This window comes from Lagopus muta, chromosome Z (genome assembly GCF_023343835.1).
Source record: "Lagopus muta isolate bLagMut1 chromosome Z, bLagMut1 primary, whole genome shotgun sequence".
NCBI classification, from domain to species: domain Eukaryota; kingdom Metazoa; phylum Chordata; class Aves; order Galliformes; family Phasianidae; genus Lagopus; species Lagopus muta.
The window spans coordinates 32130062-32382322 of record NC_064472.1 but is presented as its reverse complement, the minus strand read 5'-3'; the positions used below and the strand labels follow the sequence as shown (position 1 = coordinate 32382322).

The window sequence follows — 252261 nt, the reverse complement described above, 5'->3', positions numbered from 1 at the left end:
TATTTTTCAGTCGTCTTAGATACGAGCAACCTCTTAGTATGATATGCATACAATCACACATTCAGTATTATGAACAATATATAAATCATATAGTACACGACAAATGATAATATATGATCTGAAGAGAAACCAGACTACTCTGACATCCCGGAATCAGTATGCTCTTGCTTCTCTTCAAATCATATATTATCATCTATTGTGCAATTTATATTACAGCAATCATTATAGCATGAGCTGAACAGCAGAGCCTAGAGGGTGCGATCAGTGGCACAAAATCTGGAAGCCACTAAATAGCAATGTACTGCAAGGGTCTGTGCCAGGTCCAGTCCTGTTCAACACATTCATTAATGATCCAGATGGTGGAGGGGAGTGCATCCTCTGCGTGTCTCTGGATGACAGAAATCTGGGAGGAGTGGCTGACATATCAAAGGGCCATGCTGTCATGCAGAGCAATCTCAGCATGCTGAAGAACTGGGCTGGCGGGAACTTTGTGAAGTTCTGCAAGGATCTACACCTGGAGATGAACAATTCCATGCACCAGAACATACTGGGGACTACCCAACTGGAAAAGAAAAAAGGATCTGTAAGTGGACAGCAGGTGCCAGCAGTCAGCAGTGTGCCTTTCCTGTTAAGAAGGTATCCCAGGCTGCATTAGGCAATGTATCATTTACAGGTTGAAGGAGGTGATCCTTGCCCCCTGCTTAGGGCTGTGGGACCACATCTGCAGTGCTGGGTCCTCCTTTAGGTTCCCCAAGTACAAGTGAGGGGCACAGATATTAGAGAGTCCAGTGGAAGGTCATGAAGATGATGAAGTGTCTGGAGCACCTTTCATATGAAGACTGTTTAGCCTGGAGAAGAAAAGATTCAGAGGGAATCTATCAATGCAGGTGCACACTGAAACACAGTAAGTTCCTTCTGAACATCAGGCTGCACTTCTTCACCACGTGAGTGATGGTGCATTAGTGCCAGAGAGGATTTTGCATCTCCCACCCTGCAGATTTTCAAAAGCCACCTGAACACAGTCCCAGACAAGCAGTTCTAGGTGTCCCTACCCAAATAAGGAGGTTGGCCCAGATGGCCTCCAGAGGTCTCTCCTTCCATCTCCAACCAGTTTGTGATTCTGTCATCTATTTGTTGTAACATATTATCCATACATACCCATATTTCAGTCAATTTTTTTTAGCACACCCTCAAGAAAACATCGGGCAATTGGAGCAAAGATAAATAATCCTAATTCCTACTTCTGATCAGCACCCACGTGCAAATAGCAAAGCACTGATTTTCAGAAGGGACGGCAAACCTTTAGCATTCTATTATCTGTGGTGTTTCAGAGTATTGCTCAGTCTAAAATCAGTTCACAGGGAAATGCCTCTTCAAGAATTCACTGTCTGAGTTACCAGTTTCCAATAATAGCAATCACTGGACAATAGCAATTATTGACACAATTATTGTGTATACACAGAATCCAAGGTACAGCTAATGAGAATTTTTCGCAGTAATGCAAATCACTGCAGAATGGAAAACTGCAACTGCTTATGGCCGCAACAGCAATTTAAACCAATAACATCAGTATCAGGATTTCAAGCAGAAGTGCAATTTTTCAACAGTGCCTCCCAAAAACATGAATCCTCTGAAACACCACATCTGCATACTACCCTATTTTTGTATCATAAAGTTATTCTATGCCATACCACAGGCAGGCCAAATTATCTGGCTTAAGGCTTTAGGTTAAATGCTACTGTATGAGCATCAGTTACCTTTTTATTTTAAGAATGTACAGAGTAATGCTGATTCAAAAATGGTACCTATTTTTTTATTGTTATTATTAATCAGAAAGAACTGTACCCAACTTTAAAATAATCTGAGAAAATGCTCCTGGAAATAGAGGAGTAACACTTGTTTTGACTTGATCTTTTCCATCCCTCTGCTGCTTGCAGACTGCAAAAGCCAGGGCTTATAACACTGCCTAATTCATTGCCCATGCAGGTATCGTGCAAACCACTCACTTTATATGGACAAGGAAATCACTGATGTAGTCCAAGAAAAGAAAAAATTCATACTAGTGATTCTCAATGTAATTTATGCTTTCATTATATTATTTTTCTTTATAATCTTACAGTGTCCTCCACCTCAACAAGGCTCAGGGTAATACTATCATTGCAGTAATGAATAAACTGGTAGAACAGAACCACGTTGAATTATACAGTAATTGAGAACTGGAAATCTAACAATTTTTCTCAGCTGACAATAAATAATAAATAATAATAATAATAAATTGTTTCTGGGCACATGGCTTTGTTCTGTATTCTGCCCTGAAGATTATTTGGATTTACTACTGTTCAGGTTTCTTCTTACTATTCAGCAGCACTGTAAAGATAACACACAGAAAAATCCTATGCTTAATATGCTGAAAAGATTAATTCAGATGTACCATTTTAAACAATAACAAAAAACTATGCAGCAATTACTCACAATCTCTCAGGAACAAAACCTACCTTATCCTTACATTCTCACTTGAAGAACAAAAAGCAGAGACGACTAAGAGCCCTTTATCAAGTGCAGACTGAACCACCGCTAAAGAACAGTTATTCAAGAATAAAAGCAGAAGGAAGGAGGAAGAAAAGCAGTTCAGAGAACATACAGCAAGCGTCAGCTTTGTATGGGGCTGTTCTTCATTCAGCATAGGTTCATGTTACGAAGAGCCCACCCACTGATGTAAGTACAGCAGCTGCCAGGTAAGCCAATTCACAACTAACCCTTCTGTGGCCAATGAAAACATCCCACCAGCCTGCCTGTTAATCAAAGTCTTCCTGCACACGGTTTAGTGATGCCACTTACTAAAAAGCCATGGGTCAATTGAGGGCCTGCCATTTTGCAGACAAACCTATGCCGCTGGCTCTTTAAAAAGCGTGTAAGTTGTTTGCAGGACCTGAAAACTACTCACCTGTGCATTTCTTTCCTCCCACAGCACTAGACAGCGATCTGGCAATAGTGTCTGCAGAGTGTCTGCTTATTGCCTGCTCCAGGAAAAAAACTAATATTCTCCAGAAAGTAGCACCAAGATGACTCAGTGTAAAACACCAGGAATGCAAGTTCTTTCCTCATTTTCCTCATAAGTTAGAATGGCAGCTAGCCTAAAAATAAAATGGCAGTCAATTCCTGAGAGGCTCTATGGAACCCCGTGAGCTCAGATGCTGTTGCTTCACACAGCTAGAAATCAGAAACTCCCAATTGCTGAAGGAATATTACATGCAGAGCACCTTTTTCAGGCTTTTGAATCAATCTAAAGCATATCTCACTGTATTACATGTGCCAAAGTCTTGGAAGACCTTGCTAAACAGCTTCTTCTGTAGACCAGAGTAACTCCACTGAGGTTGATGCAACCACGCCACTAATATTTCATCTGTGGTCCTAAGAAAGCTGTACCTTATAGATGGGAACTAGGTGCTAATCCCTTCAGAAATTAAGACTAGGTGGTTTATGTAATATACTTAAACACCTAAACTACATGCAACAGAAAGCTAGCACCAGGCACACCTTACTCTGGACAGCCACATGGTGCAAGATGCTACAGAGACCCCGTGCAAAATACTCCCCAGCAAACACAACAAAGTCATAAAAACACTTGCACTCTCAGTTATGGCAGAGGGGAAATGATCAGGAGCTGTACTAGAAGATCCGATTTAAATAAAGCATTTAAAATGTTGAATGAAATGTTTGACCCCTAGGAAGATATTTTAAAAATGCTACAAAAAGACTGAAGGGAAATTGTTGAAATTTGAACATGGTGATTAAAGGCTCCACTGACATTCTGCTTCCATGATTTCGCTTTACTCAGAATATCCTGTCAGCACAGAAATCTTTGTCAGTTGTAGAAATTAAACTTAGAAGATGTTTTATTATTTTGCCTGATGCTTTCCAGGTAATCAGATAGCATTTATGCTCCTCTTTATATTGCATACTAAGGGCAGCACTTTCATCACCTTCAAGACACTAATGCTACAAGATGCTAAATACTAATACGTTAAGACGCTAATGCTAGCTTAATGCAGCTTTATAACACATCCCTAGAGATATTTACAACTACCCCTTCTAATAAAGCAAGAAGGTGAATCAGGGCTGAAGTAGAATAAGTTACCTGTAAGCCTCACCTCCCTTGACCTACCCAAAATCCACAGTGATGTGAGCCTAAGCCCGTCCTACGCATACTCAACAAATCATTCAGAAGGCAAAACAGAGTCACATAACTAAGCATCCCCAAATTCAGAGACTTCAGCCACTCAGATATCACCAGCGAATCCCAATGCAAATCTCTCCGCTGTGTCAAAAGTTGACTCTCCCAACATGCTGGGTTATTTAAGAGAATGGCAGATGGTATCTCCAAGTTAAGGAGAACATTTTACACCTGCTCGCAATCTATTCAACCTTTGTCAGCACACAACTTGAGCAGCACATGAAGTGATGCTCTATACAAAGTGAATCCACGTACTGAGAGAAACTCAATTCTGTAGAGACAGAATTACTTTTCCCACAATCTTTTTGCAGAAACCTCTTACCAAAAAGATGGACCAGGGAAGAAAAAGATTCAGTTACAGCACACTGGGATGCACAGCAAGTTAAACAATACTTCGATGTTATTCCATTTCTTCTCACCAGAAGATCTTAAAACATCAAGAATATTTAAATGTACACTCTATCATATATATTCTATAAAAGACTTCAATAAGGGTATTGAAAAACTCCCTGCCAAGTCTACAGAAGATTCCCTTAACCTGCTATTATTTTCTATTAAACACAAATATTCACATTTCCCCAGCTCTTTTTTTCCTAACCAAAGAAAACCTGCCTAACTTGCCAGAACTTCACCCACAAGTAGTTCAACATCAAGAACACATACATTTCTATCCAATATGTCTTCATTTCAGTGCCCAGAAAACCATAATTAGGCCAGCAATAAATGTGACCAGCAGATTCCATAGAACAGATCTTGATGTAATCCATGCTGTCATCTCTTTTCAAGGGAAGAACAGAAGCAGCTCAGAGCAGGCAAGTGAAAGTGATCAGAGGTGGTGACTTGAGGTTGGCCAACGTTAAGGAGAGACTCAAGAGACTAGCAATTTAATTAGCTAGATTTAATTTAAAAGCAAAAGCACACGAAGATTAGAGATCGGGATTTCCAGCCTGTGCAGGGGAAAAGGTCACAATAGGATGTGCAGGTTCATCTTCATTCTCCTGCAAAGCCAAGAAGCAGCTGCCAGATGATCTATTTTCTCTCCCTCACAGAATTTCTCTCCTTTTTTTTCCCCTTTTCCAAACTTATTCACTACACAGCACCACTTTCCACAGTACACTCAGCAAGCTGACAGCAAGGCTCTGTAACGCTAGCAAAAGCAGTCAGATTAAATGCAGCAGTTTTAGATGGAATAAAGCAGAAGAGATGAGACGGTGGAATCAGGAAGGGAAAAATAAAGCACGGAAAAGATGCTTGAATTTCAAACAAAAATAGCAACAGACAGGGTCAAGCAAAAGGGCCACTGCAATGAGTAAACCAAAACTTAGGAGCAGAAAACTGCATTTACACAGGCAAAGCTTGAAGAATAAAACACACAGTTGCTGCCACACCAGAACACACAAACTGTTTTTAATAATCAACCTCTACTTTCCTAAGCCTGGTAATGCTAAATAATTACCCCAGGAACCAGAACAATGACAACTGAAGTAAAGCTGTCACTTGGTTTAGTTAGGCTAGCATTTTAAAAATTGAGAATGCTTGGCAAGTTTTTTCTCCAATGGCAAGATACAACTTACTTGTTATTTCCTGAAATAAAAGTCCCTCTGACAGGCTATACTGACTACTGAAGGGCTTCCATCATTACATGAAATTCACACCAGCATACTCTGGCTCTCATTCCTGCCTTTTTACTAAAGTTTTCTTGCCTTTTACTAAAGCAAGGTACATTCCTCAATGCTCCCCCCATTCCCCCTCATCACTTATATAAACCATAATTACCAAGGCAGCCTTTTCCAGCTGATGACTTCACCTCAAATAATGTTGCTAGCATTGGCTCTGCCATCACGTTATCCCCATCATTTGGGGAAAGCATTTAGCAGGACAAATCGCACAGTGCCTGCAATTTTACATGCCTTCTGCACGCTGGGCACTGACTCACGATGTGGCAGAGGACGGGTAAGCACACACGATTCTCCCTGCTCGCCTGACCCAGAACTTTCTGCTCTAACAAGTTAGGTGCAGCTGCTCTAGAACTCAACCATTCTCCCCTTCTGGTACTCTTTGGCGTTTCCCCTCCCCCCCCCCTAGAATCACAGAATGACCGCAGTTGGAAAAGATCTTCCAGATCATCGAATCTAACCATATTTCCATGCTAGCAGGTGGTTTGGAGAAGTGGAGGGCGAAGTTGAGACCAGGACAGCTTGTCAAGAGAGGTGAGGTCTCTGGAAGCTCCACGGAGGGGCAGGACGCCAAGAACAAGGTGCTCACGGCGCTTACCTGTGGCTTGTGCAAGGGAGAGTGGTTAAGAACAGTAAGAACGCAGTATGCACAAGACACGTTGCCCTGTGATATAAGAGCTTGTTTTGCTTCATTTGTCAATTACAGGATGCTTTAAAGCCGTTGTGCCTTACCCAGTTATATTTAGACTTATACTGTATTTAAGTTCTTTCTTTCATTATCTCTCATGTGCCTCTTAATTGCACTTATTATTCCTCATTATGGAAGTTTTGCTAAGCTGTAGTTATTGACACTGTTTCCTTTTCAGCTACGCCCTGTGCTTTCTTCATCCATCTCCTTGTGCATCATGACACTCCCTAGCTCTGGAGGAAGCTGTTGATTTAGGACTGCTGCCCTCACTTCCTGTTGTATCCTCCCCGAAACCTGCTCATCCCATCAGCATCTCTTATTCCAGTTTCCAAAGCCACACCTGCCTTTTTATTTGTTTGTTGTAATCTCCTTTGAAGGGCACATTCTCTTTATGTTATGAACTTGCCTTTTCCGTTTTGTACACTTGCAACACTACCTGAAAATTGAAAACAGCCCATTGCTTTTCTGTTGTTGTCACAGATTAGAGTAGGCTATCTTGATATAAGTGCAATATTGATGTAAACGTTTAGAAGCAACTTGGGCCAAGAACAGTAGGATTAAATCCTACTCTGCCAGAAAACTGGGATGTGTAACGTTTGCAGAAGTACACTGGCATCTAGAACCTTCCTTGGAAGGCCAGACACCTTAAACAGTGTGAAAATCAGTGGGCTGGGCTTTGTGCTAAGACCACATGAAAACATGACAGAATTCTTCAACACAAGTATGGTTGCTGTTGATCACAATGCTATCACAGAGGTCTGTGCTGCTGAAGACTGTGGTCTGGAAAGGAATAGAAGCTGCTGTTCTCTGTTCATACGTAACCCAGGGAAGACTGGTAGAGCTTTCAACTTGATTAAAAGGGGGAAAGGGATCAAAACAGACTCAATGGGATAAAACCAAGCTCGCCAGTGATAAGCTGCAGGATGGCACACCAAAATTTGAGGATCTGTGTGCTACTGAGATTGTTCAGTCTGCTCCACAAGATGCTCAGTACACAGAAGCACTTTTGAAATGTTCCTACGCTAAAGCACAGAGCATGAGAAGCAAACAAGGAGTGAGAATCCTTGGCTGGATCCCAGAGCTACAATGTCATGGGCATAGGGGAAATATGGTGGGAAGAGTCCCACGACTGGTGTGTCACACTGCAGGGCTCTGGGCCTGGGACAGGCAGGGCAGGAGAGGCAAGGGGTGACTGTGTGAGGGAGGACAGCGCTGCGCAGAGCTTGCAATTGCCTATGACGTGGTTGAGAGCCTACGGATAAGGACTAAGGAACAAGCAAATAAACCACATGTCATGGCGGGAGTCTTCTGTAGGCCAGCCAGCCAGAATGATGGCACCAAAAAATTGTATGCTAAGGAATTGAGAGATACAGCTTGGTCATCCTCCCTTGTCCTTACAGGTAACCAACTTGCCCGGTGTTAACTGGGAATGGCTCACACATCATAAAGAATGTTTTGGGAGATTTCTAAATCAACTTGATGATTACTTCTTGGCACAGGTACTAAGGGAGCTGACTAGGATTTGTTACTTGTGAACAGAGAGGGTCCTGTGGATAAGATGGCAAGTGGGGGCCAGCTTGGTCATAGTGACCATGATGTACTTGACATTAGAGTCATTGGTGATAAGAGGAAGACTGCTACATAAACCTCAACACTAGATATGGGGAAAGCAGACTTTACACTGCTCAGGATGCTAGTTGGCAAGATCCTATGGGAAGCTCTTCTGAGGGCTCTGGGGTCTGCCAGTGCTGGTCACATTTTAATTACCACTTCTAAAGAGCACAGGAACAAGAAATTCCAAAATGTCAGAACTCAAGAACGCAGAGCAGAAGGCTGGCTGGCTGAGTAGCCAAGGAGCCTAGGGGGAAAAGAAAGTATAACCACTGGAAGTGAGCTCAGGCAACATTAAAGGACTGCAAAGATGCTGTTTGCCGTTGTAGGGAGAAAAAATCATGCAGCCAAAGCTCAATTAGAGTTGAAGCTGGCTGATATTGTGGGGAACAACAAAAATGACCTTTAAATGTATGTTAACAACAAAAGAATGACCAGAGATAGAATTAATCGGTCGCTTGATAAAGATGGTGACCTCACAAATAGAGACGTAAACAAAACAGAGACATTTAATGCCTCTTCACCTCTGTTTTCAGCAATGATGATGAGCTCTGGGACCCCCAGAGCCCTGAGTTGGAGGGAGGGCAATAACTATGGTAATAACAGAATCCCAGCTGACCCTAAATTTGTATGGGATTTGCTGCTCCACCAGGATGCATACAATTTTATGGGGCGTAATGGAATTAATCCCAAGGGTTCAAAGATCTGGCATTATTAGTCATTTCTCAATTATTTTTCAACAATCTTGAGGATGTGGAGAGGTCCCAGCTGAATAGAAACTGGGAAACACTATTTCAATTTTGAAGAAAGGCAAGAAAAAACACTCTAGTAATTACAAGCCTGTCAGTCACATTTCAGTTCCTAATAAAATTATGGAGATTATTCTAGGAGTAACTGTTAAACACCTGAAAGACCATGCAGTCACTGGTCACAATAAACATGGGCTCACAAGTGAAAAGTCCTGTTTCACTGGCTTAATTTCTTTTAATTACAAGGTCGCCCACCTAGTTGACCAAGGGAAGCTGGCTGATGTAATCTTTTTTGGATTTCAGCCAAGATTTCTATACTGTTTCTCACAACATCCATTTGGACACAGTGTCCAGCATACAGCCAAACAAAAACACAACCTGATGGGTCAACAATTGGCTAATGGACTGGTCTTAGAGGGTTACATAGTAAATGAGGTTACATCCGGCTGGCATCCAATCCCTAATGGAGTTCTGCAGAGCCATTTCTCTTTCATGTTTGTATAAATTACTTGAATGCAGGACTTGAAGGTACGCTAAGTAAGTTTGCAGGGCACACTAAACTGGGAGGAGCCAGTGGTTACCTTGAGGGTAGAAAGGTTATGCAGAGAGATCTTGAGAAATTATGGAGCTGAACAATCACCAACCTTAGGAAGTGCAACAGGCGCAAGTGATGGAATCTGCATTAGTGATGGGGCAAAAACCTGTACATATTGGGGTACAAGAGGCTGGAGAGCAGCGCCATGGAAAGGGACTGGGGGTTCATGTTGATAGCAAGTTGAATCTGAGTCAGCGATGTGTCTTGGCAGCCAAAAGGGCTGCCAGCCCCTTGGGGTACATCAGGCCCAGCACTGCCAGCCTGCCAGGGGCAGGGATTGTCCCACTCTGCTGTGTGTTGGTGCAGCCTCACCTCAAGCACTACGTGCAGTTTTGGGCACCACAATATAAGAGGGACATAAAAGTGTTAAAGAGCATCCAGGGGAGGGCAGCAAAGGTGGTGGAGGGTCTAGAGGACAAGATGTATGAGGAGCGGCTGAAATCCCTTGGTGTGTTCAGCGCGGAGCAGAGGAGGCTGAGGGGAGCCCTCATGGTGGCTACAGCCCCTCACAAGGGGAGCGGAGGAGCAGCGTGATGTCTGCTTTGTGACAGTGACAGAGCCCAGGGGAACAGCGTGGAGCTGCATCAGGGAGAGTCATGCTGGCTGTTAGGAAGAGTTCTTCGCCTTACGGTGGTCAGGCTCTGGAACAGGCTTCCCAGATCATTGGTCCCCCCACACTCAGGCTGCCAGAGTTCAAGAAGCATCTGGACAATGGAAAATGCTCTCAGAAGTATGGTTTTATTTTTGGGTGAGCCTGTGTGGAGCCAAGAGTTGGACCTAATAATCCTTGTGGGTCCCTTACAACTTGGGATATTCTACAATTACATGATTCATACTTCTTAGAATGATCCCTAGGGCAGTTCTGTTAGATATATGAATTTCATTCACAGCATCCTTTCCCTCTCCCTGTGATAGGCTGATTTTTGGATTTATTTATTATTATTTAAAAATAAAATAAAAACAAATTATGTACACAGCAGGCATGACGACTGGATAAGTACAAGCTCAAAGAGTAGCAGAAAATTCTGTGGATATGAGTGGATTATGTATTTTTCTTTCATTCCCCAACTTTAATACTAAGAAGTCACATATTTATAAAGCAATTTCACTCAATCCAAATCCTCTTAACAGCAAACAGACCTACTTATTTTCACAGATTTGAACTAATCTGCCCTTTATAATTGAGGCACAAGGCATGTGGCCATTTGAAAGCTTCCATTTCCCTGCTGGAGAAACCTTAATAATTCAGTGTTAAGGAAATTAAGGATGTATGGAGAATTCAAGCAGTAAAAATTCAGGAAAGTAATGGGAAATGCTGAAACCCAAAGAGCATTGAAAGACTGTCTGATGAGAAGTGGAGACAGTATACAGAAAGTGTGGAAAACAAGTTAATAAAAACATCCTTTACAGAGAATAAACAAAAATTGCATCTAGTATGCTTCTGAAGCAATCAAGTTGTCTGTATTTTGTAATTTCATGGTATCCTGGCAATTTAAGAGACTGTTACTCAGAGTTCACTTGTGCTCAGCTCCATTCAATAAATGCTGTGTATACATAACCATTGAGAAGCCAGGTCCAGGAAGTTTAAGGCAAAGATACAAAATGGAATTTCTTAGTTCACCACAATAAACATCTGCCTTTCCTTTCTCAACCTGTCCTCAAATAGAGAAGTGTTTGTGATAGCTGATTGTATTCTGTATCCGTACTTGCTGTAACAGATGTAGACTTTATCTAACACCAAGATAATTGTTGTGAAAGCATAGTTTTGAGACTTAGTCATGGATCAGATTTTGTTTGTTAAGAGAAAAAAATGCAGAAAAATCCCTCCTTAACCAACCATGTTGAACCACTGTTGATACTCCCCAGCTCAGATTAACTAATTAGCTGGTGAATATCTTCAAGAAATGTTTCATGGATGGAGCATCTAAAGGGTGGAGACAATTGTAGGAAATCATTTCCGAGTTTTTGGAAGTTTAGTTTTGACAGCAGCATCTTGAGATTTTTCAAAGACCTTTATGTTAAAGACAGTGCTAGAAAGAGTGAGATGATGCTGATGGGACAGAGAGCACGCCCCACTCCATCATACCATGTTCTGCAGAGAGGATCTGACCTCTCTCCTGGCATTCCTTAACAGGCCTTTTCTATATTTTATAGTGTCCACTGAGAGAAAAAACTCATCTTTGTGTGGTGATTCCGAATGGACCTGCATAGCTTCCTCCATAGATTCATAAGCATGTGATTTTCCATGCCAATTAATCTATTATTCTACTCAAAGTGGCTGCAAAACAAACAAACAAGCAAACAAACAAAAAACACTGAGTGGTTTTTTTTTCACTTTGTGGTTGAGAAACCACAAGCATAAAAACAAGCAATGAAAAACGAAAAACTCAGATTTTATTTAGCCACCAAAGTGTGGTCTCACCTTTGGCTTTCTCTAGGTTAAATTCAGCATTCCAGTCATCATCATCATATCATTCTATGGTTCACATTACTGGAGAGAACTACCTCACTTTATCTTTTCAGGACGTGACATGGAAGAAATATTCCACTTAATCAGTAAAAATGTCACCTGCGTGAGTCAAATAGAATGTTTATGCAGACAAGCAAGCTAATTTGCAGCTTACACCTCCAGAATAGGATAAAAGCACACCCTGATGTCTTCAGAACAAAATACGTGGTAACCTCTTTCAGCCTGGACTTCCCACTCCATCACCAGTGGAATAATATCCCATCTTCTAAATGAAGTCCAGCTGTCGGTGACAAGAGTGACAAGAGTAATACACGTTTCTCATTCTGTAGGCATGATTAAGGGAGGAACACTGCTCTGAGAAACTGGAGGCACATTCTCTAAACAAATCTGTTGAATGCCAGTGATGATAATTACTAGTGATTATTCACCAATTGCTAATGCAGTCTAGATTTAGACATTCCAAATTAGGGAAGGATTGGCAGTTTCCCACATGGGTGCATGCTCAGGCTAAATTTTTATTTTTTCATGTCTAGCAATAAATCCCAGCAAGAAGAAAGCTGGTATTTACTAGCTGAAATCTGTACTAAGTTTCAAACAGTTATAGACTTTACAGACATATAGCACTACTGCTTGCAAATAAATTAATCTCTAGGAAGCAGAGGAGGAAGCATTGCCTAAAGCCCGTTAAAATAAAGGATATCAGATGAAAGACTAAATCATCTTTCCTCTAGAAAAGAGTGAGACTAAGTCAAAGGAAAAAGGTGAATTCTTATAATTAATTTCACCCTGGAAAGTATGCTGCTTGAGATTTATTGGATCAGATCTTTTGTGAGACCAGATGGTGCAGCTGGAGAAAAATGACAAGCTTTCAAGCACACAGAGCATTCATTAACTGACAACAAAGATGCAGCAAATGTACAGCTAACTGCAGAACAATAGTGCATGTGTGCAGTAGATCTTTCAAACCTCTTTTGAAAAAGACTGCTTAATCCTCACTTCCACAGCCCTCTCTTTAGCATTTTTAGGCATTCACCTAAATTTTATAAATTGATTTTCCAATGCTGAAAGAAATGAGCATTATTCAGGATCTGAAATGGCAGTTTATATGAACTTGTTGGAAATGGTTTTTTTTCTTGTGTGTTTTGCTGCTGTTGCTGAGTTTTCTTCGTCCAGAACAAAAAGATTATCGCTCTTGCTGCACGACCAGATCAACAGTAGAATGAAAGGAGAGAGGAGAAATGCATAATCAGGGCACTGCAGTTTTAGATGACTTGTAGTCCTCAAGAGCTGAATAAAAGATTCAGGGAGAGTTTTCTCTGTGCCTCTCCTTTCACTAATCATACAGGCAGATTTTGTGGCATAGTAGGAAATTTTGAGTATTTAAATACAGTGTTGAAAATTTGTTTTATTTTCTAATGAGATTATGAACTTACATGATGCTAAAATTAATGTGATTCTCTGTAACTAATACAATTTAGGTAATGTCTATTAATGTTGTGGCAATCAACATTCTATTAAACAGTTTCAACTGATCTGATTTTTTAGGAGAATTACTCTATCTAATGTGATTCTCTCCTGAAGCTGCATGGTATGAATAGAAGCATGACTGCAGATGGTTTTGCCCTCAGAGGATGACTCTCATTTGGCCTTCAAAATTCTATTCACCCTGGATGAATTTTTGTTGTCTTTTCTATGTATCCCAGACTGCTCCCTCAGCATTCCCAGGGGACACGTGCCCTCTGAACAACAGCTGGCTGAGCCTGGATCTGTGTCACATGGCACTTCTTACCTAATGACTCCCTCCACATCCTCCTTTGCCTCTGGCCAATTCAGTACTATAAGAAAAGGAATGATGAAACCACCACTGTTTTGTCATTTGACTCCCTGTGCTCTCTTTTGTTTCCTATTACAGTTACAAAATCACTAGAAAGAAGCCCCACGGAAAGGGACCTGGGGGTTCATGTTGATAGCAAGTTGAATCTGAGTCAGCGATGTGTCTTGGCAGCCAAAAGGGCTGCCAGCCCCTTGGGGTACATCAGGCCCAGCACTGCCAGCATGCCAGGGGCAGGGATTGTCCCACTCTGCTGTGTGTTGGTGCAGCCTCACCTCAAGCACTACGTGCAGTTTTGGGCACCACAATATAAGAGGGACATAAAAGTGTTAAAGAGCATCCAGGGGAGGGCAGCAAAGGTGGTGGAGGGTCTAGAGGACAAGATGTATGAGGAGTGGCTGAAATCCCTTGGTGTGTTCAGCGCGGAGCAGAGGAGGCTGAGGGGAGCCCTCATGGTGGCTACAGCCCCTCACAAGGGGAGCGGAGGAGCAGCGTGATGTCTGCTTTGTGACAGTGACAGAGCCCAGGGGAACAGCGTGGAGCTGCATCAGGGAGGGTCATGCTGGCTGTTAGGAAGAGGTTCTTCGCCTTACGGTGGTCAGGCTCTGGAACAGGCTCCTTCGTAAGAAAAATACACATTTGTTTTTCAAGTTCAAAATAATATTTGAACATGTTCAAGGTTCCACTTCTGCTTTCCTTCTCATCTTTCTAGAATAGTGTTCTCAGTACCAGACCCGCTCTATCTCAGATGAATACTCAAATATAATTTCAAGCAAGAGAATACGTCAAATTCTCTCATTACCTTCTGACTGACCATATTCATGATTGATTTTTGATACAAAGAAGAATATCTCTAACAAGCAAGATGGACAACCACTTAAATGGGAATAGCAGATCACAATTCATAAAGTGGAAGATGGAGATTCATATCCCTGTTCTAACTCAGGGTTAGCAGTGGACTCAGGTCTGTGTTTTCATATCCTGCATGGTTTGTCTTTGGTTTTGAGAGATACTTGAATATTTTCCTCTCCCTCAGTCATATCCAAATGACTTCATACTCACCCTGAATTTCCCTGAAGAATATCAAGGGTGGTGTGGGGTTTATTTTGTTTTGCTTTTGTTTGTTTGTTTGATTTGCTTTGGCTTATACTTGTTTCCTTTCTCCCCTGAAGTCCACATTTTGAAGAGTCACCCTTCCAAATTAAATATGATTAGTTATGGCACCAAGCTGGTTGGAGTTCAAGAAGCATTTGAGGAACACACTTAGGTGAAGAGTTTGAATTTGGGTGGTCCTGTTAGGAGTCAGGAGGCAGACTCGATGATCTTTGTGGTTCCCCTTCAACTCAGGATACTCAGTAAGTCTATGAAAATAACTTCGTGCCACAGGAAGGCTCAGGTGATGGCTCCCTGTGTTAGTTTGCCAGGCTTGGTGTAATTCCTACAAAGTAAATGAGTTGTCCTAGATGTTTATGGCACAGGGATATAGGTTCAAGTGCTACTGTTGCTCCCTAGGAGAAAAGTGAATTTTTTAAGACTCTCTTAGGTTTCTGATTGCTACTAAAGCTACTGCTGTGGCTTGAATGAACAAGGGTAAGACTGTGGATGAAACAGGACAGTTACTGTGGTTTCCCTCACCTCCCAGCCCACAGCTCCCAGTCAGAGTTATAAACCAAGACTAATTAATCTGAAGATAATCCCACTGCTTTGTTGGCTGTGCTGCAGGTATATAGACCTCTTATAAATAGGCTGTGTATAGATAATTATGAAATCAAAGGAGGTACAGCAAATATTTATTAGAGTACCAATGACACCCTGCTGATGCAAGGCAGTGCTGTTTTCCCATTTTACAGGGCTGTAGCATGGAAAGACTTGGTAGCTAACACAGTGTCATCCAGCCATTGTATACAGGTAGGCAGCAGAACTAGTTATTCAAGTTTCAGACTAGTTTTCTAACTGCTACGATCTTCTTCCTATCTATTTAACTTTTTGCATGTGACTGCATTCCACTGCCCTATCTTATTTTCCATGATTGATGACCTTAACTAATGGCTCAAGAATCTGATCACATGTACCACGGCTATTCCACCTTTATAAGAAAATTTCAAAACCTGAATCTGCAGTCCTTATCTGTATTCAGTAAAAGAAGCCATCAGACACACCACTGTTAAGTTTCAGCTTGATGTATCCACAATGTATTTTAAATCAAAATTATCCAATCCAAAATATTTTAAGAAATATCATCACATGCTTTTCTGTCAAGTAATTCTTGTTTCAGTGGTAAATAGGAAACGCACATACAGATGTCTAGCTTCTTAACGTGACCTATTCTGTCTCACAGCCATCTGTGTTTACAGTAACAGATTGCCCACAAGCATTAGCTTTAAAAAAAGGTGTATTTTTTTTTTTCCAGTCTCCATCTATGCAATCTCTGAGTGTCTACCTCTGGATATGTGTTTACACATTTTCATTGTAGTGTGTAAGCAACTTAGCAGTTTCCTGAGGTAGTGCTTCAAATCCACTGTTGCACTGTTGGTAGTTGAAAAGAATACTATAGTACTGTTGTCAGTAGTAAGGGAGCATTTGTTTCCTGGCCCAAACCCTTCCCAAACACATGGGGGATTCAGAAATATCTTAGTTTGCCATTTGGGAACTCTCAGTTTTGCCATATTACCTGACTTCTGGCTGCCAGAAAATGGTCTTTCTGACAAAAGCTGGGGCCAGGAATAGCCCCAGTATTTATCATACAGCCCAATAATATTTGTTCTAGACTGCATATATATTTGTGAAGGCAATTAATACAAAAGATTAAAATCCCAAAGTTTTCCATGAATATAATTGTTGAAAAACAGAATTAAAATTGAAGTAGGGCTGAGTAGTTTTTATAAGACATTATTAAAGATCACACTTGTATTTCAAGTAACAAAAAGTAAAGCACAGCTATTCTTACTACTTTATAGTCTCTGGGACAATAAAATCATCTTCTGTATATCTGTGTTCAGAAAATGTACAATGCCTGTGTCTAACAAAGGTAAAATGACTTGTGGGAAGTTCTGTAGTCATTGCAAAGACGATGAAATCTCTGTGTACCCCTGCATAATAGAAGTGAAGTCAGCTTGCAGCTTCTGAAGCAATCAGTATTATTCTGCTCTCCTTTTCATGGCACAACCATTTGTACTGCCAGAAAACTAAGAATGTGAATTGCTGCTATTATGGAAGCCGTGGTATTTGGTGCCAAGGAGTCCAAATGAAACAGAACTGTGCAACAAATGTTTGGAAGGGAGGTGGGAGGCAGATAGATGAGCTGTATTTTCCTTCAGTCCCCATACTAGCATGTAGCAAATCCTACATATAGTGGTGAGAAGGCAAAAGGAATGACATACAACAGGCATACTTTGCTTCAGACATAATTCTGTGTCAGATGCCATTTTGTCAGACTGTCCCTCTGCTGCCATCTGTTACATGGCAACAACATGTAATGGAATACTGTTGGGAACGGTCAACCTCTACTGCGATACCACTAACATTTGCCACTGATGCTGTGAGCCAGTAAAATAAAATAGGAGACACCTTTGGAGGAGTCCTTGTACTTCTTAACTGATAAATTAAATAGAAACATTTTAGAGAAATTGGTGATCTCAATCTTGTGAGCTCAGGACTTAATAACGGGTGGCTTGAATTAACTAATTACCAATACAACTAAAACTTAGGGCTAACTCTTGAAATAGTTGTTGAGACCAGCAGTATCTTAAGATGTTAATAATAACTACAGTTCACTCTAGTAGTATAAGAAGAACAAAACAACTCACATTATTTCTATCAAACAATACTCTTTCCATTGGCTAATATGGAATTTTGGACCCAGAAGTCACAGTCAAGCTTCAAAGGCTCTCTCTAACAATACACTCTCGGGTCATTTGGCACACATGCCACATGCCATGATGCCATGATGTACTGAACTGGGTTAATGTTTGTTCTGGATACCCTCTCCAAGCAATAGGAAGAAAAGAAGGTTATCAGTAGTAGTGAACATGGATTCAACAAGGGGAAATCATGCTTGACCAACCTAGTAGCCTTCTATGGTGTCATCACTGGCTGGGTAGGTGAGGGGAGTGCAGTGGATGCTTTTTATTTTGACTTCAGCAAGGCTGAAGTCTCCCACAACATCCTTATTGTGAAATTTAGAAAGAATGGGATAGATGAGTGGACAGTGAGGTGGATTGAGAACTAGTTGACTGGCAGAGCTCAGAGGGTTGTGATCAGCAGTGCAGAGTCTGGTTAGAGGCCTTAACCAGTGATGTTCCCCAGGTCCAGCCTTGTTCAAAATTTTCATCAGTGAGCTGGATGAAGGGATAGAGTTCACCCTCATCAAATTTGCTGATGATACAAAACTGGGAGGAGTAGCTGACACACCAGAAAGCTGTGCTGCTATTCAACAAGATCTGGACAGACTGGAGAGTTGGGCAAGGAAGAGCCTGATGAGGTTTAATAAGAGCAAATATATAGTCTTGCACCCAAGGAGGAATAATAGCATGCACCAGTATAAGTTAGGGGACAACATGCCGCAGAGAAGCTCTGCAGAGAAGGACCTGGGGTTCTGGTAGACAGCAGATTGATCATCAGCCAGCAGTGTGCCCTTGTGGCCAAGAAGGTCAATGGGATCCTGAGGTGCATTAAAAGTTGTATGGCCAGCGGGTCGAGGGAGGTGATCCTCCCCCTTTACTCTGCCCTGGTGAGGCCACATTTAGAATACTGTGTCCAGCTCTGGGCTTGCCAGTTCAGAAATCTCCTAGAAGGAGTCCAGCAGAGGGCCAAAAAGATGATGAAAGGCCTGGAGCATGTTCTGCATGAGGAAAGACTGAGTAACCCAAGACCGTACAGCCTGGGGAAAAGAAGACTTAGAGCAAATCTGATAATATTTATAAATGACTTAAGGGAAGTGGGAGGCAAATGGATGAGGCCAGGCTTTTCTCAATGGTATGCTAGTGATAGGACGAGGAGTAATGGCCTAAAACTTGAACATAAGAAGTTCCATGCAAACATGCAAAAGAACTTCTTTGCAATAAGGGTGACGGAGTGCTGGAACCGGTTGCCCAGTGAGGTTGAGGAGTCTCCTTCTACGGAGATATTCGAGACCCCTTCTGGACACCTACTAGTGGACTTATTGTAGGGTACCTGCTTTACCAGGGGGCTAGACTCAATGATCTCTTGGGGGCTCTTCCAACCCTGCAATTCTGTGATTCTGTGATTCTGTAGTGTCCCTAAATGAGACACATCTCAGCCTTTTTTCAGCTCCATATCTGACCGGAATTGAGTCAGTGGCTGCAAAACACAAGCAGTTCCCTACACAATCAGCAGCAAAACCTCTTCACTGAACAAGAGGCTGTGATAGTAGGAGTTTCTGAGTATGTTAGCCTACGTGGCCAGAGGATGGAAGCACACACACCTGTTTTGGAGGTCCTCTATTTGCTTAAATACTTGCAGCCCTGGTACGGACAATGAATGAAGAGCTAAAAGGAATTAAAACACAAGTGAATAAATAATTAAACAACGAAGAAAATAAAGTTATGTATTTTCTGCAATGTGAAAGGCAATTCTTTTCTTTGCACAAATTGCCAACTATAAATTGTTGTTCTGCTGTTAAGTCATATAATCTGAACTTACGGAAAGAAGAACATGTTTGTGTACACATGACATTTTGGGTTTGCTTGGAGGAATCTTTTTGGTGGGTGAAGAAAGAGGTTGCCTTCAGGCATCCTTATTGCCTGGTGATTTGGACACATTACAACCATCTGTTCAGATGTTTCAATCCAGAACATGTTGTTTTGAGAGCAGTGGATGAACAACAAAATGAATAGAGAAAATGTATTTTTTGGCGAACATAACTTTGAAAAACTTTTTTTGGTAAGAAAATTTCTCTGAGGTAGAGTTGGACTTTTTGCCTTTTCTGGTAAAAATAATAGATGATACGAAGAAAAGACATACAAACAGGATTAAGCTCAGTAAGTTTACCATTTCAGTGTTGTCATTAGATGTAACTACTAAAGAATTTATGGGAAAAACTTCTCAATTTTTTGAAGCTATAAAAATACCACTGAACAAAATACATTTTAAACCATTAATAGCTCCAGAGGTTAAAAAGGCAAAAATGAACCAATTAAAAATTAGCCTAATTAAATTGCAGTGATACAAAAACATCTTTAAAAGTTTATTTAACAAGGTATTTTGCAAGAGGTGATCCACAATAAACCATGCGAACATCAGGCATCACACTAGTTGAAAGGGGAGGGAGAATACATTAATAAATTTTATTTTCTAAATAAATAATATGACTTAGTCTGGCTTTTCATATCATAACGAAAATGAAGGGTTGATTAGAACACTTTCAGAGGTCCTTTCCATGCCCATTACTTCTAAACTACTGGGATTCTTCCAATGAAAATAAGTAAATAAGTGGGGTAAAAGTTAAACAAGAAGAGGCATGGATATAAGACCGGGAGAAAGAGAGATAAAATATCTTGCTGAAATAGCAAAAAACAAAAACAAAAACCAAACCAACCAAACAAAAACAAAACAAAACAAAACAAAACAAAAAAAACCCAACAACCTCCTTATTTGTAAATGAGAGGAGAGAGGCATTCGAAACTACTTTTTTTTTCTTTTCTTTTGGATTCTCAAAGATATAAGGGGGTACACAAAATAATGCTATAGTTTCTAAGTTAAGAACGCACCTGTGGAAGTGTTGCAAGAAACTAGCGTGCAAAGAGTGTTTGTGTAACATTGATAAGAGCATTAGAGGCTGCCTGAAAGCTAGGTGCACTGATTGCATTACGCTTTCACTGAGAACAGCTTATACAACCTGCTTCATATTCACAGAAACAAAGTATGATAACTGAGGTGAACCACTTTGGACTTTTTTATCCAAAGTGCATTACTGTCCTTGTGCTGGCTTTGGAAAAGAGGCAGGACTTCCCTAAGTAGAGAAAACTTTATTTTGGATATTGTTCAAGGCTGTGTTTGTGCTAAAATATCTGATAAGTACCTGATCAACCCTCTTCTAATCCTGGGCATTTTAAAAGCAGTTCCATCTACCTTCTCACCACCATGGATAGGATTTGCAACCTGCTGGTATGATGAGTGAAGAGAAATACAGCTATCAGATTGAAGAAAATGGTGGCTTTACTTTGACATTAAGATGGGTACCAGTTTAAATGACTGAAAAATGTGAGTGATTGAAACAATTGTGGATCTTTGAAAGTGCCTGATGGAAGATGAAAGTCTAAGTATTTAAACATAAAAAAAAACACAAGGCCATCGTACTGATATACCCACCAAAGAAATAATGCTAAGATTCTTAACTTCCAGAAGTTCTTAGCAAGTCTAACAAAAAGGATTGAGATGAGGCAGCTTACTGGGGGCAGAAAACATTTACTCCCAGGTGCAGCAGCCCTAGACTTCAAGTTTTGTTTGATGACCCTGTGTAGTCTCTGTAGTACCTGAATGCTCCAAGATCTTCCTGTCAAAAGTGTCTTGGAGAGGCTGCTATCTTTGATATTCTTTCAGAGAAAGTAAATGCTGGTTTGGTTGGTTCATATCTTTACATGGTTCAGTTGGGGCTTGTCACCAAAAAGAATGTTCTGAGGACACTGTTTTTCCTGGTAATTTGGACTACTGCACTAACAAGGTAGGCTACTCGGTTTCTTGCTAAGCTGTCCTTTTGGCTGGCTGTGGGAAATACAGCACTGGGACTGAGATCAAGGTAAAATCTGAGACTTCTTGCTCCAGGGATGCTGGAAGCAGCCAAGTGTGTGCATGTTCACATTTGTCTGTGAGTGGGGGGGCTGCAGGGGCAGGGCAGCACACGAGAAAATAATCTGATTATCTGTACTAGCTTTCTCATAGAGCTATGTGTACACACCAATACCCTCTCATTCGTTCTAACTCTAAGGAGGTCACTAATGTTGCTGTAGTGATCTCTGAAATACCATTTGCAAACCACTGACTAGTTCAGCAAATATTTTGCAGCATATTTATAAGAGTAAACTCATGCAGTTTGTATAGTTGAGAATCAACTGCTTTAATTGCTAGTTCATGAAATGATACTTCCAGAACTAGGTGGGATTTAGTTTCTGTCTTGCTCACTTGCCATACCTCCATCAGGCACCTGCTAATTCCTTCATGAATATCTACAGTTCTTCTATTTAGGAGAGTTTGAGACAGTCTAATCCTACTGGAAATTAGCTGTGGGAGAACTAAGGCAACTTCCTAAACTTGTTTTATGGCAGTCCTGTTCTTAAGCACAGTACTCAAGAAAACTAGATCAGTACCAAGTGCTTACACTGAAATTGCTTCACTGATCTAGCTTCACTATCTGTCCATGAGAGGTAGAATAGGACGTTTAATCCTTTTAGATCTCTGTATTTATTACAGAAGCTTAAAAAATAATTTTTTCCCTCTCATTGTTCAGCAAATTCTTATAATCAGGCAAATTTCCAGTCCTATGCTGCAGAAGGAAATACTAACAGAGCTATCCAGCATGTAAGTAGCATTAGCACAGCAGCATGCAGATGCTGAATCTGAAGATAATGGAACATGTACATAGGCTTCTGTTGGTTGAGAATTCTATACTGTTTGCCAGGGGGAGAGCAATGGTGTCTTAAGGGCTCAACTTTTCTGCCAGATCTCAATTAAATCGTTTCAACAAGTCTACTGGAATTTTACCTGAAAGATTAGCAATCAGCTCATGATCTTCCTAATTCTTGCTGCAAAGATACCTGCCTTCAAATGTGTGGAAACATTAACTGCCTGGGAACTGCAACATGCTTTTCATCTCAGGGGATTAAGAGCTATTAATGACCTGTTAATTCTTGTCTATACAGCTGAGAAGTTCAGAAGTGTTTTTTGGTGGTTTGTGGTTGGTTTTTTGCCTTCCACTAATGAAAAGATACAAGAAAAATGAATTTTCAAGAATTTCTTCAGAGATTAGATTTCAAGTGTCAAGAGGAAGCATAATAAAACTGATTAAAGCCAATCTGAGGGCTCTGAGATACCCTTCTGACTATTACAACAATGACTCCAATGGGAGTATGCCCAGTAGCAGCTTGTCAAAGACCAAGCAAAACTCAATAATGCCTCTTTCGCAGGGCCTATATTCAGACTTCAGTAGTATTCTTCATGCCTCAGGTACCTGTGTTGGGAATGATATGATGTAGCTATCTCTACCATGATCATTTAGCATATGCATTTGTTCTGAACAGAGAAAGACCACTAGCAGATACAGCTTTAACTTGTCCAAAATAATATGAGCTGGGGATATAAATGTTGGGAAGAATACGATAATATAACCAATGCCTATCAAGAGCTAATCATGATAAAGTTGTGTTGACTTAAGCCTTGACCTTCAGCGTTAACTGAACCTCTAACTCCAGTGTAGACATGTCTCCTAGACATAGAATAACTACTTATAACTACAAACTCTGTACGCTAGGACGGTTTCTCCAATGTAGCTTTGTAAGTGACGGTGCTATAGCCCTCACTATTTTGTGTGAGAAGGTAAGAGACCAGTCCGAGTTTCTATTTATTGTAGCTGGAACTGGCAGTGCTTAACTAGCTATGTGAGCAAAGGTTATAGCACAGTGTATGCAAGTGGTTCTTGCCTTCAAGGACCAAGCTCCCAGCACTTGGAGATCTTATGCATTAACTACCTTACTCATACACTCTGTAGCACTTAATATTCTGTTATACAGTAATAGTACTTAAAAGCTGCTTTTTACAAAGCTAAAGTCTTCTCCAAACAAAAGACATCTTGAATGTACAGCTGGAGAATAGAAACAGTCATGTCTTTAACAGAAGATGATAACCTGTGTAATTGTGGTGAATGGTGTAGAACCGTGGTGCAATGGTAACATGAGTTTCAGGTGGAGCAGCGTGGGCAGTGTTAAGCTGTGAATCAAACAGAAGACATGTGTGGGCCTGTCTGCTGCATCTGCACCATAAACACTTCTGGTATGTTTCAGATCAGTCCTGGAGAGGTGTGTAACAACCCTGGAGCATCTTCCAGTAAGCTGTCAGTGAAGAAATTCATATCGGTGCAATCAGAACATAAGAGAACAGTGTGTCAGTAACACCTTACTTGCGAAGAGTGCTGTCTTGCAGAACAGAGGAATGCACTCACGTGTGCCTTCTCTTTCCTCTTTACCTACCCAGGCTGGGTAAAAATAGAAGAGCAGGTACAGCAGAAGTGTATCTAAATAAGACTAATGGGGACATTTCCTAGCCTACACTGAAAGCTTATAGTGCAATGTCATTATACTAAGCAAACTTGCTTATGTCTTGACTGTAATCTTCAGTCTGGCAAAAAGCTTTCCCTCCTGTTGAGCTGAATCTGTTCAGTTGCCTTTCTTAATCTCTCTCTGATTCTAATCAAAGTTGGTATATAAAAACTTTATTTTAGAGGCTGTAACAAAGATGTAACTTACAGGAAACTGAAACGGGGCACTTTATCAACTATTTTATTAGTAGAACTTGTCAGCTGGCAGAAAAGGTGAAAGCAAAAGCAGACAGATTTTCAGAGAGGAACATTACAGTACTGTGAATGACTCCCCTTGCTTTCAAGAGGAGGCAGAGGGAAGGGAACAGTGCTTCTCTTAGAAAACAAACTGTTTCGCAAACAACTTTTCAAGAACAAGCCTCCCATGGAGATGAAGCAGCTCTCTGCAGAGTCAGGTCACAGCACTGAAGAACTGCAGCGTGTTTCCATAGGATCTCAAGTGGCAGATACCTGGAGCAGACAGACAGCAGACTCACTCGGCAGCCTGCATGAGGAAAACATGCTGCCTGTACAGCACACTTACTAAGCCATCTAAAGAAGTCTACTCAGATGAAGACCAAAGCAAGCAAAGAAGCATGGGCCCTTCTTTCTTTTCCATGCAGTCAGTGGCTGGATACCATGACGAATTCACATTTGTGGTGCATGGCACAGATGGTAGTGATCACACAGTGCTGGGCACCGGTGCAGATAACGGCGTCCCATCAGGGATGGTGACAGACAGGCTCTATACAGCATCTCCAGTGACTGAAATGCCCAGTGGGTTGGTGGGGTTGGGTGATGCGGGTGGAAGGCATGTGATGTCCCCACAAAGCGGGCCTCGGGATGGCTTGTGATGGAGCTCAGCTTTCCTGGAAAGCCGAGTACTGAAGCGTTGTCCTGACAGACCTCCTCGCCGCGAGGCAGACCAGGAAATGCGTTTCCCTGAGATGGAAACCTCACGGATGCTCTCACCATGAAACGGCGGGCAGAAGTTAGCTCTCACTGAGGCAGCCGCCGCCCTGGGTGCCCGGGGACCAGCACCGAGCAGGCTCGCTGACGGGGCCGGCGGCAACTACAGCGCGACTGAGGCTCCATCTGAGCTTCGCTGCAAAACCCCATCGGAGCGTGCGGCGGCCAAACTCGCCGTACTCGGGCCCCGCCGCCAGGGGCGCCGCTGCCCCCCCGCTTCCCGGGGCAGAGCCGGGCAGCGCCTCGCGGCCGCAGGAGCGGGCTCGTTGCCCGGGGCGGGGCCTGCGATGCAAACGAGGGGGCGCGGACACCGGAGTTGTGTGGCGGTCGGGGAGGAGGAAGCGAGCGCGGCTCCTCGCGGGCCGGACGGCCGGGACAGGCGGCGGGCGGCAGGGCCGGACAGGGCGGAGCGGGGGCGGCCGGGAAGAGCGAGAGGCGGGGACTCGGCGGCGGGGAGCGGGACGGGGCGCGGCGGCCGCGTTCATCCCGGAGCGGCGGGCGGCGGAGCGGGAACATGGCGAGCGTCGGAAACGGCACGGAGGAGAGCGGCGGCGGGGAGGAGGTAACGGCGGGCAGCGCTCGGGCCCTGGCGACGCGTCGGCGGGGGCAGCGCAGGCCGGGCCTGCCCGCCCGCATCCCGCTCACCCCGCGCCTCGGCCGCCGCGTCCCGCAGCCGGCTCGGCCCGGCCGCCGTCGGGGAGAGGGCGAGCCGGGAGTTGAGGAAAGTTGCGGCGCGGGCGGCCCCTTCCCCTGCCGCACAGCGAGCGGCCGCCGGCCCGCGCCTTTCCTTTCCTCTTTTTTTTTTTTCCCCTTTTTTTCCCCCTTCCCTTTTTAACTCAGCTCCGAGTCGGCGCCCGGCTCCGCGCAATATCGCCTGTCCGGCGACGGCGGGGAGAGGCGGGCGGGCCGGCAGGTGCCCCGGGCTCCGCCGCCGGGAGCGGCCGTCCCGGAAGATGCGGTGCTGCCCTGTAGGCCCCGCGTGGAGGGCGGGCCGGGGAGCCGCGCGGGCAGCGCAGGGCAGGGCAGGTGTGGGCTGCAGCCCGCTGCGACTGGCGGGCACCCTTCCGCTGTTGCCCGATGCAAAGTACAAGCGGAAAGCCTCGCGTCTTAACAGCGCTGCCCGAACGTTTCCTTTTTGGTGCCCTCTCAGCCAGAGGGATGCAGTGGCTGCGTCGTGCGGCTGTCGGCGGTGTGGCTGTGTGTCACCCGGCGAGTGCGGGCTGCTCCAGAAGGAGCGGCTCCCGCAGGGAAGGGGGCGCGCGTTGCGGTGCTGACCCGGCTTCTGGCAGCGTGCGCTTAAAGCGCTGCTTTACGTGTTGCTTATGCTCAGTAGCTCTTTCAAAAAGGGTTTGTAAGGCACGGCTCCTGCTGAACTTAGCTGTAGGAAATTTATGAATCACATAGCAGATCTTATCCCGTCTTTTTTTTTCCTTTTCTTTCTGTTTTTAAAGGCCGTGCTAGGGTGAGTTTTTAAATTGAACACGTGCCAGTGCCCCATTGCTAAGGTAGGGCATACACCTGTATAACAGAGCATCTGAGAAATGTGTGAAAGTATAGGACTGGGTTGCTGTATGGTTCTGCACGATGCTGGTGTTCTGTATTTGGCAGCTGCGGAGTTGTTCTTGGATGAGACAGTAGAAAACCAGCTTCTTCCTTTCCTCAGTTGGAAGGTGCGGATATGCCAGCGCCAGCACCTCAGGGCAGGCTGTGAAAGTTGGTACTTCTTAACTCTGTCGTGTGGAGAGATAATGTGAAATGCTTTTATCTCATTGTGTGTTGGAGTGAATCATTGCAAAATCATAGGGCGCTGAGTAGAGGCTGTGATTTCTGCAAGGCTAAGGTTTGTTTCCAGTATAAGGAGTGAGTAAGTACCGGTGGGAACAGGTTATTAATCAACTCCTGCTGCTATCAGTAAGCAAGTAGTTGGAATTCACAGTTGGTAGAACAGGTAGTTAGCAATTTAGCTGTAGTCCAACTGTCCTGCATAAGCACTGTGTATTGTTTGAATATTGTTCAGTTTGCTGCCAAGTATCAGTATACTCTATCTCTTAGAGGAAAAAAAGGACATCCTTACGAAAGCATGTAAAAAATATAAAAGCACGTAGAAAAAGCTGTATGTAAGGAATAGTATGCAGAAAGCACACAGACTTTTTCCAGATGAGCTCTGAAGAGCTCATGTTCTCTGTAGAGACTTGTGCGTGATCTGCTGGTGTCTGAGAGAGTTGTGAATAGGTAATGGAGTGAGCACTTGAATGTTTTGCTGGTAGAATCTGAAAGTTCAAAGAGGAAGGGCAGGTGCTGGCTTTATCGTGGAGATGGTCATTTCTGTAACAAAACTTACCCGTACCACTGGCATCTTATGTCTGCAGGTTCACCAGCCTTCACTATTAAGCTTGATGTTCTGCAGTTCAGATATGAGCTAGTTGTTTGTATGCACATTTGTGTTATTTTTTTAATTAGGTATTAAAATTTGTGTTTTAATGGGGAATGTTAGTGCTAGTTATGTTTGTGAAAGCAGTGTGCTTCTAAATAATGTTTACATGGAACATGAAGGATATGAGCTATTTATTCTTTAACTTACTGCTGTATGCATATAGATCTTAACGTAGGATTTTTCCTCTGAAAGTACTTGGAAATACTTGTTCATCCCTGAAGCTTTGAAAAAAGATGTTCTTGAAGTTGTTTCCTGCCTACAGGGAACCTAACTAGGTCTCAACTAAGACGACTGCTCTAAAGTCCAGACTTAGTGATGCAATTTAGCTATTCACTACTGAAGTCCGTGATGATAAGAGCTGTGGTTTTCCTTATGCTTCCTTGTAGCTCAAGGAAATGCCAGACTCATATTTATATTGGTTTTCTTTTTTGCCGATTTATGCCTCGTCCTTCAGCTCTGGCTTTCCACTGTGCATTAAAAGGAAGTACTATGAACTGTATGCCTTTGTTTAATTCCCCCCAAACTATGCAAGCCTAGTAGTTTAGGTCTTGGTTGCCAAGTGGCATTGAAGACATAAGCCCAAGAAGCTGTATGAATGTGACAGTGTTGTGAGTATGCTCATCTGGTGAAAACAAATGGTTGTCAGGCTCAGGATTTTCCTGTGCGGTGATTTCAGAGTGCTACAAGTGTGTGTAATGTTCCTCTACCAGGATTTATTTTCCTGGCTGCTGTGTTACCAGAATGAAACTGTCCACCGATTATGTGTCTAGTTGTGAACTCAGAACATATGTTGTATGCACGTCAAGAGCTATTACCATTGAATTTCTGTTCTAAAAGTATTCGTATCTGTATTCTTCTGGAACAGGTTGCAAATCTAGGACAGATGTGCTTAGGGGCAAAATAATATTCCTGGCCACAGCAATCTTCAAGCAAAACTTTAAGCCTTCCCCTTCTCCCCCCCTCAACTGTCTAAAGATTACTTAAAATAGTGGGCCAGATCTGCTTCCCATTAAGTTCACTCTGTGCTGCCCTGGTTTTTCAAAGTCTTAAAGCCAGCTTAATTGGTTACTTGGGGATTCCCTATCCATTAAGAAAAAACAAACCAACAAACCCATCCTTGGCCTTTGTGCCTGTGAGGGTTGTGGCCAGACAAAAAGGATCATGCTCAAGAAGTGTTTGTGTGCTACGGAAAAGTCTTGTTTGGCCACAGCCAGCTAGGCTACGGATTATGGAGGGATCTGCAAGTGATTGTGCCCTTGCTGTGGTTAACTCTAAGGCCTGTATTAAGGACAGGTTGGTCAATTCAGCTGATGTGTGCCTCAGCACTAGCCTAACCTGTTAAAGAAAATTTGTGTAATAGAGATTTGATGATGCGTGCTGTACTCTCTTGAATTGCACAAGCTGGAGCAATACTATGCAGGCTGGCTTTACAAGCCTGGGCAGTTTATCTTCTGAACTCAGTTCAGCATGAAACAAGTGTCTTCAGAACTGGTATTCTTTAATCTAAGAGGTGTTCAGTATTCCCTAGTACTCTGTTTAAGTACTCAAAGCTTTTTATTCACAGCTGCTGCGGCTATGGCACTCGTAATCACAGTTGTAGAGTCCTTGTTTTCACCAGTAACCTAATATAGTAATGTACTTCGTATTAAAGAAGCCTGCAGTGCTGTGCATTCCCTTGCTGATGTTTACTCTGAAAACTTTTTGCTGCTTTGGATGGTAATTCTAACTTGGAAAAAGAATGCCAATAGGGAGAAATGAGCGTAGCTGCCCTCCTCCTCTTCCTCCTGGGGAGCTGGAGCAAGCTGATAGGGCACATTTTCTTCTCTTGAAACGGAAAGTTTTGTCAGAAGGAGCTAAGAAGGGGTAATGAGGGCATTTCCTTTCCTGAAGGATGGTTTCTGTCAAAGAGATGAAACATACAAATCCGGTAAGCTTAAAAAGTAGATCTTGCTGAAGACTTGCAATTTGGACTTCTTTTTTCAGCATAGTCTAAGGCTTGTTGTTTGGCATGTGCTCAGCTGTTTCTCCTGTTCCTCTTTTGGCCTCTCTGACTTCCATAGCACATCAACATCTGAGCTGAGGGACAGGCTTTTCTAGGAGTGCAGATAAGAAAAGAACCAAGGGAAAGCCGAGCAAGTATAATAGTTTCTTCCTAAATAAATAAGGCTTCTCTTTCTGTTTCTGAAGTCCAGAGGTTCTTTATTTTAAATAAAATATGCTAAGACCTTGACAGGAGGCTATTTTACTCGTGGATGCACTTGTTGAGAGACATTATTTTTTTTTCTTGTAATATTTTGATAGTGTAATAATACACTCAAAATGTGTACTTCAATTTTCTATTACCTACTATTGGTACTGTTCTGAGATGGCAAATGATTTTTCTTTGCATTTTTCTGTGTTCTTGTTGGCTTCCTTGCTTTGCTCTTTGAGCCCCTTCTTTAACAACGAACAAACTTGAAGAAATTGTGACGTTAAGTCTTTGTTAGTTTCCTGGGGAGGCAAAGGAAGCACATGTAACGTGTTCCAGTTAAATGTTCTTATTTAATGCTCACTCTGGTTGTCTTCTCAGAGAGAGGTATATGACAAGAAGTGTGGTTATAGTGGTTAATGGTTTACATCAGTAAAGCCTGGCTTATGGCTCACTGCATGTGTGCACATTGCTTCTACAAGTAGTAAGGTCTGCTGAGGGAGCAGACATGGCTGAATGTGCAGTTTCAAAATAGCTATGTTATTCAGTAAGCTGGAGATTTCTTCAATGGGAACACTAAGGAAAATATTACAGGCTGCCATGATACGGGAAGCTCAGGATGCATCTTACAGAAGCAAAGCTGAACTTTTGTGGAAGCTAAGTACTGTGAGACTGTTTCAATCTGTTAAGATTTGCCTTTACTTTTGTCTGATTTTTTTTTTTTTTTAATAGGGAAATATTTGCTATATCTATTGAGGTGGGGAAAAAAAGCTGAATAAAAGGTGATAGTTATTGCTGAACATTTGCTTTTCTTTTTGTATATTGAACTATTACTATATTATTGTGGAAAATGGCATCTAAGATTTGTATTTTTTTTTTTTAAGGGAGCATTTACTTTGCTTTGAGTAATGGAGTTATCTATATTACAAGTATGGCTGTTTTGGTAACTGTAGCTAAGAGTTCTCCATCACTACATTAGACAGTTCTACTTTACAGAAACAGGGAAAATACAATATTGCTGCTTGTTGTTGAGTAAATCTGGGTGAGAATTAGGATTTTGTGGAAGCACACCTGATTTTGCCAATGTGCAGCAAGGAAAGCTTCAAATAAATAATGCTGCTTTCACTTCTTATGTGGCATGAGGACAGCAGACTGACATCAGGAACACAGCCTGGGAGACCACATCCATTTGGTGGGCAGTGATTTTCATGCTCACTGTTACTTCTGGATTAATAGGAAGAGTGTTATACTTCAGGGAGGAGAAATAGTGAAGCACTAATCTCTTTCTGATAAGTGAACGATGTCAGACAGGATTTGAGACTCTGCTTTTAGAGATGAGCCTATGCTGCTGTTATACATGTTTAGATTGTAGCCTACATCTATCCAGTAATCTTGTGCTGTGGTTGGTGAGGTGCCTGCATAGAGAAACAGGTCTAAAACAGGTGAGAAGTCTGTGTTAAGTGCTAAAAATTTCTTGTGCTTTTCTAAGCCCTCTCAGGGTCAAAAACACTTTAGGTAAGTTAGCAATAAGGAAGTGTCACAGAGCTGTGGATTTATTCCCAGATGCCAGGTGCTAAAAGCAAGAAGTAAAGATTTACCTGGTGTCTTTTTCTGAAGTCAGGGAAGTGATGTTGTTATCGCATGCACGTCAAGATAATCTGATACCTCCAACCTTAGTTGCAGTGATCTTCTGTCATGATGTGGTGAGTGTATTGTGTTTTTATTCCACTTCTCTTATGTATTCACTGTGCAATAGAATAATAAAAAAAACCTTTATGAGCTAGTGTTTGAGTATAGCAGTGCTTTGGTTTCTTCCCAGGATCTGGAATTGTGCACGTTCTTGCCTTCAAGAAATTCTTTTTTAAGAATGTTCAAGGAAACAGAATGTTTTTGTAGAAACTAATTCTGAAGGCAGTCACTTTTTGTCTTTGGCATGTGCTGAGAGTACTGTAGGTTCTGAGAAGTGTAATGTTTAAGTGGTGACGAGTAACACCTGTCCATAACCAACAACAGGTTACCAGTAGAAAGAAATAGCCTTAGTAGTTCTATGCTGAAGGAATTTTGGTTATAAAGGTAATGACCTACTGGTGTTTATTTTCATCAAGAACTGATAGGCTAGGAAAAAAAAAACATTTATCTAGATTGTTTCCCTTACGACACTTGTTTACCAATCCAGTGGGAGAGCCAGCTAAACAAAATGTTTTTTTGGTGTGATGGTGCTTTTTTTCCCTTTGTATCTGTTCTGCCAAGTTTTCAAGCTTCCAGCTTTCATTCAGTTTCCTTTAAATAATGTGAAAAAATAATGTAAAAATATGAATTCACTGTTTAAATGGCTATTCTAAGATTATGTGGCAAAAGCTAAGTGTGCTGCTAAATATTCTCCAGAGATGCAGAACTACCATTTATGGCTTTGGAAAAGAGGCCTTTTAGATGACGCAAATTTGGAAGGATATTTGGGTTTCTGAAGTTCACCTGGCTAGAAAGCGCTGAGGAAATATGCCATAAATCTCAAGTACTGCAGTTCTTCACAGAAGTTATCTCCCGTTTTAGTTTCGGGAGACAATGCTCTGTCATGGAAATTATTGCAAGTAATGGCTTTGAAGGGAGCAATACTGTATGATATATATATAGCTAAAAAATATTAGCTATAAATATACATAGCTAAATATATATATCATATAGCTATATATACGATGCAGCTAAACTTAAGTGTGTAACTTGGATGAGAATAGAAACTTCAATATGAGATCCATTGGTGTAAGCCTAGAATTAAAGAATATCTTAATCTATGCTTCATACATGCTTTTCATACTAAGAGTCTTCATCTGTACCACTCTGGAAAATCCTGTTAAATGTGTCTGCCTATGTACTGTTGCCTGACACCAGTGGAGTAGCTGACTCTATTAAGTTACATTCTACTGAACTTAAGCAAAATTTCTTTAAAGTCTTAGGAAAGCTCAGTGTCTGTGCCTTTTAATATAATCTGTATTAAAAACAGCTATATATAGCTGTACCTCCCTCTATCGAGATATCTCTTATTTATCATCAGTCTTTAGAGTCTAAAGATGACCCAGGCGACTGGAAAATAGCTAATGTTATTGTAGCTTTCAAGAAAGGCAAGAAAGAAGATTTGGTAGCCTGTCAGTCTCTCTTCAGTGCCTTACAAAATTATGGAGCAGGTTGTTTTTGGAATTACTGAAAAGAACTAGAAAGGCTATGCAGTCATTTGTCAATACCATCATGGGTTCCTAAAGGGAAGATCATGCATTACTAACTTTATATATATATATATATATTGATATATATATATATATATCAAGTTACCTGTCATGGTACTTTTCAGAACAAGATGCCCAGTTTAAAGCTGGAAAGTATACTGTGCATTTAGCCAGAGGGTCAGGTTCAAAAGGTTGTGGTAAATGAGATAATGTTAGACTCCATCAGTCACTAGTGCTGTTCACCAAGGCTTAATTTGAGAGCATTTCTCTCTCTTTATTTATTTATTTTTTTTCTGTGAACTGGACATAAGAGTTAAATGTGTAAGAATGAAGCCCGCAGATAATACTCATGTAGGAGCCATCAGTACCTTTGGGATAGTGAGGTGTTACAGAGAGATCTTGTTAGATTGGAGTGCTCAGCAGTCACCAACAGCATGAAATTGAACAAGAACAAATGCTGGATTTCGCACCTAGGACAGTGCAATCCTGGGTGCACTTGCTGGTTAGGGGAGAAGTGGTTGGAATGCAGGCTTGCACAGAGGGCTTTAGGGAGTTTTGGTAGATGGTAAGGTCAGTACGATTCAGCAACATGCACAGGTGACCAAAATGTCCAACCTTATTCTGAAGTGTATCAAGTGCAGTATAGCTAGCTAGTTAAAATAAGCGACTGTCCCATTGTGCTCAGCAATGGTGCAGCCTTCCTTCCAGTAGTGTGTGCAGTTTTGTGTTCCTCACTATAAGGAGGATACAAAAAATGTGTAGAATGTGTTAAAGGAATTATTAAAAACAGAAAAATGTGTGGAATGTGTAGAAAGGAAAGCAACAAAAATGGTGAAAGAGCATGACTTAAGAGAAGTAACTGAGGATTCTTGTGTTTTTGTTTTTTTTCTGCTTGGAGGAGATAGAGTGTACTGAAGTCATCACTTACCAGCTGGATTATGGTGGGGAGTGGAGAGGGATGTGCTGATCACTCTGGTGATAGGATGTGAAGGAATGTGATACTGTTGCATTGGGGAAGTTCACACTGGTCGTTAAGAAGCTCTTCACTGAGGTGATCAAACAGGAAACAAGCTCCCTGCAGAAGTGATCGCAGCCTCCAGCCTGTTTGTGTTCAAGAAGCATTTGGATAATGTCACTAGGTATGATTTAACTCTTAGGTTACCCTTTGGGAGTCAGGAATTAGACGTGGTGACCCTTATGGGTTTCTTCCAGCACAGGGTATTCTGTGACTCTAAACTGAACTATTTTTATGGTAGATTGAGTCATGCTGATTACATCAGAAAGTACTAGTTGGGTATCTAAATTTCAGAGCAAACATACTTCTCAGTGAGTCAGCACGAAATGAATGTTAAAGTCCAAATAAAAAAAAAGATTGTGTTAGGCTGTCTTGAAGTCTGTTTCACTATTTTGGTAGAATTTTTATCTTCCTCTTGTTCATTCAGTGACATGGGAAAGTACGCAAGTTGTTACTGGAGAGACTCTAGAGCTCTGCATCCATGCGTCCGTGGTGCCTAGGTTGCTTTGCTATTGTGGATTGTTTTGTGTTTGTGGAAGTACTTTGCTGTTACAAGGACAGGTAGAGTGTGAAAAGGATAAACTGAAGTACTAGCTCTTGGTGTGTGGCCGTCTTTGTAATGTACTTCCATAGCCATGTTCTCTACCTGGGCGTCAATATCTTTCTGTAATGCAAAGGTTGCTTCTTTAGGCAACCTGTTCTAATGCATTTGCACCCTCAAAGTGAAGAATTTCTTTGTAATCTGTAGTCTGAATTTACCTACTTTTAGCTTAAAACCATTACCTTTGTTGTATCACAGCACTTCCTGATGAATAGTGCATCCCCCTCTATCCTGTAGACTTCCTTTAGGTACAAGAGGTCTGCAATGATTTCTCCCCAAAACTTTCTCTTCTCCTGAGTGAACAAGCACCTATCTCAACCTGTCCTCAGGAGAGCTGCTCTAGCTCTCTGGTCATCCTTGCAGCCTCCTCTAGAGCTGCACCAAAAGATCTGCATTTTCCTTATGCTGGGAGTCATAGAGGTGAAGGCAGTACTGCAAGTAGCATCTCATAAGACAGTAAAGGGGAAGAATTGCCTCCTCTAACTTGGCTAGCTACGCTTCTTTTGATGCAGCTCCAGATATGGCTGGCTTTCTGAGCTTCAACTGCATGTTGTCAGTTCATGTTCAGTTTTCTGTCTGCCTAGCACCAAGTCCTTCTCCAATAGGCTGCTCTCAATCTGCTCATTGCCCAGCCATCAGTAATTGATCACAAAATTATAGTTAGCATTGGCTGGTGCTGTAGTGGCAGTAAAGCACATAACATTATGCTACCTACAAAGGAAAAAAACTTAAATTGTATTTTGTGATTTATATATCTGGTTAGAGTATACATCATGGTATAATTTAGTCACATTTGATCATGCAGGTGAGTTAACTAAAGTCATGTGAGATTTCAAAAACATTTATAACAGTAACCACAAAGTCATAAAATTTTTCATGTTTTATAAAAGTCATAAAAACTTTCATGGTGTATGACAACCACATGCTAAAGTGAAAATGAATATGAATATCAGCAATGGGCAGAGGTCAGGTGTGACATGAATAGTTCACTGCCAGCCTGGAATAGCTAGTTGTCTGTCTGCACGTTGTGTAGTTAAAAGAAGTATCCTATGCTTTGTCTAATGGGTCTGGCATTTCTGTGTTACATGCCTGAATGCTGTTGGAAGAAGTTGTAGAACTTCAGTGTTTTAGACTGGACTATGCAGTTGTGGGGTTTCCTTTTCCGTTGCGTGAGTCATCCCAGTCCAATTCACCAGCCATTTACTGCTGTGTGAACTTGTGAAGAAGCCGATTGTGGACTTTCCCTGAGTAGGTGCTTAATATTACAGAGAAATGTAAAAGTACTGAAGGAGGGAAAGTGTATCTGAACAGTGTCCTAATCACATCGGCATACTGTAAGTGTAACCTTACTCCTAATGTGATGTTAACAATCCTTTGGGCCGAACTGTCGATTGCAGCAATTGTATGTTCCTTCTGTCATTATTACATTCCTTGTAAAACTTCTGAAGGCTTTAAATTGCTTTAAATGACATCAGTAAGCTGTACTGTGTGTGTGATAGAGAAAACTGTCTTTGACAGAGCTCAGTACGTAAATGGATGGTGTGACTTCTCTGTGGGAAAATGTGTGCTAAATTCGGTGCATCGGTGTATTTTTTTTTCTGGATGCTGTAGCTTTCTTTTAATGCCTGAGGAAATAAGCAAGCTCTGCCTGGGGATCATTCTGGATGAAGAGTTAAAATAGAGGGAATTTTGACTTAAGAAGCAAAGTCATAGACATATGTCACACCAGCAAAACTTCAGGGGTCCCTTAGTAGATTAACTCTTAATTTTTATTAGTGTAATTTGAAAGCATGTGTTACTTATGATATTGGTTGTAGCAGAGTTACCTTCATAAATTCAGATGAGCTGGTACACTTGGGTGCAAACTTTGTACTTTCCCTTTGGTAGCCTAAAAAACCTTCAGCTTTCTGTTCAGTTGAGTCAAGATCTGATTCTTCTCAGCGTAATTTAATGTTATACATGTTCTGGTTGTGACACTGTGTTTTCGTGGCAGGCTTTTGTTTGTCTTGCTCTGATTCTAGTAAAAACAGAATGGACTTTTCAGAATGTGTGTATAAAACAGCTACTGATTTGTTAGTTTTATACTAGTAAGGAAATTAAATCCCTTTAAGATGGTCTCTCATTTTTCATTACTCTAATTTCTAGGGGAGATGGAAGGTGGTCTCTTTTTCTTTCGTCAGGGGAACAGGTTGTGCATTGGATGAAAGTCATTGCTTTAGTCCTGTGCAGACTAGATCTTCAACTCTAGATAATAATGGTTTCTAAACCTTTGCTGCTTTGTTACTGCACTCTGTGCTAATGGTGAATAGAAGATATCCACAGAGGCTTGCATATAATGAGAAAAACATCACAAATAGGTTGTTGCAATTACTGTTGTTGCAGCAAGGGCTTCTTTTAAAGGAAATGATCCACTTAAGGATAATCACTTCAGTAAATTTTCACTATGAAACAGAACTTTTTGGTGCTTCTTGTGAAGCCTCTGTTCCATTCTATACAAATAATTGATCAGCCATGTAATCCAAAAAAGTACTTAATCGAGGGAGGGTAGGGAGGTTAATACCTAAGATGCTTGTGCTAATTTCTGTTTCATATAACTAATGAAATAAAGACAGACAAAGCTGAAACTGAGTCATCTTTAATACAAAATGAGCAGATCGTTCTTCAGTTTGGATTCCTCTCTAAGGAGTGTTAGCAGTTCCAAAGTGGTGTCTCTGTAATGAGGCTTATTTAGAATTGTTGATTGCATAGTAATTGATAAGCATTCTGGAATTCCAGTATTACCAGTGTTTGGTAATAAGCGATGCTTTTGTCTAAATAATCTGTAATAGGTATACAGTGACAGTTATGTAAACAGGATTTTTCTTTGAGGCCTTACAAATCGATAGAATCAGCAAGCATCTTTATTTTAAATAGTCTATGTTTGGAGCAATATGACTTACTCTCTTTCTTGCTATTTGTATTATATACCTTTTTTTTCTTTACTGGGGTGCAGTCTTCACTGCCTATTCCTTTTGCGTTCCACGTTAAGGTTAATTTTCAACATGTAGTTGAAGTTTGACGTAACACTGTGCCCTTCTGTTTTATACATTCTGAAATGTGTGAGACTTTTGAGTTTTTTAATGATTTACTTGTTTTATTGTTTTTTGCTTTCAACTATGATGAATAGCCACTTACGTTGTGAGATAAGGGGAGAGAGACTGGAATTGAAGTTTTGATGCTTCCTACTCTGAGCCACTCATGCTTAACATGAACTTGATTATGCGAGTAGAAACCTCATCAAAGTTTGGTAACTATTACTTGATAACATGATCTTCACTGGAGAAAAACTTGGAAATTCAGTAAGTTCATTTAAATCTCAACCATGAATACTTATTTAGTGTAGGTTAAAAACAAACAAAAAGCCTCAGATGTTAGGAAGCCTTCATTTGCTAAAGGCTTGCATCTAAAGGTCTGGGATAGTATTTCAGAGGATGACATGTAGTATGAGTTGCATTTTCAGCCATTCAATAGTTGCTTCCACCACTGTAAGCATACAGCTCTTGCTCTGATGGGTTTATGGGGGGGAGATATAATCAGTCCACTGGGTGTTTCAGCAGTATTTCAGCTGTCATTCTCCATTCCAGAGAGGCTTTACCCACTTGGCTTGCTTAATTGCAGTGCATGTGCTGCATTCATGGATAATCTGTGCGGTAGCATTTGTGGTCAAGCCCACCTCTTGATTCTGAGCCCTGAGTTGCATTTCTTCCTGATATTTCTTCCACTAATAGCCTGAGATGTCATGGGCCTACTGAGCTGGAAATAATTCACCCTTACCTTGCCAGTCCAGATCTTCCAGTGCCCCTTCAATCCTGTAAGCCTGATCCATGTGCTGGTTTGTCATGATTCTGTCCTGGTTTCATGACAGGGGTACCGATGCCTGGGGAAAGGAATAGGTAAGGAGATGGGCCTGGGAGCAAAGCAGTGACTAAGAGCTAAGGGAGAAAATTAATTTACTAAATATGATAGTGGAATGTGAGATAATACAACATAATTGGAATTGTAGCTAATAAGTCAAATAGATGAGAGTATCCAAAACCCAAAGGCTTTAATGCTGAAGGTGAGATGGCTAGGGAGTACAAACTACAGAGACAAGCAGAAAGAGAAGGGATTATGGTCTTGTGACTCCCAGTAAGTTTTATCTTTCCCTTTGAATGGAAAACAGAATGATGAAGTCTTCTGGGAGCTGTAGTTTGTTCTTCTGAGAGCCAGAACAATCAATCTACAGAACTGCAGCAGTAACTCTTTAACTCCCAGTGCACAGTGTGATGTTATGATGTGGAATACTGATACAAAAATCAAAAACCACAGCACGGTTACCTTGGTGTTTTTCAATAGTACAGCTCTTGGTGTGTGGCCATCTTTGTAATGTACTTCCATAGCCATGTTCTCTACCTGGGCATCAATATTTTTCTATAATGCAGCTTCTCACAGGTGTTTAATCTCTGTGCTGCCAGTTGTTCTATTTCTGTTGCTGTAACAGCCCCCATAGGGCATTTGTTACCATCCATGAGGCAGTATGGAGAGAGATCACTGATCACTGCTCTCGTTCAGCAGTTTATCTCATTCAGCAATTTATCTGAAGCCAGCTGGATTGCCTTCAGTCCTGTACAGTTGCTTGATTTACCTTCTCCATCAGCAGTGTCTGCAAATTGTCATGTAGGGCTCTGTACAGTAGCCTTCCATCACTGATGTTTTCTCCCGAAACAACAGGACCCATCAGTGAACAAGACGTATTGCTTCTCATTTTCTTGTAGTTGACTCTACCTGGCCTCTTCAACACACGTCATCTCCTCCTCTCATAGTGTTTGAATTAAATCTTTGCCTCTGGACCAGTCTATGATCACTTCTGAGATTCTTGGATGACTGAGGTTTCCTCTTTGAGCCCACTGTGTGATCAGTGCGTCCTGCTTAGTCTGTGTGGCATCAGTTGTACAGCATGTGGAGAGGACCTTCCATCTGAACGTCCAGCTCAGCACGGACAGTTCAAGTGTGTCACGTTGTCATATTACTAAGATAAAAGTGAATTTAAAAAAACATTAGAGTGCTGTTCTTTAATGGCTTCAACTGATACCCAATACCGACCAACAGTAATAGATTTTCTGAAGCATGGTAATTCTCCAGCAGCAGCACTCCCTTGCACATATCACACAGTTCTTTTTTTTTTTTTTTTATGGTTGCTTGTAATATAGCTCTGACTTGAGCTATTCTTATTTATCTGCGTGTGCTTAAGCCATAAAATAAGTTGTTGTGTGAAGGATGTGAAGTCTGTAGAATCATGACAACTGAGGATGCATTTAAATGAGGTTTTCAGAAAGCCTCCTTTTATAAAATATGAAATTCTCTGTGGTAGATGAGACGCAGGTTATCTTGGAAAAAGCAGTACTGCCAGATGTCATGTTGTCAGACTGCCCCTCTGCTGCCATCTGTCACACGGCGTCAACATTCAGTGGAATATTGGTGGGAAGGTTCAACCTGTACTTCCATACTACCAACATCCACCTCTGATGTCCCCTTGTATATATGACATACTTAGTGAATACGGGTACCAAATCTTATTTTAATGTTTAACATCTTTTTATTTGAAAAAGGAAGCAGTAAAACCACAAAACTAGTGGCATATGTGACACTTTTTTTGTGGAACAATTGCATCAGTCTGTCTTGATAGCAGTGGCTGCAATTTTAGGTGAATTCTCATAGAGGTTTTTAATGGAATTTTACTCTTCCTGTACTTAATCCTTTGAGCAGTTTCTCATAAATATATGTACTGCCTAAAGTGGTGTTGTGAGTAAGATGCACTGTGCCCTTCCTGTATCCTGGTTTTGGCCCAAACAGTGCCCGTAATGCACTGATGTTTGGTGGTTGTGACAGATGGGTACATGCCCAGGGCTGGGCTGTGCTGCTTGGAGGGGCAGAGCTGCTGCCATGATGGCACAGGGCAGGGCATGGTGCAGAGTGGGGAGGGCTGGGCTGAACTGGGCTGCGTGTAGCTCATGGGCCATGGGTTGTAAGTGCCCGCTTTACCCCGTGATAATATAGACTGTGCTGTTTCATTAGTGAAAGGGATGGCTTTTGTTTCAGCTTCTAAGCAGTGCTATTGGGAGAAAATATGTGACTAATTACTTATTATGATGAGCAGGTGTTTTGAAAGGTAGCTTTTTAATTCATGTTAATTCACCAGTTGATTCATGACTTGCACAAAGAAAGAGGAGCGGCATCCCAAACCCCTCTTTTTAGCCCTTTTGTTTTCCCATGCAGTTTAGTGCAGGATTAAGTCCTGTCTATTGAGAAGTGTGCTCACACTGCTTGAAAGGTGAAGCTGTTCTTTCTTACCACCCATTTTGGCTGGTATCTTAACTTTGAAATTGTCTTCATTTATAAGACAGTTCAGCATTAGAAATGCATTTACCACAGTATCAATGCTTCTTGTTTTACTTCTATGTTTTTCAGTCCCTGTTCTTGAGTGCTAACTAGCTGCTTTCTGTTTTTTGTTCTCTTTAGAGTTGATCAGCTGCATCAACAGCTAAGTTCAGTTGCAGCTAATGGCATTGCTGTCAAAATTTATGTAATCTGGGGAAGGCAAAGTGCTTACTTTGTGATCTGAATAAATTGTTCTTGACAACTATGAGTTTCCAATTTTTAAAAAAATTGATTTACTAGCAAATATGTACACTTGCAAATGAACAAGTTAGCAGGGCAAAAATAGATTCACATTTATGAAGCAGAAATAAAAGTTACTTTTAATAACTATAGAAGAGATACTTCTGTCAAACTGTTTGGTCTAAGGTCATGGTGGAAATAAATCTCATGTGGAAACAGGAGGAAGTTAAATTAAACTACTGCCTTAATTTCATCAAATTAAATTTCATCAAGTCAATTTGTATGAAATAAGTGACTTAAGACATTATCATTCAACTTTATCATTCAACTCTTTCTGTTTTTTTCAACTTTTGAGGAATGCTTTTCGGTCAGCAAACTGAAAGTCTTTCATGGGTGGAAGTAAATATCTTTTTACATTGGCTGTTGCTGCTTCCAATTTTACTGTTTTTTTTTTTTTTTTTTAAATGTATTTTGAGCATCCTGTGGTAATACTGTGGATAGTGTAGCCTAGAAGCAAAACCTGGCAGCTTTCACTGCCACCTGCATTAAGAGTACTGAAATAAAGAAATTAATGTGGGAAGGCTATGTGAGGCACCTGGGCAGATCTGCCCTTATGAGAAAAAAAAAAAAGAAGATTGTGTACTGTAAACAAAACAGACCGATCTCACAGTCTGGTGTTTGTAAAATGGATCCTCCAGATTCCCTTTTCATAGTCGCTTTTATCTTGGTGCATTTTGTGGAGTCACACGAACTCAAGTGAACATCGTATCATTTTATGCACTATGACTATATCTTTTGAAGTTACGCTGTTGTGTTAGGATCAAATTGTCTCATTACCCTTTGACTTGTCTGAACTGAAGTTTCTGTGATGTTTTGGCAATTATGGAAAGCTAACCTACATGAGCAATAGTCATTTCTGAGCTATAACAGGTGAATTTCCCTAGCTGTGAAATTTTGTCTTCACCAGACTTAAGACCAAGCTTTATAAATTGCGTCACAAACCTGTGAGTTTGATTTTTGATGTCTTGGTTGCATATAAGCAACTCAAGAAAATGCTTTTTCTGTCTAAAACAGAAGCTCTATGTTTTTCCTTTTGTGTTTTTTCCCTCTGCTTGTCTCTCTGTGAAAATGCATTTCCATATCTTCTGATGGAGGAAAAAAAAAAAAAAAGGCCTCTGTAGACTATTTGGAAACTGATTAGAGAAGGCTGGTAATCTAGATGGCTGGAAGTAGAAATGTCTTCACAAGTTTTGTTGTGGAAAATATAGATATACACAATTACTCTGTACATGGCTACACTTCTGAAGAATTAGGTCTAGAAACTTCCAGACATTGTAAGAAGTTCCTTTTGATTTCAATAGGGCTTCGTGCAATTTCTATGAAATTACTAAATATTCCTCCCACTTTAAGTGAAGATCAAGTTTGCAAACACCTGAAGAACCTGAATGTCCTTAAGTCTGCAGATCCTGATCAGATGCACCCCAGAGATCTGAGGGAATTGGCTGATATAGTCACCAAGCCATTCTCAATTACATTTGAAAAGCCATGACAATCAGGTGAAGTCCTTGGTGACTGGAAAAAAGGCAACGTCACACCCATTTTTAAGAAGTCTAGAAAGGATGACCCAGGGAACTATTGGCCTGTTGGTCTCACCTCTGATCTGGGGAAAATTGTGGAAAAGATGTGCCTTATCATAGACTGGGGAGACAGGGAGGTGATATGGCACAACCAGCATGCCTTCATCAAGAAGTAAGGCCTGAGAGTTGGTGGTGTCCCTGGAGATGTTCAAGGTCAAGCTGAACCAGACTCCGAGAAGCCTGTTCTAGCTATAGATGTCTGTATTTGTTGTAGGGGAGCTGGACTAGATAACTTTTAAACGTCTATTCCAACTCAGATGATTCAGTGATCATTTTTTATGACAATTCTATGGTTACAAGAGGTTTCCATTGAAGTTTTTAAAAAGCTTGACAAACTTGGCACAAAGTTTTACAGGACTTGGAAGGGCATGTCTGGTTAAAGAGGTGTTAGGCTAATCAGTTGTTCTTTCTTACAGCTAATGACAGCAGACTTGTAGTATCTGCTGGAGTGTCTGCTTTGAGGAGAGTGGTTTTGTGTAGTCCTGTTGTGGTTTAACCCAGCAGGTACCTAAGCACCATAGTCATTTGCTCACTCCCTCCCATTTCCATCTGGATGAGGGAGAGAATCAGGAGAAAAAAAGAAGTAGAACTCATGGGCTGAGATAAAACTATTTACTCAGAGAAATGGCAGAGGATAATATTTATTTCTGTATATATCTGGATTAGAGTTCAGCCAACTTTAACTGTAATTATACTCTCACTTTTATGTGCGAAAGGTCAGATCTGAATATGAACATCAATAACTGTTGACAGGAGCCATTTGCATGCCAGTTAAAATGATATACTTTTAGATTCTTGCTGAATATGTAACGGAATCTGCTTATTTCCACTTCTCAGTCATAAGGGAGAGGTGCTGTTCAAAACAGGACAAGCTCAGCCAGCTGCATTTGGAACAATTACAACTGATGTCAGTGTACTGAAGTGTGGTTCCATTAAGCACCCTGTTCAGAAGCAGATTTAGAAAGCTTCATCTTGTTGCTTACATCAGTACAGACATGTCCAACCTGCAGCTGGTACAGCTCACCCTGTGGCTGCCCCCTGCCCCAGACTACAAAGGCAGTGGCTCTAGCCCGAGTCAAACCTCCACTGCAGTATTAACCCTAAAGGGGTTGAAAGCTGGAGGGAATGATGCAGTGCTAAATCAAGTGATGGGAAATAAGTTTATGTGTTATGATACATTGGCTAAACACAGTTCTGTGAGCAGGGAAAAACAAAACAACAGCAACAAAAACCTGTAGCTGTGCTTTCCATTTTGATAAAGGTATTTGAGAATAGATTTTGAGATTGCTGAAAAAGTCATCATTTTTTGGTATATTTGTGCTTCTATTTTCAGTCAGCATAAATTATTTGTGAATTTTCAAGTGGAATGTATGGAGTTGTATGGAGATATTCAACTCACTCAACCGGTCATGTGTCTTCATCAGAATTCTATAAGCCCTATCTTACCATAGAGAAATATTCCTCACTTCACAATGACATCTTATTTGTGTCAGTGTTTTTCGGCAGTACGTACATTTGTGAAAAATTGCTTAAAAAGATGAAGTACAGGAAGAGTAAAATTCTGTCAGAAATCTCTGACAAACTTCTTGAGAGCTCACCGAGACTTGCAGCCACTATCATCAAACCTGATATGTTAGTTTCACAAAAACAGGGTCACATATCCCGCTAGTTTTATGGTTGCATTGCTCTTTTCTAAAAATAATATTTTAATAAAAATACAAACAATAAAATTTATAAGATATACAAAAATAAGATGTTACTACCTCACATTTATTTAATATATTTTATGAAGGCTGCTCCAAAATCAATGCCTCCTGTTTTATTGTGTTGTCCCGTGATATCAGAGGATGTTGGTGGTATGACAGCAGATGTTGAACCTTCCTGACAGTATTCTATTACGTGTTGTTGTTGAGTGACAGATGGCAGCACAGGGCAGTCAGACACAATGGCATCTGGCATGAAGTACATCTAAAGCAAGCATGAAATTAAATTCCCCTGTGCAGAAAAAGCTGCGTCCATTGACATTCATTGACTCTTGCTGAATATTTATGGAGACCGAAGAATGGATGTGAGCAGTGTGAGGTGATGGCTAGCACATTTCAGCAGTGGCAATTGTAGCAAAGCATCATCTTTACTGGTGCAGATTTTGATGAGCATGGTGTGCAAGCTCTTTTCATTGCTGGTGAAAATACGTAGCCAGTTGTAGTGACCGTTGCTGGAAGATAATGTTGCGTAGCTGAGAATTTGCTCTATCAAGCAGTGTTAGTGCGCTCATTGTGTTTGTTACAGTTTCCATGGGAATAAATGGGAGGCATTACTTTTGGGATAGCAAATGTATATTCAACCCAAGAGAATTTGTCTTCACTGAACACAGCCCCGAGAAGCCGAAAGGTTGGGCATCCATGCACTAGTGTGTGGTGTGTCTGACCCACAAAGACTAGCATCTTCTTGCATGCAATCGTTCTCACTGCAGGTTTCATTTGTACAGAATGACTGCTATGATGCTATAGAATTGTCCAGTTTTTATATAACTAAATGTAAATCAGAATGGCCTTTTTTTTTGTTTTGTTTTGTTTTTGCTTTTTGTTTTAGAATGTGCTGGTTATTAATATCTACCTACATCAGATATTTTCATTAAAAACTTTTAAAATAGAGGGCGGAATTTCCAGGCCTCAATTTTCCTATGACTTTGGTAGTTTGGAGGTAAGCAGCTATGTGGAAAGGTCACAACTTGCCAGGCTGCAGTGGAAATATCTTTGTTCTTGTGGGTGCTGACATCTTATGTTTGAACTAAATGACACCGAAGTTTATACTGCTGAACTCAGCTTCAGTTTATTTAGCCAAATTTCTAGTAAAGCTGTGCTCTGTCTTGTTGATTCCTGATTTCTTTTTGGATATAGAGTTGTTGCTGTGTTTTTTGTTTGTTTGTTTGGCTAAAGCTTGACTCCTGACCAAGATACCCATGTTAATAAAGATCTTGAACATGGTATGCTGTTATGTGTTCTTGAGATTTAATAAGTGAGTCTGAACTACTGCATCTGTGGCTTCTAACAGCTGAAGTTCTTCATCTGTGTGGAAAACTTTCAGCAAAACACAGCTCGTCCGCAATCTCACTCTGGAAAAACTCAATCTTTTATGCAAAGCATAAAAGCCTGGATCATATTTAAAGCTCAAGTATGTTTGAAATAATATGTAAGCGCAAAAAAGTCAACTGCTACTTAAGTATTCTGTTTATATATATATATATGTATGTATATATATATATATATATATATATATATATATATATATATATATATATAAACAACAAAACAGAATTGTTGAATTCTGCCCTTACATAACTATCATCTAATAGTTTGAAGGAAAGGTGTCCTAAGCAACAAAGTGTTAGGCAAGTTGTAAGAATCACTTCTTTTTTGTTTTGTTCATAGAGCTTCTGTTTGAAGTTTTGAAATGTGTGTTGCCCCAGAGATGATCAGAGGTCTGGAGCACCTCCCCTATGAAGACAGGCTCAGGGAGCTGGGCTTGTTCAGCCTGGAGAAAAGAAGGCTGTGGGGTGACCTCATTGCAGCCTTTCAGTACCTAAAGGGAGCCTACAAACAGGACGGGAATCAACTCCTTGAAAGGGTTGATAACAGCAGGAGAAGGGGAAATGGTTTGAAGTTGAAGGAGGGAAGATTGAGATTGGATGTCAGTGGGAAATTCTTTACTGTGAGAGTGTTGAGGTGCTGGAACAGGCTGCCCACAGCAGTTGTGGATGCCCCGTCCCTGGAGGTGTTCAAGGTCAGGTTGGATGTGGCCCTGGGCAGCCTGGTCTAGTATTAAATGGGGAGGTTGGTGGCCCTGCATGTGATGGGAGGGTTGGCAATTCATGATCCTTGAGGTCTCTTCCAACCTGGTCGTTCTGTGATTGCCATGTAACACTTGGCTTACTCTAGATGAATGAAATGAGTTTTAAAATTTGAACATATTTTTAACTGAGCTGTATTATCAACTGAACTTTTACAACTTTAGATCAGTAAGCTTGCACTGTTGTCTCCATCATTCTTTTTTTGTGATGTTATTATTTCTGATATTTGATGCTTCAAGGGTGGTTTTTAGGTGTGTATGTAGGGGGAAATTATTAAAAGTAGCAAAATGAAATCCAAATAATCTGTTATGGAGGTATTCTATGATATGTGGAGAATGATTGCACTTCTGGGAAACAGCAATGTTGAGAAACTAAAAATGGAATCTAAAAATGTTATCTTTCTGATAGTGTGAAATGAAATTCTGATAGTAAACTATAGTGGAATTCTATCTGTAGCTCAAATTACAGGCTATGAGTTAATTTGAACAAATTCTTCATTAAGTAATGTTAGAACAAAAGCCATCAGTTTTCATGAGACTTGGCAGGTGCAGGTTTGAGGCTAGCAATTTTGTTCTTAGCTGAACCATAATGTGTGCTTCTCAGAATCTTAATCTGGAGCCATGAGAAACATGTCCAGTTCCACGAGTTAACACACTGCATGAGAGAAATGTGAATTTGGATCAGCAAGGAAAATGTTATGAAAACTGATGTTCAGAAGAAATCACAGAGGTTTTGCTTTTTAGTGGTTTTATGTATGAGCCAGAGATGGTAACTATTTCTGCTTGGAAAATCAAAATGATTCAAGTTCTCAAAAAGCTGTTAAAATCAGCCGCGTGTTCAAGTTCCTGAACTATTTGGGGAGGAATCTCTATTGTATTCTTTAATAATTATCAACCTTCAGGAAGGCTGAACTCTAAGGAAGCTAAGCTTTACTGTTTTCATGCTCTGTGTTGCATCGTAACTTGTTTTTTCTACTGTTTGCAGATTCACTTATGGATCACAGTAACAATAGGAATTCATGTTTAATTACTTGTCAAAATTGCCTCCTAGTCTTCTTCAGCATTGTTGCTTTCTGTAGTACTGCCTCAGCCTGTTTCCATGTGCAGCTCCTCCTTCTAGACTAATGTACTCTTTAATCCCAGTCATTAAACGCAATGTTTTCTTGTTCTTCTGTTTTGCTTTCCACTAGTTCTAATGAAATCTTCACTCATGAATAATTATGTTCATTTCTTGGGTATTGATTAGAGATTGAATTGGAAAAAAGAAAAAAAAAAAAAGAAACAAATTTAATGATAGTCTTTTGATGACAACTGTTTTTCATTATGTTTAGTTGGCAAATTCTTAATATAAAGAATGTATGGGTGACCTCTTAAAAACTAATCACTGTGGCATGTGAGCAAGCTTCCGTAACTGTACTCTAATTTTTATTAATACCTTTCTAAAATTGTGAAAATGACATATATATGTATATTTTAAACAGAGATAGGTTTCATGTTGAGAAGTTTACAGTGATACAGATCTTTCCAGTTCCATGCATTTATAGTAGCTCTGTGGTAGTGGCTGAATTTATTTCAGACTACTTGAGAGAAAGCTAAAAAAAAAAAAATTAAGACTTGAAAACTCTCAGTATTTTTGTAATACAAATATAGAGTGAGTAGAGAACTGACGGTTGATAGTGTAGTATTTGTATTTCATTTAATACTGAGGATGTTGTTGTCCTCAAGGAGAGCTCCAAAGGAGCATGATAAATGGAAAGAAAAAAAAAAGACAGGAGAAAATGTCTGTGAGAAGTCTTGACTTTAGCACTGAGTAGATGAAACAAGCAGGTAAAAAACCTAAAATGAGGAATCTTAATGAAATTAACCCCACTGAAGTGGGATTATCCTATCATTTTGTTGCTTTAGAGTCAGTCATGTTCCTGTGCTGCACGTCTCAAAATATTTCCTGTTTCACTGATGTTTTTGTTCTCGGCTTGGTCAGGTCAACAGAAAGGAAGTATGTTGTCCTTTTGTATCATTGAGAAAAGTGATCAGGAGCTTGCATCTTGCTGTAATGGTAGCATATTGCTGATTTGTAGCTGTTGGTTTGTATTAAGCTGCCACCACCAAAGGCCTGTAGTTTAAAATGTGTAGCCACTAATTTCTTTGGAATTGTTAATGTAACACTGGCTAGGGCTGAGGGGAAATGAATGTATGTAAAGTAGTGTAGTAGAGAAGAATATTTAAATTCTGATCAAATAATATTTTTAATACTTGATTCCATTTGCTAATCAATCTATGTGGTGACTCCTGGCGTCTAGAAACTAGTGGCAGTATCCAAATGAAGACCATATAGAAAGCCTCTTTCATAGTCCTATTCCAAAGTACGGATATTGCAGATCAGCTTCGTTTCCCTATACCTCCTTATACCTCCCCTCCTCTTAACTTTAAAAAGTTGCAGTCCACAGCTGCTTAAGACATCATAGGTGACGCCGTAAATATGAAAGAAAGGAGAAAGAAATCCTAGTGTCAGAAATGCATCCTGTTATTACCAGGACAAGCAGTTGTTTCTACTTTCTACTAGTGTATTAAAAATATAGTAACTGGTAAATGTAGTTACTATATGTAAATTACTCTGTAGTAATTTTAAAGTGACTCCAGTTTTATTTTTCGTGAGGCTTTATATGTAAATGGTGGTCTATTGTGAATGGTTTCTGCTATTATTGCTAAGGAATGCTCAAACTGTTTTTTTTTCTCTGTTTATATACTTGTCTGTTTATGTTTATTGTTGTCTGAGCTGAACTTTCTTGGATTTGGAAAATGGAAGTATCTCTAATTTATTGAAACTTTTCAAACTGGCTTACATCTTAAAAAAAAAAAATTAAAAAAAATTAAAAAGTTGTTAAATAGAACAGTGGTCCAAGAAAAAAAATGATGGTATGATTCAGGAAAAGTCTTTTTGAGACAGCTTTATTTTATCAAGTATTCTGCCATTTTTTTAATTTTTTTTTTTTTTTACAGATTTGCAGGAAAGTCAGTTTTTGTCATGCCATCTAGTGGCAGGTTTATTTTCATTCTTGTGTTAAATACTCATACTGACCTGTTCTCTGGATGTGGCATAAAAATCTTAAGATTCAGCACTAGCCAGTGTATGTATTGAGGAACACCACTGTTAAACTGTTTCACTTGGTTCCAAATTAACTGTTAAATGTGGTGGTTTTTTTTTTTTTTTTTTTTTTTTTGACCCCACTGTCGGTATATCAGGACTAGGATATACTTTGGGACTTGCTTCAGCATGCACTCAAGTCAGTAGAAGAAAGTGGATAAGGGTTTGCATTGTCTGTGACAGCTATGTAAATAAAGGAAGTTCTATTAATCCGCTAGAGATTTTTGAATTATATAGGTCACAAATATGGCTGACTTAGTTGCACACAGCATTAGATTTGAAGGAAATTGTGCTTCTGGCATAAACTGACATAAATAAGCACCCTTTGAAGCTGGTTATGGCAATGCAACTATATCTTCTGGATGTGATGAGGCACTGAAAATGCAGTCTTTACTAGGCTTTAGCATGTGTGCAAGAGTGCCTGTTCTTGTCTTTGGGCTGCTTCTGTACTCCAGGATTTAGATAAACATTACAAACCACTTGATTTTTGTTTTTTTTTTAAATACATGTATGCATGTAATGTATGCACACATTTATGACTTTACATGTTAAAAATGTGTTTTATGTAACTCTTCACTCTGTATTTTCTGTTGTTGAGCTGGCTAATTCATAAGAAAATTTGTAACAGGCTGCTTAGAAGAAAGTGTTTTCTGAGTGCTTTTGAAACATTTTATATTTTGGCAAGAACTTGACAAATCTCAGAACTTGATCTGAGGGAAGCTATTTTGGGTATTTCAATTCAGTATTTTCATTTATACTTGAGAATCATATACTTGTTTGAGTTGGAAGGAATTCTTAAAGGCTTTCTAATCTGTTCTTCCACTCCTACTGCTGGATCAGCGCCCTGTCTCACCCTGACCTTGAATGTCTCCATGGCTGAGGGATCCACCACACCTCTGGGCAACCTGAGGTCAGTGCCTGACCATGCTTATCATAAGAAACTTATTCCTTAGATCCAATCTAAATCTCCTCTCTTTTAGTTTGAACCATTTCCCCTTGTCCTGTCACCACAGGCCCTGCTAAAGAGTCTGTCCCATTCTTTCTTACACCGCTTTAGATTCTGATACTTCAGCTTAGAGGAGCATTTGATGAATATGAATAGCAGGAAACAGAATTCATCAGGAGACAGACTGTTGTGGTCCTTGCTGAGTGTGTGGAGGCAAGAAGAGATCCATGTTAGTTGTGTTTTTCTACATTGTTACGGACTGCTGGTTGCTGCTGTTCTCTGCAAATATCTGACAGTTCAAACATCAGATAAAAAATCAGTTTCTTTCCATATAAAAAATGGAAGCATACTCAAAAAAGCTGCCATTGTGTTTTATGTATGTTGCTGAATTTCTCCTTCTGTCTCTGGAAATGGATCAAGCAGGCAAACAGTCTTCAGAGAAGTGCTTTATTGTAAGACTGACTTTTATCATTGTCTGGAGTGAGACATGGATACGAGTGAAACAGGGTTTTTGTTTGGGATATTTGTTCCTGTTGGCATCTATACTGCTTTTGGAAACTTGGTTCCACTCTTCTCAGATCACATGTCATTTTATCTGCTTCTGACTTGATTACTGTACTTTTCAGAATAGTCCTTATCCCTGTCTACCATAATATAGGCAGTTAACTTACTTTGAAAGAGAGCATTAAAGCAGTCTGTTAATGATTTTTCTTTAAATACATTTATAGTACTTCTTGGCCATGGTAGCTGCAGGCAAAAATAATAGCAGTTGCAGTATTTCAAAACTTGATGTAGTAATGTGTTCAACTGTTCAGCAGTTACTCTGAATGGATATTTTCCCTTAGTTAAAAATAAAAGTAAAGTAATGTTTTTTGGAAGGTGGATCTCTGCTCATGAATATCTCCTGTAGAGGAGAAAGATTATCTGGTCCATTGTTACCATTTGATTATTCTGATAAGTTTGCAGGGAAATTTAAAATTCATGAAGCCTAGGTTTGTCTTCTGAAGTACTGCTGAATGTTAGCTTATATCTCATGTTATCGTGCTTGGGGTAAATATCACAAACTCTTTATCTTTCATCTCACCAGGAGTGAACTCTTAATAATATTGCAGGTGTGTGCGTTGTCTTTAGTAAGTGGATAACTTTAAAGTAAGCTGTAATTGGTGTAAATTCAGCTACTTACACAAGGGTGGTACTTAAGAAACTTAAATTGCTTTCTTTCAGTATTATTGTTGTTCTGCAAACATTTCTTTTTTTGAAAGTTTGTTGCAGGCCTTATAGTGCTTGTATTATTTGTGGTAAAATATACTAGGAATGTTGTATAAGTTTTGTATCATTTTATTCCTTTGCATACCACTTTTAATGAGGTGTAAGACTGTATTCCCCTCAGTAATCAGTGAAAGTTGAAGAGGCTGGAGAGGAGAAAAATCTGTTTTATACTTACCATTAAACTATATTCTAGTGTAGTGAGCCTTTGGAAAATGTGTTTGGGTGATGATTTGCACTGAAAGCATGACTGTGAATAATCCAGTAATTACTCCGTATTGAAGAATAAATGCTGCCTGGTAAAAGTAAATTTCTACTGTGTTACATAAAGAGTTCCTGAGCACACACAGACTATTAATTGAAACACTTTCTTTCTTTTCCAGGAAAATTTTGAAGATGCTTTTGAAAACATCCCTGTGTAAGTAACAATTTAAAAATTGTGGGCTTGTTTTTTAAACTGTGTACAGCAATGAAATACTCTGTGCACACCTTCTCACTGAAAAATGGTTTTGTATGCACCAACTTCATATTTTCTAGAGCAGTTACAAGTTCTCAAGAGCTGGGAAATGGAAGTGTAATTAGGTTGATGTATATGATGAAGTGCTTGTCAACAAATGAGAAAGTTGTGAAGAATTAACGTAACAATTTTAGTAACTTTGTTGTACACTGACAGCTGCAGGCAAATTTCTGTATGGTGAGCAAAAGATAATTTACATAGGTTGAAAAAGTTTGGGTAAGACATTGTACTTGACCACCAAGGCAATGCTTTTGAATGGAAATTGCAACACCAGCTCAGGTATTGTTCCTTAATGTAGGTAGGTACACATATATACATCTACATATATATATATATATTCTGTCTATAATAAATGTGTGTATATATAAATATATATATTATATACCTATATATATATATATATATACTAAAACCAATTTTTCAGTTCTTTAGACTTCACAGATTTGAGTTCAGCCTGTTTTAGTAACATAGGACCACCTGCAGTTCTTGTGGAGTAGTATTTGAGAGATCACAAAGTGAACTTCATAACCTATGTTTATGGCTATTAGAAAAGAGCTGGACAGCTATGCAACAGATTTTGTTTTTCAGGGCTAGGAGAACGCGCAGTGTGACTAACTGCATTCACCGAGCTCTTAGTTGTTTTTCTGATTTTTTTTTTTTTTTTTTCTGATTACTTCAGTATTTTATGTAGAAAAAAATGCATAAATTCATCTTCACGTCTCAAGAATTGTTTACGTTTATGGAACAGCTACATCAAAAAAACTGTAGTTACATAGTATGGACAAGAATGGCACTTGAACAAACTCTGAAATTATATGTCATGATTGCATATGCTGTTAAAATGGTCTGTACTAAAAAAACTGTCATAGATGGAAAGGGCAGTGTGTGTCATCCTTTTGGAAGCCTAGCGTGCTGACTTGTCATGAGATGTGCATTGTGTGCTGAACATTCTTCATGGAGTGTGTCTTCTCTTTCTTTGGTTAGTTGAGTAGCACAAATACGAGATAGCAGCTTCAGCCCTGAAATAATTTAGGGATTAATCTTTGTCATACTCACTGACAGGCTACTGAACCAGTAAAGACCTCACTTTTTGTAGCTTTCAAGAGGATACCTACTAAAATGCACTGTGTTCAGACTCATGAACGCTGCTCAGGTGTACTTGGCAGTGCCTCTTCTAAACAGACAGCTGTTTAAATAAAGCTTTTGCAATAAGAGAGTTGTGCTTTCCAATTCGCTGAAGTGAAGTACTGGGCTTCTCAAGTCCAACAGAATGTATAGATTAACAAGCAAGTATATGAGGTTTTCCAACATTGGGTTCTGAATGTCATTATTTTTTGAGTGTTTTGATGGACTTAAGCATGAATGAAGGGCTAGTAATATTCAAGAGAAAGTATTCATAGTTTTCTATGCATACATCTAAAATATCTGCCATTAATCCAACGATGTATGGTTTTCAAAATTACTATGAAATCCTGTTTTTTTTTTGTTTTTTTTTTTAAGCTTTTTCTTCCAAAGAGGAAGAATTACTTGGAGCTGAATTTTAGTAATTTTGAACTACTATTTTGTTCCATATGAGTTATGTGGTGGCAGTTAACTGGTGAAAGGTACCAGGAATACATGTCTGAGCAGCACTGTTCTTCCAACTATTGTGATTTTTTTTTTTCAGTACAATTTAGAAATTTGGATTCAATTGTAATATTAATGCAAAACAAGATTTGGAGTGTATAATAGGACTGTAGAAGTGTTATAGTATAGTATGGAAGTTTGTAGTTGTATGGAAGTATTGTTAGTTTTACACACTACTGCTGGCTTTGAGTACCTTTCATTAGATATTTGCAGGTAGTGAGGAGGCTGTTGAAGGCTTTTGATTCATCAACAGTATTAAAGGCCTTTAAGTTCTTAACTATCCAGGATAAAAGGAAGGAAGAGGAAATTGCCTACCTAATAAAGTTTTGCAGGGTTCTGAAAAGCATTAGTGATTTACAGTGTCAACTTCTAATTTCAGTTAAACATTCTGCTGAAGCTACAGTAAGTTTCAGGTATTTCTGTTAGTACTTTCTTCTGGTTCACGTGTGTTTACTGTAGGTGACAGAGGAATGGGCCATGAGCAGTGAACTGAACCTCTTGTCATAGTGATTACTGTCTTATGAACTTACACCTTCCCTTACCAGATGGCTCAAGCTTTCCCTGTACCTGTCCTCGTGACCTACTTACCTCTTCTTCCCCCAAGTGCATCTTCCTTACTCCTGGATGGTCACTGTGCAGTTTCATTTTTCAGCAGATCAGTGCAAGTATTACGCTGTAACTTTTCCCTCATTAGATCCCTGTTTCCTATGTTTCTGCACTACCTCGGTGTTGACTTAAACTGTTTCTTAGATCTGCTACTGTTCTGTAAACTTTACTTGATTGACACTGGTCAATAAGTTAAGAGATAAAGAGTGTGATCAGACAGTTGGGATAATTAGTGTACATCATTTGCTTGGAAAATAAAGTTTGTGGAGAAGACTCGTGAAGATTGGAGCAGTAAGAACAGGATATTCTTGGAATACTTGCTGCTGCTGACTTGCTCTACGTTTAGATAATTAGCTACTTTTCAGATGTGGACATTATGTAGAAATACATATATTCTTCTGTATCTGTCCAGGATTTATCACTTAACTAGACTTTCTCCTTCCTCAAATTCTTCAAAATGTATAGCTATTATACAAAGTCTCTACAGAACTTCAAAAAGCCTTGAGACTTTAATGTTCTGGGACTGTTTTGGAACTCTTTAACCTTGTTTTCTTGAAATTCCTTGGTTTTAATATTCAGATGACACTGCTAAGCAGCTTCGGGAAGGCCTTTCCCAAACCTAGTGTCACACTGGTCATTCTTCGCCTTAATATGTCTAGATTTAATGGTAATTTTTTCTTTTACTAAAACAGTAATAAAAACTTGGAAACATGACTGCATTGAAACAATGAATTGCTAGAGGCTCTGTCTTTTGGCAAGCTGCATCTTGTTTTTGGTTTTTGCTGTTGATAAAGTTCCTCTTAGAATTTTCCAATGTATCAATGTTTCAATCTCTTCTAATCAGAAAAAAGTCAGAAGGAAGTTAAATTGTTACAACTGTGACAATGTATCTGGCATTTATTTGAGTGACTTACTGCAGTTTGATTTTACACAGGTGATTTTTACTAAAATTTAACGAGAATATTTTTTAATATACAATACTGTAGATATAAAACGATTTTGGTATACTTATAAGGGAAGAGTTTATTCAAGACCAATTTGTTATTTTAGAGAATTCTAAAAGAGTGAGTGGGACCCAACTCATCACAGTATTTTATATACCAGTCTGTAATTCTTTTAATAAAATATCTATAAAGTACCATTGCTCTGTGTATTGCTTCAGTAAGTTCTAGCAAATAATATTGTTACATTATCTTCTCTTTAACTATCTTTATTCACTTTTTAAATTGTTATTATTGCTGAACCATGGATAGGTTGTATAAAATTAAATGCTAAAAGGACAGTGAGTTATCTTCAGAGGGTGAAATCCTTCCCTAAATCTTTAGTACTGGCTGCTGTATCTGTGGATGAGTCTGGGAGGAAATTGGTCTTTGCTCTGATCGTCCAAATGGATTAGATTCTTTATCTAGGCTCTTCTGTGATCTTTTACTTGTGCTAGCTGCTGTAGGTATATTCAGCAGCTTTGCTAGTGTCCTTGGTTTACAGAAGTATGAACGGATCATGAAGTGTAAATAGGTTTCTTTATTGACCAGAGCTAAAGTAAGGCTACTAAGTCATTCTGCCATTTTGCTTAGAAGGAACAGTGCCACGTGACATATCTTCTCTGCTGAATTTACCTACTGAGTTTTCTAGGTCTTGGCTAGAGTTTTTGGTATGGCATATTCAACCTCACAAGGAAGATAGGTGGGATAAACATGAAACTAGATCTTTCATGACGTGGTTGTGTTAATTCAGAACTGTTTTTGTGCTGGCATCTTCTTTTGCAGAATGACTGAGTAGCTCGAAACTAAGGGATCTTTCTGTTTTTAAATTTCAAACCTCTGCCAGTAATCAAGTTTTCTAGTGGTAAGCTGCTGCTTACCAAATATTTTGCTGTGCTTCCGTTTGAGTGTCTGCTTGCTTCAAGCACTGTGCAAGTCTGTTTTATAAGGTAACTTGACATTATTAGCTACAGAAGATCTATAGTTTCAAAGACATGCATGAATACAACAGATTTGTGATTTTTTTTCTTCTAATTCTTGCTAAAATACTTCACCAGTATCTGAATTTTGTGGTGAGAAAGTTATCAAATGTAATTCTAGCCTTATTTCTGCTATTTAAATTTGCCCCCAGATTATTTATAAATTCATTTTACAGAATACAGAAATCCCTGTTTTCTGTTGTCAGAATATAGAATTTATTTATTTACCAAGAAGATCATTAAAATGCATGAGCTCTTTCCAGCTTCTCATCATATTATGCCTGGTAATGTACTGACCTTTGTCACTGATAATTTTTGTATGTATTTTCTCCTCTGAAGTTCTCCATCTGTTAGAAACTTACATGAAATGTTGATTATTTTGATTTTTCTTGTTTCATTTAATTTTTCCTTGCAGTGTTATCTTTATGTGACAGGAATAAGTTACCATTAAATTATTGTACTTTCCAATAGTCTCGTGGGTGTGCAATATTTTTCTCTATGGAAAAGGCAAGAAAATATATTCAATTACCACCTGCTTATCAGAGGCTTATTTAAAGGAATAACATCTAAAGTAACAATATTGTGGTAGCTGCTTGGATTTATTTTATAGAGGATGCCCTGTAGTTATTTTTGGGAAGAAACGTAAGTCTGCCTGAGTGCTGTAATCAGTTCACTTACAGAGGTAGTCTTCATGTTACTACTCTCTCTATGTAGAAAATCCTGTCACTAGGTTGTGTGTTGTACCATTGATGGGAGAACTGGAAAAATAGTGTCATCTCCTGTAAACATAACTGAGAGATGAAATAGAGGAAATATGGGAGCTAGAATTCTACAGAAAAACAGACCAGTGAGTTTTGGTGAAGAATGGATTTCTTAGAATTTCCTAACCTTACTGATTTCAGCGAAAGTGCCCACATTTTCCTGTTGTAATATCATTCCTTTTGTATTTCCTTTTCCTACCCAAAGCTGGATTCAGCTAATCCTTGATCCTACCAAAGCAGCTCTGTGTGGTATTACTGGGGTGATAGATTAAGGGCCAGAAGTGTTTAAGGAAGTTAGAGCAGGTTATCCTTGTAATCTCAGAAGTGTAGTTAAGATTTCGGTTATACCTGCATATGTGTCTGTGTTTTGTCAATTAAGGAGGCTGAAGAGCTGAGGAAATGGCTGTGAATTCACATTTGAATTCAGGAAGCCAAGAATGTGTAATAACGTTTTTTCTCTAAGTTGTAAAGCAGTGAGAAGTAGCTGTTAACTATTTGTGATCAAAATTTTATGTTCTTTTGTTCTGTCCTGAAGGCCAAAGAAAAGAGTAATGGTGTAAAAATGTTTCTGATTTTAATAACATTTTCAGAGCTACACAAGTAAGATACTCTAGCTACTTTATATTGTTAGTCTAAAGATTTGCAACAGCAGTAGGCACTTAATGTAACTTGTCTAAATTTGGGAGTTTTGAGTGCCCAATAATTGCAGTATTGCTAATTATGTGTTGCAACTACACCTATTGCCTCTGGTGCAACATTTGTTTGAGTCTTCAGACCAAGTACTGACCAAGTATTTTCTGATGACTCTGAAATATGCAATTCCACATGTCATTGTTTTCTTAAAAAGGGGAGAAAAAGGCAGCAGCAACAAACACTACTGTAAATTTTCTAGAACAGCAAAGATGTGAAATTGGGCAACAGAATTGTGTTTGGTTGGGAACACTTAGCTGCTGAGTCACAGTTTTAACTTATGCATGGTTGTGCTGTGGATCAGTTAGGTAGGCAATGGTGTGCTGTGTTCCTATGGGTGTTCCATAGGACAAGAATTAATTTGGTGAGTGAGCTAGTGAAAGTACTGAGATGCTGTGGTGGAATCAGTTGTTTAGGAAGAAAACCTATACGCTTAGCCATAACTGGCTTGGAAGTCAGTGTCAGAGTGGTAAGTATTAATAATACAATTCCTCTTCATGGATGCTTTTTGAGAACGGTATTTATTGCACATACTTCGGTGAGTCAAAATTCGTGTTATTTTTAATATTTTTCTGGTTGAGCAAAGAATTGTTACTTGTACATGTTAATAAAATCCTTTATACTGTATATTGGTTTCCTCCAGGGTTTCAGGAAATAATGTGCAACTGTTTCCTAGTATGTGATGTGTATGTTTGCTTCCCAGTATTTATTTGATGCAAAATACATTCTCACATGTTTTGAAAAGAGTTTTTTTAAACAGATATGTTTGACATATTGCTTAATACCCAGCTGTAGTGACACATTTCAGTAAATGCAAAGCTATTGTTTACTGTGCTGTTCTAATGGCTTTCCCAGACGAGTTTTTGTGAACAAAGCTCGGTTCCTCACAACGGTGGAAGTTGTGAATAGATCTCCTTAGCCCCCATGGTACAGCTTTAAAGAACGTTTTTAAAAGGTAACAATAGTTGGAGAAAGGTGGGTGGGAAGCTTGCGGGGCGGGGGGAGGCAGGGGGAAGAGGGGAGAGGCATGGCTTAAGTTTCTGCTGCATAGCACCCATGTGCTGAGCTTTTTCTCTCATCTGGAGAGACTAGACCTAAGGGATGAAACTTCCTGCTAGCTTCCGATTCCTACTTTCACCCGTTGCTATTGATATTACCGAAGATAACTTATTTTTTTGTATCAGCTGAGCTGTTTGTAATGTTTCAGTCGTGGGACTTCAGCTAAAAATTTGAATTTCTAGGGAAAAGAATGTCAAAGGATAAGCAAAATTGTTGATTTGTGTGAGGACTATGAAATAATGAAAATCCAGCGTAAGCCAGTTAGTTCTCCTTAGAGGGCTGCTTGCTCCCAACTCCTGCACGTTTGTTCTGTTTTTACTGCATTTGCATTACTATAGTTTTCTGTCTGACTTAAAAGATGCTATAATTAATCAGTGAACACCGAGGCAACTCCCTTTTTGTCTTTAAATATAAATCACTTTGCGTTCCTCCTGTCTCCATTTTCTCCTTGCAGTTAGGAGTGATGGATTAGAATTAGGCTGCAGCACAGATTGGGAAAATCTCCCAGCATCCTCTCCCTGCAGAGGCATCAGCTTCCAGCATTGACTGTAGCTGCTGCCACTCTAACTGACATTTCTTTTAAATTCAGCTATGGAGAGTGCCTCACATGCCAGCTGCTGGCTTGTGAACTTTTATCCTTTTTTTTTTTTTTTTTTTTTTGCTTTAACTCATTAATGGAACCTCACGGATGCTGAGGAGTGAAACAGTTTTCTCTGCATGCTTTTTTTCTCCTGTCTTTTTGATGTGTGGATCAAGGTGGAAAAAGGACAGTGAAAGAAGAAGCACTTATTTTTGGGTAAGGACTGTATTTACTTATCTGAAGTTAACCAAATTAGCCTTGTAAGTACATTGTTTCTGCCTATTAGTTGCTGAAAATGTAATTATGATGGCCAGATACATGGGGTTTTGTCTGTGGAAATCTACTTTGGCAGATATGCTGAACATTTTAAAAAATATATATTTGTAGTTTAGGTTGAGTTCCTTGGAGGAGAGAAAAAGGTTATATTATGTTCAGGATGGATTTAAGAAGTAATTGTTTCTCCTCTTTTCTCCTCTGCACTTTGCAGAGGTGAACAATGCTTCCGGCAAGCAGCAGCTTCTCTGCTGATGTCAGTGCTTAATCAGCAAGGATGCTGTGGATTGTAGAACACCGCAAGGTGTGTATTTTGGGATGCTGTTCTTTAAAATGTGGGAGTTGAAGGACAGTGTAAGTCTTGTAGTCATTTTTTGCACTTGCAGATTACATCTTTTCTTGGTAGGTGGACTGATTAAGCATCTGAGGTAGTATAATTTTTGATTTAAATAATTTATTTAATGGAACGCAGTTCTGTGCTCTTTAAGTACTGAATGCTATGTATAACTGTGCTTTTTTTAGAGATTTCAGTGATGTAAGGTCTCCAACAATGGCTGTAAGTTTAGTATGTGATGAATTCTGATAATTTGTTTTAAAGTTAGGTAGAACAGTCCTGTTAGTAGGACTACACTGTCCTAATTTGGATCTGCTTGGATCTGAGCCAGTATTCATGTGACGCAGTGCGAGTCCCATAAACATCTGGCCTGATCTGGTGTCCTACTTGCTGGATGATTTATTTCTTATCTTTTCTGTAGCAAGATAAGTGGATTTTTTTAAAATTCATTTTGTGTAAATCTGTCAACAGTTATTATCACTTAAATATACTAGCTCTTTCCAAGAGGATCTTTTTGAAACTATTTTCTTGTCTTATGTCCTATTCCATATGGGAAATGCTGAACAAATTGATTTTTTTATTAGCTATGTAGCTATACATATATGCTGTATATTAAATTTTGACTGTATTGTTCACTAGCACATTCAGATGTTCTTTTTTCTGTTTGCTGTATCTTGTATTGACCTCAACTGGATTATTTCATATAAGGTATTAGACTCATGGCATATTAAACATAGTGAAATCTGAGTTCATCTGCAAAGATCACATGTTAAAATGTACATCTAGATATATAGTTGAATTACTGTGTTTTGTTAGTGAATTTGGTACAACCTTTTATAATGGTATGCATTTCTACTGGTGTCCAACAGAACAGTGTTAAGCACGTTTTTACTTTTGTACCTGCTTTGTTTATTTCTTCCCCCTGTCCCCCCAGCCCCCAATCAAACTGGTCACCTCAAAATTTTCAAGATTTAATTTTTTTTGCTGGCTGTGTTTAGGGTAATGTATGTTTTGCAAGGTTGCATCAAAGTCATACTTCGTTTGCTTGAATAGGCTTGTATCACAATCAAACTAGTGATTAGATTAATTATATGTGCATATTCAGACAGATAAGTGGTAGCCTATGTTTTTGCAGTGTCTGTTTTCTCAGTAAGGCTGATTCATTGTGGAAGACGTGTATTTTGTTTACTGTGCATGTGCAGTGCCAATTGCTGTTGAAGTGAAGAGTAGGTAAGAGCAGATAAAGGTGATTTTTTTTTTTTTTTTTTTTTTTTACTTTTTTATTCACCACTTTAGCTTCTCTTTTTGAGTTTCAAACGGGTGCACTGTGATGTTGGCAATGACAGATGCTAGTCACCCAATAAGAAGAGTTTAATATTGACCCTTTATTTTCTGTGCCATTTGGGACCTCGGTAGGTGAAGAACTTACCTCAGTTTTCTTGCTTTGTGCTTCTTCAATCATTTTTTTGCATCTGTACATCATATGTGAGAACAGAGCAATTGGATGTTTTCGTGTGCTATGGAGATATTACATTAATAATAAAGATACAGGTAAACTTCTTTTATCTGCCTCCACTATTCCATGAAGCCATGGATGTAAATTAGAGTAAATGTTTGGAAGCAAGATCTTTTGATCACTTCATTGCATTTCATTGCTAGGTTCTTCTGAAGTAGTGCAGCAGGCACTGGATTTCCTTTTAACTAGAACACACAGTTCTATTCATATCACAAAGTCCAAGACCACTAATAAGACTCAGCTGAAGAATGTAAAGCAAAGATGCACTAATAGTCTCCTGACAGATGGTGGTCTAGTATCTGAAATTGGATGTCAGCTGAGATATTTTAAGAAGAATTTTTTTTTTTTAGAACATGTTTGTTGTATTTGAGTTTTTGAACATGCTTCATTCATAAGACAGTATCAGAAATATTTTGGCTAATGTGAGGAGTAGTACTCCCTAAAATAAAGCCCATGTCTCCTGTAGTGTGTATCTAATTCTAGCCTTTCTGAACTTCATAAAACTTACTGTTTTAAATCAGGAATGGAGGCTAGACACCTCTCTTGATGTGCCAGCATTTTTCTCTGACTTCTGATCCGTGAGGAATAAAGCCTTTTCTAGCTACCATCTGTCATCTTTATTAGATCGTGTATGTCTGATGAGATAGGAACTTTACTAAAACCTTTTTGTAGTTTCTTTACATAGCAAATGGTCTCACCTGTATGAATTTTCCAGTGTCTAAATAATACAAGTGAATAAAACTGCCAGTTTTCTTGCAGTAATTTGCTTCTGGATCTCTTTTACCTCTCTATTTCTGTTTTCACAGTTGAATTCTGTTCAATTTTGTTGAACCTGACAAGGTTTTTAAATGTTGTTTCAGTAGAGGGACACTGGATAAAACAATCTGAAAAGAGTGCAGAAAAGCTGCACAGCAATTTCTTTTTTTTACAAAAACTCTGAAAGTAATGATCCATGCAATTTATTGGCATAAGAGTCTACTGTGGTTAGCAGCTTAAGGGGACGTTTGCTATGTACTCTTAGAACACCCAGGTACAGGTAGTGAGAGCTGGAGTGTTATACAGTCACCTTCATACAATTACAGAGGTAGTAATTAGCACAAAGCTTAACATTCACGAGCCCTTTTTTTGTAGTGGAGAGGGTCAGGGCAAACAGCAGCAGCAATGATGAGTTTTAAAATAGAAGTGAAGATTTGATTCTTAAAAACTGGAAAAACAAAACAAAACTACAAAAAACAACAAAACCCCAAATAAATTCAAACACTTTTTTTTTTTTTTCAGGTATATTTATTGATGAATTAAAATGTTATCTCACTGAAATTCCACTATTCAGTGAAAAGCTGTCAATTCTAACTTTTGGCAATTCTGATGTTAAGTGAGAAGTCCTTATTTCCATGCATATTTTAATAATTCCTGATTTTTCACTAGGAGCAACTGTTTCATTTCTCATGTGGATACCTCAGTCTTTGTTAATGTTTTTCTTTCTGATAATTTCATCTTCTTTTTTTCTTTTTTGCAACTGTTTCTTTTGAAAATTGATGTTTTGATGCTTTCTCCTGATTATATATACAAGTTTATAGTAGCAGCTAGCTAGTGTTTCTTTACTTTCTGCATCAACATTTCTGCCTCCACTGTAAGATGAGGGGGAAGAAGCAATTTGACTTTTAAAAGATACTAACTGTGATATTGCTTGATCGTGTAAATGCTCACAGAAGCAACTGTCTTGGTATTGCAGCAACAGCTGTGTAATTCATGGTTTTAGACTTAGAAATAACAGACTAAATGCTGGTAGCTTATAATGAAATAGCATTGGGAGTGGAAGTTCAAGCCAACTGAACTGAATTCTCTCTACGTGTGGCATTTCTATCTTCTGCTGTTACTAGTTCTGTTTTGTGGATAGATGACTAACTGCAGTCTCCAGAAATCAAGGAAAACATAAACTCCTACTTGTGTGAGGGTAATGTGGTTTGCTGCTTTCGTGGAATATTAATATAATTACGGTGTCCAGAAAAATCTATAGGGAGGAAGAAGTGAAAGTATTACTATTATGATTTTTCCAAAAATAACAAATGGAACTGACATCGGTTTCCTATGCAGTGCTATAGGCTTGGGGCTGAGTGGTTGGATGACTGAAGAGGTAAAGGGACCTGGGGGTGTTGGTTCGTGTTTGGCTGTACATGAGCCGACAGTGTGCCCAGGTGGCCAAGAGGGCCAACGGCATCCTGGCCTGCATTAGAAATGGTGTGGCCAGCAGGAGCAGGGAGGTGATCATTCCTCTGTACTCAGCACTGGTGAGGCCGCACCTCAAGTACTGTGTTCAGTTTCGGGCCCCTCACTACAAAAAAGACATCAAGGCCATGGAGTGTGTCCAGAGAAGGGCAACAGCTGGGATTGTTCAGCCCAGAGAAGAGGGGGCTCAGGAGAGACCTCATTGCACTTTATGACTTCCTGAAGGGAAAGGAGGAGGGGTTTGGTCTCTTCTCCCAGGCAACAAACAGGACCCGAGGAAATGGCCACAAGTTGTGCCAGAGGAGGTTTAGGTTGGACATAAAGAAGAACTTTTTCTCTCAGTGAGTGGTCAGGCTCTGGAATGGCTGCCCAGGGAAGTGGTGGAGTCACTGTCCCTGGCAGTGTTCAAGAGGTGCCTGGATGAGGAGCTATGAGGTATGGTTTAGTAGCTTGTGGTAGCAGTGGTGATGGCAGGACAGTTGGACTCAGTGATCTTGTAGGTTGTTTTCAATCTCGTGATTCTATGATTCTGTAATTCAAAGTGCAGGACCCAGCATTTGGTCATGTTGAACCTCATCCCATTGGCTTCAGCCCAGCTATCCAGCCTGTCCAGATCCCTCTGAAGGGCCACGCAACTACTAGGCAGATCGGCACTTCCAGCCAACTTGGTGTCATCTGCAAACTTACTGAGGGTGCACTCAAAGCCAGCTTTTGCAGGAAAATAGCATGGGAGACAGTGTTGAAGGCTTTGCTGAAGTCTAGGTAGACTACATCAACAGTCTTTCCTTCATCCACCATATGGGTCACTAGATCATAGATGAAATCTGGTTGGTCAAGCAAGATCTGCTCTTCGTGAGCCCTGTTGGCTGGGCCTGATCCCCCGGTCATCCTGCACATGTCACATGATCTCCCTCAAGACAATCTGCTCCATACCTTTCCCTGGCACCGAGGTTAGGCTAACAGGCGTGTAGTTCCCCAGATCCTCCTTACGACCTGTCTAGTAGATGGGAGTCACATTGGCAAGCCTCCAGTCTTCTGGGACCTCACCAGTCAAGGAGCACTGAGAGATGATGGAAAGCAGCTCAGCTATCACCTCTGCCAGTTCCCTCAGCTCTCTTATTGAAAGGGCACTCAATCCCTTCATCAATATTGTTGAAAAAGATATCGGGAAAAAAATCTGGCCCCAATTCTGAGCCTTGGAAATGACTTGTGACTGACTGCCAGCTGGATTTAAGTCTGTTCACAGCAACCCTTTGGATCAAGCCATCCAGCCAGTTTTAGCCAGTGAACAGGGCATCTGTCCAAACAAATAGCAGCCAGTTACTCCAGGAGAAGGCTATGGGAAAGAGTATAAAATGTCTTGTTGAAGTTCAAGTAAACAGCAGGCAGAACCTTCTCATTGTCCACTATACAGATCATCCTGTTGTAGGAGGACATCAGGTTAGTCAGGCATTTCATAAACCTGTACTGACTGAGTCAGGTCACTTAGTTATCCTGTACCACATCCTGTGCAGTGATGGTACTCAAGATGATCTGCTGCATGACTTCCCCCGGTACTGAGGTCAGGCTGACAGATCCAATTCTCTGGATTATCCTTCTGACCTTTCTTGTAGACAGACATGAAAGTCATCAGCCTGCAGCCAGCTACAATCTTGCTGGTCAGCCAGAACTGCTGGCAAATTTTTGACAGTGGCCTGGCTAATACTAACCTCCTTCTTCATCGTTGAATGGGGGGCTAGGGTATGTGTTGCGTGTCTGTTTTGTAGTCTTGTTTCTTCGTTTGAGTTTGTTTTAGAAAACTGCCCATTTTTGAATAGATCATAATACGGTGAGCTTTCAGAGTAACTTCTGCTTGTTCACAGTTTTGGCCAAAACTTGAGTAGTGCTGTTTCCTTAATAAATGTTGAATACACAAACTACAGCATGTGTTGATGAAGTTCTGAAAAAGTGAAGACACTATGCCATTAAAGTAATTATTTCTTCAAATCTGTCTTGCTTTCGCAAAAATTTCATTGTAATGTTTTCCATTAGTTGGTAACATTTCCATTGAATATATAATCTGCACAGATTTTACATTTGTAAAATTCCTGCTTCTCGTGGAAGAATGTGTGCATAATCTACTAGGGAGATAAAACTGATATAAAACTGTCTGCTTGTATTTTTAAAGATCAAAACAACAACAAAAAAAAAAGAATCTCACCTTTATGAGTGTTTTAAGACTACTCCCTTCCAATAAGAAAATAATCCAGCATAGTTAAAAGCTACTGTCTTCGCTTCCATGACCATTTGTCATGTTCACAGTATGTGAATCTGAATTGTATTGCCAAGGTCCTTGGTAAACTTTCCGACTGTCCATAGCAAAACTGTACAGAACATGAAATGTAGACCTAACTGCCTAGTTTTAAAGACAAGGTAAATGACCAAACTCTTTTGTAAGCAGAAGGTTACTGTAATCTTCATTTCATTTCATAAAACTGTTGGTGGGTATTTACTATTTTATCTGTGGTAGGTAGGTAGTACACCCAATAAAATCTCTCATTGTGTATTTGGTGAGATTTTGACTTGTGTTGCAACTTAATGCCTGTGTGAGGGATTGATGAGTGATAGCAAATAACGTTGCCCATTAGGAAACTACCCAAATTAGTTTTTTGCACTCCTCAACTCAGAGGAGTAGAGTATTACAATTGACTCATATGAGTAATGAATGATCAAGACAAAGTGAAACCGATTTTTTTCTTCTCAATGGTGAGGACTACTGAGTTTAAAACTATGAAGAAAAACATCTGAAGAGAGATTTCCAGGTTGAAGAACCAATAGTTCATTTGTCTGTTGGTTTGCTTGGGTGTGATGTTTGCACATGGATGCATGTTAATGTGAAAATAATTTCCATTGGAGGTTGGATATCTTTACAGCTCCTGTCTGCAGATATGCAGTCCTGTAAGTCACTGCTAGTACTCTGAATTAAAAATGCAGCAAAATGATGCTTGCACAGAAATCATTCCTGTTGCAGAAAAGCAGTGTCAGGGTCATTTGAGATAAATAAGTAGTAATGTGGTAATGGCATTTTAAGTGTTTTGGATCCTTGATAAGTAGAAAGGTAAGCAAAGAGGACATGAAGACTGTTTTGGCATGTAAAGACAGAATACTTAAGCTGGGAGGAGCCTTCAGAGATTATCAAGCTCAACTTCCTGACCTCTGCAGGACTAATGAAAAGTTACTGCACAGGGAGGTTGCTTCTCAGCTTCAACTCTAGTCTTGGCAACCTGAGAGAGCTCAGCCTCCCCTCACTGGACATGCCTTGCTGCCCTGGTACCAGTTTTGGTGACCTTCTTTGCACACTTGCAAGTATATTAACATCCATTTATGTGGTGGAGCCCAGAACTGTGCACAGTATCTAAGGTGAAGTTATGCCAATACCAGATGTAGCAGGATAATCACTGCTTTTGACCATCTGGCTGTGCTGGGTCTGCTGCACCCCAAAATGAGGTTTGCACTCTTGGCTGCCAGGGCACACTGCTGTCTCATACTCAACCTAGTGTCACTGGCATCCAGATCCTTCTCTGCTGAGCTGCTCTCCAGCCAGTTGTCTCACAGTGTATGTCCGTTTCTTGTAATCACTGTCCAAAGTGCAGCAGAAATACCCTTTGTGAACTTCATGCCTTGAGTCAATAGCACCTCTCAACTTAGTGTCATCAGCAAATTTGCTAAAGAATGTGTTCAAATCCTGTATTCAGATCACTGATTGAAAAGAAGCTGAATAGGACTAGTCCTAGAGTTCAGCTCTGTGGCTATTCAATATCCACATGATGAGAATAAGGAATGATTATTTAATGATTTCTTTGTGAACTGACCAAGGGTGTTGTAGTTGAATGCAGCTTTTGGTGTTGTCTGGGAGGTCTTCCAGGAAGACAGTTGTCATGGAGTTAACTAGATCAATCCATGCCTGTGACAGGCGGGCAGTTGGCCCCTGGGCCCCTCCAGCCCCACAGAATGGGAAGGGAAAAGGAAAAGGGAGATGGAGCTGGGCTCAAGGAAGGAAAAAAAAAAAAAAAACAGCGGCAACGATCTATGGAGGAAAACTTATTTTACTAACTATAATATTGGAATGCAAGATGATACAATGTAATTGAAATTGAGACTGATAAATCAAATAAAATCAGGGAGAGAGATCCTGAGACAGTGTCAAACCTGAAAAGCTTGGAACAGCTAGGAAAGTACCCTCCAGCACCCACTGGAGGCAGTAAGAGAGCGCCCCACCCAGAAAGGCCAGATTCCATGACTTCTGTGATGAGTAGGAGCAGGTACCTGGAATTGGAGCATTAACACTTTAACTCCCAGTGCACTGCATGATGTCATGATGTGGAATACTGAAAACCAAAAAACATAAAACCATGGTAACAGTGGATTCCAACCCACTAAGACTTCAAAGGCTTGAGTTTACTTTATGTTAAGCACGGATAGCAGTGCACATCAAACACAGAGATCTCTTCTTCAACTGTAAAAAAAATCCCTGTGTGTCTGCATGGTGGTCCTGCACAGGAGGAAGGAGAAGAAGGATCCTATCAGCTAAAGTTATCAGAATCGCCACTGGTCTTGGACATTACAAAAGAAGAATCCATTCAAAGTAAGCAGTGTTCAAAAGTAACATAAGCCAGAAAGGTAGAATAACTGAGTAAGTTCTAGTCAAGCGATACTGCTATTTATTGTTATGTTCTGAGAAAAACTTAATTATTCATTTTGACAGTGTGGAACATAAACAGCAAAATACTACATTTTCTCATTGAAGATACTTATTACTTATGAAAGGAAAGTTCTGTTTTGAAGTTGTAGAAACAGTGAATAGCATCAGCGAGCATCAGATTTTGACAGTGTATTAAGGCTATTTGATTTATTTACTTGGTGAAAATACCTTTTAATGCTGTTTTGTCATCATTGTCTTAGCAATAAATGTCGTATTAGATACTTGTATGCATGTTGCTCAAGAAGAAGGCTACAGGTTGTAGTTTCTTACTATCTTATCTATTGTATTCTGACTGAACCCAAAACAGTTTTTATTTGTGTTGAGGAAACCAATATGTCTAAAGGAGATTCTTCTTCAGCAGAGCTTCAGTAAATGCAATGAGTCACATACTTGCTAGCTCTTTCCTGAGAAATTATTCCTTAAGATGTAGTGCATTGTATTTTCTTGATGCTATTTTGATGTAAAGAATCTTCTCTGCAATGTTCTTCAACATCTTTATCGAAGACCTCATCAATGGGGTTAAGTTCACCACCAAGCAAGTTTGCTGACACCTAGCTGGGTGGCACAGCTGGGTGTTGTATCTGGGTTGGGGCAATCCCACCTGTGTACAGACAGGAGAAGAACTCCTTGAGAGCAGCCCTGAGGAGAGGACAAGGGAGATCATTGTGATCTTCTCCTCTGCACTCCTGAGGTCCCATCTGGAGCACTGTGTTCAGGTCTGGATCCCCAGCATGGGAATGATGTGGAGCTGTTGGAGCAAGTCCAGAGGAGGGCTGTGAAGGTGATCAGAGGGCTTTCTCCAAAGAAAGGCTGTGAGCTGGACTTGTTCTGTCTGGGGAGACCTCATTGCAGTCATCCAGTACTGAAAGGGAGCTTAAAAGCAAGAGGGAGATGGACTTTTCACACTGGTATATGGTGATAGGACAAGAGGGAATGCTTTTAAGCTGAAGAAGAAGGGATATAGTTTAGGTATTAGGAGGAATTTTTTTTTTACTCAGAGGGCGGTGAAGCACTGTCACAGGCTGCCCAGAGAAGTTGTGGGTGCCCCATCCCTGGAGTTGTTCAAGGCCAGGTTGGATGGCAGCTTAATCCATCTGGTGTGTGGTAACTGCCATTTTTCCAGAGAACGGTTGCTAAGTTGTTGCAGTAAGGTTGACTGACTAAATCTTAGATACAAAGGCAACAGCCTGTTCCACTTGATACTTTGAAGTCGCAATGACTGCCCTCCTGGGATAATCTTACACCAATAATTGACAGATTGTTTCTGTCAAACTCATTAAATAGGTGAATAACTTTATCTTAAATACTAAAGCAACAACTTTTTTTTCACCTACATTTTGAGCTGTATGTCGTTACCAGTTCAGCCCATTTTAAATTAGCTGGGAAGTGAGGGGGGGTAGCAGTGGGAACAGAGAATTAAGAAGCTGTAAATAATTTTGGTACTTTCAATTACTAACACTCCTTTATATACATGCTAGGAATTATTGTTCTAGTAGTAAATATTTCAATGCATATTAGAAGAGAGAGAATAAAGGCTCATTCTGGCCATTTGCTAAATCTCAATTGTGTTTACTTAAAAAAAAAAAAATAAAAAAAAATGAAGCAATCAGTGGAAATGTAGTATTTAAAAAGGAAAAGCCTATTAAATTTTTGTTGATGTTTTTCTTTGGAGAATTTCTTCAAATGAAACCATTTTTACTCTGGAAAGACGGATTACATATTCCATTTGTTAACCAAACACATGCTGTATGAAATTAGTTTCCTAAAACTAGCAAATTCAAATGTGGACACAGAAGCCTTGGAAGGCACAGTGGTAGTGATGCTTTGTTACTGAAAGCTTAACTCATACCCTCTCTCTTGTAGCAGGAACAGAGAGAGGTAGCAATTAATTTTTCATAGCTATCTGTTTGCAGGTGCTGCTTATGGAATTAGCTAACTATTCTGTGAAGTTTTCAGTTGTTCTAAATGAGTCTCTTATTTCTTACCACTGCTCTTTGGAGAGTATGCTGTTGAAGACATTTAAAGAAGATATGTAAAAACACATACATTTCTCTGCTAGCGATATAAATCTTTTAATTTGGACTATTTTGTTGACATTCAGAATTCAAATACACAGATTGCTTATATTGATTGGTTATATTTAGTACATTTGAATGTTTATCAAGACAATATTTATTAATGAGAATAGGATCACAAACATACTGATTACTGATGATGGCTTTAATGGAAAACGTTTAACCCCTTGAACAAGTTTAAATGAAGTGCAAAGTCCTGTTTTGCCAAGGAGGTGTGGAGCTTCCTTGTCTGTGTTTGCCTGCAGCAGTGGCAAATTGTTGCTTTCGAATAAAAATCTGTATACTTGGTAAACCACTTTCCTTTTTCTCCTCATTAAGGAGGAGCCGATAGGAAGGATTAATCAGTTAATCTAAGTTAAGGACTTAGAGGAGAGAGTCTAAAATCAAAGAGATTATGCAAACCTTATTAAAAGGGGAAAACTAAAATTGTCAGTGATCCTGTTGAAGTCATAGTGAAAATGGCATCTAATTTTGTAGGCATCTTGAAACAGTGCTTCTACTTTTCTTCTTTCCCTCTCTTAATTTTTTGTTGATGTGTGAGATTCAGAAATTTGAGAAAATACATATAGCGAGGGGGAAATGAAAAATGCATAATGAAATACACTGCTGTCATTGAGTAGGCTTTAGTTATCTAGTGGAGATAATTCACACAGACTTGTATAAGGTTTAGGACTTGGAAAATGAAGAAAAAAGGAATAAATGAACACTTTTTTTTACAGTTCAGTTGTAGCACTACAGTCTAAGTACTCTCAAAGCTCTGGCTTCTAGTAAAATCAGTGATTTTATAGTTAAATGCACACTATAAAGCTTTCTGAGTAAACAGAAAAGACCTGTGGTTAATGAAACTACTATAGCAAAAGATGAATGTGTAGGTTGGGTGAGAGTAGCTGACACTCTTTGAATTGTGAATTGATTCCTTATGTTCTATATTTTGTAATACGGTCTAGGGTATGAAGAGCAGTATAGAAATAACAGGATACAGAGTTGTTTGACAGAAGCAGAAGAAAAATTACTGCTGTTACTTTATCTGGTTTATAACTTGTTACTTTTGTTTTTGTTATTGTGATATTTTTATTTGCAGCTGTAACTAAATAAAGTTTAGTAAAGATTGTTAAAACATTTGAGTAAGGATTATTCTTCCTGCGTTGATTAAATGCTATATAAAATCATTGTTGTGTGTGATCATGTACTTCTGTAGTTAGTTGACCAAAATTTACTTTATTATTCTGTAGGGATTACATCAGTATTGCAATCACCAGAGCATCTTTCAGTAACAAAACGAATGTATGACCCTAAGTAGTACCTAGTGTGTAGAATACATCTCTTTTTTAGCCAGATATAGCCCATAGCTCCAGGCTCAGGATATGTCTTTTGTCTATTTGCTTTTAAACAGTATCCCAAAGACATTAAAAAAGGAGGGCTCTGATGAGCAGTTTGCAACTTCACAATTTTTTATAATGAAGTGCAAGATTTTCCTTTTGGTAGGCTCAGTATTAAATAGTTAGTGATTTCAAAGTGCTGAGTATATCTCTATGAAGTGATTTTTTTTATGTATGCTGTTAAAAAAGGGACAAACTTGAATAAATGTTTTCAGTGTTCATCTAGCCTTATCCCAATTTTCTGCCCCAGAATGAATACCACAAGCAGAACCAATGTTTTTAAAAGTAACGGAGAGGTGGGGAAAAAAAGGGGGTTTTCTGTGTAAAAGCTTTTCCAATCATTTTAATATCATCTTTTGTTTAGGTTTTCTGTTCTGTTTTGTTTTGTTTTCCTGCATGCTTTCTTCCAGATTTAGAATAGCTGAACTCCCTATGGTTTGTCTTTCTTAAATTCCTCCTTTGGGATTCATCTCTTCTCGTGAGCACTTAAATATTCATCTCATTGCTGTGATCTGTTGCTTGGCACTGCTTAACCATTCTTGAATAAAGCCCATTATGGAGCCTAAACCTGTTGTTTTAAAGCTGTAAACAGATTATCTTTTCCAGATCCAGATGCGCTCTTTAAAGGCTATGGGCTATGTAGCTGCTAGCTACTTGTTACTGCTGGGAATGTCTGGTGTGTTACCAGCTCCACACATGGAGTAGTTTATGAGTGCTTCTTAACTATCAGACAAAACTGGTTGAGGTAGAAGTTTTGTTAGGTGGCTTGCTCTTAAGCAATTCCAAGTAACTTAGCTGTGAAGTGAATTAGGAAGAACAAAAACTTTTGACATGGCTGAAGGCTTCTGACTGGAATATTTTGAGGTTATTTGCAGAGTGAGTGTCTGTTTACTGCTTTCTTGGACTAAAGCTGTTATGCTGTCATCTCTCTCCAGACTTTGAGTCTGAATAGAGTCTGATGCTACATTTATACTAATACAATTTATACTAATATGCAATTTATACTAATATGAGAGGTTAGGTGCAATTACTTGTATGCTTGTTACACAAATATTAGTAAAAATGACTCCATTGCATATTGACTGCTAAACAGGATGGCAAAATGCTAACCATCACTTTAGTAAGTTTTCTTATATGTCTGTAGCATGGATAAAGTGATCTGTAGTGTGGATAAATAGTCTGACTTGGTTTTGTAATGTTAGATTTTAAAAATGAGCAATACCATACAATTGCTATCTAGCACCTGTTCAGTTATATTAGAAAACATATTTTTGTGTTTATATTTACAACTTGACTGCACTAAGAAGCTTCCTTTTTTTTTTTTTTAGGGCATCCAAGATGGATCTCAAGAGTTCTCTGGAAGAATGTTCAATGGCACTGAATTTGTTTCTAAATAACAAGTTCTCTGAAGCCCTGGAATTACTTCGCCCATGGTGAGGTCATGATATTTGCTTGAATTTCCATGAACAGTGTAAAATATACTATCTGTAAGCTGAAGATCGGTTTAAAGCCTCTGAAGATAGTAGCTTTCGTTTATTTCCTCTTGTCCAAAAGTATTTCTCAGTATTCTGGGGTTTTAGAACTGCTCATTTCTCTAGTCCATCACTAAAACTGTTAAAGAAATAGTCTTTTCACCTGCAGAAGGAAAAAACAGAAAAAGACCTCACCTAACGTGTCTTTGATCAGTGACTTTGTGCAGTGGAGATGTTTTTTCACACATTAACAAAGATGAAGAAATGCCTCCAGAATACTCTTTTAATGGTTTTTAAATTACATTTGCCTGACATCTGTATTTACTTTTAAATCAAACCTTTCAATTTTCTGATTATCTTCTTCCCTCTTGCCTTTGCCCTTTACAATAAAGTCTTCATAAACTGACAGAATTACATAGAATGTTCTGAAGTGTGTGTGCTCTTGCTTTCTCAATATCACAATCATCAGTGCAATACTGATAAACATGGTGATACACATTAGCAGTCATTTGCTTGCTCTGTAAATTATTCTGATTTATGAAAGGAGACTTCATTACCATTTCACTGCAGAGAAATACAGGAGAAGAACTCTTGGGATTAGAACTGAAGCCTGTACAGTACAAGCTCATTATTTCTAGGAGGTGTTGGTTAGTAGCTATTTTAAATCATCTACTGGGCCATACCCACATTGAGTTCAAGAGTAGGTAGCTAGGGAACTTGAAAGATTAGCTGGTGAGCTGTGTGGGTGAACTGTGACTGTGGGTAATCTGTGTGTCTGGGGTGTGACTCCTATTCACAGTCCTTTTCCTGTCTGCTGTGTGTTATGTCAAAGGGTATTTCAGTGAGGGGGTTCTGTAATGTGTGTTGGTAGAGTGGTGTGAAGTTCCTGCTCTGTTGTTTGACAACAGTAAGATTGAGTGACAATGGTGGGTTGGTAATGTTAGGTAGACAGTACAGACAAGTGAAAATGCACTGTTAAGTGAAATGTTGGGAAAGTAATTTAACTGTCTAATGCGTATCTAAGTTCTATTCTGTGCATATTGCACTGTGTCTTCAAACACAAAATTGCTTGTTATAGGGCAACATTTTGAGAAAGTACAATACAGAAAGCTAGTTAGATTTTTCTGAATTATTGTGAAATAGTACTGCATATAAGGGTTGTGTATATTAATAAATACATGTACACACATTTCCAAAATATTTTAGTATATCTTTCATTATATATATTGGATTTTGTTCATATAATAAAACAGCTCTGTAAGTCATATCACCATTTTATACTGTAATATGGGTTTTTTAAAGTACAGTGAAGTGTTTCTTGTAATTGATTTAAGCTATGAAGAAAAATAATACTCTAGATACCTTGATTTCAACACTGAGTTCCTGGCAGTTAGCAGACTCTGAGCCTATTATACAGCATATTCAGCTAATCTGCAGAAGAGGGCTTAATCTAGCAAAGAAACAAATGCCACCTTTAAGAAAGAAGTTAAAATTGTTTTACTGAAAAATAACCTTTTAAAGAAAGTTAAATGTAAGTTCAAAAAGAACATTAAAAAATAGAGGAGGTGATACCTATAAGAAATAAATAGCCTACTGATAAATCTTCCCTGTTCTTACTGAAGAATTCTGTTTCCAAAACTCTCCCAGGGTGTAAGTTCCTTGATTTAAAAAAAACACACTGAAGAAACTGGAGAGGATCCTGGGAGGGATAGCAGCGTGGCCAGAAAATTATGTACATATAACTCTGTGATTGAGAGGTGGGCTGTTTTTAGTTTGGCAACAGGGAGACTTGGGGGATTAATCTAATAGTAGTTTGCAGCTATTGAGGGGAAGTGGCAGAGAGAGTTTTATCCATAGTGGCAGATGGTAAAACAAGAGGCGGTTGCCCTAAGTTGAGGCTTAGAAAGTTCAAACTGGTTGTTAGGAAAGGGTATGTTAGAGGAGAAGTACAGCACCAGCGAAAGAGTGGCAGGAGATGTGTTCTGTCTTCATTTTCCTGAAGCTGTCCAAACTTGGTTGGTAGGTTTCACTTTGAGAACCTCTTTCCAACAACTTCTTAACTGTGTGATAATATTTTTCTGATGTTGTGAAAATCAGGCTTGCTCAGTGTAGCCTTTTATGCAGAACTGATTTCAGGTGTACTGCCCTTTCTGTGACATAGATGCAGATTTTTGTATCTTGGGGTGAGTTAACCATTTTCTAAGGATGTCCTTATCTCCTTTGTTAAGTGAAGGCAGAGCCAAAGGAATATGTCATGGCCTAATTAGCTAAATGAAGCAGATATGCCAATGAACTACAAATGGCAATATAATTAAGTGCAGGTATTTATGAAGCCACTTTTGGACATTTTCTGGGGCTTGCTGCAGCAGTAGCCTGTGAAGTGGCACAAAGAGGAAAATTGCCCTTGTCTACATTATATTCTTAAGTCTTCTGTTTTTCTTTTGTTTTTACATAAGCTAATGTAGGTGTCTCAGACAGCATTTAATTTTGTCTTTTAAATTAAATTTTTGTTAAAATGTGCAAAACTTTTATGTTTGCCCTAGGTCTAAGGATAGTATGTACCATGCCCTTGGGTACAGCACTATTTTAGTTATGCAAGCTGCTATGACCTTTGAACAACAGGATATACAAATGGGAATTTCTACAATGAAAGAAGCTTTGCAGACCTGCCAAAGGTAAGTCCAAGCAATTTGTATTTATGAAGTACTTAATCTAGTGAGTGTTCTTTGTGAGATACCCCAGCTGTCTAAGTGCTTCCATGGCAGGATGCTGTTGATATGATAGAGATATAAATTTGGAAAGATGAGGTAAGTCACCTATCGAATTACTTTGAGTAAGATTATGCTTACTAATATTGTCAAATTTAGGTATTCATAACCTGTGAAGTTAAAGTGCTGATTGCACTGTAGACCTAGAGTCAAAGCTGACATTCTGAGCTATTTCAACCTGTGATGTTTATTCTCCATAGAGATCAGTAGCTTAAAGCTCCCTATTTAAAATTTCCTTTTCTTTATAAAAATGTTCTTTTTAAGAATTGTTTTCAAAAGTAGACAAAATAGTCTAAGAGGACCAGGCTTGTACTTAAGTTTCTTCTAAAACAATTAGCTACCTGAAGGGAAATTGTAGCAAGGTGGGAGTGGGCCTTTTCTCCCACATGTCTAGTGGTAACGAGTCGTAATGGCCTTAAGTTGCTCCAAGAGAGGTTTGGGATGGATATTAGGAAAGATTTCTTCTCTGAAAGAGTGGTGAGGCTGCCCAGGAAGGTGGTGGAGTCATTGTCCCTGGTGATTTTCAAGGAACCTGTAGATGTGGTACTGAGTGATGTGGTTTAATGAGTATGGTGTTGCTGAGTTGATAATTGGACTGGATATTAGAGGTCTTTTCCAACTGTAATGATTGTATGATTCTAAGTAAGCTCTCAATGTTTTTAATGAATGACTCCCTGGTTTGGAAAATGTATTCCTTTTCTGAATTGTTTGTTGAGCTTCTTCGTAAGGCTGTTTGTAAATATCAGAGAATTCATTTTGGGAACGTGATACTAAAATAATGATGCTAAAATAATAAAACATGATACTAAAATAATAAACTAGTATGTCATAATATGGATAACTGAGATCTGTTAAAACTGAAATGTCTGCTCTTCTGCTCTGGGAGGTCCAATATGAAATTCCATGTCTGGCATAAAAGGACATAAAATACTTACTCATTTATGTTGAAAACATCTTCCCCTTATTTTCATTGTAGCTCCCTGTGCAAGTTTGAGAACAAATAGAAAAAAAATAATCATTAAAATCTGAAGTTGAATTAAAGTGGCTTACCCAGCATCAAAAAGACTTCTGCAGCAGTTCTGGCAATTACATTACTTTGCCATCAGTTTGACTTTTCTTCTCAGAAGTCTCTTTTCAAATGCTAGAGGTCCAGTGAGAAACTTTTTAGCCTGTGGCACTGATTCATTCCCCAGCAGTGTTTCTGCATGTGTGTTGAATTAGGCAGGAACTTTATAGATGGAAGCTGGAAACGCTGTTGTATACTTAACATAGATTACATTTGTACTTGGAAAATAAATTAAGGTTGGATAGACCTCTCAAAAAATCACTCAAAAAAATGTAGCTATTGTTAAATTACGACTTTCTTAAGAATGTCTGCAGTTTGTGTTGGAATTGGTTAAGAATTGTAAATAATAAAGTTCTTTTCAGAATGTCACTTATGCTGTTTGTGTTTCTTTTCTTCTATGTATGACTGATTCAGATTCAGGAAAAAAAACACAGTGGTAGAGTCTTTGTCCAATCTAGTTTCTAAACAGTCAGTGGATCAACTGAGTGAAGGTAAGTGGTTTATAATGCAGTTAAATTAACAGAATTTTAAAAAGCCTGAGAACACTCTATCAGTGTGCACTAATATGCTATGCTCTATAATTTAAGTAGTATCTTACAGGAAAAAAAATTCCTGCATGTGCCATCTTCAGTATTGCAGAGTCCTTTGGAAGCAATAATATTTAGTGCAGATCAATTACTTATTTGTCCTTTTTAATGCATAGTTTCTCAAAATTGTGTATTCCAACTCATTTGTTAGGCTCTGAGCATGCATCAAGTAAGAAAGGAGTTTGATAGCCAGTTATGGTTTATTTTTTTCCCCCTCAACTTAAGATAGCTGCGAAAAGCTTAAGAATTACCTATGCTGTGGAATAAGTCCTTATCATTAGTTGTATTTGAATCTGAATATATTAACAAGTTTTGTGCTTGTCTGTTTTGCCTTAAGGTGTTTTGGGAAATGGTATCAGTACATTGTTCATGGCTCTGAAAATGCTGATCTACTATTTCTGATTCAGGCAGAATCAAGTATGCATTTTTTTCTAACATGACACAAAAGAACCCTCCTTATACTGAACACATCAAATTCACCGTGTGTGCACTGTACATACAGCAGCCTTATGCATGTGTCTGGTCTTGCAGCATGCAGTTACTCTTGTAGCAGAGTAACTCCTGTCGTGTGTGTTAAGTCAAATGGACTTTAGTGGTGCATGAGGACAGTCTGCCTGGGGCTTTCAGATTGTTTAGCATGACTTAATGAAAGCTTGTTCATAATGTCTTACTGGACTTAGGAAACAGCTGAGCCACTGTGTTAGTGTTCATCTATGGAAGTTTTCTCAGATTTGAAAGAAGAATTTGAAGAACTAGGTGCTCTACGCTTGTATTTAAAGATAGTATCAATGGAAAGTACAGGAGATTATCAACCAGAGTAGTAAGAAGCTTTTGCCCTAGGCAGAAGGCAGCCATGACAAGATCAAGGTTTTTGTCTGAGGAGAGGTGAAACAAAATACTGTTTTTAGCTAGCTTCTCGATTACTAGTTCTGATGGGATCTGCATGTTACAGCTGCTGTTCAGTAGTTGTCAAAGCAGCAATGGCAGAGTCTGACCTTTTTTCTTGGCAGCATTTTATTTGTTCCATTGACCTCAAGAGGAGAATATTGATACTGTCAGCTTTGCTGACAGTAGATTACTTTTCTTTCTTATATAGAGGAAATGCATGCTGAAATCTGCTATGCGGAATGCTTACTGCAGAAAGCAGCTCTCACCTTTGTACAGGTAAAATCATTCCCATTCTGTGTTTCTATGTACCAGTTTACTGGAAAGATGTGAAGATGTTAGTGCTGGTAGAGCATTATCTCCAGAATAGATGAGTTAAGAAAAAAAAACTTCCTCTGAGTGAACTGATGTTACTTTATGACAGTAATTGAAAGTACAGCAAATGCTATGCTATCAAGCAATACTATCACTTCAGACTTTTTGTTTTGCTTTGTTTCTGTGGATAACGAAAAGATGTCATTAATACCCAGGATCAAATGGTTGAAGGTGTCATACTGAATTACTGGCATCACATCTAAAACTATACAGGACTTGTTTAAAGAGATGTTCAAGTGTGAGGAAATGTCTCGTTTGAAGAGCGAGTCTTTTTTTTTGTGCAAAAAGGATGAAGTTTTTTTCCCACCTAAGAATACTTAAACTGCTGTGCCATTGTCTTTAGTTCAGCGTGACTCTCCATGGCCTTTTGAAATGGTATCAGGGACAATATAGTAATGAATGACTATAAATTAGATGTGCCTTAGCATTGTTGAGATAATTATTCTGTTCACAGGAGGGTCTACTGTTACTGCTGTTTTAATCTTCTTGTTTAGCTTGTATTTTAGAGACTTAATATTGGTGTTCTTAAATATGAATTTTTTGTCTCTTATACTTCGATTGCTTATGTGGATGTTTAATAAGTGTTTAATGAATGTATTTTAGATCACAGAATGGTTGAGGGGGAACAGGATCCCTGGTGACCATCTAGTCCAACATCCCTGCTCAGACGGGGTTCCCTAGAGCAACACATTACCAGTGATTGTGTCTCAATAGCTTTGGAATATCTTCAGAGGAGATTCCACAGCCTCTCTGGACAGCCTGTTCCAGTGCTCAGTCACCCCCACAGTAAAGAAGTTTTTCATGACGTTCACTTGAAACTTCCTGTATTTCAGTTTGTAGGATGAGCCTCTTTCATCTCATCCTCATTCATGCTTTCTCCTCCCCCAAGAAGAGCTTGTCTCCTCATCTTCATCCCTACTCTTAGGTATTTGTATGCATTGATCAGATCCCTTCAGAGCCTTCTCTTTTCCAGGCTAGCCAGTAAGCAGGTCCCGCTCTCTCAGCATTCCCTCATAAAAAAGAAGCTCCTGTCTCTTAATCAGTTTAATAGCCGTTCACTGGTCTCACTCAAAGAGCTCTTTTGTGTCTCTCTTGGACTGGGGAGCCCAGCGCTGTTTGCAATACTACAGTTGCGTCCTCACCAAAATTGAATAGAGGGAAAGATTACCCACCTTCAGTCTGCTGACAGTGTTCTTCCTAACACAACCCAGAATGCCATTGGCTGTCTTGACCACAAAGGCACATTTCTAGATCATAGTTAACTTATCCATCAGGATAAGTGGTGGAGAAGATCCTTCTCTGCAGATCTACTTTCTAGCAGGTCAGCCCACAGCTTGTACTGGTGCCTAGGTGCAAGGCCTTGTACTTACCTTTGTTAAATTTCGGGAAGTTCCTCTCTGTCCATCTCAGACTGTCAAGATCTTTCTGAATGGTAGCAAAGCTCTCAGGACTATCAGCCACTACGCAATCTTATATCATCATCAGTCTTGCTGAGAAGGCACTCCAGCTTCTCCCATCCTTCATCCAAGTCTCTGATGAGTATACTGAACAATTCTGGACTCAATATTGACCTGTGGGGGACACTTGTAGCTCCAGGCCTCCGACCAGACTCTGAACCATTGATCACAGTCCTTTGTGACCTTCTATTCAGCCTGTTCTCAATCCACCTCATCATTCACTTGTCCAGCCTACTTAACTATAAGGATCCTGAGTGACACTTTCAAAAGCCTTGCTGAAGTTCACATGCCACAGAGTGCATTGTTTTTGAGCTTGGAGGAAACGATCCTTGAATGTTAACCAGCTTCCTTTTCCTTCTAGAACTTATTTCCACGGGATAATTCTAGGAAGGTTGCTGAAAAGGTCAAAGTTAGCTCTCCTGAAGTCCAGGGTTGCAGTCTTACTTATTGCTCAGTTTCCTTCTTGGGGGATCATGAACTCCATGATCTCATAGTCACTGTAGCAATGGCTGCTCTGAAGTTTTCATGTCCCTAATCAGTCCTTTTTTATTTGTAAGAACAAGGTCCAGCAACACACCTCTCCTTGTTAGCTCCTCCACCACCTTTGACAGAAATATATCACCAGTGCTTTCCAGGAGCCTGATGGATTGTTTGTGCCCTGCTGTGTTGTTCCTTCTCAGATGTCGGGATGGTTGAAGTCCCTCACAAGGGAGGGGCCAGGGCCTTTGATTGTAAAAGGCCTGATTTACTTCCTTGTGTTGATCCTGTGTTCTGTAGTAAACACTTAGAACAGAGTCACCCTTGTTAAGTCTTTCCTTTAATCCTTACCTGCTCATCATGCACTCTTAGGCAGGGCTCCATACATTCCAGGTGTTCTCCTGTATACAAATGAGCTACACCATCAATTCTTCCTGGCCAGTCTTTCCTAAAAAAAAACATGTAGCCATTCATGACAATATTTCAGTCATATGAGCTATCCCACCATGTCTCTGTAATCACAGATCTCTAATTCTTCCCACGCTGCATGCATTGGTATAGAGGCACTTCAGAGAGGTATTTGAGAGTGCCAGTTTCCCAGGAGGGGTGATAATCCCTTCAGATATAAACTAGGAGGAAGAAGTGAGACACAAATGTATAGGATCAATTTGACCCAAATAGTTAATTTAGCTCAGCTTTATATATCACTTAATAGAATACTTAGGTCCAAAGTGTCAGGAAATATTAGGAGTGGAATGGCAGTCTTTCCTTTCCTAATGAAACAGAAGCAAATCTCTCTTTTTTTTTTTTTTTTTCCTTTTTTTTTTTTCTTTCATTTGTTTTCTGATTTTGTTTTTAAGCACAAAGATAATTTTTAAGTGCTTGTTGAAGGAGATCAGCTTTGGGGCTGAATGAAGTGAAATACCCCTAGGGCAAGTGTACTCCTTCTGTGAAGCAGCACTTGCTGTCCGTTGTTTCATTTGCTTTGTTTTTTGCTGTAATACCCTGATCTGCTGGTTGCCACCATACTCCATTACCCCCTGGCTGACCTCCATTCATCTGAGGATGGTGGTGGCAGTGAGATTGTAGTTATTTAGAAAGAGGTGTAGCAAGAATACTTGTAATAAATACCCACATTTAAGTGTTCAGTCTTTCAGGCAGAACAGTTGGTTTTCAAAATGGTTGTCCATCCATGGAACCAGCACTTCCTTTAGTTCCTAATTCTGATAGTCTTTTTATGTGTGTTTGTTTATTTATTTACTGTCAACACTGTATGTGCTGTCCTGGAATATTCAGTCAGGATTTCTGAAATGCTTGCACATGTTTCCCTCCTATGTTAATTCTAAGAGAAAAAAACAAAAATCTGTCCTGCTGAATCATTGGCCATCTTGCTATTTAGGAACTTATTTTTGATAGCTAGTGGATCGTGGCTTTGATTTTCTTAGGGATAATAAACATGTATGTTGAGTAGTGTATGTAATAGCTGTTGTTTAGCAATCATAATTCATCTGCTTAGGGATTTTTTTGGTTTATCTTCTGCGAGGTTGTGCGTGTCAGAATCATCATTCCAAAATTTTTTAAAAGATTCCTACAGCACCACCTGGTGGAGAGCTTTCTTTTTTGTTTATACGTGCTGGAAGTTCAGTCAAAAAACAGCTGCTCACTTTGCCTTCTTCTGAGTTTTGAAGCTCATCACTCGCAACAGAAAAATGTTTCTATGAGAACATAATGCATGTGCTAACTTTAGTCTTAAAGATGATTCTATTAACTGAAAAACATTTTTAATGTTTCCAGTGACTGTAAAGTGCTAAATAAAGTAAAATGTTGCTGAAAGTTTGTGTATGTTACTTGTATAGCTAAATATGTGTTTTTTGTACAATTAATATTTTGTATTTCAGGATGAAAATATGATCAACTTTATCAAAGGTGGCCTCAAAATTAGGACAAGTTACCAAATATACAAGTAAGCTATTGGAAAATACTCAGATTCAGTGTTGGTATAAGCAGTCAAATAAATGCCTCCAAACTGGAGGGTGAAAAAAAAAAGATTGTTTTATAGAAATGGTAGTGATTAAATTCAGTATACTTTCTAAGTCATGTTTCTCATCTCTCCTCTTTTTTTGTGCATCAAAAGAGAATGTCATCAGGTTCTACAGATGACTCAGGGGAACAAAAGCAAAATTGAAACTTACCACCAGTTTGAAGGAGGGGTAAAACTTGGAATTGGAGCATTCAATCTGGTATGACTTTTCCAGAGTACATAAATTCATTTCAGTAATTCTGTAGGATTCTTTACATATATAATACTGTAATCCTATTTTTAAAAAGTTAGTAAAACATGTTTGTAGGTTTTACAGCTTTTATGAAGCATGAAAAGTGTAGCGGCTTTTTGCGTTGTGTCTTCTAGGATTTTTCTGCTAATTTGTTTTAAATTTTGTTTTATCTATTTTAATAACATATGTAATTCTTAAGATGGAAAGCCGCTATGCTTACCTATATATTACTAGCATGACTTTTAAAGATGCTTCTACGGTTGGTTGTAAGGTATCTGGAATGAATGCTTTTATTCTCTCTCTCCCATCATGCCATTCTTGTGCTTCATTATTTTGACATACTGTAAATTGTCACTGTGAATTACTGTAGACCATTCACAAATTCAGAAGAACAATCTGTAGCTTACTGAATTTGAACGAGAAACGACTGGGTGCATCCACTGATGTTTTTATTTGCAATTACTACATTGCCTTTTCACATCTATCACAACAACAGTGAGAGTTGATTTCTGCTGGTATTTTAATTTCTGTATCATTCCAGACTGGAGCTGGCCAGTTCTGAGTATGGTCAGAAGAACTCAGGTCTCTCTGCACCTGTCAGTCTTTAAAACCCAAGCAACTGGTAGATGTCTTTCACAAGTACTCTGACCTCCTATACTTCATGAAGTCTTCTCAGCAAGAAGCTTAAAAGAAAAAGTCTGTTCTGGGCAGAATATAGTAGAGTGAATGGAGTTTACAAAAGCTGACCTTCAAATAGACCTTCCTGTAATATTTTTTGAAAAGGTGGTTGTGATCTTTAAAAGTTTTCTCTTGCATAGAATGTGGAGATTGCAGTTATGGGAGAATTAGAAAGTGCATGTAATATGGTAAAATTAGCTAATATTTCTAGAAAAGATAGACTTGCTAGTCTGCTGGTTCCATACTTCCCAAGTAGGAAAAAGTGGAATTTTTGGATACCACTGTATCATTTCACTGGGATTAAAGGAAGATGACAATTGTTGATAAGTACTGTCAAAATAGATAATACTTGCCTCTTATTCCACATGGCTCAAAATTTTCAAGCAGTTCTGATCAGCTGAAGACAGGAAAGTCATTATCTGAAAAAGAACAGATGGATTCTGTCTTGCTGTTTCCATGCTGGGTGATCATCAAGTGTTCGAGTTTTCCTTAAGCTGCAAACTGATTGCATGTTGTTAATCATGCATGTCTGTTTTTGAGTTCATGTGTATTTTACTCTTTCAGTGATATGTAAGAGCATTCAATATAATAGTTAGCATTCTAGCTGTAGTTTATAGTAGTTTCACAGTTTGTGTGAATGTGTGTAAGTTTTTTGTCTGATGCTTGTTTGAAATGTATTGCAGATGCTGTCGCTTTTACCAGCAAGGATCCTCCGATTTTTAGAGTTTATTGGATTTTCTGGCAATAGGGTATGGGATTTGTATTTGCTTTTTCTAATTAGACTTTTCCCAGGTAAAGACCTGGTGTATGTAATACCATGCATTTCACACTAGATATATAATGATATACATTGTTGATTATTACTTCAGTGTTCTTAAAAAAATAAGTAGAAGAGATTATGCAGGTATGAAAGCAGATATGGTGATATCTGAATCTTTGAATCTTGAAAAGGATTTTCAAGAGGAAAGGTCATGATTCTTGGAATCATGGAAGGATTTCATGGAGGAAAATCATGAGCTTGCTTTAGAGATGGTTTTCAAGTTACAATTTCATTTCTTTTTCCTGATCCTTATAAAGAGAATATCAGCTTCTTTTTTTTTTTTTTTTTTTTTTTCTGGCTCAGTGAGTCATTGTTCTACATATTTTTCTTCACTTTCTCCTACCTTTGGGAGAATGAAGTTCCGAGTGTCTTGCTGTGCAATCCCAGTACCTCTGTTCCTCATGGCTGAGATATCTGTAATTATAACTTCTTATTATTCTGCAGCACTTTAATACTGCCTTTGCCACCTTCAAGAAATGAAGCAAACAAAAAAACAAATAAACCCACAGAATTACACAGAATTAAGTGTCATGTTGTTCATAAGCCAGGGAGAATATGATCATATTCCTCCTAGCTTGTCCACTAGTATTTTATATAAAAATAGGTTTCAGCAGAGAGGCATTCGTTCTCTTGCTTCCTGTTCAAATTGTACTGCGTGTTGGAGAATTTTCACGGTACGTATTAGTGCCGTAAGTGAAAAGGTTATAGAAGTTTAAAGGAAAGCTGAACAATTGCTATGCAATAAAACTCCTTAATTTTATTTTACTGTTCATTTATTTTAATTTACTTTTTTTTTTTTTTTTCCCCAAAAACTGTTTAAATCACCTTCTAAAGACTCATTGCCCTTAAGCAGGGAAGGCTTGAGCTCATCTTAATCCCCAGAGGAACCAAGCTGCCCTGTAATGAACATAAGCTGAAATGGATAAAAAGAAGTTTCACATGTAGTAGCGAAATGTTATGTCCCTGTTTTTTTTCAGTACTCACAAATTAAATTGTAGCTTCTGGAAACTGTCTAGAAGTTGGTTTCTTAGCAAAGCTGTTATTTTGATCAGAAACTCTAATTAGTGGCTGACTTGACAGGAGTGAATTGAGAATAACCACAGTGATTTCTGTGAAGGAAGACTTTTGTCTAAAAGTAACACTAAAGAAGTTTCTATAAAACACAGTGTTAAAATCATTATTCTAAAAGGCTCATATCAATAAAATAGTGAGGAAGGGATTTAGGCCTGTGTAGCTGCATGGTCTGTGGAATTCATACGTAATTCTATTCAGCATTAACTTAAGCTGTTTTTGGCCAGCTGCGATTGGCAGGTCAGAAGTATTTTGGTAGAATGTTATGTTGGATCTGAGATAATGAAGTCCTAGATTATGAAATATTTATATTTAAAATGGGGTTTGGTTGATCTGTAAATGACTGAAAGTAACTGTGTATACTGATAATTAATTCTGCATGTGTGTGTGATGTTTCTTAGGAGCTGGGCCTCTATCAACTGTGGGAAGGAGCATCTGGCAGCAGTTTGAGAGCCATTCTGTGTACTTTTACCCTGTTGGTTTATCATACTTATGTCTCCTTAATCCTTGGTGAGACCCACTGTGTAGTTCTTCAGTCATATTACACATTGTGACAGACATTCTGCTATTTGAACTGAATTTAGAATCTGGGGCTATTAGTTTTGTAAGAGGAGATTTCTGTGTAACTCATTACATTCTGAAACTGATCTCTCTGACAAAGCTATGCTCCAAGAAGTAGTTAGACAGATGCTGTATTACACTGACATCAGGTTCTGTTTGAAGGAGTCCTTCGATTGTAACAGCAGAATTTCGTAGAGCACTTTTAATTTCTGACAAGTCCTTTCCCATATATTAACATCAGGAATAGTGAAAGCCAGCTCAGGAATGAGGTCTGTACTCCTAAATAATTTTCTTGGAAGATCAAACATACAGAGAATTATTCTGCCATGTGGGCCTACAAGTTACTTTTAATTGTATATGCATCTTTAACAGACTTGTTTATGTTCTTTACTTTCTGCCCTTGTTCTTTAGGCTAATTAGGAAATTAAGATGAACTTCATTTCTTCTAGTATCACCCATGCTTTGTTATTGAGTTTAAAACTAGGAAAGAGGGCAGCTAGAGATTGTTTTCTTTACCTGTTAAAACAATCAAAGGGACTTGAAAATATAAAAGAAATTTATAATGGAATAGTTTTAAGGTTAATGTATTTTATCTTCTGCCTACAAACATTTTCTATACTAAAAGCCATTAGTTCTTACCAGACAAGAATTGATTTTTATAGACACATAATATGATCTAATGATATTTCTGCTTTTGAATAAAACTGGTCATTCATTAATCTATACATGTGTCGTAATATGTTTTGGAAATGTAATTTTTCATGTGTTAAAGTCCTTGTTCATATTTTCTGTAGGTAAACTGAGGTTGATTTATTATGTTTTCTAGGTACAGGGGACACCAATCTTCAGGAAGCAGACAGTCTCCTTGAACCCTACCTCCAAAAATTTCCAAATGTGTGTATTCTCAATAAATTTTGTAACAGTAATATATTTCCCTAAGCTTAAAGTAATAACTAAGTATTTTTCACCTCTCCTTTCAAGGGTTCCATTATACTGTTCTATGCTGCCAGAATAGATACGCTGAAAGGAAATTTTGAAAAGGTAAATCAATTTTTGCTTTTTAAGGTTTTTACTTGTTAAGTGTACAGCTGTGTTTTGTGCCAAAAAAAATTACCTATGATTCATCTCAAAGTATACTGGAAATAGTAATTATGTTGTTTTCCCTGTTGACATCTAGTGTCAGTATTGATTGCAAGTCTTACTCTAAGATAAACTGAGGGGGCAGATTATGTGATTTTTGAAGTTGATTGTTCTTTGTTTGGGTGCTGCAGAAGAATTTTCTATGTAATTAGATGCATCTCTATCATGGAACTGTAACGGAACAAGTTTTTGTTATTCCTACTTACCTAAATCCTAGGCGCAGTTAACATTCCAAGACTGCATAGCAGCCCAGCAAGAATGGAAGCAGATTCATCACCTCTGTTACTGGGAACTGATGTGGTGCTACACCTTCCAGCAGAACTGGCTTCAGGCATATCGGTATGCAGACCTGCTGAGCAAAGAGAGCAGGTGGTCTAAGGTAAATGGTCAGGTGGACATTAATATGATATTCCAATAGCCACTCATAGTTACATTTGCATTTTGCTGTGCAAAATAAGTTTAATTTCTCCTTTCTTCTTAAATCTGTGAGTAAAGGGACAGTGCAACTAAATTGTAGGTTGAACTGTGTGGTTAAGGACAGAAGCACTAGTACCATTTAACAGTGCCTTAATCTCAGTAAAAACAGAAGCGCCCATCACAGTTGAGAGGAGAAAACAGGAAAGAAAAACTGTTGATTGCAATTCTAATTGAATTCCAATATTAGCTAATAGAACTTGGCTGAAGAAACAGTGTTTTCATTAATTATAAAAAGATGAAGGCATGTCTAGTCAGCACATGCTTTGTGACATGAAATAAAAAGTCTTCCGGAAATGGAGTCTTTTGAGTAAAGCTGGTCAGCCAATCTTATCCTTCTAAAACTACTCTCAGAGTAGGAACCAAGCACAATGTGCAAATAATTTTGGATAGATCTTTCATCTCTTCTTTTTTAGGTAATTCTTTTATAGTAGGTGGAAAAGAGGATGCATCCTGTTTATGACAAAAAACAGTGATAGTATCTTTTGTGTGAAGTGAAAATGTCTTAAATAGAACTATGGATGTTTGCTTTTTCTCTGTGCTAAGTCAAACTTCCCTTGAGGTAGTGCTCAGATCAGATAATACTCATTAGAATAGTTCATTTGTCATTAACTTCTTTTTTTTATCAGTTATTTGTATTGTGAATTGTCTCACTTTTTGCGGGAAGGATTTTAATATTGACTTATTAAGAATACCAATAAATATGTTGAAAATAAAATTAAACTACATAATAAATGCATGGGTAAACATAAATAGTTCTATCCAACTGAGAATTACTGGAAGTACTTCACTGCAGCATGAAGTGTTTCCAGTAATTCTCAGGTGGATGAGAGATTTCAGTTCTTAGTGTATTCATTGAACACAGCATATCAGTGTGGTAATATGTTGATTTCTGTTTATGAAATAGGCAATATATGTATTCCAAAAAGCAGCAATTTTATGTATGCTTACAGAGGATGAATTGAAAAGTACCGGTGAGGACATTGTATCTTTGTTCAGGTAAACTTTTATGAAATAATTAGATATTCAGTCATTATATTCCATCCCAATCCCACACTCACAAACTAATTGAAATTAGTTGAATATCTTGAATACTTGAATATGTTGAATACAAAAACTTGAATATCTTCGTTTTGTATCACCTTCTCCCTTTGTTTTATCATCAACTTTTCAACTTTTTGCATTACTTTTTACCATCACGTTGTTTAAAATGCATTTATTAGCAACATACATCTTGCATCAGCATACTGTGGGGTGGAAAACCACACAGTTGTTATTCTTCCCAGAAAAGTATGATATCTTACTACATGAGACTAAAGGAAATGAAAACTACTTAAACTGAGCTCTCTTTTGTCTCCTCTTAGACAAGTGGATGGTCTAAAACAGAGAATTGCAGGAAAATCTATTCCAACTGAAAAATTTGCAGTAAGGAAAGCTCGACGCTATGCAAGTTCTCAACCTGTGAAGCTGATATTACCTGCCTTGGTAATTATACTTGCTTTCTTTTTGTCCATTTTAAATGAAGAAATGGAGAAAAATTGTGGGGAAGAAAAGGAGTATAATTTCTAATATAATTTCTTACATTTTATCAGGTAATATGTATTTGATAATTACATTTTAAACTTTTTTTCCAAGTAAATTTGGCATTCATGCAAATGGAGTGGCTTGGGATTTTTGTAAAATGTACTAATGGCAGTTCAAAACCAAATCAGATTTTCCACAGGGCCAGGCTGGATGTGGCTCTGGGCAGCCTGGTCCAGTGATTGGCGGCCCTGCACATTGCAGGGGGTTGAAACTAGATGATCACTGTGGTCCTTTTCAACCCAGGCCATTCTGTGATTCTGTGATTTACAGCTGATGACAATTCTAGTAAGTTGGTGTTTCTTAACACCAGACACCATCTGAAAAACCACATAGTTACAGCAGAAATATAAGCAGAAATATTTGAGTGGTGTATTGTATCTGCTTCAAAATGACATTGTTTTGTATTTCACGGATGTAATTACAATGCAAATAAACCAAATTGTACTGTATACTGTACTTTGTCATGAAAGCAAAGATTATTTTTGGCTAGAATAAAACCTGCATAACTGTTCTCTCGTTCTCTTCAATTTTTATCACATCACACTTTAATGCATCTAAACAACCATATTGCTTACTGAAGCATCGGGGGAGCTTTTTGATAGGATTTGCTTGATGCTTAATTCTAAATAAGATTTGGAGGAATATATTAGATGCAGTTGCTGGATACATATATTATGATGTATTTATGTATTAGAACCACAGGAAAAGTTTTACCTACTGTTGCTCTACATGGAAGATAGAGCCTATGATTGCCTTTGAAAATGTATATGTACCTGATGAAATGTCCATTACACATTCTCGAGTGCTTATTTGAAGTAACACGATTACTTTTATTCTTGGGCTTCTTAACAGTGACAAACTTTGAAACCTTTCATATTGTTTAAAACAAGTTTTTGTAGGCAGTATTTTCATGTTTTCAAAATGTTCCATAACATTCCCCCAGTGTATTCTCTTTAGTTAAGTGTACGTGCAATTTCATGAGATTGTCTTGTTTATTTTTTTGTCAGGAAATGATGTACGTCTGGAATGGCTTTGCAATTGTGGGCAAAAGAGCAGATCTCACCGAAAATTTATTGGTAACAATTGAAAAAGAAGAAACTGCTTTAAAAAATGAGACTAGTAAGTAGTTGATTAAGATGATGTTAATATGCTGGTATGAAACATTGACATTTTGACTGAAACATTGACATTCTGACTGGCAGAGCGCAGAGGGTCGTTGTTGGTGGTGCAGAGTCCGGTTGGAGGCCTGTAACTAGCAGCGTTCCTCAGGGGTCTGTGCTGGGTCCGGTCTTGTTCAACATCTTCATCAATGACCTTGATGAGGGGATAATGGCCACCCTCAGCAAGTTTGCCGATGATACGAAGTTGGGAGGATTGGCTGACACGCCTGAAGGCCGTGCTGCCATTCAGCAAGACCTGGATAGGCTGGAGAGCTGGGCAGAAAGAAACCGATGAGGTTTAACAAAAGCAAGTGTAGAGTCTTGCATCTGGGGAGGAATAATTGCATGCACCAGTACAGGTTGGGGGATGAGCTGCTGGAGGGGAGCTCTGCGGAAAGGGACCTGGGTGTCCTGGTGGACGACAGGTTGGCCATGAGCCAGCAGTGTGCCCTTGTGGCCAAAAAGGCCAATGGCTTACTGGGGTGCATTAAAAAGAGCGTGGCCAGCAGGTTGAGGGAGGTGATCCTTCCCCTCTACTCTGCCCTGGTAAGACCTCATCTGGAGTACTGCGTCCAGTTCTGGGCTCCCCAGTACAAAAAAGACAGGGATCTCTTGGAAAGAGTCCAGCGGAGGGCCACGAAGATGGTGAAGGGCCTGGAGCATCTCTCCTATGAGGAAAGGCTGAGTGAACTGGGTCTGTTCAGCCTTGAGAAAAGGAGACTGAGAGGGGACTTGATCCAGGTCTATAAATATCTAAGGTGTGGGGGGCAGAATGGCGAGGCCGGACTCTTTTCAGTGGTGAGTGGAGACAGGACAAGGGGAAATGGCCAGAAACTGCAGCATAGGAAGTTCTGCACAAACATGCGGAAGAACTTCTTTACAGTGAGGGTGACGGAGCACTGGAACAGGCTGCCCAGGGAGGTGGTGGAGTCTCCTTCTCTGGAGATGTTCAAGACCTGCCTGGATGCCTACCTGTGCGACCTGCTGTAGGGAACCTGCTTTGGCAGGGGGGTTGGACTCGATGATCTCTGGAGGTCCCTTCCAACCCCTACAATTCTGTGATTCTGTGATTTCTCTTTGCTTCCATTTTACTAGCATTCTGTGAGGTAAGTTCTGTCTTACGCAACATGCATTTAAATCTGAGCATTGAGATTTTGGAGCTCCTTGAATGTTTAATAGTGGTTCGTGATATGTCCTTCATCAAGTTTGATTAATGCTAGAGTAGAATATAGGAAAGTCAAGAATTTGAGGCCATTACTTACAGGACTTAACATAGTCTTCCTAGGACTTAAATGTCTGAAAGTACTGTTACTGAACCAGATTATACCACACTACAACTGCGTATTGAGTAACGCATAAATGTATAATGTATAAAAGAAATGCTAAAGTATTGTGCATGAGTGTATTTTGCTACTATTTTTTTAACTTATGTTAAAGTAAAACATTTGCCTTATTTGCTCTCCCTTAATTCAGGCTCTATTAGATTGCTGCTGTTTCCTGTTATTTAAGCTTCTCAGTAGACTTCTCCTATAAGTTCTTCTAAGATGAATCAATGTTAGGTTTTTTCCATAATGGTAATTCACAAAAACAGTTTGTTTTGTAGTCAGATTGTAATCATACCTATTACCAGTGTGGCAAGTTAGTTTTCCCACATCATTAAAAGATGTAATTACATAACGTGTCAGTAGTTCTGTGAGAAGAGTTTACGAATTGCTGAATGAAGTGTCAGTTGTGTACATCAGTAATAGTAATGTTCTTTGGCTGGACAGTACCAAAACCCTTTCAGTTTTTTACTAGCAGATAAAAATACCTGTTTAAAAATGGCCCAGAATAACTCTTCCTAAAGCATAGTATTCCTGTAAAGCCAAAACCCTTGGAAATTGAATTTCAAACTCCACCATTATGAATGTTCTCCTGAGCTCTATTCTGTAGGGAAGGTACAGTATGAGGTGTTTGTACAAGCTGAGGAAAGGAAGCAATTAAATATCCTTGCTAGTAAAGAAAAGAATAGAAGTAAGTGCACACCAAAACTAGGGACTGATATTAATAGTATCCGAATGTTGCAGTTTTATTTTATTCCAAAGATATATAAGAAAAGAGAGACATTCTAACACACAAACTAAATACAAAATAATGTGGAATATATTACCCTGTCTCATGCTTAAATATTTCGTCTTCAAATAAGCAAACATGACGAATAGACTGCTGTGGAAGGTGAGGTTCTCTTTTCTTTTCCTGTTTTGTTGCCTCATTGAAATAAAGACATAACAAAATGTTTGTACCCTCAGTAAGTTTGCAGATGACACCAAGTTGGGAAGTATTGTTGATTTGCCTGAGGGTAGGAAAGCCTTTCAGAGGGATCTAGATAAGCTGGATCTCTGGGCTGAGGTGAATGGGATGAGGTTCAACAAGGCCAAGTGCAGGGTCCTGCACTTTGGCCACAACAACCCCATGCAGCTCTACAGGCTTGGGGACGAGTGGCTGGGCGACTGTGAAGAGGAAAGGGACCTGAGGGTGTTGGTTGATCTTGGCTAAACGTGAGCCGACAGTGTGCCCAGGAAGCCAAGAGGCCCAGTGCCATCCTGGCCTGCGTTAGAAATACTGAGGTCAGCAGGAGTAGGGAGGTAATGATCAGCCTGTGCTCAGCACTGGTGAAGCCGCATCTTGAGTTCTGTGTTCAGTTTTGGGAACTTCAATACAAGAAAGATATGAAGGCTCTGGAACGTGGAAATGAAACTGGTGAGCACAAGTCTTATGAGGAGCGGCTGAGGGAGCTGGGATTGTGTAGACTGTAGAAGAGGAGGCTCAGGGGAGACCTCATTGTAGGCTACAAATTCCTGAAGGGAGGCTGTGATGAGGAGGGGTTTGGCCTCTTCTCCCAGGTAACTAACACGACCCGAGGAATTGACAACAAGTTGGCCACCAGGTTGGTCAAGCAGGATTTGCCCTTGGTGAGGCCATGGTGGTTCTCCCATATAAACTCACTGCCTTCCATGTGGCTTAAGCATGCCATCCAGGAGGATCTGTTCCACCATCTTCCTTGGCACAGAGGTGAGACTGACATATTGGTAGTACATGGAGTCATTCTTTTTACCGTTTTTAAAAATGGGGTACCAGAGGAGATTTAGATTAGACATAAGGAAAAGCTTTTTCTCTGAGTGAGTGGTCAGGCACAGGAATGGCTGCCCAGGGAAGTGGTGGAGTCGCCGTCCCTGGCAGTGTTCAAGAGGCGCCTGGATGAGGAGCTACGAGGTATGGTTTAGTAGCTTATGGTAGCAATGGTCTTGGGAGGACGGTTGGACTAGGTGATCTTGTAGGTCCCTTCCAACCTTGTGATTCTATGATCTGTGATTCAAATTTGTCTCAGCACTGCTCAGCCTCTAGGACAGCAGCCTCCTGGCTGGGCCCCCAGAGCAGCTCTGGGGAGGAGCAGTGTGGGTGACTAGTGCTGGCAGGTGAAAAGGGCACAGCTCGCATCTTGGTGGCACAAGTAAATAAGCTTATTTATTTAAAAAAATACAGATTTTTTTAAAGAGAAGAGCTGCTGAGCCTGGCCCTTCCTCTCCTTACAAGCAAGATGGATGGGCTTAGAGACAGACATTTAGGGCATTGAGCACATCTTCGCCCAGACTACGTAGACCTTCTTGTCAGTGGGTATGGCAGCAGCATCCTGGGCACGGTGCGAGTGGCACGATTTCTTGGAGCCACAGACAGGGTCACTGCAGGGCTGTGATGATGAGCTGCGTCAGGTGGTGATACTCTTTTGTGCTCCACAGAACGTTACACTGCCAGGTGGAGAGCTGCTGCCTTCTGCTTTGGTGCTCCAGCTGCTCTTGCTTCTCCTAGGGCACTTCTTCTACCAGGGACACCACTTGTCTCTTTTGGGGCCTGCCTTAATCCAGTCTGCCCCAGATGGTGCAGTCACATATGTGCTGGTGGACTGTTTCTCCCAGGACACTGCTGGCTGCAGCGGATGGCCTGAAATGAGGCCAAGGTGCTTCAGCTTCAGAGAGCGGATGTGCAGCTCCAGGGTCTCACGCTCCTCCTCGGTCAGGAACGGAGCCTCACAGCTGTGGAAGTACGTGGGCACCAGGCAGGATCCTGGTGCCTTGGCCCTACACTGCTGCCTCCTGACCTGGTCAGGATGGAGGGGGCACTTCGTCTTGGGTGTGGAGAGCGGGGCATCCTGTGTTGGCGGTAAGTGTTGCAGAGGTTCTGTGGACTTCTGCACTGTCACAAGGGAGAGTTGAAACTTTAGGTCCAGGCATTTTCTGTCTGTGTGCATGGAGAGCTTCCCGCAAGTCACCTGATTGACCTGCAGTTTTGGCACTGCCCTGGTAGCTTTAATGTCAGCCACATCCAGGTCTGAGGTGCCCGTTTGACTGCTGCTGTTGTTTAGCCGTGCTGCTTTGGCTGGGCCAGGAAGTGCTGCTCTAGCTGCTGGACATTCTGTCTCCTCAGGTGCTGCGCACAGAGGCAAAAGAATCTTTGCTGACTCCTCAGGCTGGCCCTGGTGGTGCTGCTGCCTCTTCCTGGGATGCCCCTGTGCCTCAACCTGGCCCTGGAAATAGAGAACAAACTCAATGAGATTCTTAGAAGGACCTATATTCTGGGGAAGCAGAAGCAGTGAGGGGCATGGCACCAGTGGGTTCTGGAAGATCTCAGTAGGGTTGGGGCCCTCCCACTATTTCAGCTCTTGCTTCTTAAGAATGTTGCCTGCCATGCAGTCACCCTTGGCCTGCAGCAAGGGGCTCAGACGGTGCTGCAGCAGAGGCTGAGTCTGCCCTGGCTTGATATGTTTGGGCAGGACAGAGCAGCATTGCCTTCTCCTTGCCTGCATCTGGGAGAGCAAGAGCTGTTTGTGCAGGGCCCCCAGGTGCACTTTCAGGCTTATCTGTGCATGCTCAGAGCTTTGTGGGCTCCAGCGCTCCACACGGGTCCAGGGGTGCAAACTGGCACTGGCTCTGTTGGTGCTCTGCCAGGCAGTCAAGGAGTGGTCATAGCCTTCTCTGGGATAGCATCGAACCTCAGAGGAGCTGCAACAGTGGCACGACAGGCTGTTCTGCTTCATCAGTTCTTCCAGGTCCCTCCAGGCCGCTTGCCAGAAGTCAGGGCCCAGCACAGCCTTGCACCCAGGCAGCCCTGACAGGACCAGCTGCTGGAGCTCCTGGTCGGCCTTCCTGCAGGGGTGCAGTGGCTCGCACTGGGAGCTGCTGTGTCTGGCTGCCTGTCTCTCAGCACCTGCAAAACAGGGAGAAATCCTGAGCCACGGTGGGCTGGGGACTCGGGGGATGCTCTGGGTCAGGCATGTCCAATCTGCGGCCCACGGGCCTCATGCAGCCTGGCACAGCTGTCACTGCAGCCTGGCTTCAGCCCGATGTCACCTGCAGCTCTGCCCTGCCGAGAGGCCCAGCCAGGCCCTGAGCACACACCCACCACAGCCCGGAGAAGCCAGAAGTTTGCACGCCCATGCCGTGGGCCCATCTGGCTAGGCTGCACTGTGCCACGTCCTGGGCCGCGGCTCAGCTGCTCCCAGAGGCTAGGCCCTGCCTGGGGACGGATGCTCCTGGGAAATGGATGCCTGGGGCTCAGGCTAACCCTCAGAGGGCTCACCTGGCTCTGGTGCCGCTGCTCGCCGCCACCATTTCCTCCACCGCAGGCGTCGTCTGCCAGCCTGTGGGCACATGGACATGGCACAGTTACACTCCTGAGATGTCCCAAGGCTTGACCGTGATTCACCCAGCCACGAGTCCCCCAGCCACAAGTCACCCCCACCGTCATATCTCTCCTACCTTTAGGTGTCGGATCACAGTGAGCAGGGAGATTCCGGTTGCCAGGAACATGAGGCCGTAGAGAAGGACAAGGGTAACAGGGACAAAGAGAGAGCTGCTGTCAACCATCGCTAAGCGCTGGTCACAACCACAATAGCAGAGGTGGGACCACCCCTCTGAACTCAGAGTTCAGCTGTGATGACATTACAATGCTGCCCACCCACCCCTGGAACCTGGATGCACTGTGAGGTGGAGCCTGGGTGGAACACTGCCTCCTCCTGCCAACCCCGTGCCTGCTCACGCTTCATGCTGGCCTCCATCTTGTTTTGAGGGCCCCTCTGAGATGGCAGCAGTGGAGGTCCATATCCCAATGATTTGTCTTCCCAGAAGAGCTAGTCTCTTCCATTTGATCTCTACATTTCCCAAGGAATCTGCCTGCATGTCTAATGTCACCCTGAATCCAACGCTTGGCTCAGAGGCTGGTGTTGAGGCAGAAACTTTGGGTTCTTTGATCATGGGGCAGTTGACGTGGTCCCTGGCCTGTGCATGGAACCCACCTATCTCAACGTGGGAAACAAATCCTAGTGCAGGAGTTAGCGGGGCTTATCAAAAGACCTTTAAACTAGCTACAATGGGGGAAGGAGACTTACCAGAGGCTCACCAGAGAGAGAGCCTAGGGGAACAATGCTCGAGCTGCGGGTGAGGCAGGTGACTCAGTTGGAGTGCACCTACTCCAATGCACACAGCATGGGCAACAAGCAGGAGGAACTGGAAGCGATTTTGCGGCAGGCTATGACCTAGGTAGTATCACTGAAACGTGGGTCCACTCCTATGACTGGAGTGCTGTGATGGATGGCTATAAGCTCTTCAGAAGGGAAGACAAGGAAGGAAGCGAGGTGGTGTGGCCCTATGTATTAAAGACTGTTTTGCTGTTGAAGAGCTTGGGGTTATGAATTTGAGAAGTTGGGTGTCTATGGGTACGAATCACGGGGAAGGCCCGTAAGAGTGGCGTCTGGGTGGGGGTCTGTTATAAACCACTTAATCAGGATGAAGAGATGGATGAGACATTCTATGAGCAACTTGTGGAAGTTGCACGATCACCAGACTTCAACTTCCCTGTTGTATGTTGGAAATATAATACAGAGCAGAGGAAGCAGTCAAAGGGGTTTCTAGAGTGTGTGGAAGATAGCTTCCTTACGCAGCTGGTACAAGAGCCTGCCAGGGGTGGTGCCCTGCTAGACCTGCTCTTCACTAACAGAGAAGGACTGGTGGGAGATGTGAAGGTTGGGGACTGTCTTGGGCAGACCGACCATGAAATTGTAGAATTCTCTCTTCTTGGAGATGCCAGAAGGGGGACTAGCAAAACTGCTACCTTGAACTTCAGGAGGCCGGACTCTGACCTGTTCAGGATGCTTGTTGCAGGGGTCCCTTATCTACACCCTGATCTGGAAGTCTGGAATGCTACTCAGAATATGCCCCTGGTGATTCAGGTAGAGACAGTTAGACAGCTCCTCCTCCGTCTGGATTGTCTCAAGTCCATTGGATCAGACAGGCTCCATCCTAGGGTGCTGAAGCAGCTGGCACGGATGATTGCCGAGCTGCTCTCAGCCATCTACCAGCGCTGGTTATCTGGAGAGGTCCAGGAGGGTTGGAGGCTTGCCAATGTGACTCCCATCTGCAAGAAGGGCCGTAAGGAGGATCCAGGGAACTACAGGCCTGTCAGCCTGACCTCGATACCAGGGAAATGTGTGGGGCAAATCACCTTGGGTGAGATCACACAGCACGTCCGAGGCACCCAGGGGATCAGGCCCAGCACAGGTTCATGAAAGGCAGGTCGTGCTTGACCAACCTCATCTCCTTCTATGACTGGGTGACCAGACTGGTAGATGAGGGGAAGGCTGTTGATGTAGTCTACCTAGACTTCAGCAAAGCTTTTGACACGGTCTCTCACAGTATTCCCCATTATTCTCCTGGGGAAACTGGCTGCCCATGGCCTGGACAGGCATACTCTTCTTTACACAAGGAACTGGCTAGAGGGCCGTGCACAATGAGTGAACGGAGCTAAGTCCTGCTGGCTATGCGTTACAAGTGGTGTCCCCCAGGGTTTGGTACTCGGGTCTTGTTTAATATCTTTACTGATGACCTAGATGAGGGGATTGAGTGTACCCTCAGTAAGTTTGCAGATGACACCAAGTTGGGAGGTGATGTCGATCTGCCTGAGGGTAGGGAGGCCCTTTGAAGGGATCTAGATAAGCTGGATCGTGAGGCTGAGGTGAACGGGATGAGGTTCAACAAGGCCAAGTGCAGGGTCCTGCACTTTGGCCACAACAACCCCATGCAGCTCTACAGGCTTGGGGACGAGTGGCTGGGCGACTGTGAAGAGGAAAGGGACCTGAGGGTGTTGGTTGATCTTGGCTAAACGTGAGCCGACAGTGTGCCCAGGAAGCCAAGAGGCCCAGTGCCATCCTGGCCTGCGTTAGAAATACTGAGGTCATCAGGAGTAGGGAGGTAATGATCAGCCTGTGCTCAGCACTGGTGAAGCCGCATCTTGAGTTCTGTGTTCAGTTTTGGGAACTTCAATACAAGAAAGATATGAAGGCTCTGGAACGTGGAAATGAAACTGGTGAGCACAAGTCTTATGAGGAGCGGCTGAGGGAGCTGGGATTGTGTAGACTGTAGAAGAGGAGGCTCAGGGGAGACCTCATTGTAGGCTACAAATTCCTGAAGGGAGGCTGTGATGAGGAGGGGTTTGGCCTCTTCTCCCAGGTAACTAACACGACCCGAGGAATTGACAACAAGTTGGCCACCAGGTTGGTCAAGCAGGATTTGCCCTTGGTGAGGCCATGGTGGTTCTCCCATATAAACTCACTGCCTTCCATGTGGCTTAAGCATGCCATCCAGGAGGATCTGTTCCACCATCTTCCTTGGCACAGAGGTGAGACTGACATATTGGTAGTACATGGAGTCATTCTTTTTACCGTTTTTAAAAATGGGGTACCAGAGGAGATTTAGATTAGACATAAGGAAAAGCTTTTTCTCTGAGTGAGTGGTCAGGCACAGGAATGGCTGCCCAGGGAAGTGGTGGAGTCGCCGTCCCTGGCAGTGTTCAAGAGGCGCCTGGATGAGGAGCTACGAGGTATGGTTTAGTAGCTTATGGTAGCAATGGTCTTGGGAGGACGGTTGGACTAGGTGATCTTGTAGGTCCCTTCCAACCTTGTGATTCTATGATCTGTGATTCAAATTTGTCTCAGCACTGCTCAGCCTCTAGGACAGCAGCCTCCTGGCTGGGCCCCCAGAGCAGCTCTGGGGAGGAGCAGTGTGGGTGACTAGTGCTGGCAGGTGAAAAGGGCACAGCTCGCATCTTGGTGGCACAAGTAAATAAGCTTATTTATTTAAAAAAATACAGATTTTTTTAAAGAGAAGAGCTGCTGAGCCTGGCCCTTCCTCTCCTTACAAGCAAGATGGATGGGCTTAGAGACAGACATTTAGGGCATTGAGCACATCTTCGCCCAGACTACGTAGACCTTCTTGTCAGTGGGTATGGCAGCAGCATCCTGGGCACGGTGCGAGTGGCACGATTTCTTGGAGCCACAGACAGGGTCACTGCAGGGCTGTGATGATGAGCTGCGTCAGGTGGTGATACTCTTTTGTGCTCCACAGAACGTTACACTGCCAGGTGGAGAGCTGCTGCCTTCTGCTTTGGTGCTCCAGCTGCTCTTGCTTCTCCTAGGGCACTTCTTCTACCAGGGACACCACTTGTCTCTTTTGGGGCCTGCCTTAATCCAGTCTGCCCCAGATGGTGCAGTCACATATGTGCTGGTGGACTGTTTCTCCCAGGACACTGCTGGCTGCAGCGGATGGCCTGAAATGAGGCCAAGGTGCTTCAGCTTCAGAGAGCGGATGTGCAGCTCCAGGGTCTCACGCTCCTCCTCGGTCAGGAACGGAGCCTCACAGCTGTGGAAGTACGTGGGCACCAGGCAGGATCCTGGTGCCTTGGCCCTACACTGCTGCCTCCTGACCTGGTCAGGATGGAGGGGGCACTTCGTCTTGGGTGTGGAGAGCGGGGCATCCTGTGTTGGCGGTAAGTGTTGCAGAGGTTCTGTGGACTTCTGCACTGTCACAAGGGAGAGTTGAAACTTTAGGTCCAGGCATTTTCTGTCTGTGTGCATGGAGAGCTTCCCGCAAGTCACCTGATTGACCTGCAGTTTTGGCACTGCCCTGGTAGCTTTAATGTCAGCCACATCCAGGTCTGAGGTGCCCGTTTGACTGCTGCTGTTGTTTAGCCGTGCTGCTTTGGCTGGGCCAGGAAGTGCTGCTCTAGCTGCTGGACATTCTGTCTCCTCAGGTGCTGCGCACAGAGGCAAAAGAATCTTTGCTGACTCCTCAGGCTGGCCCTGGTGGTGCTGCTGCCTCTTCCTGGGATGCCCCTGTGCCTCAACCTGGCCCTGGAAATAGAGAACAAACTCAATGAGATTCTTAGAAGGACCTATATTCTGGGGAAGCAGAAGCAGTGAGGGGCATGGCACCAGTGGGTTCTGGAAGATCTCAGTAGGGTTGGGGCCCTCCCACTATTTCAGCTCTTGCTTCTTAAGAATGTTGCCTGCCATGCAGTCACCCTTGGCCTGCAGCAAGGGGCTCAGACGGTGCTGCAGCAGAGGCTGAGTCTGCCCTGGCTTGATATGTTTGGGCAGGACAGAGCAGCATTGCCTTCTCCTTGCCTGCATCTGGGAGAGCAAGAGCTGTTTGTGCAGGGCCCCCAGGTGCACTTTCAGGCTTATCTGTGCATGCTCAGAGCTTTGTGGGCTCCAGCGCTCCACACGGGTCCAGGGGTGCAAACTGGCACTGGCTCTGTTGGTGCTCTGCCAGGCAGTCAAGGAGTGGTCATAGCCTTCTCTGGGATAGCATCGAACCTCAGAGGAGCTGCAACAGTGGCACGACAGGCTGTTCTGCTTCATCAGTTCTTCCAGGTCCCTCCAGGCCGCTTGCCAGAAGTCAGGGCCCAGCACAGCCTTGCACCCAGGCAGCCCTGACAGGACCAGCTGCTGGAGCTCCTGGTCGGCCTTCCTGCAGGGGTGCAGTGGCTCGCACTGGGAGCTGCTGTGTCTGGCTGCCTGTCTCTCAGCACCTGCAAAACAGGGAGAAATCCTGAGCCACGGTGGGCTGGGGACTCGGGGGATGCTCTGGGTCAGGCATGTCCAATCTGCGGCCCACGGGCCTCATGCAGCCTGGCACAGCTGTCACTGCAGCCTGGCTTCAGCCCGATGTCACCTGCAGCTCTGCCCTGCCGAGAGGCCCAGCCAGGCCCTGAGCACACACCCACCACAGCCCGGAGAAGCCAGAAGTTTGCACGCCCATGCCGTGGGCCCATCTGGCTAGGCTGCACTGTGCCACGTCCTGGGCCGCGGCTCAGCTGCTCCCAGAGGCTAGGCCCTGCCTGGGGACGGATGCTCCTGGGAAATGGATGCCTGGGGCTCAGGCTAACCCTCAGAGGGCTCACCTGGCTCTGGTGCCGCTGCTCGCCGCCACCATTTCCTCCACCGCAGGCGTCGTCTGCCAGCCTGTGGGCACATGGACATGGCACAGTTACACTCCTGAGATGTCCCAAGGCTTGACCGTGATTCACCCAGCCACGAGTCCCCCAGCCACAAGTCACCCCCACCGTCATATCTCTCCTACCTTTAGGTGTCGGATCACAGTGAGCAGGGAGATTCCGGTTGCCAGGAACATGAGGCCGTAGAGAAGGACAAGGGTAACAGGGACAAAGAGAGAGCTGCTGTCAACCATCGCTAAGCGCTGGTCACAACCACAATAGCAGAGGTGGGACCACCCCTCTGAACTCAGAGTTCAGCTGTGCTGACATTACAATGCTGCCCACCCACCCCTGGAACCTGGATGCACTGTGAGGTGGAGCCTGGGTGGAACACTGCCTCCTCCTGCCAACCCCGTGCCTGCTCACGCTTCATGCTGGCCTCCATCTTGTTTTGAGGGCCCCTCTGAGATGGCAGCAGTGGAGGTCCATATCCCAATGATTTGTCTTCCCAGAAGAGCTAGTCTCTTCCATTTGATCTCTACATTTCCCAAGGAATCTGCCTGCATGTCTAATGTCACCCTGAATCCAACGCTTGGCTCAGAGGCTGGTGTTGAGGCAGAAACTTTGGGTTCTTTGATCATGGGGCAGTTGACGTGGTCCCTGGCCTGTGCATGGAACCCACCTATCTCAACGTGGGAAACAAATCCTAGTGCAGGAGTTAGCGGGGCTTATCAAAAGACCTTTAAACTAGCTACAATGGGGGAAGGAGACTTACCAGAGGCTCACCAGAGAGAGAGCCTAGGGGAACAATGCTCGAGCTGCGGGTGAGGCAGGTGACTCAGTTGGAGTGCACCTACTCCAATGCACACAGCATGGGCAACAAGCAGGAGGAACTGGAAGCGATTTTGCGGCAGGCTATGACCTAGGTAGTATCACTGAAACGTGGGTCCACTCCTATGACTGGAGTGCTGTGATGGATGGCTATAAGCTCTTCAGAAGGGAAGACAAGGAAGGAAGCGAGGTGGTGTGGCCCTATGTATTAAAGACTGTTTTGCTGTTGAAGAGCTTGGGGTTATGAATTTGAGAAGTTGGGTGTCTATGGGTACGAATCACGGGGAAGGCCCGTAAGAGTGGCGTCTGGGTGGGGGTCTGTTATAAACCACTTAATCAGGATGAAGAGATGGATGAGACATTCTATGAGCAACTTGTGGAAGTTGCACGATCACCAGACTTCAACTTCCCTGTTGTATGTTGGAAATATAATACAGAGCAGAGGAAGCAGTCAAAGGGGTTTCTAGAGTGTGTGGAAGATAGCTTCCTTACGCAGCTGGTACAAGAGCCTGCCAGGGGTGGTGCCCTGCTAGACCTGCTCTTCACTAACAGAGAAGGACTGGTGGGAGATGTGAAGGTTGGGGACTGTCTTGGGCAGACCGACCATGAAATTGTAGAATTCTCTCTTCTTGGAGATGCCAGAAGGGGGACTAGCAAAACTGCTACCTTGAACTTCAGGAGGCCGGACTCTGACCTGTTCAGGATGCTTGTTGCAGGGGTCCCTTATCTACACCCTGATCTGGAAGTCTGGAATGCTACTCAGAATATGCCCCTGGTGATTCAGGTAGAGACAGTTAGACAGCTCCTCCTCCGTCTGGATTGTCTCAAGTCCATTGGATCAGACAGGCTCCATCCTAGGGTGCTGAAGCAGCTGGCACGGATGATTGCCGAGCTGCTCTCAGCCATCTACCAGCGCTGGTTATCTGGAGAGGTCCAGGAGGGTTGGAGGCTTGCCAATGTGACTCCCATCTGCAAGAAGGGCCGTAAGGAGGATCCAGGGAACTACAGGCCTGTCAGCCTGACCTCGATACCAGGGAAATGTGTGGGGCAAATCACCTTGGGTGAGATCACACAGCACGTCCGAGGCACCCAGGGGATCAGGCCCAGCACAGGTTCATGAAAGGCAGGTCGTGCTTGACCAACCTCATCTCCTTCTATGACTGGGTGACCAGACTGGTAGATGAGGGGAAGGCTGTTGATGTAGTCTACCTAGACTTCAGCAAAGCTTTTGACACGGTCTCTCACAGTATTCCCCATTATTCTCCTGGGGAAACTGGCTGCCCATGGCCTGGACAGGCATACTCTTCTTTACACAAGGAACTGGCTAGAGGGCCGTGCACAATGAGTGAACGGAGCTAAGTCCTGCTGGCTATGCGTTACAAGTGGTGTCCCCCAGGGTTTGGTACTCGGGTCTTGTTTAATATCTTTACTGATGACCTAGATGAGGGGATTGAGTGTACCCTCAGTAAGTTTGCAGATGACACCAAGTTGGGAGGTGATGTCGATCTGCCTGAGGGTAGGGAGGCCCTTTGAAGGGATCTAGATAAGCTGGATCGTGAGGCTGAGGTGAACGGGATGAGGTTCAACAAGGCCAAGTGCAGGGTCCTGCACTTTGGCCACAACAACCCCATGCAGCTCTACAGGCTTGGGGACGAGTGGCTGGGCGACTGTGAAGAGGAAAGGGACCTGAGGGTGTTGGTTGATCTTGGCTAAACGTGAGCCGACAGTGTGCCCAGGAAGCCAAGAGGCCCAGTGCCATCCTGGCCTGCGTTAGAAATACTGAGGTCATCAGGAGTAGGGAGGTAATGATCAGCCTGTACTCAGCACTGGTGAAGCTGATGATAATCTTGTGGGTCCATTCCAACCTTGTGATTCGATGATTCAAAAAGCAAGACATCTGCAGATAAAGTTATGCTGCTCTGAAGTTTGCGGAAAGAGTTCTGGCAGAAGCTGTTGAGAATCCAGAGGTGTTTCATGCAGAGATCTATACTGTAAGTATCTAGTCAATTTAGAGCAGTGAAGTCAATTTCCTGTCACATTCGTTGGCAGATATGTGCAAGATGCCACCATTAAAGAAACAGTAAACCAGTTGCAGTAGCACTGAAATAGAAATGAATTAGATGATTAGGGGTATAGAAGATACTTATGTCTAAAGAAACAGGTGAGGTCTTGTTGAAGCAAAAAGCAGCTGATTGGTGTTTTAGGATCTGCGTATCCATAAAAGCAGAGGCTGGAGGAGAAACAGAATGGTCTTGTTTGTTGTTTTAATTTTCTTCGAAACACTGGTGTGACTTCCTTTTTAACAACCGAATGGTAGGGTAAAACATGGGTGAGGATAAATGGATATGCCTTAAGTGAGTAAGTCATTAAGAATAAGGCTGCTTTCTCTCTGTGTGAGAACTTCCTGCATAGGAAAATGAACTTAGTTACCCTGTCCAAGCAAATAAACCAAGAAGTCCAAAGAAATCAGACTGTGTATCTAGAGGTTCTTTTCTGAGTTGCTGTCACATAAAAAATAAGCTGAGCTGTTTATCTATAGCGTTCAGATGGAGATTAATTCTTGTAAAAATGAGTGTCCAAAAAGTAATAGAGTATGTGTGCAATGAATATTATAAAAATCTGAATTACATCTTGCTTAGACTAAATAGTAGTGCTGTGGTTTTGGACTGTGGCATAAAATGTTTATTCATCACTTGGAATCTGTTGTTAACAGCAGCTAAAATAAATAAATTACTGGTGCTTTCAAATAGTATTTTTCTGTAAAAACAGTATGTTCTTCTAATAGAAACAAGCAGTTTACAAGTAAGATGTAATTCTGAAGCATATTTATTTTTACATTTTATTTGTCTTTTGTAGTAATAACTGCAGTGAAGTACGATTTTGTTCTGGAATTTCTGTCTTTGAGCCTGATAAACTTTTAATGATAAAGAGTCAGACAAAATAAAGACACTGATTACCAGAATTGCTGCCACTGAGTTGAGATCCAAAGAAAGTGTGTAAGGCTATTAGCAGAGTGAGGCGTGGATACAGCATTATTTTAAGAGACAGCTGTCAGTAGTAGATAGCTTAAAAGGACTGCTAAGGTGCTGTTAAAAAAAAAAAAAGTAGGTTAATTATACACAAAGGTCATTTAGGGATTGATGCTTCTCAGAGAGAGCTGTTACTGTATTTGCTTCATGTGAATGGGCACAGCAAGGAATCTGTCAGTGACTGAAAAATGATTGTATAGAGCTCAAAATAGAGATGACAGATGGAATAGGATGGAACGCTTCAGAAATTACATTTTTTCTCAGGATTTTTCAGCATTTTTGTCATTTCTAACTATGTATATAAAAAAAAGAATTGTTAACATTAAGAAAAAATCATTTTGTAGTTATACTGCCATAAAATAATGGCAGTATTTCCTCTAGTACAGAGAACTGCAGGAAGATGGTCTTCCAAATATATTGCCAAGGTTATCCATGTTTAATTGGACTCTGCACTTACTGTTCCTGTTGCAGTGTTTTGGCTTACTGTCTTTTCTTCCTGTGGGACATACCAGGGAGATGTTAGTTGGAAAAAAAATAAATAAAGAGTGGCTGGATTTTACTGATATCAATCTTAGTCCTAGTAGTTTTGAGGAATTAGCTCTTTGGGAGATAACCACACGAATCTAACACTAGTAAAACAGGCTAGAGGAATGCAGCCATCTTTTTCTACCTGTCACTAAAAGAACAGTCTGTTGATTGTTATCTATCAAGACTTTCTGAGTTTAAACTCAGACAGAAGTAAGCTGGAGTACAGTGCAAAAGCACTCCCCCAAATCCTAACATACTCTTGTCTCACATATTTCAGAACTACTTATGTAGGATGTTTTGGCAGACTATTAAAAAAAAAAAAAAAATTAACGTGACCTCAGAGAGCTGGTAATTAGTTGTAAACAACATGATGTGGAGGGAGGATGTTTTGCTTCTTGAATTGTTAATGTATGTGCAGCCATCTGTCTATCCATATGTGTTTTCTTTCTTTTCCTTCCCTACACCTAGCAAATGCTATAAACCAAGGCAAAAAAGAAAAAGAAAAAAAAAAGAAGAACAATACACATTTATATTTGCATACCACTTTGCCACAACTCATTTTGTCTGGTATTTTTAGTCCTATTCAGCATAAAGCTTTCTTGAGTTTTCCAAATGTCATACTCTAATAGTGAACCTTTTTAATTGTTAGAGTTAATGCTAATAAAGATGATTTATTGAATTTCTATTGCCGCATAACGCATCCTAATAATTATGCAGAAATAAATCTTGTGCTTTTCACATTTCTGGCTGGTGCTGTGGGGGTTCTGCCAGTACTTTCCTTTCTGCTGTAGATGTTACATGTGTTAGAAGTCTTCAGCTGATGCCAATTCATGTCCTCTTTGTAGTGACTTCCTAATACAGAAGACTGGGCAACATGTGGATATTTAGGTTTCTTCTTGTTCCTAGCTTCTATTCTTAGATATATATAATAGCTATATGTGAATGCTCTCTAGTAGACATTTAAGTGTCTTACAGTATTTAAATTGTGCCTGTGGATTGTATGTGTGTTGAGTTGTAAAATTCTGAGAAGCAAGCTCCTGACTCTGATTACATATCTCCTACTGAAAATCTTGTTTGCCTTTTCACAATCATGTTTTCAAATTGTTTGGTGTATTTTGCTTTTACTTTCAGGCCACACAGAGTACTATATGGATGATGTGTGCATGTTGCAGTTACTAAAAGGCCTCTGTCTTAAACACTTGGGAAGACTCATGCAAGCTGAACTGTGTTTCAATCAAGTAATTCAAAGGTAAATATAACAGAAATAGACATTCTACTTTTATTTTGTACCTGTCATTGAGATTTATGATGTTTCTGCAGAAACCTTCACATTAAAATTTTGTATAATTAAACTTCATTATACTGCTAAGTAGCTGGAGTTAAAATATCTCTGAAAGTAGCTGGAGGATCACAAAATTTTGGTTATATTTTTCTACAGCAATTTAACATGGAATTATTTTTATAAAAATGTGATGCTTTAGGCCAAGTAAATCACACTAACAAGTAATGCATTTATCTGGATACATTTGTAATTAATATTTTTGTGTTTGCAGAACTATCAATGTAAGTAAAGGTAATTTGTTTGAATTTATTGTTTCTCTCTCTCCTTTTTCCCCCAGTATTTAGTGCTTCTGGAGCTAATACTTCATTAAATAATGAGAAATTGTAGAACTTCTTATTAGTTTCAATTGACAAATTGGATTCCCAGTGTTAGGAATTTATTCAACATTTTAGATCCATATCTACTATTATCTACTGTTACATTGAGTCATGAATTTATTGTTAATTTCTTCTTTTTTTTTAATGAAGTAATTAGGTTGGAAAAGAAGTTACAATGTTTGTGCAATTCTTCTAATAAATAATAGTCTAGAAGAATTACTTTTTGTTAAAATGAGAATATTTTCTGTAATTCTGGTGTCTTTTGCAGCTTTCTTGCCATCAGGCTTGTCTTACCATTTGTAAGATCCCTAATGGATTCAGTGAAACACTTAGCAAGTTACCTGACTCTATAAACTTCCTGAAAGTCCTTCTCCAAGGATATTTGATCCAGTGAAGGCTTGATGCATCTCAAAAACTAATCAGACAAAACTTCTTTAAAAAGATGTTTTGAATGGGGGGGGGAAGGAGGGATTTTCTGGTAAACTAAATATTTGGTTAGCTTTGCTCTCTACTTTCTTGAGCAGCTATAGAACATAAAGACTGTTTTAAAGACATATTTCTGTGCATCACAGCTTGCCTTGGTGGTTGAGGTAACTCTAGAAATATGACTCTCAAAATGTTGGTGTTTGTTGCAGACATTATGTTCTGCAAAATTGTTTGATGTTTTATCTAGAAAGGAATCAAAGAATTGATTGTAGAGGATATTGGAAAGGCCGAGGTGCTTGGTGCCTTCTTCACCTCATTCTGTACTGCCAAGATCACTCTTCAGGAATCTTCCAGATCCCTGAGAGTTGTGGAGAAGTCTGGAACGAGAAAAACACTGTGGAAGAGGGTTAGGTTAGGAAACATTTAAACAAACTGGGCATACGTATGTCCATGGCAATTGAATATACCTAAAGGGGCCTATTGGTGTACATCCATGAGTACTTAGGGAACTGGCCAGTGTTTTTTTTTTTTCTTTGAAAAGTCATGACAATTGAAGGAGGTTCCTGAGGAGTGGAAGAAAGCAAATGTCCCTCTAGTCTTCAAGAAGAGGAAGGAGGATACTTAGGGCAACTACAGACCACTCAGCTTCACTCTGTGGGAAGAACAGTGGATGTTCATCTCCAGTTTAAAGGAGCTTTTGACATGGCAAAATAGCATCATAGAGAAACTGATGAAGTCTAGACTAATTAAGGAGGCAGTGGTGTGAATTGAAAACTGGCTGAACTGTTGCATTCAGGAGGCCTGTGAAGAGAAGCACAAAGTCAGCCTGCCAGTCAGCAGCAGAATACTACAGGGTTTGACACCGGAATGCTTGTAGCTATAATGCAGTTGATACCACACCAGTGTTCTGGCTGTTACTGAGGTATGCTCAGCGAGTCTGTCTCCTTAATGAACCCCTCAGTGAAATGCCAGTAGGCTGGGATTAGGCTAGAGGTGGGGACGGGACATCACCAGGACAGCTAACCTCAAAGCTGACATCAAAGAAATGCTCCATACTGTATGACATCATGCTCAGTAACAAAAGCTGGAGAAGGAGAACGAGAACAGAGGGCTATCATGATTATATTTGTGTTCCTCAATAATTGCTACATGTACTGAAGTCATTCTTCCCAAGATGTGACTGATCATCATTTGGTGATGAGAATTAGAGAATTGCTTCTGCATTGTTTTAGCAGTTTTTTTTTCTCCTGCATTAAACTTTTTTTTTGGAGGGGGATTAAGAAAATGATGTGATTGAACTTAGCTGTCTATCAGCGTGCAAGCACCATCCTAAGCTAGACAGATTATCTGATAGCAACCTCATGAAGTTCAGCAAAAGGAAATGGCAAGCTTTGGTGAAGAATAAAGCTCCCTGCACTGCTGCATCTGGCAGCATGATGGGAAAGCAGATTGTCAGAAAAAGCCTTGGGGATATCCTAAACATCACAGTCAACTCCAGAAAGCCAGCGATGTGCCTTAGCAATGGGTTGTATTAGGAACAGTGTCCTCACTGGGTCAAGGGAGGTGATCTTTTGTCACTACTCAGTTCTGATGAGGCCACATCTAGATTACTGTATCCAGTTCTGGTCTTTAGAGTACAAGAGAGGCATGAATGTACTGTATGAAGCCCTGCAAAAGGCCACAAAGATGATTAAGAGATTGAACTTCTATCATATCAAGAGAAACTGAGATAGCTGGGGCTGCTCAGCCTGAAGAAGGAAAGTCTTGGGTTGGATTGGAAGAGTCTTATGTATAAGTCACAGAATCACAGAATAACTTGTATTGGAAGGGACCCACAGGTATCATCAAGTCCAACTTCTGACTCCACACAGGACCACTCAATAATCAAACTGATTACATTGCTGAAAGCATTGTCAAAAGGGTCAGAGAGTCTGTAGAGTCTCCATCCTTGGAAATACTTAAAATCTAACTGGACACAGTCCTGAGCTGGTTGCTGTTGTTGACTCTGCTCTGAGCAGAGTATTGGATTAGATAATCTCCAGAGGTGCCTTCTGGCTGTTACGATTCTATAAGTTTTGTATGCTGAAGAAAAGCTGAATTTTCTTAGTTCTTTGAAGCTTTGTTCAGGCAAACTGACGTAATAAGGTTCTGTGTATAAGAAGTATTTACATTGCTTTTAATCTTGTGTCATCTTTTTGTTCCTTTTTTTTTCAACTGTAAGTCACACCATCGAGTTCTAGTCCTGGGTGTATGTAGCTTGGATAATAATTAGGAATGAATAAATCTTTGCTTGCTGAAGATCGTGATAGTATTTTATACCCATGGCTTGCAAGTGTTACTGATATGCACAGTGTCAACTGGTAAAAATTTCCAGAGTTTTCTGTGGCCGTGGACTTCTACACATGGTGTTTGTGTTTGAAAGTTAATTGAACACATAAGACAATGTTGTATTTAGCCATTCTGTATTTTTCTGATTTCCTAGTGAGAAGCAAATAAAATATGATAGCTATTTGGTGCCATTCACCATGTATGAGCTGGGACTTCTATACAAACAACAGGGTGAGAGAGAAAAAGCTATCAGATACATAGAAACTGCAAAGTAAGTCAATTTGTCTGTTTGTTTGTTTGTTTTAACCTGGAGATTAAGAATATCTGAGTAAATTTACCAACAAGAATTTTTTTTTTCTGACATTCTCCTGCCAGAAGTAGTAGTAGTATGCAAGTAGATCTTTGTTTTTGACTACAGAATTTGTCCAATATGGTTGAATTTGATAGTTTTGCTGTGTGCTTCAGGCACAGTGGACTAGACTATGCTGCACACACAGAGTATTCAGAGAAAGTATGTCCTTTTAATTTAGTTTTTAGAGATTCTGATGCTGTATGTAGGAAAGGGCTGCACTCTGTTGTATGTGTGGTTTAGAGCTGGTGAGTCCATAGAAAGCTGTGACATGGAGAGCAGCTGTGGGCCTTGTATCTGCTGCAGTAAAAATGTCATTGAGAATAGGTTAAATGCTATCTGACCTACTTTTTTCTTTTTAAATTTGGTTGCAGAAGAGCATAGATAACAGAATTTACTAGAGTGCAGCATGTTCATTTCAAATATTGAGCACAGGAAGGAATGTAATTTGCCCCTAATGTGGGTAGGGAAGTGTACCAATTGTGCAGCAGTGTTGTGAATTAGAAAGAACAGTCTTACAAAATGCCTTTTAGAAGCATAATAGTTTTTGTTTTCATTTTGATTTGGTTTTGCTTACACAATTTGATTTCTTTGTTGTTTTATTACACTGGCTGAGTTCTGTTCTGAAGTTGAGAATGTATTTGCAGCTTACAGTCTTTCTTTTCTGTATTTTTCTAGTTTGTGTTTTCACAGCAAACATGTAGTCAAGAAGGACTGCTAAATGATCAAACTAAGTGAGGGAGACATGTTAAGACATGGATGCAGTTTAGCAGGAAATGTAATTGTTAGTGCTGGTAAAAGTCTCTGCTCTGTAGAGATAGCCTTAAATGTCATCAGAAGACTGTAATTCATCTGCTTATCAACCTCTGTCTCCTGTGACATGAGTGAAGGCTTTTAACTTTGTTATTTCAGTTGATATGTGAGGTAAAAATAATTCAACTACTAAAAGAACTTTATTATTTGCAGAAACAACTACAAAGAATACTCTATGGAGTCCAGATTGCACTTCAGGATTCATGCAGCACTCGACAGCTTGAAAGTGTCACCCGCTTCAACACCTTGAATGAGGAGGGATGCATTTCATGCATATAATGCATGCAGTAGTCTGCACAATCTTTTTGCAATGTTTTTCAAATCTTCAGAAAGAAACAACCTAGTGATTGTTTTCTGACATTTCTGATTTGATGTATGTTATTTCCTTAGACTGTTCTTTTTCTTTATGGCTCATATACTGTATCTACTTGATACTTTAAAAAAGACCTTATATTTTATTTGATAAAAATAATTTAATATTTGACTTAGTGGGGGATATTTAAAAAACAGTTGATGGTGCAATAACATTTAATTCAAACACTTTATTTTTTTATATGAAAACAGATGCTGGCTATGCAGTGGAACTGGTGATAATTTCAGCCTTTTGAGGAGGTTTGATTTTCTGCAGTATACTTGATATCTTTTCGCCTTTGGAATAATACTGCAATGGCTGCAGTAACTTGTACCCGTATTTAGCATACTGTATTCTGAAATTTGCATTCCAGAGGAAAAAAAATCTTCATTTTTAACATTATTTCATTTTGAGAACAAAATGAATTTGTCCAAAGTGCAATATTTTTATATCTTTTAAGGTAAAATTAAGCAGAGCTGCAGGTAAAAAGTCTCTGCAGCTCCAGTTCACTCGAAATAAATGGTCACAGGGGACATTTATCAGTCATAGAAAAGCAGGACTACTAGGGACAATAAGAAACCATCTATTATGTATTTCCACCCTTAAAGCAGAATCAAGGTCTTATGTTATTCTTTGCAGGTACTTGTTTAAACTATTTTTAACTACAAAAAATTGTAACTTGCACAAGCAGTGTTTTCCAGTGCTTTATTATTTCTGTGGATAATTTTTTCCCTGATATTCCCTAAATAATTCCTTGACTAAAACTGATTACTTTCCATCCTCCATGTCATGGATCTGGAGAATGGATTGTTCTCTTCCTTTTCTGAAGCAGTCTTGCAATATTTAAAGACTTGCTCTTTTGTTGCTTTTTTTTAGTTCCAGCTAGAACAAACAAAATCTTGCAGAACATAATTGTTTCCCTGATCTTTGGGAATATGAGTTGCTTTTGCATCAAAAAGAGAATCCAGTTTTAAACTTGGATTTAAAAAGTGCATATTCTAACCATTACTTTCTACCAAAAAGTGGGTATTGAGATATGGTTGTAAGTTTTGTTTTCTCATTAGTATGGGGAGAACATAATCAAATTTAATATCCCAATTCATTTCTAGTACTTCTGCAAGTTTTACTAGCACTGTATTCTCAATTAAGAATATACCTGACATACTGAACACTGGAACAAGCTTTGTAGAGAGCTGCTTGATGCACTATGACTGTCGGTGTTTAAGAGGCGTTTGGACACCGCCCCCAATAATATTGTTTTAACTTTTGGTTGGCACTGATGAGTTCAGGCAGTTGGACAAGATGATCATTGAAGGCTGCTTCCAACTGTTCTGTTATGCTCTATTTTATTTTCTTCTGTTGATTCCCAGAAACTATCCTGTCAGAAATTATTGCAAAACCTGCCAATATCCATATTTCAGTAATTCTAGTATGTTTGTTTTCCTGTGATAAATAATTGATAGCAACTAAGTATGTGATTCTCTGCCTTCAGCTCCCACCCAAGAGAAAAGAAACAAAGTAGGTGAAAGAAACTCTCCTCAGTAAACGAGAGTAGATGAACAATAAAATTCTAACTAATTAGTAAATCTACTGTAAACACTCTAATTAAGAACACGGCTTTCTTCCGTCACTGTAAATGATAAATTATGTTGCATAAAAATCCATAATACAAGTGAAATAAGAGTTTATAAATAGTAGCTAAATAAATACAACAGGTCTTTCAAAGTGGAAAGCTATTCCAAAGTCTATTCTCTTTGCTGATTTGGATTTTTGTCCACCTGTTACAAATGTGCAATTAAATTACTGGGCTGAATTACACGTTTGAAGGTTAGATACCAAAGAGACTGATTCATCAACACTTATATCGGAATGTGCTCTCTTAAGTTTGGCTCTTTGTCAACCAAGAGTAGCATATGCCACCACTTCTTAGACTTATTGTCCTTCTGTACACATCTGATTATAAATGATTAGGCAGCAAAATTGAATTTCTCTCTGTTTTGAGACAGCATTTTTATTGGACTATCTGGATATTTTCATTTTAATATTATGATTAACTGTGTTCAGTCTGGTTATTAAATTATAGCAGTCAAATGGGACCGCTTCATTTTCTTGTGAAAGGTGATGAAAGCAGTAGCTGGTGGAACTTCTGTAGTTTCTGTTTCAGATAATGATTCACTCCACTGAAGAGTAAGAACTGAGACTACAGACTCAGTATGGAGCATGAAGTAGTCTCTGCTCTCTTGTTTTTGCTCAGTGTCTTACATTTAGTATTTTATTGGAGATTTGGAATAGAAATTGAAATTGACAATATATAAAAAATGAGCTTCCTTAGAAGCTGATTTTTTTTTTGTAGTTTAGTTGCAAATGTTATGTAGCACTGTACCTTATTGATAATACAGACTGCAGAGGTAAAGAAGATCTTCATTTTCTTCATTTCAACCTTCCAAAGTCGTTGTTACACTCAGAACATGCCAGTTTTCTTTTTCTCTTTTGGGATCATCTTTTTGCACACCTGCAGAGAACAGGCATATCAACACAAATTTGCATTGTAGTCTAGTGTTTTGATGCTCTGAGGTCCCCAACCTAATTACCCTTTACAGTTTGTGTCCCTTTCTTTGCTGCTATTCCAAAATTATTTGATAGAATCTTGAGCAATCAGGTTTTCTTAGCTTTATCCTGGAAATTAAAAAAACACAAAACTTAATAGCAGTAGAAATGCAGCTGTGTAAGAATAACGTGTAGCCCTTCATATAAGATAGGTCTTAATAGATCTCTAGAGATGCTTTTCTGAACTCTGCAGAGGAAGCGCATGGCTATGGTCTGCTCTTACACAATGCATCATTGATGCAATAATATTCAGTACATTGTGTGTAAGTTAGGATAAGTGATCTGTGGATAAGAGTTTGAATGAAAAGTCATGTGTTCTTTTATACTTGCTGTGTACTGTACTTGGCCTTAATTACAACTCCGACTTAGTTTTAATTTTTTAATGCTCTTTAGAATCTTCACCTCATTGGCTCATGTCATGGGGCAATTCTGCATTATGTGCTGAAACTTTGAAACTGAGCAAGGTGGAGCATTTTCTTAGAATGCTGCAACATCTGTTGATGATAGTAGGGGATGACAGTGTATCCAGGAACTAGGCTAAGCCCTTTGTTTAAGCAAGCAAGGCTGAACTTGTAATGTTATGACTGAAGTCATACTGATCGTAGGTGGATGTTTTTTGAGGTGAGGATTAATAAAGCAGCTTGATTACAAAACAAAGCTTTGTTCACTCGAGATTTGTCTTCTTGGAAAACCAAAAAACCGCCTTGTCTGTGTATGTCAGTATTGTTCGGGCTCTTGGAGAGAGATGATTATATTTTGATTTTTATGAACTAGTTCACCATTTGAACATATTAAACGAAAGCTGATTAAAGATTGTGTTTCATGTCTGCTCTAATACACGTGGGTAGCAGCTGTGCTGGGGAACTTACAGCAACAATAATGTATAATGACTGGATCCTGTCATGTTTCTAAAATACTTTGCTGCTAGCTGAAGTATAAAAGAAGCCGTTTACTGTGACAAATCCTGCTTAACTTTGCAATTATTTCATTATTAATCTTCATGTTTAATGTCATTTTGTTTCTGTGTGTTCTTACATTGCATAGTTCAACAAAGAATGTTTGTATTTGCTGGTGAACTGGTGATTCAGTTTATTTGCTTCTGAACTGTTGAGGTTTACACGTGTTCACGTTTGTTGCTTTAGTAGAGACAAGGTTAGAATAAGACAATGAGTGTTGATTAAGTTTTTTTTTGTATTAAGAGCATGTAGAAGTGTTCATTTTGATGCAGTTGTTCAGATTCTCTCTTCAGGGGAATAATGACATGATTTCATGCTGCTGAGTGCAAAATCTGTCACTGTCGTCTCATTGTATATAAAGAACCTTCTGCTGGGATTTATCAACAAGATCAACAAGAAGGATGTACACAAGTTTCAATATGCTGTCACAGGCATATTTCTCTGTTACCTATCTTCCAATTTATCAAAGTCTAGTAGAGAATACAAAGTCTTTTGAATTGTGATTAGCAAGTGTAAAATTAAAAGCTACTTTAACTAGTCCCAACAAGCCATATAACCCTTTAAAATGCTGCAGTGGTTAATAATGAACTCATTCTGTTACAATTTATGACATTAAAACTAGTGAGATGTAGAAATGATGTAGTCATAGTATTCTATTACAATTCTAGCAGAAAAAACAGGGAGAAAATTAATTTTATATATGTGGAGCATTTGATTTTAATAGCATTCAACATTCAGAATTCTACATGTTTGGAATATTTTTCTTGTGTGGTACGATTAAACATTTTCATAGTCATGTGTTACTTCTAACCAGTTAGGCCAACTTTTTGTCAAGAGTGGTGATCATAGTTCTCATAAGATGAGACACAATGGATGACTTAACTCAGAGAAAGGCAAAAGAATGGATATGCTCCTGCATGTGTTGTTATCTATAAGGCACTAATTTACTCTCAGTTGTAGACATACCATAACACAGAACAAAACAAAGCCTTAGTGGATAGATTAGATTGCTTGCAGTGTGTTGAATAAAGATAGTATACTGAATAGAAGGATAGAACACGTGCTGAAGAAGAACATGAGTACTAAAGAAGGAACTGTATCTCCATTCATACATTTTGCAGAAGCTATTTTACATGTGAAAATCTACACTGTAGTTACCTTATGAACTCACTATTTGGACTTCCTTTGTTCCAACGAGAGGAAGAATATCTGTGTTGCTGGCACCTTAGCTCCATTTGGCTGCTTATGTACTGCTTTTGTTTGTTTACCTCTGGTCTTGTCATTTGCTTTTAAGTAAAAGCAAAAGAATGTAGGACAGCTTCATAAAGAAATTTAATCATTGCAGCTCAGAGTTTTGCACTTTGTAAAAGAGTAGCCTGTGGAAGAAATGGAATCCTGTGGTTAGCATAGCGCGTTCTGTGTTCGAGGAATGCAAAATTAAATGCTGTCCTTTAGAAATGTAAGCAGGTAGTTCTGGAGGGAACACATGTACAGGGAGGCACATGTCATCCAGTAATCATAGATAGGAACACTCTTCTAGTTGCTGTCACTCATTTCAGGAGAACTTCAAATTCATTAGCAGAAGATGGTGTCTGTATTCCGTGCCATAAATATCATAATTGGAGCATTCAAGCCAAATGGGACAGATCTGATATCTACCTCATCTGAAGCAATAGGATGGAGAATACTCAGTGTTGATGACATGCCGTGCATGGAAAAACTGTTTAGGTTATTCTGGAATCCCACTGGAGGTGTTCATACCCTTGTATACTTAAGTATGTAAATGTGGATCACAGAGCATATTTTTATAATGGAAAGTGTGCATAAGGTTATATTATTTTTTTTTATTATTATTATTTTTTTTTTTGGACATGCTTAAATGACCTACTCTTACTTCAGTATCTAAAATCAGGGTGGAGGGATATGTAAGATTAGGTTAATGCTGCTTATTATAGCTTATGTGGATGGGGCTTAAGTAGTTTCAGAGTATTAGGAGATCTTCAGAATTAAACTTGATGTGGAAAAGAGGGTAGTATGAATTTAAATATGGTCTTTTTTAATGTACTTCTCAAGGGGGCAGTGCTTGAAGTCCAGGCAAAACACAAGCCATGAATGCTGTGCTGAGCAACAGGCATAAAGCCAGAAAACTTTCATTAAAAAAAACTCTTGAACTGATTGGAGTCTCTTTTAAGAGAGGTTATGTACTGCATGCATTGATAAACTTTCTTAAACAAATTTTACAAAGGATTCCAGCTGTGGTTTCAAATTGTATATAACTTAAAATGTGCATGTTCATACCTTACTTTGACAAGATGCTTGTCTTAAATCTTGCCAAAATCATATTAGTGCTATTTCAAATTGATTTATGTTAGTTTATACGTAGCAGCAATCAAAACATCCTGTTGTTGGTGACAATGAGAAAATATGTGTTTTTTCACCTATTCTTTGTTGTTTCACACACTTGAAGAATACTGGAAAGAAAAGTACACTTGTTTTTGTGTATAATGCCAATAAAGTTTAAGATTCACTTACTTTGACAGCCCTAATGGAAATTGCTGCTGTATTTCACATGCATTTCACTTGCAACATTATGTTATGATTTATTTCACTTATTCCAAACAAATAATATGGATAACATTTGTGTTTATTCTGTAATGAATCTTTGAATGGTAAGTATATTATAAGTACAGAGGCTAGGCTTGTTCAGCCTGGAGAAGAGAAGGCTGCAGACCATTGCAGCCTTCCAGTACCTAAAGGGAGCCTATAAACATGAGGGGAGCAAACTCTTTACAAGAGTAGGTAATAGCAGGACAAGGGGAAATGGTTTTAAGTTGAAGGATGGAAGACTTAGATTGGATATCAGGGAAGTTCTTTACTATGAGAGTGGTGAGGTGCTGGAACCGGCAGCCCAGAGAGGTTGTGGATGCCCTGTCCTGGAGGTGTTCAAGGCCAGGTTGGATGGGGATCTAGGCTGCCTGGTCTAGTATTAAATGTAGCAGGGGGGTTGAAGCTTGATGGTCCTTGATGTCTCTTCCAACCCAAGCCATTCTGTGATGCTATGAAAGTGAAATTATAGAATTATAGACTACCATAAGTAAAAAGAGATCCACAAGGATCATCGAGTCCATCAGCTCCACAAAGGACCATCCAGAATTCAAACCCTATGTCCAAACGCTCCTTGAACTCTTTCAGGTTTGGGGCCGTGGCCACTGCCCTGGGCAGCCTGTTTCAAGGCCTGGCCACCGTCTGGTGAAGAACCTTTTCCTAATGCATTGGAGGAGGATTATAGTCTCTACAGATCATGAAGAATCAAACAGAATGCTGCTTAACATGTAGTATACTCTGGAGTCTAATGGCATGTTTTGCGTATGAATCATCTAGTGAATATTAAGGAATTTATAGAATACACAGCAGCCTTTGAACTAAGCTTTTAATCATTTTCACTGAGGACAGAAAATAAACCTTAAGTCATGAAAACAGAACCTGCAACTTGAGATACTACTGCATGCTGTTAATTGGATGGTAACAGTTTTGCTTATTGAACATGTCCCACTTCTAAAGAAGTCTGGGGGTTGAACTTGATCTCTGGAGGTCCCTTCCAACCCCTACAATTCAACTGTGTGAAGAGTCAGTAAACCAGCTTCATGTTTTGTTTAGGTGAATGAAATGTTACTGCACAGAAATCAGAGCATATTTTTTCTCCTTTGAGCAGTGAGTGCTCTTTAGTGCCACTTCATACCATTGTGGATCTTATACTATGAATGCTCATTTTCTGTCATTTTCACTTATTTAAAACTGCTGGGTTTTCTTTGTCTGCTTCTTTTACATGAGATGCCACTTGAGTATCATGTTGCAACACAAATATCCACAGATCTACTGTAAAATGGAACTTATATTCTCATGGTTAATGCTGGCAGGGCAAAAACTGAGACTTAAGTCTTGCTTTCTAATACAGAAGCAAGTTTTGCTTGACTTCAGCAGTCCTATGTGTGCATGCAAATGAGATCAGATGTGGCAGTCTGAAATCCTTCCAGTGTGTCCTCAGGAAACTGTCCAGGTAGAGTTTCTGTTGTTCAATGACCAGTATTTCTGGTGTGTGAATGTGTGAGAGGTTTGTCAAAAGCTGTTTTTCTGGGTTTATATGAAGATAGGGAAAGAAAAACAACAAGAATAATAAAAACAAGATTTATACCTCTGCCTTTATTTTGCATCCTTGGATTTTTCCCTTAGTCTTGGAGAGCTAGGTTGGAACTTGTACTTGCTTAACTGCTTATGTGGAACCTATAGTGGAAACTGTCAAGGAAAGACTTTGCTCATCATTAGTATCTGTGCATTGTGCTCTCCTGGTGTAATGCCGAGCCAAGATAAATGCATGTTGTTACTAGCAGTAGAAGTTGCTGCCATTTGTATAGAGTTATCATTAAGAGATGACCAACAGAGAAAATGCTGGAGATATTCAGAGGTGGGGAATAAGAGTGGGACAGAAGTAGGAATATACTCAATGGGGGTTTCAGTAGCACCCCTATTATTGATACCAAAGAGAAACGTGAAACTATAGAATTAAACAGTAATGTGAGGATAAAGCAAATGTGATTGTGGTAGAAAGATGTCATGAAAGAGAAGTTACAAAGTGGAGTCATCACTAGTTGGTAAGAGGAAATAATATTGCTGATAGAACAAAGCATTTTATTCTGTGTAAGAAAAGAGCTGGTAAGGAATAGACATCCCACCAAACCATGATTGTCAGAAGTAGTTCTACTTCTGTGGTGACCAGGGGAATAAATTCTGCTCCTGCAAAGAATATACTCAAAGAAAAAAAATTGAAGAAATAAATTTGATGTAAGTAGTTAGAAATCTAGATTGTTGCAGATATCTCTCATGTAGTTTGAGAGTTATCTGCTGAATGTTAAAGGATAAAAGTTACTGAGTTCCAATCTCTGAGTAACCTGGCCTAGCTGTGGGCGTTCCTGTTCCTTTCAGGGAGTTGGACTGGGTGACCTTTCAGGTCTCTTCCAATTGAAACAATCCTATGATTCTAGGGATATGAACGCTCATCAGTGCAGCCTGTGTCTGTCTGAAAATCTTGCAGAACGACGGCTCATGGCAGTTTCTTAAAGTGACAGATAATTAAAGTCCACACTAAATATGGGGGGGAGGAGAGGAGGGGAGAAGGTGGGAATTTATAGCAAGGACTCAAGCATTTCATGTTTTTAGTTATCTCAAGAAAGTTTACTTTTGTGAATTGTTGACTTATTTTGGAAGAACTTGTTTGAAATTCCTTGTGTTCCTTCTGGGATAACTGTGCAGTTATCCATATGCAGATGTGAAACGTGTTTCATACAGCCATCTGAAATTTGAGCATTTATTGTGGTTTTCCTCAGTGGGCTCTCAGAAGGAAAAGTTTGGGGCTAGGGTCTTGAACAAGGATCGATACTGGTCAGACTTGATGGCGAAATTAGATCAAATTAAACTGATTACTTTGAAAACAGTTGGTCTTAAATTTTTACTGGTGTTACCTTCGGTGTCAAATGAGAAGCTCACGGCGGGCAGCACCTGTTCATCTCCTCTGTAAGGTGCTCAAGCTTCATGACATTTAACAGCAGTAAGGATCCCAGTATAACTGAGTTAACAGCAGTTCTACGTGCTCTTTGTAGTCTGAAACGTGGCTCAGCTGGCTCGAGATGTGTTATGGCATCTGTATGTGATGCCTTCTGTAGCCAAGGCCGTTGTACACTCTGCCCAGCAAAAGCAGCTTTCCCATGAGCAGTGTTTGTAAAACAGCTTATGCGGGCTTACAGTAACTCTGCTCTCTGCTACAGCAATACTGTACTCTCTCAAAATAAATGCAGGTTATATATATATAAAGACACTTCTCGTAGTAAATTAATAGCAGCAACAATCAACAATCCAAGTAGAGGATAGAGTATACAATTGGAGTAGAGAAGAGTACAACAACTTCTTCCAGAACACTAGTGAAATAGTATGTTCCAAGGTTTTCAAGAGCTGTATTAGTTACTGTTCTATCAGTGGACCTATAAGCTCTTGCTGCTGAATTCTCTGTGACGTCTGTAAGGTTTGTGGACCTTCACAATTAATTTTGAAGCTTCTGTTCTTCTGTGGCTTGTGGTTTTTGGATGGTTAGTTTTGGTTTCTTTGTCATTAAGTCCAGCGTGACTACATTAGTTGTATATTTCATCACGTAATAAATCATTTATATAAAAACATATGTGCTACTCGAAGGTGATGGTTTGGTCCTTTGAAGGGGTGGTGCACTAACGCAGTCCAGCCAGAGAGATCTACCTGGATAAGCAGGAGTTTTGACTCTGGTTGCATCTCGACCTGGGTAGGTTGTTTGTTTGTTTTGGGAGACCAGGATGTCTTCCGCCGAGGAAGAGTTTGAACGCTTTTCATAAAGATAATTGTATGTTACCATTGTATTGGCATGACAGATGCTCACATTACCACGCTTACCACGTCTCGGGTGCCTTTCAAAATGTGTTTATTGATTTTAAACAATCGATGAAACATTAGGGGCTTGGATGGATTCTGTAAGCACATCTGATGTTAAAACAGTGTTATAAAAGGCAAAATTGTTAGACAATTTTCAAATAGTAGATGGTGAAACCTGTCTGGCTTTCTTCAGAAATTAAATTACAAGCTTGCTTTTACAGCTTGATCTGACAGCTGTGCTATGAGGTGCGAACCTTGGACTATGTGATTACGTGTCCGGTTTTAAACTCAGGTCTCCACTTCTCATCACAAGGACTTTACATTAGTGGAGGATTACTGCTGCAGACATACAGTAGGACCTTCAAATGAAATCTGAAGTTGGTTTCATATGAGATCCATTTGAAGTGTGCAAAATCACATTGCTGAAATGTCAGATCAGGAGTAAGTTTTAGCCAGATGGACTCTGATGACTTTATTCAGCAACTCAGGCTTGCACATGGCTGCTCCTGCATCAGCGGGGCTGGCGGTTGATGTTCTGAGCCCCACATGGTAACCGGGAGCAGCTTCGCCCCTGGGCTGGCCCTCGCCGCCTGGACAGGCTTCTGCGGCGTCTTCGGGGCTGGCTGTGGGTCTGTGCAGCCCAACATTCTAGAGGCGAGCGGCTTCGAGTCCGCGCCCGCCCTGTCTGCCCAGAGAGCAGCTCAGGCACCTGGGAACCTTGATCTGGTCCCAGTTGGTGATCTGGTGCCTGGTTGGTGGTGTCGGAGCCACTGCTGTCCTGTCCTACAAGGCCTAGGGATGGCCCCAGTCCCTGCTGGCTGGTGGTGCTGGGGCCAGTGCTGTCCAAATGGGTGCTGGAGGCTGTAAGGGGAGACAGGAAAGTGAGTAGACAGATCTCCAGCCCTGGGCTGGGACAGAGTCTCATTCCTTATGGGTGAAAGGGACTTGAGCAAGGCCTCGCCTGGCCCCAGCCCAGCAGCACGTGGCTGCTTGCCTCTTACCGATGCCCTCTCCAGCACAGGTGTTGCACTCCCAGCCGGTTGCGGTAGGACTCAAGTTGGAGCAGAGTCGATGTGTGCCTTGTGCGGCGCAGGAGCTGCAGAGGAGCAGCTGCCAGGGCCTGGGGAAACCAATGGGTTGTGGCTGTGAGGACAAAGTGACCAGAGCCAGGGAGCACCTGGCAAAGCCCTACTGCTCAGTCTGTGCTCCCCCGGCCCGTGGTGAGACCACAATCCTACGCAGAGCCTCAGAGGGCTGCTGATGTAACTCACCCCTCTCCCTCTGCTCGCTCCCTGCCATGTGGGTAACGGCAGTCGCTGGCATTGCAGCTGCTGTGCCTAACTCCAAGGGAGGTGTAGGCACGGTTGGTCTCCCATTTTGGTTTCCTGCCAGAGAAGGGAGGGAATGTGATGAGCTCCCAGTGCCCCTAGACTAAGGCTGCCCAAATGCATCTCTGCTCTTCCAGCCTGACCGCAGTTCTACCCTGTCTGTGAAGCTGAGGCCACTGCTCATGGGCAGCGAAGGGCCAAGCCTGCTGGGGCAGTCCCTTGTACCCTCGTGTCTCAAGAGCTGGCTGAAGGACACCAACCTGACTGGGATGTGGATCCCCATGTTGATCATCTCTTGGATGAACTTGTCTCTGTCTCTACACAGAGGGCACTGGAAACAACGAAGCCCAGCACTCTTGGCCATTCCCTGCAGCAGAAACAGAAGCAGTGTGAGTGTAAGCAGGGTGTGGTGCTACTGAGCACCTGTGGTGCCTGTGGGCAATGGGATGGCACCTACTTGGATGCAGGCCCGGTGGAACCAGGCATATTGGCAAGCTGGGCACACCATGGTGGAGTACGACCAGCTGTCCCCCACAGGCTCCATGCAAATGATGCAGGTTGTGTCCTGCACTGGCGCTGTCTCCACTGGCTGCTGTGGGAGGTGCTCCCAGCAGAAGGACCTGGGGGAAGATGGGAGGGATGGGCAAGGCGAGAAGTGCTGCACGGAGGGAAGAGGAACAAGAAGGAGCCCCAGGCCTTGGCTCTGGCTCTGTCAGGCTGCATGGAGGTGTCACGGCGCGTTCCTTGTTTCTTTGGCTGGTGCTGACAGCAGGGGTTGGAGGCCCACAGGCAATGCCCGGCAGCCCTTACCTGTGCTGATCAAAGTGCTGGGTAACACACTGACCCTCTGAAGCGCAGGGGAAATGGAAGCTGCGCTCACAGCCCGTCTCTGCACAGGTGACGAAGGCCCCCCTCTTGCCACAAACAAAGCAGAGCTGAAAAGAGCAGAGCAGCCCCCATCAGCAGAGGCTCAGGGCCTACACAGCAGGCCCTGCACCTCTGGGCAGCGCACAAGGTGTGGGCAGGGCTGGGTGGCACTCTGCAGAGCTGCCTGGTGAGCAGGGCTCGTCTACAGAGCAGGAATTTCTCTTGGAGCTGGTTGCAATGGCTGCGTTTGCTTTCCTTGGACCAGGCTAAGCTCGCCATGCCTCTCCTGGCACCAAGCTCCCTGTTTCGGTCTGGTACTCACCGTCTGCTCTGCTTGCCTCATGGTGCGTATCAGGTCTTCAACATAGAAAAGGCCTTTATTTTGTTTGTCTATCCCATGTTGACAAAGACCATTGGCAAATCCCTGTACATGAGGAAAGAACGCAGTCTTGTTAATGCAGAAAGGAGGGAAGCACTGGTTGGAGGAAGGTGGCAGGAGCTACGAGGGAACTCACCACACAAAATGCATGGAAACACATCCCATACATCTCGTATCTCTTGCCGAAGATGGATGTCTTGTTATCCACTCGGCCACAGAGCACACATGCTGGAAAGGAGAGAGTTACAGCTGTGAGCGCCTTGCAGGGCCAGGGGCCCCCAGGGGCTGTCCCAGGGGCCCATCCACCCTCCTGGCCCCACTGAATGCTACCAGGCCTGTGGCTCCATCAGTACCCCAATTTAGCGTTCATGTGTTGCCGTGACTTTTTGGCGGTTTGCTGCTGATTACCTCTCACTACAATAAATGACTCAGTTCATAGAATCACAGCATCTTTATGTCTTTCCATGACATGCTTGAGGCCTTACTTCTCCTGGCCCCAAAAGTAACGCCTCTCCTTTATTTCCACGGCAACAATAACAGGTATAAAGAGGACAATAACACTAGGTAATACAGCAAGTTGTCAGCTACAAAACACTGTTTTTCAACACAATCCCCCCCATTAGCTGTGCATTCTCAGCAACGATGATCAACAGACTGCACGCTACGCTCAGAATGTGCGCACCAGCCGTGATGATGCACTGTTGCTGTTGCCACTGCTGAAACGCACCACCCACCATCTCACTGTGCTCACAACTGCAGCTTGGCCTCCATAAACGTTCAGCAAGCATCAGTGAATATCAGTAGGTGACTTTTTTCTGCATGCATGGATTCAGTGACACGTTGCATATGTTCCACACATGCTACTAGACCTGTGGCGTCTGCTAGCATTGATAGAAGTACTTCTCTTTTGGCTGCACCTCACAGTGCAGGCAATCATGTTACATCTAACTTTTTTTTTTTTTAATCCAAGATTTCCAGCTCTGAATTTATGGAGTGATAGATTTCCATGTTTGAACAAAAAAACAATTGAAGAGGAGAGGTTCATTTGGAGGTCCGTAGCCTTGGAACTCGGCATGACTGAAGCATGGAGCTGCTTGTTAAAACTGCGTTCAGCATTCAAGGTGTAAAGGCTAACAGCACACTGGAAGTGACACTGGAGGGAGTGGCAGATACAGAAGATGACAAATCCAGTGCTGGGAATGTGCTCAAGGTCCCGTTTCTGTCTTTCTGACTGTTACTGACTTTCCCTGTCCCACACAAGAGAGGAAGCAAATGCTGCAGAAGTCCTTCAAAAACTTGTTGGTGGGGAATTTCAGGCAGGTGCCTGATATGAGGAAGGAACATTAAAAAGGGGCTACTTGAAAAACAGCTGTGATCTGTGGTCACAGTGGGGAGCATAGCAGGGCCCAGAGCTCTGGGCTGCAACTCCTGACTGCCAACACCTTGATCTGCTGACTGCCTGGTACAAGAGGCAGGAGGGCAAGCTGAATAGTATGCCAAGAAAGAAATAAAAAAGACATGAGAACGATATTAGGTAATAAAGCACCAAGACCAGATGGGTCAGCAGATGATTTTGGAGGATATTCTCAGATAAATTACATGCAATTTTAAGTGAGGTTTCTTAATGCACATTGGGAACGAGATGTTTTTCCCTAACTTAATTTATTCATCCAGGAAGGAAGACAAGGAAGTTTAGACTGTACAAATCTATTTCATTTTCTTGCATTGATTGCAATAACTTTAAAAGCTATCACTATTAGATTAGGGGCCAACCTTACAGTGTTTGCTCAGGACCAGTTTGCTGGAAGCGACTGCTCAGTGGATCACAGCATAAAGAGAATGCATCACCTCTGCTATAGCATTACAATTTGATCATATCTCAGCAGGGGATTCAGTTTATCTGAATAACCACACACTCATTTGTTCCTTCTCTCTGCAATTCCGAGCATAGAACTTGTCTTCTGTATCAGCCACTCCCTCCAGTGTCATTTCCAGTGTTAGCCTTGCAGCTTGAATGCTGAAAGCAGTTTCAACAACCCCACATGGCAGTTCCATGTTTCAGTCATGCTGAGTTCCATATCTACAAGGCTACAGGGCTGTGAGAGCTGCAGTGCCCTTCTCCAGTGCTGCTCTGAGACGCAGCACAGCTGCACTGTGCCTTGCACAATGACTAATGGTATACTGTTTAGAGGCTTCCATTTTGTGGACTGTGCCATCCAAACATGGACTTTTGTCTGAAGACATAATGTATGTGCACATGCCATTATGTGACAGATGTAGTTCTGATAATCCATAGGCCTTACAAAAGTCAGATAGAAGTCTAACCAGGACACATCCAGGGTTGAGTATTTCTGCTCCACAGGGAGAAAGATGCGCTATGTGCAGAGCTGTTTCTCTGTTGTGCTTGGCAGCAATCTCATCTGCAGATGGGGAGTGCTTTTTTGATGAGGTGTTTATATCCTTATGACCGGCTCCAAAATAACACTCAAAGTCCTCTGAAGCTTTCTCTTTTTATTATTATTATTTTATATGATTATTGTGTTTGTGGCTTTATCAAAGATATTAACAACATTTTCAGTTTTACTGCAGTAAGTTTGAAGTGAGAGCAACTCTATCACAGCCAGCAAAGTCTGTATGATCTCAGCAGGACTTTGTCTTCCCCTGAGGTTCTATACATGCCATGAATGTCACAGAAAAGTATACTGCGAGGTTCTCTAAACCTTAACAGGTATTTCTGAACTTTAACAGAAAATATTTCTTGTATGCCTCCTGTTGTTAAGACAGACTCTTAGTTTCTTAACAGTACTTCTCACAGGCCTTGGAGCTAAATAAAAACTACCACTGCAATTTTAAGTGACCACAGTAAGACCTCCCCTTCTGCAGCAATTTGTGTCTGAGGACAACTCAACACATTAAGTCTTTGGGGAATTACATGTTTCTTCAAAAATTCGGGAGTCTATTTTTTAAGCAGTTTCTACTTTTACAAGACATCAGATCTCAATCTAGGAGTCGTTTGGGATAAAACAGACTCTAAGGCTAGGGTTATTCTGGAGGGAAATTTGTGTGTGAAAGAAGAAAAGAGCTTCTGCTGTTTATCAGTCCATTGGCAACTGTCTAGAGCGATTCATATTTCTTTGTGGTTATAGTTTCCAGGAGTCAATATGATAAAATACCTCTAGCACAATTTTTTTTTTTTTTTTTTTTTTTTTTTAAATCATTATTTTTTTCCTCTTTTCTCGGATTGTTGTGTTGTGTTTTCCTCAGTAGGTGGCAAACTTCACAAGCTGTAGCTGGTGGGATATGTTTGGCACTCCTGTGCAGTACAATTAAAAGCTTGCCTTGGACCTCATCCAAATAAAATTTTCTTTATTTCATTTGCAAAAAGGATCCATTATTGTTCCTAATTCAATCATTTTCCTTTCTGAGCTGATCTGGGCTATAGCCACTGTAGTGAAGTATTTACTTTCTGTGCATGGTGTTTTTTGAGCTTGATGAACGAACAAGGGAAAATGACCTTCAGCCATTGAAAACAAAAACCTCACATCAGCTCCATCCATGAGACACAAGCCTGGTTTGTTGATACTACAGAATTGTTATTAGTAACATAAGAAAAGAGCACCACCTTTTTTTTTTTTTTTTTTTTTTTTAAATTAATATTCCTTGGTGCTGCTATTTGTTTATTATCATCATTAAGTGTGGGCAGAGCTCTTGGCACAACACCGAGAGAAGGGTGACCTTCAAGAAAGCTTAAGAGCTCCCTCCAACATATAACTAAAATGATTCCTGAGTTTAGCAACCACATAATCTAATTTCCAGTATGCAAACAAAGTGAGCAGCTGAGCGTTATAGAAAGCAGGACTGGCTGTGAGACTTCAGCATATTTTCTTTTCTCCCCTGGACTGGTGGCACTCTTCAGTGGACCTTGCAAGGGAAACAAGACAAATTAAATACACTTAATTTGCAGAGTATTTATTATACAGAACTATAGAACTTCTCATAGTAAGAAGAGAGAAGAATACCGGAGAAACAAATATGGAGAACAACAGGTAGGTTTTTAACAGCAGATACAAAAAGAACTGGGGAGGTCAGTAGTTGGGATGGCAATCCAGCTGAAACAGTTTTTGCAGCTGTTTGTTAGGCTTATTTTTAAAGATACTGAATTTAGACAAAGAACAAAGCCCCTTTATTGAACAGCAAGTAAATCCTGTAGGGGAGTGTTTCTTGTGAAGGAGGGGTTGCATGCTTGTTAACAAAAATGAAGCATGCTGGCAGGGAAGAGTGAAACCAGTTGTACTGTTAGGATTCTGTGGTTTGAATGGGGATATGCTCCTCTGAGTATCATGACTATAAGTTGTGCATCCAGGTGCAGGTTTTTTGACTGTTCTGTGCCTCTGTTTATTTGCACTGCCTGCCACAAGGTCTAGAAACAATAGTAGGCTTGTTTTAAAATCTAACATCTGCTCATTGAGCTTGATGGTCAAATTCTGCAGGATTCATTTAATCTGGTGAAACCATATTGGCTTGCTGTGAAAGAACTATGTTAATTCTCATAATCCTTGGACCAAATCTTTACTCTCATTTGGACCATTTCCTTGGATTTCATCATTTCATCTCCCATCTGCATCCTCTACAAATCTGCTAGTATGGTCACTTAGTATGATCATTTTCTCAATGATTTTTTCCCTTTTCCTATCTTCTCACTTCTGCTATCCATATCCTCTTGATCTGCATCTCCCCATCGAATTTGTTCCGCCTGTCTGACCTTGTGTTCTTCCCAATGCTACTGGTCTCCAAGGTTTAAAGTGAGATTTCCTCTTACTGTGCTGACCCTATTGCTCCCTTCTCGTTTTATGCATGTGGTCTCTGCATGCATGCACCTCAGGTTTTCATTCATGCCCCCTGCTTCTGATCAGCAGCCATCTCTCCTTGGGGCAAGGTGGCTCCTAAGAAAGCTAATCAAAACAGGAGGAACTTGTAGTCTTCTTGGGCACAGTCATAATAAACACTGGAGCTGAAATGAGAGACTCAGGCAGTCAAGACTTTCAGTAATAGAAGGCATGGCCCAGATTAGAGAAACTTTACTGAATGTGGGAATCTAAATCTAGAGCAGCACTAGGAGGAAAATATTCTTCTCCTTATCCACAGAGAATGGAAAAAATGTGCTGAAATGGTGGTGCTTCAGGTCTGCTTCTGGCTAGCATTGTAAGAAGAAAAAAAAACTTGAACCTTAACTGAGGGAAAAGCACAAAGCAGAGGTGGTTCGTCCATACAATGTTTTATCTGATCTGCAAGTAGCTGGGACACCAAAATAGGTGGGAAACTGTGACCTTCTGGGTAAGTCCTTGCAAATAGTTGAGGAAGAAGACTGAAGAAGGGGATCCACCCCCTCTAACATGGCTGATGCAGTCAGTTTGTGAGGGGAGATGATGAAGCTAACTAGAGGCATGAGGAAAAGCACCACGGAAGGGAGACAGTTGAAAAAAAATGCAATTTGGGATGAAATACAGGGAAGGGTGGAAGCAGAGTGAGGCACATGTGGCCAGGTGAGTGCAGAGAGCTGGCAAGGATGCACACCCATTGTGGAGAACACGCTGAGGAGAAAAGTCCCCTTTGGGAAGTTGAGCAGAAAGTATCTTCAGAAATATAGTATGATACACAGGGTGGAAGAAGATGGTAAGGATGGCAGGAGAGAAACTAAAAAGCTTAAAATGTTTGCCTCAGGCTTTAGCTCAAGCATTGTTACCTGGCCATTGATGCTCTGCCAAAAGAGCTCTGTTTCTTTTCCTGGACTCAAAGAAAGATGGTGACCTCACAATTGCTTGCTGGTGTAGCCGAAAGCCTGGCCCCTAAAGTCCTCTGAGATAGCCATGGTGACACAAGGCATGCAGGGCTCAGCTCAACTACCTCCATCACAGCAGTCGCATCAAGCTGTGCATGTGGTGCAAAGCAGTGGGTTGAAGGGAGGTGAGGAGGTCCTGTGCAAACACTTCAGTCATGGCACAGCAGTACATCTGAGCACTGGTGGCCCATGTCCCCTGCTGTGTGGGAGTGCTGGGCTCTAGAGGTCTACTTTTGCCTCCTTTCACATACAACTGCTTGATGGACTCTAAAAGTCTAAGAAATGAGAGAGAAATCCTCTTGGGAGATTATTGTTGGTAAAAGTACTGTTGCATTTTTGTGCCTTTGCTGAACAGAGGGTGATTTTTTTTCCCAAATATTAGCCAACAATACAAAATGGCCATTCTGAGTCCAATTCAGGCGTCTGCTCAGTTGCATGGCCTCCAGACCATCTTCATCAGTAGTGTTCATCAGCTGGCCCAGTCTGTGCATCTAGGGAGTATCTTGTTGAGGAATGCCATTTCAAGAAAAGTGTTTTAAAGCATTCCTGAAGATGGCAACATGGGGCCAAATACACTGCAGGAGGAAAATAGTTACTTTTCCCCTTTATATGACCAAAAAGCTAACAAAGGAACAATAACAATCAATAATGGAGTAAGTATCATAAAGACATGGGGTACTAGTGAGAAGGAAAAGAAAAAGGAACATAGAACTTTAATGTGCTGAGACAACCAGTACCTTACAGAGAGCAGATTGGCTGGGTCTCCCACCGCATGTCACACTGACTTTTTCAGAGCCAGTCCCCTGCTTCCCCAACCCGTGCCTGGCAGTGGAACAAACTGAAGCAATATTCACTGCCTTACCAGGTCATGATCAGCTCCCTTTCTACCCTGTCACAGGTAAGTTGGGTTGTTTACCACATTTGAGAAAGTTTCAGATAAGATGAGTGTTTGACTCCATTCTGAGCAACCTGGAAGGTTCTTCAGGATGGCAAAACTGAGACTGAAACTTAGCTGAAGCTAAATCATTCAGTTGCTTTTCTGTGCAGAATGATGAATTGTTTAGGAGATGCATTTGAGGTATTTGGAGACTCCTGACAAATTTTGAGTTTGGAGTGCCCAAACTCAAGGCATTTCTCACTCTGCTATGCAAGTGGAAGTTGCAGAAAGTTTCACTCCTAAGGACTGAAGTTCCAGTGGCAGGCAAGGAGTTTTATTGCTAGTGAACCCCTTTTTGCAACATGATGGCAAACTTGTGATAACAGTGCATCAGTTCTTCCCAAAGATGCATGCAGGCATGTCAAGAACAGCAAATCATGTGAAAACAAGAGGAACACACACACACATACACACACACACACACAAAATGACCACCATTCTGATTTGCATGAAATACGATAAAGATTAAAATGAGAAGGCATATGGATCAGTTTCAGTTATTCCATCGCTGGACCTCTGGGATGAAGTTCAGCAAGAACAAGTGCCGGGTCCTGCACTGTGGCCACAACAACCCCAGGCAGTGCTACAGGCTTGGAGCACAGTGTCTGTCTGGAAGACTGTAGAAGTGGACTTGGGGGTATTGGTCAACGCTTGGTTGAACATGAGCAAATACTGTGCCTGCACAGAGAAGAAGGCCAATGGCATCCTAGTTTGTGCCAGAAATTGTGTTGCCAGCAGGAGCAGGGAAGTGCAGTACGCACACTGGTGAGGCTGCATCTGAGTACTGTGTTCAGTTTTGGGCCCCTCACTACAAAAAAGACGCTGAAGCCCTGGAGCATGTCCAGAGAAGGGCAACGAAACTGGTGAGGGGTCTGGAGCACAAGACTAATGAGGAGCAGCTGAGGGAGCTGGGATTGTTTAGTCTGGAGAAGAGGAGGCTCAGGGATGACCTTATACTCTCTTCAACTTCCTGAAGGGAGGTTGTGGTGAGGTGGGAGTTGTCCTTTTCTCCCATGTAACTAGCAGTCGAGCTAGAGCGAATGTCCTCAAGTTGCACCAGGGGAGATGCAGGCTAGACATTAGGAAATACTACTTGTCTGAAGGAGTGGTCAGGTGCTGGAATGGGCTGTCCAGGGAGGCAGGGAGTCACCATAACTGGAGGTGTTCAAGAAAGGTTTAAATGTTGTACTGAGGAAATGGTCAGACTGCATAATTTTAGCAGTCTTTTCCAACTTTAGTGATTCTATGATTCTGTGATTCTATAGCTGTCAAAGAGGGATCTTTTCATGTTTGCACCTTGGCTGTCCCTCATGGAGTTATTATCTGAGTTGACCCGAACAACAGGAATATTTTTGGATCGTTCCCCTTGGACATTCTAGTGCATCAGTAGGACAATAGCTATAGAAGCTCTTTCCCTGGGTAATCTACATAGTTTTATGTAAGTTCTCAGAAATGAGGCAGAGGAATCTGGAATATACAGTCATCTCATTTCCACAATGAGAAGCAAGCCTTGCTTCCAGAGATCAAAAGTGGCCCACTGATATTTTTAGACACCGTCCAACCTATTCATAGGCCTTGCCTACTGAATGTTTCCTTCTTGCCATTTTACAGGAGCAAAGGTTAAGTGTTAATAAAGTGCAGGGGAGCTCGGGGGACTGGAATACTAATCTTAGATAGAGTCTGGAGGTCTTCCACCTCTCTTTAGTCAGCGGTTGCACTGGGGCAAGTTATTTCTTGCATTTCTTTTCCTTTATTTGTCAAATCAGGTTACTTGTTATCTCTCTGTAGTCTTACTTTTTGAAATATTTTATGCAAACTAAAGATATGTTTTCTTTGTTTAGGACAATCATATCTACATATAGAGATTTACTCCTCTCATATTTCACAAATCAGAGTAAATTAATATATTATTCAGAACAACTGATTCCTCTCTCACAAAACAAACAAACAAAACAACCAAAAAGTGCCCCTTCTTTTCATGACATAAATCTTTCATAAAAGGTTCCCTGGTACAGAATAGAGATGAGTTTTCTTACTGTGAAATAGTTAGCTTAGGACGGCCCAGTTTCTGGTTTAGCTGTATGCTAACAGAATAGTAAGGATGAGTTCCTTAAGAAACTCTTAACTTACCATCATTCTAGGGACTCCATTTCCGGCTCTTAACATCTTTTCTCCTGTTCTAAATCCAGGATTTATCCTTCTTTCTAATGATTTCTTTTCCACTTCAGTGCACAAGGAATGGAATGTAGGAAAAAATGACCTGAATTGTTTAGGTACTTAGTGGACTCTCCAGGTTCTTGACATTATCCTTGACTGTATTAGTCTTTCCCTCACGTAAACTTTTGTTGCTTGCAGAAATGAGTGGGTGTTTTACCTGTTCTGGTTGTTAACTTTGGCACCTGGTGATGGTGAACAAGAAAGTACATGCTCACTCTTTGCTGAGAACTCCCCTCTAAGCCCTGAATTGTACTTCAGAAAAACTGCCTGTTCTTCCCATTCAATTGCTTGGTCAATTAAAATTGGATTGGTCACCAATTCTATCCGTTGTAATGCAATGTTTTTTGGCATGCCTGTTGATTCTTGGTTGATGAAGTGAGGGTAGTAAATATAACAGCCTTCTCAGGCTCCTGTGGATCAAGTTTGCTCCCAGAAAAGTAACATCTACCTTCTTTCCCATTTTTCATCTTGCTAGTCTAGGGAGGGCTTTGACTTCCTCCTCTTTCGTCCCTTGCATTCTTTTCTTTTTGTCCATGGAGTACCATAGTACTTAGCAGACCTCAGACATCATACATGATTCCTTCATAGTCACTGTAATCATTTTATCTTTGTCTTTGGCCATTCTGGTATACATGAATGTCTTCTTACACCCTTGTAACCCCATTCCTGTATTTTTTACCTCCCTTCTTCTCTAGTTTTTCTCTCCAATGCATTACATTTAACCATGTCCCCCAGTTTTAATGCTCTTCTGCAGTGCTGTCTGCTTTCTCTCAATCCCAAGTGGAACCTACAGGCTTGCCTTGCTACCTTTCTTTTTTTTTCTCCATACAATCATATCTCCATGTTTAACAAAGCCAATCTCATGCACAGAATGCCTCCTTATTGTAATTGTTAGTTATCTCTTCATTCTCCATTATGCAATGGTCCATAAGCACCATTGTATACCATTGCCTTCAGTAAAAGCAGTAAAATGTTAAGGTACTCCCAGGGCCATTCCTCTGCTTTGACAGTTCATGAGTGAATTACCATGTACTTTTTCAGCTTTTGCTAGACTCTCTTCTAATTCTTGCCTCCATTCTGTTTCAGCTTTTGTGGGCTGTAAAATAATCAATAAGAAAAGTGATGTGTCTGCTTTAAGAGGACTCTGGTCCCAGGATTAGAAAAGAGCTCAAATATCCACTTTGCAGAGCTCATCTAAAACCAACTAATATTTTACCTGGAAGGCCTGAACAACACTCCCATGATCTAGGCATTTCAAAATCTTTTGCTATGCTTTTAGATTCCTCACTGTAATTTATACTTTGAAGAACACCTTGGGGTTCAGTCCCACTAGGTACCAATTAGTCAGAATTCTCTTCAAAATGCATTCTCTTGCTTCTTGATGATTGTCTTTTTTACTGCTAATGAGTTACTTCACTGCATGATGCTTCAATTTCCTTTTATATACTTTTTAAAGAATATATTTTTATATATATATATATATATATATAATGTAGAAATTATGGACTTTTTACTAATAGAAACAGATTATTTTCCCTATTTTTTGTAACATGTCATTTTGTATGCAGTATCATATTTTCTGCTTTTAGGTAGACCTTATATTCTTGATGTTAGTTCAGTAGGAAAAATTGCAAAGATTACCTTCTTCAAAGGTAATGATCTGAACCTTGCAATCATTCAGGAGAATTAACCACTTTGACTTAATGGCACACTGCACCCAAAGTTTGTTTACTGGACTGGATATAAAAAGACTTCTCATTTTATCCTAATTTTGAGGTACTTGTGGGCATAGAGCAGCTTTTAGGTTCACGCCTCAATCAATTTGTCTGTTTCATGGACTTTTAACTCTGGGTTTCAAACTATAGGGGTGTTGACATTTGCTCCTGCATAGTTGTTATAGATGTGTACCACCCACTCTCAAACCTGGGTATTTTCCTTTCATCTTAAGGAAATCTCTTTAAAACCCATTCATCTCCAAACATTTTAAGGAGGTAAGTAAGGGTCTGAAAAAATGGACACAAATTCTGCTGTTTTGAAACATTCCAGGCTTTCACTCCTTTCACAGATCCAATTCTGCTATCATTCACGAGCGCTAAAATTCTGCTGTCCTGAACTGTGGTAATGCAGATATGATTTCAGCTTGTTCAAAGCTTGACATAGGGGCCCAAACAAAGAAAACTTCACTTTTTTCCCCTCCAGTAAGTAGGGAAAGCAACAGGGAGATGAAAAGGTACATGCTGTGAGCCACAATCTTTTTTTTTCTTTTCTAAAAAGCAGTCTCTTAACAGAACAGCCTTGCTTTTATTTACAGTGTCGCTGTTATTTACTGTTATTTACTGCTTCACTGATTACAGAAACTACTTGCAGAGTTCCTTGGCCAGTCATTCATAAACTGTCAGATTGGCAAACAACAGCTTTAGTTTTGTAAGCAAGCACAAAGTAAATGTACCACTGATTGATTTACTGCCTTTCATCTTGATCCTCAGTTTCAAGAAATAATTGCCATTTAGATTTGAATGAAAATACACCACCAGTGGTGGTTATGACATCTCCATGTGCTGAGAGAAAAGTGCACCTTATTTTTGCTTTTGTAGATGGCAAAACATTGCAATGAAAAATACTAGGTGTTCCAGTGCACAGATGGAGCAACTGAGGTGCCATAAGGAACGAGAAGAGAAGGCTGGGGTCCAGCAGCCATCTTCACACAGCTGTCTTCTAGTCATGCCCACTACACCCAGCAGAGCAGAAGGCAATTGCAGTGGAGGGCTTAACAGCTTAACAAAGCTAGGTTAACTTTGGGTTTTCAGCTCTTTTGTGCAGTGTGATATTTATTTTTGTAGCCCTTCAGATTCATGCCCAAGGGATATCTTTCCAGCTTCCACCAGAGCTTGCACATTGTTGTAGTTTCTCACAGCTGTGGTGAGGGAAATGGAGCATCTGCCTTAAGCTAGAGATTCTATGTATTCATTTAAAATCCTTAGCGAAGCTTCTTCACTGTTTGAAAGCTGTTTTGTTTTAACACCATATAAATGTAAACTCATTGAAAAACTTTTAAAAGTCTGATCTTTAGCTCTTCAAATTCTACAATATTGAAAACTTAGAACGTTTTAAAACATCAGGAAGTGTTCTTCTGTATGTTCTGCAGCGTTTGTGAGCCAAAACAGCTTCACAAGGCATGTTCTTTAACAGTTAATGCTGGCCATGTTTTTTAACCAAGCATCCAGCAGAAGACCACACAAGGAGCTCAGCATCAATCTGATGGGCAAGCCCTTAGTGATCTCCTAAAAGCTAGTGAGACCTCAGAACTAATGCTGGCTGGAGAAAAGTCCTGTGAGTACTTAATTGTCAGAGAATTCAGCTCGGGCCCGTATCTCTGTCTATGTACAGATGTAAAATTTGATATTAGCTGAGCTCAGCTGGCTGCTGTGCCGTGATACTTTTGTAACAGCTGCCCAAGTGTGTTGTGGTGATGAGGATTGAGTTGGGGCACCACTGGGCTGAGAAACCTACAGAGGAGTGCATGGTGGCTGCAGTGGCTTGCAGTGGTGCAGGCCCATCAGTTATCTGAATCCTGCAGTGCATCCCCGCAAATAGTGAGGCTATGTGCATTTTTTTATGTGTGTCTTAGCAGTATCACATGTATTTGAGCATTTACAATATTTATAACTATTTGAGTAAGTCAGCTGAGGTTAATTCTCTGGTTAGTTTTCACCTGTGAATGTCTTAAACCAACTGTGTTGTTTGGGGTAGGAACTACCCTGTGACATTCTTCAAAGTAATCTTATTTTAGACATCTCTCAGAAGTTCTCATGTGTTGTGTTCTGCTGACCATGCCTTTCATATCGATAATCCTCAAAATGACCTATTACTGGGGGAAGTGTCACAACTTCAGAGTAGCAACCTGCAGTTTTCCTTGTGAAAATTAAGCATGCATCCTGTCTCTTGCTGTGATATTCCTGGGATTTATGATTCTATTCTTTTTCTCAGTTGGATCTGATCACATTTTGGGAATTTAAAGCAGAAAAGCACAACTACAGCAACACACTGCTTATATTACTGAAATCTGCCTATGCTTTGTAGTTACTGTGGATGTCTTAGTTGGCTGCTCTTCATCCATTAGCAATAGAAGTGCACCTATCAGGTAAAGAAACTGTTTGAAAGTCACATGGCCATTCACTTATAAGCTGGGAGGCTGACAAACAATATTTTATCTGCCTGAGGGACTTGATTATTGAATTTTCTCCTTGAGAGACTAGGCAAAATCAATTTCCAGAAAATCTGTAATGGAGTCAGGAATCCTGAGGGATTTATAAGGAATGTTACTAAATAGATCTATATTCCCATAAATGTCAGTGCTTCTCCACCAGTTGGGCATGTGCTAGCTATTGTTTTCAGTTTCTCTGTGCTGTCTTTTTTCAACATAAATTCTGTAAAGAAACTCAGTTTTCTGCTGCTGAGTTGCATTCTTCTGTGTTCACCTTTGCAGGACTTCTCTTAATCAGTCCTTATGGTTTTCATTAGGATTATTTAGACCATTTGAAATAATTATTTTTTAATCAGTAATTGTTCAAATATACATGGTTAGTCATGGAAATACCCAAGGAACAGAGCCAGTAATTGATAATTGTAACGAATGTTTTGTATTCAGGGGTCACTACTTAAAAATCAGACCCATTCAGCCCTTTCTACTGGAAGAAATTGCAGAACTTGTAATGGTGCAGTCATTAAATGGTATTTCCTTGATTGGCCCTGTCTTACTTTCAACTCTAGAAAGTTATTGCAAAAAAGCACCACAATTTCAGTTTCACAAATAACCACTTGTCAGATGAGGTCTTTGCTGGAGCTCTGCCTTACCAGCATACCTTAATGAAGTAAAATGTTTCAGTGTTATCATCATCTTTATTTTGGCCAGTGTATTTTACTATGTACTTGCCATGGAGGAGGAACATACACTCACTTACTACAGATAGAATGTAGAATAAAGTCTTTGTAGGCTTTAATTGCTATAGATTTTTGACCTCCTACCCCTAAAATGCCTTAACATTTCCTGAGATCTAATATAAAAGCCAGAATTTACAGACTGCAAGCCCTGTGTTTAGACAGGTTTCGTCTGGTTCATCAGTCAGTCTTCATTTTCTTCTTGTCATAATTGTGTTTTCTATTACGAGGTTACAGATCAGTTCTCAGTCTCAGCAAGACTTGCAGCACTCACTCCTACTCCTACTGTCGGGGTCCATATGTACTTAATGACATACCTTCTTGTGGGAAGAGTGGAGGAGGAGGCATGTCAGTGTTTGTTCTTTCACTAGGGCATGCAGGTGTAACATTCCCCATTTTGCCAGTTCCAGCCTTGTTACACCTTCTGTGGGAGTTCTCACTGTGTTGATTGAATCCATGATAGGAAACCATGCAACTGTACTGTAATCTTGTTGGGACTCACTCCTCAAGTGATTAATTCTGTACTGTGCAGTGCAGCTTGGCACTCCAACAGACGAATTCTTCTAGAAATTTAGTGAACCTATCATAATTCACAGTTTTTGTGGGCAAGGTATTATACATTAGTCTCACCACCACCTCACCACTGCCTTTTCACTGCAGATGTTTTCAGTGTGCATTAATAGCTTAGGAAGATAACATGACAACTGGAGTTTTTGGACAGGAATTTTCAGAACTGGATTTCCAACAACAATTTCTTATTTGTTTCTCAGCAAGGTCTGGGATTGAACTGCAGTAGGTCTTTAGCACTACCTTTTATTTGCAGTCTGGAGTATGACCACACTCTGGAAAAGTTCAGAAATATTCAAGGCAATTAACTATTTTGTGATTACAAAAATCACCGTGGTTTGGATCTATGATGAGAAAAATATCATCCTTAGGTAGTACTGAGTTCTATTTAAAACCAACTTTGGACCTGCCCACAAAATAAAGAAGTGAATGTTCCAGAAATCTTCTCTGGCACTTGATACCTGCATGTTTTATATTTATATACATTTATATACAAGCATTGGCCCAAAGTCTGTGGTTCTGGCAGATGTGCATGTCCTCAGACATGTCGCATGGCGAGCAGAGAAAAGAGATGCTTCTACAAGTGATATGAAATACATGTATTAATTTTTGCTGTTATATTTGTTGGTCAATTTGCTTTCTCTTATGATTACTTTAATATCTATCTTTTGACAGTAAGTAGCAGCTGGAGTGTAAAGACAAGCAGATTAAGAAAAAATGGAGATTTTTTTTTCTCTAAATACAAATTGAAAAGGGGAGTGACCAGATGTACATTGCCAAAGGCAGCTACATTTTCTCTTCTAATCTAGAATGCATTTTTTTTTCTTGCATTCCTCTTTTTATTTTTAAATCAATTAGTTCCAGAGATTAGAGAAGGCTCCTGAGTTCTCTGATGGAAATTTCCTGCAACTGGGCAATGACATGTTTGTGTAACTTTATTTTTATCATCTCCAGATGTAAAATGTTCATGTTAAAATGAAAAGGGTTTTTCAGAAAATAATACTGACAGAGAAAGTTGCTATTTTCTATTCCAAATATAACACTGGCACTAATAAAAAAGGAACAAAAACTTTGTTGCTTATGGCTTTATATGGAGCTTCTTTTTCTTCCTCTTAAAGCCATATTTTTCAAAAAAACCTGCAAAAATATAATGAAGTTACATGGATCTAAACTGGATGAAGTCAGGGCCTACATCCCAGCTTCTATCTTCAACAATGCTAATAGTGGATGAGGACTTTGGCAGATTTTATCTAATGAGTTTGAAATCTTCTGTAAATTTCTAAGTCAGACTACAGTTTTGTTGGGATGCTGAGTCTCTGTCACTGCGTTTTGGCCCTTTCTGATTCTGAGTTTAAATTATTGGTATTTTCTTTTGCAATGCTGCTTGCTTTGCAAAGGTCCTTTTGCTCTGTCCTTTGAGCACAACACACTGAAGAGCAGATTGTTAATGTGCTCAAACTCTGCTTATGGAGTTGCATTACAGTGGTGGGTTTTGTTAGGATTGATGCTTTTGTCTGAATTGGAAGTCCTGTACAACTTATGCTGCTTTTCTCTAATGGTGGACAGGAGGCAAGACTTCCTACTTGTATGCTTGCAGGCTATATACGGACAATGGTGGTGAATTCAAGCTGTTGTTTAATAGCTCTCAAAGGCAAAGTGGTTATGTGGTCCCATCTGGAGTACTGTGTACAGGACTGGAGCACCCAGCATAAAAAAGATGTGCAGCTGTTCAGGTGGATCCAGAGGAGGGCCAAAAGGATGCTCAGAGAGCTGGAGCAGCTCTCTGATGAAAAAAGGCTGAGGAAGCTGGGCTTGTTCATCCTAGAGAAGGCTCTGGTAGGACCTCATTATGGCCTTCCAGTACTTGAAAGTAGCTTCTAAACAGGAGAGATACTGACTTTTTACATGGTCTGATAGTGGTAGGACAAGGGGGAATGGTTTTAAACTGAGGGAGGGGAGATTTAGGTTTGATGTTAGGAGGAAATTTTTTACTCAGAGAGTGGTGAGGTGCTGGAACAGGCTGCCTAGGGAAGCTGTGGGTGCCCCATCTCTGGAGGTGTTCGAGGCCAGGTTGGATGGGGCCCTCGGCAGCCTGAGCTGGTGGGAGGTATCCCTTCCCACAACAGGAGGTTGGAACTAGATTGTCAATAAAGTCCCTTCCAACACGAGTCATTCTATGAATCTATTATATGTACTACTTCCAAACAACCAGTGTATGTGCTGGGTCCTGTCTTACCAGATTCAGAATGTTGAGAAGGTATGGAAATGTGCACTGAAAGGCTAGGGTGATGCTGGCAGTAGGCCTTTCTACTTGGTCAAATGCTCTGGTAAGTTACAGATTACTCTGGAACTGCCTCTCCCCCCATCCCCACCTGCACAATGGCCTGCATTTAGGCAGGTAAACTGCTTCTGTCCCATCCTCCTCTTTTCCCAGCCCCACTCTTGGACCACTTTGGTGACCCCATGAGAAAGGGGCTATCTGCTACAACCATACCCGTAGGAAGGGCCAAGGTACACATTTGTAACATAAGGTCCTGCATGATGCAGCTCTGACATTTCTTTCCCTTAACTAAATGGAAGATGTTCTAGTAGGTCCTTGGGTGGAGTGAAAAGGAGAAAAAAGGTTTAACCCCACCTTAACAGCTTTTGAACACTGTGGAATGTTTGGAAGAAGGACTGGATCCCTGGATGAAAAAAATGCCCTTGCTCCAGTATTTGTATAGCAGGAGCTCTGAAGTTATGTTCATATCTTGTTCTTGTGTTATGCCACACACATGCTAGGGGTGCTGTGATGCTAGGGAAATGCATAAGCAGAAACCAAATGGAGGTTTTTGTTTTGTTTTGTTTTACTTTGCTTTGTTTTTCTTTCTGTGAACAATTAAGACTGGAAAAAATTATCTAGAAAGGGAGGGTATGGCTCACTGCAGTAAAAGTGTGTGGCTCATTGCAGTAACATCCTTTTCTTTAGCTGTATTTTTCAGTTTCCAGAACTTTGGGGGTTGTTTTAGCTCTTTCCAGTTAAGATATTGCCCTCTGCTCTTCATCAAATGAAGTTGCTTCAGGTTTAATGTTCTCTCTCTGATATGCTTCTCCAACTTTTTTGACTATGAAAGCCATATGTTCCCTGTCATACAGAGCCAAGCTGACTGCTAAGTGTCCTGGAGCTTGTGAGATACTGTGTCTCTGGAGATGTTTTCCTTTTTCATCTTTTCTGTATCTACTTGTCTCTTGCAGAGACCTGGCTATAACTCACAGCTGTTTCCATGAAGGGAAATAATGCAACTGGAATTTCATTTTCAGCTACTCTGGGAATAAATCAAATCCGGGGCCCCTTTATCTGCTCAGCCTCATGAATGCTGATACTGACACAGAACAAACTGCCTTGCCACTCCACTGGACAAGTGGTGAGCAGCAGTGGGAACCTGATACAGTGTTGTGCAGCCCAAGCTTGAAATCTCTTTAGTATGTATGAATGGGGAAGAAGATATAGCCCTTAAAGATAGTTTATTACTATATCAGGTTTACGTTATGTGTTCTTAAAATTTCGTTCCTTATACATTTGGAAGAGGAAAAATTAAATACAACCACTCACAAAATATGTGTGCTGATCTTCAGGATGCAAAATACGGTGTTTTCTCAGGGTATTTTTTAATTATTAATGAGAAGTACGTGTCAAAACTTTCAAAAGCTAACAAGTTTTACCATTAAAATGGGTAGCATTTCTTATTGTTCATTTTAAAAGAATGCAATTTTGGATTAGAATGAATCAGACTAGACAAAACTCTGGAAACCTCAAATTGTTTTAGTTCAAGAATAAATACATTTTTTTGACAGCCAGTTATTCTCAGCTTTTCTACACCTGACAAAAACTATCTGTAGTACTATGTAAAGCCCATGAACCATATCCTCACTGAAAATGAGACCCCAGATAGGTGAAGGACTTGTGCAGCTTTGTGGGGAGGAATGTGGCCCCTGTGCTTGTTCCTGAATGATGATCTTTTCAGGGTAGGAAGACCTTTTAAGCTTTAGTGGACTAAAAATGCAATGTGTGGAGGTACAGTGAAAATCATTTGCTTGTGAAATGACTCCCTTGGCCTGGAATGCAGCTGTGGCCTCTGGAATGGACAGGAAGCTCTCAAAAGGAGAAGAGATGCTGATTTATTTCCTGACCTGTGACCTTGCTGACTCTGTGCCCTGTAATGCAGATACTACTGGGGAAAGCATGTCCTCCAACATCTCTGATTTGGAAACTCCATGACTTTCGCCAGTTACTGCTATTAGCAGTGAAGTGAAATTGAAGTCCTAAGACTAAAACACTAATCAATTTGCTAAAAATGGTTATGTTTCAAAATCATAGAATGTTTTCTGTTGGAAAGGATGTAAAAGATCATCTAGTTTGACTGGCCTACCATGGGCAGGGCTGCCACCCACCAGCTCAGGCTGCCCAGGGTCCCATCCAACCTGGCCTTGAGTGCCTCCAGGGATGGGGCACCCACAGCTTCTCTGGCATCTTTGCCAGTGCCTCACTGCCATCTGAGTACAGAATGACCTCCTAAAATCTAACTTAAATCTGCCTTGTTTTGGTTTAATACCATTCCTCCTTGTGTCTATGTAGTGTATGTCACTACATACCCTTGTGAAACAGCCCTCTGCATCTTTCTTGTAGGCCTTTTATAAGTACTGGAAGACTCCAGTGAGGTTCTCCTGGGGTATTCTCCAATTGAATAAGCCCTGCTCCTTTTGCCTCTCTTTGTAGGAGAAGTGCTCTGACACTCTGATCGTACTTAAGTCATCATTGGGCCTGCTCTGATTGAGACATGACATCATGGTGGATTGTATAGAAAATTCAGCAGAAGTTACACTGGACATCTGTTAGGAGATCTGAGAAGAGACTTAACCAACTGTGTAAGCCCATGGAGCCTCAGAATCTCCTTGCTGTTCAAGTCCACACACTGATATGATGGTGCTGTGCATTGAGGATGTTGGGAAAAATTTTGCTTAAATAGGCTTGCTCAATTATTTTTATCTCAAAAAAAAAGACTGAGTCTAGCTTTTTTATTCAAATAAAGAGATAATTCAAGGGAAAAGTGCCTGCAGATTCTCTCAAAGTATCAAAGGTTCAGCCTCCTCTCATCCCTACTACTTGACAGCATTGTCCCTCCTTCCTTCCTTACTGCCTGAAGTACTTCGAGGTTACAGACTTCTCAGTCCATTTCATACACATTTTCTCTAATAAGTGACCCCCCTGCATATCATACATTGCTAGTGCAATTAACAAACCTCTTTTATCTCAATTCCCCTCTTTCTCGTGATCTGATTGTACTTGCAAACTTTTTCTAGCATAGTCTTTGTTATTCTTGTGTAGCGCTGGGTGCAGATGCATGCCATAAAGCATACATTCTGTCCTCCAGAAAGTTCTCCTATAAAGGAGAATAAAAAACTTATCATACGTTTCACTAGGCCCATACTTATAATCAAAAAGGAAACCTTGGAAGAAAAGGAAAGTTCTCTCATGGCTAATCCCAGCAATTGAAGAATGTCATCTCATTTAAGACTTTCCATTAAACATTCTAAATTCTCAGTCTTCCCTTCTAACAACAGCGAAATGCCACTAATACTGAAGCAACATATTCCCTCATATTTTATCTTAGATAACTGATAGCTGCTTTATTTTGCAGTGCCAAATGTTAGATCTCCCCCAGCGCCTTATGAAGGACTGCAAGAGCCTGAGATGTAAAATTGATTGTCTTTGCAAGGCTACAAGACAGTAAGTTACTGATGGTTGTTGACTGCTAGTCCTGGGACTCCCAGTAGGGATACACCTAGGCTACTGCCTCCTCCTTTGACAGTAGGTCTACGTTATTATCACAGAATCACAGAATGGCCAGGGCTGGGAGAGACCTGAAGGATCATGAATCTCCAACCCCCCTGCCACATGCAGGGCCACCAACCTCCACTTCTAATACTAGACCAGGCTGCCCAAGGCCCCATCCAATCTGCCCTTGAACACCTCCGGGGAAGGAGCATCCATAACCTCTGTAGGCAGCCTGTTCCAGCACCTCACCACTCTCTCTGTAAAGAATTTCCCCCTGACATCCAACCTAAATCTCCCCTCCCTCAACTTAAAACCATTTCCCTTGTCCTGCAGTTATCAACCCTTTCAAGGAGTTGATTCCCCTCCTGTTTGCAGGCCCCCCTTTAGGTACTGAAAGGCTGCAATGAGGTCACCCTGAAGCCTTCTTTTCTCCAGGCTGAACAAGCCTAGCTCCCTCAGCCTGTCTTCATAGGGGAGGTGCTCCAGCCCTCTGATCATCTTTGTGGCCCTCCTCTGGACCCTCTCCAACAGCTCCACATCTTTCCTGTACTGGGGGTCCCAGAGCTGGATGCAGTACTCCAGATGGGGCCTGACTAGGGCAGAGTAGAGGGGGACAATCACCTCCCTGTCCCTGCTGGACACCGCTCTTCTGATGGAGCCCAGGATACCATTTGCTTTCTGAGCTGCAAGAGCACATTGCTGGCTCATGTTAAGCTTTTCATCTATCAAGACCCCCAGGTCCTTCTCTGCAGGGTTGCTCTCAAGGGTCGCTCCTTCCAGTCTGTATGGATACCTGGGATTCCTCTGGCCCAAGTGCAAACCTTGCACTTTGCTGTGTTGAACCTCATCAAGTTCACCCAGGCCCACCTTTCCAGCCTGTTGAGGTCTCTCTGAGTGGCATCCCTTCCTTTCACTGTGTCAACACCACCACTCAGCTTGGTGTTACTAGCAAATTTGCTGAGGGTGCACTTGATTCTCTCATTGATGTAATTGATAAAGATGTTAAAGAGCATGGTCCCAACACAGACCCCTGGGAGATGCCATTTGTTACTGGCATCCACCTGGACATAGAGTCATTGATGATCACCCTCTGTCTGCGGCCTTTCAACCAATTTCTTATCCATCAAGTGGTCCACCCATCAAATCCACATCCCTCCAATTTGGAGATAAGGATGTGGTGGGGGACCATGTCAAAGGCCTTGCTCAAGTCCAGGTAAATGACATCGGTTGCCTTTCCCTTGTCCACCGATGCCATCACTCCATCATAGAAGGCCACCAGATTGGTCAAGTGTGACCTTCCCCTGGTAAAGCCATACTGGCAGTCTTGGATCACATGCTCATGATCACAGTCTGCATCAAAATGTAAATTGCTGTCCTCTAGAGATACAGGAATTGTAATAAGGAGATATGCCTACAGTAACTCTCCCCAGAGTGCAGGGGCTGCCCATGGCATTAGCAGGAAAATAGTATGCAACTCTCCCACCTCACTGACAAAAATGAACAACCTCACTGACAAGGCTACATAAGCTGAGGTATAAGATACATTCATTGTCTCATATCATAATTCTGAATTAGTTGGGTTATACTGGGGCTTAGTGCAGCTCACTACCAGGAAACTACGTGGTACATAAGTTATGTTTGTTAATCTATATGTTTATGAACTCAGTTGGATAACTCTCCCTGCTATGGACCATCCCATATGTGATGTTAACGTCAAACACAGTGAACAGAACAATTTTCTATCATTTGAGAGTGGGTTGACAGATCCACCATGCAAGTGGTCATTATATTGTCCACCAGTTGTCCCCCTGCTAAACAAAGAGCTGAGGCACTGGCAACCTCTCTGGCTAACCATGCTTTGTGAAGTCCAAGAGTAGGGCTTATAGTAGCTGAGCCTCCTTACTAATTGATTCGATAGTATCTTGCCCACATATTGTCTCAGATAATATCACTTATTTCCTTCTACCCTCTGGGTTGGGGGCTACTTGGCTAGGGCGTTCTGAACAGCAACTCATAGAGTGACAACCCTATGTCTCCACTAGGTTTTGCCCTTATTTAGGTGAGGGCCAAAGACCGCAATCTGACCCAAGATAAGTGAATTTCCCTCACCTGCTTTCAAAAATGTGTCTTTATTTCCCCATTTATTCATTTCACCTTTGCCAAACTTTGTGGATACCAGGAATTATGCCAGTCCTATTGTATCCACAGTGCAGTCACAATTTCCTGCAATACCTTCCCAGTGAAATGAGTTCTTCTATCTGAGTCTATTGCCTCTATTACCGTATCTGGGAATGATTTATTCTAGGAATATTTTTATGATGGAGTTGGATGCTGCTGAGGCTGCAGGAAATGCTTCTAGTCTCCCTGTAAGCTGGTACACTATCATTAAGAGGTACTTAAGTTGTGTTACCAAGATGTCTCTGGCATCTTGATAAAATCTACCTGGCATGACATGGCTGGAAGCATTGCATTGCCCAGGGTCTATCTCCTTTGCTATTTGTTTTGTTTGTTTATTATTTACTTTAGCACATGCCTACTGGGTCATTTTCCTAGGGCAAATAGCCCTCTGGTAGCAAAGATTTTCATAAAGTCATCTGCTAATACTTTGAAACCACAGTGGCTTCCCTCATGAAGTTTCTTCAAAACAGTCAGGGTCAATGCCTTGGGTAGCCATGTTTGCCATCTATGCTGAACCAGTTATTTCTCTCTTCTGCCCCAGTATTTGATAATCTCTAACTCCTCCAATGGGAAACACATTTCATTCAGCATGTCCAGGCCACTGGGAGTGAGGGGAGGATCTTAGATACTTCTGGCAAAAATGCTGCTTCTCTAGCTTCTTTGTCTGCCAACTGATCACCTATTCCTTCCTCTGAAAATCCTGTCTGATGTCCCCTGACATGTATTACAGCGATCTCTTGTGATAGCTTCACCACCTTCAACAAGCGAGTAATTAAGCCCTCTTGGGCTAATGCTTTTTCTCTGCAAGTTAATAACCCTCTTATCTTTTGGCACTATTTGTCTTACACTTCTTAAAAAATAAACAAAATACTTTGGCTCTGTTGCAATTTAGCCCAGCAAGTGGCAGAGAACCATGCTGTCATTTGCTCATTTTCCCCTTCCCAGAGGGATGGCAGAGAGAACTGAGAAAAAAAAAATTAGTAGAATTCATGGACTGAGATAAAACTATTTAATAAGATAGAGAAAAGGAAAAGGATGATGGTTATGACCACATATATATGTGATTGTATAGAACAAGAAATGTGAAAGCAATTGCTTATCACATCACCCAACAACTGATGCCCAGCTAACCAACTGAGCAGTGGAAGAGAGAGAGATGTATTCCCTCCCCCTTCCATATGGTGCAGAATACCTCTTTGGCAAGTTTGTATCAGCTGTTCTAATTCTGTTCCCTCCCAGCTCCCAGCTTCTTCAGGCCTTCGCTGCAAAAGGCCATGTCTGTACAACACTGTTTAGCAGAAACTATAAACACTCATGTGTTATCAACATTGTTTTTCTCCTAGAGCCAAAACACTGAATCATAGCAGACATTGAAATTAATTCCATCCCTGCTGAAACTAAGGCAAGCTCTTAAATCAGAACTGAATACAGAAATTTTATGGTCACATGTGTGGCCATATAAGCCTATAAACCTAGAAAACAAGTTTCCACATCTGTTAACAATGGCTGAATGAGGTGTACCCTTTCATCATTCCCACTGGCCCCCTGAATTACTAAAGAGGCACCTGAGAGTCATCAGCCCCCTCCCTGGAAAGGAATTTTAATGTGGATCGAGAGGCTGCAGTGGACTAGAAAATGTACCTCCTTCTGATCCATACCTGCTGAAAATGTACCTCCTTCTGATCCATACCATAACCCTACAGCTTATCAGTTTCTATTCTGGTGGGTTCCTGAAACACAGTGATCCTTCTGACCCCCCAAGCAATCCATTTGCATTAAGACTTCTTGACAAGAGAAGTCAAGAGACTTCTGGATCACCCTGTCTCTCCTGATAGTTTCTCAAATAATGTCCCCAACACTGATCTCTTCCTGACTTAAGATGGGGAGATTCCCACCTCATTGTGGGATGTTCAACTCCTCTTCTTTGGGATCTTACTGGTCCCTGCATCCTGTACCCCTGAGGAGGTAGGAACTGGGCCATCTCTCTAGCCTTTGTTTTTACTTTTTCTTTGTTCTGTCTCATGTCTCTGACTATTCCAGAACTTTGACATCATTCCTGAAGTGCCTTCCAGGGGTATCAAAAAGTCTTCACCCCCCTTGCAGAGATCCTTGACTTGGCATGCCCCAGGCGTCCTTACCTTTTTACTCCCTGTAGCCTCCATTTCAACTCAGTGCCCAGTGCCTGTTGAACAACAGCTTCTGGCAGACCCAAGGCTACTTACTCTTAATAAATATCAGTTTATGCAGCTATGTGTTCTGTATTCACATGCATGTTACTAGCACTCTTTAAGCCTGCCAGATATTTACTTATATTTATTTTAATTGCTGATAGCTTGTCCTTCCTTTTGTCATTTCACTAATGTGAGTTTACAGATCGGGCTAGTATTACCTTAACGTCTAGCTGAGAGCACAGCATGTCTTACTTTTGTTTCTGCTGGGCCTTTCTTTAGCATCATTCTGTGCATGAAGCACAGAATAAATGCAGCACACAGGATTTTTCTAAGCGCTTATGTGCTTGTTCAGGGCAGAACTTTAATTTAAAGTGCAGTTCACTGGAAATGATTAATGGGGCCTTGACTCAGTATTCTTTTTTGTCTACCTTGGGAGCTTAAGCATCTGTTAGAAGAAATGCAGGAATTTTGTGGTTTTTTTCCCTCTTCTCAGTATGCTGAGACTCACACCAGTGGGCCTAACACCACTTCTTTGTCAGTGTTACTAGACACAGGGTTTTGCACCTACATCAGGAGAGCACAGCAAAAGAGCAGCATGGTAACAAGTGAGTACTTGAGAACCTGCACATTTGGTCACCTTGTGAAAGCAGTTAGCTTTCACTAGAAAAAGCAGTTAAAGTTATATGAAGATATGATCTAATGGACATACCTGATATTTTTGAAATATCAGGCTTTGAAATCATCTGGGACTGACTGTAATTGCAGTTTACCAGCCATCTGTGATAAGAGAGGATCTTGCTGCTGTTCTTTTGCTACACTAATCCAGGATCTGTGTTTTAGCTCGGGCCAGATAATGTAACTTTCCACATTTTGGGCTTCTGGCAGAATGTGTTTAGATTCCATTTCCACAAATATGTCTCACGGGAGTTGGCTATTGCAACCAGTACAATGTATGTAGATCACAGTCCTGGAGAAGCCCATCTATGGACATCTGTGTGATTTGAAAAATAGAAGGATTTTTTTGTACAACAGAAATTTAATATTTTTGTCACAGAAAACCAACTGGAAAAAAAAAAAAGCAAGGATGAGTAGCACTGCTGCAAGTAAAACAGACACACTTCCCTGCCTGCATTTAGGTCTGTCCCCCTGCTTCCTTTGCTCTAATGTCCAGGGCGACTATAGAAATAATGAACTGAGTTTAGTGACTCCTCCAACTTTAAAAAAAAAGGAATTACTGGTTTTGAAAAACAGACCTGTTGAATAGTTTAAAGGCAGAATATGGTTCAGATATTTAGTCCACATCAAATTTAAGTCATTTGTTGTTCTTTTTCTTCTTATGGAAACTGTGCATCTGCATTGAAATAACAGACCTGTCCATCCTATTTTATGGGAGGATAGATCCATCCCCTGTTTGAGAAAACAAAAGAAGACAGTAAACACTTACTTTATCGTGTGACATATTCAACATTTCACTTAACCAACTTTCTTTCTCCGAACAGCTGTATTCTAATTAAAGGAGTGTGTGCGTTCATGAGCAGAAAAAGATATCTATGAAACGAAAGATTTGATAACATCATTATTACTTTGAAGTGGACTGAAATGTAATCCATAAAGGAGTCTTAAATTCATCTTTTTACCTACATTTCAGCTTCCTGAGATTTTAAGTGCTGACTGTTCCTTCTCAGATTACCTCTTTGTTTGTAGAAGTATCTTTGATTGTTTTCTTTCTTAAAAGAATCAACAGAAGTGTTTGTTCTCTTGTCTTGTTTTGCTGAAGAGTTGTATCACTCAGGAGGAGACCCACATGTGTGCAGTCAGATCTTATTCTTCAACTGGCAGGAAGATGTTTTGAAGGGTTAGCCAAACACGTACTACAAATCATGATAAAAAGCTACTAATTTATTTTTATTTTATTTTTTTAAGGCTGAACATTTCTCAAAAATCTGACGTGGTATCTTTTTTCCTTGAGTTTTTAGTTCCTTGACTATAGTGAAAAAATCACTTTGCCATTTCCCTGTATATCTTAATTTTGTAAGAGCCAAAGTGTGATGTTCTGACCAATGAGAACATCTGTTGCAGGAGAGTTCTTTTAGGCCCAGTTTCTTCCTCTCTTACATGTTTGCACCTTTGCAGAGTTCCTTAAAAAAAGCCATAATGTTGACCTTCCTGATTTTTATTCTATATTTTTATTTCTATATTTTTATTTTTATTTTTTTGCACCCCCTAAGCAAATAGTGAGAACAAAGAAGTAGAGCAAATAAGGTTGTGAACTAACAGAGAAGACACTACTTTGAACTCCGGCTAGTAATTAACCCCTGAGATCTCTCTGCTTATGACAAAAAATACAGAAAACACTTTTCACGTGGGGAGGGGTTAGGTTTCTCCCAAAGTAAGCAAGAGCTTGGATGGTGTACTTAGCACAAAGTTGTGAAGCTCATTTAGGAAAAAAAGTTATTCTTTGTAGGATGCAGAGTTAAGGCTGATTTCCTAAAAAGTGCTTGTTAGATTTTGAGTGATGCAGCAGATGTCAATGCTGCTTATGCTTACAGCTTCTAGCCTGTGTTTTTCTCAAGGAAATTTCCTGCTTTGTCTTTCCTAGCCACCACAACCCCATGACTCCCCATTCTGAAATATTCTCTTCAGTATATTGTGCTCTGGCTGAGAATGGCAGAACTCCTAATCTTATGTTTGCTTCAGAGAGTGAGGAGTGATTGCTCACATTTTAGAAACAAAATACGTTGTGCAAAAGCAGCATGAATAGTTACTCTGGCAGTTGCTTTGTTTATGGAGGATGACATACATGCTCCACATCCTGTCATCTCCAGCATTTGGCAGTGCTCTTAGCAGGAACTTGTTTGGTTAATCCAGTGGGATGCAAACTTGGGGCCCCTTGCACTGCATACATTCGGGAACTTATACTCTCATTTTCAGAGGAATGCTGAAACAGATTTGGTTGCTTTAAACATATTTAAAGTCATTTTTTTATACGCAATTTACTCGTGTTTACATGAGATGTTATCTAGAGGACGCTAAGAATTTAAACATCACTGCTCATTTATGCTTACCGGTAAAAGCTGATTGCAAACATCTGTTGTAAAATAAGTTCGGAAAGAGCTGACATTTCTGGGGAGAAGCCCTTGCCTGCCCAACCTCAGCCCAGAAGAATGAGTGAGCAGTGGAAATGCTGTCATGCTGCTGGGTCCTGGCTGAATAGCATAGTGGGGGATCCTAAACACATGGCGCAGAATAGGAATTGACGTTTCTGTTTGACAGAAACTTGAAGTTGCACATAATTTTTGGATGCAATTAGCAATTTATTTGGCAGGGTTTGTGGCAGCAGTAGGACTGCTGCTTTGCTTGCAAAGCAAGGTACTGGTAATAATATTTCTGTTGAACTGTACAACAAGGCAAGGCTTGGATCCCCTGACCAACTCTGAATGGAGAGAAGCATATTTACTTCAGTGAGGCTACATGCAAGTACAAAGATCTACCCAGACAACACCAGTTCATTAAAGGACTGAAGAACTGACACTTGGCATGCCCTGTCCTGGAGAAGAAACTCTTCAATTACTGTTTAAAATTGAAGTTCTCTAAACAGAAATATTTTAGTTTTAATATGCATTGATAGTAAGTGTTTTGAAAAGTACAGATAAGTAAAATATTGACTGTGAACTTGATGACAACTCTCTGCTGGTGTGACAGTGTCACCTGAAATCCCGAACATGTGATGTCAACAAACTGGAGATGCCAGAAGTCTGCACCTCTGCAAATGTGGAGTCCTCAGTACAGAAACATGGACCCCCTGGAGTGTGTCCAGAGGTGGACAACAAAAATGATCCAAGGGATGGAACACATCTCCTACAAGGACAGACTGAATGAGCTGGGGCTGTTCAGCCTGTGGAACAGAAGGCTCCAGAGAGACCTGACAGCGGCTTTTTAGTATCTAAAGGGGAGCGACAGGAAAGAAGGGAACAGACTTCTTAGCAGAATCTGTGGTGATAGAACAAGGGGAAATGGTTTCAAACTAAAAGAGGGGAGATTTAGGTTGGATATAAGGAAAAAGTCTCTTACAGTGAGGGTGGTGAGGCACTGGGACATGTTGCCCAGACATGTGGTGGATGCACCATTGCTTGGGACATTCAAGATCAGGCTGGACCGGGCTCTGAGCACCCTAGTGTAGCTGTGGATGTCCCTGTTCACTGTAGTGGAGTTGGACTAGATGACTTCTAAGGGTTCCTTCCAACTCTAAGGATTCTATAAAGCAGATAAAACTGAAGGGAACTCACTATATGAAGTTCATGGGAAGAGGAAACTGCTAAATACTGTCAAGAGGTGATTTCAGAACTGACAGAAATAGGACTTCAGAGAATTATATTGATGACATTTATGAAGATCAGGAATGAGAAAGCTGAGGCTGAATAGGACAATACAGCAGAGAAAGGGCACCAACTTAAGATTTTCAAGAAACTGTAAACAAAAGCCTAAAATGTATTTTGGCTGAAGCTCTTGGTTCATATGTTGGTTAAAAAAAACATTGGTTAATCTATTTGATATGACTGTCCATTCTGTATTTAAGAGTGGGTATTAAGAGGCAAAATTTATGAAGCCTAAATAGAAAGACTGATGCTCATGGCAAAATCATTAATGTTATCACAGCTCTCACTCGTTTAGTAGAGGGGGGTTCCTTACCCCAAACCTGAACAGAAAGTCTGCAGTTTTGTAGCTTGCCTTCTTCCTTGTCGATAGTATGAGTAAGTGTTAAGTGGCTCAGCTGTACAGCGGAGGAAGGACAAAGGGAGAGGCAGGTGGGATAGCAAGGGGGATTTTCTACCCAGCTCCAGATTATGTTAAGTATTAATGCCAATGTTTGGCTTACAGTGAGCACTAAGGTGTGGTTATGAACTTGCCATAAAATTTAAGTGATACTTATCACTGCAATTGGTTGGCTGTGCTTCCCTGAAGGCCAGAGAAATTTCACTTTGTTTTCTACTGCTGCAGGGCTGCTCTGGAGGGAAAGTCAATCCTACTTGGGAGATGCAATAGGAAAGTGAGAGGTCAAGTATGTAAAGGATGCATTTTAATAAACATTATTCAAAATTATGCTAATATACAGGAAATATGAGCTTATTTTTGTAGTATTGTTCTTCCTCTCCCTTCAGCAGCTTTTACTGATCTAAATCCATGTGTGGGGCCTCCAACAAAAGAAAGACATGGAACTGCTGGAGTGAGTCCATAGGAGGGCCACCAAGATAAGGACTAGAATGCCTCTTCTGTGAAGAAAGGCTGAGGGAGTTGAGCTTGTTTAGCTTGCAAGAAAGAAAGCTCTGAGGAGACCTCATTATGGTCTTCCAGTACTTGAAGGAAGCTTATAGATAGGAGGGAGGCCAACTCTTTACACTGTCTGATAGTGACAGGACAAAGAGGAATGATTTTAAACAAAAGTGGGGAAATTTAATTTAGCTGTCAGGAATAAATTTGTTATTCAAGAGGGCAGTGAGTCCCTAGCACAGCTGCCAAGAAAAGCTGTGGTGCCTCACTCTTGGAGGTGCTCAAGGCCAGGTTGGATGGGGTCCTGGGCAGCCTGAGTTGGTGGCAGGCAGGGGATTGGAACTGGATGATCTTTAAGGTTCTTTCCAACCTAATTCATTCTATGATGGTAAGTGCAATGCAGATTTACATCGTCTTTTCAGACAAGGTGTGAAAGCAAGATAGTGGTACTTGTGAGCTATTACCTGCATCAGCCACGAGCAAAAATACCTTTACTTGTCTGCAAGGCTGAACTAAGTGTTGTGTGAAGTTTAGCTACCACCTCAACTCTTTGTAGAAGTACTATGACAGAAGTACTACAACAGGCTTGTGCATGACAGTAACAGTCACGGCAGAAGAAAAGAAATATGTGGTCAGCATGATGCACACAGGGAGAACCAGCCTGTGCAGCACTGGTTCGCAAGTGCTCAGTGCTGCACTGGCAGTTGTGATCTGGCCTCTGCCACAGTATGTGCAGGGCACAAAGCATCTTCCAACAGTGGCAAGCCATGGTGGGACTTGCTTCTGATTTTGGTGCAGGAGGCAGTTATGCTGGAGGTAGTGATATTTTGTTCAGAAGGTCAGTAAGATGAGGGGACCCAAGACATGTTTGGATAACAACTTTCTCTCTGAACTTTGTACCTATCTAAATGGCTGCAGCTGGGAAATTGTCTCAGTCATGAACATACTGTCCCTCTCCACAGCACAGCAGCGGGACTCCAATCTCTACTGTTGTATGCATGCAAATACAGAAAACAGTCTTAAAAAAATAAGACAAGTCTATCAGGATATGCTTTTAGTCTCATTTATTTTAATTACCTAATTTGGTCCCTTCTACCTTATCTTAGAGCAGTTAGCAGAATACAAGACCCTCCAAGGATTGAAATTCAGTATGTTATAAAGCATGTGAGCCAAGACCATATCAATGAACATGGGTAAGAGGCCTCTGATACTGCTCGTGTAATTCCCTTCCGAGTAGTACATACATGACCTGAACCTGCGATTTAAAAGCATCAAATCAAGTTTTTGGCCAGACATTTAGTGGGGCTTTTGTTGTCTGCATTGGTTGCTTTAATAAAGGCGCTGGCTGAAAAACTAAGTAGTTCAGTAAATTCCATTGGTGAGGCTGCTGGCTAGTCTTGCTTGAGCTTTGAGCTTTAGTGAAGTTTGGAATACTTCATAATGGTAACATTTAAATTTCTTCCCAGAATCCGAAGCACAGCCCAAGCATTTGTGACATTAAAATTCTCTCCTTTTTAAAATGTAACAGTTATTTAACAAAAAGTCCTCTTCAATACTGGAAATCTTCTTAAAATACCAAATGATGTTGCTGCAGATGGTGATGCACTGAACTGTTTGGAAGTAAGAGATCCCTGTTCTGACCCAGAGGGAAGGATTCTGTCCCATTAGCATTTTACAGCACTTGCGTCTCGTTGGACCCCGTCTTCAGTCTTCAGTTAGGATGACAAAATAGCACATTTTCTGGAAATGAACCAACAGTCAGCCATTGGAAAACTTTATTTATGATCACAAAACAGTATTTTAGGTGGAGTAAAGGTTTTAATCTTTTCAAATCAAAGGCCTCTCTTTGGGGATTGAAGCAGAGCTGCTTGCTTTGAATAAAACCTTGTTCTATGCTGGTTTTCAGTTCCAAAACATCAGCAGTTCTGGCCATATCCTAAATGATAACAGTTGCTGAGACTTGTGAAATAGCCTGGGGGCTGTCTTGGTCCTTGTGGTGAAGCATGTGAGGAGCACCCGGGCAATCTCCTGACCCTGCTCCAGGAATCCAACCCCTGGACAAAGGAAGTCACAGCTCCTCGGTGGCAGGAACCACCCCAGTATCTCTCAGAGGGTGTTAGTGCTGCCCACTCACTCATCGGTAGTTTCTTTTTTCTTTTTCATTTTCTGACATCTGTTTTACTCTGGTTCAGCCTACAAAGTCCCATTTCCAAAAGCTGTGCAGGACTGAGACTCCTTATAAAGTGAATAAATTAATTTAATTACTCTGGGGGGAGATGCTTCCTCTTCCCTGAGTCTGCATGCATGGCTGAATAAAATGACTGGATATTTTAATCTAACACTGACACTTAAGACATGTCCTCCCCTCCTTGTGAACAAATACACACTACAAAAGGGTCTCCTGCTGACCTTGAAATTACCCAGCTTGCTCCTGTGTCTGAGAGAGCCCAGTTTCTCTGTTTTTGCTATTAAACCTTAATCTTTGTGAAGGGAAGGCCAGAATATCGAAGAATTTTTGCGATTATTCATTCATATTTCTGTGCCTCCACAACACCTAGATCCCTTGTGAAATACCTGCATTTCTGGCCACCACACTGCAGTTCTCAAGAGATTTGCTTTATGCTTTTTCACACTGGCCTGGTTTGGCTGATTTCCAGCTCTGTTTGAATGGTCTTCTGGGGGAGCAGAATCTTCAGTATCATTCAACGGTACTCTGTAAAGAGTCTCAGTTTAGAAATAGGCTTTAAACCAAGATTATTTATTTTTTTAATTGAGCTCACCATCTATCCAGTGCAGGGAGGGAAGTGAATGACTTCTGAACCATTACCTTGCTGAAAGTTTTAAGAAGAGCAGCTATAAAAGAATCTAAGGCCAGAAGCAGATACTGATTCTAGTCAGGCATATAGTTTAAGTTGGTACAACATTCAAAAGAATAATTTTTCACATGGAGATAAAGGAAGATAAGATATTAACTAACCAGTTTATAACTTAAAACCCAGGCTCAAGGATCAGAATAAATTACAAGAAACAGATACTGAGGATTAAAAAAAAAAAAGCATAAAACATTTCCAGGATAAACTAATGGATCTACATCTTCTGGTCATGTAAAGAGTTGGGAAATTATATTTGAAAAAATGAAAGGAAGAACACTAGCAGGCAGGTAAAGAAAAGGAAGCATTAGGTTTCTTTAAGAAAAATGCTGCCAGCCACCTGTGTGACTACAGGGCTGATATTTTAAATTTCTGAGGAAGTATTTGCTTTTGGTAACTTCAGGTGTTTGGGTGTTCAGGTGTTTGCGATGTGTTTTTTACAATTTTCTAGAAAAGGAGACTATGAAGTTAACACAACTTAATACACCTAGGGAGGACCCTGTGTCAAGTTTTCAGAAATTTTCTCTTATGCAGATGCAGCTTAACTGTAATGCTTGCAGATTTTGCAATTAATTTTGTTTAATTTTTCATTAATTTTTATTTAAACGTAATTCTATTTATTTATTTATTTAGCTGCTTTTTTTTTCCCCTCTGTACATCTGGGGAACTGTTGCAAATGCACAAATACCAAAACAGAGAGGCATGCCTTGGGCCTGCATGAGATGGAGCTGCAGACCGTACCTTGGTGACCGGCTTTCATGTTCTCTAATTAGAATTTGTTCCATACTCTTAACTCTCAACCTGGCACCTTCCGTTCTCTCTTATCTTCCATGTATCTCTCATTCTCAGGTCGGTACCTGACCAGACAATGCTGATTACTACTTAGGTCTCAGCTGGACTTCAGCTTTTAAGTAGAAACAACACAGGAATATCTGTACATGCAGTGACAATTTTCTGGAGAATTGTGGATTTTGCACTTACAGTTGAAACTTTCATTCATTGCTAGGGAGTATCAGATCCTTCAATTACCACCATAACCCAAGTAACATCTTCCTAGATTTCCCAAACTCTCTCAAGGTGAGGCTTCTTTTCTCCCTGTATCTCAGAAGGCTCATTCAACTTTCTCTAATTAAACTGTCACCTTAATAATACCTTGGCTAAAAGCCAATATATGAAAATTCTTCAGGAACTAATCTTTTTAGAGGATTATATCAGATTAAAGCTCCATCCTGTGCTAAAAGACTTTGGCATACCTTCTAAACTATTAGTGCTTGCAGTGGTTTTAGAATATGCTGTTGCACTTATTAACATATTGCTGTAAGTAAAAATGTAGACTTAAGAAAGAATGGAAAGTGTTTATGATGGTTAGCATTCCTGGGTCCTGTGTGTAGCTCATACAAGGATAGGTAAAGGGTAATTTCATAATACTGAATGTATTGTTTTACCAGCTGAGATCTGGAGTTTTATCAGTTATAAGAAGTTAGACTCAACAGATTGTGCATCTGAGAAGTGTTCTGAGTTTGGAGAACTTGCATGTTCCTGCAGAAAATGAAGTGAAATGCATGATATATTTCAAATACTTTATTTTGCAGGTCCTTCATAGTCACTGACAATGTAAGCTAAACAAGGAAAGTCAGTGAAACTTCAGAAGCATGAACTAGATTGAAAATCCAGTTGTGCCAGCTGTGGTCTAAATCCATGTAAGCCAAAGTTAATGGCTTGTCTCTGAAAAGGCTCAGTTTTCAAAGACTCTGGGCACCTGCTACAAATGTTCAGATCCCATTAATTTGCTTTAATTGATCTACATTAAAATAGCTAAGGAACATATACTGAATGTATTGATATTATTTTAATGACAAAGCTATATTTCTAGAAGTTGTAGTAAACTGGGTAGTTTTGTAATGTTGACAACAATTCTCTATCTGCATTAATGGGGCCGTGTGACCCAGGTTTTTTGATAGAAGGACTGTAGAGGGAACAAGAGAATTTAGAGTAAGGGAAAGAAAATATTTTTGGACATGTATTTTGAAGTGCTGTTGTGAGTATTGTTACAGGAAGCAGGCAGACTGCCAACATATAGCAGTCTTTTGCATTTTTCTTTTAGTTTGTGAAGACTGACTACATTTTGAACAAGCAGTCTTTACCTTTTTCCTCCTATACTTCTCAACTTAAAAAACAAAACAAAACAAAAAACAAACAAAAAAAACAACCCCCAAAACAGAAAAGAAATGGTCTTCTTATATCCTATATTTGATATATTAAAAAGTAAGCCAGCTTTTCTCAAGTGGTAATCCAGCTATTACTTCTATTATGGGGACATTTTTTCTCCTGTGATGCCTTTTGTAAGTTTCAGTTATGCCAAGTTCATTAATTTTGTAATGCTCAAGACCTGTTTTTGCCTCCTTTGAGTATCCTGCTGTCTCAGGAAGGAATAGAAAGAAGTTCATCCTGGGCTTTCTGTGTGATGTCTGTGAAGCAGATCAGCCCATTCCCACCCTCAAGAGTCAAAAATCCAGGTGGCCATATTAGCTTTCTGCCAACCAGTTTATACTATCCTACCTGAACATCTGAAAACTCAATCTCTCTCTCTTTCCTTCGATGTGCAGCTTATAGTAGCAGCTTGGGTTAGAAATTAGATTAGAAATTTGGAGAATTGTCTGCCAGCACCCTGAACATCCAAACTGAGGGTGAGAGGAGTGGATTCTCCAACAGTGGAACAAGTCCAAGACTTCCATATGAAACTGAATGTACGTAAGTCCATAGGGCCAGATGATATGCATCCCAGGGTTCTTAGAAAGATGGCTGATGTAGTTGCTGAGCCTCTCTCCTTCATATTTGAAAAAACATGGCAGTTGGGTTAAGTCCTCAGTGACTGGAAAAAGGGAAACATTGCTCCCATTTTCAAGAAAGGGAGAAAGGATGACCTGAGGTAATACAGGCTGGTGATCCTCACCTCCATGCCCTTGGAAGTTCATGGAGCAGATCCTTCTGGTTACTACGCTATGGCACATACAAGATGAAGAGGTGATCCAAGACAGGTGATCCAGGGGCAGATCTTGCCTGGCGAAACTGGTGGCCTTCTATGATGGAGTGACAGCATTGGTGGACAGGGAAGAGTGATGGATGTCATCTATCTGGACTTCTGAAAAGCCTTTGACATGGTCCCTCACCACATCCTTTTCTCTAAATTGGAGAGGTATGGATTTGAAAGATGGACTGTTTGGTGGATTAAGAACTGGTTGGCTAGACGCAGCCAATGGGTTATGATCAACGTTTCTATGTCTGGGTGGAGGCCTGTCACAAGTGGTGTCCCTCAGTGGTGTCCCCAAAGGACTAGTGCTCTTCAACATCTTTATCAGTGACATAGTTAATGACCTTGAGTGCATCCTCAGCAAGTTTATGGACAATACCAAGCTGAGCAGTGCAGTTGATATGAGTAGTGTAGTATAATGTAAGGGAAGGGAAGCCATCCAGAGGGACTTGGACAGGCTGGAGAAGTGGGCCCATGTGAACATAATGAAGTTCAACAAGGCAAAGTGCAAGGTGTTGCAGTTGGGTCGGGGCAATCCTGGGTATACACACTGGGAGAAGAACCACTTGAGAAAGTGGAGAAAGTGGAGAGAAAGATTTGGGGGTCGATGAGAAGATGGACTTGAGCCAACAGTGTGTGCTTTCAGCCTGGAAAGCCAGCTGTGTCCTGGGATGCATTAAAAAAGGGGTGGCCAGCAGGGAGAGGGAAGTTATTGTCCCCCTCTACTCAGCTCTTGGGAGGCCCCATCTGTAGAACTGTGTCCAGGCCTGGGGCCCCCAGTACAGGAAGGATGGAGCTCAGGGAATGGGTCCAGAGGAGAGCCACTAAGATAATCAGAGGGCTTGAGCACCTCTCCTGTGAAGAAAGGTTGAGGGAACTGAGCTTGGAGAAGAGAAGGCACGGGGGAGACCTCATTTTAACCTTCCAGTACTTGAAGGGAGCATATAAACAGGAAGGGAAGTGAGGGTGGCTAGTGATAGGACAAAGGGGAATGGTTTAAAACTAAGACAGGGGAGATTTAGATTAGATATTAGGGAGAAGTTTTCATTCAGGGGTGATGCTGCATTGGAACAGGTTGCCCAAGGAGGTTGTGGATGCCCCATCCCTGGAGGCATTCAAGGCCGGGCTGGATGTGGCTCTGGGCAGCCTGGTCTAGTTGTCGGTGACCCTGCCCATGGCAGGAGGTTGAAACTAGATGATCTTTTCAACCCAGACCATTCTATGAATCAATATCTTTATAGATGTTGGAAGTACAAGAACAAATACTCATAACTGCATTTTCTAGAATTAAAATTCTCTGATAGGCTTCAAAACACAAACATGTCTTTTGCTGATATGGAAGATACTCTGGAAGAACAGTGTTAGCTTAAGTTTCTCATCCTATAACAGCTTCCCCCAAGTCTCTCTCACAATTAGGAAAGGAAAATCATGGCTATGATGAGGTATTTTGATGATTAGCAGTATGTACACTGCCCCTCAAGACTATATAACTTGAAGAACCCTTAGGAGCACTGATGTGTGCTGAGGCCAAAGGACTCCAGGGAATGACAAGATGCTGAAGTCTTTGTAGATCTTCAGTCACCATTTCTCTGCTTCAAGACAGAAAGAAAATCAAGAAAAATGTGTTTAAAACAAAGGAGAATAGCAACAATTTTGTTTTTTTCAGTAAAGCTACACATCTTCCTGAAAATTCTACTCCCCTGGAACTCAGACTTCCATTTCAGAAACCATTCTGAGGTTTGGATCTTCTTGACACAAAGTGAGTGCTTTGTATTGTCTTGTAGGTTATTTTTAGTAGTTTGATTTTCCAGAATGACATTCTTAACCTTAGAATTTGTGCCCCTCCTGTAGTTACAAATTGGAATAATTTGTAATCAAGGGCTGTGCTATTACACTGCATGTAATTCCCAACAAAGCAGCTGTCGTGACACAGTGCATTTGATCTTCTAATAACTGTGCTCTATGTTAGAAGTTAATGTATCACAGTATTTTCTTCAAAAATTCTGTGAAGTTAAGAAGTGTAATACCAATACTTTACTGCAATGCTTGGTTTCACTCCCTGGAGTTGTATCCAAATCTGAAGTGGACTGTTGTCAGACTTACTCAAGAAACAGTTGTATGTTGTCAGAACGATAAGAAGCAGTAAATCACGTCTTTCCTGTAACAATCTCAAATGTTAAAGACACAATTTATAGACAGTTGGGGAGATTAAGGCTTTGCAGATGTGAGACAGATTTTGTAAAAAAGTTGGGCAGCTGTGCTCATGGAGAGATAGCTTCAGCTTACCTTTCTAGTATGTGAGTGGAACTGTATGCTAGCTAAAACTCAGTTTAGGTTACAGCTTCATGATCTTTTTGTTTTTGTTTTTGTTTTTGTTTTTTTTTTTCCAGACAACACAGCAGTGTCATGGTTCATGAGGTCAACTGTTTGTCATGAGAGCTGAAAATATCTCCCTAAATGTTAGGCATCTGAGAAATTCTTTAAAATGCTGTTGAATTTTTATGACAATGGTCCCTTGAAAAGAATGTTTTCTGATACTTACCAGGGAAGAAATATCAAGAGTATGATGCCTTTTCACTTGGGATTCATTAGCTGAGAAATCTGTGCTACATTATCTGTATAGAAGTGTATGTTACTCAACATTTCTACTATTGATTGTAGGGAGATTTGAAGCCTTCTCCTACGCTACATTAGATTTAGTAATGCTGATAAATAATAATTTTAGTCTTTTTGTTTCCTAATAAAAATTTTTCTGAAGAGGGGAAGTGAAGATGAAGGTCTTCTCCCAGATGATAGGTTATGCAGGAACAGCACAAAACAGTACTGGGGAGGGTCAGACTGGACAGTAGGAAAAAAAAGTACTTATGATGAACGTGGTCAACAATGGAACAGGCTTCCTCAAGGGATGTTTTATCACAGAATCATAGAATCATAGAATGGCTTGGGTTGGAAAGGAACTTAAAGATTATTCAGTTCAAAACTTCAGTCATGAGAGGGTTACCCCTCACCAGCTTAGGCTGCCCCAGAGCCCACCCAACCTGGTCTTTTCTTGCTTCCAGGAGTGGGGCATCCACAGCTTCTCTGTGCAGCCTTTGCCAGTGCCTCACCACCCATGCAGGGCTACCTTACAGACAGACAGAAGGATCAGCTCTCCGTCAGCATGACTGCACTTATTTTCCTGTTGACCATCTGAGAAGTAATTGTTTCTGTTTTTCCCCACAGTTCAGCAGATCTTCCCACGTGCATCTTCAGGCTTTGGATGAGCATGTGTTTTTTCTTGCATCTAGAACCTCATCCTTCTTACAGAAGTGCTGACTGAGTGAAGATCAGTGTACTCCTCACAGCAGTAGACATTGTATTAATTTAGGACATTGCTTATTAATGTAATTTGAAATAAAAGAGGAGATCACTCTCTTCTTGTGTGTTCTTGTCTATCTTATATCTCTGGTGTTTTCCTTTGCAGGTAAAAGCCAGGAAAGAAAGAAACTGATTGTTACTATATCCTGTTAAAGAAAGCTTACAAGCAACAGCTGAATGAGCACCTTTATGTCAAGTCAGGGCTGTGAGATTGCAGCTGACAATTAGGGAGGTATAAACTGTACTTACATTTAATTCATAGGAAACAGACCATTCTGTTTCCTGTGTGGACAGATGTTGAAATAAGAAGTTAGTGTATGCACAGAAGGCGTATCTTCTCTTCAGTGCTCTAATGTTTCTCAAGAAAACTTGGGTAATTTTGTTTTACTCTTCAGAGAATGTGACAGCAGATCACAGTACAGCACAAATAGACCATTCATCTCAGTGAATTGGAATCCACGTTTCAGTAAGCACAAATACAAACATACAAATTACTGTCATCCACATGGCTCAGGGCAGACGAGCACTCATTCCAAATTCTTCTGAAACTCTAAAAAATCCAAGGATTAGTATGGGTCAGAAAACCAGGATTTTATACATCTCTGATACTGTTACTGTAGTTGAAGGACTTTCTTTTTTTCCTAGTGTTTTTTTCTTAAGCAAATACAGCCTGGAGTGTAAAGTATTACACATGGTATAGCTTTGAGTTTCATTCTAACTTTCAACAGTGACTGTTTTCTTCATCTGCCTTTATGCTGTGCCATGGGAATATTTACTGGTTTTCTTTTATACCATTGATATTTTCCTTTCAGTGTGAGGGTTGAACTCAGCGTCCTTGATCATGCAAGAGGAGGCGACATGCCATGCAGTTACATTCACGGTGGAGTTGACCCCTGGTTACATAAAGCAGCCACCAACCTTTCCCCTCACCTCCCTTTGACTTGTAGCAATGCTCCCGTGGCTGAAAAGCTTTAAAATACTGAGGAGGGAATAAAGGTGGTTTGATCCATCCTTGGTAATTCTGAGAAAGGTTACTTTGCATTGCAGCCTCTGTGTTTTTTAAGTGTGTGCTGTTGAGCTCTCGGGATACACTAACGAACCAGAGTGGCAGAAAATCTCACAGAGGGTCCCAGCAGACACTCATAACTACAAATCTGATTTAAATCTGGGGACAGAGGCTGGAGGGGTATCTTGAGATACTGTGCCACTGCTGGGATTTAGCCTATACCCTTCCTCTTTCCTGTGGTTCTGAATGGGGATAAAAAAATTGAATACTCATAGCAACAGCAACAGTCAATGAAACAAATGTGTATTAGATTGAGTACTTAAAACTTTCATATACAATAGGACTTAGAACCACATTCAGCCAAACATTTGAGTTTCTAAAACAGATCACGCTTGTAAACATGCAATATACATCACAAAAAATCAATAATTCACTTGAGTTTAATTTCATGGTCTGTCCCAAAAAAAGGATCAAATCTGCCTTGATGTTATCTTTGGGAAGAAATGAATCATATCTGTTTTTCAGTAAGGATTCCCTCTCCCTTTTTTGTGGGGATAAACTGGAACTGAAAAGATTTTAGCTCAGAAGTCTTTCTCTTGTCTTTAATGCACACAGAGTTTGTGTGCATGCGTCTGTGTGAGTGCACGCAGCAGACAGGCAGCCAGCAGAAGTGGGAAGAAAAAATGAGCAAACGCTATTAACAGGGGCTCAGTTTCTAGTCCCAACAGACTTAACTAGCAGAAGGGGAAGCGAAGATCCGGGGGCTGGCTGCCAGAGAAGCACTGCTGAGTGTAAACACTCCAAAGCATCTCAGAATGCCCTTATCATAGGCAGCCCGAAAGCAGTTGTGCTCTGGGGCTCTGCAGCCAGGAGCAATCCTGCAAGCAAAGAGTGTTTACTGTTGATTATTAGGACAAAGGAAACTACAGCCAAGCTGACCAGAAAGACTGGAATTTCATCTCTCTCACTCTGTCTTCCCCTCTGTCGCCCACTCGTTGGGTTTCTTTCTCTGCCAGCTTTTAAAACCAGAGATTACTGGGTCAGTGACACTCATTCCTTTCATACAGCATGATCTTGTGCTCAGCCTCCTGAAGTAATGCTGCTACCTGTAAGTATCTGCTTCAAGTTTGTTGAATGCTGTGAATACTATTGTGTTTGTGCTTGTAATAGTCTTGAATGGCTTAATGAATGCCTCAGTGAGGCACTCGCTCGTTTTTGTACTTGGAGTGGCTGAAAGATCAGTTCCATAAGAGGGAACAGGCGCTGCGTTTCGCTGGTTGTTTGTGGCTCCAAGTAACTTAGTTTACACTAAGGTTTGAGTTGATACAGATTTCTAGCCTACGCTGGCTGTCTTCCACCAGCACTAATAAAACTTTATGCTTTTACGTTTTATAAAAGCTTGGAAACAGTTAGTGAGCATTCCTATATTACAACTGTCTTTTTAATAAAAACACACTGAGGGAGAGAAATGTGATACACAGCACTGGAAAAAAAAAAAAACATGAAATCCTTCAGTATGGAAGATTTTTTTTTTTTTTTTTTAAATGAGTGCTTCAAAATTGTAGACTTTTATTTTGCAGCAGGTATCTGTGAGAGCCTTCACATGTTTGTTCGTATTTAGACAGCTGACTTTATTCATTTGAATTAGATGGATATTCACTGATTGTACGTACATGTAAATGTTTATGTGCTTCTGACCACACAAAGGCATGCTTGTTTTTGTTTCTTGCTCACTTATATACACTTGTAATTAAACTCTGAAACAGCTTTTAGAGATTAGTTACTCTCACTCTGTGCTGTGCTGAGATACTTCAGCAAGTCCTGTAGGCAATCACATATAGTTTCTTGAAACAGTTACTGAAAGGTTATTTCAGAAATTACATTTTCTGCAGTTCATAGAATTGCAGAAGTTCATCATCTCAGCTCACTCAGGACTTCATGCCAAACGCATCGCTGCTGTTGGCACGTGCCCCTGTGTCTGTGGGAGGCATTGACACTGCAAACCACCTGTTGCTTGCACAGCAAAAGTGTGCACACATCTGTAGAAGTCATCTCAACTCATTTCTCTTACTTGGGTGTTATTGCTGTGGGCCTGCCAACGTTTTTGTTACAGTTCTTCTCTGGTATTTATTTTGCATGCAAACATGAGTGCGTGCACCTTGCTTAAAGAAAAAGCTGGTTTGCATTGAGGCACCTCAGAGTTTGAAAATTTTCTTCAGCATAGATCCCTGCTCTGAGAAAAGTTAGGCAAATGTTCTGACAATGAATAAAAAGCTTCTTAGGCAGTGATTTGAATTTTTAACTGGAGTTGCTCCAGGCCTTTTTCCACATCAAATTAATTTTCTGCGGTCCCTGAAGGATCTGCTGTAATAACGTTTGTGATATTAACTACAGCACAACAGAAGTGAATCTATTCATGAGGAAAAGAAATACTGACCAACTCATCAGTCTATCTAACAGTGAATTTAGAAAGCAGCAGTAACATGTAGTAACAACAGCACAGTAACACAGCACTAACTGATTAGCACTACTTTAAAAGTGGAATCTGCTTGATTATACCTGCTGAAAGGTTATACCTGCATTAAGGTAGGCTTCTCCCATTTTCTGAGGCTCTGTGGCTGTGATTGTGTCCCCTGATTAACTTCCCTTGAGGTAATGAAGGCTGTGAGGGCTACAACTGCTGCAGCAAGGGTATCCATGCACAAATTCATGGTTTCACAGCTTGCGGCATTACATCTTCACAATGATGTGACTGCCTTTTGGGCAATGGGGCAAGAGGCCTGAACAGGCTGTCTTTGGGAAGTTGCCATCCCAACTGCTATCACTAGCTGCTATCGTTGTGAACAGCATGTCAAAGAACTCTGATAGCTGGCTGTGAAGATAAACCTTTGTCAGACTCTGATTTTCTGACTAATGTCACCTCCAGTTCCCTGAAGACACTGTATCACCAGGTGAGCCCACAGGCTGTAGCTGTAGCATGCAGGCATCCAGAATGCATAAAGATACGCTCTTATTAAAGAAAACTCTTCATAAAAGAAGAACTTTGTGATTTTGCAGCAACTTCCGCTCACACCACTTTGGAAACTGAAATTGATGTCTGCCATAAATCCATTCTTTTGCCCTTGGATATCTAAAAACAGGAGACTGTCTCTTTTTGGAGAGACAGTGGATTTGGATTTTTCTCCCAGATCATAGCAGCAATTTAGATGAAAAGCTCAAACAAACCTTAAAGTTAAACATGTCTAAGGCTCAGAGAGATTAACTCTGTTTGTGGGAAAGTGTAAACCACACCATCTACCAGCTGTTAAGATTTAAGCATTCAAAAAAAATCCTCTGCGCAGCATGTGCAGAAGATTGCAGCTCTTTCTCAGTAAGCAGCAGTACACCCCTGAGCGAGCTTGTCCTTGTGCAGAGTGGTCTGTGAAATCCTCTTTTACAGAAATGCAGAACTTTTTCCATTAAAATCAAGGCTCATCATTCCGGTCCACCCAAAAACCAGACAACTACTAACAGTGTGTAAAAACATTGAAACCTCTCCCCATGGACTTTCATCCATAAAAGCTGGAGTTTGTAACCCCTCTGCCATGCTGTTGCTCTGCAATGTGAGGCACAAGGCCAGGCGTTACCACACAGAGTGTGTGGTATCCATCAGCAGATACGTACTGCTGCGGAGACCTGCAGTGTGTTGGTGGTACTGCATTTCATCACCACTTTTGGAAAACTGTTTTGCAGAAGTATCAGATCTTGCAGCTCATGGTGCAGTGCAACAAGATCAGTGTAGTACAGCCAGACACAGGCTCCTGTTCCTGTCTGTTGCACAGGAGGCTTTTTCTGTTCCTGATTAGTGGGCTTTCAGGCCAGGAATGTGTTCAGCCCCTGGTGGAGCTGTCCTGCCACGAGCAGAGCTCCTCTAGTGACTCATGTTTGAGATCTGGCCATAGTTTGCAAAGGCCATGAAAAAGAATGAGGCTACAGAGCTAGAAGCTGTGTGTTATCAAAAAAGCAATGAATGCAATACCCTAGTTCTTGCTTTCAGTTGACAAATTCATGACTTGAGCTGAGGCTAAGAGTTTTATCCTTGCAGGACAGAGTACAGTGCTCACTGACTAGTCCTGGGCTGCTTGTTGTGTATGTCCTGTTTCTCTTCTACCCATTGCTAGTTGCTTGCTAAAATGAAACATCTCTTGTAAGTTAAAATCTCTTGGGAAATTCCCTCCTTTCACCTTTCCATGGTTACCATTATTAGAGGTGTTTTTAATAATCACTTTCAAGTTCATTTCTTTGTGGACCAGGGAAAACTATTCTTCCAACTACTTGTTGTTATAGATTGCTCTTCTGTGAGGAAGTGTAGTTCTTGTTCCCTCTCTGCAGTGCATTTGATTGCATACAAAATCAAAAGAAAGGCTAATCTAGCCATTTGGTTTTACTGTTTACACAAGTTTTCTACTAGCTTTTATCCTGTCCCATGACTGAGAATCTCCAGTATCAATCTCTCCCTCCTCTCCTTCATATTTAAATTTAATTATTAAGTATTGTCCTGCTGCAGCAGAGGATAACAGAGGAGCATCTGGACATGTCTGGACGTGCTGTACATCCTGCACATTTCTAATTTCATGAAGAAGGATCTATTCATTGACTGCAGTGAAACACTTGTTTCCTTACTTTCCAGAAAAAATGCAAAGGTTTTGTCCAAACAAAAAAGAAAAAAAAAGAAAAAAAAAAGAGTATATGGCACTAAGAAGAAAACTGCCACCTAACATTCATTAAATCAGCAAGTACCTTGTTCAGTACTTAGTTTGGCTGTGGCCTGTAATCTTTGGTTGTAGTTTGTGGAATAAAGATGTTAAATAACAAACATTTGAAGGAGGTAATGGATTAACTGCACATTCTGAAGTGGCAATCCCCCATTTAAACATTTTAGGGTCCTTTAATTGCCATGGGCTAACTTTTAATTGCCATAATAACAGTAATCTCTGTTTCCTAGAATGTGTGCAAGGCCACTATTTGTTTTCTTTAATCTTTCCTTTAAAAACAAAAAACAAAAAGCAACCAGTGGTCAATCTTGTTCATTAAAATAAATCAGGCCAACTCCCCACCCACAACAGTTGTCCTCCTTTCAAGCTTTGCGAAAAATGAGGGTGATTTTGAATGCCATTCTTCAGTAAAATCTCTCAGGCAGCTGGAGGTTTTGTCACACGGAGAGAAGCTCTTGAAGTCTCATCCAAATCTCAATGATAATTTTGGATGTCATTGCTGTTCAAGTTAGCTAGTGATTACACATTTTTTTAGTTAGATTTCAGGTATTACAACTGAGAGCTGCTGGTGTTTTTTTCTGATCTCATTTTCAGTAGTTCTACATTAGTAGATGTCTCTCCACATCTACTTTGGGATTAGACTGTAACTACATGCCATTAGCTTTAATTACATTCCTCAGAATCAGACTCAGGATTTATAACTTTAAATAAGAATTGCCTGAAACTTTCATTGATATTTACATTCTTTAAAGTAAATTCTATTCAGTGGTACATCAATGTACCATTGCAGTGGTAAATACATATTTTTGAAAGATTATCTAAAAGACCAGTTCTACTTTGACACAGCTGGATGGGTCCTGCATAGATTTATGTTCTCTCCACAGTCTGCTGTTGGAAGAGCAACTAACATTCCATAACTTATGGATAATTTTAGGGACTTATAGTTTCCCTTTCCTTCCCTTCCTCTCTCTTCCTTTCTCCTCTGAAAGTCAGTTGTATTTGGTGAGAACACTTATGTTTGTAATTAACCATTGCAAAATGTTTCACATATGCACCAATAGCCCTAAAGGAAAATAACTTTAGTATTTGTAGAAAATGTTTAACAAATGGTATCTGAAGTTCTCTGTCACTCTCCACTAAATTGCCTCCAGTATGCTCTGTTCCTCCTTTAGCTCCTCAGAGTCACATCCATTGGCTTTCCAGAGTTTCCCTTTCCCTCTGCCTTCTCACTCAGGATCATCTGAAGAGCAGGGAGAGGGTTCCACTGATAGATGAGAAGCTTTTCAGAGCCCCCTTGCTGAGCATCCCTTGTGCCTTGGATACATCCTTAGGGTCATGTTTTGGGCCAAGAAGAATAATCACTGTCCAAATAAGTGGAGGCAGACTCCTTTTCCAGGTTCCCAACTTAGGGGTTGGTAAGTCTACATCCAGTCATGCCAAAGAGGTCTCTTTATATATCACCACATCGGTATAATTTTAAATTTGGTATCTTGGGAATCACTCTACAGTTTGGAGAACACAGTGCAGTGTTTTGCAAAAATAAAGCAGGTAATTAGCTTTGTCCCAGGGTCTAGAAAACTGTGTCATCACAGCCATACAATCACAGCATGATTTAGGTTGTAAAAGATGCCAGACAAAAACACCAGCCTGAAAGATAACTCTTAAGACCAATGTGATATTAAGAAGCAGTCATTCTTTTACTGCGGCGCCAGATGCAAGGGGAATACCTCCACCTAAACATGTGTATCTGGCATGAAAGACCTTCAGCTTAACTACATTACTTATGTTACATATTTAAATGTTTTCCCGGACAGCACATACATATTCAATACTTTCCCTGACATCACTAACCTGGGGTTCTACCTCCTTGCACACGCGTGGTCTCATTGTGGTGGTGGTCCTGAGCCCTCTGGTGGTCATCTCAGTGCGTCCTTCGGATGAACTCCCTCATCTTTTTATCTTATTAGGGACGGAAAGTTCCTTTGTGGGATGCTCTGCTGACTGCAGCCCCAGAAGGCTATCTATTACTGGTTCTTATATTTGGAGTGGCTTTGTGCAGTGCTCTTGATATGTGGGCAGCAACCGCCTGCAAACAATCTATCTCCTGTTATCTAAAGTGGTCATGATGCTTCAGGACACCTGCAGTAACTCCTCACAGAGAGACTACAGGCTCTCTGGGCAATGTGCTCCATGGTGTGCTTGTTGTGTTTCTTTCCCAGTATCTGAGGTGAATATCCCTTGTTGCATATTTTGGTTGCTGCACCTTGGCCCTCTGGTATGCACCTCCAGGTTCTCTTAGATGTCTGAAAGTAGCAATAAGCTTCCCCCTAGGCCCCTACTTCAGGCTGGGCAAAGTCAGCTGTCTCAGACTCTCCTGCACTCCAGACCCTGGTCATCAGTAACCCTGCTAAGACAGATAGCAAATAGTGCAGAATACAACAACAGTGCACTGACACGACTGCTTTGCTTCTGGCACACAGCTCATCTGGTTCAGGTATTCTTGCCTTCCAGCTAGACTCCTAGAAAATCAATCAGGAAACAACTTAATCTAAAAATGCTGCACTAATCTTCCTAAAATTATGAATGAAACATCATTGTTTCATTAAGTCTCTAAATTTATCTGAAATAACATGGTGTATTTGACATTAATGCCTCAGCCTTTTGTTCTTTCTGGATGCAGAGGCAGAGGTGACACATCAAGAAACAACGGGAGAATCCAGCCCCGCTATGGTGTGAAGGGCAGAGCAGTAGGGAGGCTGAAAGGATCTCTTGTAATTTCATTTTGCCATCCCCAGATTGAGAAAGTGAGATCATGCTTCTCAAGAACTTCAGTCAGCTGCAGAGGAAAGCAGTCCTATAAGATCACTTGCAGGAACATACGGGACAAGCACATGTGTACTGTGACAGAGGAACAATGCCTTCAGGCAAAAGCAGTTAAAGCAAGCCTGTAAGACACTGACACTATGGGACCTATTTTGTGGTAGGGAATGTCTTACACTTTCACTGTGAAATTGGACAAAGTGCTTGTGGCTCCTCTGGGAGCCTTTCTGCTCTCAGTGTTTGGTGCAAGGTAAGAAAAGGAACCACTGCCTGTGCCTGAGGTTGGTATCTGCACTCAGTCTTGGGTTTTATGGTGGGTGCCAGAATTTAGACTGACTTTCCCCAGGATCGAGCTGTGGATGTCAACCATTAACTCCAAGAACTTGCTGGGCAGGTCATGCCTTGGATACATGCTGCTGAACACGCTTTGAGTCAAGCATTCTCCATCTTCTCATGTCTCAGACGGCTGCCTCTGAACAAGCTTTGAGCCAGGCATTGTTCCCACTTCTCACACCACCCACTGGTGCAAAGCTTGTTATCACTGTCCCATGGTGGTTTCAAGAAAAAAAAGCATTAAGGGGAATGAGGGAAGAAGGGAAAGATACATGTTAAAATCACACAAAAGCAAAGGAACAAAATAAGTGTTGCCAATGTGCATAACAGGACTCACCTTACCCACGGATCACCTGGAGGCTAGGAAAAGTAATCTAACACCTGTGCCAACTTTCAGACTCCTTGGGAAATTTGAGCCGGGCTATTTGCCTCAACATGTGCCAGACTTTCATATGCAATATAATTACAAGCAATAAACACATTAGCATTAGGATTAAGAAGATCACAGCAGAGTGAACCACAGAATTAAAAACTCCTCTTGCTGCTGGTGACCATCCAAGGAGTGTTTCCCGACAGTGGTGTTCTCCATCCTTCTTCACCCTTTCCAGGACATGGTGTATCTCTTCTGTATCATGGTTAACAGTAACCAAAGTTTGGGGTTTTTTTGTCCATTATCTTGGATGTGTTTTAGCCGTTGGTACAGATTGTCATGTTGCAATAATTTCTTCACCAAAGCAAGATTCATTCCAACTGGGGCAGGTGGCAAATTGTGGATTAATGTGTGATTGGACCACAACAACTGATATGACATAACTGGAACTGAATAATTAAAATCACATCCCATAATGTTGATAAGGTTAGAAACACATACAAACAAATAAAGTTACAAACACACAAACACAGACATTTGAATGATTGTATTTATAATAGTATCACCTATGAGTATAAATTATAAGAGGTTCTCATACACACACATCCTTTTGATGAGCACTGTTTCAGAGTTGTCATCGGGATACCTCTAAAAATGCCAAATATTTTGCTCAGTGTCAAGACAAATGTCTTGAGTCTTGATGGTATTACTCTCACAAATAAATCCTTGTTGTTCCTATACAGCACATGAACTAACATCAACGGTTTGCCATTTGTTTCCATTTTGTTGGGCCCATACTCAGTGTTCTAACAGGTAAAGTATAACCCCACTGTGATTCAGAGCCACTGCAATGATTGGGTATATGGTACATACCAAAGCACTGTGCATTGTTAGGACAAAAGCTGTGGCAAAGATATTAACAGGATCATAAATAAAATTAACTAGATGACACTAAGATTGAAATTCTTTCAAATTTGTTAACATTGACCCAAATCACTGTTGGCACTCAGTCGAGTTAGAGAGCTCTCACAGTTTTTTGTAGCATCAGAATAGTTCTCCAAATAGTTCTGCTTTATTGTGTTCAACATACATCTTATATACCATTCACTTATGAGAAAGAAATTTTTCCTGTCCCTCTAATCAATTAATTGGCCTAGCTTCTCCCAAACAACAGTGATAAAGGATGAAATGTTTCTTAAGTGTGATAAGATTAACAATGCATGCAAACTGAACCTCCTGTTTATCCTTAACTCAAACAGATCCCATTTGCTCTCTGTCTTACACTCCAGACTCCCAAGGTTTCACAGTAATAGGGTCTATCAAGGAGTCTGACAAACTCTTTGGTGACTCACTCACAGTTACATCTTCCCTCATAACATTGACCCAAATCACCTTTCAAATTTCAGTGGGTTAAGTGTTTCTTTTTACCATCTAAAACTAAGAGCTAGGAATACATTTTGAGTTATGGCGAGTGCATCTACAATTAACTGGTGGTCTTTTATATTAATTCTTTCATTCTTTCCCATGGAGATAATACATTAGAAAAGAATTGCTGATTGGTTCCCAGTGCTGGCAGGGAAGACTGCAGGTGTGTTTCAATATACGTAGATCACTTGTTCATCTGACACCCTACTTTTATTCTTTGTCCTGCATCTTCCCAGGGTACTATCCAGTACTATCCTGGTCTCATTCATTTCCTGAATATATTTCATCACTTTGCTTAACCATGGTTGAAAGGTTAAGCCTCTGTTAGGATTAGAATTCAGTCCCATACACTCAGTATGCCCAATATGTGCACAGGACTGTGACCAGCCAGTGAATGTGATAGGGTCAGCATAAGCAATTACAAATATTAATCTGAAGAAGATGCCTGTCTAAAACAGTGACATTAATGATACCACAGGGATCCCAGAGAAAGGAGCAGGGTGAGAAGGGAATGTGTGAGGAACAGCAACAGGATCAGCACTCGTTAGTATCTGGAAAACAAAAGAGAGAACTTCCCAGTTCCAGAGGAACCAAGGTTAGAGAAAGCCTAACTGGAAAAGAAAACATCAACAACAATAATTCCTGATCCCAACTGAACCAAAGTTGGAAAGTGGGTGAAATCCAGGTGGTTAATTTTGTACATTTTTCCTTGATCATCTCGAGCCTTCCAGATGTATTTGTTAAGAGGCTATTTGAGGTTAAAGGGACAGGATCAATGTGCAGCAAATCAATCAACATCCGTTGTCCCAGGGAGTAATCATCCCAGTAAGCAGCTCTTTGAGTAAGGGAGCACAGGGCACAGCGGTTGCCAGTGGTGAAAAGTCCCCAGTAACGCTCTGATTCCTTTTCAATCAACAGGATCTGTTCTCCCCCTGTTAGTGGCACTTTCCACACATACTCTGTCTCTGATTTCCTAGGGGTGCGACCAAAATCTTTCTTTAATTTGGCCACCTTGGTAACAGAATAGGTGACTTCCTCAATACCAACATCAGAATACCCACCTTCATTCTCTTCATATGCATGCCCAATTTCTATCAGAGGGCAGAGAAGGGTCACCAGGTTTTCTGATTTGTCTATTTGGGCTCTCACATTTTCCAGATTTTCTCCTGGATAAAAGTCACTACCTGGGGAATTAGCATTAATCTCCCTCTCATTTATCAATTGTTCTCTAAGAGCTTGCTGAAGGAGGACTTTCAAATGTTCTTCTTTTTCTGACTGTCCCCTAAGATCTTCTACTTGGTCCTACAGGTGTGTAGCCAACTCCTGCAAGGACTGAACAATATGGGTTTCTGCTGTGTGCTGTTTGTTGTGGATTTCTACGGCAGCAGTGAGAGCAGTTCTTAGAACTGCACAAATGATTGATTTTCGCTTTTCCTCCCTCATACGAGTTTGCTTGTGGAGCTATATGATCTGCGACTCCCTCTAAGTTGGGCCAATTATTCTGTGCCCACTCCAACTCCACGGGGGAGGGTTTGGCACCATGCTTTTCTAAGAGGTCGAGGAGTGGATTCCTGCCCTCATTCCCTCCCCAACCCCCCCCCTTTTTTTTTTTTTTTTTTTTTTTTGACAAATGTGGAACAACCTCTTTGGGGGGAAATTATCAATAACTCAACGCTTTGCTCCTAGTATCCCCAAAGGGTACACACATATTCTAAAAACCTCAAAAGCGGAGTGATCTCCTCGGGGGAAAACACGTAAAATCAACAAATCAACAACTTGCTCCTCACACCCCTGAAGGGTCCACACGAACTCTCTTCTACAATAAGGCAGTTGCTACTACCACCTGGACACATCTGGGCTAACCTTGAGATACAGGGTTGAGTAGCTTAGGCAAGTATGCAACAGGTTTTCTTTTGTCTCCCTATTCTTGTGTTAGAACTCCTAAAGCAGCTTCTTCACTTACAGATACAAAAAGGTGAAATGGTTTCTTTAAGGCATGCAGTTCTAACACAGGTGCTGTGAATAAGTCCTGTTTCAATACTTCCACTAATTCTTTTCCCTTCTTTGTCTATTATAATACATTGGGTTCTCCCTCTGATAGTTTTAGATAAAATCTCTTTGGTGTTTTTTGTTTGTTTTTTTTTTTTTTTTTTTTGTACATATGCTTCTACTCATAATTTACAGTATCCAATTAGACCTAGAACAACTCCCTCTTTGTCCTGGGCAGAGGAAGCTGCACATTACCCTGAATTCTTTCAGAATTAATTCTCCATTTCCTTTCAGAAATTAAATGCCCAGAGTATTTGACTTTTTTTTTTCCAGTGCTGCAGTTTATTTTCAAACACCCCTAGCCCATGTTTCCCAAGAAATCCAGAAGCCTACCGGTAGTCTCTTTTACTTTGACAGACTCCTCTGTTCCACAAATCAGCAAATCATCCACATACTGTAACAGCTTTATCCCCCTCTTCAACCTGAAACTTTTCCAAAACTTTCTCCAGCACTTAATTAGTTAAAATAAATATAAAATATAAAATAATATAATATATAATATATAAAATAATATAATACATTATAATATTATATATATATATAAATAATATAATAAATAAAATAAAAGAAATAAGGTAGGTGATTCCCTGAATACTTGGGGTAAAACAATCCACCTATATTGCTACTTTTGTCCCAGTTCTGGGTCCTCTCATTCAAGGGCAAAAAGATCTCAACTGTCTGAGTCTAAAATGCAGGTCTAGAAAGCATCTTTTAAGTCTGTTGCATTAAACTATTTATGTCTGTGAGAGATCTGACTCATTAAAGTATAGGGGTCAGGAACCAGAGGGTTTCATTTTTCTTAGATCTTGTACCAGTCAATAGGTGCCATCTGCCTTCTGTAATGGCAAAATTGAAGTGTTATAGAGTGACATACGGAGTCCCAGGAGACCATTCTTAACCAATGTTTGTACTATGGGCTTTAGACTTAGCTTTTTAGACTGGGCTTTAGACTAGCTTTTTAGTTATCCTTTCTAAAGGTATGGGACATTGTCGCTGTTTCACAGCTTCACTCCCTCCTTGGGCAGATATTTTTTCTTTAAGGGAGTAATTGTGAGTCCACCTGTGGTTTTCTTCCCCTGCCCACACCTTTGGATTCATTTCTTTTTCACCATCAGCTGTTAACAAGATCTTTGACACTTTTATACCTGTTCCACAAGTATTCAACTGCAGTCTAATTTAACTATTAAATCTCTCCCCTGTGAATTGGTCCCTGCTTCTGGCACATATAACAATTACCCTGTGGCTATTTTATCTTCCCATGTTCATTCAATAGTCTCATAAAGTGAACCAACATTCTTGATCCCTCCACCCCTGTTATTCTGAAGGTGTTTCCAGTTAAATTAAGTCCCAATATTTTATAAGCTAAAGATGACCAAGAATTGATCAAACTGTTCTGCTAATCCAGTAAGATCTTTCACTCAAGATTTCATTTCCTTTTTAAAATTTCTCACCTCTCCACTAGTAAGTAGTAGGGAGTTTACATATCCTGTGTCTTCTGATAACACTGGAACTTCACTAAGAGGATACATGGAAGTATTAGTGGGGTTAATTGAGTTAGATTTAGCAAGAGGAGAATTTATAATGTCCCTTTTGCATTGTTTCTATATTTTCTCAAGCTGGCAGAACTTTTTCTTTTCAATATCAGCACTAATCACAGAGCTTGGTTCAGGTGGGCTGTCAAGGGGCTGATCCGAGCCAATATCCTCCGCTCTGTCAGCTGTCTCCGGCCTCCCTCCTGTAGTTACAGGACTTGACTCAAGGCCAGGATGTAAAGGGGGGGAACACCATTTCATAGAGGAATGCGAGTGAGTTTAATCCCAGGGAGAAGTACAGGGAGTAAACAGCTTAAAGGATCCCATCTGGAGTTTCTCTGTTCTTCCTTATCTACACAATTTTGTCTAGCCATGATTAACTGCTGTACTCCCTAAATATAACAAGAAGCATATGCGGACTCCTCCTCCAAAGCAAAACAAAACAGTAAAATAATAGAGTACTTTTACTTTTAAGTGCATCTTTGAAGCCTGACAAATGCAATCCTCCTCAGACCCGTATTTTGGCTAAAATACTGATTCCCTATAATCGTCTCTTTAGGCAATACAATAATACAATTCCTAATCATTTTCTGTTTATCCTTAACCCTGGTTTTTGAGTTTCTCTTCCAATTTTTCAACATGTTTCCTAAAGGACTTATAGCGGGCACTCCTCCAGGGGCCCTCTCTCTGTCCCCCACCTTGGAACTTAGTCCCCATTTCTCTCAGCAAATTGGTTGTGCTACTACAGGAGATGCTCTTCTGCAGCACTGCACACACCAATTCTCAGTTCTAGGAAATGAGGTGTATCGTCAAGCAACCCTTTTGCAAGACACTTCCATACAACATAAGAGTCCCAGACCTCGACCTCCAAGGCAGTACTTAATCACACTTGATTGTTCTTACTTTGGTCTGTGCACAGAATTGCCAGGAATTATAAGGGCAATCACACATCACCGCAGTGCCCACTGTCCGTCCCTTTCCCCCAGCTGTTCACAGATCTTGCCTCTTAAAAACATCCTCAGGTCCGCAGCCAGTTCCACGCTGAACCACCGCTGCCAACTCACAGGATTGCAGAACCAAGAGCGAGGTGCACTGCCCTGTGCTGTGGAAGTGCAGGCTCAGAGCAGGAGACATTGTTCCTGGATTTCAGCGCCAAATTGTGAGAAACATGCTCAAGATCAAAAATTTCCAATCAGGCAAAGATATCTGTGAAGGGCATTTCATTCATTACTGCAATAATGGGCACACCCCCCTACTGGCAGGGGAGAAATGGCACAACTAGTCAGTGAAACCTATCAAATGCTACATACAGAAATACTGGAAATTTCCACTGCAAAAACACAATCTACCTCTTACACCTTCTGGCTAGAATTGTGAATTTTTCTTCAGATTGATCTGGCTGCATAACTTTCGGGCAAAATGGAAATATTTTTAGATAAAAACCAAAAAAAGAAGAGTAAAGGTTTGGGATCCAAATTACGTAGTCAACACACATCTAACTTTCAGCGTAGGTTAGTTGCAAAGACTTCAGTTTTAAATCAGGGCTGAAATGAATGGATGTCTCTTGTGTTACTTTAAGAAGCTGATAATTTTGATCAAATTCCTAAGTGCTGTTCAGTGAAATGTAGGACTGGTCCCATAAGTACATGCCACTGCAGACCATTCAGAGGTCATTCTGCAGTAATCAGTAAAGAGAACACTTTTATGTGGACATTAATGGAGGAAATAAAGAGATACATGCATTTTTTTCTTTTAAATCATTTTCACGTATTTTCACTATTGATAGGGTCACGGTTATATAGTGTAATTAAGTAGTCAAAAATCTGTCAGAACTTGAAGGAATTCTTGGAATTCTTAAGGATTTAATCAGACTTAATTAAATCAATGTTGTTTCATATTCTTTGGGCCATAGATTCAGTTTAGAGAGCTGTAATAAAGATTCAGCAGTGTTCATTCAACAATAAAATATCTGCTTTTTTTTTTTTTTTTTGAACTTATAAACATGAAAAATAAGATTAATCTCAGCTTCAGGTATCATATCATAGAATCATAGAATGCCATGTAGCAATTGTCACTGTAGAAGGAAAAATAGAGAGGTACAGTGAATGTGTTCTAAACTAAAGGTTAAATGCCTCCTCCCTCTCCATCTCCCACCATTAAATGGCAAAATGATAAGGTATTAAACAAAAGACCACGCTGCCTCTATTTTACCTTCAGCTACATTGAATCCAAATGAATGCTCCCTTCTGTACTTCGAAATTACTCAGATACTCATACTCTTTTATTAAAATGCTATTTAGCTTAGCTAAAGTGGTCCAGCAGCAAAAATGTCCCATAGCAGAGGGTCTCACGCAGCAAATGATTCTACGTGCTGAGGTGCCTGAAATCCATACTGAGAGCTGATCTGTTGAGATAGAAAGACTCATCGGTACAAAGCTAATTTTCAGAGCACATGCATTCTTAATAATTGTCTTCAAAGGTAAAGTTCATTTGCTAGTTGAAATAAACAACAATTATAAAGCAACAATAAGGAAGTGTGTTTGTTTGTTTTCAACAGACGTTCAGTACCTTATATCATTTCTCCCTCTCTGTTTATTTTTAGGATTTACAGACATTAAAAGTGGTGTGAGAGAACATTCGACATTTTCTCAGGCTTGACCAATGAATTTTATAAAAACTTGAGGATATTTTGAAAGGCATCTGTTCAAACTGCAGTTAAAAGGTGCATCCTAATAGGAAACGTGGTACGTTTTTACCTGTGACTGATGTTTTGGTCCTCCATTATACGGTGAGCGTTTGCTGGAGAGGGAGGAGAAGACTCCTTTTGTCAAGAACTTTTCCTCTAGCAGAAAAGAGCTGGCGTAGCCTCACAATATGAAGCCCTTTGAGAAAACCTGGTTGTTGCTATTGCTGTCTGTTCTCCTAAGAGCTGTCTGCTCGTCTTTTATAAGTGTCAACCTTGGCATTAAAGTGATGAAAGGACAGTCTGTTTTCCTGTCAGAAGATGACCTCAAGTTTTCCATCCCCAGAGAGAAGGATGTGTGCAAAGTCGAAGTTGTGAGAAACGAGCCAATAACGCAAAGGGTTGGGAAGCTAACCCCACAGGTATTTGGGCCCTGTTTTGCTGTTCTGAATATTGCTTTACATAATTCTTTTTGGGTACTGCTTAAAGCACACAAATCTGAATGTTCTGTGTGAATAAGATTAACTTTTTTTTTACTAAAAGTAGCCAGTTGACAGAGAATAGCACTCCTGAAATAAAAAAAAAGCTGAGTTAAATACCACAGATGCATAAAAATGATTTTGGTCAGAGCTTTCTTTCACAAATGTAGAATGGGCATTTCAAAACTTTGGGTTGGGAGACATCTCTCTCTGTCTCACAGTTGCCTGTTTTTCTACCACTGCAGTATCCACTGTCCCTTGGGTAATGCATAGCCAGCTAGAGCATTCTGCATTTCAGTCACACAGCCACTACCTTGGAAACAATTAGGAAAAAACCATCACATACAATAAGCTCATTGTGTACAGTATTATTTACTCTGCTCTGCAACTGCCAAATTGCTAACACATGGCAAATTGATTTTAAAAAATTGTTTACTTTTAAAATTTTGAGCTTGTAGGAATGATGAAATGTATTTTATATGTCACTGTTCTGCTACTCATTTGCTCAAAAAATCTCCCCATCGAAGTCATTGGAAGAAGGAATTAGAAATAATTGACAAGAAAATATAACGGTAGAAATACAAGATTAATGATTTTAAAATGAACCATAACCCAACAGCTTTTGTCTATGTTTGAAAAGTTTTGTTAAGCATACACTTCCACAAATTGGCATATGTCTAGTTTTTCACTTCCTCTCAGGCTTCTGGTGGTCTTTGCAAGGCCAATGCAGAAACACCAGTCTCAGGTTTTTCAAAGCTTCTGGCCTGCTTGTCGACTTTATTTCTTTTTTGCACCATTTTGCACCATGATTACTTCAGGCAAACCAGCCGAAGTATAAAGGCAAACTTTCTATCCCAAGGAAAGCAGCGGGCATTGAGCAGTGAGCGTGTTTTCTCCTCCAGAGCCTGGCCCCAGGAGCTACAGGGCCTCTGCTGGGAATCTTCCCCAGAGCTTCTGTAAGCTCAGGGTTCTTTATCTCCCTCCACTTCCCTGGTCCAGTCTGATCCACTAGAAGAAAAGGAGAAACTTACATGCCTCTTTGCCTAGAACACTTTTGTATGGAGGGCAGTTAACTGTGTGGTTGAATTTGCTTTCGATTTCTGCCTCAGCCACTAATGTGCAGTAGGACCTAGGTACTTTGAAAAAGCCACTTTTACTCTGTAACCTAGCATGCTTTAAGCACAGAGTCAGCATTTTCTAGAGGCCCCAGGAGATATGTATGCATCACAACTTACTTTCTGGTATACCTACGGTCCTTGTCTTTCTCTGCTCTCAGACTAATCTCTTTCAAATGTCTGTTCTGTCATGGTCCCGGTCTGAGAATGCACAGCCGAGTCTCTGCGTGTGCAGAGGTCTCTAACCTCTTGGAGGCTGTGCATGTACCTCACCTGAAACGGTAAGCATTTCTGGGCAGGCGAAGGTGGGGTACCAGGCTGGTGGTGTGGGATGTCTCCCCTCTATATGTCCTGTCCTGAGTCCTAGGAGAAGTTAGGAAAAGTGCCTTCTCCCCTCTGCATCCTCTTGGAGGTAGGACCACTGCAATATGCTTCCAACTCAGCTTATCTACAGTCCTATTCTCCAGGTAGGAAAGAACAAAACAGCTTTTAAAAGATGAGGGCTTCTCGTTTTTTATGACACATTTGGATGTGCTGCCTGAACCTTAACCATTCCTGAAAGAGTTTGCCAGAGTTTGGCCATCCTGTTGCCACTCATGCTCCTTCTATCAGGAAATAATGCAGCCAGAAAGTATTCCTGATCAGATCTGTTTTACTGTCATTAAACTGAGTAATGCACTAGGAATGTGTGACAATGTAATTATAATTTGTAATTTAAAAGCAGTTGAACTGGAAAAAAACAAAGCTTGGTGGTAATTAGGAGAAGATTCAGATCTCCTTTGTTGTACCCACTGAGTTTATAGACAATTAGAGCTGGCTGTTCATATAAAAGGAAAATATATTAGGAAATATAAAACAGATGTTTCTTTTTTGCAAAGCAGATTGAGTCTTATACACATATAAGATAATCAATCAGTGTTAACAGACTTTTGTGGAAAGGTCTTTCATTTTCTACCCCCTTGTTGACAATTAAGTGGTGAAAATAATGATGTCTTGTAAATAAAGAAATCAATTATCTGATATGAGTAACCAGCTCCTCTGTTGTAGGCAGTCTCCTCTGATACAAACAGGAGTTGTATCATTGGAGGAATATCTGATTGCCATGTGCAAGTCAAGCCTTCAAGTCAGACAGTCTTACAGACCTTGAGGTTCTACACTGATTTACACCAGTGATGTTACTGAACTGCAGGAAGCTATAATATGAGCAGCTTTTCTCTATAATTTGTATTTTTGTTTAACTTGACCACTCGACACCTCTGACTTCTTATCTTTTTTCACATAATGTCACTTAGGACTACCTAACTCATTACTTACCTCTCACTTTCATGCTTTGTTATCTTGCACAAAGAGAGAGAGGTAAAAGAAAAAACAAGAAAACACATACTGTTTCCCAAGTTCTGGAAATAATGAGTGTCTCTGTGATTTGGAAACAACCACAACAAAGTCAGAACCTTCACCATATGTGAATCAGATTTTCATGAGCTGTTCTTGTCCTCTTTTTCTAAGCAATTCCAACAAATAAAAAAACCAACTGTGCCTTCTGTGGTGCAATATTATGGATTGGCCCGAGGTTATTTTAACCAATTGAAACAGAGTGGTAAATTCATGTATATGTATCTGATAATAAACTAATTAATTACTTACTGGAAAAAAATGGCTTTGCACGACGTACTTTTTGATAAACAATAAACCAGGCAGCACCTTTTGAAATCACATGAAATATAGAAAAATTATCACATATCTTGAGACTCTGAGAATAACTTTAGTGGAAATGTAACAAGAAGAGATGATAAACCCTAATTTCTAAATTAACTATTAATGTGCAATTAACAGACATGTATCTTGGCTGTTTCATGGATTCATGAAGAACGTAAGAACTACTGGCCTTTGTTTCTATCTAGCTACTGCATAGAATTAGAACTTGCATGTTTCTATACTGAATAAATAATCATAAGGTTACTTCATTTTTACATTGAAATACAGAGCATCTAATAATTTCTCCATTTATCACAATTTCAGTTAACGTTTTAGAATCTCACCAGAATGCCCTTTCCATTTTACCATTCCCCAAAGTGGCTGGGAAGACGTAGCTAATGAAAGCAAGCCACATTTTTAAGAGAACCTTGGTAGTATGAAATTATCTCTGTTTTCTGCAAAGAGTTGCTGTTTGTCTGACAACTGCATCTGCTGTTAATTCTCATTAGCTATGGCCTCATCAGAAGTATTAGTGAATGCTAAACAGATTTTATTTTAGTCCATGGAAGAACTAATCACATGTGAATACTGCCGTTAAAAACTGAATCAAAACCAAATTTAACTTCACCAGGAATCACATGAGAAATGTAGTGATTAACTTCTTTTTTCTTGCTGACAATAACATGCTCTTTTTGCAAATACAAAATATGAGCATCCTTTGCCTATGAACAAGCTGTACAGTGGCCAGGCAAGTTTTCAAAATTGTATTCATACCAGGTGTGGCATAAGAATTAATCTCTTTTAAATTAGTTAGTGCACATTTGATGTGAACTTCTGGTTGCTTTTATGTCACAGGATTAGACCGGGTGTTGGTATGGTACAGAGAAACATCATCTGATCCAGCAAAGGGCTGCAAGTACAAAGTCAGTGTTCCAAAAACATCCGATGTAGCAAAGTTTTCAAAAGAAAAATTTCACAGACTCGAAGTATTCCAATTATAGTGGCCAATCCAATAATAGGATTTACTGTATAATCAAGCTACAGTCACAAGCAATTTTAAAAGCAATTTAACTCAATACAATTCGGCAGGAACTGCTGGCAGTTCAGACCAATTGAAAACAGTTCTTGTTCTGAAAACAGATGCATCCATACGTCCACAGTCTGTGATAACAGAGAAGTGAGAGCTCAAACTGATTACTAAGTTAGAGGAGAGAGGAGGGAAGTGGTGGCAAGAAACAATCGTCTTGGTATGCCTTTCTTATGGCAGAGTGCCAGCATCCCCAGTTACTGTGCTTGTTCTGGCTTTCTTCGAGAGACCAAAGAATGGGTGAATAAACAGAAGATTAAAGATTTCCCCAGGCCAACAGCCAGAGAGAAGTGAAGCTGTGAAGTTAGCTTCCTCAATAGCATTGTACTTGTCTATTCTTTCTCTTGCATAGGTTTTTGACTGTCACTTTCACCTTAATGAAGTCAAGTATACCCACAACGGTTGTCCGATTTTAGACGCAGACACAGTCATGCTTAGGCTGTACAGGTAAGCAACACCGGGTCATCATACTTTGTTGTCACAATGCAGCACTCTCAGGAAGAGCAAGCAGACCATTTTCCATGGGAAAAACAGGTTCTCTTGTACCTGAGGTAACTACATAGATTCAGCTGCAGCAGCTGCAAAGAACAACCAACCAACCATCTATTTACAGGCACATTATTTGCAGTGCATTTCAGATACGCAAAAATGTGAATGTGAGAATGTGTTTGTTATTACCAGGCTTGTTCATTACAGAAAACCAGTGATTTTTCTGATTGCTATTGAAAGAGGTAGCAGTACTTGAGAGCACAGCAATATTCTGTTTTTACTGCTAACAGGGACGTGTGTCCCTGAGTATACACAATAAATAACCTATTCCTTTTCAAAATCTGTTTACAAGTAGAAAGAGGTGAGCAGCTGTGTCTCATGGCCTCTGGAGATCTGGGGTTTGAGTGCACAAGAGAGAAAAGGCTTCAAGTAATTTTGTTAGAACGTGAGGTTAACATCAAATTTACGAAGAGCATCAGAAAGGGGATGAAGTGCAATTATTTTTTTCTTATTACCCGTAGGTTTACAGAAAATGAAACATTTGTAGAAACATTCACCCTCCACGTACAGTTACTTGAGCCAGACTGTAACATCATCAAAATGCGCTCCCGAGCTTTGGAGGTGCCTGAATACTATGGTCTGTCCAGGGCAATTGACAAGAACATCCTCACTTTTGACTACAACAGGAAGATGAATTTGGAATGCACCATTTCCATAGCTTCTTCAGAAACCCACCTCCCTGCTCATGGCCAGCTCATGCTGGAGGGCATGCAGCAGGAACAGCTTCGAGGGGATCAACCACAGAGCTTCCTCCTTGGCCCTAGTAAGATGTTCTTTAGTTGTTTGTATGAGCAGGTTCAAAGAGTCCTGGCAGATTAAGTCTGCTGTTTGCTCCAGACATGCTGGGTAAGAGTGGGTCATGTGAAGTTTAATGAACAGCTTGAGCTGTCTTGCAAACTGAAAGGATCATGAAGTCTGTGTGGGGCAAAATTCAGTTCACTGATGGTCGGTAATTCCCAAACAGGAATCTGTTTTTTAGCTCCTAGATCTGTGGATCAATGTGATGACTCTGGCAATGCCAAAACCTTGTACAAACAGCACTGGGAACTGTTGGAGGTAGCACTCCCCCAAGAACCAAGGGAAGCTGGAGCAGAAAGATCTCAGTTAAGAACAAAAGCCTGTAGGAAAAGTTAGGATGGGAAAGGAGTCCTAACTGTCATCACACTGGCTTTTTGTCAGGCTTAGTTCAGCCCTAAGAAGAGGCTTCCCACACTGGTTTCTGCTCAGCTAACTGTTTCCTTATGATTTCTGTTCCATTACAGAGCACAGCCCAGGCCAGCAGTGCAGAAATGGGAGCTGTGTGTTGGGACTGAGAGTCATCCATAACACAAAAATGAGCTGTGAAGAGTTTCTGAGGAAGGGCATTCGGTATCAGCACCTTGACCCTCGCTCACCAGATATTGATTATATTCCAGTGAGGCTGGATCTCACAGATAGCAGAAGCAAAACTCTGCACAAGGTAGAATCTTATGCAACCTTACAATGTTCGATTGTCTTCCTGATTAAAAAAAAGAAAAAAATAAATTTGTTGCTCCCTTTCATCTTTAAGATAGGTCGTGGGTCTTTGTGGGTGTTTCATTGTTGTTGCTGCCAGCTGGAGAGATTAAATGCATTATGACAGTATGCTACAGAGATGCAACTCTGGATGTTTACTGGTAGTCTTAAGTAGTTTAGACTGGGAGAAAAAATTAACCCTGGCATTATTCCACATCTTTATAGAGCATGAACTACACTGACTTCAACATACATAGTAATTAATAATCTAAGAGCTGTGTGAACATATTCAGTTAATAATAATTAATGGCTCATGTACATGCTTCTGTCAAGTAAAATTATTCATGAAACTCGCATCAAATTAGGCATGTTGTTTCAGCCCAGAATTAAGAACACTAATAAAAACGAGTGAACCTGGAAGAGCTTTCCTGAGATCAAAATAATTTACTCTGGGCATTTTTTTTCAATAAGATGTTTAAGTTCTTCTATAATATATCACTTTAACAAGTGTCCCAATTATGAATGTGAAGGTAATGAAAATTGAACTTAGTTTGCTTCACTTCGTCCTTTTAGTTCTCCTTTTTTCTCTTTGTTGTAGACTGAGTATGCGTGGCTCCCTGTTCAGATTAAAAGTGCTACGCCCAATCAAATACCCAAAGCTGTTCCAATGACAAAGTTCATCTTGGAAGTAGACCAATTTATTTTAACTCCCATTACAACCACAACGGTTGATGCTGAAGATAAGGAAACTCCAAAGTCCCTGCTGGTGTTCAACATTACAAAGCCACCTCTGCAAGGCTTCATTACTCACCTATCAGACCACACAAAGCCTGTTGGTTCCTTCACATGGAAAGATCTCAGTGAAACACTTATTGCTTATCAGCCTCCAAACAACAGCCACACAGAGAAGAGGAATTATGAGGTAACAGTGTGATTCCTGAACATTTTCTGTTTTTCTTCTCAAGATTCTATAAGCTGTAAATAAACACATTTTTTTTCCTTTTTTTTTTTTTTCTTCCAGAAAAAATAAATATTGTTTCTCTAACTGTACACAATGCAGGGTCTAAGACAGTATCTTTTACCACATGCAGCTATTACTGATATCAGCTTACCTGTCTAATGCAAACCAGGTCTTTGCTCACAACTCAAGTAATTTCTTTGAACTCAAAGACTTCTAACCCTTCCATGAGTGAATATCAAAACAGTATTTTTCAGATCTTCTTGTTCATCTTCTTGTTCATCTGCTGCTCTTCTTATAATTATTATTTCTATTATCCCTTTTTAATGAAGGGAATAGAAGCATCATTCTTCTTTTAGACACACTCTAGAGCCTTTGGTAGGGCAAGCTATTCTTTTTCCACTTCTGTTTCATGCCCATGCAACAGTAGTGAACTCTGTGCTCTTTAGATACATACCTAAAGCCACAGAAGGCAGACAAAGGTCAAGACTGCCACTGGATCTCATAGCCTGCTGCAGCAGCAGTGGTGTAAGGGCAGCATGAAGGGGTCCCTAGTAGTTCCTGCTAGGATGATTAAAATTATGTCACTAACTCTGAAAATTTGATAGAAACAGTGAGAGTAGGCTGGTGCAGATCTGTGGTAAGTAACTAGACACTGCCAAAGTGAGTAAGGCCAAGTTTGCAGAAACACATTTATATTTTAGGTGGAAGAACAGAGCATCACTTCTACCTTTTCCATGTTTGTTGTAAGTGATGTTTGTTGCTCTGAGTCTGATCTGCCACAGAGTGCTGAAAGTGAATGTCTCCCACCTCAGGGACAGTGTTGCTTTACTTTTTAAGTAATCAAAACATTTTGTGGAATTCAATAGTGTGCCAGCAGAAACCATAAAATAAGAAAAATAAGTGGCAACCATAAAAAAGAGGGATGGGAGGAAGAGAAATCAGTTGAAGGAGAATATAAATACACTGAAATTAAATCAGATGAGATAATTAAGAAATAACCCAAACAAAACAAAACAGTTGATACTAAAGCAATGAAACTGTCTAAAGAAGCATGAAATCAGAGGAGGATAATCCAGAGAAAGGGTAAACTGGAAAGCAAAGCAGATGCAATACAATTTGGCATCTCTTGCTGATAGAACTTGCCTTTTTTAACCTCAGCTGTCAGAGGAGCTGCCTTTTTGCTGTTTCCTTAATGTGAGGAACTGTCATCCTACCAAACTCTGCTCTCTGAGCACATCTTCACCACTCTGCTTTTGGAATTCACTGCAGATTTAAGAATTTCTAGGCCAATGAACAGTTTGACAGATATATTTAAATATATAGATATAAAATTTTAAAATCTGTTTCTCTGTGCCGGTCCATACTTTTCCTTCCAGTTTTTTTTTAGTCCAATAGATATTAGAAAGTGGGAAAAGCCCTATTCCTTTATTACTGATACTAAAAAGTCTTATGTTAATTGCTGTGTTGATTGTGTCCCAATCTACAGTTAAAATTGATTGCTACACATTGCAAATTACCCTTCCCATCTTTTGCTGGGAAGAACATTGAAGTCAAGATCAAGTACAGAATCTCAAATACACTTTATAAGCTAAATCAAGTTTCTTTTTTTAACTTATTATCTGATGTTAAAATCTCCTAGGATTTCTCTCTCAGATAAGAACCCACTGCATGGGTTCTGAGGTATATTTATTTTTTCAGGCTCTTTTTACCAATAAGCTCTTTGTTTCCTTATATTATAGCTGGAGGTTGAGGTTCACGACTTCTACTTTGAGAGGAGTTTACCAATCATAGTGCAACTTTCTATTAGAACAGCAGATACAAATGCTCCTCGGGTTTCATGGAATACAGGTGAGATCTCTGTTCCTCAGTTTATTCTGCTACAGAATTTATCGCACTTTGGACACAGGAAATCTTGACAGAGCTATAAAATTCAGTTCTATATCTGGAGTTTAAGGATCACTAAGTGAAAAGAATGCAAATCTATCTTTTTCTCTACGTGTTTTTTTGGGGGAGAAATGTAGAAACTCAAGTGCTTTAATTGAAATGAAAAATAAAGAAGTAGTTACAAAAAAAAAAAAAAAAAAAAAGAAAGAAAGAAAGAAAAGAAAAAAAAATCAGATTTTTGTATACAGCATTTTCTCCAAGAATGAACAAGACATAAAAGGGTTTAAATAATAAAGACAAATACATGATGGAGTAAAGGTTGTAGAATAGTGTGTTGTCTGTACTATTTTAAGTAGAAATCTCAAAAGATGAGCAGAAGAGTCACAAACTAGAAAGCTATGCTCATTCAAAATCTGAAGGAGAATGGGATGGGAAAGCAATAGAAAGGAGCTGAGAATTGATGAAAATGGGAAAGAGAAAATACAAGTGCTAAAAAGTGAGTACATGGAAAATACACATCAGAATGTACGTGATAACATGCAAGTGAAAAAAAAACACCATATGGCATGGAAGGTTTGACTTGTGTAGGTCACTGCTGTATTACATTCTGGGAACACAGGTCAGAGCACAAGACAACCAACAGCAATTTGAAGCCTACAAATGTTGAACTCATTCAAACATGTTTATTATTTCCCACTGGAGAAGGGACAGACTCTTCCTTTCACATTAAAATTTACACTGATATTTGGCCACAAAAGGCAAAGGCCAAACAAGTCTGAAGCTATCACCAGAGAAGGTGCAATCTCTTAGCAGTGGAATAGGATAGGATTTCAAAAAAAGAAGCCTTGTGTTTCTCAGAGAAACTTCACCTGAAATGGCTGTCTGAACAAAAAGAAGAGATACTGTCCTCCATTGTGAATATCAATATAATTTTCAAATTCGGACTCACTAAGAAATGGAGTGCCCAGCTTCAGACACTGTGAGACCTCAGGCACAATTCTTTCATCTCTACCAATGTCCAGAAATCATTCTAAATGGCCTACTTGATAACTGGGAACCAGAATATGTAGTTTCTCTGAAATATAAATTCCTTAAGTGCAACTGACTAAAGTAAAGGTAGCAGTAGAGAAGACGGTATCAAGCTTTTAGGCTATTCTTGAGATGTCTGTCTCAGATACGTAGATGGAACTAAGCATGACTTTTTCCTGACTCCAGAAATGTTTGGAGAGGGGCACTAGCAACCTTGAGTGATGCTTTTGTGAAATAACTCTGCTGCTTGCAGGCCTCAGCCTCCTGGAAGGGCAATCCCGGCCGATCACATGGCAGCACCTGCAAGTGGTAGACAATGATGATATCCAAAATGTTCGCCTGGTCACAGTTGATGGCTTACAGCATGGGCGGCTCACGGTGAGAGGTAAATAAATCCTTGTTTACACTTGGATGCTGGAAATACCTTCTCCAGTGATGACTGGTGGCAGACCACATGAAGGTCATGGAGACACCAGCAGATACGCATGAGAGGCAGATGTGCAGGGAATGAAGGTGCAGAGGGGAAGATCAGGAATTTTGAAAGTTCACAGGTTCCTAAGGAAAGTCGGTCGCATAGCACAGACATTTTGGCAAACAGTGCATTTATGTGGTCACCATCATTAAACGGGGGAAAAAAAAGTCTGGTGTTTTCCCTACAAGCCAATTTCATACATGCAGTTGGTTATCATTTTCCTCTCTGCACATGAATTCAGCCCGGTGCTGTAAGTGATAATGCGGCTGTCTCCCCAGAGACGGTGCTCGGTTGGCACTGCAGAGTCGGAGAAATGGCAGCGGGGCTGTGTACATCCTCGAGCTGCTCCAGCAAGGAGGCCGCGGGCACGAGAGGGAGGGCTGCTCCTGCGCTTCTCACTTCGGCAGAAGGCAGCCAGAGGGAGCCGAGGGAGCGCAGCAGAGGCCTTGGCCACGGAAGGCGAGTTGGCGGCCTTCCACTCCCTCTGCTGACGGCCTTGCTCCACTGCAGCCCTGCAGCAGGCAAAGGCACGGCTGTGCAACTGCAAAACGAAACAAAAGAGCCCCACAACCCAACCCCAAACAGACAAACAAAAATCAAAACAGACAGCAACCCGAGCAACAACAACAAAAGCATCTATTTAAACTTCTTACTTTCTGAACTTTCAACTGAATCCCAAAGGTGAAAATTTAAAGAAATCATTGTCATAGAGCAGGCATGGCCTAGGCTAAATGCAGGTGTTATGTTTTACCATTTAGGTGCTAGGATATTTAGGTATTTAGGTATTTAGGATGCTTAAGGAATGATGAGTGATTTTGATTCATTGGCAAATACAGAAAATATTTGGATGTGGTTGCTATTTTCTGTCAGTTTAAAGGCTTATTTGAAAAAAGAGGCAATTAAATTACTTCTAATTTTCTAGCCCTCTGCATTTTCACTATCACTGATTTCGCTTTGCCGTTTGTTGAGTCATTGCAGTGCTGCTCCTTTTAGGAAAGAAACAGGTAAAAGAAATTGCTGCTGTTAGCAGGGTGGAAAGATGCTGCCACTCTTAATGCTGGCCTTTTGATGGTTAAGTGTTTTTAAGTAAAACACACAGCCTAGAAACATAGAACAATCATTTTAATAAAGGAAGAAAGCGACGCACAGAATTTGATAGAAATAGAAATTATAGAAAGTATGTTTCATCTCAGGAATCTCCTGGCATGCAGTTTTGGGGTCTGTGGGACCAGCTGTCTGCCACCTTATAAGCAGAAGATCTCAGTGCCTTCATTTTCAGAGGAGCTCATGTGGGAGGTGGACCAGGGACAGTCTGATGTCAGCCAACACCCCCTGAATCAGAACAGGGATTCCTGCTACCTGCAGTGTGATCAATGCAGTGCTTTGAGTGCTTATGCACCGGGTTTTGTTATGCCAGTCCTAGGCAAAAGCTCCGAGAGAGAAAGAGGAATACATGGTATTGCTCTCTGCCTCCTGTCACCTCTAACAGGCTTTTTTGTTTGATGTAGTAGATGTTTTTGTTTGATGTAGTTTGATGTAGTTTGATGTGAGATGTAGTAGTTATCACTGCATCCTAAAAACTACCTGTAATTCTCTTAAAGTAAGGAACAAAGGGAGGGAAAATGCACCTGCAGCTGTGGGTGTCTCTGTGCGTGTCACACAGCTTGGAGGGCCAGAAATATTTTCCTTAGAGGCCCTTGGTATAACATCTATTCCTGCATCAGCTGGGAGTTCACAAAATTTTTAACCTGCCTGAAATATTTTATGAGTGTATAACATGCTCAGTGAAATGCCCATTGTCTCTTTCATGCACAATCATCTGCAGAGAAAAAAAACAAGAGCTGTAAATGTAATTTTTTATTTTCACTGAAACAAGGAATCGTAATTACGCAGCACAGCATCCTCAGTTCTTGAAATAAAAGCAAAGTGTCCTGATAAGAAAGCAGTTTGAAAGTCATAGTTAAAAATCACTGGCATCTCAAACTGTCTTAATGCAGTACACATTTAGAAGATTTTTCTGTGTTACTATGATTGTAAATTCTGCATTCTTAACTGTTCTGATATCTGCAGGTTTATTTCCAGTAGAATAATGTGTTTGTTTCTTTCCTCTTCCTCCCAGTTAGAAATATATTCTCCTTGTCTTTACCTTAGTAAGAATTTTTTTCAGGGTTGAACTACACATTTGTGATGCATTTGTTTCTACTGTTTTGACAGGAGGAAAAGGATTCATGTTTACAGTTTCTGATATTCAGACTGGAGCTGTTTACTACCATCACGATGACAGTGATTCCACAAAGGATTTTGTGGTGTTCAGGATTTTTGATGGCCTGCATAGTATTCGCCATAAGTTTCCAATCAATATCCTCCCTAAAGATGACAGCCCTCCATTTCTTATCAGCAATGTGGCAATTGAAGCACAGGAGGGACAGACGATCCTGATCCAGGGCTCCATGCTTCAAGCTTCTGACATGGATTCCAGTGATGACTACATAGTATTCAATATTACCAAGCCACCACAGGCTGGAGAAATCATGAAGAAACCAGGGCCAAACTTAATAGGTAATGAGACACATCCACAATAGCACAATTTTCTTTTTCCTCATTTTTTAAACTGTATTAAGCATGACACCTAGACTTAACTTCTGCTCAGGTTGAATCAAGGAAACTTTAGACTTTTGTTATTACATGTGCAAATTCCCACTTTTCTTTAATGTTGGTCTATGTTTGCACCAGGAAAGTTATAAGTGAACACAATTTCACACATAAGTTTTCCATCTATTTCTACAATTTGGTTTTATTTTTTTTTTTCCTCAAGAGGAACTGAGCTAGTCAGGAGATATTTTATCCACAGGATTAAAGCCAGCAGATGAACTGAGCTCAGAATTCCTGTGTTAGACTGTGGAGTCTGGCTGTAATGCAGATTCCTTTATCCTCTACATAGAGCTGTTAGCCACTTTGCTGTGTTGCTTCATTTTTTGAATGGTTACTGAGTGACATGGAAATGAAGGTGATGCAAGAAATGTGAAAGACAATGAGAAAACGTTTCAGAGATCTTGCCTTAGCTGGAGTGAGAAAGGAGGCATGATGCCTCACTATTTACTTGCATTGGTAATGGATAGTATTTATGAAGGATTAAAGTCATGCACAATTCAATAGAAGATATATTCTTTAACTAAACAGGGTATCCTGTCAGCAGTTTTCTTCAGAAGGATCTGTTTAATGGAATTATTTACTATCATCATTTGGGAGGAGAAGTATTTGAAGATTCTATTGAGTTTGTGCTGTGTGATAGCCATGACCCTCCCAATCTCTCAGAGCCACAGGTATGACATTGAAGCATCTCTGGGAGGGAACTTTCAACTTCTGCAAGACTTTCAAATAAAACTAGGATAAGTCTCTCCTGTTTGCCATCAACCATACTTCTTGGCTTGTTTTTCATAGGGTAATGCTCTCTGTCTGTTGTCAGTGAATTTCTCCCAAACCGTAACATTAAATGATGGAAATATTAGATTCAAAGACAATACAAACAAACCAAACAGCCCTCCTGAAGCCAACAGTGAATGGACTATTCCACTCAGGAGTTGAACATCCAGGATTGCTTGTGAAAAAAAGGAATATTGCTGAAAGTTGTGAGATTTGAGCACCATGTATCTCGTATTCCAGTGATATAGTTATTTCTGTGTGCAAGTGTGTAAACTACTGCTTGGACACTTTCTCATCAAGGGAACAGTTGTTGATTTTGCCAACTTCTGATTTTAGGTGATGATGGTGCACATTATACCTGTGGATGACCAGCTACCCAGAGAAGCCCCAGGAGTGACCCGCCACCTGGTTGTTAAGGAGACTGAGATTGCTTACCTAACTAAGAAACATCTCCACTTTATAGATGTGGAAGAGCATGACAGGGAGCTCACGTACACCATAACCTCTTCCCCATTTTTCTCTTGTGTACATGGGTAGGTGTGGCCTGCTTGTATCTTCCAGGTGGGATGGAGCAAAGCCTCATGTGAGATTGGCAGTTTCAGTGGAGACAGAATGCCTGTATTTCAGGATTTTCATCTGTTTGCTTAAAGTGCAGGTGATAATAGCTGAGCGCACATCTCTTGTTAATATTTAAGGCTGAGTTACAGCTAAAAGCAGCAGAATAATACAGTTGCATTGTTTAGCAAGAAAGAAGAAGAAATGCACCTGGAATCTCTTTGTTTATCTCAGATTTGCATTTTACGCTGAACAGTTGGATTCTATATTTCCTTGGATACAGTTCACAGAAGCTTTTGTAATAAATAGATTGGTGTTGATCTGGAGCTACCCCAGACTGAGAACATGAGGTGCTACAGCTAATTCTAGGCAGTGCTCTACTGCCATGGTGTTGTGAAGTTCTGGACCAGGAATCTGTGTAGCACAATGGCAGGCAGGATAGGCCAACAAGGGCATATGGTAAACAGCTATAAGAGCAATTTGCATGTCGCTGAAGCTGTTTCACTGTTTGGTGAAATGTATTTTTGCAGTAGGTTGCACTGACAACTATCTGCTAAACAGAAAAGTTTAAACCACTGTATGGTTTACGCTGCAGATCAGCATCTGCAATTCTGACCTCAACAAGCCACAAAGAATCAGTAAGTAGCAGAGGGTTTAGACAGCTTCCTGTCCAGCTGATGAGGCACAAGTACTGCTGTTGTCTCCATTGCAAAGATGGCTTGGTCAACCTTGTTGACTGGAGAAATTTGTGAGATGGAAGAGAAACAGAATAATTTCATTTTTTTACATACTGATAGTTGTAGGCATGTAATCATTAAGAGTGTGATGGGCTAGCATTGCAGGTGGTGTAAATAGGCCCAGTAGCCCCGAAGCTGATAGCTGAGATGTGCAGAGACACATCAGAATAAATCCCTGTGCTTGCTTTTAAGGTATGCGATAATTTTTTTCACAGTGCTGAAAGACTCACTTGTGATGAGAGTTCTGTCATAAACTTTGAAGAATAGTAGGGATAGAAGAAAGAAAAGGTTTTTCCTTTCAGTGAAGTTGGGAGTGGGAAATTAGTTTGAAACACAAGACTAAACTTTGTGGCTGCTGTTTTTCCTGATCTTTAGTATTGCTAACATACATGTTTTTGTACAGCCACTCCGATGCTGGGAAGCTATTTATGGTGGACACCATCCCCAAACTGGTCAAGGATCCTGCTGCTCTTGCTCTGAGGTCATTTACTCAGGTTTGTTGTGTTATACATATTAGTATAAGCGGTACCAAACACTCTTAAGAACAATCACACATATACAGCTTTTTCCTGATAAGAAAACAAGAGGTGAAAAGTGAATTGCAGTATTATTACATGAACATTGTTTTAGAAGAGCTTATTAAATTCTTGCTAATTCAATTCCAATTTTTAAAATGAATTTTCATCATGCTTCATATCTGCAAATGTAACTCTCCATCTGAAAGCTTCAGGGGTTGCAGTTGCTTAGGGTGGGCTGAATTTGGCTTATGATTCTGAGATGGAAAAAAAGTGCACAAAATAAGAAATGGAGCCCTGACAGTTCTCTATTTCTCCTCAGTGTCTCCACTGGTAGCTATGGAGCAGGATGGAACAGGGCTATGTTCTCTTTTTCAGGATTTTGTTCTATAGTTTGACAGATGTCTTTTTTTAGAATATTGTTAACATGTCCTGTTCTGTATCATGAGGAATGGTTAAGGCTGTGTAGCGCTGACCACTGTAATACTGTAGTGGTAGGAGCTCTGAGTCTACCTGGCCTGAATCTTTGGCCTAGTATGTGTGTTTGAATGGAAGATTTTGTTGATTATTTTAGTCTCTTTCACTGGCCTGTCTGTGTGGGTACCCTACCTTGGTGGGCAGGATTTCATGAACAGGCATTAGATAAAGAATGTAAGCAGTTTATAGAATAAATTTTGAAAGTTCATGTAACATCAAAAGAAGGGATGAAAAAGTTTCTTAATGTCCTGGCTAATGGCTACACCCATCTTCTCCTCTTACGTGAACACCTCTTCACTTTTTGCAGCACGCTGTGAACTATATGAAGGTTGCTTACATGCCCCCACTGCAGGATATTGGGCCCAATCCTCAACAAGTCCAGTTTGTATTTTCTGTCAGCAATCAGCATGGTGGCACTTTGTATGGAATCTGCTTCAATATTACTATTCTTCCTGTGGACAACCAAGCCCCAGAGGTAGGATGATGAAGAGGTGAAGGTTGTGAAGAGTTTGGAAATGGCTTTGGGTAGAAATGGAAATGTAGGGAAGTTTCCTGATTGGACAGACTTAAAAGAAAAATATTGCATGGGACAGTGTTTCTGTGTCTGGCATGTTGGCTTCACTGGGGCAGAGGAGGAAGGTAAAGTTTGATGAGAGTGCAAGGTGATTTTTTGCAGCACGTAAGTTAAGGGTTGCAATCACAAGTCCTAAATCCTTCCTTAATTGCTTATGGGATTCTGAATGAGATCAGATCAGGGATGTGTGTATCAGGATATATTGTCTGCAAATTCCTTATGTTTTTCCAACAGAGCAGAAAGGAGTATGTCTTTTGGCATTTTGACTTTAAAGTGTCACATGAACTAGTACTGCAGAAAATTGAAGTGCAGATGAAAACATCAATTCAGCATTCTCCTCCATGCAGGTTTTTACAAGCCACTTGAGGGTGGAAGAGGGTGGCCTGAGCCCTGTCACAGAGGGACACATTCTCATCTCTGACGTGGACACAAAACAGGAACATCTCCTCCTCCTTCTGCAGCGACAGCCTCAGCATGGGGCAGTGGAGCTGGATGGTGTTCCCATGAGGGAGGGTGACAAGCTTTCCTGCGGGGACCTGCATACCCTGGCAGTCAGGTTAGCTGCTTTTCTTCTCGTGATAGCTGAGTGTCCTGGCTAGATGAGCAAGATCCCTGTGGAGAGGCTGATCAAGGAGGCTACAGCAGGTAGTGCTCACCACTGCATTACTCAGATAGTGTTGCTCCAAGCCAAAACTTCTTGTTTAACCTGATGACCACAATGGTCACTGTGGTGTTTGAGCAGAAGTGTGGCCAGTAAATGGAGCTGCCATGGTCAGATATAAGTAGTTTTCTCTATAAAGTACTGCCCTGTGCAGGTGAGGAGGCAATTCTATGTTGAGCCTCTTGTGAAGAGGGCAATGCTTCCTCTTTTATGGAAGTTATGTGTTTATCAAGCTTACAAGAGGGCTTGTTTTGACAGTGATTACTCTGAAGATGCAAATATTTCTGTTGTATTTGTGGTGAGAACAGGATGCTGACTTCCTACATATATGCAGAATTAGAGCTGCTTGACTTTATTTCATTCTGTTAGTCAAAGAAGGCTATCCTACATTGGCTGCTCCTAAAGTATTGCTTCCTATTATATTGTGTTGTCATCAGAGGTGGATGTTGGTGGTATGGCAGCGGAGGTAGAAGCTCCCACCAATAGTCCCTTACATTTTGTTGCTGTGTGACACATGGCAGCAGAGGGGCAGTCTGACACAAAGGTGTCTGAGATGGAAGTGTCTGTGAGACAGTGGTGTGGAACTGAATTCCTCCATGTGGGAAAAATGGCACTTTGACATTTATTGACAGTTGCTGAATGTTTATGAAGACTAAAGAGAAGATGTGAACAGAGTGAGGCTGTAGGTGGTATAGTATGCAGGTTCTTTTTATTGCTGGTGAAAATATATCATGACTATGTTGAAAAATATTGTTTGAGTAGTTGAGAATTTCCTCTATCCAACAGTGTTATTGTGCTCTTTGTATCTGTTGTAGTTTTCATGGAAATAAATAGGCATTACTTCATTGCAACCTATGTACTGCAGAGAGAAAGCCTCTTTAATTGGTAGCTCACAAACAGCCATACTGCAGATGACAAAGGTTCAGTGAAAACTTTTCCTAGCTGATAACTTTCTTATTTTGAGGGTATTCTTCACACTAGATATCTCACAAGCTCCTTGAACCCACTGTGATCTAGAACTCCAAGTCTTAGATAGGCACCCTTGCGCAGGGACTGGCTTTCTGGTTTGGAGAGATCCACACTATCTGGCATGACCAGGAACCACAGCTTCTTTGTCTGTGTGAAAATATTTTAGCTCTTTTTTTTCCCAGTTATCGGCATGATGGTTCTGAGACTCTTACAGACGAAGTCCTTTTTGCAGCCACAGATGGCATCCACTTCTTAGAGTTCACCCTGCAGGTCAAGGTCAGTGTGTTGCAAACTTCTGAGAGCATTTGTCTATGTAAAATACTGCAAAGTTTACCTTCTGAAAATCTTTAGACCTTAGAAGCTGAGAGATAATGGGTTTGTTAGGCTTCCTTTTTCACTCCATCTTTCAGTTTCAGGGTACTATGCCAAATGTAAAAGCCAGTTTTTCTCAGACTGTTTGAAGGGCATTTGTGTTTGCTTTAACTTGAGCTCTTCTGCCTGGAATTATTCTCTCTGTAATTAAACACAGGAGGGAGTTTTCATTCTCCAACTATAAATGTCACTGCCAAAATTGTGCAGTGAATTTAAAGATAAACAGTGGATTTTCATCTTTCTCACTGAGAAACTGAAGACAGTAGCAAGTTAAGTGTACCATTTCCTCCACACAGTCTTCTCAGTTTGGTTTATTTTTTTTCTTGGTTTTTAACAGTGGCCCTAATTCAATTGTTTCAATGCAGTTCACAGAGTGAACTGTGTATTCTGACCCTAACACTTTGTTGCTGGTTTGAACCGGAAAGCAAAACGTTTAAAACAGCAGGTTTTCATTGGAATGACAATAAAAGTCATGTTAAAAGATGTTAAATTCTCTTTCTGATTAGGTGTTGCCCGTGAATGATGAGCCACCTGTTATGCAAACAGGGCTTATCAATGTGGTGCGTTGCCCGGAGGGTGAAGAAGTGGTCCTCTCCTCAGAGTACATATATGCCACAGATGCAGACAGTGATGACATGAAGCTGGTGTTCGTGCTGGTTCGCCAGCCCTCCCAGGGTGTGCTGAGAAAAGCTGGAATTGTTGTGGAGCGTTTCTCCCAGGCTGATGTCATCTCTGGCTTGGTCACCTATAAGCACACTGGTAAGGGAGACTGGGAGGTGGTCAGACAGTTTTGGTGGAAAATCTTCACCTAAATCCACAAAATCTTTGCAGCAGGAGCTGCTGAAAAAACCCACGTGTTGTGATTGGAGAAAAAACTAAGCTGGTTTTGAAACAGGTCTGATGGTGTAAAACTACCAACTGCTTCAATGTCATTTCCAAACTCCTTTTTGAACTGAAAATTAAAGTACATCAAACACATGAAATCATCATAATCCTGGAAAATATCTTTCACTGTTGCAGATACAATATGATTTTTTTCCCCGGGAAAATTATTGATAAAACAGGAACTAAATTGAGTATTTTTATTTGTTTCATGACATTAAAGAAATCTTTGACTTTTTTCCATAATTGTGCATAGCTCAAGTAATGTAATGTTTGATATGAGGATGCAGAATTTTAATAGAAAACTGCTGACAACCTGAGATGCTAACTGCTCGCCTTGCCAGTCTGCAGAGGTACTCATTTTTGGAGAGATTACGGTCCATCTTGGCCTCAAGATAAAGAATTGTTCCAGATTCTTCAAGGAAATGGCGATTCTAAAAATACACCGTGTTGTGGCTTTATCTTCAAAATCCCCAAATACATTTTGTAAAATTACTCATAGAAATCAATGGCTGGTTAAGTCTCTTTCCTGCTTAATTTAGTTCTTTCATTAGCACGAAAGGGATTCTCTTTTCTTCATTCCTGATGACAGCTTTAATCTTTTTTTTTTTTTTTTTTTTTTTTTTTTCCTCCAAAGGCTCTGGTTTTCTGTGTAATTAGTCTTTAATTTTGTGCTAGCGTGGGGAATATATGTGATATTTTCAGGCTTGGCACTGTCTAAAATGAACAGCTGGTATTTGAGAAGAGAATGAAGTACTTGATTATGGCTACTCATAACAAACTTTTCTTCAATATCCTTTAGATGCTGGGAATGCTGTTTTAAAGGCCATGCTTCGCACGGGCAACAAGGGGCAGAATCTGACTTGCACAAGCACAATTGCCTGTATTTCATGTTCCCTAATTTCTACATGGTAAATTCACTGCCAGCATTTACTGTAAGTGGGGCAGGGAGTCACTGCCCTTTGTAGTCAACGTATCAGCCTGAGAACTGGGCTCACCATTGGATACTTCTCATAAGGGCTGTCAGCCTCCAGTCATTTTACCATAGTTTTTTTTTGAAGTCATTTTGGTCTCTCTTCTGCCTGCAGACTCTCCTAGCAGGATACAAGGTTCTTCTTCATGAAGTTTCAGTTCCCTACAGTAAGACGTTTATTTTCAAATGCGTTTTTTTGTTTTTTGTTTTTTTTTTTTTAATTCTTCCAGGTGGGGAGATTGGCTTGAATCTTTCCTTTGAGATCTTAACTTTTGTTGTTTCTGATGATGAAGCCGGCCCAGATGTGAAAGACTGCTGTTATGACAGACCTCTTCCTCCTCCAGTTCCTCTTCACCGTCCACTCCCAGTGTATAACCTTAACGTCACTGTACTTCCAGTGGACAACCAACCTCCATCTATTGCAACTGGTGAAAGTTTCCTCTCACTACAGCATATTATTATAACTGTACTATGCAGTATTGACAGAGTTAGCTGAGATCAGCATGTAAAAGTTTTGAATCAAAATTTCCACATTTTTTTTTTCTTTTGCTAATGCAGTGTAACCGCCAAATTCAATTGCAAGTACAAATGTCAGTAATGGCTTGTGGCTCTTCAGCTGCATGATTAAACCATGTGGCTGGAGATTAGAGTGCTTGCATCTGCTCCTATCCATCTATATACCTGTATTGTTGCACACATAAGCTGCGTCTGAGTAAAACTGAGCAACATCTCATCCTTGAACTTAGATTCAGGCAATTGTTAGGCTTATACAGTGCCAAAATATAACTCTACATCAATCTTTGCATGTTAAGAACACAATGAAGTATTAGTTTGAATAAATATTTAAATATCAAGGGAGGAAATATTTTATTTCCTATGTTCCGTTGATGAATAAAGACAATCCTAGACTATGTCTGTAACTGACCAAATTAATAATGAAACTACATTTTCACCAGTACTTTTCACAATCAAAAACACTCAGATGAAAAAGAAATAGTAGTGGCAATGTACATTTAGCCTAACAACAGGACAGAAGCACTTATGCAGGATCTGAGATTTTAGAGATGATTACTGTAGAGCTGTAGGGAACCTGCTTTGGCAGGGGGGTTGGACTCGATGATCTCTGGAGGTCCCTTCCAACCCCTACAATTCTGTGATTCTGTGATTCTGTGATTCTGTGAAAGTTAGATTTCCATTTAATCACAGGGTTTGGACGAGATATACTTGTTAAAGGTGTGTTCTCTGTACGTTTGTCATTTTCAATGTCATTTGTTTGTAGGCATCATGTATATGTTCTGTATTCCAGAGAATATTTAAACATATGTATGAGTAGTTCTGTAATTTACAGGCTATCACCTAAGCAATGTTCTGGAAATGAAGCATTGTCCCAGCAGGGAAATTAAGCAGTGGTGCATGAGAAATTGTTCATTATATGCAATTCGTAACAGCTATCATGTAATTAATGCTCTGACAAACAGAGGTAACAACTGATTTTGAACATCGCGTAAACCGTACTTAATAACTTACCAGTAAAATCAATTTGCAATACCCTTCCCCTTTGCTTTGTGATGGGGAAAGTCAACAGTGTAAGCAAAAATCTCAAAAGCAGACCAAATTCAGTAACAGATAATTTATTATCTTTTCCTCCTTATTTATTATTTCTGTTCTCATTAACACATACAACAGTAAGTGAGCTAAACATGCAGTAATGCTTCTCATGTATTTTTGTGCAGGTGCAAGGTTTGTTGTGGAGGAGGGCTCCTCAACAGCCCTTACCTCTAACCATTTGTTTGCCACCGACCCTGACACCACTGCAGATGACTTAGAGTTTGTCTTGGTTTCTCCTCCTCAGTTTGGTTATATTGAAAATATACTGCCTTCTCCTGGGTTTGAAAAGAGTAACATTGGTATAAGTATAGGTAAGTGTATGCAATGTACAGTAATGAAGCAGAGGAAACACAGAGTGCTCATAGAGGGCAATACAATGGGCTGTGGAAAGGTAGATGCAGGTGTGAGCATTAATATGGTCTTATTGATGAAAGCAGCTGCTGGCAAATTAAGAGCAGTGGGACTGTGCAGGAGGACTTCAAAGAGAGTCTGCAGTTCTGCAAATGTGAAGAAGAGGTACTTGGAGTAAACAAGGCAATTCTTCTTTTATGCATCCCAGCTGCAATCTATTAGAGGTAGCAATATGAAACATTAATCTGCTTTCTCTGCCTCCCCCTTTACTCTCTCAAGCAAGCTTCTTCCAGCCTCTCTTCACTTCTGTCAATAAAGTGCTGTAGTTGAGAATTTGAAAATTCCTGATCCTGTGTTTATCTCCAAGGCAAAGTTTCAGGAGTGATTTGGTCATTGAAGGACATCATTTCAGAATTGTTTACGCTGTGTCAGACCAGTGGGCAGGAAAACAATAATGCTAACTCAACATTTCTAAAATTTCTAGCTTCGTTTCAGTTGAAGCACCTGAAAGCCCTGAGTATAAACTATGTACAAGCCAGGCACATGCGAGTGGAGCCAAGAGCAGACCACTTTGTACTTTATGCCACCGATGGCCTGCGTCGTTCAGCAGAGATTCCATTTTTTGTGCTGATCAACCCAACCAATGATGAAGTCCCAGAATTCATAGCAAGAAACATTACTGTAAGGAAAAAAGTAAAATGCCTGCCATAGAATTACTTTATACCAGAAAATACTTTCTAATTTAAATCAAAACATTTTTTGAACACATGTTTCTCTAGATCTTTCCTTTCCTTTGCATGATTCAGCTTGTTTTAGGAAACTGCTCTGTTAAATCCCATTAAATCTGTATGACAGAGCTTTGGTGAGATTGGAGCTGTGCACAATTCTGTTTGGTAACCTGCAGTAAAGTAAGCGAGGACTTAAAGAAATACATTATCTAGAATGCAGAAGGATGTTTATACTTCTGTTTTCACTAGTGTCTTTCATAATTTTTGCAGAGTAATTTTTGTACCTGGTGTAGTCTATCCCCTCTCTGTAAACTGTGGTTTTAATATGAGTAATAACTGTGTGACAAGCAAGCTACTGAGGAAGGGATAGAGGAAACAGACTCCTAAAAAAAAAAAGCCTACTTAGGAAACCATGCTAAAATATTTTAAGTTCTTCTTATGTAAAAGAGTATGACTTTTGTTCTTTTATGTTCAGGTTCAAGAAGGTATGGTGAAAGAGCTGGATCTCTCTGTTATCAATGCTGTTGATCTGGATGTGCCTCAAGACCATTTGGTATTTGATGTTGTGCAGCAGCCTTCACATGGATTCCTCATTAATGGAGTTCATGGCAATGATATTCTACAGTACAAAGAGTTAATTCACCACCACAGCAGTGGGTTGCTTGTTCATGACTTTTCTATGGAGCTACTGAAGAATGGTAGGTGCAGTGCTCTTCTGACGCTGGTCTTTCATTCCTTTAGTAATTTGTAACAGATAAGGAGGCACAGTGAGAAATCTGCATGTGTTTATTCATTTGCCTTAGGGGTACTTTCAAGAGAAAGTTTAAGAATAGAAATAAACCCATCTAATGCTAATGCTGTCTAATGATTTGAGGAGCTGTCAATAAATTCACCCTGAGAGGCCTACATGTCAGAAAGGGTAGTAGTATGTCTAGAGAGTCCATCTACCCTGAAAAAAACAAAGGGAGTATTAAAGCATATCACCAAGACATTTCAGAGTGTTTCACAACACCTAAAATAGAGACAAACTGATTTAAAAACATATTAGCTGATTGTGAGAAATCTTTGGGTTAGATATAGATTTAGATACAGCTGTAAATGAAGAGTATAAAACGGTTCAATAGCTTGCCATTATCAGTTATCCTACTTTGAAGTGGCAAACATCTTTCAAGAACATGTGATTAAATTTGTATTTAACATTTAAGACTATGGTAGATTCTTCCATACTGAGGCCACTGTGTGGAAACTGTATCTATCAGTATCAAGAGGGACATACACTTAATTCAGCCTCACAAAACGTAGTTCAGTCCGCAAATCCTGAGGAAAAGACTTTTTTCCACCCATCAAGAAATATCCCTCAAAAATGTGTAAGCAACAAAAATTACTAAGACTTCTCAAGTTTTATGTTCTACTCTCTTCCAATTACTGGGCTTTTTCATCATTTCCATAGTGGAGAACCAGTCGTATTCAGGTCAGCCATAGCCGCAAGTACAGCTTTCTTTTCCAAGATTTTGAAGCTTCCTGAAGATTATGTGGGGTACAAAGAAGTGTTAACTGATGATCCTATCCTTTCTATGTTTCCTGTTAAAATGAGTTGGCGTGAGGGGAGCAGACAATAGGGACCATTTTATGAAGGAGACTGCTCCTTCAGATTGATAGGCTTAGTGTCTTTGAGTCACTAGTATACTGTTAGATTAATGAACAGAAGCAGCCCACCAAGCTCATCTTTTGGTGTTGAACAATATTTACTGTGGCCAGGGAGTGTATAGAGGGGAGATGCAAGAAGAGTGATGGAAGCAGAGCAAAACAGAACAAAATATTTTGCAGGAGACAAATTTATTTGTTTTGTCTCTCTCTCTCTCTCTCTCTTTCTTTCCTAATTTTTTTTCCCTGATGTATAGGTATGAAACTGATGTACATGCATGACGATTCAGAAAACCTCAATGACAGCTTTAAAATCCAGCTATCAGATGGGAAACATAAAGTCCTCAGAACCATTTCAGTAAAGGTCATCCCAGTTAATGATGAGAAACCAGTGCTGAGCAAGTAAGCCACGTGTTCCTGTTTCTGACAGGAAAAAATTCAGACAAAATGATCCAAAAATGATCAAAACAACTAATCAGTGACTGATAGGGATAGGACACCATAATTAGTCACAGCCTAATGCCAACACAGATGTTTCCATGTGGGCCATTCACTATTAGTCTGTTTTGTAAAAGCATTTTTAGAGAAAGAAAGACACACTGAATGTTGCTATGTATTGAGAAAATAGGGTTGGTGTTTGCATTTAGAGATAAAATATTTAAAAAGATGGACAACAAATTTGTTTTATCTTTCAAAACCAACTTAAAAATTGGACCAGTACTTAGACATGTCCACCAAGTTATCCATCCCAGATGCTTTGCTTTCCTCTTCCCTAGGGAAACTGCCTGTATCAAACACCCCTCTGGAAGCAGCTCTGGATTTTGGCATGAGAGAGACTACGAAGTTGGTATCTTCATGCCTCACTGGGGAAAGTCTTTCAGTTTGATGATTATCTTATTTTCTCCTAAAAATACTCTGTATCTCAGCCATAATTCAACTTTTGAAGAGGTATACATTAACTTCCTTTACTGTCTAAAACTAGAATTCATAAATGAATTAGATCTGGTCAGAAATCTCCTGGCAGACAATTTTCAGATAAACAGCTGGCTGTGAGTGAGTTGAACCTCCTGGACATTACAGCAGGGAACTTGTCCCTTGGGATCCTCATTTTTCAGCCGCAGAGTATTGTTAGGGACTCCATCCCCCTGGCTGCTTTCCAGCCTTAGGAAGGCAGATGGAGAGCTGAGGGCCTGAAAGCTTTGGGGATATGGCTCCAAAGCCTACATTTTAGAAATGACTCACAGCCTGTCAAGCAGGCTGCCATTAAAATAGGAATTCTGATCCCTCAGGATGTTTAGCTACAGAATATCCTAGTTTTGGCTTATCTTCAAACCAGACCTACATTTACTATTCTAGAGAATTCTGAATGTTTTGTTTACAATGTAGATCTTCCTACAGTAACAAATGTTGGTTTTCTAGTGAGGATTATCAAGGGGCACATAGTGATAACAAAGGGGAAAATCAATTTTGAATTAGAATAAAGGATATAGTTTATGTAGTCATATCAGATTCTGATAATCTGATAATTAAGTGCCACTGCTAGTTTGTTCTTTGCTTGTTAAAGGTTAGTATATTGTTTTTCATTGTTTTTCTCTCAAGAAATGTGATGGAGAGCAGAAAGCTGAGATTTTATTTTTGCTCAGCTGAATCCAGAAACCATTGCTTCTTTGGCTGGGAATGCTAATTTGCCATTTCTGTTGTGAACAGTAACATATACTGAGCCATTTCCTTGCCAAACAGTTTTTTCATTGTATGCTCTTAGTGCTTCTTACCTGTTAGACTTCCACTGTGATGGTTGTTAGCTGTTACTCTTCCACTGTGATGTGGTGTAATGCCAGCAGTTAGGTAGTAGTACCCTAACTTGTCCAACTTGACAAAAATGTAGTTTAACCATCATATGCAGCTGTCCATCTTTGCAGTGGGGTAGGAGCTCCCTTTTGCTATCACTGCAGTGTGTTACAGGTGAACATATGACAGTACTTTGATCTAATTGTACCTTTTTGCCCTAAGGAGTTTCAGTTCTCATCTTCATTAGCTGTGGTCCACACGCTGAAGAATGGCTGGCAAATTGTCCCTATCTACAGTGACTGCCAAAAACTCAATCTGTCACTACTTGGATTGCATCCTTTAGCAAGGAGTGCCCTTGGGGAATGTAAGGCCCTCATGCATTCCACTTGAAAGTTTAATCTCAAGATCAGATATGTGGGTGCTATAAAGACTTAACTGACTAACTGCTAGGCAGAAAAATGTGTTGGGATTAGAATGCATTTGGAGAATGTAGCTATATTTATCTTCTGTCATTGTTTGTTTGAGTTTTTACTCCCTAGCTTACACAGTCTCTGGGTCAAATACCTGGTCTTCCAGTTTGCAAAGCCCCAGTGTGATTATCAGTGACATGAGTAAAACTTTGGAGTTGCCTGACCTATCATTAATATGGCTTGATGTGCCTTGTTATATGATCCCATTCTGGTTGCTTCTCATTTTGCCAGACATGAAATGTCTATGGTTCATACTCAGTTTGAATATAGCAACTTTATGAAAAAAGCTCAATTTTTTCCAAGGACAGTAATTATATTTTCAGATATCAATACATAATTTTTAGACCTTATTTGGAAGTCTTAGATGTTACTCTGTCTTGAAGCAAGCTCTTCATATTTAGCAAATGAAATGGCTGATCCAGGGAGAATGCCTTTGGCAATTTTTGTGAAAATCCACCAGTATTTGGCCTGTGAAATAATATGGCTTGCACATGTTCAGTTGAGTCTGGTAGAGCTTATCTGCCAAAATACATAAGGAATCTGTCCTTTTCGAACCTGCTCTGTGCCCTCTGTACAGATTACCTTGAGTAGGTCCCATCCCTGGGGCGTCTGAATATGCTGAATTCCCTTCAAGCTCTATGAAATTTTTCTGTAGTCTTATAATGTGATTTGGATGCTACATTGCAAAAATATAAGGTAGCTAACAGAAAAAATAGTAAAGCAGTATATGCAAAGGCAAAATGAAGGATGGTTACTAGCTGAAAACTGAAACAGAAGAGACACAGTCAATTTTGCTGAAGCAATCATCTGGATTTATTTCAAACCATGCGGGATTTTCCCCAAAGCTCTCTCAAATTTTGCTTTGGCTAATGATGACTATTTCTTCTGGATCAAGAACACAGAAAAATTCTGCAATGAGGAGCATAGAAAAGTCACTTAGGACTTTGTTGGGCAGAGTCTATTAAAGATAAAAAATTAGCATTCAACTGAAAGAGAATCTTTTGTTTAAGTAACAATGGAGCTAATATTCTATGGTCTGTAGTAGCAGTAGCATGTTAAGACAGCCTCTCTGCTTATGTTGTCATCACTGTGAGAGGGTAAATGGAATAGGACCTGGGGGAGAAGACAGATGTGACGAATTCCATAATGTTGGAGGTAACTGCTTTGTTGTTTTTCACCACTACTAGAAGTAGCTGTTCTGTCCTGTTTGGTTCTCTTCTCTATTGAACTGAAGTAGGGGCCCACATTCCATTCTTTCTTCAGTTATTTCTGTCAGCATGTGGGTAATCCATATTCCCAGGAGAGAAATTATATGTTGCAAAACTTGTATTTCTTTTGTTATGCCATATATAACTTCTAATTTTTGCAGGAAGGATAATATAGAGGTGCGTATGGGTGAAACTCGAATTATTTCTAGTGCTGTTCTGTCAGCTGAAGATAAAGATACTCCTAGAGAGAGAATTTTCTACTTATTTGAAAGACTTCCAGAAAATGGCCAGCTTCAAATCAAGGTTAGTCTTTGTACTTCAGCATAAAGTAGGCATGCAAGCAACTCTCTCTTGTTAGCACATAGTGAAGTTGTCTTCCCTTTCTCCAAATCTATTCCATGTTTTAAAGTAGACTGTTACGGCTAGTTCAACAGTAAAAGGAGTTTTTAAACTAAACAATGCTTTCTCAGAGAATTTGACACTTAAGGCCAATATCCTCAACAAGAGCAGAGGGAAGATGAAAAGCATAGCAGAACATCTGAGGTGACAATGAAGAGAGATGCTGTAAGTCAGCTTAGAGTGATCGAAAGCAAATGACAAGGCAGGAGGCAAAAATTCCTGGGTCAGTAAAGGTGACAAGACAGTACTTCAGAATTCAGAAAAAATGCATGAGATATGGCTGAAAGAGGAAGAAATAATGATTTAGAACGAAAATATGGGCAGAAAGAAGGAAAAAAGGAATAATATAGAAAATACATAGCAAGCATAGATTGACCTAACATAAGCCACTGTAACAAAAAGAAAAAAAAACACCTCCTTTTAAATGTGTGCATATAATAGAAAATAACCGATTTTCAAGATCTGTGAATGTAATGTATTTTAATTGTGGATCTCTGCAAGAATCTGTAGACCCCATGAAAACTTTGACTTGTAAGAGACTCATACACTAGGACAAAAGTGCTGACGTTTTGAATACAGAAGGTACCTGTCAACCAATTCCCATCTATTTCCCAAGCAGCGGATTCCCACCTGGCCACCTCCCCACTATTTTTCAAGATATGGTTTGGGAGATAAATAGCTTTGTCTAATTAAGAAATAGAAAACATAAGCCGGGTCAGCAAACTAATTTTCATCTTACTGATGTCGGTGTGTAGAAATGTACTTACCTGAGTAAAAGTGACTGAATTCCATTTACCTGCATTTACTCATGGTAGCTATATTTTCTCCAGCGTTCTTACGGATCCTTGGGAACAACTGCAACTATATACTGCCCTTCAAAACACAAAATATTCTATGTGCAAAGACTGTAAAGCTTAGGAAGACAGCCAGGAAGCTGTCACTATCAGCTGTCATAGCTGCTAATAACCAGAATTAACTATGGAGGATGCATAGGAGACCGCATCTGTTTACTGAAGGATATTCAATCTTTCTAGGTAGGCAAAGACTGGGTGACTCTCCAAACCGGAATGAAGTGCACTCAGGAAGAACTGGATATGAACCTTGTCAGATACGTCCACACAGGAGCTATAGGGTCCAAGAACCAAGACTTGTTCACATTTTATCTGTGGGATGGGTACAACAGATCCCCAGCTGTAGACTTCTACATAAATATCAAGAACATGGAAAAGGGTAAAGATCTGCCTGATCTTGTTTCACAGTGCCTGTTTCTGAAAAAATGTCCTGATACATGTCCTGATACATCCCCAAGTACTATGCAGGCCCATGGCAAATCTCCCTGCAGACCCCAAAGTCTATCTGCTCAGATTTCCCTGCTGCCCAGAGCCCTGATGTTCCTGCTGCTGCAGAAGTGATTTTGAGATCTGAAAAGGCACTGCCCAGAACAGTGGCGCATTGCACCTTTCAGGAATCCCAGCTGCTGTTCAAACAGAGTAGAAAATATTCTTCTGAAACTAGCTTTTGTGAGTAAACTACAGTGCAGAAGCGTGGTAAGAGTGTAATAAGGTAAGAAAAACACTGTTCAAAACTGTCCCTGCCTTCCAGGATTATGCTATGGTCTTACAGTCACCATTCATGGGATAACTCTTAGAGCACTAATTTAAGTGAGTTTGGAACTGAGATTGGAACAGATGTCCAGGGATGTTGTGCTACTTCCACTCTTGCCAGTTTTCAGGCCCCAGTGGAATTAAGCCCTGTGCAGCCTGGAAATTACTGGTGGTATGGCTGACTCTACTCTGAGCAGAAGATAGATAGTTTAGAGATATCCTGAAGTCCCTCCCACTGTGAAATTCCCTAAAATCCTATGATTCTATCATTTTTCTACTGGAGAGGGACTGTGTATAGCTAAATGATAGGTAAGAGATCAGCTTTCACTTCAATACCACTATTTTAGTGTTGTTTTGTTTATCCTGCAGGAGACATTGCTGTTTTCATAAAGCCTCTCAAAGTACCAAAAGGGGATCGAGGCTACATTACGACTGATGTCCTCCTTTCACTGGATGGTACTGACAAGCCTGAAGAGCTTCTCTATGTGATAACTTCCCCTCCTCAATATGGACAAATAGAGTATGTTAGCTATCCTGACATCCCCATAACGAGCTTCAGTCAAATGGATGTTGCAAGTCAGATAGTCTGCTATGTTCACAGCACCAAGGCACATTCAAGGCAAGATGCATTCAGGTAAGACATTAAAACTCTCCACATACCCTTCTCCTATGTGTTCTTGGGTATCTACTGATAAAATATGTATAAATAGGAAGAGGAAGCTCTGAGGGAATTTTCAACATTCATGTGACAAAGATATTTTCACTGCAATGCACGTAGTTGTGACTGCCTTAGTAATAAATACATTTTCTAATTGATACTGAAATAGTAACTAGAGCCACATTTATTAAATTATACTGGCTTAAGTATTACTCTACCGCCCAAACATACACAGATGTTAACATTTAAGTGGGGGAGATGGACTTAGAATATCCTCTGTAGAATTTTTCTTTGATTTCTTGACACGCCTGCCTTTTCCATCCAGCTATTAGCCAACTGCTTGCCTGTCTTTTCATGTATGTCTATTGTGTTGTGGGCTTTTTAAATGCATAAGTTTCAATACACCGAAAACGAGTCTACTTATCTGTTCTGACATAACAGTAGTTCAGAAATTCATACAGACAGCCAGGTTTTTTTGAGCAAAGCTGACTACATATAGGCCACATTCAGCTGTCCAGTGATATGTAAGTTTACTTTCATCTGATTCTGAGCTTTTCTCTTAGATTAGCTTAAACTGAGCTCCATCTCAACGTGAATGTTTTCTTATTTTATTAAATAAACCTCCATTAGCTAGAGAATGGAATAATGCAGTGAGTTATTTCTAGGTAATGATTGTAGAGGTGTCTTTAGAAAAGAGCAAATTCAGGATAAAAAAAATAGGTCAGAAGTAAATACATTTTTTTTGAAGGAAGAATGCTAACTCCTTCTAACATTGGGAATTTTGTCTAAAAAGAGCCCTTGACAAGAAAAGAACTTCCTGTAAAATTCAAGATTTCCATGTGAAAAGTTAATTGTTTTTCATTTGTGATTATGAAAAATGAAATGTTTAGCTCCTAGCAGTTTCAACTCAGAGCTATTCACACACTTCTAAGAGTGTGAAAAGATTCCTGACTTGAAATGCATTTTCCATGATGCATGTTGAAGCTGCGAGGATGTATTTCATCAACTGTTTTAGGAGTTTTTTTCCATGCAAGCCAGGAAAGTGGGGCATGAAAATATCAAATAAACCTGTTTATTCTGGGACTCTCCTCAGTTGAAAAACTTAAAACTATCCCTTCTACTAAATTCAGTGTGATGGAAATTCTGATTTTGAATTTACTCTAATTCTGAGATTTGTCTGATCCACTTAAAATAGAAAAATGGGAAGGAATATTCTTTGGCTGTATGGAAACTTAGCAATACAGTTGTGAAACACTGTGACCAAAACTAGAATTACCTTAGACAATGAAAGCACTAGGATAGGTAGTGTATAAGTGGCTTAAATCAGTAAGACTTTTGAACTAGGCTAACAAAAATAGACCAATAATTCTACGAAAACTATGCTTACAGATAAGGCCAATGTCCTTTGTTTAGGCCAACAGCTTAAAACAAAATTAGAAAATCAGCCTTAATAAAAGTAAGATTGTGATTCTTTAATAAATATTTTCAATAAATATTTTAATCACAATACTTGATGTTCCTTGATGTTAACATTTGGTCAATAATTTGGTTTTATATACACATAAATATTGTGGCACAATACTATTATTATTTAAACAAGGAATGGTTATGTTAATTATATGGGTAATTATGGGGAATGGGTGGGTAGGAGGCTGGGAAATTATCTGATCAGATTTTTACCTTCCACTGAAGTACTTTCTTTGGTCATAAATTTGTGTGCATTGTTTGGTGCTGCTGGCCTGGAAGAAAGATTTGGCAGTGCTTGTTTGGACAGATGACTTCAAGTGATTAGCAACTTGACATCAGATGCTGGCAGCAGGATGCTAAAAGTACATGCTAATGTCCTCCATTTTGACACGCTGGCTCAATTTTGTAATGAGCTGGCACTATTTATGATTCCATTTTTATCTTTTAAGTGCCATGACAGATGGTAGGTTCTACAGCCAACTCTATTGCCATCGAACTGCAGAAAGCATGAAATATTGGTAATGGTGAAATCAAACCACGCAACATGTCCTCCAAACTGTGCCTGAGAGTTGTCCCCTAAATTTCATCAGAGTGAGGAGAATATTGGCTGTTCTCCACTCCCAAGGGGGAAATGAAGCAGCCATAAACGAGAAATAAACAAAGGCCCCAAACCCCCAAGGTGCAGGAGAAAAAGGACTTCTTGGGCACAGACAGCTTGATTTCACATCACCTGTGAAATCAAATGGCATACAACATTTGCATTGTAATGTTCAGCCTGATGTACATAATCAAAAGGTTTTCTCCTGCCTGGCATTCTGTAGAAGATTATGGATGAATCTTCATTTTCACAAACTGAATTATCCTAAGTCTTTCACTTATGTATGATTTGAGATATCATCCAAAACGATTTTACAGCTGTCAAAGGAGCTGGAGGAAACTCACTTCAGCTGCAATCTCCTAGATTTTTTGAGATGCAGATAAGGTCTTGACAGAACGTGTTTGGCTTTTTTTTTTCTTTTTCTTTTTTCCCTTAGCATACTATTTATCATCACTATTCTAGTTCTGTGTTTGATTTTAGCTAGATTACTAATAGCACAATGCTTTTAGCACTGGCACAATAGCATTAGGTCAGTGCAGACAGATGTCTTTAGGTTCCCAGCTGGGAATACCATCCTCAGTAAACATATTTCTAACTGTTATATTGTCCCTGTTATGCCCATGCTCATTCCCATCTGCTTCATGGCATATTGCCTGCTTACAAGTTGATCAAGCCCTAATCATCCAGCATTGGTGAAGGTAGTGAGGAGTTTTAGATGGACAGCCTGTGTGATGCAGTAAGCTGCTCCCTGACCTACTGAAGGTGACATATTCAAACCATGCAAGAGCAGACCAGTTTCTGGCCCTATATTTCTTTTAATACTTCTCCAGTGTCCATAGGCAAGAGAGTAAGAGGAGAGAAATAATCTAAATGTCAACCCATCCTCATTTCACTGCAATATGAAAGTGTGATAGATGGAGAGCAGCTAAGTAGGTTGGCCCATATCTATTCTGAGACATGCAGTGGTACTGTCCCAATCAAGATCAACAGTGTAAGTGTGGGTATATGTGCCTTCAAAAGACTGTGCACTGGTGAATAGGAAAAATGAAAGGATGAAAAATATGAACATTTTCTTTGCAAAGCAAAGAAAAACTGGCTCGGACAGAACAAATATGGCTGAAAACCAGTCTCCAATAAGCTTTTCTATGCACTATGCACAACCGCAGAAAGCTTGGTACAAAGGAGAATAAGCCTTACGTACTATGTTGTGATGTGACATAAGAGATCGTGAAATGTTTCCAGGGCAATTTTTATTTTCATATACCCTCACTGGATTTTGTTACAAGCATGTGCAAGTGTTATTTCCTTCAGAAAAAAATAGTGAAGTAGAGATCTTGGCAGAGATTAGATGGCAACTTAGATTGGTTTTATCTTTATCCACAACAAAATTTGATAAATGTCTGCAGAGCACGCTGTCAGTTGTATGGCAAAAACCCATATCCAGCTGGTAGATTTCCAACATATTTTCTCTCCAGACGTGGATAGTTTTATCTTTTTCTACTTTAGGCAAGGAAAAGTACCAGTAAAGTCTAATCATGTATTTTGTTTATCTGGAGCTATTACTGCTTGGGAGAGAATTATAAGAAATTATGCTGCTGTTAATACAAATTGCCAGCATGGGATAATAACTGCAGATCTGACTGTGTGGTATGGACAGCTACATTTTAAAAATTAATCTAGCTACTTGTACAGTTCTGCCCAATATATTCCACACAATCTTACTATTTCAGTGAAATTTCACTTAAGTTTTGTAAAGAAATGTTAGTTCTTCTGAATATGCAGAAATTTATAAGTATAATTAGTGCTTAAACTACTATGAGAAGCAAGATAAGAATGGATTTCTATGTTTCTTTTCCAATTTTTCTTCTTTTTAAGGTAGTTTGGGATTACTGGGTATGACAAGTGTGCAACAGTGAATAGAACAAACCCATTGTCCAGGTAGATCATGTACTTTACACATCTCTTTCTGTGAGCTGTAGATAAAGCTAGCACTTTCACCGAAGATACATAAGGATATGTATAAAATGTGCATCTATGTCCTCAGCCAGCCCATAATTTCAGATCTGCTCCATTTGTATCTGAGATAGAAGATTAGAGGACTTCGAAGACTGATGGTGTATCCTCAAAGCCATTCCTCTGGCATCACACCAGATTCCTGCAGATGCAGTGTAATTATTTCCGTATACCTGCCCATCTGTTCTCATGCTTTTAAGTTATACATCCACCCCATGGTCAGAGTTTGAGCTCAAATCAGCTCTAGTTCTCATGTTTTGCAGTATCACCACAGGCAAGCCCTGTAATAAAGGTTTGCATTATCATTTTATTTCAGTACTTGGTGAATCAAGAACACATGCTGAAGACTACCTTGCCTCTCTTTGCCAGATTCATCATCAGCAATGGACTGAGGACTAAGCATGGAACATTCACGATCTCCCTGGAGGCAGTTGACCAAACTTTGCCTACACTATCTAGGAACATGGGGTTAAGATTAACGGAAGGCAATATGGTACTCCTTTCTCCTGATGTCCTGCAGCTTACAGACTCTGACACTGCCAAAGAAAACCTTACCTTCCTCTTGGCTCAGCTCCCCCAGTATGGTCATCTCTATTACCGAGGGGCTGTACTACTACAGTACAATTTCACCCAATGTGATGTGGACAATATGGATATTGCATACAAGCACCGAGGTGGGGATTCACAGATTGACAGATTTACATTTGTTGCAACAGATAGGACTAACCAAGGCTTCATCGTGAATGGGAGGGTGCAGATTGAGCCAGTGGCATTCATCATTCAGGCAAGTGTGACCACAGGCTTAATTAAAAGAGATATATAAATAAGGTGGAAAATGCAATGCTGTTGACTAAGAATTGCTTTTTGCTGAAGTCTTTGAATTAATAATGATATTTTTAAGCTAGAAAGGTTTCTTTCTGTGTTCAGTGAATCAATAACCTGGAGAACTAAAGAATTACTGCATTACATTACTCAGAAAAAATACATAACTACGCTTATATAAATGCAAAGAAAGGGATTATATTTAAGAAAAGAAAGACATCCTGCTTAAATTTGCTATAATATTCTATATCAACATTCCAATACCAAAACTGAGTCCAACTATGGTAACAAATAAACTGATGGAGCTTAAATTTGCGATGAAGAAAATGGAGAAGGATTATGAGGAATGTGGGAGACAACAAGGCAGAGATATATGGTATTTGTGTTTATCTCCCAAGTATGTTCTGTCTCTCATTGCATGAAACAATTGGCTGTCCAAACTGAGCCTGGAAACCTCTCATGGGAACTAATGCTTAACTGTATATCAGATTTCTACTGGAACAGACTGCTTGTCAAAGTGACTACTGCTCTCCTAAGTGGGCTATTGTGCTTTTAGCAGAAGTAGTACAGACAGAGAATGTTCTGATACTGTAAAATGAATATACATTTGTCTAATTTTGATTTAGGTAGATCATTTGGACAAAATGGCACCAAGAATCATTCATCTCCGTTGCTTATCTGATGTGGAAATGCTGAAGAATGGCAATTATGGGATCTACATTACTTCCAGGTCCCTGAAGGCAACTGACTCCAATACAGAGGATGACAAAATATTTTTTAAGATCTTACGAGGTCCTCGTTATGGTTACCTGGAAAATATAACAACAGGTACTGTATTCTATAATCTTTGTCCTTTGAGACATACCAGACCAGACTTCAAAACCATCGTGTTAATGCTTGCTTGATACAGGAAATCAAAATTTCTTGGCAAATGTTGGAGTAGTTTTGAATGCAACAGAAAAACTTTTGAACTAAGACTTGAGTCTCATGTTCATCATTAGTACCTCCAGAGTTCCAGAAGACTGTTATTAACTGCAAGTGGGAATCTGCTTGTGGGAAAGGAAACCTGAAAGACTGTTGCAGGAAGTAGCAAAGCTAGAATAAAACAATTGTACTCTGAACTTTATGAAAAAGAAATAGGTGAACTAGGTCACATGATAAACAGAGGAACTAATTGGCTGGGGCTTATAACGAACTGGGATGTTACTGTGTAGCCATATAAGCAGATTATGGGAAGTTCAAAGTCTCTTAAAAGTGTTTTGCAAAACAAAAAGTTGAAAACAGATGATGCAAGAGAGCTAAGTGGTTCTTGCGTAATGGGCTTTTGACTTATCTTAATTTTTCTTTTCTTTCTCAGGTGGACTTATCCATGAAGGCTTTAGCCAAAAGGATTTAAATAGCAAAATTATATTTTATGTCATCAATCCACTGTGGGAAGTGCATTCAGACAACTTGGAGTTTCAAGTCACAGATACCAATGGAAATTCAGCAATTCCCCAAATGTAACTTTGATCTGCAGTTTTGACAACTGCAGTGTAGCAAATACATCACTGCTGAGGGTGGCTTGTGGCTTAGAACAAATGGATCTATGCCTCCTTGAAGCTGAGTAGAAGTGAACCTAGATATAATTTTAAGGACTTAAACTACCATTTCTTTTTTTAAAGAATACAGAAGTCTATTCCCCTCAAGGTGGCAAAGTAAAAAGGGTTATTTTGACTAGAGCACATTTAGAGTCTCAGAGTCTCGTATAATGGAGTTTACTGTAAGTGATTTAGACCCATAGCATTTGGAGATATAAGACAGTAGCTTAGGGACAGGTCTGCTGCTTCTTACAGCTGATTTTGCAGCTGTAAGTCACTCTTCTCCTGTGCTGACAGCAGGTTGATTCTCACAGGTCGGAGATCTTGATGGTGCAAGCATCATCATTATGCCAGCAGTAAAAGCTAATAGAATCATAGTTTTCAAAAGAGCTCTGAGGAAAGGTGGAGGGAGTATATTAATCTCTTTGTCATGTAATTCCAAAATTTCAACTAAGCATGCAATCAAAATTTTCTTCTGACACATGATAAGCTTAATGTACAAAAATTGCAGAGTACTTGATGCTAAAGACCAAAAATGGGATAAAGCTTTTCTGAGGAGACAATGTTTCTTTTATTTCTATATATAGGATTGAATTTTCAATCAATTTATTTAATCTGAAGTAGCTGGGAAAAAGAACCAATGTTATTTAAAAGGGAAGAAGCAGAAAGCTGGCTTCAAGCTCCAAGCTGCTCTGCAGAGCTCTTGCTTGAGTGACAGAGAGGATGCAGACAGAACAGCAGGAGTGTTTCCGCAGTTACACATTGTGCCAAGAGATGTCCCTATATACAAACACATCTGAACAAAACTATCCAGAGCATTCTCTGGCTGCCCTGTGCTTGCTTACAGAAGCACTGATATTAAATGCATTACTAACATGCAGCCCTATTCGTGGGAAGTTATGGGTTCTTGAATAGAAGTAGCAGCACTTATTGTACATATATATATATATTCTTTTTTTTAGGAAGAGATAAAAAATCCACTATTCCTGTGGGAAATAGGATTTTCAGGGAACTAGAACTTATATGTAAAGTGTGCTGGATCTCAGAACAAAGAGAAATTTGGCTTTTAAGGGCAGAAATTTTGATTATTCTGAACTTCTAAGAGATCTATTTGAATAGTTCTGTATCTAACTGCCATTGGATTGGAAGAAATGTTTCATGTCAATGCTGATATTATTATAATGGAAAGCCACCTTTTATCTTAATGCTGCAGGACTGCTTTCAGCTCATACATGCTCTTTAGAAAAAAAGCAAATCAGCCTCTGTATAAGCTGTCTACCCTTTGAAGTTCAGAGGATATGGGAGGACAGGAAGAAATCTCTAGTGGTGCTAGAGCTGTTCAACCCAGAAAGGTCTAGGCTATGAGTGTTCTACCTTATGGCTTTCCTGGTCTGCACTGAATGAAAAAGAGTTGACTTGGACTGCATATAAAATACATAATGTCATTAATCTACATAAGTAACAAAGCCTTTTTTTATTATTATTAAAACTACAAAAGAGGGCAACAAAACCGTAACACTAGTGAGATATTTGACCCTGTTTTCCTGAAACTAGTGAACATGTTAACTTATTAAATAATTTGATAAACTATCACAAGCACAAGTTCAGTAGTTAAATGAGAAAAATTACATCTGCTTAATAACGAAAACTACATATCTTCAAAGACACACACAGCTTGGTATGTTGAAATATTATTGGTAATCATTGTGTTTTACTTGCCAAGTGTCACAAGTGCATATAGATGTGTAATACATGTTGGTTTTGATCTGACTGTGGTGGGTGCAAAAGGCAGTCAGCACTGCAACTGCACCCTCAACTCCAGTGCATTTTGTTGTCGCCTACACAGTCAATGCTTGAGCTACGAGCAAAAATATTGCTAAAAATCACATAACAATATTAAAAGTTCACAATCATGTGGGGCTGCATTATTATCTGTCCAGGGCCACATGCAGCCCACAGGTTGGACATGTATGGTTAGACATGTGTTTTAGAAAAGTTCAGGTTGATTTGTAAGTACAAGGGTTCATTTTCCTTCCTTCTGCTTTTCAAAAGTTGATCTCTTTATTGGTTCAACATATGATTCTCTGAGGTTCAGTCATATTCTCTATAGGCCATTCTAAATTTGTTATGAGAAATTTTTACTCTATGGCTGAAGACAAAAGCATAGGCATTATTAAAGGAAGGGTTAGGGGCAAGCATATGCAAAGACAGTAAGTGCTGGGGTGCGCCTATTCAGTAGAGGAGGCAAGTTAGAGATGAAGAAAGGAGGGGGGAAATGAGGATATTGCTGAGAAAATACTGAGGAGAGACAATAAAAACAACTTACACAGGTGAAGAGAACCTGCCTTGGCCTGTTCAATGCTACAGACAAACTCTACTCTTTTATAACTTGCTACAGAACCTCTTTCGTTCTGAATCAATGTTCAGTCTTTGCTTGGAGTATGTAAGGGCTTGAGTTGGGGATTTATTTACTGCTTCTCACTTTCTAATCTGCCAAGTCACGCACAAATACATTGACCAGGAGGCAAAGACTTAATATGTGTATTGGCTAGTCCAACAGTCAAGAGGCCACCTTACAGACCCTTCAGGTAGCAGGGCTGATGGCTTTGTTCTACATGGGCTTTGTTTTCTGTGCTTGCAGGCTGGAACTACGGTGGTCTCGCATTGAAATGCAGCAGACTGAATATGAAGTGTGTGAGAACATGGGGATGGTGTCTCTGAAAATCACGAGGGCAGGGCACTCTACTGACTCTGCCTTTATCGTGGTGAAGGTAAAGATGAAACAACAAGTTTTTAACTGGAAATTGAATAACAGGCAGTGGAGCCCATTAATTTCTTCTTTGGAGCTGAGAGATATTTCATTAGTTAGTAAAAAAGCCATGCAATTCAATCCACACCCACTGGGACTTTACCCAGCCCTGTACAGACAGCTGAAAACTTTCTGCCAGAATAGTTTTGAGAAGAAATGCTGGTAAGCCCAAACTGGAATGTTTTGGAATGGTATTGTAGTTTTGATGAGCTTCTGTGACAGAGCAAGTGGTCTCATGGTGTGGCCAGGCTGGGTATATCCGTGACCTGATGCTCTGGGCAATCCCTGACTGGGGGACCTGGGATCTCTTCCTCTTCCCAGGCTAAGGAGCCCAGCAGCTATTGCAGCTTCAGCGTCACAGTAAACCAGTCTCCATCTCCTCATAACTCTCTGCCCAAGGAACTCCCATACCTTCAGTAACAGGCTGTGTTGTATGTCAGAAGAAATAAATTGAAAGCTGTGTATTTTTATTTTTGTAAAATAGGTTTTGTGCAATTTGACGTCACAAGCTCCCCTTTTATTTTTCCTCCTAGTACGGAAGTCCCAATATTTTCTAGCAGTCCTTGCTAGCAAAATAGTAACAGGTTCCTTTACAGTTACATTGTAACCCTAATTGGAAATGTAGTTCTGTCTTTTCTCCCTCAGAAGTCTGTGAGAATTATGCTATGATTTTAGCAGGGGCCGTTCTGCCTTATTCTTCGCAGACTCCAGCAAATTCAGAGGCACTGGTGTCCCTGTACATGGATACATTCTCATGTCTGTTGGGCTGGCAGGCAGGCAGATCTCTGCGCAAATTCTTCTTCTTCCAAGGCCTCTCAAAGGGCAGAATGGGCAAACACATCCTGGCTGATGCTGCCCTTCCAGGAAGCCATTCCCAGAATTGGGTTCCCAAGATTAGTGATCAGCAGCATGATTTGATGCTGTCCAGCTGCAATCTGATACAAGATTTTTAGATGAGTGAATGGTTTTTGTGTTTGTTTTTTAATGGCAAGTTTTAAACCGTAAGTGAGGATAAAATGACAGTTGCATATCACAAGGTTATCCTGTAAGCTTTCATTTTGTTGTTCAGCCTAAGCACAGGTATAGCTTGTCATGTCTCACTGGGACCCCATGAAGAGAAAAGTACCTTCACTGTAGAGCAGAATCACTGGTTTGGTGACATAGGTCACAGCTTGCCCTGTACTGCTTAATTTCTTTGCAGGTCAATGAAATATCTGCTGTGCTGGGAAAGGACTTTACAGCGACTCCCTCCAAACTTATTCAGTTTGATCCAGGTATGAACAAGAGCACTGACTCATTTTAAAATGTATTCCCTGATTTTGAAAGTGTAAACTCTCATTTTGGAGAGTGAAACGTGTTCTGTGTTCATAGATAGAGGAACTGAGTAGGAATAAAAATGCCCCAACTCATTTTCTGGAAGTGCCGTAGGTCCCCTTACTGTCACACTGTAGGTGTCTCTAGGCAAAAAAATAATCTGGGAGAGAGTTGCAAGATTCAGCATTCGGAGATTCAGTTTCATCTGAAAAAATTGCTTTTGCCCATCTAAATAGATTATCTAGTAATGACAACCCATTTGTTATCATAATAATTCCACTTGCACATGCAACCCTGAATTTTTGGAAGACATTCTGCAGGCATAGATTAGGGTTCTCTCAGTGGATTGAGAACTGGCTGACTGGCAGAGCACAGAGGGTCGTTGTTGGTGGTGCAGAGTCCGGTTGGAGGCCTGTAACTAGCGGTGTTCCTCAGGGGTCTTTGCTGGGTCCGGTCTTGTTCAACATCTTCATCAATGACCTTGATGAGGGGATAATGGCCACCCTCAGCAAGTTTGCCGATGATACGAAGTTGGGAGGATTGGCTGACATGCCTGAAGGCTGTGCTGCCATTCAGCAAGACCTGGATAGGCTGGAGAGCTGGGCAGAAAAAAAAAAAAAGATGGGGTTTAATAAAAGCAAGTGTAGAGTCTTGCATCTGGGGAGGAATAATTCCATGCACCAGTACAGGTTGGGGGATGAGCTGCTGGAGGGGAGCTCTGCGGAAAGGGACCTGGGTGTCCTGGTGGACGACAGGTTGGCCATGAGCCAGCAGTGTGCCCTTGTGGCCAAAAAGGCCAATGGCATCCTGGGGTGCATTAAAAAGAGCGTGGCCAGCAGGTCAAGGGAGGTGATCCTCCCCCTCTACTCTGCCCTGGTAAGACCTCATCTGGAGTACTGCGTCCAGTTCTGGGCTCCCAGTAGAAAAAAGACAGGGATCTCTTGGAAAGAGTCCAGCGGAGGGCCACAAAGGTGATGAAGGGACTGGGGCATCTCTTATGAAGAAAGGCTGAGTGAACTGGGTCTGTTCAGCCTTGAGAAAAGAAGACTGAGAGGGAACCTGATCCAGGTCTATAAATATCTAAGGTGTGGGGGGCAGAATGGTGAGGACGAACTCTTCAGTGGTGAGTGGAGACAGGACAAGGGGGAATGGCCAGAAAATGGAGCATAGGAAGTTCTGCACAAATGTGCGCAAGAACTTCTTTACAGTGAGGTGACGGAGCACTGGAACAGGCTGCCCAGGGAGGTGGTGGAGTCTCCTTCTCTGGAGATGTTCAAGACCTGCCTGGATGCCTACCTGTGCGACCTGCTGTAGGGAACCTGCTTTGGCAGGGGGGTTGGACTCGATGATCTCTGGAGGACCCTTCCAACCCCTACAATTCTGTGATTCTGTGATTAATTCTGGATGTCAGCGTTGAGTTTTTAGAAACATTTTCTATGATGTTTTTATGATAGCAGTGTGTATATTTAGATCAGTTTCTGTTGCACTACCTCTGACTTTTTCCAGACAAATTTCAAAGCTTGCTTTCTGATAACCAGCCTAATCCTTTATGTTGGAATGATCTTTTCTCTTTCCCACTAACTCAAGTCTCAAGTTACCTCAAGTAAAGACAGTCAACTGAGTCAAAATTTTGTAAACAGGTATAAAATATGTCTTCTGAAAGGCTGTACTTCAAGCCTGTGCAATTCTTTTATCCTTTTGCAGGTATATTAGATGAAGTTTTCAGCGCATATATATGCTACATTTTATCTTGAAAATTCCAGAAGTCCAAAATTTATATATTGTAGTGTCATTTCTCATGTTTGAAGCAGCTTTTTTGTTACAGTATATGCTCTCAAACTGAATCAACATTGTTTGGGAACAAATTTGAACCTTAAGTTATTTAGAAGAACAGCAGGAGTCCAGTCAGTTGGTAGCAGAACAATAGCATACACAAGCTACTTCATTCTAGCTGCAGACATGTTAATTAATATATTTCTGACACTCTGATTGATTGAAACAGCAATTAAAGAGTAATTAAAATGTTTATTTCTGTTAGGAATGTCAACCAAGATGTGGAATATAGCAATTACTTATGACAGATTAGAGGAAGATGATGAAGTCTTTGAAGTAGTTCTGAACTCCTCTGTGAATGCTGTTCTTGGCACCAAGACAAAAGCTGTAGTGAAAATTTTGGACTCAAAAGGAGGTATTCTCTTTTGATCTTCATCTTTAAATGTGGGACAGTCTTGGCTAGGTAGCTACTTATTTTCAACCACAAGTTGTTCCTAACACTTACCTTCACATCAAAATGCTTACTTTCTTTTTAGAGAAAACAAGCCTGGCAGTTGCAGACCATTTATTCCCTCACACAATCACATCCGTCCTCTTAGGAAACACAGCATGGGGAAAGCAACAAGTACAAAATGAGAAGAGTGGAGGGGAAACAAGCCACTTTTCATAACAACATGAGTCCAGCTCTCATTTATTGAAGTGAAAAAAGGATTTTTGACTCCATTAGAATTGGCTTTTTTCCCCCAGTGATTGTATAACACTAGTCACACGCTTCTGAAAAAGATTGACTTTCCTCTCAAAAAAGAATCTTAACAACTACACTCAGCTCTCAGAAGTACATTTTCTAATGCCTAACAATCACAATCTACAACATTACAGTACACAGCAGTGATTACTACAGAGTTCAAGCCTTTATTTCCTTACTATTATTGTGTTTTTCAGTAAGTAAATGTGGTGCCTAAAAGCTCGCCAGAAAGCAGCAGAAACATACAAAGGACTCAGCAAAGCAGCTTACTGAAACTATATTTTAAATGGATGTGTTATAATGAATGAGGCTTTATTAAAAAAAAAAAATCCTTTTAAAAATGCAGATTTAGTTTTTCTCATAATGTAAAGATATTCGTTGACTCAGTTAGATCGAAGGAGCAACAATGTCTGAGTTTCTGGATAGGAAACTGGCTAGTCATGATGGGAATATCACTAATCTTAGTTAAAGATACCCATCCTTGCCCAAAAACTGGGCACTTCAAACCCTAATTTATACCTGGAAACTGCTATGTTTGGTAGGGATTCTGACCTCTGGCTAGATAGACACAGTGCATACACAGATTGTTGCAGTCATAGGCAATTTTAATTAAAGAAACTCCATAAAAAATGATGACCGAACAAACAGAAAACCAACCACATCAAGTGAAAGAATCTTCCAGCTTTTAATGACGAGCTGTTTATGTGGCCATGTCAATGTGACCAGTTATCTGCTCATGCAGATCTGGAACTGACCACCTGCCATTTTTAATGCTTTCAGGTCAATGCAGTTCTTTACATTCTTCCAGCCAAAGCAAACAAGACTTCTGGAGGAGAAGCACGCTGTTTGCAGTTTCCTCAGGCTCCTCATCACCTCCCAGGCCTGGCAGCGTTAACTTGGAAGGGATCCCACCACCTCCTTCCAAAAGGATGAGAGAACACAGAGGTGACATACTGCAGGAGCCCAGCTTGGCAAATCGGTCAAGGGCCAGGCTGAGAGTGACTGGAAATGGCAGAATAGTAAGAACTTCTGTGCGATTTAGCTGATTTTTGAATTAATTGGTATTTGCTGTCTTCGTTTATACTTGTTCTGTTTTTGCAGTGACTGTGCAGTAACTATAAACAACCAGTTTGCTTTGAGTCTGGCCTAGGAGCTGTAGAATTATTTAAAATACTTTAGGGAGGGCTGGAAGGGCACAGGAATGTTTCCTGATTTTGAAGATCTATGTATATAAAAGGGAGGAATGAAAAAAGAGTTGGTCAAGGAAACATGCAACAAGCAACACCAGTAATTATGTAGGTTCTGATCTTGTCTAAATTGTAGGTCAGTTACAAGAAAGACACAGAGTTTCACTGGAATCACTAGAGTCAAGCCAATGTAAGTCTGGTCTTGAAGTTGTAAAGATGAAAATATTGTCATCTTAAGCAGGGTATAGTTACTGCCCATTGAGTTTTCCTGTTTAAGCAAAGTTGGTTTAACTAGGTGGTTTAGTCACATTCAGGTACTGTGATCTTAAAAGTTAATCTGGATTATAGCACATATTTAATGTGAGCTATATATATATATATATATATATTTATATATATATATATAATGTGAGCTCACATACAATGTGAGCTATTTTCAGAAGCCATCAATTTCCTTTTTCAGAACTCAGCCCAAGATATGCTGTGTGTGATTTGTAACCTACACTACACAGTAAATCTCACATGTTGGTTTTTTTTGTTTGTTTGTTTGTTTCTTTTATGCATAAATACACTCATTTCATTCTTATATTCTACCCTTTTTTCAGGTTCATCCTTCATCTGTATTTAGAAATGGAACAGATGTGGTTTACAAAGTAAGAGTATAATGAATATTGCTATGATTTATTTGTGATTCTGTTGTTTACTGGCTTTATGTAGACCAGTACTTTCTTTTTCTATGTATCTTTCTTTTTCCTTGGTATAATTTGATTTACAACAATTGGATTGGTTGCAGGCAGGAGGAGAAGGCAGTATTCAAAAGTTGCTTGTAAGTGCTAACTCTCTCTTTTGCCTCTCCTGTTTTGCTTGTGTCTGATACTGTGAAACCAAGTACCATGGGATGGTATCACTCAAAACAGAGGATGACATCTCATCAGCTAAAGCAAACAAGAAGGCTGAAGTGTCAGTAATTAACCAAGCACAATCACAGATAAATGCCATTTCCACTAGGAAGACAGAAATCCCACAAGCTGATAAGGCAGAACTGGCATCTGAACCAAGCTCAAGACGTCGGGTATGAAACCTTTTGTTTCCACAGACATTTTTACCATCTGTTTTCAGTCATGCTCTTTCCCAAAATGAGTTAACGCCTCTGAGATCTGAAGCCTGACTCTTCTTGTTCCAAAACAAAGTTTAAACAATACACAGATAAATAACAGTGCAGTCCCTTAAGAGTTTTCATGTCACTAAGTTTTAAAATGAGCTGTCTCACCAGTTTCATGTAGCTTGTTTTGTGTAAGTATTTTCCTTTGAATGTTCAGATGCTATTCCCTTTTCCAGGGCATTCACTCTTTTTCAAGGGCCTGTACACCAGATTTGAAGGGGCTCATGCATTATGAAGGAAGCATTCAAAAGTTATTTCAGTGTGATGGGATAGAATGGAAATTTTGGAGTTCCCAAAGCAAGGTAAAAATGTCATGAGTGTGCATCTAAATCAGAATATGGAATCTACAATAAGCAAGACTCTGAAGTTACGGATCACCCTGTAACAATAATTGATTTGCACAGGAGATGAAAGAATTGTCCGGAGCCAGGTCTGCTGTCACCAGAAGAGATGATTCCCAGAGACAAGATGAGGGCTTTATTGCTAGGATTACCTTTCATCTGTCACCTGTGGGTGGTTCTGGACCAGCCATGTGGGCACAAACATACTGATACTTCTGGGAATAAGTATGAGAGAATCAGTGAATGAAGTCTGGACGTAATTGATGTGATTTAATAAAACCAGAAAACTTAGGCATTCTATAAGCATGGATCTTCATTCACCACTTACAGTCTCGGACTGAACCATGCGACACTGCATTCCCTACACAAACCACAGGAGCCAGAAAAATTATCCAAACTAATTTACACTCTGAGAAGGTTTCTAGATCTGAGACTTCATGTTGGTTTTAAGCTACTAATTACAAATAGTAGGATCCTCCAGTAGGTATGTAGTTCTTTACATCTTTTTAATGATGTTTTAGCTCTGCTGACATATGTCAATGTCCATGTTCAGTTAGATCCTGCAGAGGCCATAAGCAGCACCTCCAGCCTCCAGCATGATTATTAATGTGTAGAGCTGACTACTGTGAGCAAGAGTTGTTTTTCCTTTTCATCTTTCGTTGTAGGAGGCAGACATGAAAAAATGTCCCTCCGGATGGCGTCATCATGATGGCAGCTGCTATTTCCTGGTAGTGAATCAAAAGGTCACCTGGGATACTGCTGCTCAGGTCTGCAGAGAACAGTAAGAGACTTTTTTCAAACACATTTGTTGTGCACTGTTTTTTTTCCTGAAATGGCTGCTGTGGTTGTGGTTGTGGTGATTTGGCTAAGTCCCACTTCTATTATGCTTCACAGCACCAAAATGATTGAACAAGCCTAGGATTATGGCCTTGTGGAAAACAGAAATATTATTAGTCTCACTACATTTTTCCTTGGTTATCCTACCTTATTCACTACATTAATTCATGGCTGTTTCCCACTGGGAGATGTGGCTTAATTTGGAAGAAGAAAAATGTAGCAAAAATTCAGTTCTTCAGCCTTCTCTGATTCAGTACTTCCTTTGCTATGCCTTCAATAGATTAAAACAACAGCACAGTTTGCCAGCTCCTGCGTTCCTCATAATAGTCTTCTCAAGATGCAGCTTCTCAGAATCTGTAACTACTCAAAAATCTTAACATCCAGTCTTATCTTCCAGAAAATTTCTTACTTCTAAGGATAAATGAAAACTAATTAATAATAATAATAGTTATCTCAAAGAAGGAGGCAAGTATAAAATGCACCATTTAAGCTAGTCTTGATCTTTGGAGGCCTGCTTTATGGTTTTGGTCTTCAGAGTTTAGGATTGAAAGAAATGCTAGCCATGGCAACATTACCTTACCCTGGGATTATGTATGTTCTGGATACTGTGTCAAATTCTGAGCCCCAGATTGAACAAAACAAGGGAGTTTGATAGTCCATTTCCATTGCTCTGTGAAATGAAAATTGAAACACAGGTTGGACATGAAAGAAACAGAATATATTCAGTAAGCAGCTGAGGAGCATGCAGGGAATATGAAACATGGACCAGCAGGCATAACAAACCTTGATTCATTCTAGACAGTTATATTAGCTTATTCTGTTTTGGTAGTGGGCAAATGGAAACTTGACCTTCTAGGTGATGGAAGATACTCTTCATGGAAACTCAACACACATTTCACACTGTTGATTATTTTACCTAACGATTCAATTTATCCAAGTAAAGTTGTCAGTTGTGGATGTTCTAATTTTTTTTTTCTGAAAGATTCAACGTTTAGTTGCTTCCTGGGGAATTCACAGTGAATTAATCATATTAATCGCTGGGAGGCATTTCCATTTCCTAAAAGAGTGTGTTCCTGAGGACACATACTGTTTGTAGGAGATAACTTTGTGCCGAAGGCTACGGTGTGTAATACGGAAGTTAAACTCAGTAACAGTAAGTTAGTGGCAGTGTGAAAAAGCCACACAAAGAGTCAAGGCATATCACAATCCCCAAGCAAATGAATCCTAGGGCAGTGACAATTTAATTAATGTCAGATTACCACAGACTGGGGAAGTTTCATCATGGTAAATGAAATACTCCTGACCTCCACCTGGAACTGATTTACAAAAGTGTGACCCCAGGCACACACTTAAAAGTGTTGCTAGAAGATAACTTAATACTTATTTTGTGCTTTTGCTCTCCTCTCTGAACCCTCATCATCCACCCCTCCCAGTTCTGGTAATTTCTGTAGTTAATATTCCTAATATTTCCACTGTTGACATTTAAATGACTGGTGTTTTCCAACAAGAAAATGAGATCGGCATGATTGTCATTCCTCTGTTTTTAGTATATCATACAAACATTAGATACTGAATCAAAAAATAATAGTAAAAAAAAAGAACTGACAGTCAGAATATCAGCTACTTTTCACTGAAAACGAATAATTCTTATTTAAACAAAAAATATATTATTTTCAATTCTTATTCAATTTTGTTGCTAAACTTTTGATAGTATATAAAACAGGAGAAAAGCACAATGTTAAAGCTATAACAGTCTGCAACTAATCAGTCAGCCATTTGTTCTTTTAAAGAAAACACTCTCATCCCAAGTTGATGGACTTGAGACCAAACTATTCAGTGAAAGCAATACTATTGATTTATTGTGGTCGCAATTACTGTCTGGATGTAACTGTGTATGCACATGGGCTTATGCAGACCTGTTTGGGCTTTTTTTACTGCATTTTGCATCACTGAGCTTTGCATCCATTTGTTACAAGAGGCATACCAGTCTTTGGTTTCCATGTGCAAAGGTAAAAGACAACAGAAAGATGTGCTTGTCTTCACTCAAGTTGCTGTGTGCTGTGGTGACAGTGAAATTGAAAACAACTCAGCTCACTGCTCTGAAAACCTTACATCATTTCAAAGCCTCCTGCAATACATTAGAGAGAAAAGCAAATTCATTCCTCTAGTTTTGTTTCTTATGGATGAAGAGACTTGGCAATGTGCAGAGAAGCATCTGAGGGATATTATGGCTCAGTGATCACAAAGCAGCCTGATTCAGTAGCCATTTTGGTCATTTATGCTGCAGTTCTTGTTTATACCACAGGAACACTGTTTCTACAGGCATCAGGGCAGCAGAACTCACTGACAGGAGACAGTTTCACTGCTGCCACTGAGGGGACTCTTCACTGGAGAGACAGAATCCATTGTTGCTTGTTCTGCCTGATTAGTCAAATCATGCCTTCATCTTCCTGAAGTTAAATATTTATTGAGAATCTAAGTATGATCCAATTTTTGATCCTTTACAAACAGCTTATTAAGGAAGGAGCTGTTCTTTTGTTCTCTGTGGAAGGAAGGAAGAGACATACTACCACAATGGTTAGATCCTTCATGACAACTCAGCACTGCACGATGTAACCTACGTTAGTGCTGATGACTCAGATATCTAAAGTCATTTTAAAGGCTGAGGGTGTCTTGTCTGACCTTCAAAAGCCACTCCAAAAATGTAGGGCTGCTGTAAGCTCTACAGCATGTCTACCAATCTCAACTGAATGTTTTGAATACCAAGAGGTGTCAGAAGCAACACTAGGCAGCTATTTCAAGGCACCAGGATTACTCCCCAGGCAGTCAAACAAAAGCCTGGGTTAATGAGAGCAGAGACTTTCAGACACTTCCCCCTTCCTTCACTGTCAGTTTGGGATGTGAATTTACTGAAGCAGTTTGTACCAGGTGTCCTCCAGGCTGTGAAGATCTCCACAACTAGTTGAGCGTGCTTTTGCAGAAGTTCAATTTATCAGAGTGGTACAAAGCTGCTTTAAGTGTACTGCTTAATTTAATGTAAAATCAGGAAAGTCTTCATGCTAAGTGTTTTGCATATAACTTTTGAAGCACAAAGGAATAATTTACTAATAATAACTAACTAATTTACTAAACTAATAGCTAACTAATTTACTAATAGTAACTAACTGACTTAGCACAGGAATCACTGGTGTGATTTGGTTTTGCTTGTTGATTTTTTTTTTTTTTTTTTTTTAAATTTATGAAGCAGTATGATATCCTCTCTGGAGTAATTCATATTATGAAGACGGTAGATGTATACAACTCCATAAATAACATTATCTGATTAATGTTTATAAGTCTCTTATGTGTGGGAGTCAAAGGGATATGGCCAACCTCATTTCAGCAGTCTGTGAGGACAGGTCAAGAAGGAATGACTATAAACTGGAGCACAGGAAGTTCTTTACCAATATTGCAAAGAACTTCACAGTGAGGGTGATGGAGCACTGGAACAGGCTGCCCAGGGAGGTTGTGGATTCTCCTTCTATGGAGATATTCAAGATCCACCTGGATGCCTACTTGAGCAGCCTGCAGAAAGTTACTGGACTTGATAATCTCTAGAGGTCCCTTCCAGCCCCTACAATTCTGTGATGCTGTGATTATCTTGTCATTTCCCGTGTCTGAATCTCTAAAGGTACAGGTTAGTAAAATTATCCTAAGTGGTACTTCAGAACTGCTTTCATTTCCCTACAATACAGCAAAACCCCTGACTAGGTGTAACAATTAGAATGGTTGTTCTCCCTTCAGCCGTGTGTTTCTCAGACTGTATTTAGAAAGCACTCCTATGGAGAAAAGATTAGATAACATTATAATTATTGCAATGCTTTCACAATGCTGAAGTCTCTGTGGTAATTGATGTAAAAGTCTGAAACTGTTATTGCTCAAACCACCTGTGTATATAAAATATTATATACAGTCAGTGATACAAATTGACACTTTTTGTTTGTTTTTAGTTTTCCTAAAGTTCCAATTGGAACAACAGGAATAAACGATGCTTATCTAAAGCAAATGACTTAAGTTCTGGTGCTTTGATTGTTCTTAAGTAGCAGACAGATAAAATGCTCTATTGTTCTCGCTTAGTTAATGGCAATGCTACAGAGGCTGCTAGGCAAATTCATCCTCAGCCCCAGCTTCAGCAACTGGTAGACCACGGCCACTGCAAAGGGGAGTGGTATTCTGCTACTGAACCAGTTATCCTGGGAGCACGCCCTGAGTAAATTGCTCTGCTTTCCTGGATATTTTTGGGGGGAAGAAGAAGTCAAAACATTCCAAGATCATTTGCCAAAATAACTGTTTAGTTCCTTTTTCACTGGAAACTTGCTAGATGGACATGGTGGTTGGGCTTAGAGAAGTGGAAACATGCCACTCTTGTGACATAAGGGAATGGAGAGTATGTGCTAAACTTTGCCAAGAAGCCTGGTCAAAGCCTTTGTAGGGAGCTGGCAGGACAGCACTGCAATCAGCCAGTGGAACCTGGGGAGCCTGTTCCATGAGTGGGTGCACAATGCCTGATCCCTATCAGGATGCTTCTAACTACTGTTCTGCTTGGTCAGTGTACCATTTGTGTTTCTGAGACCATCCCGCCACACGTTTAGCTGTGAACAGGAAATGTCAGTAAGGTTCTCTACACTTTGTTCTTTGATGGTGTCAGAACTTAGGATGCTCTTGGTGGGGCATTTTACTATGTAGTTCTTGGTGCAGGGCAGACATGATTGCACACAGTGTGAAGGCTAACATGCAGATGTCCTGCAGGCCTTGGTGTACTTGCACAAAGTGGAGTCATGAACCCACTGTACAAAGGGGCATAAGTCATGACTTCAATTCTTCTACAAGTAACACTAAATACAATCATTCTTTCTTTCTAGTACTGAGTTTCCTGTAAAATTTCAGGTATGTGCTTTATATTAGAATCAGTACCTCTTGTTGGTAAGTCCATGGGAGATGTCTGTCACTCTCATCCTCTCTTTCTGATCCTAGATACCTGGGGAGCCTCACAAGTGTGGCTAATGAACGACACATGCAGTGGTTGTGGGACTTCAGTGGGAGGAAGCCCTTTTGGATAGGCAAGTACATCAGCTGACAATGAAGTCTGTTTCCTCAGAACCTTACAGTTTCTCTGCACTTTGGAAAGAAGAAACTGCAATAAAGGTTTAAGCCCAGGTTTCAAATGTAGCGTCATATTTCTGTGTCTTCTGGTATTTCAGATCAACTAAAAACCAAAAGCCATCAATTACCTGGCTGTTTTATTTTTATTTTTTGTATCAGAAGAAAAGTTTATTGAAGTTCACTATTGCTGAAGTGCTTTTTGCCTTGAAACCTTTTCCATTTTAAAGCTAGTTAGAAAATCAAAGGTACCAACTTCAAAAACTGCAGTCAATTGGAATCATGTTTAATGGTATAATGATTCTATTAATCTGATGGAAATAAACTCCTCTGATGAGAATAAAGACTATAAACCCATTGTGTCAAATTTCTGATGGTAATCTCTTGTAGCTAGGAACACAGTTCATAGTTGAAAATATGCCACCCGTTTTGGTCTTAAGAACTCAGAAGCTAAGTGAAAATGCATGTTTTAAGATGTGTTAACTAATATGCTTTCAAAAAGGTGAATAAAATTTACAAAGATCTGTAAGGATTTTATTTTCAGGTGGAATCTAGATGAAGTCTGAAGCTATAAGATATTTTGTTTGGCTTCTTCAGTGTCAAAAGAGAAATTTGCGAGATGATAATCATGCAAGATATCAAAGAAAGAAAGGAAGTATTTTAGATTCAGCCAACAATGAGGAAAAGGATATTTTCTTGTATTCAGATGAATCTAGTTGCCATACAAATATTCAAGTGTATTTTACTTGTATTCCTCCAGATGTTATTTTTTCTTGCAGCATAATACTGTATGCCATTTAAACAGAAGGACAAAAAAACATGCTTCTGTTAGCATATGGCTACAGTGTTGATGAATGTCACTAATTTGTCCTTACTGATTTCACACAGGCCTGAATGACCAAGTCAATCCTGGACACTGGGAGTGGAATGGAGGAGAACCTGTTACCTACATAAACTGGAGAAGAGGCTCCAATCACTTTCCAAAGAGAGGCAACAACTGTGTAGTGGTGCAGAAAAGAGGAAAATGGCAAGCAACTGACTGCAGGAAGGCCAGACGGAACAGCTACATATGTTCAAGAAAGCTGTAAAAAATTGGGATCCCTGTGAAAGCATGTGGACATTCCTTTTGTTTCCGTCTATCTGCAGACAAGTGATATGCAGATAGAAAACTATCTTAATTATCACCAAAGATTATTTTACATGCTGCCAGAGATCCAGATGCTTTGGTCTCTTACCAAGAAATAGAGGTCAGTAGTAAACAGCAAGTTTACTTTACTTTACTGGTCAAGGCTTTGATCTCTTTCCAAATACATCTATCTGTCACTTGATTCATTCACATTTTCACACTAAAGAACTAGGCCTGACAGCCTACATAGAATTTCTGTGTAAACATACTTACTAAAAAAAAAAAAGAAAAGTAATCATCATCATTTTGTTTCAGTCTTAAAGACTGAATGTGGATTGGCTTTAATTTAAATATTTTAATTAAATTGCAATGAAAACTGCAGTTTTGTCCTGCAGTCACAGAGAAAGAAAGACAACTTGGGACCAACACGAGAGCAGACTCTGCTGAGTGGCTATAAACAAGTTCTCTTGGGTGAGGATGGGAGAGACACTATCAGAATACTGGTGCTTATTCTGTGGATGCCCGACTACAGTGTTTTACAAAAAGAGTAACCGCAGAAGGGTTTACTGATTGCATACCATACAAGCAAAGCTTTTTTGTTACTTTTTTGGCCTTCCAAGAACAGTTTCAGATCCAAATTAATCTTCTCACACACAGTTGCATGTTGTTTGACATTCTGACTAAAATCATGCAATGCTTTTTGGAGTTCCAGGATGGTGGTATCATTTGTGCAGTGTAATTAAATAATGTGGGCTCTCTAGATCTAATGCTATCTCAAAGGATAATTCACATGCACACAAAATTAATACAGAAGCTTAATCCCAGAATAATATCATGGGATATTCAGTGATACATGAACATCAATAGGATTAGTATGTGTGTACACAGTGTAACTGTGATAGGCACATTATATTAAAGCAGCTATGGATTTTCAAAAGTATTAATCTAAGTCCTTATTAGGGATTTGAGGTTTTTAAAAATAATAATAAAAAATCCAGATTTATTTCTGAGAAAGGCTTAAAAATCAGCATTTAACAGGGAAAAAAAAAAGCCAACCAGCTGCCTGTAACTTCCCATTTGGTAACACTTCGACCTGTCAAAAGACTTGTTTTAGGACCTTCTTACTGCCAGCCTCAGAGTTAAAACAGAAACAAGTCCTAAGCTTCCTAAAAAAAACCAAACAAACCAACTTCTCCCGAACATTCTCTCTGCCCAGAAGGAGAGAGTGACAGGTGGTGTGGTACAGCATATGGAGAATTTGCCCTGTTCTATATGAAATCTCAGCCCTCCTGTCTGCCTGCCTGCTGCCAGCAATGGATTCTGTCCATGCCCTCTGTAAGTTCATTGATTTGTCCAGCCTCTGAACCAATTGCATTTCTGCACCATTTCCAACTCTGCTCTTTCTAAGGTTCCACAAAGTCTGGTGGGGGAACAGATGAAGCAGAATCATCTCTCTAAGCTGAAGGATACCATTCAGGGTTGTATTTATCCCTCCTTCTTGTCTATGGTATGTTACAGTAGGCATGTCAGTAGCTGGACAACCCTTCCATTTAGTGAGGACCTTTGTGAAGTTGCTATGGTAAATAAGCACAAGTGCATCACAAGTTTAGATGTAAAACACTGTGGACAGAACCTTATCACCATTAATGCTAATATCAACAGATACAACCTAACATATTTCCAGGACTTTTTTGTTGCTGTTGTTGTTATCTTTTTGCCAAACTTCCAGACACTTCTGCCAGTAAGAGTCCAGTAAAGCACATGTGGGATCTCTGACTGCATTCTGGAATCACTGAGAAAAACTACTAAGAGAGTGTGTTAAGATAACCAGAAACTTTTATTTCTTTGGGATTTCCTGCTGTGTTTATTGGTGCTATCTTTGTGAAAATTATGAGCACTGTTTAAATACCTCTCCTAATTATTTAATGAATGACTATAACAGAGAGGGAATTTTGGCCACAGAGTTCTTGTTATTTGACCAATAAGTAATAAATGGCTAATGCCTAGACTGAGAAATCAAAGATCTCAGGTTTTTGAAGAGGGGATAGTTCTTCTGTATTATACCTTTCTTAAAGTACCTTCAAGTGTTTGAAGAATATGAAACCTTCACTATGAAACAGATCGTTACTTCTGCAAAATGTATGTGTTTACTTTTTTCATTAAATCTACAGCAATGTATTCATTAATAAAGCTAAAACTTTTATATGATACCACAAGGACATTTCTAACCTGAAATGCTGCAGAATTATTTTTCAGTACAACAAACTCTTCTGAGCATGCACTCATAAATTTTAATTTGTCTATCTTTAAAAATGAAATGTTTTTTGAGCAATTTTTGTATCTTTTATTAGAATGCCTGAGTTTGAAGAAAACAACAAACTCAGAACAGGGAAAGCATGAATAAGTCACTTTTTTTTTTCCTGTTGCATTAGGAAGGTGATGTCTCTATGAGAAAGAGAATAAAATCCTAAAAAGTTACTGGGAACATTTTTAGTCTTCAATACTGTTCAAATTGGACTTTGAGTAAACTCAGGGGGGAAAGGAGCATTCAGGGGATCAACATAAGCAGGGTAATTTTGAGAGGGTGCAAGTCATGTAAATTCTGGTGTTCACCTATGGATGTTCTGGATAAACATGAGAACTGCTTCATTGGAATTATCCATATGTCTTTCAAAAGCAACAGAATTCAGAATTAAGAGGCAACAGCTTAGTCTTTAGGCCGGCTTTTTACAAAGTGAATGATGATGTAATGTGAGCTTCTTATTTGTCTGCTTCTTTTAACCACCTCCTCTCTCTGTTAAACATCTTATCTATTGACCAACTTCAAACAAGTTTGACAGAGAAGATAACTCAAAGATGACAGCTGTGTAAAACATTTCTAGGCAACTGGCCCCTGAAGCATTTTCCAAATCAATGTTTTCTGATCTGAATTCTTGTGCTTTTACACTACTGAGATCTTGCAGTCGGTGGAGACCTTCTGAAGTAATCCTGCAACTGGAGTAAAGACCTTTCTTCGTCCCCCACATTCAGCCAAACACAGGGAGACCAAGATTCATTAACTTAGGAACAAGCTGTTTTGAGTGTGTTATTACCAACTTCATAGAGATAAAGCTTTAATTTGGAAAAAAATCTGTGAAGCTTTTCAGATCTCTTTTGTGCCACTTAAACCTAATGAATGCATTCAAGTCTTCACTCATTCTAAAATTATAAAAATAGATTAACTAAGTATTGTGATTCTGCCTTATTTACATCACAAGACTGGTGCTATCCTAATGACTGTATTCAGAATGCTATATATATTGTTATGGGCCTGATTTTGTAATGTTAATACAAACTGAAACATATTATTTTGGTGAAAATACATTTCTTCAGCTTACTTCCTTGCGCAGAGGGTTGCTTTCTTCTTTCTTTAGCTAATGATAAAAAAAAACATGGAGTTGAACATAGCAGAAATGAGCTTGCACAATATACCTATTTACTTTGTGATATTTCTGAATTCTGTCTCTTCTTTTGTATGAGTGTTTTCCTGAATTAGTCTGTCAGGCACATTTGTATCATGAACAAACTATATTTACTCTATCTCTACTGCTTAACTACTATTTGTTTATTTTTGTAGAGCTGAGAAGTCAGCAGAAGTCTAGAAAAATGATCTCTAAATAACTGGATCTAAACAGAATAAACAAAGGCTACTATTATCATGCATACAAACAAAAATTTCAGAAAAGTCTTCATACATTTTTACACTAATAAAATAAAGCATACATGCATCTTTTTTGTTGGCTTATGCTAAAAACATTTTTTTGTGTGTGTTGTCAAAGTGAATCACCATAGCTCTTACAAGTTATTCTTGGAAATCCAAGAAGGAAGGCGTGTTTTCCTGAAGAATGAATTTTCCCCTCTCCCTTTGGCTCATAGTCATATGGCATGACAAGCTAAGGCAATCAAGCACCTGTCAAATATGGCCCCTCAACCTGAGTTTAGAATTTGGTATGCTGTCAATTACTTGGTAGGCATGTACCGGAATGATTCAGGAAGTGCTTCAGAAGTGGGTACCTGCCCCAAATCTTCCAGGTTAAGAATTAGAACTGTCCATTTCTGCTGGAGCAATGAGTCAGCACATAAAAAATAAACAAATTTAACCCAGCTCTGCTGGAGACAAACAACATTTTGCATCTAAATTGTAGCGACGGTTTTAAACTTGGATTCTAGCTCTGTTTGTGTAGCATGGAAAACGGAAAATGTGAATGGAAAGGTATAAAATCAGAGAAGAAAGAAATAGCATAACGGAGGACTTTGAATAGTGAAAAGGTGAAATTCATAATGTATAGTACTCAGGTTGAACGTACAAAATTAAACAGATTTATTGTCTGTTCTTTCATATTTTACCTCATAAAAGCCTTTTGGTTTCATAATTGTAACTTCCCCGCGAGGCCTGTATGTGATCTGTTTCCCTGAAATTTAGTAAAACAAAGACCACAGATGGCTTTCTTTGATAAGTGCAATAATTGGAGAGTAAACCGCATAGTGCTAATTCATTAGTTCTGAGGTCTTCGTATGGGCTCTGTAAAAGATATATCTGGATACAAGTTTGTCTGCATAGAATGTGTTTCTAAAATGATAGGATACTGAACTATAAAATATAAAATCCATTTTAATGATTTAATCATCAATCACGCTATGATGAGATTATTTAGCTCAACAGAAGGCAAGTAATTCAAACCCTGCCTAAGAATTATTTTTAGGCATCAACTGGCAGTGCAACTAATTACTCAGTTTATGTCCATAATGACTGAATAAACTCCAGCTCTGAAACAAATGAATAATGCCACTTTGCATTTGCATGGCACTTATCATCTATAGGCCTGACAGTGTTTTAAAAAATGGGCAAACATTCATGGTGACTATTTCTAGTGAAAGCAGAATGTCCTGAATGAAATGTGACTACGAAGACAAATCAAAGCCTGCTTGAAAGACACTGCTCCATTTAGCCACAAGTTTCAGCAACCAAAACACAGTGAAAACATGTGCCTATGCTTACATGAAAGGGTAATCAGGCAGGAAAACAAGTTTTTATAAAGGATACTTTATGCAAAAAGGGTTGCTTTTCATAGAAATCTGAGATTAGCAGTATGTGGATATAATGATAATGTGCCCAGTTCAGATTGTTGTCAGTTATTATTCTATGCAGTTGATATCATCACAAACAGACATATAAATACTTGCTATTTTTAACTTCAGAGTGATTGTCCTAACTCGCTTTCTGAGCTGGAATGCCCTCCCATAGTGCAAGCAGACTCATGGAGGAATGGAGATGCTGAGGACAGATCCTACTACCTGCATGGGTATGCACACAGCTGACTCCAAAGCAGCTTTAGTCTTTGTGCAGATATAGAACAAACTGCACCTTGATGTATTAGGACCCATTTTGTCCCAAATTTGTCCTTTGAAAAATATCTACAGCTTGGTACGGAGTACTGGCCCTAGTGGAACTAGAGCTGGCACACAGCTTTTGGCTCCAAGAAGATCATTAGGTAAAGAAGAAAACTAAAGAGCTGGCTTAACCTAGAGGAGATCAGAGCTCTATTTTCTGATTATTGGTTGCAGAGTGATTTGTTGGCATTATTTTTCTTGAGCCATCTTTCTTGTTATACGATGCAGGATATAGGATAGAACAGCACAGCAGAAGCAACATCTAAACATATACTCCTAATCCAGAAGTGTGCCCTTTTGGGTGAGAAGGTCAACCAAGAATTCTTGGGTGTGTTAAAATAAGCATGACTAGCAGGTCAAGGGAGGTGATCCCCCCATTCTATTCTGCACTGGTGAGGCCACATCTGGAGTACTGTGCCCAGTTCTGGGCTCCTCAGTTCAAGAAACACAGGTAACTTGTAAAGAGAGTCCAGTAGAAGGCCACAAAGATGAGTAGGAGCCTGGAGCATGTTCTGTACGAGGAAAGGCTGAGAGGCCTGGGCTGTTCAGCATGCAGAAGACTGAGAGGCAATCTTATCAATGCTTATAAACATCTAGTGGGCAGGAATCAAGTGAATGGGGCCAGGTCTTTTTTGATGGTGCCCAGCAACACAACAAGTGGTAAGGGGTACAAACTGGAACACAGTAAGTTCCATAAAAACATGACAAAAATCCTCTTCACCTTGAGGGTGGCAGAGCGCTGGAACAGGTTGCCCAGAGGTTGTAGTGTCTCTTCTTGAGATACTCAAAATCCAACCGGATGCTTTCCTGTGTGACCTACTGCAGGGAACCTGCTTTAACAGTGGGTTGGACTCAATGATCTCCACAAGTCCCTTCAAGCCCCTATGATTCTGTGGTTCTGTGATTCTGTGATATGCATCTTACTAAGTTATTATGCATTCCTTGTTAACGTTTGCACTGCACCAGTAATCCACACCATTTAACTTTAGATACACCTGTCTGGAACACTCATTCCAGTATCATCATTTTAATTTTTATCCAATTGTTGGCAGTAAAATCCTTATATTATTTGCACCATATTTGTTGCTTGCAACCTGGTTTATTCTTTGCAAAGAGCTAGGAAGAACCATCCATATGCTACAGTAATAAAATCATTTCACTCATATTCATGCCATAAAGAGAAGCTTCTGGCAGAAACTCTATGCCATGCCTCAACCACATAATAAAAAACACCTTATATGTATGCCTTTTCTTCCGGGTAGATTAGGTTAAAATTTCACCAAGAACTGAGAAGTCTGCTCTCTTTTACCTTGAAGTTGATGGGATTGTTTTTCAGAAAGTTTTGAAAAGGAGTTTTAAATTGGGCCCTTTGGGCACTTTGTGATCATATCTGTAAACATATGTGTGAGATACTTAGTGAAGTTTTGCGTGTATAGATAAAATTTAGTACAGGCATTACAGGGTCAAGATCACAGGTGGACTTTTCAAATAGAGAGCTGGTACACCACTTGATCAGATTTGGTAAAAAGACACTTCTGGCAAAGGAAGTGAAAAACAGCTTAAGAGTAAACAGAAATAACTGCTTTTTCATATTGCTATAATCCAGAAGCAATAATACTTAAACTGTTTTACTGAGTTTTCTACTTCTAAATTATGAAGCAAAGAGCTAAAAACTGATATGTATTGTTTTAAACAATAAAATCCACGAGAGACATTAACATTAAAGACATTAACAGACATGTCAACCCCTTCTGTATCAGTATAATACAATACACAAGTTCCAGTATCGTCTCTGTCTTGTAATGTTCTAGCAACTACAATACTATAAGAAAAAAAAGACAAAGTGTCCAAAGATAATGTAAACCCTGCCCATGGCAAGGGATTTGGTCCTATCCAAACCAAGCCATTCTACGATTCTGTGATTCCTTGAATAATACTGGACTACTACCAACCTGTACCAAATATGAGGAATTTTAGACCCAAACGTCATTTATATCAGCTAGACCTGTTGGGCAATGAAAATAGGATGTGAGCATTCAAATTGCAATTTTAGGCTACTTAATTAACTATCTACAATCATTTGTAGAGTTCATTGTTCTTCCTGACTCACTGCTTTTACTCTCTTATACTGTACATGCTTATATAGATATGATGCAAGGACATTTTGGAGGCATGCTTCACAGGTAGTCTTGCTGCAGTGCCAAAATTTCCTACAATTTCACTTTTAACAGCTGTGTAAGAATCTTGCATCCCAGGGCACACCTGAGATTTCAGGAGGGCACCAAACCCAAGGCAGAAATAAATTTCCCTGGGCAGAAGCTACAGGGCAATAACATATGTGGCTGACAGCCAATACGATCATTCCACTGAGTTCAAAGCACAAACAGGCTCACACTCATATTATTTCATAAATCTGGTACAGACTAGCTCAGTTTTCAAATTAATGAATGAATTAGCTACAAACTTAAAAGAGCCTACTGAAATTGACTTTCCATTAGAAAATGGAATCTGTAGAGAATAGAGTACTGAAATTGCAAGCTATCTGAATTTTTTTAGTGTTTTTGGATTGAGAACTATGTTTGAGAAGTTTATGGAAAGTATCTTTTTCCCAGCACTTCCCTTAGTATGCTGTACTAACATATCTCCTTTTTCACACAAGATGTTAAGCTTAAGTTATAAAAAAGTGGCCTTCAGTTTAGGTTTGATAGTTGTTATATATGCGAGACATGCAAGTCTAGAATAATAAAATAATTCCTAAAGTATTTCACTTAAATCCTCATTTTGTTTGCCAACTTTACTGTATGCCTGCAATGAGGCGACTGAACAGGGAGTAGAAGTGTTATTTTTGAGAATCTAGATTGCTGCTTCTAAAACAGGAACTTATTCTGATTTGGTGGTATTTCTGCACTCCACTATCTGCCAAACTCCTGCAGAAGAGGTCAATCTAGGGTTAGTGCTCTCTGCCGGGTTCCTCTGGGTGAGCAAGCACAAATCTGCCAGTTTGCAGCAGTGCTGATGCAGGCCTTGAATCATATTCCAAACCCTAAAGAACAAAATTAGAAGCAAGCTACTTTTGAAAACACAAGCTGATTGACATCTCTACATCTAGCTTCATATTTTAGAAAACATTAGTCAGTTTGCCTTTTCCTGTAGCGATGAAATAATCCTCCCTGTTTTGACAGTCTCTAGCTTTGTGGAATGGAAAGTCAAAATAAACAATGCAGACCACACTGAACATGCTAATACACAACCTCAAATGCTTCTGTAATTCCTAGGCCTCAGCCAGACGGCTTATCCAAACATTTCCTCCTGTTGATTCTCTCTGTCTCCCACGCCATCCTGGGCTACTAGATTTTAGATAGGAACTTCTAATACACATTATACAGATTGAAAACAATTTCATTAGCACAAACTCCACTATCGTAATTGTAATCTTCAGTAAATTAATGCAATTAACTGCACAAGGGTCTCCTCTGAGCTGTCCCCTCCTCTCAGCACACAAACCCAAGCAGACAACAGGCTCCTGTATAAAGCTAGCACGCAGTGCTCTCTGCCACCTTAGCAGGTCTATAGCATTAACAGGATCATGTCACTGCTTCACCTTCAGCTGCTAGTGCTCCTGTGTCTTGGAGCCACAGAGCCACAGTCAGATTCACAGCAGAGGAAAAGAAGGCCACTTCAGCGCCTTTTCTATTTGGACAGAAATCTACTTGAAAGCCAGAGTTTTCATGAGTTGGTGGGGGAAAACCCAGTAGGTGTAAAGGAAACCCAGGAAGAGCCAAGCTTTTTTATAGCATTTCCACAGACAGCGGGAGACAGTCAAAAGCAAGGGGAGAAAAAAATGTCCAGATTCATCCTTCCTAATGCAGAACTCTATGCACACCAAGATCTGAGAACCTGGGCAGCACCCAGAGAGATCTCTCCTGTGGAAAACTTCTCTCCATCCTACTACTCCAGTAAGAGGGAGGTTGAACCTCCCTATAGGAAAGATGCCAAAAAATTCTGGGACCATTTCATGTTAAAGAAGAATTCAGCTTCTGAAGAGGTTGTTCTGCCAATCAAGACCAATGAAATGCACCAAGAAACCTGCAGAACCCTGCCTTTTTCACAGGTAAGAACAGGTGTCTTCTCTCCTGCCTCTTATAATCAGCAATCTAAGATACGTGGGTTAGTTTGTTTGCTAAGACACAGGGCCACTTCAGAACATGCAACATTAGCCCCTGAGAAAGATTCAGTACTATCTTCGATTCATGTATCACTGCTACTATTGTGAATTTCATTCTGCTTTCTGTTTCAGCGTATTGCTCATGAGAACTGTGAGAAGGTGATCATCCAGAATAATCTATGTTTTGGCAAGTGTAGTTCCTTTCATGTACCTGGTCCAGAGGATCACCTTTACACCTTTTGTTCTAAATGCCTGCCCACCAAGTTTTCCATGAAGCACTTGGATCTCAACTGTACCAGTTCTGTCCCAGTGGTTAAAAAAGTCATGATTGTGGAAGAGTGTAACTGTGAGACTCAGAAGATAGAAGATCCTCTGCCTGGATCTCTACAGTCAGATTTTCTTGGAAATGTACCTGAGCACAATTAACCCATTCAAGGTAACTCTGAAATCCCAGATTATAAGGATTTGCCAAGAAAAGAAAAGAAAAAAATAATCAGTGAGACAAAACTTTCATCATACAGTTACACCATAATATTAAAGACATAGACTTTCTGTTTAAACTGCATCTCTGCTTCAACAACAACTTTATTTAAAATTTAACAAATATTTCCTTGCTCAAGATTATGTGGTTTATGGGTACAGCCTTATTTTAGCAAGATAAATCTTAAAAAGTTTTCCATCCTTCCTATACCTAACATCTTAGCACACTAAGAGACAAGAGCTGAAGAACTAATGTGGTTTATTTCTGCAAAAACCTAAAGTACTAGATAGTTCATGCTGTGTTGACTTGCTGAGAACGCCAGTGTTGTTCTATCGGTAACACAGAGAAGGCTTTAGACTCCTCACTGCAAAAACAGATTTGCTTTTATATCATGAGAGTGACTGGAGAATTTAAAACATAAATGGACAGAAGGCAGAAAGAAAGCTGTGACGAATTCCTCTGATTGTTCCCAGCTAGAGTTCACTTTCCAGTAAAATCAACATACCTGACAGCTTACACACTTAAGATAATGGTTGCAAATGGTGTTTTGCCATAAAAACTATTTACTCTCCTTTTATAAATCTGCAGTTGTTCTGCATTTATTTTTATTGGAAGTTTAACATAGTAGAAGGAGGAAAAAAAGCAGGTCTACTTCCATATTAAACACCAGAAATTAATGGATAGTTATTACTGTTATTTGAGTTCACTTTAGAAAGGCGACAAACATTTTCTGTCTGATGAATTTCAAGGTTGACAGTGACAGCAAGATAAGTTTAAGCCATGTTCTCAACAGTTAAACTAAAGAAGATGCGTATCTCTGATAGAAAAACAGCAAAATAATTTTAGAAAGCTTTTTATTGGGAAAGGTCTGATTCCAGTCCTTGCCAGCACAGCACCAGAGGCTGTTAGCTGACTGCTCGCTTTCCAGTTGCTTCTCTCTGGGTTTGCCTTGCAGCCCTAACATATCAGACATGGATCACCTTTCAGAAACCAGACTTTATCCTGTGTATAATCCAGGTCCTGTAATCTGCTGGGAATATTATTCAAGTGCTATTGCCAAACTATCAGACTTTTGTTCCTGTTATGGAACTATCTGCACCTTTTTCTTTGGGTATTGGAAATAAGTATTGATACAGCTGGTCAATTCAAGGTAAATGATCCCTTTGTAAATGGACTGCACAGTGATCAGAAGTGTCATAATAACCTGTCAAAAACATATGTTCACCATAATGGCTTCATAATGCAAGGCCCATGTTTAATTTTTATAGAAAAGAGCATCTGTCTGAGTGATAACCTGGTACAGAGTCTGGACTGCTCCAATAGCTGCTTGTACACTACTTGCAGACAGTGAACTGAACAATAGTATGCAGGTATTTTTAAATATAAAGAAAACTGTTTTTAAATAATAAAAATTGAAATATTAAAACTGAGAAAAGCTTTCTGTCTGTCCTTTTGCACTGAGGACTAACAAGTGAAACTTCTATGTCTCTTTGTATGTTATGGTATGATACATAATGTCATTTCAAATAACAAGCTGTTAGTGTTTTGTGATCCCTGTATCAGACGCATTATACATAGTAAATATTTATTTTAACCTATTTTAACATTTGTTCTATCTTTATTATATCGATCAATATTCTCAGGATGCCAGCTGATGAAATGAACTAGCAGCCAGATTCAAAAATGGGCTATCACTTTAGACTGAAAGGAGGATGAGTAAGCAAAGGTTATGAACAAAGAAAAAATGTTTTTCTAAAAGGCAGTATCAGCTAGAAACCACACAGCTTTAGAGAACAAAGTAGTTCTAAACAAGTAATGCAATCTTTTACAGTAGCAATTTCTCCTTACTGGGCACATCCAAATGCATAGCCAACCCCAAAAACTGGTGCTTTGTTAAAGAATGCTGTATGCAAGTGGAAAAGCTAAGAGTCCACTGTCTCACTGCGAGGTACCTTATCAAACATTCTGAGTTGTGATTACTAACATTCAATTTTAATAAAGCCTAAACACACAAAAAAACCAAAGTTCCTAATTTTTTTTTTTTCTATCTTTATTCCTAAGTCTGTTATTTAACCCTAAGAATTAAATTTTCAGAGTTTTCTATTTCTAATGTTTTAAAGCTGCATGGATATATAGGAATCTTTGTTTGCATTTTCTTCTTCGAGAGAACCATTTGAAGGTAGGACCTATACTTCCAATAAGATCACAAGACAATTAAAATGAAAAATCCTTCAGTCTCATAATTTTGACAATGGCTTACTCCTAAACTGTGACTTTTCCACATAAAAATGGCAGAGCTGAGGTTTTATTTTGGACTGTAAAGCATTCAATCCAGTTTTTAAAGCTCTTTCTGTATGCTGATGATTATTGTAATCAAAGAAATCTATTCATGTAAGGGGTCTGCTGGACTGGATGACAGTGTGAATTTGCACAGCTTTAAAGTAGGTGAAAAGAGGTAATGACAGCTGTAGTAATTGCTAATTAGATTAGTGCTGTAGTTTTTTTGGATGAATGTTTAATTAACCCAGCAATGACTGGTCGCATGTAATTAGCACGGCATCCTGCAAAATCAAGAATGTGTTAATTGGATCAGATTTCTCAGACTCTAAAATTTCTTATTAGGAGTAACCTGTGCCTAGAGGCTAACAGGATTTTGTTCTCTCAGCACAGCTACGAAGGCCTCTGCTAGTATAATGATGTGGGTTAGAAAGGTGAGGGTCTACGCCCTTATCAATATATGGGTTCATCCTGTAGTAAGCCTGTAAGTAAGCAGTAAGCCTGCATGACTTCAGTCTAGCTGCATCCATTCAGAAGCTCTATGCTTCATGTAATGAATGTTTTTCCCACTGCAATTGATTACGGTGGAAGTGTTTCTATTGCAAACCAACTTCACAGAGCAAGTTTATTAAACTGTTATTAAACTGTCTGAGCTACTGCATTTTTGCTATTTATTTGAGCTACCAGATACATTCAGACATTTTCCAAGCACATTCAGAGTTATGTTCTTTACCTTGGAAATAACTGAGGAAAGGCACTGTTTATTCCTACTGCCTGAGGGAAGTGTATCTTTGCTATACACTATTCTCCTGAGTAAGGATTTCATCAGACTGGCATTAATGCCTGTAATTACATCAAACACCAGAGGGTAGCTCTTAATGAATTTCACCCCACCATAATTTCCAGGAAACCATCTCAGAAGCTGCCCTCGGTACTTTACACTTGGTACTTTGTCCACCACGCTTATGAAATATTCACAGCTAACATCATGGCTGTCAGCTAACAAGCTTTAGCATGTTTTATTGACAGGTGGTGAAATCTCATCTCCCAAACTTCCTACCTCCTTACAGCAATAGCAAGACAATGAGATTCCTTGCTCTTTGGGAGAGCCCCTTGCCAGTCTGTATAAGTGCATAATCACATTGTGTGGGGGAATTGGGCACATGTGCTGTGCAGGAGGGTGCAAGGGAAGTGGAGTAGGGTTGAGAATATCTGGGGCCCTCCATCAGCAGATCTGCATTTTGAGACTTTGCCAGTGGGAACAGCAAACATATACTGATAGTGAATCACAAATAATTTACATTTGATATTTTGCAGATATTTGCTAACTCCTTGAATATCTGGTAGGAAGCTACCATCTCCTCCTCCCTTGAAGGCTCACCCTGGCAGCTGTCAGCACTTACTTTGCTCAAATGAGAAAGAATGGGGACAAGATAAGCAAGTTTGTACTTAGCCCACTGCAAGAATATTGCCAAATTTCCCTGCTGAGAACAAAGTCGTCCTGTTTACAGAGCTTCATGTTCCATGGTACCAGCAAAATGCATTTCAATTCAAATAATGAAAAATGGATCCAAATTTACAATTAATTAAAAAAAAAAGAAGGAAAAAAAAAATCTGAGGCATTTTTATTTTGTTGGTTTAGGGTTTTACTATTACCAGCCTTTTACATACTTTTGAAGCTGGTTCAAACTCACATTAATAGAGAGGCATTTGACCATCCCGTCATCCTGCCTGGACTTCCAGCAGTAAACCCTGGAGAGAGAGAGAAGTTAAAAGAGCTAACGCCCAAACCTCTACAGCAGGACACGTTGGCAGAAGAGCTCCTTGTGCTTGTGGACTAAATTAGAGTGCTGCTTGGTCTACTTCTACTATAGCCCCCATGTACCCTCTCTGGGCTGGTTGAAATCAGTAGATTTCACCATGTTTACCACTGAGGCAGATGGATCACAAAGTGTATCATGCCTTTGATTTCTCTGGTAATTAGGTCGAAGAGAGAGAGAGTAAATGGAGTCCAAGAGCAATTTTCCTTTAAACTGACTAATGATTCATCCTCAGGATGTGACATTAGGGCTGACAAAACTTCTGAGCCAAGATCAGGACTGATCTCATTTCACTGTAGCATGTCATTAATGCAGACTGCTGTTATGTATCAGAAATGTGGTCCTTCAATGACAGAAAGAATTTGACTCTGATTCAAAAGCTAACAAGAGCCTTGTGTACATGTTAGCAAGATTTACACTGAAGTAAGCGGTGCCAAAGAAAAGAAGTGGCAGTAACAAACTGCACAACTTAGAAGGATCCAGGAAAGCAGGTACTATTGAGAAAGTGAATATCTCAGCCCACGAGATACAGACAACCTTCTGCACATCGATCAAAGGGCACAACTGGGCACAGAATGAATCCTGAAACACAGTCTTATGAAGCAAGGGACTTGTAAGCAGTAGGAATCCAGGGAGTCATGGTGCACACTTCTCTCCTGCATGTGTGCTCCATAACAGAGCATCAGCTGTTACCACACATGGCTTGATTTTAGCATGCTGATTTAATGTTTACAGAGTGCCAGTAAAATTTTTATGATGACAGCTGGTGGGTCGTGTGGTAATTTATAAACAGCAACAACAACACAACACAGACATCAGAAAACTCCAAGAGGGATTCTCTACTATTGTGCAATATTTAGCACCGAAGAATATGGGTATTTTTCTAATTTTGCAGACTTTTATTAGTCTCTGTGTAATACATCCACTTCATGTAAAGTCTGTACTATGCAGATAGTATTTCACCTAGGTGAGTTCTTTTCTTCAGAATAGAGTTTACTATAAAGACTCATTATTATCTATCACAGAGTCCAAAATCAAATTATCTGCATTTGCTACTCTGGTAAAAGTGTCATGTAATTTCTGTGTTTGAGTCTTTAAGTTAAATTGGTACACCAAGCACATGATTGCTTGCTTTTCTTCCTGTAGCAGAAATACAAACAAATGGAAACAGATGTTCTCACTACTGAACTTGAGCAGACTACTGCCTTTATTCCACAATCTGTTTACTATGAAAATCCAGGAGTAGAAAAGAGTAAAATACAATCAGTCTGATAAGACTATAGATCCAATGACTGGCCAGTATCAGTATGCCATGACAGCTGGCATCTGACTAGATGAGGACATTATTTGTTCTTCATTCCACGGGAAAATTTAATCTGTCATACTTCCCCTCTTTATTTATTTTTTTCCATTGTATTTCCCAAGTCCTTACTCCCTTATCTTGATTTTTTCCCATCTGTATGTAGTCTTCAAAAGGTGAAGTGCTTTCACAAAACCACACATTATGCCTTTCACATATAAATTTGCATGCACAGTTTGTAATGGAATGGAGGCTAATTTTTTTTTGTTGTTGTTACAATGACTTTTCCAGTGATTCTGTTACCTATGTTTTCACTGTTCCAACTCATCACCCTGTTTTCAGTGACTTGTTCCTGCAGCCATACGTAGATAGCAGCTCCTGAGGTAGCCCCATTCCCTGAGCACAGAGGGTTGTCATTGGCGGTGCAGAGTCTGGTTGGAGACCTGTAACTAGCTGTGTTCCTCAGGGGTCAGCGCTGGGTCCAGTCTTGTTCAGCATCTTCATCAATGACCTTGATGAGGGGATAGTGGCCACCCTCAGCAAGTTTGCCGATGATACGAAGCTGACACACCTGAAGGCTGTGCTGCCATTCAGCGAGACCTGGACAGGCTGGAGAGCTGGGCAGAAAAAAACAAGATGAGGTTCAACAAAATGAAGTGTAGAGTCTTGCATCTGGGGAGGAATAATTGCATGCACCAGTACAGGTTGGGGGATGACCTGCTGGAGAGGAGCTCTGCGGAGAGAGACCTGGGCATCCTGGTGGACAACAGGTTGGCCATGAGCCAGCAGTGTGCCCTTGTGGCCAAAAAGGCCAATGGCATCCTGGGGTGCATTAAAAAGAACGTGGCCAGCAGGTCGAAGGAGGTGATCCTCCCCCTCTACTCTGCCCTGGTAAG

General features: G+C 40.3%; 4 protein-coding genes, 1 long non-coding RNA gene and 1 pseudogene across 13 annotated transcripts; 4 read left to right on the top strand and 2 right to left on the bottom strand.

The window, feature by feature from the left end:
- The first annotated feature begins 25559 nt into the window (after positions 1-25559).
- Positions 25560-116289, top strand: TTC39B (tetratricopeptide repeat domain 39B). 3 transcript variants are annotated; one of them, XM_048930506.1, is made up of 19 exons: positions 25560-25691; positions 52448-52482; positions 73736-73840; positions 76423-76554; positions 78128-78204; positions 79397-79464; positions 83393-83457; positions 83629-83734; positions 85129-85194; positions 86738-86846; positions 87724-87791; positions 87879-87938; positions 88255-88416; positions 89419-89510; positions 89876-89996; positions 91103-91214; positions 108076-108193; positions 111512-111628; positions 112673-116289. In XM_048930506.1, exons 1-19 carry the CDS (start codon positions 25644-25646, stop codon positions 112767-112769), a joined length of 1758 nt encoding a protein of 585 aa, XP_048786463.1. In that variant the 5' UTR covers positions 25560-25643; the 3' UTR covers positions 112770-116289. The 3 variants fall into 3 exon arrangements, with proteins under 3 accessions (XP_048786463.1, XP_048786464.1, XP_048786465.1); XM_048930507.1 differs by lacking the exon at positions 25560-25691 and adding an exon at positions 33888-34108; XM_048930508.1 differs by lacking the exons at positions 25560-25691; positions 52448-52482 and adding an exon at positions 59939-60079.
- LOC125686485 (uncharacterized) lies at positions 93817-96707 on the bottom strand. The gene is made up of 2 exons (XM_048930510.1): positions 96282-96707; positions 93817-95816 (listed from the first exon to the last, which is right to left on the bottom strand). Exons 1-2 carry the CDS (start codon positions 96324-96326, stop codon positions 95112-95114), a joined length of 750 nt encoding a protein of 249 aa, XP_048786467.1. The 5' UTR covers positions 96327-96707; the 3' UTR covers positions 93817-95111.
- A 7106-nt stretch (positions 116290-123395) lies between the features above and the next one.
- On the bottom strand, positions 123396-125627 carry LOC125687057 (PHD finger protein 7-like; annotated as a pseudogene).
- Positions 125628-129217: 3590 nt separating this feature from the next.
- LOC125686487 (uncharacterized) lies at positions 129218-164646 on the top strand. The gene is made up of 3 exons (XR_007373808.1): positions 129218-129504; positions 162956-163048; positions 164512-164646. It is a non-coding gene; the product is annotated as an uncharacterized LOC125686487 (long non-coding RNA).
- Positions 164647-166362: 1716 nt separating this feature from the next.
- Positions 166363-239118, top strand: FREM1 (FRAS1 related extracellular matrix 1). 7 transcript variants are annotated; one of them, XM_048930498.1, is made up of 37 exons: positions 166367-166760; positions 181538-182040; positions 186347-186441; positions 187005-187306; positions 187806-188002; positions 188636-188959; positions 190738-190846; positions 192165-192296; positions 194598-194942; positions 195564-195706; positions 196143-196339; positions 197502-197592; positions 198398-198565; positions 199012-199220; positions 200477-200570; positions 201173-201425; positions 202752-202949; positions 204255-204440; positions 204965-205161; positions 205684-205906; positions 207110-207254; positions 210480-210621; positions 211752-211947; positions 212691-212955; positions 217427-217841; positions 218506-218707; positions 219237-219381; positions 222101-222230; positions 223470-223542; positions 225621-225770; positions 226881-227119; positions 227893-227940; positions 228177-228359; positions 228626-228751; positions 229456-229571; positions 234641-234726; positions 235655-239118. In XM_048930498.1, exons 2-37 carry the CDS (start codon positions 181810-181812, stop codon positions 235852-235854), a joined length of 6555 nt encoding a protein of 2184 aa, XP_048786455.1. In that variant the 5' UTR covers positions 166367-166760; positions 181538-181809; the 3' UTR covers positions 235855-239118. The 7 variants fall into 7 exon arrangements, with proteins under 7 accessions (XP_048786459.1, XP_048786457.1, XP_048786460.1 ...); XM_048930499.1 differs by lacking the exons at positions 228177-228359; positions 228626-228751 and having other exon boundaries at positions 166366-166760; XM_048930500.1 differs by lacking the exons at positions 218506-218707; positions 219237-219381; positions 222101-222230; ... (7 more) ...; positions 234641-234726; positions 235655-239118 and having other exon boundaries at positions 166365-166760; positions 217374-217488.
- Positions 239119-244908: 5790 nt separating this feature from the next.
- CER1 (cerberus 1, DAN family BMP antagonist) lies at positions 244909-245913 on the top strand. Its single transcript, XM_048930509.1, has 2 exons — positions 244909-245433; positions 245620-245913. Exons 1-2 carry the CDS (start codon positions 244909-244911, stop codon positions 245911-245913), a joined length of 819 nt encoding a protein of 272 aa, XP_048786466.1.
- The last annotated feature ends 6348 nt before the right edge of the window (positions 245914-252261 follow it).

Bases quoted from the DNA above. Each gene is read 5' to 3' on its own strand.
- LOC125686485 (XM_048930510.1), bottom strand. From the start codon at position 96,326: ATGAAGCAGAACAGCCTGTCGTGCCACTGTTGCAGCTCCTCTGAG. The intron at 95,817-96,281 runs GTTCGATGCTAT...CTCTATTTCCAG, and splicing joins ACTGTTGCAGCTCCTCTGAG to GGCCAGGTTGAGGCACAGGG.
- FREM1 (XM_048930498.1), top strand. From the start codon at position 181,810: ATGAAGCCCTTTGAGAAAACCTGGTTGTTGCTATTGCTGTCTGTTCTC. The intron at 182,041-186,346 runs GTATTTGGGCCC...TCTCTTGCATAG, and splicing joins TTGGGAAGCTAACCCCACAG to GTTTTTGACTGTCACTTTCA. The intron at 222,231-223,469 runs GTAAAGATGAAA...ATTTCTTTGCAG, and splicing joins CTGCCTTTATCGTGGTGAAG to GTCAATGAAATATCTGCTGT.
- CER1 (XM_048930509.1), top strand. From the start codon at position 244,909: ATGTCACTGCTTCACCTTCAGCTGCTAGTGCTCCTGTGTCTTGGAGCC. The intron at 245,434-245,619 runs GTAAGAACAGGT...TTTCTGTTTCAG, and splicing joins GAACCCTGCCTTTTTCACAG to CGTATTGCTCATGAGAACTG.
- TTC39B (XM_048930506.1), top strand. From the start codon at position 25,644: ATGGCGAGCGTCGGAAACGGCACGGAGGAGAGCGGCGGCGGGGAGGAG. The intron at 87,792-87,878 runs GTGTGTATTCTC...TCTCCTTTCAAG, and splicing joins ACCTCCAAAAATTTCCAAAT to GGTTCCATTATACTGTTCTA. The intron at 88,417-89,418 runs GTAAATGGTCAG...TTTATGAAATAG, and splicing joins AAGAGAGCAGGTGGTCTAAG to GCAATATATGTATTCCAAAA.